A 255028-nucleotide genomic window follows, 5' to 3' on the forward strand; every position below is an offset into this window, starting at 1 on the left:
CGGGGCGGGCTGGGCTGGGGAGGTGGAGCTCGTGGGCTGCTGCCGACGGCAGCGAGGAGAAGACGGCTCGCTGTGTTCCCGGTAAGCGTTGGTGTAGCTGCGGGGCGGGGCGGGACGGGACGGGACGGGGCCGAGCAGAGCCGAGTGCGGGCAGCGCGCTGCGGCCACCGGCCGAGCTGTGCCCCGGAGCGGCTCCTTAGCTCGGCGCCCCGCTCCCGTCCTGGCCGGCAAATCCGTGGTGCGACCCAGAAAATTCGGGATGGGAACGGTGAGGAGCGCTCCCTGCGGAACCGGCTGCGGCGTTTCGCCGTCCCATCCTCTGCTGGGACCGCGCGCTCCGTCTGCGGGGGGCTGCGGCTGCAGGGATGGGTGTGCTAGGACGGGGAATGGAAAGTGCAAGTTGGCTGTTTCGCCGTTAAAGGGTTATCTCTCCTCACTCGGACAGGGTCTGCGTTCTGCACCGGAGGCTGCGATGTATCCCAGGATTAAAAGCCTTGCACTTTACGCCTTTTCAGTCATGCTGCTGGCATGTCTTTTTTACATCAGGAGAGAAGCAAAGCTGCCAACGTCACCAGCGGACCAGAAGGTGGAAGTAGCAAATCCCAAATCTTTGTTTCTGGGTAATGCTGAACCCAGCAAGTGCTTGCCTGACTTGGCGATTGCTAATTCTTCTCTTGCCCTCCCAGAGCTTCACCGTGTCTTCCTGACTTACAGGCACTGCCGAAACTTCTCCGTCCTGCTGAAGCCTTCCAGGTGCAGCACGGAGACCTTCCTCCTGCTGGCCATCAAGTCTGCCCCAGTCAATATAGAACAGCGGGCGGCAATCAGGAACACGTGGGGCAAGGAGGTCTCCATTGGTGGCAGGCGCATTAGGCTGGTGTTCCTTCTGGGGCGCTCGGAGGCCAAAAACCAGATGCAGTCGCTGCACCAGCTGCTGGCTTATGAGAGCCAAGAGTTCGATGACATTTTGCAGTGGGATTTTGTCGATAACTTCTTCAATTTGACCCTCAAGGAGCTGCATTTCCTCCGCTGGTTCGTTGAGGATTGTCTGAATGCTAGGTTTGTGCTGAAGGGCGATGATGATGTCTTTATCAACACTTACAATGTTGTTGAGTTTCTCCAGGAGCTGAACCCTGAACAAGATCTCTTTGTTGGAGACGTGATCATCAATGCTCGGCCCATCAGGAACACAAAGGCCAAGTACTTCGTTCCTGAGTCTATGTACGGAGCTTCCTTCTACCCGCTGTATGCGGGTGGAGGCGGCTACGTGATGTCCAGAACGACAGTGCAACGCCTCCGGAGCACCGCAGAGGGCATGGAGCTCTTCCCGATAGATGACGTCTTTGTGGGCATGTGTCTGGCAAAGATGGCAGTGGCCCCAAAGAACCACGCTGGCTTTAAGACTTTTGGGATCCAGAGACCTTTCAATCCTTTCGATCCGTGCTTGTACAAGGAACTGATGGTTGTGCACAGACTAAACCCAACCCAGATGTGGATCATGTGGACGCTGGTGAAGGATGACAGCATTAGGTGTGCAGTGTCAGTAACACACACCTACCGAAGGGGCTGGAAGTGAAGCTACTGCTGAGCACAGCGGCAGTTGGCTGTTGACGGATACAGGGTATTTAAACTAAAAATCAGGTTGTGGTAGAAATGTTTTCTACTAACAGGTTATACTTGAGCCAAGGGATTTTGTTTTGCAGTCGGTCTTATTCTGTCAGCGGGTTATTGAGGTGGTTGAATTGTCACGGGAAGGGCTGGTAGCTTGGAGACGCAGCACAGGGACTTTGCTCGCTTTCTCTTAGCCATGCTCAAGTGAGGCGAGTCACAGCGGCTGCAGGTGATGTGAATGAAGTGCCACCTCCATTGGAGGCTCGCAACACTGAGACTGGTGTCTAATTCGTTCTCTTGTAGGAAAGCTCGTGATGAGTAATGAGTGACAGTACTTGAAATTACTTCTAACCTTTTGAAATCAAGGCAAGGGTAGAACAAAGGCAGGAGTATGCTGCTGCGTGCACTGCACTGCAAATCTACTGTCCCAGATCAGCAATCCTGCAAGTCCTACAGGACAGCAGGAGAAAGAGAAGGGAGAGGGGAAAGCAAGGCTTGGAAACATATTGCCTTAACACAGCACAGTGATCTCCCAGTGCTGTGAGGGATTGGGCTCCAACTCGAGCCGTTTGGATTTTACAGAAGGTTATTACAGGCTGACTTGCACTGGAAGCTTTTGCACAAACACTTTCTGATTGGGTTCTAGAGGAGAAGTATGTCCTGAGCAGTAGTAAAGCACAGTGGCTGCAGCATTTCAGGCTGCATGGGAGGTGTTTGGGATTTATTTGGTTTGTTTGGTTTTTGTAATGTTGGATATAAATAAAATACAGTTTTGAAAATGTTTTCATGGGAGTACTTGTGTGTCTCCTGGAAGCTAAAAGAACTACAAGCAAAAAGAGGCTGAGATCTGGCACTGAGTACTTGCATGAAGGAGCTGCTGATATTAAAGAGGTCAGGGTTATAACTTGCCACATCCTCTGCTTTCTCTCCCCACCCCGACCAGACATGATGTGCTAATACGGAAGCAGCAATTCAGCTGAGTGCTCTAAGTAACTAACCTAAGAAATGATTAAATGTGAAGCCAAGATTTGCTGATGCTTTATGAAGCTTCTCAGCTCCAGGGTGTCTTGCTGCTAGATGTGCTGTGCGTGAGCTGGCAGGGATGTTGTGGCTCTTCTGGGCTTAAGTGTGTTGGTTAGTTCCTGATACGCAACTCTCACTTCTCAGTGAAGGTTTGGAGCTTCTTTCCTCCCTCCTGGGTTGTTGCTCATCTGTCTTAAGCTATGCAAGTATCAGAGCTATTGCAGCATCTTGATAGCTACACAACGTGCACCTGCATTTCGGACAGTGGTTTGGCAGGAGTTCTTAAATTACTGCACAGAGCAAATAGGAGCAGCTGTGGTTAGAAGGCTGATCTGAAGTTGCATTTAGCTCTTGAGGGTGTGGTTGTGTCACAGTTTACAACTAATAGTCTCAAGGTAGTAGGGATGTTCCAAATGCTCCAGCCCAGAGCTGCGTTTGGAACCCTCTGATGCAGCAGACACTAGCATTTTCCTAGGAGCTTTGATTCCAAACTCTACCATCCTCCTTAGATACAGCAGCATCTAGTGAGGAGCAGGAGCAAAGAAAGGGTGGTTGTTTGTTTTTAAAAACTCTTTTATGTTTTAATCTATAAATGTACAGTGGTGTGCAGCTGAGACTGCAGTTGTTCAAAGGCAGGCAAAATGAGACAGACAAGGCCCAGGTTACAGCTGAAAAGATACCTCGTCAAGCAGAACTCAGTTTAGTAACAGCAACCTCAACACAGATGTAGTGCATCTGACGTTAATGTGTAGTGCAAAATCTTACGATTGTGTGCCTTCTTACAAAAACTGATGAATGGGGATTAACTGACTCAAATCAGCACTGGTAAAGTTCTGTCTTATCAGTGCTATTCTACAAAGCAATCTCAGCTAAGGTTTTATTGTTTATACAGTTAACACTGCAAATTTCATATTAAGCTGTTAAGTTAGGAAATGAACACAACGGAAGATACCTGTGGTTTTGAAGTCTGCTGTGAAACATTAAGATTACAGAAAGAGAAAATGAAGATTATTTTTTTGAAACTTTTGCTGGAAAGCATTCAGATATGTAAAACTCACTTTTGTTTAGTTTTATAAAATCTGCAGCAGTTTCCACTCTGCAACCACAATATTTTGTCAATCGAATCTCCTTTTGCTTCCTGGGGAAGGCAGATGTATTACAAGCACTGACTCTTGGGTGAAAGAAGCTGTTGTACTGAACCGTGCAAAACTTCTCTGAGAGGATCTTGGATAACTCCATAGCAGGTTTTCAGCTCTATAGCAAGCAGTTCCCCTGATTACAATTAAGTGCAATTAGATATAGCTATCAGACTCAACTCTGTTACAAGCTTTTAAGTCAAAACAGAAAACAGCACTTAATCTTTTATCTATGTGGGCATACTTGGAATGAAATGAATATGCACAATTTAATAAAGTTATCTACTAACAGACATTATTTACTCCACAGGTTAAAAATAATAACTTAAATACAATTCTTTGGTTGATACCTACTTATCCTCTATGTTAGAGAGCTCTCACAAACATACCAAACCATTGGTAGGATATTCCCAGCAGAGACAATTAACAACAAGCTATCGTTGATAGCAATTTTCACATTTGCATAGTTAAACACTTAAATAACTGAATCCATAATTATAAACAAGGTCAAGGCCTTTCAGATTCTTGGAATTGACTTGATCTGTAAAGCAAGCCTAGTGGGGAGGGGGGGGTAGGAATGCAGTCACAGGCTTATTTCAGAAGTTTCCTGCTATCCAATACTTCAAAGTTTGGGACCCTTCAACTTCTGATTGATTCTCACATGTTCTAAAGTGACACTTAAGTTCATTTCAGTCTTCCCGAAGATAAGGGTCCTCACCTGCATCTGTACTTCCTAAAATACCCTGAGGCAACGAAGATTCCTCTCCTTGAGCTTTTAGGAGCTCCTCTGTTTGAGCTTCAGCTAACTTGGTCTCTGCCTTCTGGGACAGCTGCCGCACTTCTTGCACCTGTGATTTGATTAGCTGAATGTGGCTACGAGCTGTCACTGAGGCTTGATCTGCACCTGAAAAGCAGTCATTTAAATGTATAGGGTTAGAAGAGCACTCAGCAAACCTTCAATTAAGGAAGGAAATGTCTGTAATTATCACCTGCTTTGCTAAGTGTTTTGATGGTTCTTGGGCTATATTAATGCTAAACGTGTTTACTGTTCATTTACCTTAAACAGTATGCCAGCGTTAAGATTTCTATGCCCTCCTAATTCTTCCATCCCAGCCAGGTTTCAGCCAGGATCCAATCAGACTGATCAGCTGGTGCTGCTGGCCTTGAGAACAAAACCCAGCCCACTCATTGCGACAGGCACTTTTGGTCCTTGTGCAGTAGTTGAACCCACCATCATCTGGGACATCTGTGGCACTGCTGAACTTGGAAACCCTATGCTCCTACCGATTCTATGCCTTTTTCAACAGTTTCATCAGGAAACTGCACTCACACAGGTAGGCTGCCCCTATGTATTTACTGTTTTCCTTCTTCTTTCTCTGCCACAGTATTTTTGCTGATCTGTCCTAAGTCAGCCCATAACTCAACCTTAGAGTTATCAAGTCTCTGCACACTTTGCGAAAGCGTGTATGTATCGATATGAACAGTAGATGAAGTTTCCAGCCCTAGTTCCCAGGACATTTTTACTAGATCTGTAGCCAATAAAATAAGTTCTTAGCACTGCTAAAAAAACAGGCACTAATTCTACACTGGTACATTAACTGAATTTATATTCCCTGTCTCTCTCAACTCCATTCTCATAGAATAAATACTGCCTAAACATTAAGTGAAAGACTCAGCTTTTCTGCTTGAGCATACCTGATTGATACGCAGCTTCTGCTGCCATCTCTGAAAGACGTAATGCTGTCATCCAGCTGGATTCTAGCCTTAGGTATTCTTGCTGTTTTGTTGTCATCTAGGAATAAAATGAAGTATTATTCAATTTGATATGAGAATATCTGAATGCTGTTCCAAACAGTACCTCTGTGAGCAAGCAAGACTAGAGCTTTCTGAGAAAAAGCAGAAGAGGCAGACTGCTGACTGTGATACAAGCTGCAGCTAGTTAAGTTCCTTAACGGACAACCTTGAAGTTTGTTTAGATAATGGGAAGGGACTGTGCCTTTGTATTGAACAGATAAGGGATGTTCTGTGAGACTTTATATTGAATAGACAAGGGAGGTTCCACAACTCTTTGTATGGAATATGAATGTACCTCTGGGAAGACCTCTGAGTGTATATAAACTGAAGACCTTTTTGTGCAAGGTGTGCGTGATATGAGGAGAGTATCCTCCACACATTCAGTGCTGTTATTAAAGAATGCCTACTTTCTAACACTCTAACTTGAGTCTTAGAGAGTTTCTTGATCGACTGCTTTATGGTGACAACTGAAGGGAGACAACAGCTTACATCAACTCTGGCTCCTATTACCACCTGCCAGACTGCATCCACTTCGTCTGAGTTCATTTTCCCAAGAAGATTTGTGTATTGCTTGTAGAGAGACACCAACGTATAAACTGCCTGCAAAGGAATTATTTCACACAGTTACATGAAACTATAGATGTTGGCTCATTGCTGTTAATGAGTCACAGAAAGCAAGAAAAGAACTAACCTATCTGTGTTTAATCTCCAGTATATGCAGTGGGTAACAAAATCGTTGAATACTTCCCAAGGTGCTTTGCTCTTAAGTTTGCTGTTAAACATGTTGAAAAAAGGAAGGAGTATACTCTGACTCGAGCACCAGAACTTTGATGCTCCAAGAGTGTGCATCATTCTGGGCTTCTCAGAATTCAGAGCATGGAACCGCCACTCTGATTTCCTACTCTGAAAGCCCACTGCTTCCTACGTGTGCTACAGCAGTTCCTTGCAGTACCACAGAAATATATTTGTACTGCACAGGAAAAGCAGAAATATGTAAAAGTACATTAGTCTATAGCAATTTTGGAGATACTGATAGAATTTGCTGTCTGCCTACCATAGGGCCATAGTAGTATTCTTTATAACTGCCATAGCAATGAGGCAATAATACATGTCATTATAGATAAGGAAGGAATGCAAATACTCTATTCAAATTAGCACTTCTCTGTAAAATTAAAAATGTATCTTGTTGTTTCAAGTTTAAATGTGGGTTATTCCATTCTTCTGATTAAACTCAAATTTATGGACATAGAAATAGGCACGGAGGGTAAATAAAAATATAAGGCAGAATATCCTATGTACTCAATGTGCAGGAATCTGATAACTGCTCTACAGGTCTGCCCTGAGTAACTGGTCTGAATTTCTTCAGCCCTTGTTCTGAAACACAAGTCCCTTCAACTTAAGTTCAAGATCAGAGGAAAGGTCTAACAAACCTAAACATAACTTCCACCCTTAATGTAGTAAGAGAATGGTGAGCTCTACTCCATAATTTCCCAGGGACCTGAAGCGAAGTGCATCATCTCACATCTTACCTTTGTATACTCTGTCAGTGCTTCAATCAATGCATATGTTGTTTGAGAGAGGAGAGTGGAAGTACTGTCTGTTACCAAAGAAACTGCTCTTTTAATCAAGGCATCGTTACTGAGAGAAGCTGAGTTCTGTTTCTGAAAGACAACAAATTTGCATTATCATTACACTTTCATATATATATATTATTGGTAACTAATAATTATAAGAAAAGGCAACACTGCTAATTACAAGATTGGACAGCCTACAGCAAACCACCAGTACAAATTTCTCTGTAAAACAGAGCCGCTTTTCTTCTTCTTTTTGTTTTTGCAAGATGTTACTGAAGGTAAACACTGTCTTTCTCATTTCCTTTCCTTAACAAGTACATGGCTTCAACACCCGTGAGCCCTAAGGAAGAATCAAGATGGTACACAGGAAAGTGTAAGTACCAGCTTGTAAAATGCTAAACATGTGTTTCTGAGTATTTGGCACATATAAGGAATGGTTTCTAACACGCAGGGCTGCACACCCGTCACTGGCGATCCCTTACCTCTACGACCGGGACCGCGCACAGAGCCGCTCCCAGCCCTGCGCCCACCACGCGGCGCCACCGCCCGCTCCCACCAGGAAGGCAGCGTCTGCTGGTGCTGGCCAGCGCCGGAAGGCTGTGCCTGGGCATGCAAGAAACAGAGTGAGCGCAGAAATAACGGCGCAGAAATAACCTGCAGCAGCTGGTGGAGGTGACGTAGAACCAGCGATATTCTGTAATAAGTGAGTAAGCATATTAACTCCTATTACGTTGTTTAGGTATAAAGGCAAGAAACAACAGCTGGGCACAGTAACTGGCAAACTGAGGGAATGTATTTTGCTTTATCCGGTGCTAACGCATTGTAAATACTCGGTAATACTGACAATCAAGGTCTAAAGCGTGCTTAAAAACAGAAAATAGCACACGCAGGTGGTATGGCAGTAACTGCTGGCTGCACCCCCGTGGCGCTGGGGGCGTGTTGTGCTCAGTTCTGTTGGCAGTCGGTGCTGTGGAGGTGTCTGTGGGGCTGGGGCCTCCCCCAGAAATACTAGCGCAGAACGAGCGTCCCCTCCTCGGGAGCACTTCCTTGTACATCAATTTTCTGAAAACAACCGGTCGCTTTTCCTCCTTGTACGCTGCGTGCTCCCAACCCAGGTGGGCACCGCCGCCCCGGCCCGGCCTGGCCCACCCGTCACCGCCGTACCTGACGAGCGAGCGCCAACACCGCAACCACCGAAACCCTGCGGCCATTTTGAGAGCGGGCGGGACGCCGGAAGTGACGTCACGATGGGGGCGGTGGTCCGGAGCGGCCCGCGCGCAGAGGGCGGGCACGTGGGGAGGGCGCGAGTCTCGGCCGTTGGGTAACGGTCGCTGTGAGGGGCGGTCCCGCCGTGAGGTGGCCAACGGTCGTCGGCGCCGCGCGGGGCTGCTCCCGCCGCGCTCAGCCCTCAGCCACGAGGCTTGCACTGGCTCTGCTACCTCCCGCTCTGGTCCACTTCGTCTTTACTTTTCCAGAGTACGTGGTACTGCTTTGTTTCTGGCTAGGTCAGTGGATGTGGTAATCTCCATCGTTTCCAGCTAAGGTTTCCTGTACAGTCACACGTGAAAGGCCTAATAAGATGAATAGAATCTATTTTTACTACTTATACCTGGAATTTCCATGTGATCTCCGTGAGACTCTGCTGACGTAGTTCAGTTTTAGCAAGGCAGCGCTGTAGCTCTGCCACGTCTTTCTGCTTCCCCCATATTTTAAATATTTGTTGAAAATCACTGTGCTTGAGAATGCCAAATGACAGCCCTATAGATACGTGGTTTTGCTGCTGTCCCTGAAGTGTATCTTGTAGAACTGTAGGAAACCTTGTGCTGATTTGAAATGTGTTTTTTTTGTAAGATTTATAGAAAAATGGCAAGTAATTTGTGCATCTCTGCCTGCCTGCCCTCAAGGAGGCAGCTAGGCAGGGCGGGATTGTTGCATCCCTCCTTTCCTTCCCTGCTGGTCCCTGGGGGTGGGGTGGGAATTCCTGGGCAAAGCTGGTGGGAAGGCAGTGCCTGAGAGGCAGCAGAATTAGTAAGAGCCACACAGAACGGTGCATGCACATAGATAGTATATGTTTTAATCTATTATACATAAGAAAATAAGATTATGATGAGGTGGTAATGAAACAAAATGCTTGCAGAGTTGGTGCAGGAGGAAGGGGCTGCCATCCTGTGCGCTGAGCAGATGCGTGGGACGAGCTGTGCGGTGGAGCCAGGTGCTTCTGGCCAGCCTGCGACTGGAGGAGCAGGGAAGGAGTTGTCATTTGAGCACCAAGAAATATGTTGTCCAGCCAGCGAGCAGCAGCGCTCCCACCAGCACGGTGTAGCTGAACAGCACAAATGCCAGCAGCTCCCGCAGCACCTTGAGGAAGTGGATGGCAAAGGAGTCCGGCATCGTTCCCCACAGCACTGCGGTGCAGGTAGGGTGTCTGGGGATGGCTGCAGCTGTGCTCTTCCCCACTCTGTATGAAAGAAAAGTAAAAGGATTGAATGAGTCTTTCCCAGCAGGATGGTGGCATGCTGCTGTAGGGAGAAGCAGTTGTGTTCAGGAGGGTTAATGGCCACCCATCCTTCTAAGAAAGTTGTTAATTACTGAAGCTTCAGTGTCATGTTGGACTTGTGCAAGCTTGTTCAGGTCTTTGCATGGTTAACAAGATGTGCAGTGTTGAAAAGGAGTTTGGGATCTGATCAAAGTCTCTAAATCAGGACTGGTAACTATGCAAGTATAGATGCACGTGTAGTGTACTCTGTTGTGCAGGCATGGAGCAGTGGCCCCTAGCTCAGCTAGATCCTGGTATCTTTCCCCCATTTCAGTGGCTGTGCATCCAGGAAGCTTCATATGCGGAGCATTCACTGATGGCGTATTACCAACAGTGTGTTCTGATCAAAGTGGTCAATGCCTTAAAGGAAGCCACCATTAATATTTAATGATATAATTGCATCTTAATGGAGATACTGGCACAAACAGAGCCTTTTGTTTAAGAGAGAAGAAAACTGGGGCTTAAATGCAACTTTGCACAGGCAAATATTTCTATCCATCTCAGCTTAAAAATAACCTTCAAATGGGAGACACAGGGTAAGACATTACAGAATTCATTATCTATCTGTATTTTAAAGTCATGGTACACACAAATTTAGAAGTTGCTTGTTTGTTACTTTAATATAACATCTGAACGTTTCACAAAAGTTGTTGGCTGCTTAGATTTAACGCTGTGAAAACCTGTTTAAAAAATCCTCCTGTCTCACGGAGTCGCATGTTATTTTGGTCAGAGCCATGCCCGATCTAAGATATCCACACTCTCGGTCAAGCGTATAAAGGGAATACCAGATTTCAGACAAAGCTAACCTAAAAGAATTATTTCTCAACAGTCTATAGCCAGCTAAAGTAAATGGAATTCCTGTCCTGCCAATTCGAGATATATATATTTTGAAAGTATTTGTGATTAAAATTTCACATTTTGATTAAAATTAAGTCACTCTTTTGGTCTCATTGAAGAGTATCAGGTATTTCCTTCTAAGCTCAGGTGTATGCATGTTATAGGAGCTATTGCATTTTAAAACCAGCTGTGGTTGCCCAGTTGTTCAGCGTATCAGTTTTGTATTTATAGGCTTTACATGACTTTTAATTGCCTAAAGAAATACTGACAAAGACATAAACTGCTTACCCAGGTAGATGATGAGATATGCTTTGCAAAGTTCCTGCTTCTCTCTGGTTTTGTTGTGCCGCTGTCCCTTGAATTTCTGGCTTCTGGTTTGTGCTGTAGTTTGATCCCCTTCTGATCTGCTCGTCCAGGAGCCAGGAGTAATGAGGTTGTATATGCAGCCCACACGAGGACTAATGCACTAGGTGTGGTCAGGACCAATTATTATATGACAGAGCGCCTTTGCGCTGTGCGGCACAGCAGCACAGAGCTCTTGGAAGAGCCCCCCTTCCCCAGAGAGCTTTTGTCGACAGTATCTTGTGAGTTGAAGCACCATGGCTTTCCCAGTGTTACCAGTCAGAGCCTGCATTTGTTTATGTCTTTTTTCTTTTTTTTTTTCCCAGTAATGAAGTATTATGTCATCTAATGCTTTTTATGCTGCGGCTCGGTTATCTGGAAGGCTCCTGCTCTCTGAGGGCCCAGTGCTTGTGGGCCACTGCAGGAACAGGATGCTTGCATGTAGCTGGTGATTGCACAAGGTCAGCAATGCAGGTTAGAACTGTGCAGACTGAATTGCATCCTTTTATCAAAAGAAAATGAGTACTGAAGACAGTCTGATAGATATGTGGTCACTGCTTCACTGCTCTATCTTCACCCTTGCGCACCCAAAAAGTCCTTCCTGCCTTTGAGAGAGCAAGACAGAGCTACAACTCGTTTGTGGTAAGGGCGGGAGGAGAGAGGTATGCTGTACATTTATTTTCAGTAAAGCTGCTTTTTGATAATGCTGTATGAAATGTGAAAGTCTTTTTGAGTGGAGGTTGGGTAATGTTTTCTTTTTTCACTTGTAAACCAGACAAATGCAGACAGCAGAGAGAAGGAAGAGTATGTACTGCAAATCAAATCTCTTACCTACAAAGATATTATGATGTAGAAAATGGCCCCTTAATTTAATTTAGCTCTCTTGTTATCAAATTATTACCCGCATGGTCAGCAAGGCCTTGGACAGAACCAGAACATAATCAAGCTGCTCAGGAAGCCTGTTAAGTAGTAATTGCTCCTCCAGAGAATCAATCAACGTCAGGATGGCTTGCTGTTGTTATTGTTGTTGAATAGTTGCAGGAAGAGACTTTGTCTAGTTTGTGTAGCCACGTGGCTCTTGCTTGTTGGTGGGGCAGGCAGCAGCCTGCAAAAAATGTGCAGTAGTGTAGTAGGTAAGTTAAAGTTTACCAAATATTTGGCATAAAGTATTTTTTTTAATGTAGGTAAGTTTTGCTTCTAGTGTTGCTAACATATTTATGAGTCCAAGTGAAAAGGTAAGCAAGCTGATGAATTTGCGCTTTGTGTTGGGTCACAAAACAGCCTGATCAGTGCTAGTCATTTCCGTGTGATTAATTTTTAAGGCAGAAATGAGGAAAAAATGAAGATTATTTTTCAACACTTTACTCATCATGCAGGATAACAGAGCAGAAATGTTTGCTAAGAGGGTGATTTAATGTGATTTAAGTCAGTTATAAATAACTGTTTAAGAATGAAATTCAGTGTGAAACAGAGTCCTCAGTGTTTGCTGTGGTAAATGTGACCGTAGCGTCAGTGACCAGGGGGAAGGGCAGCCAGCAGGGCCTGCTCTGCCTTCCCAGCCACCAGCCATAGCAAAGCACGCTCCTGGAGCCAGAAGCTGCCACTTGCGTACGTTGGCTCAGCATCGTCAGTGCCCCAGCCCCCAAGAGCATGGAAAATTCCGTTGTATAATTTTGGACTCTGCAACAGCAAGTACCACAATTTATAAACTGAACAGAGGAAAACAAAAAAGGAGTCTGTTTAAAACCTGCTGCTTGCTGGTTTACTGACACAGCTGTTTTTGGTCTGCATCCCATGGGAGGAGTGCCTGTGTATGTGTACCTTCAAACATAAGCGTGTGGCACAATGATGTAATTCATACTCAGGAGTTGCTTTACACTCAGGTGGGGTATACCTAAGACAAACAATCCACCTCCCACTGAGCCCTTCCGAGAATGGCTGAATTAAAAGACTAGCATTTCCCTTGTACCCTGGGTGCAGTCAGTTGTGTGTGCAGTTAATACTGTTGACGTGCATGTGTGTAGCCCAAGATTTAGCTGTTGCTGCCTGTGCTGCAGGAAGCCCAGTGAATGTCTTGGCCAAGCAGCATGCAGGACAGTGGACTTGAATGTGGCTAGAAGTGGGACAGCACTTTATCTAATGCTTTATTTTTCATTTTTGCTACTTTGTGAATTGTGTAATTGCTTTTTTTTTTGTCCTCAAACTGTACCTAAATGCATAAACTCAGCTGGCTGAGACCTGCAAGCCCCAGCAGCTAGTGATATGAAATTGTGAACAGATGAGACACTGCTTTCTGAGCTTGTTAGGAAGAACAGAACTGAAAGAAAAACTGAAGTGGTTTGAGCAGGGCAAATTCCCCCACCTCAACACTTGACCGTTGATTCATACCGCAAGCAAGTACATCTCTTTCTCCCACTGTTTATTTCATGGTTAATGTCTTTCAGCACTGCTTGGCTACTAAAAGTTCCACAAACAAACAGTGGGAATACAAGTGCAGAGAGGGATGAGGGGAACTGCATCGTGGACTGGTCTCAGGAGCATGCCATTCTTCCAGGGGCATGTTTCCTTTCTCATGAAGGAGCCCCGCCAGCGGGTGATGTACCTGTATCACACAGGGCTGCTCAGTTTCACTCTCTCTTGCCACAGATTCTAGAAAGGGGCAGGCTCTAATTTTTCCATCAAGGATTTGATCCAGGTTGTTCCATTGATCAGTTTTGTAGTGGCTATGACGTACTCTGTGCCTCCATCTTCCATTTGAGATAGAAATCTCAGTGCTGCTATTTCTGCATATGTCACACCGCCCAGGAAGAACACCAGCGTGACTCGGTTCTCACCATGCTGACCTGCATATTCAGAGAAAGATAGAGGTTGTCTTACTTTTATTTTAATATCTCCTATCCATCAACTGTCAGTCCAACTCAGAATGTCCTCAAATTAAAATAAATTTAGGAGCTGATTTAGAAGAGAAACCTATTGGGCACAGTACCAGACTGGGGAGATACAGACTCTGCTCCTAGCTGTGTAGTCTCTTCACAGAATGTGCCTCTGTGTGGCCAGCCTTAGTACTAACAGTGATGCTGATGTTCTTTGTAATTTTACTTATTTAAATCACTGTGCAATAGAAGGGTTTAATACACTAATGAGAAGTTGAACAAACGTACAACCATATAATATTTTAAATTCATTAACAGCAGGCTGAGGATGTGAGTGAAGTGTTAAAAGAGGCCAAAAAGCTATCTGTAAAGAATAAAGAGGAGTGAGACAGGAAGAGGAGACAGAGGCCTGGACTCTCCCAGCCTTGATTTCTGTTTGCCTCATTCCAGACTAACAGAGATGCGTATCCCATTAAACAGTGTGAAAACAAAACAGAACTTACGCTTCTTCTGAAGGCCAGTAGGTAACTGCTGCCTCTCCTCAAAATGGGGTCCCGGCAGCATTTTTAATACCTCCTCTATGCTCCGCCACCCAGGCCTTGCCAGCAGCTGTGCCAGGCGTACGCTCAGCGGCGCGTAGCCACTGTACACATAGGAGATGTCGTTGGGGTTCTGCAGGAGAGAGCAGAGTGTGAGCAGCATGTGACTGCTATGTCATGCTGGAAAGCAGCACTATAAGTGTGAAAGTTTACCTGTTCATTAACATCATCCATCCATAAGCGCAGAGTTTTTCTGATGGTTGGGTAGTTATTCCTACCGCCTGTCTGCAGCTTCAGGAGCCCAGCCTTTTCTAAGTTGTTTAAGGTCAATATATGTTCGTAGCCGTAAGTCTGTAAGATGAAGTCATTTTTAATGCCATGCCAACAATCTATGAGCACAGTGTTTAAAAAAAAAGAAAAAGTCAAAAATGTTAATCTAAGCAATGTTTAAGATCTCTCTAAATCATGATCACTTTTAAATCATGATGGCAAAACGCTTATTGATGTAACTCTCTCTGTACCTACATACTGTGTAACATTTAAGCACCTCCTGTGTCACAGCTGCCAGCCCAACAAGCCTCAGCCTCTGTCTGTACACACCTGAAATCATGATAACACTACCCCTCTACAAGATGCATCCATCTACAATACACATGCTGGAGAGTGGAGGCTTTAAGGTAGATTTCCTTAGAAATGTATCAAGCCAAAAGTTACAGCCCAACCTGGAGAATCTCTCTTTTATAATGGTCCAGAACCTTCTGCTTCAGTCCATTATTGCACACAGATTGCAAGCAAATGAGACGTAGGATCTTGATTAATGAATGTTTTTGGGCAATGCAGTCTTCAATATAATTGTTAACCTATTAAAATAAAACATAAGCTGTTAGTCAAAGCCCTGTTAAAGTGCCTAGCAGACCTAGAAAGGAAGATCTAGTTTTGACTAGTGTCTACAGAATGGCAAGAGAGGGGATGCAGCTGCTCTCCAGGCAGCTCAAAACCACCCATAAAACAGTGATCCAGCACTGATTCTACCTAGCATCTTCCTATAGCATGTTGATTCCACAATTAATAGCTGGACTGTGGCTGATGCACTGAAAATGTTCAGTTAATGATGTTGAATATTACGCTGATTCCTCCCAGCACACAGTGCCCCTGTAAAAAACGCTCCAACTGTGGTGACCTGTGCTGCAGGCAAAGGGAGGGAAGCAGAGCCTGGCAAAGCACACAGTACAGGAGTGTCTCTAAGTAGGATCAGTGATACATGTCGCTTGGAAAAGCCTGCTGCAGACACACAAGGACACACATGTGGATGGAGCCAGACGTTATCCAGATCAAATGTTTTCTCTCTCTCAACAAAAAAAAAAAAAAAAAAAAGGAACAAAGAAACATGTATAGATGATAGATATAATTTTTTTTTGAAGAGTTACTAGCTGTCATTATCTCCTTACCTTGTCCGTGTCTATTCCTGACATGAATTCCTGTTCTACTGTTAAATTATCAAAAAAATCTTCAGATGCTGTGGGAGAAGAATAAAAACCAGTACATTAGGAACTGACAGCTTATTTTCTGCATTTGCCATTTTAGCAGAGATGCACTGAATGGAACAAACCCAATTTTTGTCAAGCTGAATGATGTCAAATCAGCGTGTCTTACATCTTACTACACTCCAACTAGTCAGGCTGTTCAATGAATGAATACTCACTGGTGATGTCTTTGATGAGTTCTGCAATGGAGGTGTGGTTTGCCAGAGAACTCCTTGCTGCCTGCATGTGTGGCAGCTGCGAGACAAACTGCTTAATCTCTCCAACGGTTTTTGCGTGGTGTCTTTCCTAAAGAAATCCATCACTAAGGTTAGGTCTTGTTCAGATTAATTAGCCACCTGCCAACTAGACCAGTCTTTTACGGAACACAGTGCAACAGCAGATACTGTTAGAGATGTATTTTGTTGGAAAAGTTGCACATTTACACTCAAATCACAGCATTACCTGTAACAGCACTTTGATAGAAGAGGCAAGTCATAATACAACAGGAATATTGACTGTTTTTTTTTCCATTATACCAATGCTGCCAATCATCTTTCTCTGACCAGCCATCACTGTCTGTTCCTCAGGTTCCCTACCAGCAAAAACTACCTTTTTTCATGCAAAGACAAATGACTTTACCAGCTGCCAGCAAACAGGGAGCTCTACGTAAACGCAGTCGGAGATGGGGGACATTTCCCCTCACGGAGAAGCCTGCCATTCACTGCACCTGGCTGAAACAGTGTCCCAGGTTTGGAGCAACAGTCAGATGAAGCACAGTGCAGACTTCAGCTCTCAGAACAGCCTGGAGGTCTGTATTTCATGTGGGCTACATGCCTCTTGTTGCAACTCAGAATATAAATAAATTGACGCATGTGAAGAATTTAAGCGGGCAAGTGCAGGCAGGAGAGTGATAATGAGAAGCCTGCAATTTAAGAAGTCTTCTCCTGCCAATATAGTGCTGTTTCATTATCACCTATTACCTCTGACAATTTCTTTTTTTTTCCTCTCGTTAAAATAAATAAGTAAATTAAAAGGCAACAGTATGAATATTCCATCTCTAGCACCATCAGCACTAATACTGCAGTAAGTGACATCTTGTAGGAGATGAGGCTAAGCATACGCTATTTCAGTTAAGGTACTACTCTCCCTTAAAGGTGGCAGAAATGAAGAAGCAAAGTCAAAATACAAGAAATACAAACAGTGTAACCACTTCTCTGCAGAATCGCTGTGAAGTCTGAAAGCACAGATAGGGGATCTCAGTCTCTGTGAATCATCAGCAAGATATTTTCAAACAAAACCACAAACGCACCCCACAGCACTCTCCAATTTTGTCTAAGGTGATGTGAGCATGAGTTCACAAGTCAAGCCTCCAGTAAGACAGCTGAGCTTTCCATGTTCTCAGTGGTGCCTGCCATAATAATACTGTGTGACTGTACATTCTGGAGTTTTAATTTTTAAAGCCCTTTCTCTCCATCCTCAGGGAACATAGAGAGACAAAGATTGTTACCTATTAGCTGAAAGATCAACAGCAACAAAGTGAAATTGACCAGTATGCTAAAACGAACATTTGGCTGCTTACAGAGGGATGCAACACTCGACTTCTGGAGACTGAAATAAAATAATTCCTATTATGGAAACAATGGGGTCACACAACAGAAACATCATGTAGGGTAGATCTGAGAGAAGCTTTTAACGGTGAGGACAGGAAAAGCCCCAGAATGGACATCTATGGAGAAGAGAGGATCTAAGTTATTGCGGGTTTCTGGAGAGGAAACTTGACCAACACCTAATGAGAACTCCTGAATTGTTCTGTGAGGAGGCAACACACTGGAGGGGCTTCTAAGGACTGTCTGTGTGTTCTGTGGTTGAGGATTAGTCCTGGCAGCAGCTCAAGCTGCCAGTCACAGCCCCACTTAGCACAGACCGTGTCTGTATCATGTCAGGAATGCCCGAGGGATGCATTGTTGGATACAGGCCTCACCTCAAAGGCTGCTGAAATGATCTTGGCCTTCTTGCTCAGCACTGACCCCACAGCATTGAAGTTCTTGTCTCGGATTTCAGCATACAGCTCCTCAGCTGAGTTCAGCTGGAGTTTCTTGGGCTCCGTGGGGAGATCTTTGCCACCCTCACCTTGCTTCTTCGGGGCAAACTTCTCGGGAGGAAGTTTCACGTACGCTATCAAATGCAGAAAAAATAACCCTGATAAGGACTACACCAATGTAAGTTAAGCAAAGCATGCTGTGAAACCTGTATACTGAGGTGAGAAGAGTTTTTGTCAGCAAAGCTATTATAAATGCCAAAATTACTTAATATGTGTCTGTTAATTAAAAGAGAGCCTCTTGGTACTCACACAGGGAACCAGAGACCTATACATGTATCAAAACCCAAGCACTAGGTACCCTGCTTCCAAAGCAGTTTGGAGGCAGCCTTCCAGCCAGTCATCAGGACAGCATAAAGCCTGTAAATGTCTTTGGAGTTATTCTGCCTGCCACCCAGAGAGAAGGGGAACACCCTGACTGGCCTTTCACAAACTACTTCCCTTTCCCTCAGTGTGTCATTGAGGGGCCACCCAGGCCGGATGGTGAAGGCACGCACTACTATTTCTATTCACCAGAGACCCCACCCCTTGACCTGCAGTACTCACTATTCTGAATTCCATAGATTTCATCAATCAGCCCTTCGTATGTCAACTGCGTGGCTAACGGTGTCAGCAGATCAACATTGCGGTCCAGCAACAAGAGGGTATCAAAGACTGGAAATATTGAATTCTGGCTTCCAGGGAACTCACGCTTCATTCTGATCATCATGTTAGCCACGTGCTGAAAGGAAAACACATTGGTCTGGTTGTGGTGCAATGCACAACAGAAAATCAACTTCTACGCTGTATAGGCATGGGCAAATATGGGGGCACAATTCTATATAAATGAAAAGAACAAGAGCTACAAATTGGCTGTCAGATGGAGGCAGGACAAGGCAGGAAAATCAAAGCCCTTTGCTGCTACTGTCTGTAGCTTAGCAGGACAGCAAGGGTGGCCAAAGCACTGGCTTCCTCTCAAGCCACTCCCTCATTACAAGAAGTACCAATTAAACTATACTTTAATCAGAAAGGGGAAAAAAAAAAAGGGTGTGAGAGATCAAAAGACAGTGCATGAGCAGTAGATTGTACATTTCCAGCTTTATTCAGCCCTTCTGATAATGGAGAGGCTAAGTGTTTAACTCCATAGAAAGAACTGCTGAAAGCACAAAGGTATCTCATCAACGAGCAAAACATAACATCAGGTAAACCTTCCTGACAGGAAGGCTTACGAAACAGCAATAATTACAGGCCCCACCTGTAATCACAGGTGCCTGTGATCCTGAAATTCAATATTACAAGAATAGGTCTGGATTCAGAAACAAACTCCACAGATGGCATTTAACACTTGTTCCAAAGAATGAGATGTAGTTTCTTAAGCAGCAGTGTTTTTACCTTACCCGGGCACACTCGCCCTTCCCAAAAATCTGAGGGATGGTTCCATAGAGAGCCTGCAGAGTCATCAGCCCCTTCGCCGCATGGTACAGGCTTGTCTGGTCACTCTCCAAGTAACATTCCTAAACAAGGAGGATTCCCAATGGAAGGTGTCCACCCGACACAGCCGCTTCTGCAGCAGAACACGGTCCACGCAAACAGTTTAGAACAGACACAGGCTAGGGAAAAATCTAAGGCCTTTGGCAAATATAGACCTTATCTGTGCTGCTAAGTAAATCATTTGATACACCAGTCACTGTAAAATGTGCTACTCCTGGTTTCATAGAATAAAGAATGCTGCAGTGAGCCTCTATCAAGGCCCATCTGAGAACACAGCAGCTCAGCATAGCTGCTGACAAGCAGCTGCAAGCCTCCTGGCTATGTTTAATAAGGCCAAGACGGCAAAGAAAGTCTCAAAAGTTTCTGTCCTAAGGTGCAGTGTTCTTTGGAAACATATGTAATTTGTAATGCACAACACTGCACGCAGCTTTTCTGCTGCACGTTGACACGAACTGTGCTGCTGCTTTGTAATGACTGATTATTTTAAGCCTTACGAATGCTTGATTTGTGAAAATAGCACCGGTGGTTAATAGCTAGAGGGTTGGGATGCAGCTTGGTGTAGCGACTGTTCCTCCAGTGTTCAGTCAGACAACAAATGGACGAGTTCAGGCTCAGTTCAGCACTCAGAACCAAGCTGCATTTGCTTTGCGGGGCCTTCTGCTGTTTGAGAGCCTCTGAACCTGACTCCACGAGCCAGCACAAAGCAGCTGCCTTGACGCTGAGCCGAGCACTTACCTTGAACGCGCTCTCAGACTCCATGGACAGCAGGTCCCCATCGAAGGGTATCAGATCCAGGCTGTACTGCTCCCGGTGGATGAAGGACCCCAGCACGCCCTGCTCCTTCAGCCACTGCTCGCACAGCAGGCTGCGGCGCGGCACGAAGAGGATGTGGAAGTCCCTCTGGGGAGAACGGCCTCTGTCTTCCCTGGAAGAATCACGGCAGCAGCACAGCAAAAACGGTCACTCGGCAGCGCAGACAGCTGGCACAGCGTGGGCTGAGGGCGCTGAGCTCAAGAAAACCTGCATTGCTAACCTTTTATTTCCAAACACTTGTTACCTGGCCATTTGCGCGCACAGCCACCGCTCTGAGCGCAGCGCAAAGGCGTCCCACCAGCACGGCCATACCTGCGCACGTTGTCCGTGATGATGTCCATCAGCTCCAGCCTGGGCCTCACAAAGAAGATGATGTTCCTGACGTCAGCCTGGGGCAGGCGACCCGGCTTCAGGGTGAACATCTTCTCCACCTCATGCTCCTGCCGGGAGACAAAGCGTCAGCTGCAGCCACCGCCTCCGTTTCCAAAACCAATAACGATTAAAAGAAACGCTCACCTTGAGCAGCGAGTACTGCGCGATCAGCCCGAAAGGCCCGGTCAGGTACTCGTCCCACACGATAGCCTGCGAAGGGACAGAGAGGCGCTGACTACGCCCGGCCGGGCCCACCCGGCTCCCCACCCCCACCTCCACCCCCCGCACCTTGGAGCCCGCGCACTTATCGAGGAACTCGCGCAGCTCCCTGCGCCCCGCCTCGCGCAGAGCCGTCAGGTTCACGCGCCCCGAGCTCAGGTGCGCCGCCATCGCTCCCGCCCGGCGGCGGCGGTCAGCTGACGCGTCACGTGACAGCCGAGGCGGAGCAGGGACCTGCGGGGCGGGCCGGCCGCACAGCGCCCCCTGGTGGGCACCAGGGGACACGCAGCGGGACGCGCCCGGCACCATGCACAACGCTAGGGGAACCGAACAGAGGAGAGCAAACACGCTTTTTTTCTCAAAATATAACTTTAATATATATATGTATATATACACACACACACGCTCACTGTATAGAAGGTAAAAGAATGCAAAAAAAAAAAAAAAGGCATGCCTCAAACTGCTTCAGGTGTGCACAGCAGATGGGTTTCTAAAAAGCCCACAGCAGCGCCTCTTACCCCATTTGCACTGCACACCCAAGGCATTGTACTGCACGGCCACGGCACAACGCAGCCCTCTGAGCCAAAGGCAGAGCTGGCAGCCAGGGGCCCAAACTGCAAGCAAACGAGTAAATGAAAATTAACACAACATAGTTCTCAACCCAGTCCAGTGTCAAAAAAAGCTTAAAAATCTAAATGTACAAATGCAGCCTTAAAATGGTTTAGTGCAAATATGAAAATTAACAGCATAATTTTAAAGTATTTAAATAAGCTTTAATATAACTATAGTGCTTTGTTCCTATACATATTTTCCCATCAATAGATCCAACAGCACGGGGGCACAACATGTTAGAGCTGAAACAAACCCAGAGCCTGGGAAGAAACAGCATAAAGTCATCCGTTAAATCATTTATTTATATCTCACTTAAGTTTAATAAAGGGAGATGGGGTACTTATTAGTGGAGGAGGAAAATATTTATCAATTTACTGATTCTAAAGTGGATGGGCAAAGGGAAAGGGAGCGAGGGGGTCAAGAAACACCATCCCTTGTCCTGACATTCAGCACACAGAAATGCTGGTTGTGTATAAAGTGTCCATTGGGCACGCAGACAGGCCAGCCCCGGCCGCGCACCGCGTCAGAAGGTCTCGTCATCATTGCAGTCGGCTGTCCAGTGCCCGAACATCTCACAGATGTCGCAGTAGGGCCGCTCCTCCCGCCTGCTGCCGTGGTACGCGGAGTGCGGAGGCTCCTCCAGCATCTGTGCCTGGGTTGGGCAGTCCTCGGTGTCGTGGAGATCAAAGCAGCCGCAGATGTCGCAGAAGAGGCGAGGCGTCTTCTTGGACAGCCCTTCTTCTTCACTGCAAGATCAGCACCAGCGCATGTCAAGCAGAGCAATTCTCCCTCCTAAAGAAGGAGTTCTGCTTCCCCACCCTCCCAGTAAGCTATCTCACAATTACTGAAACTACAAAAACTCTGCTGAAGATCATAGTACCCCATATTCCCTTACGCTACACTATTTACTGAACAAACTGCTCTGTGTAAACATACGCACATATACAGATATTATATGAAAAGAAGCACATTGAAGCTAGTTTCTCTTCTTGATAGATGAGATCAGAACTCACAATTTATGAAATAGGTTTTCATTCTGTTTCTTTGACTGGATCTCCTCATCTCAGTGTAGATAATGGCATCTTAAGAGCAAAGACTCTTCTATGTAACTTGGGAAGGGCTGACCTCAACTGAGACTGACAACAGATGTGTTACAAGACACCAGCACTTGCGGCAGGTAAGTACAGGGGATTATTTTGCACCACCCTGTACACTGCAGTAATAGACCTAAATAGATTGTCTACCTAAACTCAGGAGGAAACTACATGTTTGTTGTGGCAGCTGAAACCAGGCTGATGTGGTGTGTAGCTGACAGAACTGACTCCTACCAGCACCTCCTAGAACACAAGCCAAGATTTCCCATTAGGATTTATACCTGTCATAGTTGATTGTCTCCTCTTCATTGCCATTGAGGGCTGCTTCACACATTCTTTGTATTTTCAAGTTCAATTCTTCATTTCTCCTTTGCAGATCTACTATCACTGAATTCAGGAAGTCAATCTGTGATATTAAAGAACAAGAACAGTCAGAAGGTTGAGGACTGCATGTCCACAGCAAGCAAACACCACAGGAATGGCCCTCAAAATGACACATGTCTGACAGACATTAATGTGTCTCAACCCACCACCGACAGATCAATCTCTTTTTCTAATGTTACTCTTTCAGCATGAAAGCCAGCAGTGTAATTCTGGTCAGAACTGCATCTCCGTTCCTCTGGACCTGTTGCTCAAGTGGGTGCACCAGGGGCTGCCAGGTCACTCCCTGAGATACCCCGGTGGTGGCAGCGAGGCAGCGCAGTGCACCCACACGGCACTTCCTGAAGAGGTCCGAGCCACTCAGAGATCAGCAGACAGCATTACAGAAGTACTGCTGGCAGTAATCAAGTAATGCTTGGCAAATGATCATTGTGAATAAAATAAAAGTAAGCCAAGAAGTGCAACAAACCTCTTGCTGATCAGAAGAAAGCATTGCCATCAGCAGGTGAATTAAGGGAGGGGAAAAAAAAAAGAAATTGGTGGTTACTCAGTTGGTTAATTGCACTGCTTCTGACCTCTGTACAGACTACGGCACTAGGAAGAATTATTTTAATCAGCATGATCAGCTCCAGTGACTTAACAAAAACTTCTGTGTTGGTCAGAAAGCACTTCTATTCTAACCATGCATCCTAGGCCTTTGTTGTCGCAGGCTGTCTGTCTGCACTGCTGTCTTTTACATGTCCATTACGATTATTGTACCCTTTGATGCCTATTTTTTCTAAATTTGCTACCAAGAGCAGCAAGTTTCTGCTCCCAGTTCTCCTGCTTGCTGCCTCATGCTGTTCTTGCTATTGACATTTCCCCTCAGAAGCAGAAGCTGAAAACAAAAAGCTGTCTGTTACAATCCTGACTTCCAAAATCTGCTAAGAACTGTATTTGGGAAGATTTTACTCTGCCTATAGACACACTGCTGTTTTAGCTTGCTGATGTTTCAGATCAAATACCTGCTTATCTTCTGCACTTTCATCTTGAAGTAGATTAGCAGCAATGTCACCTTTAAAGAGAAAAAAGCAAGGCATAAACAACCAGTAATTTGAAGCATGAAACATCCAATGGCTTAGTCAGAGACTGAAAACAGTAGACTATCTCATTTTAACTGTGCATCTAACAGCTGCAAAATCTGCAAGATTAAAGCTGAAAGCACAGAGACAATAAAGAAGCTCTCTCACCTGAGGGGCTAGTTACAGTTAATGGCTGTTCGCTGTTTTCCTTGAGTTTTTGCTCCAAGTTCTTCACCTTTTCCTCAAGTTTCAACTTATCAGACTCCAGTGACTTAACCACTGACTGTAAGGTTTTTGCAGAAGCATTTTCTCCACGGAGCACCGTGATCTGTAACAGTTATTTGAGAATATTTACATCTTCCAGAATGAAATGGAAGCACAAAGGCAACATGCTAAGTGCTAAACTGCCAGCACAAACGCAGGCCAGCACTCACCTAACTGGGCATACATAGATATCTAAGGATTTAATTCTAAGGTTTACCTGTGCTAAATTAATAGAGTAAAATAAATCAGCCAGCTCTTCAGCTACAAGTCAGACACTGCTAGCCATGGGATTACGATGTGTCCTGCTTTTCCTCATTTACCTCATTTCTGAGTTTTTCCAGTTCTTCATCTTTCTGTGTGATCAAGGCACCAGTATCACTGATGGATTTTTGTAAAGATGCTCTCTCTTCATCAATTTCTTTTTTTAATGTTGATTCTCTAGAAGAAAACCAAACACAACCAGGAATCATCTCAAGAATAAGTTCATGTTGTTGCCTAAAGACATTTAATTTCAAGTATTAGGATACCATAAGAAGTTGTTCTTAAAAGCAAAGGTCAGTTCAGTAAGTAACTAAGATTTTGTATCTGTATAAACATGTCAGATGTTACAACTTTGGAAACAAAGCAAGAAGTTTACCTAGGTAGCACATGCCAGAATCTGCATATCATCGTATCCGTTTGAATTTAAAGAAACAAGTTAATAGACTGGGGAGATAGGGGATAAAGAAACATGTTGCACAATGTTCCACCAAACCTAACATCAGAGTTTTGTTACTTCTTGAAAATTATTAACAAGCAACAAAACATACATGCAAAGCTCATTATACAAGTTGTCATGCAAAGCATTGATGATGCTGGAAATATCAGATGGTCCTCACTAATTTCAGTAACATTATTTCCTGAAACAGATACTTTGAGCGTTTCTAGGCTTTTAACAACTCCTGTTTCACAGAAATCCATGTGGGATTTGTTTTACTTTATGAAAGGTTTTAAAAAGAAATCCTCCCAAGTAGGCACAAACCCTTTCTGTGTATGTATGTCCTGGCTTCCCAGCTTTTTCAGTTGATCTAATGAAAATGAGAGACGACTTCTGCCCACATTGCCTCCCCAGCTAGCGTCCTTAAGGCGTCACAGCAGTGGCCTTCTCACACTAATGCTAGCAGGTCTCTCTGAGAGTCGCAGGATACACCCCAAAGAGCAGCTGTCCTCTGATGGAAGGACTCTTGCTATAGAAGTTCTGTACAAGCTAAAAAAGTTTTTGTTTGAAAAAACAAAAACAAAACAAAAAAGGCCACCAAAAAAACATTTCTTGCTACTCCACAATCTGTGTTTACTTATTTAAAGGAGAAATTTGCTTTTGAAAGCTCCACTAATGCCTGGCAGATGACTGTCAACTCTCTAGGCCCCTGAGGACAAAGCCAGTTCTCCATGCGACTCCAGACATCTCTGTTCAGACAACTGTGGTCTCACTGCTCAGAAGTTATCTACTTTTCTTCTTACGAGCTCTGAGAGAGCTGATGAGAACTAAGCTGCCGGAATGCGTACCCACAGAGACCACACAGCACAGATTTCATTTCAGTAACTACACAAAACTATGCTCTCTGTGCTCAGGGACTGAGAGCAGAACACAGCCTTGCGGGACAAAATGCAGCAGGTAGGGGATAGCTGGCAGGTCCAAACTGAAATCTTTTATATCCACAGCATCTACAGTTAGTGAGAGCCATGATACCCAGAGCATGAAATACAGTAAACCTCACCGACTCAATAAATGGGAAACTCAACAAGGAGAGCACAATTAATGTAATCTTTTCATTATTAAGATTATACTCAGAAAAGAAGCAGCAAGTGGAGAATCTGGGGTTTAGAAAAGCTGATGCAGCTACCAGAAAAGAACCCAAAGGTTGATTTTGGAATATTTTTACGAGAGAATTGATATAAACACAAGTTGCAGACTGCATGATCTTGCCTTGAATACAAGTTATACTACTGTTAACAAAAGGGGCAGTGGCATTTAGCAGACCTCCTCATTACCCTTTATCAAGTCTGATTCAACAGAACACTAAAAGCATGGCAATCTCGGTGTTCTTCAGTAGCATTACTCACAGGCTCTAGCCTAACCCATGTTTTTAAATGCTAGGGGTGTGGGAAAGTAATGTCCTGCAAATGTACAGGACCCTGCCTGCTGCCCTCTGTAATCCACAGAGCTGCAATGGGAAGAACATCTGCAGGATGCTCCTCACAAGCTCTCTCCTACCTGAGACTTTGCCCAGGTTTTCCTTTTGCTCTGCACCCAGCATTAAAAGGCAGATGGAAACCCCAGTGACTCATCTCATGCTCAGGAACTCGTTATTAAGCCACTGTTTCCGCTGTTTGGTCAGATCCTCATCTTAGAGATCAAGGCCAGACATACGCTTTCTGTACAAATATGGTGGATTGCCATTTGTTGGCCTTGTAAAAAGGAAGCACAGAATTCAGGTGGTTGGAAAAGGTAAACAGTTTGTAAGCATATAAATATATATTGGTATATAGAAGTTGAGAATACTGTAACACAAGGGGAAGGAAATAAGATAGAGAAAGCAGAGAGAAAACAAGAGGGGGGGAGAAAGGTGCTTGTATTACAGCATTGTTTTTTCTTTTACAGAGCAGTGTTTGCAGGAACAATCCTTTACAGTTCCAGTTAGAGGCCCTTAAAAATGTACAGACTGGATAACCTACAAATACAGTAGGTATATGTCACTAATTACTGATACTTAAGTGGGGATCACAGTTCACTTCCAGCATCAGCAGAGAGCCTGCCCCACTGATACTCTCAGCTTTGGCACCGTTTGTACTGCGATTCATATGAGAAGCAATGCATTTAATAAAAGGAAAATGGAGGCAGTGAACTTAAACTTCTTCCCTGGAAGTTCATATCCAAAATATCTGCTTGCCAGTAGGGATTTAAAGAAAACTGTCACTTCACATGCCAATTTAAAATTTCACTTTCAAGAGGAGGTTAAACCATATTTTGAGCAGAGTGTAGAAGTCATTGGAGACAGATAGGGTTTTTTTTTTTGTTTTTTTTTTTAATATTGGAGAAAAAAACCAAACCCATCACCCAGATTCTTCCCTTACTACAAAAATCAGACGTTCTAAGAATGAAGCAGGTACCTTAAAGTGTTACTGGGCAAGCTTTAAAAATGCAAGATAACAAGAACCAAACGTTAGAAACATGGAGTAGAAATGCCAAGTACTATAAGGAAGAACTAAATTTGCACACCCATGGGCTTTTTTTTTTGTAAAAAATATAGACTTTATATATATTTATATATATATATATATATAGCTGAGTATATTACAAAACAAAAGCAAGACACCAAGGGACAAAGGCAGCCAAAATATGTACAACAGCTATACTTAAAAAAAAAAAAAGTTATTTATTATAACGTGGATAGACTTTCTTGAGTCTTACCATTAAAGACACACAGATATAGCAAAGGAAGCAAGGGTAGGAAAGGGAAGAGAGAGGAATGAAATGAGTATCGATAAGTAGCGCAAGCTCAAAGACAGTAAGACAGTTAGCAACCCACAACGAACCTAATGAACTGAAGTAACACAGAACCCCATCAGATCCATAGCGACTGATCTGTCACTGCCAGCTGAACTGTTTCATAGACAAAGTTGCTAAATTCCTGGGGGCAGAACGGAAGGAAGGTGGGAAAGCTACTGCTGGAGATCTGACCTAACTGAAATAAGCAGATGTCTCTGTTTCAGTACTTCAGATTCTTAAGAAAAAAGGAAGAAATCACTGCTCAACACCAGCTTCAGTGGAATTCAGGAATTTAGAAACACACTTGTTTTGTTTCATTAGTTCTTCATTCAGCCTGCTTTTGTTGGCAAATAAGACCACGTGCTTCCATTTTTAACCCCTCATGGTCTACAGTTTGCTTCAATGACTCTGAATTGCTTCTTGTTTTATCTTTTGTATTGGAGTTTATTCAACACCAAAGAGAAATGTCATTAACGTCAGTCAGAAACATGGGCATCTCATTGTAACCAAAGCTGAGCAAAGGTAGATGGACCTGACAACTCTGAAAGTAACGTTAACATTCACTTGAACGATTTCATATTCATGTTGGCTACTTCAGGCAGTTCACACAGTAAGAACAGGTACAAAATTAACTGCTAAGTTTATGTGTGGTGCAGACATGACAGATCTAACTCAGGAGAAGGAAAATCAGAGCCACACATCTTGCTCTTTATAGCTTACTATAGAATTTGTATTTTAACATGTATAAATGGCACTTATGCTATCATACACAGCTAAAGACCCTGTGATCCAATTCATGGGGCCAGTTAAAGCTGAACTTCAGCTGCTGACTTGTCTGTCTGTATAATGACTAATAAAACTGTTGCACTCTCTGAGAAGGCTTTAGCTTGTGTAATATCCTATGTGCATACTGTCCTTTAAAAGAAGCATGAGATATAACAGTATGAATCACCTTCCACCAAATAACGGATTATTAGGGAATAAAAACAGACTCTGTACATATACTGTAGCCAAAGATGTACATGAATGCTGGAGCGCTGTTAGTGCAGGAAATTATAACAGAGTCTTGTTTGTTTTTCTTGGAACACGCTTGGTGTCATGGAGATCTGCCCCTTTTTCTAAGAATTTATATAATTACTTTTGAAAAGGTGACATTTTTCTAAACACATTGCGGCGCACAGCCAATTAGCTTTCCCAATTAACAGCAGGAAGATGGTACGTTTTGTAACTTGGGACCATTTACTGAATAGCAGTTTACAAATGGATGCCCCAGACACCCAGGACAAATCTCCTGGTATTTAATGGCAGTGCTGAATGAACTGCAATAACTACGGATACAGTGAAATTTGTATCTCAACACTTGAGAACAGTCCCAGAGAGGCTGAATAACAGCCTTTATTTATTTATTTTAATATCAATCCTTATCATCTCTGTGTTTTTCCTCCTTAAGAACCTGACCGGTGCGGATCTGTATCTGTGATATTTATCAGACTGATGAACAATCTAAAGAGGACTAAGGACGAACAAACTAAAGAGGAAATGGTAACTACCACTTCTTTTCTTATATTTTCTTACATTAATAATTACATTTTCATCTCCCTTTTTATAAAGAAATGTGGAAGACACCATCTGTAAGCCCAGTCTGCATAAAAACCTCAATACTCTTAAATACGATATAATACAAAAAAAAATGCTTTTTCTTGGCCTTTTTTTTTTTTTTTTGTATTATGTTTTGCCAAGTTTTCTGTAGGATGGTATAGTTACAAGTATCAGAAAAAACCTTACCTCTTTTTCATCTCTAGTAACTGGTTATTGAGTACTGATCTCTCCTCTTCCAGCTAAAACACAAATACAAAAAGCCCACAGTTAATACACAAAGGGTTATTTCCTTATTATATCAGAACATCATCTTCATAAAGCAGATATGGGAGAGGCTACAGAGTGTACACGTCCTTGAAGTGATTGATTTTCTTCTCGGGCAATGCAGACACACAGACACAGCTCATTTTAGTGACCGGTGTTAGCTGGTGAGGGGCTATTACTGCTTTAAGCTGTTTTGAGGCCCTGTGCACACAAGAGGTGTGATGCACAGCAACAGAGAACTGTAAGTGTTTGTATTCCCAGCTGTTAAGTTTCACCCAGTATTGATGAATTACTGGACTTGCTGTCGTTTTGACCTGGATAATTGTACTACTGAATCCCTGGATTTGCTATTCTAACAACCTGGATAATTGTACTACTGATCTGTACTGGTTTCTGTACCACTATATAGAGATGAATTATTTATCCCTAAAGCTGTTGGTCTGGTGTCTGTTACCGTACCCCAAATGTGTAACCCTGCAGGGCCCACGCAACCAGCACCAACTTCCACTGAAAACAGTGTCCCTGGGCGGGGTCCGAACAGACGGGCACACACAACAAGCAAAGAAACAAAAAACCACCAACTGACTGTAGCAATCACATCAAAACCACAAAGCTCCAGCACAGAAGACAGACTATGAGAACTTCTGAGAATGTTTGAATTATTTTAAAGGCCAATTGTTTTTTTCCCACCACTCCATCTCTTTTCTCTCCTTTCTGCTCTCTCAGTCCCCATTCACCTTGGAACAGCCTTCAACACTTGTGAGATGCTCCAAGACTTGGAGCACAAACCTTGCATCCCTCATCCTTCTCATTTTCCTGGTTGGCTGTGGAGAGATGATAGATTTTTGTGTAGAACAAGACAGAAGTGGATGTCAGAGACAAGTAAAGGACAGCAAGATGTTAAGTCTGCTCTCTCACTTGCCTTGGAGCAGACTTCTCATGTACCTTTAACAAAAGATGGTGCAGCTCATCTGATAGATGGTTCTACAGTTTTCCAGTGAAATTAAAATGCCTGGGCTAGTCTGAAGTTCCCGAAATGCCACAGCAAATACTCTGAAGCCAGAAAAGCTCCCCAAGCTCAGTATCTGACTAGGAATCTTTAACTAATTACACACAGCTAATTATTTATGAATCGATATAAAAAACCACCCCTCAGCATCTTTAGGCACTTTAACCTTTAGATGTCATGATAAATCATTCATGAAAGAGTATTCATTAATTTTGCAAAGTGTGTCACATGCAGCCACAGATTCATTAACCCAATTGACTAGCAGCACACTTAGAATTTATAGTTACCATAGTGACTGCTCAAAATACTTAAAACATATGCTTGCTATCTTTCTTACCACATTTTAATAGACATGCACAGTAACACAGACTGAAGCACTGCTACATTCTGTGCTTTCCTCCCTATTGTCCAGTTTTTCAGCATCTGCTGTATGAAAAGCAGCTCTGCAAGCAATGCTGTTCTAAGACCTCTTCTTTCTTAGCATCAGCACTTGTTCTCTTAAGCCCAATTGAACAGTTCTTCATAGCAACATTTGTTCAGTCCCCATAGACAGCCTGAAGCAAAAAAAAAAGTCCAAGTCCAAGCAGTGCTGTAACTTGGTGCCTACATACACTGTGTGTTCAGAATAAAAGTATTGTGGGAATCAGTGTGATCATGCAAACCTGAGATAGGGCTATCAGTGCTAGAATCCTCAAGAACCTGGTCGAGTCAAAGGCAGAGCAAGTTAGCTTTAAGTTTAGGTTTAGCAAAGATCCAAAGGGAACATGAAAAGAAGTTGCAATCCCAAGGGGAACAGCAGGTGCTCTCTAGAAGGATATCTGTCTCCCATTCAAGGAGCCAAGAGATATAACAGTTCTGGGCAGATACACTGCACATCTCATCAACAAGAATTGAACAATTAACACTACGTACACCTCCATTCTACATGACACCATTTAGCCTTTGTGCCTCTTGCCACAGCAGAATTCCGTGGAACAACCAAGGCCTCTCCCAGCCTGCTAGGAGGCCATACAGTTCACTGGGTCGAATGTTACGTTTAAGAAATGCAATAGCACTCCCACATTCCCAAAGTTCACACTGGAAATTTGAAGGTAAACAGACTGTTTCTCCAGCTCTAGCAGACCTTCCAAATCTTAGTTATGGGAGCACATCTGCTTACGGACAGAAAAGGTCATGGTGAAACCGAACTGAGAATATTCCACTTTGCAAGGTGACTGGCTCTTTGTGCTTCACAGACCTGGCACTGAGATAGGATCCCTGCTGACAGACCCACGGGCAGATAGGACGCAGACACCAAGACTGCTCTGTGAGTTCATCTGGAAACTACATGAGGCCACAGTGAGACGGTGTTCACCTCTGCCAGCCTTGTGGGATGAAGGGCCCCTTCCTTCAGGGACTTTCTGACTCTCAACTCTGGCTATTTAGGATAGGCAGAACAATTTCACCAATGTCACTGACTCCTTTTCAAGTTACAACTCTTTATGAAAATAACAGGTTGCCTCAAAGATTCTGAAATAATTTAAGAAAACATGTGGGAGTGGGGAGCAGAGCTCCCACTGGCTGTTTAGGATGACAGCATTCTCTTATCACATCACTACTCAGATGCATCATGAGTCAGTGGCTGAGCCCACACGTCTGGGAGTCAGGTTAATCATCTCCAAAGGCTCTCCAGGATGAAGAAGCTCATGCATTACTCCTAGCAGCAGCCAAAAAGACTTAGAAACTTGCTAGGTCTGTAGTTACTCATCCTCAGTATTTCAAAGCAGGTTAGGTTCCTCGGGGGAAAAGCCAGCCTTTTGGCTTCAAAAGCATTAGCCTGTGTTGCAGAATGGAAGACATCTCTTCCACTGCCAGTGAGAGCAGGTACACCCGTTTCTACAGAGGAGCTCTCTCAGACAGCCAGTACATAAAGCCATACTCCACTCTTGCTTTTAGTCTAGATGTTCCTTAGACGCCTTCACAGTGTGGTTATCACGGGAAATGCTCCACAAGAAATGAAACCACCACGTGTAATGGATGTAAATTGAATATTTTTTCGGCAAGTACCACTGTTATAAGCTGTATAACTAAGCCCCTACTTTAAGATTCCAATGTATCCAAGTGTAATATTAAAAAAATAGTGGTTTTTTTTCTAGAAACTATAACAAAAACAACAACCTCACATCAGTTCTAGTCCTCCAGTACCCAGTACCTGACTGCAGCACTGCTCATGTACATGCACAGTATCATGTCTAAGCAAGCACATACGTGACAGTGCTTTTTATAGACTCTAAATAGTATTCTGGAAGACATCCTAAATATTCTTTTTTCATGGGAAAGGAGAGCAAGAACAAGGAGAAGAATTAAACAGATAGATTTCCTTAGTACTGCTTAGATGGAGATTACATAGTTGTATAATAAAACTACTGACAGAAATAGAAAGTGTCTGTTAATACATTTGGCTAAATCATATTTAACTTATGCTTATTTCCAAGCCTCCTAAGTATCCTTTGTAGGTTACACAACCTTCTGTTAGCCTGCAGTTCTAACCTCCCAGTGCAGGTGGTTTCCAAATTTATTTTAAAACATTCTCAGAACAACTAACTCATCTTTCAATCACAAACATGCAGTGCAACGTCACCCAGACATCAGTGGAAACAGCATGTACAGCACTTTCAGCACAGATCGGAAACGTTCCAGCCACTGTACCTTCTGATGACTTGTGACTTCGTCCCTGCTTCTGCCCAGCTCCTCGGCAAGTTTCACGTTCTCCTCTTGCAAAGCTGCAAGCTGCTGGGACTTCTGAGCAGCTGCCAGCTTCAGAGCTTCGCTGCGAGGACAGAGAGTGCATTGTTACCATAGGAACGAGGGAGGCAAGAAAAAACTGTGGGAGAGAATCAGCTTCACAGCTTGGAAAAATACATCTAGGTCACGTGCCCGGTGGGACTGATAATAAAGGTGACGAGCCATGCCTCGGCTGCACACGGATAGGTTTAACCCTGAAAAGCGGCAGCAGCACAAAATGACTGCTTCCTTTTCCTTTAAATGCATCAGACACTCAAAGAAATGCAGGGTAAATTCAGTCTGCCCGTTCTGCACATTTCCAGTGGCTATCAAGCACTTGGATTTAGGAATGTCCCTCACAGGGACTGCTGGTGAGCTTCACAGCCCAGACTTGCTCAGAAGGGAACATGGCTGAGTGCTCTGCAGTTGAAGCATGAGAGCTGTTGTTAAAAAAGACAAACGCTCACAGTCTGTTAGTTGTCCCTGCAAGGTCTGCCACCCAAACCACCGAGAACATGTGAGATTGCGGGGTCAGCTGCTCCGTTCTTGTTATTTTTCAGATACAGAAACAAACAACAAAACAAACGCTGAAGTGTATTTGCAGGTTTCATGTTGCTGCTAGTACATGTTGTTTCCTTAAAGTACGTTTATTTTCAACTTGCTTTTGAAAAAAACATTTGCACACCTGCCTGTGAGACAAGTTACTGACCTAACGTTTGAGTACATCTTAAAAAAATGAACACAGTATGCTTAACTTCATGAAAGGGGAACTTTTATGACTGCGTTTTGTTTTCATAAAATGGAGTCTCAGCGCTCCTATGTGCCAGTATTACTGAGAGTTAAACCCTGACCGGAATATTAAAAATACTTGTACAGCTGTGGGAGGTAGGAGAACCCAGAAGTCAGAAACTTACTCAAGTGCTTCAGAAGAGAAGAACTCTATGGGCTGTTACTGGGCACAGTTAAACAAAAGGAAGCTTGATTTACCTTCAGAATTTAGCACGTAATATGACTTAAGATCTTCCAATCCTTTCCTCAACCTCTGATCTCTAGCTACACCAAGTTTTAGTTATCTACTCCTTGACCAGTTTTCAATCCACCTAGACCTGGATTGAGCTGGCTGGCTCTCCTCACTGAAAGTTGATTCAGATAATCTTGGTATGAACATACTTGCTGATGCAGGAGCATACCTATTTTTAACCATGACTGTTTGTTCAAAGCAGTCTTCTCTTGAAAAATTACCGTCTAATATATTTTGTCTTTCCATGAAATCAGTCTGCTAGCCCCACGCTGCCCCAGCATCACAGCAGCTAGTCTAGAAATGATTATTTTGCTTTGGCATTTCCCACGAGTGCAGAGGCAGGCAGGAACTGCAGAACAAAATCCCACCTTTCTTCTATGGGGCTGCTCTCTATTCAGGCAGGTTTTTAAAAGCAAGTTAAGAATGGTCACACATAGAGAAACTAAGTATTCATTCTGTGTGCTGATTTCCTTTGTGTCCTGCCTTGGCCTCAGAGCACTGGTAAGAACTGTCAGAAAATGACTTATGGAACCAATAACAATAATTAATCATAGATTCTCTTACCTACTGGTCCAAATTCTACATTCCAGCTCTCAGTGTGCAGGGGGGAATGCAGACTTGAAATTTCATGCATAACATCTCAGAGCTGGGGGACCTGCAGCTCCAGGATGGTACCAACAACGTGGCTGGGCTTTTATTCACAGTGGCACTCTCACAGCTTTGGTGCAATAACGTTGCACATACAAATCACTCTATGTCAGATGCTTTGTGGTTACTTTGTGTACACTGCTACACATTGTAGTACATAAGCAATAGTTTCTCAAATGATAAGCGATCAACTCTAATTTTACATATTTATATACGTGTCATTTGTACGGTACCAGTTAGAAAATAAGAGCATAGTGTGGCAACTGGAGTACACTGGATATGGCCACCATGAGAAATAAAAGCAGAACTCGATTTTCTATAAACAACCCTCTTAGAACTACTTGACGCTCCAAGTATACTTATAAAGAAATACTGTTTGGATTTGATTACAGTAAAGCTTTTAAAATAATTTAGTGCCCTCAGGTGGCAGAACGAGATATTTCCTCCAACAAAGTATTTCAAAGCTTGAATGAAGGATTTGTTCGGTAACATTTAGAAATTCAGGAGCAAGATTCCGATTTCAAGCTATATGCATGTCAAACCAGTACCTCATTTTGAATAATATCTGCTTTATAAATAAGGATACCAGAGAAGTACTGAATTACTTCTTTTTCTTAAAGAAAGGTAAATGTAAATACAAAGTAATGGTTTAATGAATGCACACTGAAATACTTACAATTCTTTTTTAAGTTCCTCCACTTTCTTGTTCTCTAGGTTCAGAAGCTCCTTTGATTTAGTGAGTTCCTCTTCATTTTTCAAGTTGTTTTGTTTAAGCATGTCCAACTTAAAGAGGAAAAAATACTAATTACAGAAATGAACCATGCTGTCTTCAGGTGGATCACTCGGAAAAGTACTCAGGAAGATAGAGACCTGAGCTGAGCTTTTGTCATTTTTATTCATAAAATTAATTCAGACCATTTGTACTGAGAAGCATTTGTCCAGCAGAACAGGTTAAGCCCTTCTACATTCAAGTCCAGAGCACAAAGAATTCAATCTCCTCTTCAGAGCAGCTTACAGTAATCTGATGTATAGGCCCTGGTATAAAAGGTAAAGCTCCAAAGCACCTCAATTTTAAATGCTATACAACTCAAAGCATTTTTTTTTTAATAACTCAATACTTCCTGTTGAAATTAGCTCTTCCCTTTGATATTTATTCCTCTAAAGTAACTGATAAGAAGTTCTCCTTTACCATACCTTAATTTCTGAGAAACAGAAGGCTGAATGTTGTGCTTGCAACCATAAGAAATCAATTCCTTCTGGAGATCTTGTTGCACAGGTCAGGTTGTTGCTTATCTATTTACTGAGCTTGCCATCTACCACTGAAATCCCACAGGCTTGTGAACCTTATTTGTTTGCATTCACCAACACATTATATTACATAACAGATAATCTTCAGCCACTCTCATGGCATTACAGGACCCTGTGCTTGATTTTTGTTTTTTTTTTTTAATCCCAAAAGGAACTCCTGCCATCATTAACGTCATTGCTTTTAATTCTCGAGCCATCAGATCTCCTTGGAAAACATTACTGTTTCTGAACAAGCTGTGGCACTTAGGCTAGCCCAGCTGTCTACTACCCATTATTAGGAGAGCTGCACAAGATGAAATTGTGATCAAAAACAGGCCACAGAGTGCTCCACATCTGCAGAAAAGCTGCCAGTTGGATGTCAGATGAAGATATTCTGGGGCCAAAGAGTGCAGAGGGGATTAGTGAGGACGTTCTCCCTGCCTTCAAACCCTGATGTATGACAGAGTGGCAGCACACAGACTGAAGAACAGGCGCTTAGAGGAATGCTGTACTTGTTGGTCTGTAAGTTCTTTGGGACAGCTGTGCTTGTGCTTTTGTGCAGCACACAGCTCAGAGGAATTTGTACCTGGTCAGACCCTGCAGCACTTCACTGCAGTGTGAGGCCACACCCCACACAACCTCGGGGAACCAAAGCATCAGTTTGAGTTGTGTTTCATAGCAGAAAGAGACCAAAGCCTAGAACACAGACTTCAGATACTACATAGGCACTGCAAGAAAGATCCAAATCACTTACAGGCTAGGCAATACTTTTCATATAAAAGCATTTAAATATGATTACTTCATTCTGCAGCTTCTCATTTGTCTGTCTGGAGTTCTCCAAAGACGCCAAAGTTTCAATCTTTTCTTGGTGAATGGCATCCTTCTCTTTGGTCACCTTCTCCACAGTCTGTAAAACTTCTTCTGCCCTTTTGTCAGCCTGTGTATAAAGGGGGGATGGAACGGAAGAAAGTATTACCAGTGAGACACGTGAAAGCAAAAGAGGAACCACAGTACTTTATGCACAGCTCCACTGTTTGCCAGCTGCTTTCCAATTAAACAAGGACTCCAACTGGGAATTTACTTGCATTCTGAAGCTGCATAAAGTATAATAATAAGTGGACATGAGTAAATTCAATTCCATGCAGAAATCGATTGGAATCTCATACTTGTGTCACCACTGAGGAAGCACATTTCTTCTTTTTAATTACCTGGATTTCTATTTACCACTGCTTTGATTGCTCTTAGATTTCTGAACACTTTAGAGAGTAGTAGTTCAGTAGATATTCACTTCCAACAGACCGCTCTATTTTCAGAAAATGTGAAATTATTAAAAAAAATGCTAAAAATGTGAGAATAAATTAAAAATTAAATAGGAAATAAAGCCAATTATCAAATTGTTTTAGTGTTGTTTATTATGCCCTCATAAAATGAAATACTTCATAAGCATATTTTAATATCTAGGCAGGCATAATGCATTCCTGTAGGATATCTTGAATCCTTTTTGCATTAAAAATGATTTTATCATTTGGCTTCAAGCCAAAGTAAAATTCAAAATACTATTCAGAATTTGTTGGCGGTGAATACAAAACACTTCTGTGAATAAAAAGAACACAATGGATGCTAATATCTGGAAGTCTTATATTGCAAATTGAAACAGTTCTCCTGCATTGTTTTTTTAACGCAGTGCCATTTACAGGAGCAGTATGCTGTTGTATGGTTTTGGTGTACCTCAGAGTTGTAGTTTGCTGCAACTCCTCCTCTAGCTCTTAAGCTGCAAAGTACTTTGACAGAGGAGCTGCCCAGTTTTCCTACTAGATTCAGAAAACAAAACTTCCTTTTATTCACAGTTTATGCTGTTTTCTTGCAACATTCAGCAACAACATAGGCTCCTATATTTAGAAATTATTTAAAAATTGATGTTATAATTGAAATGTCCTTCAGACTCACAACCTGAAAAAATCCAAGGTAATGAGAACAAAACTCCAGCCTGTTCATACGGAGGTGAAGTGCTGATTGTGCAATGAAGTGCAGAGAGGAAACCATTGAGTTAGTGCTGAGTATTAGTACTACCATACTTGATTGTTTACGTATTTCAATACCTCAAATTTTTGCATAAATGTTTGGGCCCGAAGAGTCTCTATTTCTCTTAGTTTCAAAGCCAGATTGCTCATCTCCTCCAGCAGCAGCTCGTGTTTTTCCCCAGAGACCAGCAGTTTGCATGAGAAGTCTGCATCATTTTGCTCTAGAAGCGCTACTACTTTCTCATGCAGTTTGTAATAGTCCTTGGACAATTTCTCCTTCTCTTTTAGTATTTCTTCATTTATGATGACCAGACTCTTCCACTCAGCATGCAGACTTTCATTTTCCTGAACTACCTCCATTTTCTCCTTCTCAGTCACCTCATATTTGTGCTGAAGTTCATCTAGCATCTTGGAGACACAGCCGTGCAAGTCCTCAAGCTCTGCTTTTGATACAGACAGGGAAGTAAAGTCACTCTTCAGTTGCTCTATTTTGGAAGCCAGCTGCTCTGTCTCTGTACAGAGGACTTTTTTTTCTTTAATTACTTCCTCCAGTTTAGCTTCGGATTTTTCTTTTTCCCGAACCAAAAGCTCTTTCTCAGTCAGAAATTCTTTATTTTTCTCTCTCATCACTTCCATTTCCTTCTCTAAGAAACAAATGTTGTTTTGTAGCTCCATACGTTCCAACAGAAATGACTCCTTATCCAATATTCTAGCTTTCTTTTCTACGGTTAAGTTTTCTTTCATATTCTCAACCTCTCCATGTAATTTCTGGCACTTATCTTGTAATTCAGTCCTCTCTCTGGTCAGTATTTCTATATCAGAGGAACAGGTCTTGAATGAAGATGACAGGTCCTGCTTGGCATGTGCTACAGCAGCCAGTTCGTCTTCTAATGTTCTTTTGGCATCCTGGGCCTCCTTCAGAAGATCTGAAAGGTCAGATTTACAGGCTATGAGCTCTTGATTTTCTAGATTCTTCTTCTTTAGTTCTTCCTCGAGAGCTTCAATGGAATCTTTGAGTGTGGTATTCTCTTGGACCAGAACTCTCTTGGCTGAGAACTCCAGCTCCTGTTCTCTCTTCATATCAGAAACTGCGTTTTCAAAAGACTTCTTCTCATCAAGAAGCTCAGAGTATTTTCTCTCCAACTCATCCTTCTCTTGCAGAAGAGCTTCACTGTGCTTTTCAAACTGCAGTGTCTTAGAAAAAACAGATTCCTTTTCCAAGTTCAATTCATTTATTTTCTCAGTGAAGGCTCTCTCAGCAAGCACAGCATCTGCTGTAGCCTTAGCGAGCTTTTCAGTAATCGTCTTATTTTCATTTAGAAGTTCCTCCCTTTCAGCCAAAAGCCTTTGTTCTGATAAAAAAAGGGCCTCTTTCTCTTGAAGCAAGTGAATACGTTCAGAGTTAGATGCCTCTGCGGAGGATTTCATTTCCTCAAGAAAATTAGAGAGACTAGAAAGGGAAGCCTTCAACTCCATATTGTCTTTTGTCATCTTTTCAAGTTTCTCATGCTGAGTCTCTAGTTCTGCTTGCATCTCTTCTCTTCTCACTTTTAATACCTGGTTTTCACTAACAGAATTGGCTAAACTCACACACAGCTCTTCTCTGCTTTTAAGGAGCATCTCTTTCTCAGACTGCAGACTCTGATTTGTCTGCAACAGACAGTCAATTTCATTTTTTAAGGCTATATGTGTACTTTTAAGATCCAGGTGTTTTTCCTGGGCTGAATCTCTCTCTGCAGTCAGAGTGGACACTTCTTGTAGTAGCTCTTGTTGATTTCTAGCCAGGTCATCATAAGAACTTTGCAGCTTCTGAATGACATCATGTTTATCTTTAATGACTACGTCATTCTCCTCCAAAAGCTTCTTCTGATAATATTCCAGCTCTTCCCGTTCCTTGATATGTTTCTGATATGCCACATCCATTGCATCCTTTTTGGCCTGAAGTTCTTTCAACTGTTGGAGCAAGGTTGACTCTGAAGACCGGAGAGCATCATTTTCTTGAGTTGCCTTCAGAAGATCTGCCTGTGCTGTCTCTACTTCAGAGAGCAATTTGCTTCTCTCAGAAATCAGCGCTACCTTTTCTGTGCTTTCCTGATGACTTTTGGCCTCAGCTTCTTCTTTCTGCTTTAGAATTTTTTTATTTTCTGAATTAAGTTCTTCATTTATTGTCCAAAGCTCTTCTCGGTCTTGCTGAACTAACAAAATCTTTGACTCCAACTCTAGAAGCTGTGATAACAATGACTCTCTCTCTAATTTTAGAGTATTCCCCGCCTGTGCCAGAGTCTCTTTTTCTGATATTAAATCCCTCATCTTGTCTGACATTAGTTCAATCTCTTTTCTGGCTGATGCTAACACAGAGCTTAAAGACTACGGAAATAAAGTCAGGGAGAAGGGAAAACAAAAATGAAGTCAAGCAGACAAATGAGAAATGTGGATTAAGGGCAAACAGTGCTACTGTAATTTAAGTTTAAAAAAATCACGTATACACTGGCACAGAGCCCCTCTACAAACTGAACTGTTGACAAGACACCAATGATATTTCATTACAAAACATCCACAAGAAAATATTTTGGTGGTTACATTAAAAATATCATGGTTTGAAGGCTCCTCCATCCGAGACCTCATCGTGTTTTTTAAACTGCTCTCAATGAATTTTCTGAATGAAAATTGCTCAGAAAGAAGAGCTACAGAATGGTTTCATCAGAATCTAAGTTGAAACGCACATTAGATACTGCCTTCAATTCCCAAAGTAACCTTCTGTAACTAATTCTCCCCAAGATTCTGCCCAAGAAATATTGCCATAACCTGTTTAATTCAAAACACCACATCAGTGATGTATCTAAAAGTTGACTTATTTGCCAATTAATATACTAAACATTTTGCTGAAGCATTAAACAGATTATAGCCAATAACTAATCTGAGATGAAAGTAAGCAGCAATGTCAAAGAAAAAGGAGAAAAAAAAAAACATTATTTAAGTCAAGATCCATACCAAATAGCTGCACATAACACAGGATCATACTACTACAGAGCATTATTTCAAGTGTGTAACACCTTTAAATGAAGTATTTCATAACATATTTTATTTAAAATTCGTGCATTTGTAACAGCGAAGATAATATTTGGCTCTAACTTACTGTACTGTACCAGGTATCTATGAACATAAAACGATAAGAATCATATTTAATGCATTCCTTTGTAACCTACAGACAATAACCAGCTGGCTGTGTGTGCTTCATTTCCCTAATCAACATTAATCTACCATGGAAAAATTCAAAACAAACTCTGCAAATAAACTACTATGAAATGGTGAAGCCAGGAAAAAAAATAAATCAGTGAGTCAGTGAAATACAAAGGTTTGAACTTGAAATTACTTGCAAAGTAACAAAGTATACATACTTTAGCCTGTTCTGCTTGCTTTTTCAGCTCCTCAGCCTGTGTTTCCAACTCATCATTTTTCTTTTGTGCAGTTTTCAGTGCCTCTTCTGCATCCAGCAAGTTCTGCTTAAACCCTTTGATATCTGCATCATGTTTAGTGATCATCTCAGAAGTTTCTTTTTCATACTTCGCCTGAAGATCCTTATACTGATTTTGACTGGTCTCCATTTGCTTTTTCTGATAGAAAATAGAACAGTTGGAACACAATTAAAGATGCAGTGGTACGTCATATTAACTATTCTCCACATAGTTAGCTAGTGCTTTTTAAACTTCTTACCATGTCCATTAGTTGATCCTGCATTTTTTTCAGCTCTTCTTGATGAGTCTTGAGAGTTTCTTGCTGACTCTGCTCAGCTTTCTGTGCTGTCTGCTCCACGTTTTTCTGAAGCTGAACAGTCTTTTCATTTGCTTTTGTAAGCTCGAGTTGTATTTGCTCCAACTGCCTAAAAAGACCAAATAAAAGAACATTACTTTTTGCTGACAGCATGACAAACTCTGAGGTAAAAGGCCCTAAATTGTGTTGAAGTCCTATATTCTGTCCAAACAGAAAGAGATTTAATTATTTAGCATAAATGGAACGTTCTGCTAAATTAAATATACACAAGTGGGAATGAGTACTTGCTTGTGCGCAGAGCAGCACTGCTGCCAGTTAACTTGAGCCCAGCCTGGGGTTCTGTGAAGATAAATTGTGCATAGAATACTTTTTATTGGAAAGAAACCACGTTTCCTCTTGCTGGTCAAAAAAGAGACCCAAGAGTCTCTTCCGCATTCAAATAAAATAAGTTTTTTTGGGTAACCAAATAATTATGAAGCACAATCATGAAACATTATGTTCTTAAAATGTTCATTGATTCTGGAGAGTGAAAAGTGCATGTCACACAGAATTGTAGAAACTGAAAAAAAAAACAAGACTGTCTTCAAATCATTGTGCGGAGACTATTTTGATGAATTAAGTCTGATAGACTATATTGACTTGTCACATCAACGTGACACCCAGGACTATTTTTCTCAGCTATTTGCAAAGAGAAAATGAGAAGCAGAGAACACAGGAGTAAAGAATTTACATGAAAATATTATGACATGATGGAATACCTTTCTTTTAAGCGTAGCTCATCATTCATTTTCATAAGCTGGGCAGAGCTGTCTCCTGATGACTTCATGATCTCTGCAATATCATTTTCTAGTTTGGCTTTAGCTTCAGTCAGTTGCTGTTCTCTCTCTTCTCTCTCCTTCAGTTTATTCTCCATCACTGAACAAGACAAAGGTTAGTAGACCAGTAAGCTTAACAGAAACGTTATGCACAGGTTAGCTAGAAAACCATAAAGAACTGTAAACAAAACTATTCTGATACTACAGACCATCTGACTTATCTTTCTGAAATTAAAAATTATAATTAGTTTGAACTTTGCTCTGTGAGCTGCAGCAGAACACTTCAGAGATAGTGGTAAAGCAAGTAGTTAATAGATCGCTGTTTCAGAAGTGATTCACTTAGCTGCAGGACACAAGAAGTTGTACTATAGAAATCAGATAGTAATGAAGCAATATAATAGGAGAGACATGCACACCTCACCAACTATTCAGCACAGCAGGAAGAAACAATGCAAGCACCATGAAGTTAGAGTTAAAAAAAAAAAAAGAAATCATAGAATGGTTTGAGTTGGAAGGGACATTCAAGACCATCAAGGCTCAAACCCTGCTGCCATGAGCAGGACTGTCAACCACCAGATCAGGCTGCCCACAGCCCCATCCAACCTGGCCTTGAGCACCTCCAGGGATGGGGCACGCACAGCTTCTCTGGACAGCCTGTTCCAGTGCCTTCCCACCCTCACAGTGAAGAAATTTTTTCCTAATGTCCAATCTAAACCTACCCTCTTTTAGTTTAAAGCTGTTACCTCTTGTCCTATCAGTATACTCCTAACGAATCCCTCCCCAGCTTTCCTATAGGGCCCCTGTGGGTAGGGGGAAGTTGCTGTAAGGTCTTCTCTTCTCCAGGCTGAACAACCTCAGCTCTCTCTTCAGAGCAGAGCTGCTCCAGCACTCGGATCATCCTTGTTGCCCTCCCCCACACCCAACAGGTCCACATCTCTCCTGTGCAGGGGGCCCCAGCATGATGACTCGATACAGGGCAGGCACTGTCATCAAGGGCAAGAGCAGCCTTTCGTATGACCTGAATCCCAACAATGCCTTGAAAGACTTGCTTACAGGGTATTAATTAATTTCTTTCTAAATCAGTTTTAAATTGAGATATACAACTAGAAGGATAGAGGATGCCTCCCACCTGTGAGAGACAGGAAGAAGTAGAGAATCAGAGCAACATGCAGTCTTTAAAGGAGAATACTATTTATGCTTCTGTCTGGTCACTAAGTCTTTGTCAGGTACCAGACCATTATCACAGCATGATTTTGTTGCCATGTTAAAGCAGGAATTTAACTACTGATTTGGAATACACTCAGCCGGGATATCTTTTGCCTTACTGCACTACTTAATACAATGACCACCTTGCTGTGTCACTAGATGCAATGCCACAAAAGACTTTCTTTTGATGGTGTATGCATTTGTGAAAGCATTGCATACTATGTAAGATATGGCAAGCTGAGCAGGAGGCATAAGAAAGCACAAAGCTGACGCATATTTCAAAACATTCCATTCCATTTCTTCCTTACCAGTCAAATTAGACTTCAGTTGTTCCAGTTCTGAAGACATGAGTGCAAACTGTTCTTCTTTTTGGTTTAGTTTTTTTATTGTTTCTAAGCAAGTAAAATTTTAAAGAGAAAGTTAGTAATTACTTAGATGCAAACAATTCCACCTACTTGCAAGATATGCTGCTCTCAAGAGGAGAGAGTGCAAGTAGCCCTGTCTTTTCCCTAGCTTCTGAAACCGCTGTGTTGCCAAGTTTAAATTTGAAAGAACAGGAAAACTTTATTTTGCAGTATAGTTTTCTGCAGCTTGGTAGTTTTCCTTTATTTAGCAGCAGACATACCTTGCATAGTGCGTTGAGCATTTTCTGCTCCATCAGCTGCACTAGTAAACTTTTCTTTCTGAAAAATGGAGAAAAACCTAAGGTAAGATTTGATGTTAACAGTATAATTCAACCACCAAATTTATATTAGGTATTCTACGTGTAGAAAACAAACCATATCTATTTATGATAGGAGTGAAAACTGAAGTTTTTGAATCAGCTTAGCACTGATATATTCAGCAACGTAACGCAAGACCTTTCCCTTGCCTCAGTTGCAAGCAAATCCCTGAGCTTCCAAAATAAGCTCTCCATCAGCTTGCAGAACAACAGAACTGCAGACGCAGTCCAGTGTAAGAGACATGAGTTCTGGGCTTCTCAATGTAAGAAGCTACCCATGTTATTCAAAGGCTGCACAGTGGACATCTGCAATCCTATGATCAATCTCATACCAGTGCTTTCCAGCTCTACCAGCAGGAAGAGATGCTAGACAGTGGAAAACAAAGGAGGATACTGAAGAAGATAATAAGTGAGACTCTGACATCAACTTCAAATACTATGGCCATGGAAAGATTTTATGACAGGACAGTCAAGCTTAAGGAGCATGTCTTCTGTTGCTAACTACAGTATAGTTTCTCAGGAGAAATGCACCCATCCACAGAATACTTACAAATGGAATCAGGTGAAAAATGTCTTCAAAAAACATTTGCAAGATGTTCCTATAGTGAGCATTAGTTTATATAACAATTATAGTGCTAACAGGCCACACGTTCCTTAATTAATAGTCTAAACTTAAGCTGCATGACACTTTTGATTTGGCTTAATATTTTACCTGAAGTTCTCTAACTGATAATTTCTGTTTAAACAGAACACCTGATAAACACAAGTCAAGTGAGATGTTCTTTTGATTTTGAGATGGATCCTAATGGTCATGAACCAATGCCTTCTTTTTGTAAGTAAAAGAGCTTTGGAAGACTTTCCTTACTCAGAACGGATCCTCAGAATTTAATTACGCTCTCACCACGACAACCATAATCCAAAGGAAAAAGACAAAATTTTTGAGGATTACTCACCAAAAGTTGAAGTTCCTTTTCCAAAGAATCTTTAACTTGATTTACTGCACTCAAGTTTTTCTCAAGGTCAAGAAGCTTTTGCTCTTTGCCCTGCAGTTCTTTGGCCAGATTACTAGCCTAACAAAGATGGTTAGATGGAGTAAAATAAAATTACAAATATGAATGATAAAAATAGGGAAATTAAAAGTTGAATCTGAAGGAAATAACTATAACATTAAAATCATTGTAAGATGAACAAAATGAAAATTTAAAAAAAAGAAGAAAAAAATGTAATGTGTTAACTGAGTGAAGCTGATTTCCACTGACGACTACATCACAGTACTAATTGGATCTTGAAACACATGTGAAATAATTGAGATGTAGTTATCTTAGAATTAAAACAATTGATGGTAGACATTCTGGAGCACACTGAAACATTTGCAAACAGTTACAGCATCAGTTAAATTGGTAATTTTGGTTCTTTAGTGTTTTAATTTTTTGAATGGATAAATTTAACATTTTATGTTCCAACTGGCTATTCACACCAATACACATATAGGGATGCCTTTTTCCAAAAGATTCTGTACCTCACCCAGGGGTACTGCAGAAATTCAGTGTGAGCTAAAAATGTGGTGCCAGCAGTCCACAAAAATCAAGTATCTTGGAACCGTCTGTGAAGGGTTTAGGAGAGCTACTGCCAGCTACCGTCCCACCACTCTTATAACTGGAGCTCTAGCTTGCCAGGTTATGCAGACTGGGGGTTTGCCCAAAACCCCTGAATGAAATTAAATCTTAGCACTTCTGTTTCTAGCTACAGTGGCAGAACAACTTTCTAGTACTGAGCAGCACACTAACAGCCTTAAAGAGATATTTTATCCAAAACAACAAAAAAAATCTTGGTAAGATATATCAAGCTGCAGTTTGTGCTTCAAAATTACTACGAAAAGGTCCCTGACAAGACTGCTGAGTGCCTTTATCTTAAAGAAAAGTTCCTCCAGGATTTTGTTTTGGTTTTAATGGCACTCTCTTGCCTCTTCCATCATCATCTTTGATGAGAGGGAAGGTAGTAAAGATACTGCCAGCACAAACTGAGAACACAGAATCCCTCTACAACTCAGTGTAATCCTCAGAGAAAAAAAATCCCCATGGAGCCCCATGTCACTATCAGAATAGTTCTAGCACCAAAGGTCAAAAGCTTGTATATTGAGATGTGGGGTTCTTCTCCCAAATGAGCCAGAAAACCAACCTTCCGTAACACAAAGCTTTCCGCAGAGGCATGTTTTCCTTCTGCTGAGTGGAGCAGGCCAAGCACTAGAACCCCATTAACAGATCTGACCCAGTTAACACTTTCTCTAAACCTCCTCAGATGGTACTAAGATACACTGTCAATAAAAAGGTGGTTTTTTGGTTTTTTTTTCTGTGATGAGTTTTCTACAGCAGGTTAAAGCAGTACAAATGTAAAAATAAAAACAAAGTAAAAATAAAAGGATGGATGTTGATACAAACCTTGCTACTTCCATCAACCTTTTCAGCCTCTAAATTCTGTATCTGTTTCTCTGCTGCCTCAAGCTGCTCGCTAAGTCTCTGGATTTCCAATTTACCTTCAGAATTGGCTTTCTCAAGTGCAGCAAGGTCCAAAAGCTTTTCTTCAGAAGCTTTGATCTTTTGTGTAAGACTACCAATAATTTTGGTTTGTTCATTGCACTTGGCTTGCAGTGTTTCTAGCTCCTTTACCTTTATCTCAGCTTCCTGTAATTTGTTTAAAGTGTCTTCCATTTCTACTAGATGCTGATCTTCCACACTTTCCAGTTTGGTCTTCAGGTTTTCCAGGGTTTGCTCTTTCTCCTCTGTGACCGCCAGCAATTTTGCCTTCAGTGCTTCAATTTCCTTTAAATGATGAGATTTTTCATTTTCCTGCTTCAGTTTTAAATTCGACATTTCATTTTCATAGTCTAATTTAACCTTCTCCATCTGAGTTTTTAACTCTGCAAATTCTGCTGTCTGAGCCCCTACACCTTTGCTGAAAGAAACTTTCAGTTCTTCCATTGCTTGCTGATGGGAGGCAATTGCAGATTCCAGCTTCGATTTCCACAGCTCTATTACATCTGAATTCTCTTTGTTGGCATGATCAAGCTTAGTTTTCAATGATTCGTTTTCTTTTCCCATTCTCTCATTTGAAGCTGCAAGTGATTTGATCTCTTTCCGCAGCGCTTCTTCACTGATTTCAAACTTCTCTTTCAGAGAGCTCATCTCGCGCTGATGCTCTTTGCCAGCTGCTGCCATTTTTTCTTGCAAAGAACTTATTTCTTGTAACAATGAAAGAGAAGTATCCACATCATCAATGTGTTTACTAGACTCTAATCTCCCTCGGAGCTCAGCTACTTCCTTCACCCGCAATGCTAGATCTCTTTCTAGTTCCATGATGCGAGATTTTTCTGATACTGTAGCCACCTATGTGTAACAGCATTTTAAGAAAAGAAGAAAGAATTATAAAAGTCGTAAGTTTAATACACAGAGACACTTAAACCACAGTGAAAAGAAATCACCAAGTGTTGCAAACCAACATCATTAGCGTCCTCTTACCAGCATTCTGGATTATAAGACCACTGAGCTTCACTGCTAACTCCTATTTCTACGGAAATGCTAAAGAAATCTTAAGAAAATACTGCTTTCATATGGAAGGCTGTGAAACAAGACCAAGTGTTAATTCATTTACGTATAAATCATCGCTTAAAGAAAGAAAAAGTACAGATGTCCACATCTTTGTATTGCACGCATATTATGTTCTCCCTAAACGTGGAGTTTATTTAAACTCATTTTTCTGAAGTTATCTGGAAATAACAACTTGCTAAAGAACAGCTTGCAAAGCTGCTTACGTACATTCCCAACATTTAACAAAATGCTTCTCAGAACCATTTTAAAGCAGAAGGAAAAAAGATGAGAGAACCTCCAGTTCTCTAGCTGTAGTAATAATTGCTTCCGAATTCATCTTACAGTCGACTATGAGACTGTCAGAAAAAAAATACAACTGCCTTTTTAGCATCTGGATCCTTTGAAACTCCTTCCATATCCACTCCATTGTTTGCTTGAAAAAGCTTCCTCACTTTATCTGAGATTGTCAACAACTGTTGAAGAAATTTCTGGTATGAAAATCACACAAAACCAGAACAATGATTTCTAATTAGGAAATCACTGCTTCAGCCTTCTTATTATCCCAACATTCTGAAAAAGATGCTACTATCTGCAATTGCTCCCTTTTAAGGAGCAATATAATACTTATTACAGATGACATTCTTGGACATTTGTAATATTCATCCCTACACTAACTTCAAGAAGAGCCGTGCGCATGCATGAATATATATACGCTTTCAAGAAGGCAATCAGTTATACATATTATGACACATACTCAACTTTCTATCCCTGTCTATCCAGAAGAGTTCATACTTGTCATCTCCCTAAAGAAAGTGGTTGGAATGGACAAAGAAGTGTAGGAAGTATTATCTGAAGTTAGCAGTGAATAAACCACTGTAAAAAGCAATGAGATTATTGAAAATGTGCAGGTACTTATAAAGACAAACAAATGAATATTGAGCACAATACAAAAACTGTCAAGTGTTTAGCAGCCTGTTCTGCTGTGGGCAGAATAGAAGAAAAATATATATGGCTTTTTCATCCTCTCTATTGATGAAACAATTTATAGAAGGGGAAAAGGTAAAAAAAAAATATGATCCTGCAGAAAAAAATGATTCACAAGTAGAGAATTGTAGCATTTCTTTCCAGCTGACATTGTGCTTTGTAAGTTTTAAAGATTTGTGATGAATTTTTGTTTTTTTTTTTTTTGGAGAAAGATAACAATATTTGCTTTATTTATTTCTAACACAAAGAAAAAAAGTATTATCTAGATGAAGTTCACACCTTGTCCTGCACAAAACTCATCACTTTAAGAAGAAGGCAGAATTAAATTCATTGCTTCATTACATCAAGTGACCATGAAAGACTTACACTATCAGATATAAAAGAACCAGTACTTGTGGTTTATTTCCATTGCATTGCTCTACACTGAAAATGTATCTGATTCTTCACCTCTAGAAGCAGATTTACAGGGTTTCTGTAAGCAGGCACCAAATAATAGAGCCTGAATAGTGCCCTGTTAGGTATCTGTTATGTTATCCATTATTCTTTATAAAGATGCCACATTCCAGAAACAATCAACAACAGCATCTTAATGGATATGTACTTACGTGTAAGGAATTTAGGACAAAGGGCACTTATCAACAATGGCATATCATTAGGCATGACCTAGATTCCCTGTACAAAACCGGGCCTGGCAGAAAGGTATGAAGTATCAGTTTCTGGTACTTCCTCACAACAAAAAAAGGTTATTACAAACATTTAGTTGATCCTGTTGGTGTGCCCACTAATACTGAGACAGTATCAAGTTCAAGGTATGTGATTATTAGGAAATTCTTACTACAGGTAAGTAAGAATCTTCTTCCTGTGCTCTCTTTAGTAATCATAGCCAGGCTGGATGTCCACAGAATGACCCACTTTAAAATGTGCCCAATTTGCTCATACAGAACAGAGTTCAGCTCAGCGTGGTGAAGCAGCCACCCTCCTCTCAGAGCCAGGGATTCTCTACCAGCATCAGCACTGCTCTAACACGCTCCCAGCTGATGTGCTGCAAGGAGATTATCTTTTCTTACAGCACGATACAAACATTTCAATACTGTATTTCAAATCTAACATGCAACAATAATTAACTTCCTCTGTCTTAACATCCAAAAGTTGAATGTATAGAATATATCCATCTAAACCAAACCAAAACAGACTTTACATAACTCAGGTTTTAACCACAATATTTCAAAGAGCGCTGGATGCCGTTTGTTTCAGCACTGACAAACAAAACCTGTATTTGTTAGGATATGGATTCAATCAGAAGTAATTAAATAATAGATCCTTCTTCTATGAACTGAATAGAAAACTGGCAGTAATCTGTCTGTGTGCCGTTCTCACACACGGTCCCTTAAGTCGCTGTCACTGGTACTTTTTGTGTACCATTCCTTCTTTAATTACATTCAGGGCTTTCTGGTGTGAAAATTTAGCTTCACGGTCTTACAAAGAAAAGTCTAACTGCATGTTCTGAAAGCATGCTTGTTAGAGGAGAGAACATCACTGACCTGGCACTCAATAATCCAAGAACTGCACTATTCACAATTATTCAGAGTTGATTTTGATCAGAGCATTAGTTGGAATCGTGGTCACTTCAGATCTCCTGGATTTGAGATTTTATGAATTATTCATCAAATATTAAATTGAAAAGAAAAAAAAAAAAAGAAAGAAATACACCAAAACCTGTCATGTTTTACAGGTGCAAGGACACCCAGATATAGACCTAAGCAGCACAGCTTTTCATTCTTCTTGGATCTTCACTTTTAAATAAGCACAGATACATAATAAAATGTTATAGCACAACAGACCTTGCTAACAGACACATGTTGAACTGCTGAAGTCAACTACACCAGTCCTGTGAGCCTTGTTCCAAATACAACTGAACACAGTTAGCACCCTCCTAGCAAGAAAAACCTCTGTTCTCTCAGGAACATGCTGAAAATCCTAGGAAACAACATCTGCTGAATATCTGTCTTGGGACCAATGCTGAGTAATATTTTGACAGCAACGCTGTTACTAATGCTGCTGAGACACCCAGGAAAAAAATTGTCTCATTGGTAGAAAAAAAAAGAATTAAGAAGTCACTGCAAACCTTGATGGAGCAAAGCAAGCAGCACAAGCACCATTTCTGAGTTTGTGTTAAAAGCACTGGCAAAGTGGAATTTATTTCTCTTGGATATAATGAACTTTGCTACTTCTAAAAATGAACCACTGAACATTCCTTTATGTCTATTCACAGTCTCACACAGCCCCACTTGCCACTTTTTACCAAGTATTGATTTTGCACTTTGACGTCATCTTACCTGAATTCTTCTGAAGAAATGAGTACACATATACAGCTATACACACACATTGCACTGACATTCAAAAGCAAAGCTCATTTTTAGAAGTGTTCCAGCTACACGAGGTTCGTGGCAGGAGCAAGATCTCTTTCAGCATGTGTTATACCCAGCAGACTGTGTCACCAGAAATCTTCCACAACACAAATCTTGTTATTTAAATAGTGAAAACCATTACCCTAGTGTCTTCTAACTCCCTCTGGAGTTTGTCAGCTTTGGTCTTTTCAAAGAGCAGGCTCTGTTCAAGCTCCTTAATGCGGGCATGCTCCAGTTTGGTCTGCGTCTGTTAGTAAAAAGGGAAAGGAAGAGAACACAACGGTGCCACCATCACATGCCAGCACACAAGGAGGGAGCCACATGCAGGCCGTGCTGCCAGAATCTTCCATCAATGATGAGCAGAGAAGATGCAGTGGATAAAATGAACAGGGAAATACTACGGATGAGAAAGATGGACTGAAAGTGTAAATGGACTGATGTGTAAAAAAATAAAAAATATCACAAAGAAATATGAACAAAAGTTTCATGCAGCCAAGTAGAAGTTATTTATCAGTACATGAAGTTTTCAGCACAAATTAGAATAGTTATGAAAAAGTACATAAAATATAAATATATACCTACACCTGTTCTAAGAGGATGATATGTCCCTTTCCTTGTCATTTCACTAACTTTTTTCTTTAATGCATTGGGTGTATTTTTACATGATTAATTATGAACCAGGGGATGAAATTTCATCACTAAAGCTCCTGTGACAAATCAAACCTTTTTCTTTTTCTTTTTTTTTTTTTAAACATGAGATTAATTAGCTGCGTCTCAAGTCTCAGCTATAAAAATACTTTTGGTCAAGATCTGGGCATACTACAGTTCATTTGTCACTAGGGTATGAATTATTTGAACAGAAAGGGCATGGTTGTCTGAATGGTAACTGCAGAACCCTCCACATTTATCCCTCTCCTCCTCCAGAAAGGAAGCAAGCAACAAGTAAGATTCTCCAAGACCGGGGGACAAAGAGAAATAGTCTGGTTGCTCTATAATTGCTGAAGACCACATACATGGAACAAGATGTGGAACTGGTATGACTGAAAAAAAAAACCAAACAAAACAACAGAAAAACCCAACTTTGTAATTCTTTTAAGTTCCTAGAGGGAAGCAGGAAGTACATGAAACTAACTAAGCTGTTGCCTCCTGCCTTTTGTTTACAAAGGAGTAGAATTTTTTTGGCAAGAACACAGAAAACTTGATAGTTGGGCTCCAAGAAACTCTAAGGAGTCTGCACGAGAGCTTGAAATTTGAGAGATGCAGTGAAGTCCAGCACTCAGTTCAAACCTGACCTGCTTTACTGACATGATGAAAGGAAAAAAAAAGTAATACAGAGTTAAGAACCCAGTGCCGTGCCAATTCTGAAATGCTGAGAGCTGATTTGTTTATATGTGTGAATTAATCCAAATTAAAAGGATTATGAAAGTGCAGTGTTTCATGTATCTTTTCAAAAAAAAGGGCAGTTTCTCAGAGCTCGCCCACATCAAGAGTAAGGTGGATCTCCAGAAAGACTGAATGAAGTTCTGTCTGGTTATGCTAAGACGTGTTTTGGAGCCCAAGAAATTGCATCCATCAGCCTCGATGAAAGTTCTCTAGCACAGTTTAGCTGCAGCAGTTACTTTACTACAGGACAAAATCAGAGTATCCTCCACATCTTATGAACTGCTATCAAGAGAGGAGAGGTCCCGCGGCCTGGTAAGATAATTGAACAGTGGATTGAAAGAAACCAAAAGGAAGAGCATGCATAATTCCAAAGCCACACTGCTGCCAAGCCCACAGCGGTGAGCACACAGTTGGCAGGACACTGCTGCTTCTCTCATCTTCGTAACAAGATATTTGAAAATGCTTACAGAACTGTGTTATCTACAGGGGGATGTGCTGATTAGTGCTGCCTCCAAACCAGCCACGGCAGTTACAGATTCTGTGCGGTCTCAGCAGAGAAAGTGAGAGAGGGATGACACTTGTGTTGCTTCAGGCCTGTTCTCCTTCAAACACAGTATTCCTTCAGACAGCATCAATTTATTATCTTCTTTTCCCAAAGCATGCTGACATCTGGTGGCTTCAAATGTCTTTTTAAACATTTTTCCAGCTGAACGGAGTTGGCTGATTCACTGTGAAGTTACTTACAAGGTCTAAATACTAAAATCCATAAATATTAAACTTACTTCTTAGATTAGTTCTGTTTGATATTCCATTGCAGATTCGTTTCTCTATCAGTGGAAGATACTCAGTGTATATGAAATAAAAAACCCATGAGAACATGGCTTATCGGTTTTGCCTCCCATTGGCTTTGGACACAGAACTAAATATTCTAAGGTAAATAACAGTATTTTTTTTAAATGGCTGTAAATCAGTCCCCTCTCTGAGACTGATTGGTATTACTTCTGTCCCACAACAAAATTCTGACAATTAAACTATTTTTAAAAACTGATTATTCATGTCTTTCCTGCTCTAATTCCCAAAAGGGATTTAATAGAAAACAAGCCTCAAACCTGACAGCGGCAGAATTCTCCTTTCATCACTTTGCAAGATGTTATCTGAAGGTTTTCTATACTACGTAAAAACAAGAATACTTTCATCATTAATTTTACAGACATCACATTAGTAGTGCAAAGGTCAGATATACCACCATTGATTACCAGCTTTTTACATCCCATCTCATATATCACAAAGAAATTAAAATACTACTAAGATGAAAATAAAAACTCGAAGAAAAACCCAGCAAACAAAACCACTCCAGAGATCTCTGCTGGACACTTTCTCTCCATTTAGTAGATGAAGGATTATTATTTCAACAAAGTTGATTTCCAAGGGACAGCCTCCAGTTTCCCCGAGGCAAAAATCACTGCAAAATTTTTAATCCAAGTACTGATCATCTAAAGAGAAATGTCTGAAGAATTATGTTTCTCTGTGAGGAAACTGAGTGCACAGTAAACTGACAAGAGCAGAGTACTATAAAAAGAAGAATTTGATTGCGAACCTCAAATTGAATGGAGAAGAAAAACAGAAAAAAAAACAATAAATGAAGCATCTTCCCCTTCTCCACAGTTCTGCAGTTAGATTAAGAGAGAGAGGGAAATTGGACAAGCCTTACTCTGGCTTGAACCCTGAAGAATTCTACTCAAACCAAATGTCAGAAAGCAGTCACCAGCTATTTTCAGCATTTGTGTATTCTAGCTACTTTCACATCAAAATAAACCTTTGGTTAAATTCTCCATCAACAGGTCAAATTGTGAAATTGTGCTGAAGCCATAAATGCTGATAATCAATTCCAGGACAGGGGCAAGAAGACCTTCAGACCCTTCGTGCTGGGATAACAATCACAGAACATGACTGAGATGATGAAGCATTAGCCTGGAAACAAAGTGATCAGCCATCTCTCTCCTGCAGAGAGTGAAGATGTCCATTTTTATGGAAAAAAATTAGAATAGGGAAATCAGGAGTAAAGATAGGATTAAACAAGGAGTGCACAAAATGAGAAAAAGGAAGGGCACATGCAGATTTACTTCTAACACACCGTGAGCCTGATTGGAAGAATAGAGGAGACCCGGATCGCTGAAGTAGCTTCACAAAAGGAACACCTAAGAATGCACAGCAGGAAACCAGTTTTAGTCTTGAGAACTTCCTATCTTGGCTGGGGATGCAGCAAAGGAGGCAGCCTGTGATAGTTCTTCCTAAATCCAATCAGAGAAGGCATTTAAATTCCACTATTCTGAGCTACGGAAGGAAGACGGCTGCTTTAGTGTCTTGTAAAGTAATTCCTGTTATCTAGTCGCATACATTTTTCTTGCATAATTCAAAGGGAAGGTACAGGAAGACACATTAAAATAGTCAGCTTTGCACACTAATTTTTCTCATCATCTCTCCCCTCAGCATGTTATGCCAAAAAGCAAGGAAAAAAGAAAAAAGAAACAAATACGGGGAGGTGGGGAACATTCAATTTTTTTCTTCCTCAGAAAAAAAGAACTGGGTAATTGCTTACTATTGAACAGTAGTAGGAGCTCGTAGGAAAACAAGCAGGATTTTCTGAAGCAGCTAAAATCCTACATTTAAATGAAAGACATTTCAAGATCCCAGACAGCCATTTTCTACCAGCTCCTATACTCTCCAATCAGTTGCAGTTTTTGACCCTAGAGAACTCTGACTTTATTCGCCCTCTCTCCAGTTAATGGGGATTATGTTTAGTCATTACACACATTCTTCTTGATAAATGTTGTAATTGCTCTGAAAGCAACATGCACACAAATACTAGAGTCAATGTTTCAATAACAGATTATGCAGTTAGTGAATAAGTATAAGCATTTTCTGCACACAATCTGTTAACATGGGATGTCTCTGCACATTTAAGTGCCTTCTTACATTTTCTGGATCTTCCGTAATCTGCCTCTTTCGCTATTAGTAAAATTAAAACACAAATAAACAAAAAATATTTCACCTGCAGACTTAGCGCTATCATTCCAACATAAACAACAGGATACATTTCATTATCTTGAATTCAGCTTAAATTCTTGAAGTTATGCAGCTTGACAAACCAGTCCTTACAATGGTTTGCCATGACTAACAAAAAATAAAAAACTGAAAGTTTCCATGGACCAAACAATAAAAGGAGCATTCTATGAAGAGTCTAGATAGGTATCTTAAAATGAATGGAAGACTAAAATAAAAGAAATGTTATATGAAATGAATCATTTCCATCAGGCTAGCACTTTAATCATAAGCGGTTCACAGGGACACAAGTCAATTAATTTGGTTATCTACACTGTGCAAGAGTCTAGTATTTTTCAGATTTAAACAACAGTTGAGTAGAACAACTACAATGTCTTGCTTTTAAATTTGACATTGGGGGTAAAAATTGGCAGTGTTCAAGTAGTTAAGAGTAATGCTTCACCAAATGTTTCCTAATCTGATTGCATAATTACAAACTGTTATTTATGTGCACCTAAAAGGCTATTTAGATTTTGTATACAATAATCTCTCCAGAGAGAATATTCTTTTTTAATAAGTCTTCCCCTAAGGAAAGTACATGAATTATTCAAAAAATTAAGCCAAGTCAAATGGGCCGCCTTGTCTTCAGTGTTCATTTTCAAACATAGAGATACAAAATTGTCAGTTTCATAATTTTAAGATTTTTTGGTGCTTACTTTTAAGCCATTGAAGAAACATTAGTAAGGTATAATATACCATAATAAAAATATAAAAAAATAGAGTTTTCTGTGGATTGAATTGCTCTAAACAAATATGGCCATTCCATAGTAAAACCCTTGCTGAAGTACATAACTGAATTACGGGCACAATTGTGTACTTTCAGGACGGTTAGCTTAATCAAGGACTGCAGAAATGGGAAGCACACTTCCATGTGCTTTGTATACACTTGGACCAGTACTGCACCAATTAATCATTCCTGCCTTTCTCTTCTGGAGAACAGTATAACTAAGAGGAACTGATTGCATTTCTGTGTCTTACTACATATCCTGTTTACAAAGCTGGAGATATTTTACCTCTAGGTCTCCTTTGGTAATGGATTCTTCTTCCACTCGGAACTGAAGATCTTCAACCTTCCTGTGGGGACAGTTGATTAAAATTCAGATAACTTTGAAGGAAAATGCATTCCAGCTCACTTTTCCATGGAAAGCAGACAGCAAAGTGACATTATGACAGAATTATTTTACAAAGAATATTGGACAGAAGGAAAAACGTTGTCTTTAAAGCACAACTTTAAAGAAGCAGTATTCCTACAGCTCTGTGAAAAAAGTATTTTACTGCATTTTCTGATGAGTTAGAATGAAAACATCTACATCAGCAGTGTTTCTTTCACTCCTTCTCCCTTCTGCACACATTCCACACGTTCTATCAGGTAAGAAAACAGAAAGTTAGGAAACATCCAAGACTCCTGAGAGCCTTCTGGAAGCGTGCTGGACAACTGCATCAGAACTCTATCCCAGGGAAGCATGTGCTAGTTGTCAGGGTGAACTGCAAGATGCAGACTGGGAGTACGTGCAAAAACACAGATACAGCTTAAAGCTTGCCCTGCCCATAGAGAAGTTTTAGAATGAGAATCACACAATCAAATTTAGAAGTGCTAAGCTAGTATTTGAACTAAAATAAACATTTTTTTAAAGTTACTTCTTCTTCCTCCTGAGTCTGGCATACCACAATGAACAAGGGGCCAGATCTCCACCTTTAAACAGAGTAAGATGTGGCAAAGGAATTGACAAAGATGCCATCTTTCCTTTGAACTACACACACTGCTGGTGCCTGGAGCTTGGCTGACAGACGTAGAAATAATTGCATCAAAGTGCAATACAAGAGACAGATGTCTAAAATAAAAGGACAATTAGAACTTATTGTATTCATGGAAGTGGGTATCACCCCTGTGCTATGGGAAACAGAGGACTGAAGATTATTTGACTTCAAGTTACTGCTGGGACTGACTTGAATACACATTACAGAGAGCTGTCAAAGTACACACACCTAGAGTGACTAGGAGGAAGGGGAAATATTACACTGCTGAAGCCATGAAATGTTTTCCTGGCTGTAAAACGTCACTTCAGCTAATGGGTCACAGGCATACACAGCAGCACTGTTATGCTGCCTAGCAACACACTGAAGGTGAGCTCAAGGCCATGGAGGACTGCAGTAAAATGGACCCCCTCGACCTGGCATCCAGCAAGAAGAGCTTCGCAGCCAAACTACTGAAGGTGCTGCAAAGCTTTTACAAATTATTATTATTTTAAATTAAATATTAAGAAAAAAAAAACAGTCACAAAATAAAACAACAAAAAACCCACACTGCATTATTTTGTAGAGATCATGCAAATAATTCTATACACAACTCTACTACTTTGAAAATTCAGTGCAAGCAGGTCCAACAAAAAGCAAGTGTGCAAATTGTAAGGGAAGTGCCCAGGGTTTAACACTGTATGTTCTCATCTGCGTTTCCTAGTTTAAGGAGGCCTCTCAGAAAGGCTGGCATTGCAGGGGAGAACACCAGTCTACAGAGCCGGTTCACAGTGGGTTTGGTTTCTAAATGGACTTTTGCTTTTCAAAAGCACTCACAATGCATCAAGACAATGTACCAGATTATTTCCTCAGGTAGCTTTGTACATCTATTTGATAATCTCAAATCTTTTCCTCAAATCATTAAGATCATCAATTAGAAAAGGCACTAAAATTGATGGTGTTGATGATTTCCTGTAAGTGACAGACGCAATGCAGAAGCACATGAGAAGTTATAAATTATTCATAAGAGAACTAAACTGTAAATTCCTAATCCAGCACTGTCAGGAAATGGGATTATGAAAATTTTCACTTTGAAGTAGAAGAAGAGTGTTTCAAAAAGATGAGGCACGATCCACTACCTTTATATAAGGAGGAATAAAATCCATTGTAACTGAAGGCCATACTAGAAGGAATAAGTTTCAGGAAATTAATCTTTAAACAAGAGTTACAGCCTCCAAACAAGTCCACTTGGATTGTCACATAAGGAATGCCACCTACCAAGTCTGAGTGGATATTCAGTCACAAAAAAAATATCCCCTCTTCCAGCTGTAATTCATCACAGTATAATTTTCTTTGGGTTCTTTCCCTCCTCAAATTTAAGAATTTCTTTTTAATATTAACTTCAATGAATGGCAATATCATTTTATACAACAATTGCTCATATCTGTGTTATTTAAGAATTGTTTCATGTTTGCAAGTCTCCAAAGCATTTACTTCTAATGCAAAGTTTGGTTTGTTAACAGTTATAGTAATGAACAGTTTTGGGTTACCTTTTCTCTTCCTCGAGCTGATTGAGGAGCTCCACTTTCTCCCTATCAGCAGCCTCCACCATAGCTCGCAGCTGGTCCATTTTTGCTTCCATCTCCAGTACATGCTAATCACCAGGAATAAGAACAAAATCTAAGACAAACAGCACATGATTTTTTTTTCCAAGTTATATATCTATACCTCAGTAAGGTATAGACCGCAGGAAGGAGATACTCAAAATACACACATATCAGAAGAAAACATTGCTTACCAAGAAAACATTGCTTAACCAAAATTTGTTAAATCATATAGATTTGTTCTTATCAAGCTGAAGCTCCCACAGGAAAGATCTCATAGGTTTAGAAAACTACATCTTACCCCCGGATCTTTTAGATTAGAAAATGCAATCTAGGGAATTAAGTCAACTGTTTTACGGTCTCTGTTTTAAGAACAGCAGCATTGCTCTCACCCGATCGTGTCCATCTCGAACAAGTGCTAATTCCTGCTCTATTTCCCCCACGTGAGTGGTTGCTTTTGCAACTTCTGCCCTCTCCAGGTCCCTTTCTGCCAGGAGCTGTTCTATATGTTGCTGCTTCTCCTTCAGTGCCTCCTGCAGGGCTGTGGTACCAGAAATCTTTCTTGCATACCGGGAGGATGTTTCTGTCAACTTCACAAAGCAAGAACATTAAAAACCATTCTTTATCAAGTGAAAACCAGGGATATCTCTAAGACTCTACAAACATTAGGTTAGAAAAATAAATGTTTTCTGCAACCTATGGTAATTCCTCCTTTGTATATTTTATTAAAGAAAAATATTTTTTTGCTTTACATTAAATTACTTAGTTTGAGAATTTAACAATAGCCATACCTATGTATTAAATTTGTTTTGTAGCAATCAGCAGGCAGTGCATAGGAGACAGAAAGGTTGAAATGAAAACCAAAGGCTGGCCTCAGACTGACACAGAGACGAGTCCATTAGCTTTCTAAGAAGTTTTTTGCATTAAAAAAAGAAAGGCATCTTTACAGCAAGTAAATAATATTGCCCCTCCAGTTACCAAGCCATTATCTTGGGTCACCAGCAACAGTATAACACTTCCAAATGCTCTATTAAAAGCTTTTGGAAGTCCAACTAGCATTTTGTGCCTCTACTATGGTAACAAGACATTCAGGGTCAAAGGCGTTTACCTTGACTTCAAAAGCTAGCTTCACAGCTAATACCTCCTCAAGTACATTGGTATCTGATTAAAACATTGGTTTATATCCTTGTAATTAAGTTTCTTCTGGAAAAACAAAACAAAACTGAAGGATTAAATTTTATGGGTATAGATATAAATAACTGATTTGCAGAACTATAGCTAAGATGAACCTGAAGATTTTCCTTGTTCTTGCATGATCTCTGTTCCACTGAACTGAACTGGTGCCAGTAAAAATTCAGCATGGCCCTGACTTCTACTTCCTCAAGAGTTTCTGAGCCAGAAGGGAAAGTAAGACAACTGAAAATACGTAGTAAAAGTGAGTTAGAGTTGTGAAACAGCAAAAACTGAATCAAGAAATCTGATACAGCTTATAAAAATGGACCCCAAGTTCAGCAGCTCAGAAATTTGCTTCCTAAGTACTAAAAAAGAATGATGCCTCCATTAAAGCCTTTTTTAAAACAAAAGAAAGAATACAAAAGGCTTATACTTCTTTTATTTTAATCTTTAGATTAGTCTAATAGTACTGCCCAAAAATAGGAAAATGATTTTTCCATGATCCTTTCAGAGATTAAAAACTGAAGAACAGTTGCCAGATATAGCGTGGAACGCTGGCATTGGACAAGATCCACAAACAGAAAGCATTACAGGGACGTATTCTCCTGTCATCAACAAAATCATGCTTCCCCTTCTGTTACCATGATTGCTGCAGAATCATTCCAACTTGTCCACTCACAGCCTTGGATGAGCCATTACAAATATATAATGTGTACATAGTGACTTAAAACCTGTGACACTGAATAAATCAGAACGTTCAGCTCAACTAGTCATATGTGACTTAACTCCTGATTCCAAATGGAATTCAAAAGATTTCAAGAGAAAGACCAGCTTCCTTCAGACTTGGAAATAAATGCAAACTGAAACAAACCAGCCCTCTTAAGTTGTCAGACCACCTACTTTGTCAGTTGTTTTTCAGGAAGAAGAAAACAGCAACAGCCCTGAATAATTGAGAAGATTATGTAGGAATGCAGCAAATTGCAGATAAGTTACAATTTTCCTAAAAATCAGAGCAGGAGAAGCTTGCTGGGACATGTGGGAAATAATCTTTCTTCAGCTGCTTAACTTTTAAAGAAATGAAGTGTCAAAATTACTTTGACAGTCCTTTTACTTGGATAGTAACCAAACCATCATGTCACCTGATAGAAGCGTTGGAAGAAAGTTGGAATGTTAATTTCACAAAACAATGGATTATGGAAGCTCTATATTTTATGGCCCAAAACATGCAAGAGGCCAAGGGCACAACACAGAGTAAAATAAGTATGCTGTAGACATTTACAAAGTGTAACTATCCTCTCGTTGCTGGCAGTATCACAGCATACCAAATAAAATGTGAAGGTCCATGTTAAGGCTTCATTGTCAGCCCACAACTGCTGTGAGCAGCCATTCCTGCAGCCTGAGGTAGCACTGAACGCAAAAGGTTCAAACTAGGGGGCACTGTTGCTAGGAGTACAATTTCCAGACTGGATTAAGTTATAAAGTCCCTCCATTTGTGCCAAATAAAAATCCCCACGCTTGCTGTGATGAGGTATTAACCCCATTGCCCTGACCAACTGCTGACCTCTGTTCACTCGTAATCTGCTTCAGTTTTGAAGGACTATAGAACGTCACCTCTGTCCTGCACCTGCTGGTCAGTGGAGCAGTATGCCAGCTAAGCAGTGACAGATCAGTGGGAGACAGTGATCTCCTTCCAGTCAGATGTACTTATGCACATTGATTTAGGGGGGGAAAAAAAAGGGAAAAACCAAGGGTGACTGTGGAAAAAAAACAATTATTTCTATGCTTTTAATTGCCTTGCAAGAGAGGCTTAAATTCAGCTTCCCCATAACATCTCCATTTTACTGCTGTAACCCAAGATTAGGACATTTATGTAACAGAGTAACTTTAAAAGAACACACAGTAAGTGTATTAGGTGGAATTAGTGTGTTAGAATTCACCCAAGCCACTGAACTTCGCAACATCTAGTCTATAGGAATTCAAGGGATTAAAAACCAAATCAAAAAGAAAGAGGCTTCTTGCCAGCAAAGACTTGATAATTGCTACTTCCATATTTCTCAGCTGACTCATCTCTTTAACAGCAAAAGAAGGCCTTTTACATTTTGACAATTTGAAGGTTTCTGCTTAATGAAACAAATTTAAGCTATGGGAGCTTTAGTGCGTATCAGATCTTCAAACACAAACCCCATATGACAGAGGTAGTGCTAGGAAAAACGCATTGCTAAATGCAGATTTCAGTCATAGAACACTGATGCCTTGTTGGCACCACAAGCCCCTTTCTTACTGTAATAACTCAGTTAGCCCGAATTAACTGTGTAAGCTTAAATATTCAAATACTCAGCTACTCTTCAGGGCTAGCTAAGATTTTCTTCCTTCATGCATGCTTTGAATGAAAAAGAGAGCACAATTAAATGCATACTGTACTCTCCCCAAGATCTGTTCTATCCTCAATTTATGAAGGACCACAGGCCGAGCGCCACATGGATTCCTGCTTGGCAATGTGAAGCATGCAATAGAAAAAGAAGCTTACTAGTCCTGTACGGCTTGGCTTGCTGCTTACTGAAGATGCCACAGAACTGAGAGAGCTCAGGGAAGATGCACTGGGGCTGCGTTTCAGGGCTGTAGGAGTCGCAACCACTTTTCGCACGGTTGTCTTCGCTTTTGCCGGTGTAGTTGATGGGAATCCAATCTTGGTAACTTTGTGGACCGGAGCAAACAAACCGTATTTTGGCTGACACTGGAAGTATCTTTAAAAGATAAAGCAAACAGGTCAGAGTACTAATGTAACTTCTGTGTTTCCATGTACAAGATCTGGCTTCACAAAGAACTCTGGATCAACAGTGTAACAGTAGTAAAGGACAATTCATTCCAGGATAAGGAACCAAGCAGAAGTTCAAAGAACAGGAAATTGTGATTTTCATTACCAATCTATGAATAAAACTCATCAACTAATCCCATGAATGTGGGGTTGATGTAGACTTTCAGAGTGGTGCAGTTGTCATAAAATTCAAAGCAGTGTGTAAGGATACCCCACCTACCAGAACAGTCGGGTTCACAGTCTACCTGCTCTTGGCGGAAAGCTTCATGTAACATGTTACAAAAACAACACAAGGAAACACAGATACACAAAATCTTTGAGGTGGCTGCTGCCTGATGATAAACTAACCTTGTCCCAGCAACAGCTCCATCATTCTTTCCCAGAGGTTCATCCAGCTCTACTCCACACCATTCTCCTTTAGCAAAGTCAGTTTCTCCCAAGAAACGCACAACTCCAGCTTTTGTTCCACCAACCTGAATCAATAAGACACACAATCGTACTTAATGCATTCCAAATGAAACAGAATCCAGCGGAAAAAGCAATCAGTATAACCACATTCACAAAGCACATGAATGATGTGACCACTTTTTATTTCAAGCTGCATACGCTGTGGATTTTGTGTTAATACACTGAAGAAATGTTCACAGTCAAATTGTTTGTGGAAGAGAAAAACAATAGTTCAGAACTTACACAGCATCACTCCCTTGCATTAAGGCGAATTTAAACAGAGCATACTGCATAGCACTACAGAACTGTAGATGGAGATACAAACAACTATTTGAGGTCTCAGGGAGAGCTGGGTTTTTTTTCCTCTTTTTCTTTTTTAAACCATTTAAAATTGAAGATTAGAAATCATTTGTTTTCAAACCTAAAAAACTACATCTTTATAGCCACTGCGACCATGTTCCACTTACAATGTCTGAAAGATGCAGCTTTTTATATAACTCCCAAGGAAGGGAGGAATTAAATTAGGTGTGACTGCCACTTGCCAAGAAAGGCAACAAGCCAGACCTGCAGGATACTTGCAGGTCAGAATGGCAATATGCTGTGCCCCATTTGTGAGCAAATCTGTTCAGCCTGCATCTAGCATTATGAAAACAGGCAAATGTTGATGAGAACTATCTCTTCAAGAGAGTTGGATTAAACATGGATGTTTTCAGGGCCATTGTTCTTTTCACTTCTACTTTCCAGCACGTTATGTGGTGAGGAATTCATTTTGTAGGCTTGACAGAAAGCTTGGATGTAACCTGCTAACACAAAAACTGCATTTTTCCTTTTTTATGTATTAAAAAGTATGTTAGGATTCCTTGGGGAAGGCTTCCCAGTATAACTCAAGAACTGCAAGCTTCTTGTACCACAAATTAAGATGCACAATCTCAGTAACTAGATGAGTCGTATTAATACGCTTGGGAAGTGTTCACACAAGAGGTTAACTGTGAGGAAACTGGAAATGGAGTACATTATCTTGCCTGAAAGCACTAAGTGTCCTCAAAGTACCAAGTCAGTGCCTGGTAGATGACACATTTGTTCTCTAGCTTCTAGTTCATCAGTTTCCCAGAGCTGACAGCTCTGTTGGCAATTCAAGGCTTCCGCTGATGAGTAGAAAATCCTAATCCACACACTTAAAACCTCAGAAAACCAAGGAAGAATAATTAACCCCTTCAATATAGGGGAAAAGCAGATAGATTTCTTTCATCCCTGCGTAATGCGGCAGCTCCCTTTTCCTCTCTCGTTAGAAAGAGTCTTGAAACAAGGTTTAATCTGCAGATCACCTTTACATTTTACTGGAACAAATTATTCTTCCTTGGGGAATAAAAACACACAGTTTACAGTTACTGTGATTCAGCCTAATACAGTAACTAGCAGAATGTTTGGTATTTGGTGTTCTTGGCAGAGAACAGACAAACTTCCCCTCTAAGGAAAAAAAAAAGGAGTACTGCCTTAGTGAGAGAGGATCACAACAACCAGAACAGTCCCATGGAATCCAGACCTCTACGTCTCCGTGGCACAGTACAAGAGAGAAGATACAACATCATTAACAGTACTTTCCTGGAAGAACTACCCCTGAAATCCACAAATATTTATCCACTCTTAAACAAAACTTTTTTAGAGGTTAAATAACAAAAATGTAAGTACAAAATACACAACAAATTTAAAAGATCAAAATAAAATTTAACTGAGCAGCAAGAGGGAAGAACTTGCATGTGCCTGTGCTTTCAGTGACATACCAGTGATCACTGTCTGTGCTACCAGTCCCAGCAGTCTCCAAGTTGTCCTTCTACATATTCCTTTTCTAGAAACTTCTGGTGTTTTTGTGTTTTCAAGATACATCTGGAGGACATCTTCGGATGAAAAAGGAAGGAAAAGGAAGACTGGTGTGCTCTGTGTGTGCCATTTCCCTTGTCAAACCTGCACTGTTTTCTGCCTGAATAAAGCGAGTTACATCAACGAAGGCAGTAAAGAACCCATTAAAGAAAGGAGGCAGGAAAACCAAAACAATAGCTCAGATAACAATTATCCCCTGGAAGAACAGGCAGGTCTGCAGCCACACAGAGGATTCCTCAGGAACTGTTTAGCTGGCCAAGGAATCCTACCAGAGTCCTGTGGGAGATCAGCTACAAAAATAAATGCAAGCCCACCGCCTTCCCATAGTGAGGTGTGTGGGGTGTGCAAGACAAAGCTCCCCGAAGCACGCTACGTGCAGAGGCTCCCAGAGACAGGGAAGGCTGCTGGGAGCTGCTCTGCCAGCTCAGACTGTGAGCGAACCCCTCACTATGCAGAGCTGGTGCCACTAAAACACTGGTTAACCCTCAGTGCAGAATATGCTTTCCTTTTTGTTCCATACCTTAGTCCTGCCCATTTGCCACTCTCAATAAAAAAATGCATGATATATCTTTCAAGGGCAAAGCATCCAAATCCCTAACTGGGAGATGGTCTCAAAGCAAAGCTCTGCTCCCATCCCATCCCATCCCTGCATCGCAGTGTGTGCCTGGGACCACAGCCCAGTGCCCGGAGGGAGGGAGAAAACAGAGGAATTCACAGCCCAGGAACATATGGGGATGCACAACGTGAGATCCCAGGAGAAACAGCAATGTGACTAGGCTTGTAACCATGGTACCAGGCTTATTTTAAAACAAGATGCAAGGAAGAATGCCAAAGAATTTGTTTTTTTTTTTCCCAAACCCAGTCAAGCTTCCTTGAATAACCAGCTACTACATTTCTGGCTTCTGCATGTACTGAAGTGCATATCCTCACCAACTGCAGCAGCCACAGCACACTGTGGCAGTAAAGAGCTAACAGCATTGATGACACTCTAGATCTGCAGTTCTGCTCAGTTCTAAGAAAAGCTTTGGTTTTAGAGACAAGGTCAGCACCGCTCGCTGCAGCCTGGGTCGGCTGAAGGCTTCCAGCCACTCACAGACCTCTGCCTCAACAGATTTACCTCCAGCTGCAGCTAAGCACTGTGCATGCAACGCCACAACTGCTTGGAAAGCATCTAAGAGGACCACGACTTACTGCCTTGGCAGAACAACGTGAGGTGCTACAGTAAGACACAAGACAGTAAAGGCTTTCTGTGCATAAATGTGCTGTACATACACAGACTTACACACAGTGCTCTGTATATACCAATGCGGAAAAGGAGAACTGTTGTTTACACAATTCAAAAAAGAGAAGCTGCTAAAGATTATAGCAAAAAAAAGAAAAAAACAAAAGGAAAAAAATACATAAGTCATAGCAGTTGCCAGTGGATCTACTTCTTAACATTGCATGAAGGACTAAAAAAGCCCCCACAATAGTTTCTAAAAGTTATATGGAAAAATGGGGCACCATTACCATGAAGACAGTTTTCCACGAACTTCGTTCATGCCAAGGTTGGTCACTAAACAATACTCCTTCTAAAAAATATATTTGTTTAGATCAGTTCTCACACCCAAGAGAGCCAAGCTGTGAAATGTAAAGCAGTAACACCTCAGAGTACCTAGGTTACGTTACTGGTCATTGTGAGGTGAAGAAATTTGCTTGGAATTCACTATTATTATGCCAAACACATGGGAAAAGTGATTAAGTTCCATTTATCACTTTGTAACTAGGCTCACATGAAGTTGCTGCAATGCAAAGTGAAGTAATAGAACAGGTTTCTAAACCTGAGGCAGTTAATAACTTCAGAAACTTTCTGATGAAAGCATGTTGGGGCGAGCAAGTCAGACTTTGGGAGAGCGTCTGAAGAGCTGTGTTTCCAAAGATAAGGAGAAGAGGGAAACAAATAAACCAGTGTAGTCCAGAAAAAAAGGACATTATCTAAGAAGCAAGATTGCTATTAAAACTGTTCATCAAGAAATACAAATCTCTTCGAAGAAGGGATATCCTCTGTCTGAAACTTGGTCCATAAAACAGCACCAGTTACTCATGCCTAAGGACTGATACACGCTGCCTCTGAAGAATCACTTGGAAGCAACATCTCTGCTGTGACCCAGCCCGGGCATTTCCAGAACCACTCAAACCACAGCATCTGAGTAACATGCAACACCTGAAAAACACCCTGACAAACAAACAGCATATTTGGAAAAAAAAAAAAATTGGATCTACTGATCAGAATGTTCTTTCTCCCAATTCTCAGAACTCAGAGGAACCACTTCCAGCTGGCAAAAGAAATTGTATTTAATTGATTCTTTCACCCACTCAAGGGCAGAGGGAACCACCAGGTCATCTCCTCTGGCTCTCCCAAACCAGCTCTTTACATTTTAGCCACTTATCTCTGTAATTACTGAACTAAGCTGTATGTGTTGATATTTTTAGATCAGAGCTGATAACCGTAAGAAAGGTTCAACTGGCAGTCTATTTTCATAGTTAATCACTCCATTATTATAAACATATTTAAACTGGAAATAAAACAAATTTGACTGTGGCTTCTAGCCGCTGGGTCACATTATAGTTTTATCTGTGAGATTACAGAGCTCTTCTGCAACTGGCACTCACTATGCAGGAGCACGCGTTCTAAGTCACCTCCAGTCTTGCCTTCATAAATCGAGTTCTTCAAACCTTCAAGACCTTGTCCATGTGGGTTCTCTGACATGCAAAGTTCTGTGCAGGCACAGTGCAGCTCCAAAACCTACAGTATAGATTATCTGCCTTCTACTTGGTTATCTGTTTTCATGTAATTTAAAAGAAGTTACCTTTGAAACCTCTACTTTTCTATCAAACTTGGTTGCAGTTGGCCAACAAGCTCAAAATCAAGGCCAAGGCAGACAGAGCTAATGTGCAATAAGACACAGAGACGTGGTGTTATCACACAACCCTTCTGCCAGAAGAAACTAATTTAGTAATTAAATATGATCTGCTTTTGAGGCTCAATTCCTGCAGTCAATTTATTCACAAAGGAATTCAAAAATCTAACAGCAACCGCATACTCCAAAAGCCACATGTGAATTTGCCATCACAAAAAAACAGAGGCCAAGACAAAGTCAGCAAATAAATACACCGTTCTCTCGCCCATCCTGTGTTGAAATGACCAAGGACAACGTGTTCCTGGCTATCACTCCATCTGGGGAGGCTGAGGGTGGGGAAGGGAGACAAGGTCCATGCACGCAAAGATTGCACGAACAAACCATTAACAAAGAGGGTGGGAAGTCACCTGTTACAGCCATTTTATCACAACAACTCTTGTCCAATTTAACGTTAAAAAAGGAGCTGCCAGAACAACATGACTTATAATTAGGCACAGCTTGCACCTTGCTGCAACGATGACAAATTTAACACCTTATTTACCCATAAGCAGGCAGGTAACGTATATCCTGAAAAATGCTTAAATGTAACACTAAAAGAGAGGTGCAGACAGTACAGAGAAAAATCACCAGGACAATGAATTACAGACAAACTCTTTGAACAACCCCTATCCCTCAGCCATGTTCTCAAAAATATATTTTACTCAGCGCCAACCACTTCACAAATCTACATTATACTTTGCAGTCCCTAAAATGCCCTGTCTAAATGTACATACACAAATATGAGGATCACTTTTATTCTTACCATAACAGAGCCATCAGAATAGCTTTGAGTCAGCTCAAGGATAAGGGGAAAGCGTGACTGAGCAGTCAGGCACTGCGATACATTTGCAATTACATTGCATTGTGATAACGTTTGCAATTACAACAAATGAGGCTCAGGAGGGGACAGCCACATCAGAGCACACAGCAACTGCACGTACTTCACTTCCAAACCTTTCTTCCTTTTCTATCCCCATTTGCATTGTGGCATTCAGAACATTACAGAAACTAGAAAACTGAGAACTTAAAAATACCATTTTGACAATGCAGGAAGTCTCTCTAAAGGGAGAAACCTCTCTTCATGAGAAATTTCCTTTACTCCTGTAAGAGTGCTTGTAAGAGTGCTGGAATTTAATCACTTGACAGACTTACGTCATGTTTACTTGAAGATAAGTTACATGGGTGGAAACGAATCTGACAATAATCTGCTTCAGTCTCCGCCTACTGCAGCACTGAAGAACTTGGTAAAAAAATAACGGCAGCAATTTACACTGAACGGTGTAAAACAGACACAATAAAAATAAATTAGGCATTATTCATGCATAGATAGTAACTTAGCAAAAAGGCCACATCAGCATATGTCTGTAAATCTGGTTTGCAACCTTTTGTGAACATATGGATGGAGGCCCAAGTTACAGCTTTACAGCTCAGCTCGGGAGCATCAGATTGGCAGAGCACGATGAAGCTGTAACTGGTTAAATGAATGAAAGCACTTTAATCCCTTGAGAAGGCTAAGGCCCCTTAGGTTGATAAGATTTTTATTTATTTATTTATAAATACAGCATCTGGTCCCTCCAGGAAAAAGCCTAAGATGCTCTCAAAGCTTCTTTAACCTCCGGTATGCACAAGAATTCTCATACAAAGCAGGTTTCCCTATTTTGTTTCAACAAATCGGGTTTTGGTTTTATCTGTTTGTTGGTTTAAACCAACTTTGCGCTGGGCTCGTAAATAGCAAGTGTTCGCAGCGCCTGGCCAAACAGTTTCTCTGGCTGCAACTCAAACAGGAAACAGAAACCAGCTTAGCCTGGCAGTAATTAGTTTTCTGAATTAGCTTTCAGCCAGACCTATTCCTTCCCCACCTGCTTTACTACCTGGTGACAACAACGCTTCTGCTGCACAAGGGAAGAGAAGGAAGACAAGAGAGATCACTTCTGCATAAGAATTGTTATTTATATTAGCTTTACAATGCTGAAACTGTAGCCTAACTTTCAGTAGGCAAATCTGCTATGGTCATGTTCAACCTTGTGCTCTTTTGTCAGTAGCCAGTAAAGGCCGGACCAGCAGAATGAAGGAAGCACAGACTCTCCATCAACATCTCCTACTTTACAGCAACCCTCAAGTATGGGATTGGGCTGCTCAATGTTCCCTCTCTAACCACTAAATCGTATCCAGATTCTAGAACGTACTTCAGATGTTAAGAATGGAAATTATGGTTAAGAGCTATTTGATTACTCTTTGCATTAATGACTTTTCCTGTGGTTCAGCTATTTTTTCAGGAAAAGTTATACATCACTGAGAAGTTGAATAATAACAAGTTACATATCAGAAAGCACGATTCTTTCAAGTATGTACCTCATCTCCCCATATTTTCAAAATTCCTACATGTTAACATGAAGTATTTCATAATACTTACTAGAGAAAGGAAAATTACTGCTCAGCTTTGAGTCAGCCAAGCAATTAAGTACGAGCTTGCTGAATTTGGCTCAGAGATACTGGGATGTGAGGAACAGACTTAGCAGAGATTCCCAAGACAGTAGGGGCTTGCATGCTCTTTTAACCTAATTGTTTTTGAGGAGGAGTAAATTATAGAAATCTGAAATATGCCTCTTTCTGCTTTGGAACATCCACGTAGAGGTATACCACTTCAGCTTGTGTATCCACTACACTTTAACTTGCTTTTGCTTTGACTCCTCTAGAATCTCAGGGAAGAGGACTAGGAAAACGCAACAATATGAATTTCTCCACCATTTTCACGTTTTCCTTACAAAAAATGATGTCTGTGAAGAATTACCTTGATTCAGTGGCCTGGAACATGTTCTCTTCAAATTGAGAGGTACAAAAAAAGGGAGAGCTGTAGTTGACTTGCAGCAAATCTACTGCAAGTATTCTTCTGCAGCCATTTGCTCAGTTAACTTACCATACACCTTCAAGCGCTGCCTGTTTTGGTATTAATTAAACTTTTTATAATGCCAGATATCTCAGAAAAAGAAACCTGCACACCAATGCAAAGCTCTCTGCATCTTCTCATCTCCACATACACTGCATTGCTCAGCACAACCTAACATGGAATACTCTTAGGCATTAGAGAATATGTAGGTGATCACCTCACAGCTCTGTGTGTTTTGCACTGTGGAATTTCTTTTCTCTGATAAGCATCTGAACGAGCATCCCATAGAGCTCGTGTCATCACGATTCTTCCGAAAGGTAACGGAATTAAGGAAAGCTCTTTCAGGACCCCCTTTCTTTGTACCTAAAGAAATCAGGAATGGAAATGTAACACTGGAAACCTTGTTTATTACTGAATCGATACTGGTTTCCCATAGAAGTCTGGGAGGAACTGCACATATGGGACCACGTAGGTAATTCTAATTTTGTTAGAATGTCCCCTTGCTTCTTGATAACCCAGACTGGGAAGAAAAACAAACACTGTATGATTCAGCTTTGGTTGCTGAAAGTATCATCAAAAACCAGCCAACTGCTAAGAAAAGATTTGAACAGATCAATTCAAGATAAGTCCGATTAAAAACATTCTAAAATCAAAGTTGAAGGAAAAAAAATAACAGATTGAAATACTCCAGCGCAACACTCCACACCCTAAGATCACACACAAAGATCAACAAAGTTGAGCCACATCTGAAGTCCATTCTAGAACATAATCTTCACTAATGATCTGTGTCTTACCATATATGAATTTGCCCTTGAGGACATACTTTTCCAGTTAAGCATTTTAATAAGACTCCCAAATGAGCTCTTGTCTGTCATGAATTCATTGTTCTGCTGAACTGCAATCCTACTCTGCTGGAGGCTCACTGTTTTCAAGATGCAATTCTCAGCAGTTGTTTTCCCCATATCTGTAATCAGCACAGCATAGCTAAGAACTTTCACTAAGAACTCAATAGCAGTCAGTCTGAGCTGCAAGAAAGATGAACGTGGGCAGCGTTTATTCACTAGAGATTAGCAGCAGCACAGTCAGGCGGCAGCGTGTCTCAGTGCTAGGGCACTTGGAGGGGAAATCCTGTGCTGAGCACAAATGCCACCAAGCCTCTCATCTTCTTGTGTAATGTATTACTGAAAAGTTACTGCTGTCAGTACAAATGTAAAACAAATGACGTGCTGGGGAGCAGTCCAGTTAATTTGAAGAGCTACAAAAAAACAGGAAGGGTTAAAAACCAGCAGACAAGAATCCTGTCCATTTAACACTCGTATTCCCGTGTACACGCTGTCTAACACAGGAATGTAAATTATAGATATGCATCACTGTCACGCTGTGCTAGGAATTGCCCCAAACCTCTAACTACTATTTGATGATTCAACAGGAAGACTTAAGGCAAACAGGAAGGGAGGAGGAAATACTAAAGTTTAATCTTTTCTATTTAAAAAACAGAATTTGAGACTTTACTAATATCAAAGTGTGCTACAAATGCTGTGTCTTCATTCCCACTGCCATTACAAGAAAACACGTACCAGCCCACAGAACACCGATCCAAACACGAAAGGTACGCAACACAATTACTCAAGAAAAAATGCTTAAAGCAACAAAACTTAGCTCTCTTTGCAAAGAATGAAAGTGATACATCAGCAGAAGCATTTATGGTTCTGAATTTAGGAATGGCAGCCAAGTAACATAACACATCACCAACAGAACACGTAAATCCTGAGTGATCAGTGGCATTATGTGACCACTCCTGTTGCTGCCTATCACTGCTCGAGAGAACAATCAATGACTGAGCTGTTACCTTTCTAAAGACATAGCCCTGAACAGGGCAGGAGAGCTGCATGGGAATCTCTCACAAGCTCAGCTTTTATTTAGCACGTTTGTAATTCTCACAGTTAGGGAAAGGACAAACTACATCCAAGCTAATAAAACTATCTGGTCTTTAACAAAACACTGGCAAAACATGATAGAATAAACATTGCCAGATTAACCATTTTGCCCTGGTACTGTAAAGATCTCCCTATAATATGCAAAACTGCAGGGGAAGAGCTTGCCTAGAGGTTTTCTATAAGAAGACACTTGATGAAAAGAAAGCTAGAGCATAAATTTACATTACCTGAACCAAGGAAACAAAGAAGCTCTGAGCATGAGCAGAAGTTACAACTCCTTAATCAAAAAGCAGACACAGAAGTAGCAGGGAAATCTTACCAGAACTCGATCTCCAATTTTGAGCTCCCTTTCTCCCTTCTTTAATGATCCAGCTTCAGACAGATTTGATATAGATCCACTTGCAGTTTTTGAAAGATTGCTAAACTGAGAAGGAGTTGAATGTTCTTTAGCAGCAAGTGGTGATGTTTTCTGTGGAATTCCTGATGGGGGAAGTGCAGCAGGGGACATGGACACCACGCTAGCAGTTGATGTGGAAGTTGGTGATGTAGCTCTAGATGCATGAGCTGTCTGAGTACCATTGGCTTCATCTTCTGTCAGCACTTTTCTTGTCAATTTTGATGGTCTTGTAAATATTCCCCTCAAGGGTTCACACTGGAAATAGCGAACTCCAGCCACAGAGCCATCGTTTTTACCAATTGGTTCATCAAGAACAATCCCTGCCCACTGTCCTGGAGCAAACTGTGTTTCACCAAGGAACTGAATAAAGCCAGGTTTATTTCCATTGACCCAAACACGCTCCCCAACTCTGAAATCATCCACAAAGTCATCATGTGTGTCTGCAGCGGTTGTGCTTGAGGCCTTTTCACTAGAAGGTGCTTTTTCTGCTGGAGCTGGAATCAAACACAATGAGAAAGCAACAGGAATCAAATACACTAATAATTTAGAAAAGTCATATCTCAAGACTTCCTGCAATTTGCAAGCTTGTTTTAGGGTATTAGAAGTATTTTAGATGTTTAACCAACTCAAAGAATCATCAATTGTTATTGAGCAATTATGTTATCAGAACAGTACTGTGCATAGTTTTAGATACAGTTATTTTAGGGGAAACGTTCAACAACAAAAGCAAAGGTAGGTTTACTGTACTGCCAGAAGAACATCTTATAACACTGCTGATGTACTTAATCACAATGGCAGACACTTTCCCTCTCCCTGTAACATGCTGAACTCTTTTCAGTTTGAGGAATATCAGGGATATGCCAGGATCAAGTGGTTTTTGTTTACTTGTATCTTTTTTTTTTTTTCTACCCCTATGCCTTCAACAGCACAGCATTTAAAAAGTTTGTTTTGAACCAAGATTGCATTCAACTATTAAGATTTTTTTGCACGTTTTATAGTCATTTTTGTTAGATCAGAAATACAAGCAAAAGTGTTCTAGCATAAATACAAGGAATGTTGTAGGCTCATAGCCTTCACAGTATTTTTTGTTGGAAGATGAATAAGGGAAACATTAAGATATTAAATATTCTTTACCAGTTGCAACAGATGCAGGTGTTTTCAGTAAGGTACTTCCATGCTTGATGGTCTTTGATGGAGCCTTAAGTCCACTTGGCTTTAACATACTCATTTTTCTGTGATACCAGCGTTAATCCTATTATCTACAGCAACTACCTTTTTCCCAACATGGGTACAATATATCCGTCTCTGTCTTCCAACTCTAGAGTAAACCTGTATAGAAAAATATTAGACACGAAACAAAATCAGTATTTTCACTCCTGTAGAATAAAGAAGTTAATATATAACTCGCTTCAATGAACGCTGCGGTATTCATCTTGAGCTTTAAACTAAGAGGCTATTTTAAGAAAGAAAAACAAAGTCCTTCACAGCATTACTAACAACACTGCACACAGATATAACTGCTCCGCGCACCCCACTGTTTTCAGTCACATTTTTCAAGCATTGCAATATCCTAGCAAAAATAACTTGAGACTAGACAACTGCAAGCGGGAAGAGGGAATGTCAAACAGAAGACGTTAAGCTGAAAGGAATAACGTTTTTTAGAGCTGGAACCGAAAAGCTAAGGCTGATCAGCAGCGCTGGACAGTGGGAATCGCGTGTCCGAGATCACAAGGTGCGTTGGCTCGCAGTGCCAGCTGCGCTCCGGGCAGAGGAGGAGGGGTGGATCCCTGCACAGCTGACTCGGAGCCAGCTGTAAGGTTTGCAGGGAACCGTGGTGCCATGAGGTTTTTGCCACAGAAGGCATCTTCCTTCTGATACAAAAGCTTTAGCAGGGTTTTTTCATCCGTACGGTGAATTCAAACACCACGTACCTAAACAAAAACCTGGACGAAGAAGGAAACGCAGGCATGTGGCAATAAACTGTTTGCTCAACAGATTGCTCAGGACACAACCAAGATGAACCACGAAGCGGCTCCCAGCGCTGCCACGCACTCTGCAGGTTGGCAGCCACCCAAGAGCTGCCCAGTTGCAGACTCCCCAGAGGCTCTGCCAGCAGCGCCCGGCATACACACGGTGCACACCATGCGTGTGAAGACAAGGGAAACACTGCTGAGGGCAGGGACTGCTGGAAGACAGCAGCACAGACTAAAGAAATAAGCCACCCGTGTCTTTGACCGGGATAAATCGTATCCCTCCTCTATTATTAATCACCAGCACATTAGTGTTCCTAAAAATCAATTCACTGTGAAAAAAGAAAGTGTCAGTCACACTGCTTTGTGAATCTAAACAGCAAAGCGAAACACTCCTACAGCTATTTCGAGATTGGCTATGCCAAATTCAAGTCATTTTCCAACAAGCCTGCAAAAATGCTGTACTTTTAAAAGTATTAATTACCACCATGGCTGCACAGTGTTTGTCTACAATTTAAGCTATATTCCACAAAAACTCTAAGCAGCACTGTGCAGCCTGCTGAACGTTTTTTCTAGCAGTGCCAGAAGTATGTCACACACCCACCTGCAGAGTTATGCCTACCAACGAGACATTGCTTCATTGGTTTTGCAAGATGGGGAGCAGTTTACTACTAACATGTAAGTGGGAGCTTCCACGTTCACAAACATGAAAACAAAGAGTTGTCTCTCCAAAATCAAAGCAGAGGGACAGGCCATAAATATGAGTGGGCTGCAGAAGAACCGAGGCATGCAGTTATAGAGAAGAACAAGGAGAGGACCACCTAAAGTATCACCGTGGACACAGCAGAAACACTTGCTATCTCCCTCATACTACACACCTTCCTTCTCTGATCAATTTGAATGCATCCTATTTCTCCGTATTCTCATCTTTTTTCTCTCCCATACACATGCATGCCCCCGTTTTTTTCCTCAACCCATCAAAATCCGCAGAACAGGACAAGTCTGCGCAATAAGGAAGGATTTCCTACAAATGCAGAAATGCAAGAAATAACCTGGTTAGTTCTTTTCAGTTCAAATACTCCTTTTTTCTTGTCAAACACAACACTTATATTTATCCCCCATTTCCTGACACAGCGTTCAGCACTGCTCAGTTAGTAACCATTTGTATTGTGCCAGGATGCACACCCCCCAAAATGACATCTTGTCAGCTTCAAGTAAATATTTATTAACACACGTTTAACTAGCCTTTGGGCAACAGAAAGCTACAGCATTCTAATACTGCACTTCCTGGCTCAAGGTGCCAATTCATATTTTAATCCCGCTCTCCACATCACGGGTTATGTATTTGCTGTGTCATTTGCCTTTTCCAATACACAAGCCTTCATCTGGGCCAGAAGTAACGCAGCCCTCTGCACTGTCACACCCCGATTTCAGGGTGAGCAAAACTGTAGCTCAATGCAATCAACTGCTAAAATGCAGGCAGCACGGTTTGGTAAATTGCTGCCTTATTGCAATAGTGAAAATGCAGCTTTCAATCTTAGGAAGAGATAGGACCTTGACAGGAGCATCTCCTAACAGAATCCATCCAACAGCGCATAGATTTCTATCAAGGGATTTTAGGCATGACGCACTTGAGCGTTTCCAACAGGCTCCAGATGTCAATCACCTCAATGCCAATTACCTCATCTGAGTGCTTATGAGAGAGGACAGCTAGCTACTTGTCTCAGTTTGTTTGCATTCCTCCTCTGAATCTTTCTCAGCTCTCCCGAAAAATATAATTTAAACCAGAAAACAAAGCATGTTTTCATTCAGGCCTTATATGGACTGCTAATGAAACATGCATGTGAAATGCAAAGAAACATGTGGGTTTGGGGCCAAACTTTCCCAGACATCTCAGAAAACACTTAAGCCTTAGCAAAAGCAGATTGGGTACCAAAAAGCACTGTTTCTGCTTCTAGCATTGCAGCAAAGCAGAATACTTTCTGACTATCTAAAAGGAACTCCGACAACAAGAAGAAAACAGCTGCCCACCACTGTTTCTTTCAAGACTGCATTTCAACAACTAGGCACTACAAAAAGAACTAAATGCACAATTAAATGCAAAAAACAAAACAAAACAAAAAAAAACCCACAAAAAAACCCCAATAAAGAAATAAAAGGTTCAATCCTCAGCTCACTCCACTTCAGGACCCAACAGCCACTGCAAGAACAGAACAGCACCAAGAGCTCTTCAAGCAGAGCTGACATCTGAGGGGCACGCTGCCATCAGCCACTCTTCTTCCTCAGCTACAGATGAAGTACAAGGTGTCATCGGACAAAACATCTGAAACCCTGACTTCATCATCTGAGGAGGAAACACTTGCGAACATTGCTACTTGCAAGCACCGTGCAACAGCGGCAGCGTTTCCATGGAGAGAAGCAAGCTGTCCGTCCATTTGGCATGGAAACAAAGAGGACTTCCTAGCCCAGAGTTGTGAGGTTTGGACTGACTCATGGCAGACTGCATCACCCCGGCCCTCTGCGCACAGACAGGCTCACTCTGAGGCTGGAACACTATTCTCTTGTGGTCTATTTGGGTAATAAAGTGAAACAATTATTTTAATCAACGATCATCCAGTACGGGTCACACGTGGCTTCTCCAAAACATTTCAAATTAAAAGATAATATTAAATCAGTTGATAGTACTGAGCGAGCGATACCGTTGGCAAATGCCTTTCAAAGCCAAAACATTGCTAAGCTCAAAAAAGAGACGGCTGCAACTTGTTAGTTCTGTCAAGAATACCAATTCTTTGCAAAATACACATGAGCATTAAGACTAAGAAATATATAGTAAATATTCTATAGAGGTTGTGTAGAATGGTTAGCACTGCAGCAACTCCCAGGGAGATGTAACCAGAGAATATCCCTGCAGCAGTTGAGTGCTAGGTATCTCAAAGACAAATTCTTATCATGCCATGAAGAAAATATAACATACAAAATACACTGGAAAACACATTCTGTAGGAAAGTGACACAGAAAATAGATTTCAAATACCGCCGCTGTCCAGAAACTTGTCTTTCCTAATAGAAAAAATACAATAACTGAGTAAGAAAGATAAAAATGAAGCACTATCTCTGAAAAGACAGCCTGAACAGCATTTCTGTAATATCCCTTTCAGTCTTGATGCTCATACCACTACTGCCAAGCTTGCAAAAGCTTATGAATCACTCCTCAAAAATCCTGACAATGGTTCAGAGAAAGTAGCTTGGAATTTTGGAACCCTTCATAGTTACAAACACAACTCCTGAAATTACTGCATTCTCTAAGCAGAGTGCCACAGCCAAATAATTCCCAGTACAAGCATTTTAGGTGTGATACAGATCTAATTTTTATCACAGCTCTAAAAGTCGTGTTTGTGGTCTCCTAGACAGGTATTATACTTCTGAAAAAAAAAAAAAAGAAAAAAGAAAAAAAAAAAAAGAGTGTATGTATTTCCGAAAGCATTTAAAATAGTGCTTTTAGTTTAGAGATGTTTGAAAATCACACGCAATTGGAGAATACAACCCTATTTTGGCTCTGAACAAAACAAATACCTTCACATCGCATCGCTATTTGCTTCTTGCTACCTCTTGAGGAATATGTCTCTCTCTGCAAGAATGTGCCACATCACACAGGCCAACTCCTGAGAGGTTCAAACAGGAATGAGACAAATTTGTCCATATCAGTTCCACTGCCCAGACTGGGACATTCCCTCCAGCACCCTTACTAAAACACATGGGACGTGGGGAGCGAGCAGAGGGATGAACTGCAGGAAGCAGCTGGGCTCACACGCTCTCCCTGAGCAGCAGGGACCACTTTTGGGTGGTCACCAAGGAGAGAAAAAGAAGCCTGGATTTCAAAGCTGAATTTTTCCAAGCGTTGAATTATATTTACAATGAAGTAATTCCGCAGCACACAATATCCATTATAAGTGTCATGCTAAGCTTCAAAGTCAGTTCTGAAACAACTAACAACTACAAGCAGTTAAACCAAATAGTCGGATTTTGAAGCCTTCACGCCTTAACTCCTCAGAACTTCTCACTCTCGCAATGACACAGGACACTTCATATTCTGAGCCATTCACAACTTAAAGAAAACCCATTTAAGACATAAACACAACCATGCTGCAGCTACAAACTACATCAAGGCCTCTTTGCACTGAGCCACTGAAGCCAATTACTGAAACTGCAAGTGGACTCTCTGAAGCCAATGCTGAAGACTTTGTGCAAGCCCAACATGTACTGTCAGCTCCAAAACATATACTGAACGAGCAGCAATTTCGGACTGCAAGAAACCAGAAAGAGCACTGCGGACCTTTGGTAACTAACAAAGCAAGTCACAAACAGCAAACTATGACAGTGCTGATGTAAGAGCCTCTGTATAGTCACTTCTAAATCAAACTGATTACCCAACTGCTGCTCACGAATTTAACCATACTGCTCAGTGACCAGACTGCGGGATGACGGAGGCATCTTCAGGTATCATCTAAATAGGAAACTGAAGATAAGTAGAATGGGAGAATTTAAGATTTCAGTAGAATAAGAGTTAGCATTTTAGAGTTTACATTTGATTACTCATTCAACACACAGCAATTAGAAGAAAAGGAGCATTTAAGCATTACTGAGACTTCAAGAACGTGACTTCAGTTTTATTTTGTCTCTTAGAAACCATGGATTTTGATGTCAATTCAAGTAAGTAATATGATGACCTGAACATACACAAGTACGTTACTACAATAAAAAAGACACCAAAATAACATAAACATTTAATTAAATGCTGCATTATGCTAAGTGCAACTAGATCATATTTATTTGGCTTAGTAGATGCTCTGCTTACTGCCAGCACCAAAACATATGGGCTGGTGCATGCCTACCAAACCACTGCTCTGTGCCTCACTTCTTAGAGTAGAAAAAATCGGTTTGTTATACTCAGTAGCATAAATAATCAGGTGCAAGAAATAAAAGGACTCCATCTCTTTCTTTTAGATCTGTTATTTACAGATACTGCTATAAGAATTTAATAATAAATTCAGCACGAAAATATGCAAGAATATCCCCAGGTTCACATACAATCATTCTTCTTACGACATGAATATGCTCTACTTCAGCTCGCTCCAGCCCTATCCAACATAACCTCATATGAATTCTAGACAGGTATACCCTTGAAAAAGGCAAACACTCATCTGATGGGAATCGCATACGCTGTTAAAATTCTTAATATGAATTTGAATTTTATAAAGGACATACTCTTGAAGAAGAATAAATTATCTCTGATAATTTATTAGTTCTGTCTAATTAAAATAGAGAGAACAAAATCAATCCTTAGCTCTTCTGAAGTGCCTCCAAAGATGCTAGGAGGATGACTCCAGGAAATTACTGCTGCGAGCAAATCTTTAGTACATGTGCAGTTCAACTCAGAATACAACTTACTTTGGCCACCAAAATAACACTTTGAGCAGTATCATTGATCTGATGAACATATCTTGAAACAAAGAATGGCTGACAAATTACTCAACTGGAATCACACCTATATGACCCAGCAGAGACCCTGAGAAACATATTTCAACTCAGTTTGGAAGAGCATGAGTGTAAATAAGCATCACTTAGTCTGCAGCAACCAGCATGCTCGACGATACACAGACAACCAGAGGATATTTGAAACAATCCAAACACTGTAATGCAAACTCTGTGCCTTGTCATCACTCATCCCACTATCAGGCAGTCACCACACCACGGTGTAAGGACATCCCCCTAAATACCTTCTGGTTTTCACTGACATCAAGGAGGGAATCTTCGTTCCTCTGGTAACTCAGAAGAAACTGTTTTCTTGTACCCTTAGAAGGACGGGGGAAGAACACAATTTGCTGTTTGGGAATCCATCCAAAATTGTATTCTTAGAGGTTTCACAGAAGTAGGCCAACATTACAGCAATGCTATGAGAAGCCTTTCATTCAAGCTTCTATGCGGCTCACAGACTTTAATTCTGCATCAAGGACCATTCTAAGTCACTTCACCTCATAGTTCTGTAACTTGCTCTGGTTATTCAGATCCCCAAGTGCCTCGAAATCCTCAATGAAAATATAGGATTGCAGCATGAAGACTTTGGCTACTGAATATGAAGCACAGATATGAGAGGATGTCTGCAACAGTAAAAAATTATTTTTGGCCAGCAATATGGTGAATAATTCTTTCTCAATCTATGCTGCTATTTCTAAGCACAGTCTGTTCCATTTTTTAGGAAGATTCTCATTTTTAATTAACAAAGGAACAGCTAATAACTATTTAAAAACTTTAAAAAAAACCACAGAAAACACGATGCAAACCCTACGACTTCTCAGTTGCCACTGTACACATGCATGACAAAAACATCACTGCTGTGGTCTATTATAAGACCAGAAAGCACGTGATCCTTCCAAGCACACATCATTCTCTACAGAATGAGTCAAGGATGAAGAAGCAGAGGAAGTTTTCACCTGGGAAAGTAAATAATTACCACCTCTACTGATAAGCCCGCTATCAGAGCTTACTGCCTTTCCTTCATTTTTCCATGGAAATTCCTCACTGCCTTCCCTAAAACCATCATTTTGAGAACAAGAAGAGTAATTTGCTCAGCTGTCAGCACTGCCTTCTCCAGATGATAACACATTTTAACCAACTTACTAAGTGCATTCAGACCACAATAACAATGTTTTGGAAGAGCAGAACATAAAGTTTACATTATTTGAGATCTAAAGTTTAAGAAAAATTTGGGAAGGAAAACATTATCTCCTGTCAGCCTCAAAACCAAATGCATTTAAACAAAGGGCTTCTAACTGATACAACAAAGGTGCTTCTTTTTATAGTAAGAATTTAGTTTCCATTAACTTAGGTGAAACTGTAACTGTTTCACACTCCTTGCAAACATCAAGTCAGCACTCCCTTTTTAGCTCTCAGTGTTCAGAGCCTTTTAAATTAGCACCATGACTGCTATACGGCTGGCGTATAATAAGTACAAGTCCAAATACAGAACTTAGATAAACACTGCTCTGATCCAGTGGATGCTGCTGCCAAGCAGAGAAGCAGACTAAGTCATATAAGCTAAGTCTATCAGTCCTGAGTTTGGTTCTCCACCTTGCAAATTTCTTTCAAAGTAAGCTAGAAATATGGACAGTGAGATTATAAAGATCAGGAAAACTGAACAGCTTTTAATGGTGTTTCTCCTAGAAACAGCAGAATGAGGATGTTCCTCAACTTGAAGGAATGGTTAGTAGGTACTATTTCTGAAGAGAATAAGTTTGTAAAGAGAGTTGACCAGGTGGAAAACTGCTGAACAGGTGCTAGCACAGAAACGTGTATATCTATCTTAGATATATCTTTAAACTCTTTTAGTCTTTCTGAGGCCAGGAGCTAAGACACCTGCTTTGTGGGTATTTCTAAGGGTCAGCAGTGCCATTCAAAGTCATGCAAGTGCAACATCATGTTGCAAAAATAAACACACATACAGAGCAGCCACACTAATGGATGTTCAGAATCATCAGTGGCTCCAGCTCTTCTGGTCGAGAAGAATGAAATGGTCGCTCCAGCAGAAACTGGCATCTGGCTGAGGGCAGCTGAGATTACAGCTAATGCAGTATATAATTGCCTTTCATTAAATAACAAAACACCATCCATCCAAGGCATTTCTAAACATGCCAGTCCAATAAGGATTCCAGTGCGTTACTTTTTAGATGTGCCAGCAGAGCCAGTAGTCCCTAAGGAATGCCAACAGATTAAACAAGAGCTGCATTCACACATGGTCACCATGTTCAAACATTAGAAAGCTCGCATTTAACATACAGAGTTAACATCTGACCCGAATGTTTTAGAGAGAGAAAGAAAAGCAGTTCTGAAAAACTATACTGGCAAGACAGATCGCTATTTCTTTAGAGAGAAGCTCTGTTTTGAAATATTCACAGTCACTCCTCCAAAACAACTTCAGCAGGGCTAAAAGAATAAAGGGAGGAACACTGAGGGAATTATTCAAGCTATCCAAGCTAAGTAAATAAAAGCTGTCCTGGGTACTCACATTCTGAAGATGATAACAGATAGGAAATATGCAGGAGCTCAGGAAACTCACAGTAAGCAGCATACGGACACTGCTCTTTCTTACAGTATTTTCACGTGAGAGAAGAGATTAGTTCCTATAGGACACCTCTGCAATGTTGACACAAGACAGCTGCTCTCCCCCACACTAGAAAGCTGAAAAGTTCTCCTTAAAAGAAACCATGCAAATACATTACATAAACCTAATGCAATCTCCCTCCTGATCCCTAAAGATGCAGACATTTGAGGTCACACTTTCCAGGTTTTCGGCCTTAGCCAACACAGCCCTGTCCCTTCAGCACACGCAGGAAATCTGCTGCATGCTGGAACCAGTGGGAAGAGAACCCTGAAACACCGTAAATCCAAACCAAGAAGCAACAAACCTCCGCCCATTTCCCCGTCATTCCACATTCCGTACACGCGATGGAGAATTTCTGTCAGTACCTGAACAGTTCTGCGTTCCTCAGAATGAGACACTTTGTAGTAAAAGGGGGAAAAAAAAGAAGTTTACCTTTCCTCCCCTGCACATAATTTGCTATGGTGCTACACGCGGCAGCAGGTGCACTGACACAGGCCCCAGGAACACGGCTCTGACACTGCCACACGCGTTCCCCTGCGCTTTAAACTCGTTCTTGCACAGTGGGAGGCACAAAGGTCTTTCCTTTTCCGCATTTCTTTCCTCTCCCTACACGTTCACAGGTTGGAGCCGTTCTGCCCGGCGATGTGTAAGCAGCTCCTGAACTTCCCCAACTCCCCACGGGGCACTGCCTCCGTTCCGCCTGACTGAGCGCGGGGGGGGGGGGGGAGGGACTTCACTTTTCAGTCATATTTTAAAGCGTGACACAATCCCAGACTAAATATTCCACCTCGCGCTATTTCGGAAGAGATATTCACGGAGATTTTAGGCTTTTTTTTTTTTCTCTCCTTTTTTTTTTTTTTCTTTAAGGCAAGGACGTTACAACGAACGCAAAAGGCGGCAGGCACAGGGCAGGTGAGGCACGCAGCCACCCGCGGCGCCGCGCCGAGGCACTGACGGAGCGCCGCACAGCAGTGACACAGCGGGAAGCGGAGGGGGGGCACGGCCACACATCCCCCCACCCACAGAGGTGGGAGCCCGAGTGCCGCCGGCCCCGCGCGGGCTGCGGGGAAGCGGGGTGAGCCCGGCAAGCCCCGGCACACAGCCTGGGAACCGGCCGAACCGGCTGCTGCCGCCCGCGGCCCTGCCCGGAGAGCGCCGGGCACGTGCGGACGGGACTCACAGCAGCCGCAGCCCATGGCCGCCTCACGCCGTCCCCTCACGGCCCCGCGGATCCTTCTCCTCCCTCAGCGCGGCGCGGGCCCGAAGCGGAGGCCCTGAGGCGCGCCCCCCCCGCCCCGTTCCCTCAGGCGCCGCCGCCGCCCTCCACGCGCGGGCCCCAACGGCGGCCTCACCGCTGCCTGCGCGCCGCCACCGCCGCCTCCGCTTCCCCTCCGCCGCCTCCTCCTGCCCCTCTGCGGCGCCGCTCCCGGCTCAGCTCGGCGGGCGGGAGGCGGGGCGGGGCGGGCGGACAACGTCTGCCGGGCCCGAGGCTCCGCGAGGCGGGGACTGCAGCAGCGGGAACCGCTCCCCCTGCCGCGCTCCGGCGCTGCTTTTTCCCCTCCTCTCTCGGTCCCCGTTCTCTCCTACCGCTGCCTTTGTCTCCCCCCGCTTTGTTCGCCCCGGGGCAGCGCCCTTCCCTTGGGGCACTGAGAGTGAAGGGAGGAAAAAGGGTGGGGGGAGAGGAGACATGATCTCTGCTTCGCACGGCCCTATGGACGAGTAACTTCACCGTGTGCTGCTTTTCTCCATTTTCCTTTTGTCCTCAGGCCCAGAAGTGAGTGTTATCATTCCTCTCCTCTCTCCCTCTGAATTGGCAACTGTGCTTGTGGAACACCATTCTCCCGTTGGTGATGCTGAAATGGCTGTAGAAGCGGCTCCACCCCATCGACAACGATTTAATAGCAGTTTTCAATGATGAATCAAAGAGCCTGCTCCACTTCCCTGCTCTTACACAGAGTTGGCTCTGCTGAATTCATCACAAAGCAAACCTGTTCCAGTCCCATACGTTTGGTTTGTGTGCGATCCTGTTCAAACAAAAGGGTGATGAGAAAGTAATTCCAGCACTGGAGCCCAATTGCAGTTTGTGATTCAACGTGGCATCACTCTCTGGCGTTCATCCAGCATGGCAAAGCACAAAATGGTATGACGCAGGGCCCAGAATAATAGGTTTCAACTAGATCAGCATTTAGCAATGTTTGTTAGTGTTTCACTTCCTAAGAGTTAAGTGGAAGCTCTTACCGTGACCATTAGATGTTGAAACTGATACTCAAAGCCCTGCACCGAGCCACTCTTCTTCCTCTCTGCAAAATTTGTTAAAAGTTCCGCTGAACAAAAAACTTCAAGATTTAAATATGAGATCGTATTTAGAAGCACAGGGGCAGCAATTTATTGCTTACAAGGAACAGACCCTGCAGCCTCTAGCTATGGGAATAAACCCTTAACACCTACAATGTTACTAGGTTAAAAACTTTTTTTTAAATAACTTTACAGAACACTTGCACAAAATACTTATTGGCCTCTCAAGCTCTCAACAACAGTTGAGAACCTTTGTGCTTGGGTTCTGGTATCACAGATTTGAGCTTCCTGTATTGATCTAATGATTTCCATCATCCTTTGTTAATTTGGTTTTTGTTTCAGAGAATTAAATACCAGGTAAGCAGCTTTCAGGAGTAATGCAGTGCAGCGCACAACATTTTGTTACGCGACACTAGACAGCTGTATTTAGTATAAAGCACAGCAACTAGAAGTCAATTTACTATCAAAGATAGAAAACAAAGGTGCAGCTTTGTGCTGCCCTTTCAGAACTTTAATAAAGTGCAAGCAGTAAGTAACAACAATGCTAAAATTATAAATGAAATATGTTTCAAACATGTAAGAAGCTTTCTCTATCTCCTGGGGAAACTACAGCTAAAAAATGTCCTGTTTCTAAAGCAGGAACTCAGAATGAAGTTGCACAGATCAGAAGTTTCTACCTATAAAGCGAACGTACCATAGCTTCAAAGTGATCTTCCATGATGAACCAGTCTCAACCTTCAAAGCAAGAAAAAGCAGCTTCAGAACAACTGTAACTTAAATTTTAAGTGAATTTACCCTGATTAGAAATGGTTGACTTCATTTCTTTGTGCCAGCGTACACTTGGATGAAGATACGTGCAGACTGTGACAATGATGAATGCACATCATATGTTCACATCCAATTTGTAGCAAGCATTTTAAAAGATGATGCTGGTTCTATAATTCTCATTATTATACATGACCAAACATGACTAAAATCCAGAATGTTTTTTACTCCAGTGGTAGTGGCTCTCTTCTGAGTGGCATGATTTTCAGCAATTGGTTAACATACATCTCTATAAAAGCAGGAATAGCTGGATGCTTCAGGAAAATTTAGCATGCTGACATAACTACTGGCATCTTGTCCACAAGTAAAGAGTCTACTTCAGAATTAAAATTATTCTCCTTAGTAATGTGGGAATATCAGTTGAAGTTGGATTTGTCCCTTTTCCAGCTTTGTGAAAGTATGAAAACTTTCAGTACAGCCACAATGCTATTCTTTCAGAACTGCATTTAGGGATATCCTGACTTGTAAGTTCCATTTTTATATTCAGTGGCACATATCCAGTCAAGTATCAAGACTTTGAGTATAGGATATTCTTCTTCCTCTGAACGATCTCTTCAGCATGTACAGTTGGCAATTCCTATACTGAAACTTAGTTAACGCCTTTTTTTCTCTCCAGCACTTTGACTGACATATATCAGAGAGTTTTATCCCTAAAAAGTGAGTTCTAAAAAATTGTTGCGGACTAGGTAATTATTTTCACAGCTTAATGGGTTGAAAGGCTACAAAATTTTTTTATTCCCAACATACCTACTGTTTTCCTTTCCTAGGTCAGTAGTCAAAAAAAGCCACGCAAATCTGTTCTTTGTTGGTGAGTGTTCTACACAAGACAAATTTGCATCCAATTTTACATTATTTGTTTTACCCATGTTTGGTAGAACAACAGAAAACAGTATTTTAAGAATCTTTCTGCATGCTTGTTTATCCAAGGTACTCAATTTGACAACAATAACGGTTACCTTGACATTTTACAGATAACTTGAGAAACCATATTCTATTAGAGAAGATACTATGTGAATAATTCTACCACTTACATTAAAAAAAGCAACAAAAGCTGAAGCAAAGCAAAAAGTTTTATCCCTATTGAGAGTGTTGAGCTTCTACATAAAGGGCAAATCAGCTTCTGTTCAGTCACTGGATGACAGCTAAATATTAAGTTGCAAAAAACCTTATGACTGCTGCTAGTAGTTAAGTAAACTTTAGGAAGTGTCAATTGTCACTTACACATTAATTACCATGTTATTAAGTCCACCCTGTTTGTAACCTTCTTCAAGGACTGAAACTAATTCCTGATTTGTCCTCTCCCACCACTTCAAATATGACTATCAGAGCTACAATATACTCTTAAGAAGAGCAGCAAGCTTCAGTGGCATTTAGTTACCAGAAGGAATACAACTGTGGTACAAAATGAAGGTACTACAGACTTCCACAGCAATTACAAATACTTTTGAAAAAAATATATACTTGAGCTTTTTCTTCCTCTTAGAAAGCCAGGATAGCTGAAAAGGAACTGAGTTTGCAGTAAAATAATTTTTCTTAGCACCTACCATGTCTTTCAGTTATCTTCTAGATTCTCAACCACTGCTCTTGACATTTTGAGCACTGTAAATTAGATTATAAAAATGTAAGTTAGAAATACAAACCTCTTTAAGATGCTAATTACCTGACTAATGGCCACAAAATGTGGCACAGATTTTTTTTTCTATGTACATTAGCATTTCTGAATACTTTTGCTGTTCCCAATCCTGTAAGTGAACACGAACATCATGCCAGCAGGAATCCGTGGGAAAATCTGAATGATGACTGCTCACACTGTACCCACCCCATTACAAATTTTATTATTCATTTTAGTACGCTCTAATCTAGGCTATTACGCCACACCAATCACCATGGGAACCCAACTTATAAGTTCCAGAAATGCTTTTGCGATTCAGCTTCTCTCAGATCTTGTACTGTCATCTGACTGCAGTTTCAATATACAAAAGTAATTTAAATAGTTATATCTGACAGATTAAAGAAATTCAATAAATGCAAGTATCTTTAGTGCACAGACAGTGTTAGTACTTGATAAGAACAGGGAAGGCATGGATGAATACTATGATGAGATGAGATCAAGATGAGCTCATTCCTCATAATGAGAGAAACTGCGGGGATAACTGCATGTCTTCTAGCAGAGGTAAATACAGTAGGGGTTTTATTATTGGTTCTGCTTGATTTTCTCAGAGCATTATGCATGCTAACCACAACATCCCCAGGAAGGAGGATTTAAAAGATACCTGTGAGTACCCAGTATTTTGTACTGTCACCTTTATTTAAGAACAGCGACTGTGAGAGTTAAAAAGAGAAATTACATAGATCCTGCTACAGGATGTTTGCTTTTCTGAGACCAAACACAAGCATTTCAAAAATTCTCTTACAAAAGTTCATATTTTCTTTTTCCTTAAAATAAGTCTTACAATTTGAAAGGCAAAGGAAGTAAAATGAGTACGAGCATTCTATTTCCAATCATGTTTTGCTTTACCAGGTTAGTAAAGAAATTTTTAGGCTAGAAGTTTTAATATATGGGTTACACGTTATTACAGAAAAAGGGTTTAGATTTTGGCAGCCTCAGATGTGAAACCAAACTAAACATCTACAGATATTTTTTAAAGTTGGACAGAATAGGAAAAGAATGGAAGAAAATTTCTCAGTATATGATATAGGTCAGTAATAGTTCTGTGCTCTAAAACAGGATTAAGGGACATTCTCTGAACACCAAGGCACAGACAGCCCAAATTCCAGGCAAAGCCTGGTAACCAAACTCTTTCCATTCACTAGCTCTACGCAGCTCGCTGCTCAGCATTTCAATAGTTCCCAGCTAGCAGTCTATTCAACTGTCTGCTTTTGTCTATCAGTGACCAACTAACTCATCTCACAGATGTCGACAACATAGGAAAACATTCATACCACCTAATTATATTGCTCTAATCAGAAAAGAAGGAGCATTGCTATCAAATTATTTATTACCTTAAACATATTCAAGAGAGAGGGATAACAAACACCACAACTGACAGGAGGGAGGCTAAGAACCTGCTATCACTGGTTTGGGTTAGAAAAATAAAGAAGGCACAAAGCAATATAGAAAATAACTCCTCGCCCACGAACAGCTTGCAAAAAGCCTGATGTTTTTCAATACTTTAAAAAACAAACAAAGAAAACCAACCACACACACCAAAACTAAAGAAACAAATACACAAGGACTAAATGAAATGGGAACAATCCCAATTCCCAACTGTAGGAACTAAAATTCAAGTGTAGATCCTGTCCATATACTTCCAATTGTATCGGGCTACATGCGGAGAACAACATTTGCTGACTTGAACAACCAGTCAGTCCAGTCACTTTGCACAAAAATTTCAATGGATGTAAGTATGTGGCCCCAAACACAGTGCAATCCTGCCCCAAGCCTCCCAAAAAACATTTGCTTTAGAAACCAGGAGATAAAATCTTCCCAAACTGAAAAAGACCTCTATCTCCAAGTAGTTTTTGTCCAACAACTACAAGGGTCCCCAGAGCAAAGTTCCATGCCTTACAAAATTAAGGATTTAACATATTTAAGCTAGTATTTAGCATTACATTTAAAGCTTGATTGCTGAAATGTCTTCACTTTATCCTTACTCCCAATTTCTTCAACGTAAGTCTTGGAAGCAAGAATTAACAACTAGTTTAGTAAGTCTGATAATTAGTAGAAACACATATGACTTATCTATTCGAACCAGCTAAGTGGAAGTGCAATTTATTATGACTTTACTGTGAACATGTAGAGCTAAGTATAGCACTAGAGAGTACTAAGTATATTATATGATTTTAATATTGTGTCTGCAAGCAAAGCATAAGCATACAAGTATGCCAATAAAGTCTACATGCCCTACTAAAGAAGGAACATTTCATAAGGGCTATTAAAAAAAAAAGATCTTCTAAGGCGTGGAGAGAGAACTGCATGTTTAAGATATGAGCACCTCAACACACCCAAAAGGTGTATACACTTGAAATCATTACATCATGCTATCATCCACATGTCAACGATGCACTGCACAGCACAGCACATAATAGCTTGGGTAAATGGTGATGACTAGCTTTCAACTTCACAGGAGGAAGAAGCATGAAGGAAGCACAAAATCTCTAAGTGATTCCCATTAGAGCTTTCTTTGCATAGCAAGTGCATAGAAGCTAGAAGTACATATTTTGCTTTCCGTTCCTGGCCCAGAAAGCAGTACTCTTAATTGTTCCTAGAAAAGATTAGCTTAAAAAAAAAGCATATCATTTCAGTTCATATGATGAACGTTTACTTGGACCTCTACGTTCCACATGTAAACACACAGACTGAAGCAATCCATGCTGCACATAGAGGCTTTTCAGCCCCTCCGAAGTCAAGCCATTCACATGTAAAGACACTTTGCTTTTCCATTCCTGTAAAGTTTAGAGCAATAAAAGCAAAAAATATAAGCACTCAATCTGAAAAAAAGCCTGTGGTTTTCTTAAGCATTCAAATGCAGAGTACACTAATTCTAGACATTATAGGAATCTTTGGGAAATATCTACAATCTGTAAAGCTGAAGTTTTTAAAGAACAGTTTCAGTCCCCGAAGTTACCAAATACCTTAAACATCCTTACCTCACAAGTCTTTTCTCCGATACTTGAAAATCTTTTATTTTACTGTGCATCTCATGTGGCTAGAAATACCTTTTTTTCCTGCATTTAAGGACAAACAAATGCTTTACCAGCTTTAAAGAACACTGTTAAACCAAACTAGTACTCCCTCTGTCGGCAACACAAACGTGCAGTCATTCCACCTACCAGTCGCTTTGAAGAGGTGAGAGGAGGGGAGAAAAAAAAAAAGCATTAGAACAGCTAGTTAGCAGAATTGAAACACTTCTAAGCTTTGTCCTTTCAAAAATGAGCAGTTTGTTAGATTATTGAGTGCCATGGACAGGTTCTATTTACGTAGCTGAAGTAATTTTAACACCTTGATTATAAAAACACAAACCCAATAGTTACGACCATTCCTAAAATAATCAACTCGATTCACCTTCACTTTAAACAGCACATTTTTCCTAATTATCTTCAGCAGCTAATTTCAGGAAATCAGCAGTCTAATGGCTTAGGACTCCAATTAAAAAAAATATTTATAAAAGCTCATTTATTAAACCTCTGTACATAAAAATGAACATGTATGTACAGCAAGTTTACATGAAGAAGGATGTTACAAAAGATACAGTGGTAATTAAAACTGACCCACATAAATAAAAGTTTATAAAAATACTTGACGTGGTGAAGATAATGCTGGTAATCCCCAATCATTTTCATCCAATTTTCAAGACTTTGATGCAGGAAATCTTAATTTTAGATCTTTTAAAAAACATTCTGAATATATTAAACTTATCTACAGGATAATTAGCAAAATCTATAAAGTATCCATTATTGTACAAAGGATATTAAAAAAAATTCACCAATCCACCTGAAATTCAAGGACAACGCAACTCTTAGCCAAAGTAATGAACAATAAGACAAGTCTCTCTTAGAGCTAAGAACAATTTACTTGCCGATGCAAATCAACAGTCCTGTTACTCCTTAGTGGAAGGATGCAATTTGGGAAAATTCTTCTGTATTTTCTGGCTGGATTGGTTCTGGTCAAGGTGGAAGCCCTGCATTGACTTGTTTTTTGAGGAAGAACAGGGGCAGAGCTGTTATCTATACATTTTCTCCTTCCTACAAAAGGATGAGGAAGCTTGTATGAGTTTGTAAAACTGGAGGAGAGAGAAGGGTGCAGGAATTTGAACATAAAGAAACAAAGGAAGACCAGCTAAAAGTCAAGTCTTTTTCTTTTGCTGGTTTCTCGGGGAATTCCTTAGCACACTTCTTATTCGAAGGTAAGTGCCTGTTGATTCTGTCATATTTTCAAATTCAAACGGTGCTATACCTACAGCAAACTTGCTCATATCAGGAACAGGATTTGAGTTCTTTGCAGACGACTCAGTGCTTGTCACCACTTTATTATCACCAGTACTTTCTCCATCGTTAACGCCATGGTTGGGAGCAGGCATGGTGTTATCCAGCAGGCCTTCAGAATCTGAATTATCAGGGTTTTCCTTTAAATTAAATGAACTACTATCTGGGTTAGGACTAGTTAATGAAAGTTCATTTTCTGGTACCTGTTCGCTGATACTGGAGAACCTAGTTTCCAGTGTTACCGTCTTATCAGATGATCTTACTTCTGCAACAAGATCTACTTCGTTCCTGGATGGTGATGATGTAACAGAATTTCCAGTTAAAGGTGTATCAACAGGGATATCAGAATCACTGTTTGTGCTTTCTGCTTGCTCTAATGCTGCCCAAATTAATCGCTGCTGTTCCTCTAGTTCTTCCAAGGTCAGAGTATCCTCATCCATGGTTGAGTCCACTATTTTTGGTTGAGGAACATCACTGGAAGGATTCAGTGATGAAACAGTGTTAGGAAGAGGAGGATGGGTGGGTGTTGAAGGTTGAGTTGGTGTAAGACTTCGTGGAGTAAGTGGAGGTGTGCCTTGTGGTAAAGGAGGAGGAGTTGAAATCACTGGAGGTCCAGGTGGCAGCGGAGGTTGGAACTGAAAACTGTTAGTTGTTTGAGATCTTTGTGACACTTCCACATCTAGAAACAGATAACAGGCATCTACTAGAATCTGAAATCTGACTAGGACAACATTCAAAGTGCCAAAGATTTAGGAGATTAACTATCAGACATGCATCTTCTCACACATGGTTTTCAGCTAAGATAGAACAAGCTTTCTTAAAGTTTCAACATCCACTGAAACAACCTGTTTGGGGATTTTGACTCTCCTGGCCACTTCATGAAAAAACCATGAAACAAACAAATCTCTTGAATGTACTGAACAAACTTTTTTCTAGACTTAGACACCCAAAGGCACCCTCTTGTATAAGAAAACCAAATGCAAAGATACAAGCATCTCCATCTATTCTAACATTAAAACGACACCAAGACCTCCTGTTAGTTTGACTCATTTTCAAAGAAGTTGCAAGTTTGTAACATTCTTAAGAATTTAATCCAAGCATTTTAGGATTTGGAGGTCTTTATAACAGAATTTTCTTAAGGATACACCTAAAGTAAAGAGATTGGAATTGGTAACCCAACATTCCAATTGCTTTGAGCACATCTGAAACCTCTTGCTTACCTTAAGCATTATCATAACAAATACTAAAGCACTGGTTTCTCTTTGTCTACACTAACATTTCAAACCAGAGAAGTTACTTTGGAAATAAAAATTGAAACTAGGGAAAAAATTAAAAAGCAGAATAACTATACCAGAATCTATGTCCATGTCTGCTACTGTAGCCTCCAAGTTGTCTTTTGGTCGTTTTGAATGATGAGAGCTTGACTGTGGTGCAGTCCTTTTATTGCTAGATTTTGAACTTGGCTGAAAGGAAGTTATCCATGAAAACACAATAAATTAGAATTGGATTATGTAATGTAACATTTCCAGCTTTAAGAATGTACTTAAAACAATTTTGTAATTATACAGCTATTTGGTGATTGAGTTTGTAAACTAGACATTTACGCTTGAGAGATTTAATCTAACTGAACAGAACTGCAGTTTGTTTAGGCTGAAGTGGCAAAGGAGCATTATTAAACAGCGTGGCCTGAGTGCAGAACATCTATCTTCCAACCTTAAATGGAAGTATTCTACAGTAGGCAACCCTAGGTGAGAGCGAAAGAAGATCTGAGAATGATACAGGACAGTGTTTTCTCAAGTCACTGTATTAAGATTACCGTAAATCATGTCTATAGGAAGTAGGTTTTTCACTTATTAGGGAAGTCTGGGAACAAAATCGGTTTTAGGCTGTAAAAGTTTACAGCTACCTTTTTTCTAAACATGAAACTTTTCTGTTAGAACAGGTAAGCCAAGTTATAGACTACCTTACTGGTTCACTAGACTGAAAAAATCATTATTGTCTACTGTAAAACTAATAAATGTATCTGGACTTCACAACTGGTAGTGTCAATGAGATAGTTTAAATGAAGACATAAACAAGAGGTCATCATTATCTCCACTAACTACATGACAACTTTTCTTTTTTGAGAGTAAAACTGAGATATATTCACCGCATGAAAATTAGAAAGGTAGTTAGCAAAAACATCCTTCTGTTGAGATGGCTGCATGGGGATGGAACCAAATATCTGCCATTCCTACAACAACAACAACAAGAGAGAAATAAGGCTGAACACTGCATATGTTTGGCTTAATAACATGGCAATAAAGAGAAATACTAAGAGATTAACAAGCAAGATGAATTCATCCTCTCATCAGAAGCCTTATCTTAAGTAGGAACTTCTGGCAAACCAGAAGTACTGCAACCTGTGAATACAAACAACTAATTGATTGCACAATTATTATTACTACTTGGTAATATATTATTATTACTTGGTAGTAGTAATAATAATGAAAAAGCATCACAAGAACATGCAGAAAACGTAGATGGACACAAGGAACAGGTACTCATACATTATGTTTTGTCTTCAAAGGAAACCCAATTATCCTAGGCTTCTGTTGGTCTCATAATGGAAATAAATGCCACAGAAGCATTGTCAGACCCTGCCCAGATATATCAGATATCACCTCAACAGCCCCCACCTCCAAATCAAGCACTTAAATAGGCTGTCAAAAGAAAACTGACAGATGGATGATGGCAGAACCTTAAATTTGGCTAACAGCAATGAGCGTTACTTAACAGGCTGTTCAGAAAGCAGAGACAGCCACTTACATCTGGGATCCCACTTGGAGTGGAGCTATTAAAGCCTGGATAGTTAATCAACTTGGAGACATCGTAAGTGACATGTTTTGGTGGAAGATATCCTTCATCTTCTGTTTCATTATCTACAAATAAAAAAAAAAAAAAATTATTACCGATGCTAATTAATGTTACTGAATAAATCCACAGGATTATGAACATAGTTTTGGTTTTTGGAATATAAATATTGATAGATGGCAACAATAGTGACCAGATCTAACACATACATACCTTTACCATCATAAAGCGCAAGTCCCGAGTGCTCCATTTCAGCCTCCTTGAGCCAGCCTGGAGGATAACCAAGCTGACGCATGCGATATATAAATGGAGGAAGACTCTTGGCTGTGACACCAAGCGCATCTTGAAGTTCCCCACTGGGTTAAGAAAACAAGAAGTCCATAACTGACTTTTTCTTAAAGGAATTCATTAACACACTGTTGCATTTAAACGATCAAGTTAAAATAATTTAGCTCAAACCATGTTGCTAGTCAATCCCATAAATAACAAATTCAGGGCAAGACCTGAATTAAAACCTGATATTAAAGAAAACTTGTAACACATATTTCTCCACACAAACGTACATACGGTTAGACATTCTACGAGATGTAATTCTACTCTGAGAACAACTCACTCCATGACTTGTTACTTCTGGTTCATGGCCTTAACTGTAGCTATTAGGATAGGAAGGGTGGAACTTAATGAAACATGAAATTTACTGATGATTTCTGTAGAGATTGCTAGTCATATTACAATTTAAAAAAAAAGTATTTGGAATAGAGAGAAGAGAGCAAGGGATACTCCAAGCTCAACATTTTCAGATTCCTGCATGCATTTTAGTTTATCAGGAACCTAATGTATCTGCAATTCTCCCCGTGAAAGGAATTTGAAGAGCGACAGAATAAAATTGTTCTATGTTAAGGAAAAGGTCATGGGGAAAGGCAGGATTCTTAAATTAGCAGTGAGATGTGGTTTGAAAAATGTGCAATTTATAAAATTTGGCAAACAAATTCAAGCATAATACACCCATAATTAAGAGTAGCAGATGGATTTATAAGATTTTGGATAGCAACACCTGGCATTCCAAAGGCAAAAAAGTCATTCCAGAACAACACTGCAACAGCTAATTAAAGGAAAAGATACCTAATTACTCCTGGTTTGAATTTTCCAAACCTCTCTTCTACTTCCTCTGCATGATAACGCTGCTGAAAATTCTGATTGCTTGCTTCACCACAAGCTTCCATAAACTCCTTTCTCTTCTCACTTATACGAGCTGCATTTCGTGGCTGGAAGATAATACAATTGGGAAGTTTAAGTTTAGAAGCACAGAATCATAGTTTGGACAATTTACAGTTCATGCATGTCTTCACCCAATGTAAAACTGGTATCCCTTGCAAGCAAGCTTTTTTCACATGGCTGAGGTATAACTACAGTTGTAATGAACACTACATACTGAAAAAACAAAGAGTATTTGCACGTTATCTAGTAGCAAACAGAAGACATATCTAGGGACATTCTGCAGTTTGAACAAAGGAGACATTCAGACCATTATGCTATGAAAATAATTTACATGCTGATCTAGAGTTAGAATTTAAATATATGAGCAGTATGACTTAGTGAAAAGAGATGAAAAATCGTACATCTTGACCAGTGCAACTCTTTTTTATTTTTATTTTTTAAATGGTGTAGATCCACTGAAACATTTCTTGAAGAGTCAGTCTCTTAAATACTGATGTAGAGTTTACCTTTGGACAGTCCTTCATTTGATGCTCTTCAGAGCCACAATTGAAACAGTGAGATTTTGGCCTGCTTAAAAAATGCAGAAAAAAAAAATATATTAAAGCTGAAAATCACTTTGCAACATTAAATACACCTAATTATTTTAAACTTAAGATTTTTTTAGACTTTGAAAAACATGTAAGCACTGTCTGCTGATTTCTGCTTTTCTTAAATTGATTGTTTAACATTAACCCTCAAAAGCAAGCAACGGACTTTTGTTTCTTGTTCCTATGTAAGATAGAAAAACTGAGAAAAAACAGACACAGCATTATAATAAATAAAAACAAACACATGACAGCATGTGGAGTAGAAGACAAAACAAAAAAAAAACCCTAATATTACAGCAAAAAAAAACAGTACTTCCAGGAAGAAAGGGAGCTTTTATAACCCATATAATAGAAATATATTTGCGTAAGAGTAAATAAAATAGTAACAGAATAATTCAGGTTGGACCTCAGGATGTCTACAATCCAGCTCCCTACTCAAAGCTAGGTCAGCTATGAGATCAGACCAGGGTGTTCAAGGCTTTATGTGGTAGGGTCTTGAAAATCTCCAAGGAAGAAGACTGTGTAACTTCCCTGGGCAACAGGATCCAGTATTTTACTGTCCTAATGGTGAAAAAGCTTCTCCTTGTATTGTGTTACAGACAGAACTCTCTGAAGGATTTCTGCTTCTGTTTAAATATGCAAACATTGCGTTCATTGGCACTGCACGAACAAAACAAAACCTACACACTAAAGCTGATGCCATGTCCTGAGGGAGAAAAGTAAGGATGTTAACACAAGATTTTAAATACAGAATACAGATAAGGAACCCTCAACTTAATACTGTAGTACAGTAACACCTTTATTTCTTTTTTGATGCTTGTATCATCAAAGCTCTGATAGTTCTTACAATGCCAAGAAACAGCACTGTAGAAACAAGTAGGAGGAGCACGACTACTTCTTTGGAAAGTCCTGGCCCAAGTTTGAAGAAGCTTTTCCTTGTAAATTCCTATCATGGCACACATTTTCAACATTGTAGGAGGGAAGATCCCAACCTCTAGCAAGATTTTAGACACTGTTTTCCGAACATTTATCAAATTAGGATGGAAAACAAGCAGAGACAAAAGAGTGACACAAGAATGAGTGCCCAAGATGACATCTGCCCACCCTGCTCTAAATCCACCCCGTTGAAACTTCTAATTAGATAAAACGAAGCATTTCTTTTGCTTCATCTATATCTAGTATTTAAATACAAACATTCTGCAGCGATTCAAGTATTTTATCACCACTCCATATACTGAGAATGACCCTTCAAGCTGGCTTTCCCTTCAGATGGTAATATTTCTAATCAAAACATAGTTCATTATTTCCCATCATCTTTGCAATTCCTGATACAAACAGAGATGGTTTCCATTACACATGAAATCAATGATTTCAGATGCTATGAAAACCACACAAGTTTTCAAGTGTAAACTCATTTAACTTTACTTCTTACCTCCCATAAAAGCTATACCATCAACTCTAAAGAGCCTGTCTTAGTAAGATATAAAGTCATATGGAAGTTGATCCAGAAAACAGTAAGAATGATGACAGTACACCACTGCAAAGATGACAAAGCAATTGCTAAAAAGAAGCCACAAAAGAATAGAGCATTAACAACGTCAGAAAGCTTTTGCACATTGATTACAGGCCCTTCCTAAACAAATTCAGTAAACCACAGAGACCCACTGACCGCAGAGGCTGGTTTACTTCAACTCAACTCAGTGCTCGAGCATGTTCAAGGGTTTAGTATATACGGGAATAATCACAGTACACATCTGAACTTTGCAGCTCAAAACTTTATATTTAAGAGTAATACGAACCTTTTTGGTTTTACTTGAATTTCTTGTCCATCTAGGGAGAGAATCTGGCTGAAAACTTGCTGGTATCTTTAGATTTCAATAAGGAACTGCTACTGGATGAAGCAAAATTTCAATCTCATTTAAAATATCAGTGAAAACCTACTAGGACTTTGCACAGTATACTGACTCTTCTGGATTAAGTTACAGCTGGTGCTTAATGTGAAGTCTGCACTTCATAAGTATAAACTATAAAATGACATCCACTAAAATATTTTCTAAGACGGGCTCGTATTGTTTTCTTCTACCCAATTTCTATCCAGTAAAGCTATTCTGCTCCTTACAAGCACATACTAAAAACAGAGCTTTCTTGTTCATAGGCAGAAGTTTCACACTACTAATTCTGATATACTTTATATCACTTATTATTAATACATTTTGGCAGAGTTTCAAAAACAACTCACTTCTGAACTAAGCATAGACAGGTCATTTCATACTACTTGTGTTTGCTTTTTGACTGCAATGTATTAGCTGTTCTGCCTATTTGTCTAGAAAAGTATGAGAAGAGAAGAGGGCCACAGGTGAACCAGCATGAAAGAGACTTAAGAGGTAAAGTTCAGAAGCACAGTAGTTTCCAGAATCTAACAGTTGCTTTTAAAAAGAAAAGCAGATGTCAGATACTAGTTTGACACATTAGTTAGTACTTCAGTCATTTCAACCATGGTACTTCATACACCATTTAACTCACTATTAAGTGCTATTTTAGCCTCAATGCCTACAGGAGCTCTAAAGAAAGATGAGGTAATTTTGAACAGTAATACCAAAGCAAAGCTGGCAAACACAAAACTTTAGCCAGGCTTAACTTTGCATTTCAGGAGAAATTCCCTCGTTACGCATACACTTTCTTTACAAATATCATCTGGAGAGAACTGACTTAAAACATTACACAGGCAGCTTTCCAAATGTAAAGTTACAGCACAGTGCATACACAGTCCCAAGGCAGCCACAAGAAAAGCCAGATTAGCTGGCTTTTAAATTTACAATTTATTTTCAGATACAAGTCATTTTTTAACACTAGGAAGTTACTTTTACGACAAGTTTGTGAACTGGATATGCAGAAATGAACTGCGAAACTGTTTCTCTCTCCTGACTCTTTCTGGTGCCAAAGTAATGTTGGGAAACTGGGGAGATGGAATTACTTGAGGGGAAAAAAAAAAGAAATATCATGTCTAATTTCCTGTTGTCATCAAGGACTCCAATATTAAAAAATGTTTTTGCAAATGTTTCCCTCAATCCCACCTTTTAAATACTTTACTACACAGTGTAGAACCAACTTTAAAACGGATGCAAAGAACATCACATAATTAAATTTTATTAAAAGATTTTCTCCCAGATCTCAAATTTGGCAAAAATCATCTTAGAGAACACTTGAGTTTGCTGAGCCCTTTTCTTCTCCCATATTACAGATTTCACAGAGGGAAATCTTTACTCGTATCATTTACTTACTCGTATCTGGAATAAGCTTTCTTTCCAAAGCTAACTGCAGACTGGCCCAGGAAAGCCCTACACTCACAAGATGTATTTACAGGAGTACAGCATTCACTCTTCTCAAAGCCAGTCAGCCAGTCATACCAAAACACTTGTATCTTTTCAGTACAAAATCCACTAATTTTCTATTCAAACTTTTCACCTATAACAATGGATACTGTGTTAATAGAAACGTACAATCTACTGAACTGAATTTGAGCTCAATTTACCAAACTGGAATTCTTTGGATTTGGTAAACAGATAAAGACCCTTGTTTTAGCAAACAGGATACTTAGGTATTTCCCATCCTTCTGTCAGCTGTGGATTCTCATTTAATATAGGCTGTCCCAGTTTATCAAGACAAAAATTGGTAAAATACAGAACACTTCCTACAACCTGTAGAAAAAAAGTCAGAAAATTGTCAGAAAGGTGTCAGTATTTAGGTCAGATTATTGGTAGCATTTCTAGAAATTTACACCACTTCGAATTCTTCCAGGTTTTTCGCCCACTCTGTAAATATTTACAAATAATACACACCCATGCCTGCACCAATCACCACTTTTTTTTTTTCCACTGATGTGGTCAAAACATGATGAACTTTACTGCTATTACATCCATAAAAGAAATTTAATGAGGTTTCATATTTAATGCTAGTGTGTATAAATATGTAGAATGAAGAGTCAGACCTACCGTTCAAGAGTATATAGTCAAAAACTTACACTAAAGGCTTCCTTAATTTTTTTAACAGAATTCGAGCTTGCTGTTTTACAATCCTCTTCCAAAAGAACACTGGAAGGCTGACATGAAAGGTAAAAACACAAGTCAATGATTAAAAATAGCAGACAGTAAAAAAGAAGAACTCCAAAATAACTGAAGTACATAAAAGGCACAAAACATAAGAGTACAGCTTCTACTTTCTCTTGACACGTTAGTTAAATAGTAAGGTAGAGGTATCTGTGTTACTAATAATGACTTCCACAGTCCAAAATATCACACAGATAATTTCTCTTTCTTTTTCCTCTCTCAGAATAAGCAGTTTGACATTTATTTGATAGCTACCTAATTTGCAGTTATAGAACAGCAAATATAGAAAAACCTAGAATTTAGCTACGTAGCACTGTAAAATTTCAGTATTACCACTATAGTCATTAAAGTACCTGTGGCTTAAGACTGAAGTGTGTTTTTTCTTGTTCATCTCTCTGTTGGTCTTCATATTTCTGAACTAAATTAAAAACAAAATCTTCGATTTCTTGATGATACTGCCTGCAATAGAGTAAAGAAGCATAAAAAGGTGAAGAAAAGTGCGAGACTGAAATATACAGAAAGTATCTTTTGAAGCATCTGCCATTTACTACTTGAGGATTTACACAAGGGGCAGACATCTATCAGCTCAAAAGCAAGGAACAATCAATGCACTATATTTACCAACAACACTTCAGAAACTTTTATTTGGGAGTTTCAAGGAGTCACACTTCATTTCAAGATAAATACAAACATTGCTACTGAATGTAGGAGAGCTCTTGTCATTTTGCTAATTCCTACTCTTTCTCCTCTGCAAACTTAACAAGTGTACGTTACAAAATACGACATATATCCTTTGAGCAAACATATCTAAACAAAAACTAATGTCCGGCTTCCCATCGGGATTTCTTTCTACTGAAAAGCTTTAGTACTTACTTAGAAATTACATTGTTCATAAATAAAATCTGCAACAGAGGACCATCGACTTTAGAGTTGTCCACAGAAATTCCACTACAAGAACAGAACAGATACAGGAATGGTTACAACATCAGTTTTATTGTAAATACACCCTATTCTGCTGTCATAGCAAAGAGCCTGTATTCCAGACAGAGGAATGTTTGGCCAATGCAAGTTCTATTATTTTTGTAAGTTCCTATTATCTTAAACAATAATCCTCCTCCCCTGAGCAAAGTATTTTGTTGCTCGTTGTGGGATGGGAAGAACACAGAACACAGAAGCTTTCTTCTAACAGCATGTAATAAAATGCAGTAAACAGCATTAAGATCCATCTCACAGTGTCATCCAATGACTAGACACTACCTGGAGAACAACAAAACAGTCCTCTAACTTATTTAACTATTCTAACGTACTTGTTCTTACTGCTAAACTTTACAAAAAAAGTTGTTTCCTTGAAAGCCACATCACATACAGACAAACATAAATATACGTATACACACGTATACACATACATAAATAGAGTAATATAAATTAAGTTCCTGACACTGAAGTCTAATGGACTTTGTAAGAATGACAACAGCATTGGACAGAAGCACTGTAAGTCCGTGGTTACGTACCTAGGGCGCGTCAGAATATTCAGCTTCCTTTTAAGTTCTTGATGTTACCTTCTTGTTAAGGAACACTGCTTTCTTCAGAAGATACAAGAAGCGCCGTAATCATTTACAGGGCTAAGCAAGAAAACACCTAGCGAATATTGCACAGAACTTTGCCTGAGTTGTCAGTGTCTTTTGTTTTTAAAGACCGAAATTCATTGCAAAAGGGTGAGTGGTGAGACATCTTAAATAGAAAACTAACTGCAAAGAGGACATCTCAGATTCCAAGCTGCAGGTGTCCATCCCAACAGCCCCTCAAGGAACCATTTAGCATTTTAAAATTATGTCTGGCGCGATTAAAAACACATTTCCAAAGTGAACATAGACAACCGTTCCTTTTCCTCACGAAAGCAGAAAGGAGGAGCACAGCACTATGGGTTTTAAGCCGTTCCAACACTTAAGAACTCAACAGCCCCCTGAGCCAAGAGAATAAGGGCGCACTGAGCCTGAAGTCAGAGAAAACCGCCTCCCGAGCGGCGGGAGCAGCGCCCGCGGGCGCAACCCAAGGAGAACGGCGGGCAGCTGCCCCTCACAGACCCGCAGCTCAGGGCCCGGCCCCACGGGCCGCCCGGGAGCAGCGCAGAGCCTGGCCCGGAAGGGATCCGGCGGCGGGAGGCAGCCCTCCATCCCCGCCCGCCGCAGGCCCCGCCAATCCCGTCAGGATATTCTCCGCCCGCAGCCGCCGCACCGTCTCCTCGCAGCCCCGCAGCCGCTCTCGCAGCTCTGAGAAAGCTTCCTCGCGGCCCTCCTCTTCTTCGTTCACGCTGAGGCGAGGCGGCGGCGGCCCGCCCTCCTCCTCGAGCTGCTCGAAGAGCTCGCGGTCCCCGAAATCCACCTCGGCCGCCATCTTAAGCCGCAGCAGGAAGGGAGGGGCGACGGGAGCGGCGGAAGGCCGCCGAGGGGCAAAGGACGCCGGGCGACCACGGCTCCCAGCACGCACTGCGGCCAAGCCGCCACCGCCGCGCCGAGCTGCGCCCGCGGTGCACGCTGGGAGATGGAGGCTGCTCTGCGGCGCAGCGCGCACCAGGAGCCACAGTGAACCCCAGCGCGAGGCGCAGCCCGCAGGAACCATCTGCCGCGCCAGCTGCCTTCCCGCCTTTTTCTTTTTTGTGGAGCGAGCAGAAACGCAGCAGAGCCAGCAGGGCGCAGCACTACACCACTACTATCAATACATCACCTCCGGTAAGACTGCATCCGAAATGTACATCCAGGAGGTGCAGTTTAGGGTATCCTTACACTACAAGTTTATATAACAAAAAAGCGGTTTTTTAAAATACATTCTACAAAAAAAAAAAAATTAACACTCGCTAGTACTTCCAGTACTCTGAATAATGAGGAAAAAAAATTAGCCAGACTCACATAAGCAGGAAAATGAGTTCAGCATCCTTCAGGAAATTCCTTATTTTAAGAAAACTGTACATCAATATTGGCAAAGCAAAACAAATGCTCTATTTCTGACTTTGAGCCCTTCCTGAGCTTCGAGTTCTGCCCAAAGACAACTTAACATAAAGAAAGACCTTAGAGAAAAAACTTCTTTATTATTAACCAGGTTTTTGCGCTGGATTATGTGCCTAGTGGCCCAGACTGCTAAATAACATCTACACAATGTTTCTTTCATGTTTCAGGAATTGAAAATAACTGTACAAGGTTAAGTACAAAAGTACACAAGACAGTGGACACCAAATATCCATGTATGAGTTCATCCCATCTGCTGCTTGGTTTGAAAAGTAGAACTTTAACTAAAAAATACTGCCCTTCTATAGCTCTGTCAAGTTTAATGGAAGTGGGTATAACCTGATTACAACACTAACACCAGTATCACTGATCTGATATTTACAAAAAAAATTGTATTTATCAATAAATTAAAGTCAATGCAACACCCATGCAAGCTAGAATGCTAGCTTTTTGGTGAACAAGGACCCAACATTTGAACAAGAACCTTCCAAAGTCCCAAACTTTAAAGTTGTTTGTTTTCAAACTGCATCCATTCCTCGCATTGAAGATGTAAACCCCAATCCCATTCCTCTTTGTGTGTGCGTCTGTGATCTCGCCATTTCGTACTGTGCATCTAGATTTCTGAAAACCTCCTCCTGTTGTTTCAGCGTTTTGTAGCTCTCTTCATCAACTGAACTACAGCCAGCTTCGTCTTCACTCTAGAAGCCAGACAGAAGAAAATACAACATTAGCTTTGTAGGAAGTGGTGCTTTCATATGCTACAGCTGGCCTAAACGCTTCGTAATTTTGAATTCTTAAGAGCCTTTTAAAACAACAGGCATCAGGTTTTACTGTAACAAGCCCAGCACAGCTTTTGCTCTCGCTGCCAAGAAACATTAGGAAGCCTTCAAAGTCCTCTTTTGAACTCATTCAAATAAACATCTCCATTTAATTATCTTTACAGAGCGATTTAGTACGAACATTCACTAGATTATGAATATTGGTTACAGTTAGGACTGTCACAGAACGTAGCAGATGCAAGAAATATCATGACATTCTAGACCATGAATTTAATTTAGACGCTTCCTGTGATCTTTAATGAGCAATACTTTGTTTTTAATTAGATCACATAGTAACCGGTTAATTTATCCTTACTGATTAAGGCGCCCTTTAAAATTAAAAACCAAATCCACTATAATAAATTTAAGTACACATTCAGAACTCTTTACCTTAATGCCCATCAGTTTTCTGAATTTGACATTTTGGTCCTTGTTTCCAAAATTTAATTTTTCCCATATTTCTGCAGACTGTGATTTATCCTGTGCAAATTAAAAAATATATATATCACCTTTTTACATGCATTTCTGTTAATATCACAATACAGTAGCAAGCAAAGAAAAGCCATATTAAAAACGAGACTGTTGTGTAGCTGTAGCAAAGCCAGAGGCAAAATATTTCTAGCAGTGTTCCTGCAGCATCCCCACAGAAACTTCTTGTGAGGGAAGTGTGCTTAAACACAGGTTTCAAAATTAGATACATTCTTTACTTGGGTAGAATGTTCTCATTTCCATTAAGTTTGGGAACAATGTCAGAAAACATGCCTAAAGTGAATTATGGAGAAGCAAATATATACAACTTTATAATGTTAGCCAGCACGTCTCAGTAAAAAGAGTCCATCCATATTTGATATTTAGTGGCGAGTTTTGTTCGCTAACGAAAACTGACATTAAGATCCAATTATACTTCCTAAAATTTACAGAATCAGGCATAATTCTAAGGCTTTTGCCACTAGCATTTGTCACTGAGGCTTCTTCATGCAGGCAGTTCAGAAATGCAAGAATTTCCCAAGCAGGTTCTATGAAAGTAAGAAAAGGCATTACCCCTTCCTTTTTGCCTTGCCAAAGCATCTTTCGCTTTTTCTCTTGCTCAGCAAATTTCATAGGATTCACTGCTGCTGGGTTATAATAACTAGGTACAGCGATTCCAGTCTCTGCTAGTGCTTTTGCTTGTAGTGCTGCCATTTGAGCCGCCATTGCTATCTGAGGAGTTACTTGTGTTCCCGATGCCAGAAGAGCAGCAACGTTAATAACAGAACCTCCAGTGGCTGCGGCTGCTGAAGAAAGCAACGGTAAACTGCCATCAGACAGTAAGTTCAGACAATTTTTTCCCCCAAAAAACCACTTCCATTCATAGCAGTAAGTTGAAAACAATGCATGGTAAGACAATATGGTATTTGCAAATTAAGTAACAAGTCTCCAATACGTTTTAATAAGCCAGAAGTAATATACCTCATGCTTCTAAATACCCCTGAGCTGGTAACAGCTTTCAAACTCTTGCTTAATGATGAATATGGGAAGGGTCCAACAACCATGAGAACCAGCCTAACATACAACATTTTTGTTATCACATTGTCAATACTGGGTAAGCTACTAAGAAATCACAGGTTTGTTGTGTGTTTTTTTTTTTTTTGTCTGATCCCCTTTCAGCCCTCCATTTCCTCATTGTACTTGTGTTTGTTACACATGGATCAAATGAACATCCTGACAACCAGGACATCAGTTGGACAGGACTGTAACACTGCACGTTATTGTCCCTGGAGGTGGTCAAGCAACTTGCAGACGTTGTACTAAGGGATATGGTTTAGAGGGGAAATATTGGTGGTAGGTGGACAGTTGGACTAGATGATCTCAGAAACTTTTTCCAACCTTGGTGATTCTATAGTTATCTTCAACACTCAACACAAAAGCGTGCACTATCTTCTGCCCACGTTCATATACATAGATTACCTGCAGCCATTTCCTGTTGTTTCTGTTTCTCAACCATTTCTTTCTCTCTCTGTTCTTGCAGTTTCTTTGCTCTTTCCAACCTAGAAAATACACAAGAATGAACGTATTTAGACACACAAAACCCAAGATGAACAGATTACTCATACCGCATATCATTAAAATAGTAACAACTTCTGACCTTCTGGCTAATGCTTCCTGTGCATCCATAGCTGTATTTCGACCTCGAAACGGTGGTGGACTTGGACTCCGGCTATGACTCCTGCTGAACCTGCGGGGCTTTTCAATTCTTTTCTTTCGCTCTCTGTAACCAAATTTAAGACAGTTACTAAAACAACGAATCTGCATTTCATACAGCATTCAATCATGATTCAAAAACTAATTTGGAGAGTTTTCAAATAGAGCTTTTACAGAGATACACTACAACAGTGTAACAGTCACACCTGCATGGTAACAAGACAAAGTTAAAACTGACTTTTTTCAACTGCAAGCTCTAGCAACATGTAATTCCAGGTATTTATTTACCCTTTCAGTTGGTGTAGAGGCTTTTATTCTAACTCCTCGCAAGAAAAAACATCATATAACTTTTGGTATGTTGACTGCAAGATAACTAAAATAGAACAAGGCACAAGAAGGCTTTAAAACAAAAGATGCAACAGCACTATGATTATGCTAGAAGTGAACACTGTAAATATCCCTGAGACAAGAACTGGACTAATGCTTACAGGAATTACTATTTTTCTCCTTTCTGTACATTTGTCACTAGGTGTTCTTGGAGCTGTTTGAATGAAGATATCGAACTAAATGGGAGACCTGGTTTTTCATTTAAGCTCTGGAGAAGGACACTACCTGTGCAGAGGACTATAATGCATGCCTTATCTGAAGGTTGACAAACCAAAAAGATCTCTGTTTAAAGGCATTTTTAAGCAAAACAGCAAAATATCCAGTGTATCTATTATTTAAAAACCTTCTCTCAAGGCAAAGCTGCTCTTTTGATATATGTATCTCACTTCTTTCAAGCAGAAGCCACTTAAAATACATAGAAGCATCATTAGCAGTTAGGTTTTTTTTTTTAAACTAAGGTCATTAAGAACCACATTACAAGAGAGAAAGGTTTATCATTGCTTATCATCAAGCCTCTGATTGATGTTCTGAACAAAAATTCATCAATTCTGGAAGCATCCAAACTTGAAATTACAAGAGAATTGCCAGATTTGCCACCAACACTAAATTAAAACGCACAAAAGACATTTCTGCCATTTTATACTTAAATGTTATGAACCATCTGCAATAGTGACTAGCTTGAGTAAAGCCACTTTAAATGGCATTCATCTATTCCATTTCTTCTGTTTGCAACTTGTGCAGCATCCACAAACATGAAATGCACTCTGAAGTTACAAAAGAGATTGTTGTTTACATGACAAATCTGGTAGAATACAAAGCGAGACTTATCTTTTAATAGAAGACAACAAGATGCAGATTCAGGCACTGGGAAGTGACAGATCTGCATTCCTGAGATAAGACGCAATACATGTTTCAAAGATACCTTCACTTTTGCTGTGCGGACTATTGTAGTTTGGTCTTGTCTTTGGTCTGATGCTTTATTGCACTGGTAAACATCAAGGAAGTAAATATTTGAGCTTTTCTATTTAAGTACATTCATTTGAAACAAGCAGGTGGTGTCACGTTTTTCATCTTGTATTTAATCAGTGCAACAGAAGAACTGCTTGAAGGGTCTATGGGCTCACAGAACAAAAAGATTACTTTAAACAGTAGTGAAGACAGGTGACTTGAAAATGCAAGCTTGAAGTTGTGCAAAGAATCACCAAGGGAAGATCAAGCTCTACTATTCAGAAATGCCACAGTCATAGACTATGAACTGCAACACAGGAAACACTGCATTTCATGGATGATGGAATTCATTTCATGGTTGCGTTTTCACAAGTTACATTCCTACATCATGTTTATCTGGCTTGTGAAGAGCTTTCCTTGAAATTTTCCTTGTCCCGTAATTACCGTTCCAAAGATTTCACCTGAGCCCACAGCTTGATGTAGTGGTTCTGGCTACTGTTCAAGAATCATAACTTGCTTATTTTCCCTCCCTAATATCTATGAGACAAAACAATACTTAAGTGGATTCCTGCTGTGCATTCATCTATCACTAGCCACTAAGGCACATTTCCAGATAAAGAAACTTCTAAGCTGTGACTACCCCTTACTACTTCCTATAACTGCTGCTCTTTTTCAGGTTAATTTGAATTCCACTGCAGGTAAAATAAAGAATAATTCTGAGACATGAAATTTTTACTGACCCATTAAATAAAGAGTTCAAAGTGATATTTTAAAACTTTAAATGCACATAATACATAATAACTGGAAATAATAGGAAACTGAAGCCTTACAAATCATGCTAAAGGTAGCTTAGATTCCAGTAAGCATAAGTAATGTGTGTATACCAATCTACTCACCCCAGCTGAAAGTTTGGCAGAAAGTGCATGGCAAAATAAAATCTGACACAAACCATGTAATTCAATATGTCCTTCCAAAAGATAAAGTCTTCTTAACATTTTCTCAAGTGTTGTTGCAGCATTACATTCTTAAGTCTCCAATCGTCCACTGCAATACTGAGTGGTCATACCTAATGTCTTTAATTTAAATGCAATTTGAAATATACTGGCAAGAATGTTACTAATTGAACTGGAACACTGGCAACACATTCTTGGGAGCTTTGATAGGGCATCAATTTGCATCTAAAATACTTTTTTAATTTTAGAACAACAGAACGGAAAAAACCCCTGTCAGCCAATAATATCATTAAGTCATATTTCAGCTTATTAAGAAAATCTTTCAGGGCATTAAGAATGCAGAGGTGGCACATGCAAATAGATTGCAAACTCTACAACAAAGGAATGAATCACTATCTGGAAAACATTAATTCCTGTACAGGGAAGAAAACCTCAACTACAGCACGTAGACACAGAACAAGCTAATAAGTATCTATTCAGATGGTTTCAACCTATACTTCTAGAACTTAAGCCTGAGGAAGAAATGAAAGCACCCAAGAGAACAAGAAAAAAAGTGGAGACGATAAATATTCTCATTATGAACATGACAAAAAGTTCGTAATCACTAACAGAATAGTACACAGATCAGAAATAGTCCATCTGACTCGTGTGTACTACACTACCTACACTAGTTTTACTGAAAAGACGCACACATTTTAAAATCAAATTTGTTGAGCTGATCAGGATTAGCAAATACACTGATCATATGCTCGACCAGCTAGTCATTCCCAGTTAAACTTTTATTTCATAATATACACACACAGAAAAAGTGATAATTAAAATAGAATTTTTAAAGTAGTATTCTGCCAACCACACTCCTCTCACACCAAACACATGAAAGTATTAGCTACATCTTATTCTATTTTTCCTACTTAAATATAATTTCTATTTATGATAGTAAACTCAGCTGCGACGTAAGAAACTAAGAACTTCAACTATCATATTGATACTACTCAAAATAATATTTTCCTTCTAAATTAGCCTTCTAAATAACCAATTAAGCATTTCTAATTGCTAACGTGAAAATATGCTATGAAAACCTGAGACACATAAGCTGTTTAAGATAACTGTTTCCATAACCAAATATGTACCACGCAATGCTTCAGCCCATGTTAATACAGCACAGGAGAAAAAGCAAACACAGCTATACTGAACCCAGCATTCCTTTATACAACTGCACCCCACAGAGCCTTCAACCAATTGCCACCAAGCACGTGTGGAGGTTAACACTTACCTGCTTCTGCTCCTAGTTCTGCTTCTACTTCTACTTCTGTGTCTGTGTCTAGATCTTGATCTAGAACGAGATCTTACACGGCGCTTTCTCTCTCTGCTGCGAGATCGGGATTTTTTCCTATCACGACTTCTACTACGATGCCGTCTGAAACACAGGTCCAAAATTCCTCTTGTTTGAATTCATATTTTACCTAAGGACTTACATTCAGGTTTGTCACAGGCCAAAATGCATTAGGCAAGGCGGAGGGGACTGTAAACATTTTAGAGTCCACGCCTGGAATGGTTTAGAACTAGGAGTAATCACACACTACCATCAGCCACAAGTGATTTATGAAGAGTTTAAGTAAATAATCATGCTCATAAATACAGCTATTTCTGTTTGTTCATTAAAGTGTGTATCTAAAAACAAACAAGTTTCCAAACTAATCTGATAAGCCTAAAATTCAACCCTCCTCCCCATGGTATTCTAGTACCTTAGAGAAGAGATGCCCAGATTTCAGCTCATGAGTCATACAGAGTCCCTCAGCACATTATCAGCTGAAGCCTGTTCCTTGCTGTCATGTTTGTTATAGATCACCCCAGCTACGAGCAGAACTGACTAAAAAGTTCTTCTGGCAGCACAGTTTGACCCAACCAACTCTATGACCTTGAGAGCACGCGCTGGGTGGCCTACTATGCAAGGAAGCACAGACAGCATTGTCTCTGGGTAAACAATTGATTTAGGAGGCAAAAAAATCAACAACACCCATGTTTTTTGGTTTCTTCCTCATCAATGCCAACAGGGAACATTTCATACATTCTGTCTTACAGGTTTTCCATGCTCCGTAAGTTACAAACTTGAGTTAACACTGAGTTATGATCTATAAAAAAAAAACTTAAATAAACTCAGTAACTTTACCCAGAATTAATCTGGAAAAAAGACAACTAGCAGCAAAAACATTGTCCAACAAAACTGGCATATACAACATAAAGTGATGCTTTAGAGTTAAATTAGGTCAGCAGTGTATCTCAGTTAGTTGTATTTCAAAGCCCACCCAAATTTTCAACACTTTTGTGAATATATTTAAAAAAAACATAAACACAAAGAATAATCACATAAAGAACTTACCTTTCGCGAGACCTTGATCTTGAATGACTCCTCCCTCTTGATGACTTTCTCTCTTTGCGCTTATGTCTATCCTCACCATTTTCAGACGAGTTTAGGCTCTCTCTTCCCTTGTCAGAAGAATGTTCTTTGTCATTGTGGTCTTCAGATTTGTGCTTCTTGGAGGACTTCTCTTTGGATTCATGTCTTCTTGCCTGTTTTAAGAAGAAGTTGGTTCTTTCAGGAAAATAGTGCAACAAAGAGAGTTAGTATGGGTATCAGAAGATAAAAAATGATAAGTTGTGATGCAACATTAGTAACCTTAGGAGTGTGACTCAATCATGAGTGATGGCTATTATACCTAATGCCATCAACTACCCAATGTTGCAAATGTACACTATCATTTGTTCCCCTTTTCCCTCCTCCCCACTATAGGATTTTTAAAAGCATCCATCAAGGTATCCTTACAGCACTTCCATGAGAGTTCACAACTTTATAATAAAAAACAACTAGTTCTCAATCACTATCCTCATTTCAAAACACACACTATGTACCTATCTTTAACTATCTGACAATTTACAAATATACATATATAAACACACAATCACATTTGTCATTAGGATTAAGTATTTGTCCAAGTCTATCATGTGGAAAGAATTACTAAAATCCATACACATGGTTGCAGACATATACTATACTGCTTTTGCAACTAAAACATTCCTCTATTGGCAGATAATTGTTTTTTAGAACAAAACTCTCTTCAGTCAGTAACTTCCAAGTTTGTAAAAAGCAAAGCAATAAGTTACACGGTTGACATCCTATTTCAGTATTTAAGGTTAACATGCATCACTCCAAAACCTCTCACAGTAGATTTAAATTAAAGATATGCTGCTCTACCATACTGCAATTTCTTCCTGCAGTGTCTCTTAAAAAAAAAATTTCTTTTTATAGCTGCAATGCCAAAAATACTTAGCAAGGTCAGGTCTGATTTTTGCCAGTGTTTTCCTTAGAGACTAAGTCATGACATCAACACCTTTTCTTAATATATCCAGTTTATTTTCAACTCTTTCTAGCATAGCCCATTTAAGTCTGACATGTAATGTTTTTCTTCCAAGTCACAATTTTATGATGTATCAATTTTAGACTTAAGCTTGGTTCTTCCATTTTCTTGCTCATCTAGATCTGTTCTACATTAAACAGTTGTAAAAATCTTTCTGTAGTCATAACCCTGTGCCAAAAGAAACAAGTCTGGAGAAGATGCTCTAACTAGCTCTTATTAGCACTAAAGACCAATTCCTTATTAACGTATTTCAAATTCTAGATATATTCAATTACAATTCACATATACACGTGATATGTTAAGATGTTTTCTCCTGCTACTACAGTATTTTGCTCTAAATCCTTGAAGAACTACTTGCTACATAAAAACACAAGTGAATAGTGTAAGATACTACTTATCTTACTTTTTTGAAGTACCTGTTTATCTAAGTAGCTTTTCTGCTACATACACTGAGAAGAATTATTGATGTTCAGTATTTAATCTATAGGCAAAGAGATTCATCTTGCAAATGAATGAAAACAGCAAATCTACCATGGGACACAGTTAATACCCTCGAAGTGTAATTTAGAAAGTGTTAAATGAATTAAGATTAGACCTAACAGAATGCTAAAAACACTGGACAATTTTAAGCAAGGAACATTTTTTTCAGAACATTAAAATGTTTGTTTCTTTGTTTTTTTTTAAACCAGTCTTCCAGGCACACACTTAATAATAAACACCATTATATCCCATAACGGATTTAAGATACTTTTAAGGGAAATATGAGTTTGAATGACTAATAGTTACCTTATCATGAAGTAGGCTTATAATTTTGCTATCTGAGTCTGCAGCGTCTTCAGTTCAGTCTCTTCGCGCATTAGCACGCTGAGTATGATTTATTATAGAAATGTTATCATGTGAGCTAAACAATATATTCATTTTCACAAAAACTCTCCTAGATTATTTTTCCTTTTTTTTCTTTAAATTTTTTTATTTTTTTAAAAACAAAACAGAGCTTCCATTGGAATCGGGGAAGGAGAAGTTCCTGACCCGGGTTAAAGTTTGAAGTCCCTTGTCTGACCCAGCCTGCTACTGCCCCACAAGGCTCGAGCTTCCTTTCTATTTTGATGGTCCTGGTTCATTCATTTCATCTCTTCTCTGGTGTGTACGCCAGTTACTTCCAAAGCATTACTGCATCTCAGTATATATACTTGATTATATTTTTGATTTTTTTTTTTTTTTTTAAAGAGACAGCCTTCTGAAATTTTTGCTGCTACTGTCATGTTTCCAGCTGACCCAGCTTGTTTGTCAGGCTATGACAGTCTTTACAGTTAAAGGATGCAATAAACAGACCTGTCAGGTGCGCAATCGCTTTTAATATTCTTAAGTAAATTGGTACATATTATTCAAAATCCAGAACACTAGACAGGAATAAAGCCACCCAAGGCTTTTGGTTAATGGAAGCTCTGTGAAAGTTACCAAGAACACCATTCTACTTCTCCATATGAATTCTTTCAATTGGCTGTTTCCACCAAAAAAAAAAAGAAAAGAATTTAAGTTACTAGTTTCTGAAAGCGATTTGCTATAAAACTATTACCTTGTCAACATGATGGCTGCAATCATGCTTCACTATGAAAGGATCTCCATATCCATTTTAAGCTTAAAGTTTCCAATTTATTGTACTTACCATAAAAGTCTCTTATATAGGTTTACATATGCGCATTACTACAAGATACTTTATAGATGTACTGTACATTTACCTAATCACTACAAAGCATTAATTACCTCTTTGCTTCTGCTCCGGCTTCTGTGTTTTCTTCCTTCAGCATCTGGAGATGAAGATATTTTTTGTTATTTACGAAGTTAACGAGAAGATCAGCTGACTATCATCTCTCAAGTTCCTTTCAGTTATCCCACCACACAAAGCCAAGAAGAGAGACTTAGAACACCAACAGTACTATTTGAACATTTGCAGCAGAAAGTGAACTCTAACCATTATTTACAGTTCTTTCTCTGCATTTATTTAAGCTCTAGCAGTAATAAATAAAACCCTGTCATACTTCAGACACGTTCTACTTTTTTGGTCAGTTAACTTCAAAGTCAAAATTAACAGCTTTACTTTTTCCAATTTTATAAAGTTAATAGAACCGTTAATGTTTTTCAAAACGTATGTAAAGAGATTTCAGTTCTACAAGCACACACAAATTAATTGTATGAAACAAAAAAAAACCAACCAAACAAAAAAACCCCACCAGAATAGTACTAAGCAATTTTGCTTATTTGAAGACCATACCTGACTTCCGTCTTCTTTCCCTTGACCGTGAACGCGATCTTGAATAATGATGCTTTGATGTTCTGGGAGAACTGGAGGCATCTGATTGTTCCTTTTTCTTCTCCCTTTCTGGAGAAGACTTTTCTGGGACTACTCCATCCCGTTCGGTATCACTACCCTACACACAAAGACAGAATGTTCTAATCAAAACTTGAGGGCTTAAAAACAAGAAAACTATTTGCTTAGTACTTCCTCTGATGTCTTTTTTTTTTTTCCCCTGTGAAGTCAACTTCATAAGCTGTCATCCCATTATTGGTTAGGCAATAGCTTGACAGATTTGCAGTGAACTGCGCAACTGCATACAGATTGACTTTTTAAAACTTCATTAAGAACTAATATACAGTGAACATTTTGCTTTCCCGCTACGTTAAACTGCACTTTACTTTTTTTCATGAGGTTTTCAGGGCTTTCAGTAGAATTAAACACTGATCACTAGTTTTTTCTAAATGGAGTAGTTTATAGGTCAGTTATCTTTAAACATTTACATCACTAAGATTACTTAAGTACAACGCTATCCAACGGGGCTGAATAACTGAGGTACAGTACTGAACACCCACAGCATTTTGAAACATACAACAAACTTAGAAGAGCAATGACATGAGATACACTATACTGCAGTATTAGATGGCTAATTTTTGAATACTAAAGAACTTTTTACAGTTTCTCTAGATAAAAATTTGTATTTTTAACAGAGCACATAGAGGTTCTACCTACTTCTACCAAAAACTTCTGTATCAAATTTCCTTAGGTGAAGAACCAAGATATTTCCCTCAGGCTCCCTAACACTTATTCCCTACCTACTCAGTCTGTTCCCTTTTTCATCTAAGGTTTCCAAAAGACTCTGCTAGTTTAAGTTTTAAAGGAATTTTGAGATTCCTATAAAACGACATTTGATGTTACTTGAGAACGATACGGAAAATACCAACCAACAATCTATGTTAATTGGGTTTTTAAAAGTACTCTCCAGCTGCCACATTTCCCTAGGTTACTGGTCTTGCTTTCTGTACACATTGCTGTTTATTAATACTCTTGTGCTCTTTCAGCTCTAGAGACATGAACAACAACAACAAAAAAGCTGACAGACTTTATTGAGACTATTTTCAGTTCCTAAAGACAGTTGTAATTTAGGCGCAAAGCAAGAAGTCCAAAGTTATTCTTCAAGACTTTTTACAGAAAATCATCTTAACAGATTACATAAACACAAAAAGGATCTTTTTCATGGGAGAAAAATGGTAAGCTTCCTCCAGAAGTTTTTTTTGTTCTGTTTCACTATTGGTCAGATTTGTATGGTAAGAACAAGAAATACCAGATTTGACACAAAAGAGTACTACTTGAAATTACTAGAAACAACTTTATCATGCTAGAATCTATGCTTTTCCTGCACTTCCAAGACAATTAAATAATTTCCAAAAAAAAACCCAACAAATCGTGTTGGTTTTTGAGCTACTCTCACCGATTCAACCCAGTGATGGGACAAACACCCTTACACTAGGCCACAAAAAAGTGAAACGGGAGCAAAGCCACATTCTGCTTATATATGAAACGCTATGACCCCATTTTTAAATTCTACGCAAAGACAACTACAGCAGAGAAGTTTCACAAATAAGCAAACCATAAAAAGGGGGCAAGGAGACAAAAGTAAACGCAACAAGACGCTGAAAACATGAGATATGAAGAAATATAATAAGAAAAGATAAGTCGCACGGCCTAGAAGCGAAGGCAGCCCAACCGCTCCCCCTCATCCTCTACTCCCAGAGCCTGAGCCCTACGATTCTCCGGAGTAAAGCCCTCTCCCACAGCCGCAGCACCACTCTCCCAGGCCAAGAAAAGACAAAGCCGAAGCCACACGCCTCTTCAGTTCTCCCCAAGTTCGCAAAGACGAAGCAGAAACTTCTGGAAGCGGGAAGACAAGTACTGGGAGAAGCGCGGCCACCCCCTCCCCGAGGCCCATCATGGCGGCGGAGAGCGAAGGAGCGGCGGGCGCCATTTTGTCTCTCCGCGCACAGAGCTCCAGACTCACTCCTCCCCACCCCACACTCTCTGCCCTCCCTCCATACTGCACTCCCCGCTTCAGCTCCCTCCAAAAATCACCGCTTACCGCCATGACCGAACGCCCGGGCCGCCGCTCTCCTCAACAGCCCCCTCGCAGCGACGCAGTCTCCTCAGCAGCGGCGCACACAACCCGAGGCAACACACCCCACCCTCCCTCTACCCCTCAGGTGCCCGGATGTAACCGCGGGCGGGGGCAGGCGGCGGAGCGAGGGGCCGCAGTGTATGCTGGGAGGGGAGAAGAGCCTGGCGGTGTCTTAGCAACGCGTATGCGCTCGCGCGTTTGGCGGAAGTTTGGCTCTTGCCGCGACCTGTAGTGGCAGCAGCGCTCCCGCCAATTTGAAAACGTGAGGTGGATGAGGGAGTGTGCTGGTATGTTAGCGGCTTCTGCGCTGTGGTGAGGGGACGGGGAGGTGGCTTGTGGTCCAGGGGGTGTCTGTGTGTGAAGATGGTTTTCTGGCGCTGAATTGTACCCAGCATACGGCACAAAACCTCTCCTCCCTCAGTTGTGTTCAGCCGGGCCTGCCTATGTGATCAGCTGGGAGACTTCTCCATTACTCTTGTGAAGTAAATTTTGTCTTTTTTTCAATGTGTCTTTAGAAAGTGTATCCCAGTATCCTTCCTCCTAGACGCAGAATCATAACAGAGCACTAAGGCCAATGATTCATAGGCAGTTGTCTAATTTTCTTAAAGCTCTTTACTTACATGTTTATCATAGGTGAGAATGTGGAATGAAATCGAAATTCTGGTGAATGATGATACAAGAAGCGAGCAGCTCTCTGTGTGCTTAGGCCAGGAATGTGGCAGTGCCTTATACCAAGTGGACTCTCTGCTTCAAATAACATCTTCAGAAAAGGTGGAATTTCTCAGTGTTGTGTTTTTTATTCCCTAATAAATATGAGGAACACTGTCATATTTCTGAAGTATTTCAGTTCTTACGTATAACAGTCTTTTTATTCTCAGGTCTCAGTTAATCCTCAGCTGCATGCGTGCAGCTCAAGGGATGGCAGCATTATTGTTGTTGACAGATCAGTCATACTTCTTGACAGCACGGGACAGGCTCTGCAGCTGCACATTCAGTTTGGTGAGTTCACTACTTTAGAATTCAGTTAGAACTCAAAACTAAATTAAAAAAAAAAAAGTTCTTTTTGTATAGAAAAACATGTCAGTTACTTTGCATATCTATCTGCCCTGTAAGATAAACTGTTATAATGAATAACTAAATAATGAAATGGGATTCTGTATATCATTAACCAAATATCCCTGTACAGCTTAGTTAGAATGCTTGTTAACTTTTCACTGCAATGGGAAGAGTGGAGATCAAAGCCACTCATTCTGTGGCCTTGCTTTTACTTTGTTTCATCAAAGTAAATATCTTTGTAGAAATCTGGAACACTGTATTGCCCACCTTCTGTGCTTCAAATATGCAAGTCTCCTAATAAAAATATCGTAATAGTTAAAATTATGATATGGAACTTTTCAGATACTAATGTGGATGTGGTTGGTATGTGTCAAGAAAAACAATTCCTTGTGGTTGGTGAGAGAAGTGGCAATATCCATCTTATTCATATTCCATCAAAACAAACCTTGCTAACTAAGGTACAGTACTTGTTCTATCCTAACTTTGTTTCAAATCTTTTGTTGTTAGGGTTTCTTGTTGGTTGTTTTTTCTTTGTTACTGTTTTTGTTTTTCTTTCTTTCTCTTATACATTAATATAGAAATATTCTTGTATTTTGAACAAGTCTTTTAGTTTAAACAAACAACCAGATTGAAGGGACATTTTTGTTGCTCTAAGTAACAAGTTATACACGAGGATGTAGAACCTTGAGTTCTTCATGAAAGAAAAAAGATTAAAATTTAAACTGTGGGCAGTATTTCAAATTAAGATTTTTTTTTTCCAAATGATACACAATCATATTCTTTACATCGATTCCATCTTAGGTTTTGGTTGAAACATCTTCAAGTGAAAGGACCTACTTAAATCTCTTTATCGAAAAAGATAAAGCAGTTGCAGGTATGTATTTGAATAACTTCTTTTCTTGCCTCATTATTTGTGATCTTGTTCCCCTTTTAACATCCCTAAAGGGGAGGCTACAAAAAAGATTAGCAGATGCAGTTTTACTCTGCATTGCAAACATTAGGTGTCCTTTTTGATTAGTGGACCTTATCTGAAGGTCCTTGAAAATCCTGAAAAGACAATTACTTTCAGAAAGATGTAAAATCATATTGCTTTTTCAGTGGGTTCTTTCTCCGGTTGGCTGGTTTTTAACTGATCATGAAATCCAGTATACTGAAATATCAGCAAAACCTGCTATGCAGCTGTCTCAGAACTTAATTCTGACTGTCCCTTGGCCTAGTTAGTAAGATATTTGAATATAAATGCCCAGACTATTAATAGTTATGCTTTATTTCTAGTAATGTGTTTGGGAAAAATAAAATAATAAAGAAGTTGCGTTGTAATTCAAACACAATATTGTAAAAGACAGCATGCGCTGCTCCCTTAAGTGGAAGTGACAGAATTTTTTTCAGAATAATCCAGTTAGTTGGTCAGAATTTTTATCAGTTATTTCAGTTTCCTATTTTTAAGCAAGCAGTCTCTTTACGTTACTGAATACTTTAAACTAAAGTGTTTGTGTTGTATTTCGTTGTTGGTTTGTTGTTTTGTTTGTTATTTTTTTAGGCGTTTATCATATGTTCATTCTCACAAGCAAGGGTTTCTTTTGCATTATGTATCTCCCGCTTGCTAAAACACAAGAAGGTAAGATAATCTACAAATCAACTGGGATTTCAATTTGAATAGGTAGAGTGGTATTAAAGATCTTTTCTATGCATCTTTCTACTGGGGTTAAAATGTTGATTTGGGATTGCCTACGTAGCCTTAGTTTGATTTTAAAGAGAAACCAGTATATAGCTAATTTTATAAAAAAGTATTTTTATATTCATCCAAGAATTCCTTCAGCTTGTGTTCCTACTATTTACTGCTTTAGAAAGAGTACTGAGCATTATGGAAGCAGCATTTTATGTCATAGTATCAGTTTGAACTGCACTGAAGATTATTACAATTTTCTGAAACTGCATATTGTGATCAATACAAATAGACCTTGTCAAACGTAGTGGCTGATCTTTATTTCAGAATAGTCAGGCTAAAATTATACTATCCTATATGATGTTTAGTGGCTTTTTAAAATTTTATTTTATTTTTAAAAAGCTTAGTTAACATTGATTTGTTTTTATACTTTTTTTAATGTAGCAATTGACAAGATGGATATGATCGCAGCAACAAAGGTAAGAAACATAACTTCTAATATCTGTGTTAAAGTGCAAAGTTTGTAACAAAACTTTATTTTGTGTATTCCATTGTCAACTTACCAGTTTGTTATTACAATTCACAAAAAAGAAAAAGTAATTTATGTTCTTGGAGAAGTGAGAAATTCAAAATGGATCTGATGTTTTTATAGGTAACTTTTTCTGTTTGCTTTCCCTTCATCCTCTGCCCCAATAGTTACAAGGACAGATAAAGACAGCTTTCATTGCCACAGAGGAATATCACAGCCTTGGCTGTCAGAATTTTGTGATAAGTAATTTGGCGAATAAAATCCATATGATAATTGGGGTAAGTAGTAATAATATGTTTATAAGAATTGTTATGGAATCAGTGATAACATTTGTTGATCTACAATGAAATTTATGTCTAGCTGGTTTAAAAAGAACTAATTCTTGCACTATCTTTAATTTCCGTCATTTTAAATTTAAAAGTTACCAGTTTTGCAGTTTTTTTTTTTTTTTTTTAGTAAGGAAATTATTGTTATTTTAGAACTCTCTGTTATGAGGGAAAATATTTTCACCCTGGCTGTATAACCCTAGTAAAGCACAGTGGTGATTTACCCTAACTTGTATAGGGTTGGACTATTTGTAGTCTGGCTTCTGGGCTTGGAAAGCCAAAGCTAGGAAGAATCTTCCAAGACTCAATAAAGGCCTGCAAAATAGTAGTATACAGTTGCACAAAACAATTTTGCATGAAGTAAGTACAGGAATTAATCAAAAATTTAAGAAATGGGCAATTTTAAATGTTATTTTGGACCAGAAATAAGTTTTTTGAGTTCATTAACTTTGTCTGAAGCCTGATGACTTCAATGCTACACTCCTCAGTATGTTTAGAGTACATTTAATTTAGGTTTTATTTTCTCAAGGAGTGAAAAGTGGAAGTTTTGAAATGTGGACTGAGACAATTACTATAATAAAGAACATTCCTGGAAAGGGAAAGGAAAGAGGCTAAATTAAAAAAAGGAATTTTTCTGAACATCAATATTAATTGAAACTAAAGTTTAAGTTAGTCTTGCAGTTTTTCAGGTGTTTTATAAGTTAAAGGTCAATTAGAGAGATAAATGTGTCAAATGGATAATATTTAACCCCATAAATCCCATATCACTTTGCTTTCACTAATAGGGTAAAGGACATTATGTACTCTCCAAATGGGAGGTAGACACTACCAACAACCTAGTGTCTGTTCGAAGCTTTGCTGATTCAAGTCTGATCAAAGGTAAAGACTTTTGTTTTTACAAACAAGTGTGGAATTCCTATTTAGCTGCAGAAAATAAGATGTTTTCAGGTATCTTCCTGTTTTTAGTAAAAATGCTAATGGAACTACTTAGGTCTGTGAAGACAGATATCTGTTTCCAGTGCTTGGTGGTGCACTGTAGAACATTTTTATTTCAAATACATTTTTCAAGAAAAATAATAGAATGTTATGGTTATGTATTATTTCTTTTAGATGCAGTGAAACTTCAAGTTCTTGACAATCTGCTGTTTGTTTTAGATACAGAGGTACGTGCAGCAGTTTGGTCTTCATTTTGCAATGTTCTTGAAAGAGCTTTTTTTAAAAATAACTTTTAGAATATGTTTCAATAAAATAAAGATGCTTATTTTGAGGATCTTGATCTTACTGTTTGAGTTTTTTTTGTCATTACTTAAACTTTAATATTCTGCTCTATATAGACCAAAAATATCTTCAATGAAGAAAAGAGGAAATCCATATCTGATTATTTTTTATATTTTTCTAGAATATCTTAAGCATATGGGATGTTTATTCTCTTACTTTAATTTGGGATTGGCCTTTAATACATATTGAAGAATTTCTTCTAACCACGGAGTCTGATTCTTCTTCAGTCATGCAGTAAGTAAAAATGCTTGCAGCATCAGTTGTGAAAAGTTGTCCATTGTTACAGGAAACCTGCCACAGATACTTGATTTTCTATGGTAATTAATTTTTAGAAATCTTTGTTGAAATCTTCCTAGTCAGCAGGACAAAATATTGGACTTTAGGCATTGTTAGCTCTGCACTGTAGACTAGAAAATCTTGGCACTTACTGCTTTTTTCTTCTATTTTACTGCTAAGTGAGCTTGCATGTAACATATATCGTTTTAAAAATACTCATCTGGAATAAGGTGTGATAAGGTGTATAATGTTGCTTACCAGTCTGATATTTAGTTTGAACTTGTCTGTGTTTGGGACAGATAAATTGTAAGATAACTATTCTGCAGATGGAGAAGGCAAAAGACTGATACAGTATTCTTTTTTTCCTCTTTCTGCAGGCAATGGCTTGCAAACGTTAAACTGATAGTCATGACAACACCCACTAAGGAACAGGTATGTTCTCTTTATCTGCGTTCTCTTCTTCAGTTGTTAAGCAGAAACGTGCGTGGTGTCTTACTATGCTGACCTGCTGTTTGATTTTTCTTTTTCAGTAGATTGTTCAGGGTTTTAACTCCGTAAGAATCCAGAAATGATTCTGCAAACGTCAGTCTCACCAGTGTATCTAAATCATTTATATCTGATTTGTTTTTCTCTCTCTCTCTTTTTTTTTTAAATAGATGAGAAGTTTAATGGTTTTTGCACTACCTACTATGCAACAGCTCTATTCTTTGGAAGTATCTATTGTTTCTTCACTCGTCCTAAGTGGGATTGGCACAGTATGTTTAGATTTGTTGTTGTTGATGTTCTTCAAAGAAATACAATCGTTTTAATGGGTTTAATTATTAAAGAGGGTGCTGTGTTATTCTTGTTAGATTAGAACCACTTCTTGCAGGAGCCATACAAAGAAAAATCAAATGATGTCTCTAAAGAATAGAGAAAAAGATAACAGAACTAAGATGTTCAGTTTGCTTTGTCCCAGTCTATGACAATATTTAATACTAGTGCCAAATTTTCTTGCTGCTGTTACAGCTAAATGCTGTATAAAGTCTAGATTTCTCTTAGCAAAGAAAAATGCACCAAGTTTACTTGGGATTTACTTAAACTTAGATGAGAGAACTTCTTAGTTTCTGTTTAAACTGCTTCCTTGTGAGGATTTTAACAAAAGAACTCTGAAAAAAGACAGTAAGAATTTTGTGAATTAGGGATGTTAGAAAGACTCGTGGAGTGGGTATGTGAGAGGATAACAAGGCAGAAGTCTAAACAGTGCCTCTTGATTGGAATCATGAAAGTGAGTGCAGTAAGCTCTGGTTCTGAAATGCAATAAAATGAAAAGCTGATGAAATTGCTTGTGTTGTATGAAGCACGTGGCAGAAAAGTGCAACAGAAAATATGCAACAGTCAAGGTTGGAAATGTAATATATACCTTGACATTTGTGGAACATAGCACAGATACCTTCCTCACATAGTTTGTAATGTGGTTACAGTGTGACATGCCTATGGCTTAAACAAAATGAAAGAGTGAAGTATAACTTTAGGATGATTCACTTGCATGGAGGGTGTATCAATGGTAACTGTACCGGGGTAGCAGAGTGGTTTCAGCATGAAGTGTCCTCTTAATAGCCTCAGAAATTTTAGATGGTGGAAACCATCCAAGAATTAACATGATAAGCATAAAGAAAAAACACTTGTCTGAGAGAAAAGCAATAGTTTGTTTCCAGATTAAAGAACACCTAATGCATTACAGTTTTGTTATCTTATGGCTAATTTACTCTACCACCTAATGATTTCTGTTGTTATATGCTGCAGGATACAATATACTTCTTGGAAGGAATTCATGAAAATCACCAGATGTAAGATAATGTTTTGTATATTACTTGATCACTTAAAATGCAGATTACTTCAACATATAGTTATTTTAGAATTGATAAACTCATGTAGTTATCTTTTACCCTCAGGTCCACTGAAGGCCCAGTTTCTGTTGTTGTGATGAGAAGTTTAACTGAAGCCTTGCCTGAAAATAGGTACACTTTCCCTTGAAGCTTTATTATTGTCATCTGTGCTTTGAGTTTTATTTTAAAGTAGTGTACTTTATTTTATCTCACCCCTAGACTAAGTCGCTTACTTCACAAACACAAATTCACTGAGGCAGAGAATTTTGCTATACAATTTGGACTCGATGTTGAGGTAAGTTGACCCTTCTTGATACAGACATTTGAAAATTAATTAGCTAGTATTAGCTAAGTATGCTTGAAGCTGAAGTACACCAAATTTAAAACTGAGTTGTTTTTTTTTTTTAACAGCTTGTATACAAAGTAAAAGCAAACACTATTTTAGAGAAGCTAGCTTCAGCCTCCATTGGAAGTTATGGTCAAGAAGTCTTGCTGGATTATGTGAATGAAGCCAAAGAAAATCTGCATAAAATTCAGGTCTTTTTTTTTTTTTCCTGCCCTCTTTCTTTAGTAGAGCAATTCAAATTATAAAGGAACTTGGAATTAATTCCAGTTGTTTCCTTACTTAAACAGGATAGCCAGTTTGTTGTGGATTTCTGCATAAATGCTCCATGGCCACTGTATGAAACCGCTCAAGAAATGTTAAACTACGCTAAAGTCAGGGTAAGGTTTTCTTGGCTGTTTAAATCAGATTGCTTACTGTTACATGCTGTTACTACTCTTACATGCTTCTGTACAATTTGAGAGGGAGGACACCTTCAAACCAGTTACAGTGATTCGAAAAGTTGCATTATGAAAGAAGATCAGAAATCAAGACTTGTTGCAACTTTGTTCGTGCTATTGCTTTAGGGCTAAAAAGGAGTTACAGTTTTATTTTCAGACCAGAGACAGGGGTTTAGTTTTGAGTAGCCTTTGTAAGTTCCTTTTACATACTGATTTCTGGACTAAAATCTCAAAGTATGTCACTGTTTTGGTTTTATTATTTTAGTCTTTATTTCCTTATCAAACAGAACCAGAGAGATGCATGTTTGCTCCCAGGTACATGTAAAAAAAAATCCAATCAGAGTCTAAAACTATAGAATAGACTCAAGTTTATGGAGGTATTAAATTTTTGCTAGTGTCTTCATGAAATTCGTAGAACCATTTCTGGCATATTCTGCATCAACAGAGTTGTCAGCCAAGCTACTTGATGTATTTGTTTCAGATCTTGAAGAAAGATGATAGAACCATTGTTTCACCATCTGATGGGGCTCTAGTATCCTTAACTGAGGTGAGGACAAACTTTTTGGCCTTGCACTAGCATATGGTAAGCAATTATGATGTACAGTTTCATACATTAAATGGTTAAATGCTTTAAGTCTAAGTGAGATTCTATTTTAAAATATTAAATATTAAATGAGAACCATGGTATTGACAGTTTTCAGAGTTAAGTGATTCCTTCAGTCTTGAATTAAAAGATTCATTTTTGAGTGCTATAGAGATTGAAAGAAGCAGCTTTCCTAAGTGCTTTCAAGTATTTATTTTACTACTTAATTAGTCCTATTTCATATTGCACAGCACTCATCCACCTTCAAAGAGAATCAATGTAAACTACTTGTAGAAATGAAATTTCAGAGTAATTCTTTAGTAAACAAACTTACAAATGTTACACACATAATTACTGAAATTCTTTAAAAGTCTTTATTTTCCTCCATTCTTCCTTTTTATGATAATTATTCTAACCATGTAATATTGTTGTTTAGTAAGCCAAACCTTTGACCTTAAATCTCTCATTTGCATTCAGGTATTGAGAGCACAGGCAAGGCTTACAACTTTCTATGGAGCTTTTGGACTAGAGAAGTTCAGGTTTGCTTTTGTTTGTTTCTTAAGATTTAAAGAGAATTATAATGGTTTAGTATCTGCTATTTTAAATTAAATTTTGTTTTATTTTGAATTTGGCCTTCTAGTCTTCCACTGTAGAGAAGGGAAAATGCAGAGAGGTTGAGTCAGCCTGAATATTGAAAATATATTGAAATATATTTTGTGTGTGCAACAGGTAATATCTTGTGTAGATTTTATTTTTTGACTGTGATTTTATATATGCACACACAATCTCATGCTCCAATTGTGACTTACAGCATATAGTACAAGCTAGAAAAGGTTTGAGATCCTCCTCTACACCTCTTTTTATATTGCCATATAATAATCATAGAATGGCTTTAGCTGGAAGGAACTTTAAGTCACATCTAACTCCAATCCCCTTGTCCCAGACAGGGTTGCTACCCACTATGTCAGGTTGCCCAAGACCTCATCCAAACTGGATTTGAACACCTCCAGGGATTGGGTGTAATAACAGCGTTTCTTTTCTTCTCTTGTTTCTAGTGGCATTGCTTGGACTGAATTCTTAAATAACGAAGACATTTTAAAGAATATCCTTTTTCAACTAGAAGAAGGAAATTTATCTTGTGCACAGTACCTCTGGCTTAGGCATCAGGTGAAATGGCATAAACGTGTCTTTTATACTTATGGAGGATGTTAAGTCTCTTAAATTTTCCAGCCTTGTTTAACAGAATCAGACTAATACTGTTACAAAACAGCTCTCCAAAGAAGCAAAGACAGAATCTCCTCTGTTGTCACAATGATTCAATTTCCATCTCACTCCTTAAAAGGCTGAACTTCCTACTGATTTAAGAATAAACTGGAATCTTTGATACAAGAATGAATATTTCTAACTGTTAAGAATGACAATTCTTGATTTATTCTCTAGTGTTTATAATCTTCTATACACCTTCCTTGGAGCACAGCTCTCAGATAATTTTTAAGTGGGCATTTGGCTACCTTGCCAGCAAATCACATAAAATCTTTTTTAAATGACACATTCACAATAGTGGCTACAAGCTCTTAGATTCTCTAGTGTGGAACTTTCAGGTCCATGTCAGTTGTTTTCTTAAGACAGAATTATAGAGCAAGCCCAGAAGTTAAAGAATATGATCACCCCCTGTAATTTGCAAAAAAATAAAAATAAAAAAAATTGCTTCAGTTAGGTCTTCTTAAACAGTATCCTTGTTTTTTGTGAACAGGGCTATTTTTTATTATTACTATTTTATTTTATTTTTTTTAACTCCAAACTACAACTGCTGAGATTTTTCTTTTTCTATTTGTGAGCTCTATTGCTTCTTCCTATTAGTGAAGTAACACTACAAATTATCTGATAAGTATATGCTCCATAAACCTGTAATTGTTCTGTTTTAAAATTTTAGGCAGATTTTGAAAACAGCTTTGATGAGAAAATGCTGGAGAACTTGCTTAATGCCATCCATGTCACTGTTCCTTTGAAGGAACTGTGCTTGTGGCTGAAAAATGTTGTGATTCCCTTCTTAAGAAGAGTTGTGCCAAAGGGACAGGTAAAACTCATACAATAAATGTAAAACGCAGCTTCCTGAGACTAAGATAATTTTATAGTCAGACCTACTTTTTTGAATTTCAGAACCTTTTTCTACTCTATTTTTAAATGAATTCCTTCCCCTATGACTTATATTTTAAATTATTTCTTTTTAAACAAATTTCTAATAGCAAATTTCACTTTGATAGGTTGCATAACTCTCCTGATAACTTTTTATTGCAGAAATTATTAGCCAAATGGCTGGAACAAGGTGCTCGAAACCTTGAATTAACTGACAAGGTAAGTCATGCTGTAGAAACTTTACTTGTCTTGTGTTTCTATATATACAATACTGTTTGCTAATATCCATTTCTCCTGGACAGGCAAATTGGCCAGAGAATGGACTCCAAATGGCAGAGATTTTTTTTACAAGTAAAAATCAAGATGAAATGCACCTGCCAAGTTTTGGCCAGTGGACTCTTTTGGTAAGAAACATGGGAAATATCAAGATCTCCTATTCACAGACTTTAGAACATATACTCTTTGCGAGTGTAGGAACAAGTCATTATTTGGTCAGTTGCTTTTGGTGAAAACTGAATTACTTCCCTGAAAGGAAGGAACTTAATTCCAGTCATCTTGGGCTTAAAGACTGGAAAAAAAAAGTCAGTGCAACATTTATACCCTTTAACAGGTGAATTAATAGTCTAAATATGAATAATAGTTTTGAGTGTTGTGGAATACACACAAGTTTGTGTACTACGAAACACATCTCAATAAAGATATTCCTTATGAACTTCACCCAGAAACATCTCATTTCTGTCAAAATTTTTGAAAACTGATTGCCATTAATTACGTGCTCTAGCATGGAGAAAATGGGTAATAAATAATAGCTGTAAGGTTATGAATATTGAATTTGTGTAAACAGAAATAAATCCTACACATAGTATATCCTAGGTGTACTAGTAACTGTAATGGTGCTACTGTTAAAGTGGAGAAAGATTAAACTTAAAGCTAACAAGGTGTGCATTTAAAAAATTGAAAACACTGACATTCTGTATTTAGATCTGCTGTCTCAATCTTGTGAATCTCAGATTTGAAGTGCTTAATGGAAACTAGGGAAACTGACTGTTTAGTTGCATTTTCTACATGTACTTGATTTTCTTTATTGTACACTGTATGAAGGCTCAGCACGTAGATAATAGAATCTCCAAGATTGCAAGGCATCAAAAACTGAAGGTTGCAGCAAGTCTTCTAATGTTCCATTTCTAAATACTGTTTCAGAGATGTGGTGACTGTGAAGAAGTACATAGGCTGAAGAAGCTGGTAAATGATTTACAAGAACTGATAGATCTCTACAGAAAATACAACTGTAGGTTGGCGCTCTGTGATTTTGAAAAGGTAATTCTGCAGTCACTTCAAGAAGTACTTGTGTGGTGGATTGTTCTGAGGAGGAGAAAAAACCCATAGCATGCAATTGGAAGCAAGACTTGAAGAGGAGTCCTTGGATTTTGAGTTGATTAGTGGCACTTGTGTTCATAAGCCCCTGAGACTATTTGATATATTGTGTTTGTTATAAACTTTGTTTCTGCAAGGGGTTTAGATACGTAATGTGACAACATGCCTACTATTAAAAAGTATGCCTTAAACCCCATGATTTGCAGTATAGTACAGGTAATGTCGGCTGAGTTGCAGACCAAGCATGAGCAACAGTGAAATTAAAAGTACAGCTGGACAACGACTTTGTAAAAGAGAGATATTGGGTGTTGCCTTTCATTTGGTATAAAGGAATGATGTACTAGTACCTTCAGTTAGCTTCTGTGGGCACTGGATGTTGAATTAGTCATTAGAAATATGAAGGACTAAAATGTGTGATGTTCTAAAATGGCATTGTTCTACTCACTGCCCAGGAGAATGCAACTACTATCGTGTTCCGCATGTTTGATAAAATTTTGGCACCAGAGCTCGTCCCATCTATTCTGGATAAGTTCATAAAACCTTACCTCTGTGAACATAATCTCCAAAAGGATGAACTTCTTTTACAGTATATAAAGGTACACATTTTTTTTCATTTTGAATAAATCTATTTAAATTTGAGTAAGCAGCAAACAAATCTGATAATCATTGTACTTACACATGAATTCTAGAATCAGCTTTCAGGTTCATTTACTGCTGTTAACAAACTTACTGAAAGTTGTTATTTCAGCAATGAACAGACATGAGGGAAAATCTGTCCCTTAACGTCCAAAAATATTGTAACTGTTGCTTGTAATATTTTATATTGTAAAAATATTCCTACCTTTTCAATTAAAATATCCTAATGTTTTTTATCAAAATACGCAGGATTTGCTAGAACGTTGTCGTACACGCTCTGCTTCTGTGTTTGAAACCGCTTGGGAGGCAAAGGCAATAGCTGTCATTGGCTGTATCTCCGATACAGATGTAAGTATGTTTAATAAAATAGGCATCTAGAGGCTCTAATACATCAATTCAGGATGGAACAGATAATTTTTTGTGAGTACATGTTTACATAAGTGGTAAGCGGAAAAAAAATATTGTGCGTTCCTTTTATCCTGATATTCTTTGCTTGAGAATCTAATTGTTATTTTGATATCATCACATAGAAAACTCACCAACTTTAGCATGTCTGAAGCTGAAGCTGTATGGTTACATACATTACTTCTATCATTTTCTAATCTAGTTTGACACAATATGATGATGAATGCCTCTTATGCAATGGAGATTGGGCTAGGAAATAAAATGCTTGCCTAAAGAATCACAGGTGAACAATACTGTAAGAGAATATCTTGTAACTTATTTTGATACGTAAGCTTTTTGTGTTCTTTTTATAGCTGAAATTTGATGCAGTTCTGCAGATAATGCATGGTGCTGTGGTACCGTGGAGTGGAGCAGTAGAGCAGCTGGTAAAACAGCATTTGGAAATGAACCACGTCAAGTAAGATGACATCCTACAGACTATACCTCAGTTTTATCTTTACTTTTCAGTTAGAACTTGTAATTAAAAAACAAAAATTATAGCTATGTGATTTAATAACCTCAATACATCACATACATATGTAACAAATAAATTAATTGCAGTCTAATTTGTCTGCAGAGTAAAGTTATTGCAGGAAAGTTACCGACTGATGGAAATGAAGAAGCTTTTGCGGGCTTATGGGATAAGAGACACTAATCTCTTAAAGGACAAGCAGATGATAATGGTAAATGGTCAGCACTTCACTTATATTCTGTTAAACAAACAAAAATCCTAAATTTACCTGATTAAAAATACATGCAAGTATTTAAAGCCAGATTTTGCCAAGGAGCATAGCAATGCGTAGCTCCCATTTGTTATCCTTTTGTTTTGTTCCAATTTCATAACTTACTTGCAATTCATTTTTCTTGATGAGGACCTGACTCAAAACTTAGCAAAAAATCTTAAATCCAGTCTTATGGCTATTCCAAGAATTTTGTGTCATTTGAGTTTCCCCAGGCTCAATTTTCTCCTAGCTATGCTTAATCAAGTTTTATCTACAGATAAAGCTTCTAAACTTGTGGATACCTTGCTTGGTACGAGCTGTACAATTACAATGCAGAAGTAGAAAGTATAAATGACTTCCCTTCTTATCCTATAAATGAATAAACTAACTTCCATATCTGTTTTCTTCTCACAGAGGCTAGTGAAATACATTCTTAAACAAGACACTCCTACTTCTTTGGAGGATGCTTTGAAAATGGTAGAAGCGTATATGTTACCCACCATGGAAGTCTACATTCTGAGGATGATAGACCTGATTGACAAAGAAAGGGTACTAAAATACTTCATGTCAGTTGATCTGGGTATTTAGACACTGTGGACTATTTTCAAAACAGCAACAGTTGCACTGCTTGCTGAAACCTTAGACACAGTTTATGTACTGGTATTTTAATACAGTTTTATTAATTGTACACATAGCTGCCTATACTTAACACTGAAAATGTGAGTGACGTCATCATGAGCCATCCTTCATTTGTTGCAAAAATGTACAAAAATAATGCCCCATATGTAAAAGACAGGCTTAGAATTTAATTCTCTGCATATATTCACGTTTTCGCTGGAGTCGATTTTAGGCAAGTTATTTACCACCAAAATCTAGGTTTTTCTGAGATTTTTAATGCAACATGATACCCCACATCAGTACATACCTACCCCTCTAGTATTGAAGGTGCCTAAGTGTTGTAAGTCAGTGTTGAATATTTATGTCCAAACAAAACAGCACGTGCAGTGCTTTTTGCCTCAAAAATTTCAAGTTAAGGTTTTGCTAAGGGGAAAAAGAAAGCTGCCTTTAAATTACTTGGATGTCCTAACTTGAAACATTTAACTTTGTTTGCTACATTTAGTAGGTGTGAAATCTCTGGTTTTGTTACTGAGACATAAAGTTGTTTTTGTTTTTGTTTTTTGTTCTATTTTTATTAAAGGAATCCAGTTAATTCCCTTGCAAAGAGTTTTCCATGCTGCTACTTGTTCTGTCTTATTAGGTCATGGTATTCTTGATAATCAAAGCATGTTTTAAAAACACTGCATAATTGCCAATGAACAAAACTGTGTTTTAATTTGCTTATTAGAGAACATGCTTATTTGCAAAGGGCATCTTACTGAAAGCCTCAAAACTTTAGTTAAAACTACTCAGGGTAAAATACATTTACTTTAATGATTGCATGAAGTTTATCAGCAGAAGAATAATCAAAGTAAGGAAGTGCCTAGCTTTTCCATAAATAAATGATCTTCTATTTTGATTATTTGTTACTTTTTTTTTTTCTCTCCAGGGAGAGGAATCTCTGACTTTGTTAAAATCTCTGACTACTGCTGAAGCTGAGAAAGTTGCAGAGAGATTGACTGTATGGGGAACACTAGTATTACAGAGGAAAGCAGATAATTCTGAAGAGGTACCAAGTCATCAAACGCTGTAAATCGTGTGCATTAATTATTTTATATGCTATTGTTACCCAGATGCTTAAAAAAAAACAAAAGAAGAAAGTTCTTAAGTTTTTATCTCCTATCTTCCAGCAAGAAGAGATGATGAACTGGTCTTTCTTTGAGCAGGAGATTTTACTAGGGAACCTCTTGAAGTCTCAGCTGGAGTTTCTTGATTCTGTGCACTGTACCATTATGTTATTTTTAAAGTCCTTTCCACACATTTTCTTGACTAACTGAATTCAATTCATTTACAAATCCTGCTTTATTGTTTTACCTCTAGCGTGTTTTCCTATTTTTTTCTTTAATTGCTTGGGACATATCTATTTAAAAGTTGTTGGTGCGGCTTTGCTACTGAAGTCATTCAAAGCTTCACAGCTGACAGTACACATCACTTTCTTGCAACCATAGAAGAGAATTATTGTTAGCCGTTTTATTAAGGAGTTGTTCTGGTAAGGAAAAGGAAGAACACAGGGAGGAGAGGGGGGATTTTTCAAAACTCTTGTGAGAGCCAAAAGACTGAGTGGAATACATATATACAGCTATGAAATACTTGCTATTTCCATAAAGAATGCATAGTTACAGTAGAATTTTGTTCTCTTGCTTCTAATCAAAAGTTCTTTAGAGCTTTAGATTGTTGATTAAGACGCTTGTAGAACACTGCATAGTATTTCAGTAGAGTGGTAGCCTAAGGTTCGCTATCTTTTATTGGCAATATTCTGACCAAGCAAATTGTTAACCTCTCCTTTCCCTGCAGCAAAAAACACAAATGTTTATGACAAAAACACTCGTAGAAATCCTCAGATTCCTGTACAACATTCAAAAAGGTGAGTTATCACTTAAAACATCTTACATTTTGTTTGTAAACAGAGTCAGGAAGTAATGTTTTTTTTCCTCCAACAGACAACCCTCTGAAGATGGATGAATGCAAAGCAAACCTAAGAACATTTGAAACACTTGCTACCCTACAGGTAGATATATTTGTAGTTTGAGACTACTTTTCATTTACTGTAGTTATTGCACTTGTTCTTATGATATTGAAAATTATGTTCATAATTTATCTGCATGGGTTGGTTTTTATTCAGGATGTCTCTATAGTTTCAGTAGATTTCAAAATGATTCTATAGCTAATCTAGAAAACTAATTCTAAAGGAAGTTTAATGAATACAACCAACCATCTTATTTTTTGTTGCAGGAAGACTTTGATATCTTTCTTTCAGTTGAAGACTTTGGGAATCCTACACTGATGTCTGAGCTTCTTGAGAAGCACATAAGTGCTTATGAAACTGACAAATATCCGTCAAAGTCTAGAAAAGAGCAAACAACAAATAGTAAAACAAAAGATGGTAAATTAAAGAACTGTTCCACTGAGTCAAGGTTGTACAGAATGGCTTTGCTCCTGCAAAGATCAGAGCAAGAGCTGGGAGAAAAACTGGCCTTGAGAGCGTTAGATGCTGGAAAAGTTGCAGATGCTGTAAAAATATGCAGGTAAAACCGTAGAGATTTTCAAGAGTTTAACTCTTTTAATGCACTTTTCTGTAGTATTTCTGATATTTTGCAAAAGCAAGTAGATATGTAGAGAAAAGATGGGGGATTTTTTGATTTTCTTTTTTCTAAAAGTGAGTGTTTAAGAAATATGCTTAAATTGCTTGTATGTAACACGAATGTAAAGTTGTCATCTCTGAAAATTGACTTTTTTTTTGCCGTAACATGATTGCTAAGTAAGAGATTCCCTGTGGCTTTTTGGTGAGAGAAGACAGAATATTAAGTAACTATTATGAGAGCTTCTCAGCTTACACAGACAGAAGAAAACCATTGTACGTTGACCATGTGTACCACTTTATGGTTTCTATCTGGTCTCTTCCTCATGATTAGGTTGTCTGATAGCTTAGACTTACTACTACCTCCCCACAGAGAGATCAGATGAAAATGTTAAATGTATTTCTTCTTATTATCATCATTTATATATACATATACTTTAAATTCATTTCTTTAATAGGGACTTCTATACAAATCACTGTAATAAAGAAACAGGGAAGCTACTGTTCTCAGCTTGTCAAAGGCTTTGTCATATGTTGGGGGCTGATGTTCCAATGATCACTCCTGAAGACATGAACCTTCCTGCAGTGATCTACGAAATGGCTTGTCAGGCAGCCACAGTATGTAGTCCAGGTAATTACTCTTATCATTTACTTGTGTTACTAGTGAAATACCAACCAAAAGTTAATTTCTATATATGCCTCTAAAACTGGATTCTGCAAAATGATGTTTCCTTTTAATAGAGCATAAGAGCCATATTATACTAATGAGCTTAATATTTTTACAGATTTGCTACTAGATTCTCTGGAACTCTGTAAATATACTTTGTCTGCCAAGGAAATTTACAGACAGTGCCAAATAGAAAACTATGGGTTTACAGCAAAGGTAATTTCTACTAATTCAAATATATTTTTGAATATATGTAATGTCCTGTATAACTGAATAGAGTTCATTGTATATATTTTTCCCCCATTCCTCCAGCAATACTTAAGCTGTTTAAAAAGAAAACAAAACCAAAAAAGCCCATAGCTCCACAAATTAAATTTTTCCTGAACGTGCATTTATTTCTGTGTAAAGTGTAGACTGAAAGCAATGCAGCAGTGGCACAAATACAAGAAGCACAAGTAGTAATTCTCAGCTTTCATTTTAGTGTAATAAATCCTACTAATGTCACTGAAAATAGCAGGGCTTTTATTGAATGACTGCTGCCAAGACTGCCAGAAAGCATAGAAAGTTGACTTTAAAAAAAAAAAAAAAAAGAGAGAAAAAATATTAAAACATGATGAGGGAGATGGGACTTTTTTTTTTTCCTTAAGTGTGTATTATGTGAGGGCATTCCCAAGGCTTATAAGATGGATCAAGTTCTTGAATGCTATCTTTGTTTTTTGTTCAGATCAAGTAATGCTTTGAGCTGCTTGCAATGAATGGACTCTTACAGTTTGAGTAGAATAGATTAAAGTGGCTAGGCAAGCAGACTTATGCTCTGAAGGTTATTTTTCTAAAAAAAAAAAAAAAATCATACATTTGAAAAATGTTTGCTTATTGTATTTGGCTAAAAAGGTTTATGAAAGCCTCCAGTAAATTAAGATTGAGTTTTGGCTGTAGAACTACATAAACACAACATGAAAGAGAAATGTGGTTGTTGTATAAGTAGGAAATGTATTTAGTGCTACTGGACATTTAATAAAACGTAGTGTGATAGAAGCCATTTACAAATAAAAGATCACTTACTATTTCTTAATTTGAAAACTATAATCTTTTAAAATACTTGGTTTGTTAGTAGACATACTCATTAGCTGCTCTTTCTATTTAGACAACATGTTTTGGAGGAGATAAAGATCCTTATGAAGAGTGGACTTACAATGATTTCTTTAACGAAGATGGGATTGTTCTTGATCCACAGATTGTTCTTCCAGTCATATATGAAACTATTTCTTCTCTTCTACCTATTTCTGGTAAACTTACTTTCCTAAACATGGAGTCAGTATACCATCTATGTTTCATACTGATTTATCTAGGGCAATCTGACATCTGTGTAGAAGGGGAAATAAACACCTCAGAAATCTCAGACAAGCTCCTGGAAACAATATCCATTTGGGGGGTGGATATAGAATATAAATATGCAGCACGGTTTAAAAAATAAAAAATAAAAGCAGCAGTCCTGGCTCTTAGAATTCACGTGTCTTCTGTTCTATTGGATTTCTATTTTGTGCACTGCCCTTTAATTACAGTAATTTTAAGTTACTTTGAGGCTTTATAGTGTTGCAGAGATCTCAGCGCACTGAATTTGCATTTGTCTGTCTTCCAGAGAACAAGCTGTATCCTTTGGACTCTACCAGCCTGGCAAACTGCACATTTATTAAAGGTATCACAATGGCAGATTCACCACTTCAAAAGTATAAACAAGGCAACCAAAACACATCAGGTTTAAATTAGACCTATGCAAGAGTGACTAATCCATAGTTTTTAAATAGGTGTCTGGGTGTTCCACTTACAGCCACATGCTTGGGAGACAGTTTGGTTCAGCACAGAAGTTACCCAACTACATAGTAATTGCTGCTATTCACTCCTGTAGCTTTGGGTATGTTGTCAATGTGTATACTTCAGAACAGAATTTCTACCACTAAAAACTTTGAAATTTTAAATTTCAAAGGAGGCTAGGGCTCATCTTGTGGCATAAATTTAGTGAAGAAAAAGAGGTGTTCTTATAATAATTCAGAACAACATGCTTCTTCAGATAATATTCCAGAACAATATGCTTATTACAAAGATTCTAATTGTTTTCTATTTGTTTTTCAAATACATTATAGGACAGAACCTTCTACTGCCAGCTAGAACTCCCATCTGTGCAGTGCTACAAAACCTCATGGAGTGCAGTCAGTGCGAGTTAGCTTTGCGGCTCATAGTCTGTTCATTTGGATCCTGTCTTCAGCATGGTATATCAAACAACATGGATTTATCCCTGAGTGAGAAGGTATGACAAGGACTATGCTGAATTTTGCTGAGAGTGAGTCTGAGAAGTTTTCTGACTCTAAGAAGCTTAGAGCTGTGTAAGTATTTGATGGTTAGGGAGAGGATACCTCCATAACCTCATTACTACCACCTGATCAGATGTTCATTCATTTCGTGAAAGGATTTGGTAGTTCTCTTTCTTATGGTTTTCCATTTCTCTTTGCAAAGTAAACTAAACTTCTAGGGTCTGAAGAGACACCAAGGGTAAAAGGAATGTTAATAATCACTTATTATACTCACATTCTGTTATCATTGGTTAGACTGAGAAAAGTTACAAGTAGAATATTCAAGTAAAGCTCCTCTTTTCAAAACAGTAGGGAAATGAATTTTTTTTTTTTTTAAACTAGAAGAGATCTGTTTAGGACCATGATTAAATATAATAATACTGTATCTCCTAGTATTCTGTAAATGACAAGTTGAAGGCTTGGAATTTATTTTTATGTGTGCTAATTGTCTCTTTTTATATTAGCTACATGACTGCAATATACTAGCTGAAACCAAAAGTTTTCTCATTGCTATGAAACAGAAGTCTACTTCAATAATTATGACCACTATCATGACCTTACTACACAAGGTAAGTATTCTCTGAAAGGGCTAAGAAAAAGCCCTTTCTTCCCTATGGAGGAAGGGACTGCCCTACCTATTGCAGAATCCCTTTCTGAAATTGTCTCATGGCTAAATGTCACAAAATGCATTCATTGTGGGAAAAAATCATACACTCTGGAAAACCATGAAGAAGGGGAAGCACCAACATTATTGAAATAGTAGGAGGGGGCTCAGTTCCACACCTTCATGTTTCAGTGGGGCAGGGGTGGGCTGAATTGCCTGACAGCATTTGCTTCTTCAGTCCTAGCTTCCTTCCAGAGGTGGGGCATGTGTTACAGAACAGACTTTGAACTGAAACCACCTTGCTGGCAGGAATGTGTTGTAGCCCTAGTGTATTTGCACCTCCTATGAACTGTGGCTTTTGGACTATATGTTTGTTGCTTTGTTTGAAAGGTTTTATACAGGGGGAGCGTGGTCTCTCTGGGAGCCTTTAAAATGCCCTACATTATAATAAAAGCTTTTGTGATCCATAGACATTCTCCATCTCATTTTCAATCTTGGTTTCATTTTAGGTCCTTAGACTTCTTTTAGTTGAAGAGAGGTTTTTGGTTTTCTTTTTTAAGCAATCCGTAAAACCTACAGCGTGCTGTCTTCTAAAGAAGTTCTGACGAAGAGCAGTTACTTTTAGACTAGCCTTCAGTGTTTTTAGATCTAAAAATCCTAAAAAAAAAATCCTATTATTATTTTCTTTTTACCTTAACTTAAAGGCTCAAGGCACCTTTAAATTAGAAGTGTTACACTTCAACAGCTGTGTAACAAATAACACGAATTCGTTACATGTTATAGAAACAGACTTATTTAAACAAAATCTTAAATTTTTAAACTTTTTTTTTTCCAAAACACAGGTGTTCAACTGTCGTCTCATAGATCAGAACCTGGCACTGGGGTATTGCACAATTTTGCCCAGGGAAGATATGTTTAATAAGCTCTGGGATGTCATAAACAACACGTGGCAAAATTACAGAAAAGTTCTGGTAAATTCTCAATATATTTCTTTACTATACACGGAATGTTTAAGAGATTCCTCAAGATGTCAGCAATATCATATAGAAATGCAATAGTTTGACATTGTTATGAGTATAGGTGTTAGAACTAGTTCCTTCTTCCTCTCTCTGGAGGTAACCTCTCTCTCTTAGTGATGCTCTGTTTACTGTGGGGTAAAATTGTGCACAGAGAATTGCTGTGAACAGTTAGCACAATTTAATTCCAGGCATTAGGTTACCTCATCATGACTTATTCCAAAACTTGACATTGTTTTGTTTTGTTTTTCCTAAGCCACCATAACTCACACCTCCAATGTTTTGGAGGAATTGTTCTCTAACTGCAATTTTCACAAACGGAATGAATATATACCCTATTAAAACATAAGGGAAGATAAGTGCATTCATTGCACTTAGTGCAGTACTATCAAAATATTTTTTGAGATAAAACCTGAATTTTAAAGTAGTTTTGAATTGCCAACTCAGGAGTTGAGGGAATCCTGATATTATATTCTGTGAGAATTGTTTCCATCTTACACAGTTGTATAATATCTGTGAACTGTTTTAAGCTCCTCTGAGATTTTAGATCTTACAATTCCCAGCATTCAGATTACTTACTGTACACTTCTATTTCCCTTCCCATTCCTTTAAGTCAGTAGCTCTGGTTGGAGCACAGCTTGCTACCCAATATGGTGAAGCAGCAGAAGAAAAAAAATTCCGAGAACTCATTGCTGATGCAGAATGGGGTATCCAGCTTGGTAAATTTGGTGTGAGTTTGATTTTTATCTATTTTTTTTTTTATTTTACAGTTTTATTAACTGATGAAAAGTCAAGATGTTCTGATATATAGTGCTTGTTGCTTTTAGATTATTTCCTATTCAAAAGTTAGGAAAGCTGGGGTTTATTTTTTTTATTTTATTTTTCATACTGCCTGCTTCCTTAAGTAAAGTCCTAAAAATGAGAAATGTAGTAACTGAGTATGCTTAAAGAAACTTTAAGTGCTTAAACATCATTGGGCACAGAGCATAGTCAACAAATGTACTGTTTTTTTCCTGCTCTAAAAAATCTCTGGCTTGAATCTAAAGGAACAGGTTTACTATATAAGGAATTAGTCTTGATATTGTCCAAAAGACTTCTTTGGGAAGATAACGTTTTTCTTTATCTGTAGATTTCTTTTGAGACTGTATTTAGACAGCCACCAGTAAGGAAGAAGGAACTCATAAGAACTCTTGTACAAAATCCAGAAGTAGGCACGGATCTCATATTGAATTACTGCAGGTAACATTTGACTCAAATCAATTCTGTTTGATTGCTGCTATAACAACAACCATGCCTACATAAATCTATTATAGTTTAAGCAGGTATGGATGTATGTAATATCTAAAGTGTTCTTAAAAAAAAAATTAGTATGAATCAATACATACTGGTCTCTGGCAAATTTGGTCATAAAGAAATAATGATGACATCAGAGGTCACAAATTAACGTTCTGTCCTCTCCTAGTACGTTCATGCTGGACAGTGATGCCGCACTGCAGCTTTGCATTGAAACACTTCTTCTCAAGAATGCTAATAGAAATCACGTTGAAGATGACTCTGCAGAATACAGTGAGAAGCAACCTCATTACACATTACTGGCTAGAGTGCTAGAAATAATTCCTCTACTGAAAAGCACAAATGACCTGGTCACTAGCCTCAGTGGAATATTGTACAAGGTAAAAAAACAAACAAAAAAAACCCACCCAAAACAAACAAACAAAAAAAACAAGCTCCTTCTTAAAAAAAAAAATATATATATATATATATATATACACACTATACTGTAATTATTTCAAAGCCTTTGTAGTAGACGTAGATGGGGCAAAAAAAGTATACCTGAATAGTTTTTTTTCTTTTCACCACAATATTTGGTATTTCTGTAATATCCTGACAATTTTTTTTAGGATTTAGTATTATGAAGTGGAGAAGTAGAGAACTTTAGAGAAGTATGCTGTGATGCTTGTATTCTGTCTTCAATGTTATGTCAATATAGTTGGTATTAAAATTGAAAAGAATTAACTCAGTTTTATGTTTTGTAAGTCAAATCATATAAGATCTTACAAAATAGGTCATTATTTTGAACAGCTTGATCCTTATGACTATGAAACTATTGAAATTGTCTTGAAAGTGATACAGAACGCTGATGAAAGGAATACCAGTATTCAACTGAATCAGGTATGTCCAAATATGGTGCTGTTACCTTCATAATGGCTTTGGTATTCTATTCTTTTTTCCCCCCCCTATTTATTTGTGTAGTTATTCAAGAGTCTGTTGAAATAAATGGAATTATGCTATCTACACAGCTGTCATTCAGAAAATAAAATTCATAACTACTGATCTCTAGCAGTTTCTCAGCAATAATTCATAGCAGGGGTAAAAACTCTACCAAAATATATATATCTCCTGTCTTAGACACATTTTACTCAGAAGAGGGAAGAGTAGTCTTATGGCTTTTTTTTTTCCCTTTTCTTTACTTTTTTTTTTTTTTTTTTGTCTTCCGTAGGCTTTGAGCCTTCTCAAACATCTGGAGTCCTATAAAAGAATTTCCCCACCTGTGGACCTGGAACACCAATATGTTTCAGAGCAAATGATTCCTTTGTCTCCAGCTTCTGAAACCAGACTACCTTTTCATTTGATATTCTTCAGAACTGCACAGTGTTTCTGGAACATTATATGTATGTTCAGTATTCTTCCTGGCTTTATATATGCATGATTGTCTTTCTTTGCTAACTGTGAACTTTAAAGTTTTACATTGAAGTCTATATTTTATATTAACTATATTTCTCTACTACTACAGTTATCTTCCCAAGGGCTTCTGAAAGCAATTGTACTCCCAGGTTGCTTCTAGTGAGGCAGCTGACATTCAGTGGAACCAAGATAATATATACAATGCAGAATTTGGTCCTCAAATGACTTTGTCAGGACCTGAAAACCAAAGTAACCCCTATATCCCACATGCCAGACCAGTGTGCCTAATTAAGTTCACATTCCTTCACTCTCAATGAAGGCCTGCACTTAACAACACTGAAAGTGCTTAATTTCATACAGAAAGCTGCAAGGGGACTGTGACTCTGTCATAAGCATTTGTCTTCTTCCTTGCAGCTGCAGAGCTCAGTGAGGAATCTTTTCCTACACTTCTGCTGATTTCCAAACTAATGAAGGTAAAGTTGAATCTTTAAAAGGATTTGTTTCTAATTTTTCCTTTTTTGCCTCTATATTTAAAAAGTCCATATTTTCTTCTGTCTTTTGTGTGAATTTGGTCTCACTGTAGACATTCTGACAACAGTCTTCTTCACTGCTTTTCTAGGTTTCACTGGATACCTTACACATGTCTGCAGCTCAGCATGTCTTTAAAAAAAAATTGAAACCAAAAATATTGGAAATGAGAAACACTGGGTATACATCAGTTGTTAATAAGGAAACAACTAAAACTGTGCAGACAATTCAGTCGTATCTGCTGTCTATAGTTAATCCAGAGTGGGCTGTAGCTATGGCTCACAAGATTGCACAAGAATTTCCCACAGGTAAGGCACATATCTGATGACTTGATGGGGTAAAGGAATGACAGGAGGAGAATAGATGTAAGAAAAGCAAAGCCAGACAGTAATCAAACATCAAGTAGTACTCTTGAATACTTCTGGGGGAAGCTGGCAAGCAAAACCACGTTTTTCTCCCACATCAGATTTTGGAAAGGGTAGAATGACACCCACTGTATAACACAGTATCACTATTAAATCCCTTTTTTTAAAACTCTCTTAAGCTATGCTGTCTTGCTGAAAGTTCTTTAACGTTTAGCTTTCCACAGCATATCATGTTCTGCTAGACAAGTTTGCCTGCAAAAGCAAATATTTCAGCTAAGTTTGAGCTAGCTTCTCCCTTCTTAGAATCTGAATAGATAATTGTGTTGCTCTTTAGGAACAAGAGCTTTTCCAACCTTTTAAATAGCTTAAAACAAAAAATGAAAATAAAGTGGATATTCTGTGTACTGTAAAGGAGGTTCATGAAAACTAATTTCACTTTTCCCTTTTTTTCCTTCTTTTTTTCTTTAAAAAAAAAAAAAAAGGTCCTGACCAGATTCAGGCATTGAAATTCTGCCTCTATCTAGCTGAGAAATGGCTCAAGAATACTACAGCTAAGGTAACAGCAAACTTTTTCTTTTAAAAATAAGGTCTTTATCTTTGCTTTCTGTCTCCTGGTGTTTTGAATAGCGATATACAAATTGTATCATAACAAACCCTCCCATGAGAAGTACTTTTCTCCTGGGGGATTCTGCTTAAGTGACTCCTCAGAAGAATCTCATTTTTCCGTTCACAACCTAGCAAAAATTAAGCTTGCGATTCTTGGAGGTTGGACCAACAAATATACAACTTTAAGGAAGAATAATTTGTTTGTTTGCTTGTCCCTTTTTTATTGCTGAGCAATAATCCCTTTTTTATTGCAAGCATTTTTATTGCTGCAGGAGAATCAGAGTGAGTCTGCTCCAGCTGTGAGATCAGTAGCATGTTTAATTTGTATTGTGTGTTCCAAGACACACGTCAGGTGTTTGTAGGAATGTATGTATAAGAGTCTGCATTGGCTCTTCATCCTTGAGCTGATATTTCATGGTTGGTAGGACAGAATAAATGAGAATCTCATCCTTGCTTATAATATCAAACTTTCTATAGAATTGCTGAGACACAAAAAAAGATTGTTTTATATAAAACTACGGTGTTTTCCTAAAGGACGAATCGCATGAAAAAGCAGAAGTTTTACAGAAGAAATTATATATGCAGTACAAGCGATCAGCAACAGAAAATGTTCTAATAACCTACAAGCTGAACACTGCAGAGCATCTAAAGTCTATTGCAAAACCAGCAAACCTTATTGTTTTACTATATGAACACCACAGTATAGACCAAAGAATCCAAAATCCAACAGGTAGAGATTATCCGGGTAAGTAGATGCACAATCTAGCTTCAAAGGTGCAAATAGTTGTTGCTTGTAAAAAACACTAGGCAAAGTAGTGCTAGTCCATTAACATACTGTCTCTGTTTATGTAGATATCCATATGGCAGCTAAGGAGATAGCTGAAATTAACAACTTGGACATGAACAAAATTTTGGATAAACTGCTGGATAAATGGCTGTGTCCAAATACACTGCCCTCAGAAGTAAGTCATCACAGAAGGTTTGGTTTTGGAGATAAACATCTGGTTACATAAAATATGTCTTTTTTTTTTCCACTTGTGCAAAAACCCTAGTTTTCTTGAATGATTCACACTTACATTAATTTGTACTATTTAAGATGCATCTGAATTCAGAATTCTAACAATACCATTTTTATATTGTTGCAAGTCACTGTCTCTAGTGAGAACCATTTGAAATGCTTTCTCTTTTCTCAGTCCAGAGATTAAAATCTCATTATTGATATTGTGTAGCTAGTCAAAAAAAGTAAAGAACTTTTTAGTCACCGAGGGGAAGAATCCTATCCCATTACAACTCAGCAAACAGGGGGTTAATTGCTGCCAATGCAACATACAGCTTGGTGAAAAGAGCAGGGAACAAACATTGCTTCAACACACCAGTTAGCAGGGGGAGGGACTGAAGAATGGTGTTGACTGCCAAGCACACAATTAAAGAAAGAAAGAAATGATAAAATTCCTTCACTTTGCTGCATTAGCAGGGGTGCCCAGCTTGCTTAAACCCTGTCATAAAAGGATAACTCAGCTATTTATCCTAACAATTCACAATTCAAAACTATTTTCTAATATCTTTTTAAAGAAAACTCAAGAAATCTTTGGAGATGTACAGGAAGATGAGGAACTCCGAAGGTATAGACTTTGTTTTGTGTGTAACAGTGAATTATTCTTAACTTTGCAAGTTATCTGGCATTTCCAATAAACCTGACAATGCACGTGATTCAGAATTTATTCTGCAGCCTCTGGTAAGATAGAATTCTTATCAGCAGTGCTGATTGAACAAATCTAGGGCAGAAATGCTGATGTTTCAAAACTCCAATGCTTTTTCCGACTATATAAACGGAATTGTCTTGATTGATCAAGAAATACTAAGATACAGAAACAGAGCTGCAGAGGAGGTGTAGCTACCCCCTAACCCCAGTTCTGCCACTTTGTTACAAGTGCAAACGCTACTTCTTAATGCAGGCTGAAAAGTAATTACTTCCAGGTGTTAGAAGAAGCCTAGTTTCTTTTGTTCTCTAGAAGGCAATGTCATTAAGTGTCTTCTTTTTGCTTTCTGGTGACATCAGTACTGATTCTTTAGTGACATGTTATTTGCAGTAACTTACAGATACAGTTGTTTTAAGAGTAGTTGTTTTAGGAGAAGTTGTTTTAGGAGAAGTTGTTTGGAGGCTTTCTCCTCATTTTCCTCGGAATCTCTTATCCTCAGACTCCTTTTGACAGTGAGATATATTGAAATTTGAATGAAAATTGATTCATTGCATTTCAGTAGCTATACTGTACTTATATTAAAAACAATTCATTTTTGCAGAGTTATATATCTACTGCAGTCACACCCAATGGATTATAGCTCAAGAATGCTTTTTGCAATTACAACATCTGCCACATCCGTAAGTTTTTAAATTCTAGTTTTAGCTTGCTACTTATTAGATTTTTATCTGTAATTAAAATCAAGTCTGATCTGCCAAACTGCATTGGTTCATCCTGAAAGCTTGGGATGATTTGTGTGAGCTCTGTGATTCTCTACCTCCATCTGTCGCCTTTGGAGTAAAGCCGTGGTGTTCCTTGAATGTTGCTATTGACTGCCAAGAGCAGCCCTTGAACTCTGCGTTTTCTAAATTTATTGTTAGTATTATCTGAATATAGCTCCATTAAACATTTTCTAGAATGCACTTCAAACCAATATAATATTATCTCACTTTGGGTGGAATTTAAACAGAAAATCATTCTAGCACAAATTTTACCTTTTATCCTTACTAAAGATATTTGTGATACTACAAATCCCAAACATTTCTTCTTGCCTGCATTAACAGCCTCAAATCTAGGAGAGCTGGTTTAGCAGTGTTCTTTGAAGATGACAGAATCTATCTCAGCTAGTTAGTGTATGTGTTGAATGTGAACGTCTGTTACTTAGTGTGCATTGCTGCTAAACACATTTCTGCCAGAAATCTTAGAGAAATCCTACAACATGAGCTGCTTTCCTGTTGTTCAACCAGTTGTTAACTTTCACTTTTCACTCTGGTTTTTTTACATCCCTCCAGCCCATTGGTGTTAATCAGCTGACATTTGCTCACAGGAGCAGAGCACTTAAGTGTCTGCTCTACTTGGCAGATACCAACACTGTGGAATCACTCTTCAAGAAACCCATTCAGAAAGTAAAGTAAGATGAATTTTCCTTTAGGTCTTCCTTAATAACAATGTATTATTAGTCTCTAACAGACTTTGGAAATAAATATATAATATTTGAATAACTTGGGTTTTTTTTGAGCTTCTAAAATTTATTGTTGAAGAGCATGATTATGTATTTAAACATCACTGTAATGCAGTCCAGTATGTCAGATGCCTGATTTGTAAACCTGACATTACGTGGAAAATATTTTGTTCTGTTTTTGTAAATTGCAGTTATTTCTGCAGTGATTTCAATATTTTCTTTATATATTTAGAACTCTGTTTAGATTCTGCTCTTAAATAGCTCATCTTGAGGGCAGATCATCCTTCTTAAGTTCAAAATTGGTCATCTGGCAAAGACACGGTTGTCTGCAAAGTTACAGACCAAAACCCCAAAAGAATGTTACTTTTTAGAAAAAATATATACAGCTAACTTCCATAGAAAATATCTAGAATACAAGTTCCACGCTGGCAACTTAGAGTTAAGGGCTTTTACTGGGAAGTGATATTTATCATTACCTTCTGGTTTTGCCTTTTTTTTTTTGTGGATTTTTACAGGTATTTTCTAAAATGCTGCATTTATCTAGCAGAGTTTGAAGTCTTGAATATTCCATATACCTATGAATCATTTCATAAGAGTCCTAAGGAAGGAATGATTAAGGGGCTATGGAAGAATCACAGCCATGAACCCACGGTATGCTTTTAAAATCCTTTGCAATTTAAAAAGGGCAGGTAAATGAGATTTCCAGGTAGACAATAGTACATGACAAAAAAAAAAAAGTGTATCAAGTATAAATGTTTTTTTTTTTTAAAATTGTTGTTGTTCTTACTTAATTCTCTTCACGTGTGTAAAATAATTTTCAACATGGCTTGGTTGAGATCTTTCAAGAGTTAAAGGTCCCTATAATGCCAGCAGAATCTAAAATTACATTGGAAAACAGTAAAGATTTGAAGATCATGACAGTGAGTATTTATTAAAATACACTGTGTCCCTGCTCTCCTTTAGGCTGTCAGGCTGGTGACTGAACTTAGCCTAGAATACAAAGTATATGATTTCCAGCTGTGGAATGGCCTACTACAGAAACTTCTTGGTTTCAATATGGTAAGGAATTTTTAAGCATAAAGTTCTGCAGTGAGGTGAGAAAAACTTTTTTTAAGCCACTGATTTCTACAGAATATGATAGATACATAAACTGTAAACTTACTGTAACGATAATTTCCAACTGAGGTCATTTGGCACTGCACCAATGAAGCTTTGAGGAATTTGTCTTTTAACAGTACTTCGATCTTAAGCTGATCTATTTTTTTTGTTTGGTTTGACTTGCTTTACTGAAAACAGAAGGCCTTTCAGAGGGCAAGAATAAGTTCTAAGATGATAACTTGAAACTTTTTTCATATCGTTATAATTTTACAATGCAATATGCATATTTTTGTGTATATATATTCACATAAACACACACCACTTATGCTCAAAAAAGTATTAGCTCTATAATGAATTTACTATGATAATAATCCTGATTTTTATCATTCATAATCTTACTTATATACGGATCGACAATCAGAGGTAGCGCTGCTACAACCTAAGGAAGTAATAGATGTACCTGTCAGTATCGCTAGATCAACAGCAGATGTTCAAGCTAGCTTTAATCTAAATAAGATTTTTGCATTTAATACCAAAGATGAAATCCTCAAGTTTTCAGCACCAGCAGGTGCTGAAGTTGTAGGTTTTTACTGAGACAACATATGCCACTGCTGCTAGTGATAGTTTAATTAATGCATGTCACTCCGCCCACAGGAGCAAAAGCGCCTTGAGGAAATCCAAGCTGACATCTTGCAGACAAGCATAACACAGTTCTGTATATTATTGACAAATCTTCAAAAAACACTAGCATTTGATAATGGATTATTTCTGTTTCAGATTCAATATCTTAGGAAAGTTTTGGTAGCAATTACTGGGATTCATTCATTATGGCAGGTAAGCAAATATTCTGTGGCTCCTACTCTTCTTCCGTGAGCAGGAGTTTAACATCATGTTTGTACATGTAAGTGAATGGCAGCCATCTATCAAAAGGACTGTTGTGCATGAAAAGATGCCTTTTTAATTATTTTATGAAACTACAATATGCAGATGAGTATAGTTATTAACTACTGATTAACACGGTGTATTTTGCGTCTGTGGTCAGTAAACACTTATTCTGAGGGTTTTTAAAGTTGGACAGAATAACTTAACCATCAGTTAAAATATAGCAAGATCTTAGACTATGAGGTGAGGAAAGCAATGTTAGGGAATAGTTCATCCAGTACAGAAAGAAAATCCATAGGTTCCTTCTACCTGAAATGGGTCAAGATGTCAGTTTAAAAGTATACATAAACACATAAACAACATTGTAATTTTTAAATTCTGCTGTCTATAGATTCCCAACTTCAGTCGAGCTTGGCGAAGTGTGGTTTTGTCACCATTTCTCACAGGTAGGATTATTACCTATCATACTTGCATAGTAACTTAAATATTTTACTTTATCATGGCTTCTTTATTTCTTAGCCTCATGTCCACCAAGTCCTAAACAGATAGAGGAATGCTGTGAGTGTTTTGTGATTCTGCTCAAGTAAGTGTTTTATCTGGTTCAAAATTCTCAGAGTGGTTTTGTTGACAATGCTGAGCCATCCAGTTACACATAGCATGACTGAGAACTTCCTTCCTCCTCTTCTACTGAAGGTGTCCTGTACTGGCTGATTTGGATGTCATTGGAATAGCTAAGCAATATGCACAGTTAGACCTTCCAGCTTTTGCCTTAGGATGCCTGATGCTGATTCCTCAGTCTGAGAAGAGGGAGCAGCAAATTCAGGTAAAGAAGTTTTATATTGCAACAAGGGAAATGCCTTTTATGCGTGTTATGTTCAACAGAGACCGTGAAAGATGGCAATTTTAGACTAGAAGCAGCCTATCACTACCAACAGCTGCTAGACATCTCCCACCCACAGAGGCTGTTAGATCAAACTTCTCCTTCTGAAAGAGATCATGTGAACACTTCCTCATTTTTTAAGCTTCAAGTCATTCTCAGCAGCTTTGCCATGTGACTGCCTTTTTGGAGTTAGAGAGTATCTTCTGGGAGGGTTCAGCAGAGAGGGTTTTAGCAGCTGACTCACACATCTGCTTCCTGAAAACATGCACCCAGGTTTTAGGTTCCCTAATATCAAATATTTGCTTGTGGTGAACAGGCAGTATACGTGGAAGAAAAAAACCAGAAACATATACAAGACACATGCCAAAGCAGCATACAAAGCTACTGACAACATATATAACTGCTGAGGGCTAGTTCAACAGCAGACTGTATCCATAGAATCCTGCTAAAAAAGATGCCTGATGCAGAAGTTCTGATGTAAACCTTCTCTCTTACAAACAGTAAGGATATAGAGCTATCATGGAGCAAGGGAAGGCAATGATAGTGCCTTCTACCAGATACACACTCATAAAGGTATTCATCAAGATGCAGTTCAGAAAACAATACAGGGAAAAGTGACTTACCCTTTCCGAAGGTCAAAGTCTCTAGAAGGGGCCATCTCTAACTAGAGATCCTGCTCCCTTAGCTGCTAACACTTAAATGAGAGTGAGGAGGGGTGGACCCTGGGTGCATTGCTTACACCTGTGCACCCTGGTTAGCCACACCTTCTCACCTGGTACTCAATCACTGGCTCAGGCCATGACCTAGCAATCCCCATACATCTATTAAGTCTCCTTTCTATTCTTTTTTTCCATTAATTTATGCTCTGCATCATTCATCCAGATAAAGCATTAAAGGCTGTTCCTGTATCTGTCATTGGCAAACTGGCACTAGTAAAAGCATCTTAAGTTCTTAGATTTCCCTTCAGAAAAGTTAAGGTCAGGAAGATCTCCCAGAATTACAGTACCAGTGTAAAAAAAAAAAATTAATCTGCTGGCTACAAGTCAAAAAATGTAGCATTTACATGAAAAAACTTTTAAAAGTTAACAGCAATAGGAATTACTACTCCTTCAGTCAAATTGCACAGATGCTGCTTTGAGAACTTCACGTTTGTGCCTTGAGTTTAAAAATACTAATTGTTCCTGAGTAAGTCTAATACTTGTCCTGAAGGGAAAACTTAATCATTTGCAAACTATTCATATCTTCTTTTTTTTTTTTTTTGCAAGGCTTTCTTATCAACATGTAATACTGAAACTGTGCTGCAACAAATAGATGAGCATATGAACTCTGGAGAAGTTGTGGCTTTTGCTTCTCAGGTAAATAAACAAAATTTACTTCTTGACTTACAGGCTTTCTTGATGATAACTGTACACAATGTTTTTTCTTTCTCCTCTGACCTTGCCAAAAATCAGATGACATAATCTACACTTCTGAAATGCAGAGCAGAATTTGCATTTTTCTTATTGTTGTGCAACAGGATTAGTATTTTATATCTACATACACACAAGCATACACACAGTGCTTTAGTATAGGCTATCCCTATTTGTAGGACAGCGTTGTTAGCAGTAGCGCTGCTTTATTTTACTAAAAAAAAGTTCTAAGCAGAGCATCAAATGGCTTATGAAACTGTACTCTTTTGTCTTACCATGCATAACCTTCCAAAAGGCAAGCTTCTAATTAATTCCATATCTGAATCTGAAACGACTCTTCACAAAATCTGCCATTTCTCAGCACTGCAGAAAGTGATATCTAGCTTTATGGGAGGTCCAATAAGAAAAACCTGGCTTTTTTTACTCAAAGGTTATTACTTTTTATGTATAAAATATTAATACTTTCCATTACTAAAACTTAAATCTACAGATTAGATCTTTGGTTTTGGACAGTATCATAAATGAGAAGCTATATGAAAAATTCTTGAAAACGAAGTATTTTCCACTGGTGAAGCAACAACTGATGAACACTCATCGAATGAAAGAACTGGTGGACTATCTTGCCAACAAGAACTGGTAGGTTAATGAAACAGGTGATACACTGCTTACAAAAACTGCATCTCTCCTTTAATTTCCACCACTGGGAAATGATGGGACCTATCTGGCTTCAGAACTGTGGAGTCATACGTTGGTTTATAGTCTAGTGTGTATGGCCTGAATTCTTGGCTTTTTAGAAAATTTCTGTTGACAGTTGATAAACTTTTCTCCCACAGCACTGAGGATGCAGCAGCCCTAATTCGAGAGTATCAAGAGAAATATGGAAATCCTACTCCGCTAGATAAATCCTCCTCTGATATTCTGAAGGTAAAACAAACCACTCCTGTACCTCATACAGCATTTTTTCCTTTTTTTCTAAACTGGGACTTTCACTCAGCTTCTAGCAAAAATACTTGTTAACTGATTTTTAAGTAAAATATACTGTACATAATAAAATCCCTTTATTGATTCAAACACATTTTACTTGAATCAAGTCTGAGCAGTGATAAGCTTCATGCTTTCCAGCGCTCTCACAAGTCTTAGATTTTATCCTATTTTTTAAACCTTTCTCATATTGTTCTCTTGCCCTCCAGCTGTACCTGAATGGACCACAGGAGACCTGTGTACTAGAACTGTCATCGATGAAGTCTTGATTTACCCTTAGTCTTTTCTCCCTCTGCTGGCAAGACGAGTGCTATGCATTAACAATGCACATAATGGTCAGGCGAGCGCTGAACTAAAACCTCGCTGCTCTTTTACCAAAAGCTGGCCCTAGCTTTCCACATTTTTCTTTAAAGAAAGTGTTCTACACTGTTTCTTCTCCATATGCTGTCCCTTGCGGAAAAAAGAATTTAGATTTACAGCAGGAGTTCCTATTTCCATACAATAACCATGTTCCTATTCTGCACTTTGATTTTAAGAAGGATTTATTTTATTTCATTTACTTCTGTATTATTTCTCTATGATGAAGTCTGCTGTTACGATCACTATAAGATTTCATTCACAGACATAACTTTACATAATTGTGATTAAGTTTTAAACTGGAAGCGTTGTGCTTTGTGTAAAATATACAGACAAATTGTAATTTTAATTATAGTGACCACAAATAAACTGACTTATATATCAAAATCGTCCTTAGAGTCTTTTATAAGCTTTGATGGTACAGATAAATTTGTCAAGAAAAGTTAAGGATCTTTATCCTGCTGTAGACATGCAGAAATCAAGGAGCGTGTATTACGCTGCATGAAATAGCAGTTAGCCAAAGCATCCTGAGCTACCAAGCGGAAACACTGAGTCTTTTTGTAAGTAAAGCAGGTTTATTTCAAATAGAAATAAGGTATTTAGCCAAAGAAAATGACACAGAACTAAAGTTTTATGGATAACTCATTTACTTGACACAAACCTTCATGACAACTGCTGCACAGCTTCCTGCACAAACACTGTACTGCCATTTCTTTTACTGCCAAGGAAACAGGCCACCATTCTAAATTCTAGATGTTGCGCAGAGACAACTTTATTTATATTGGAAAATCAGCAGTCATAAGAAGCAAGAGCTGTTAAAATACATTCAGTTCCCTGCAGGTACCTGAGACCAGGAGAGACAAAAGCTCCAGTCTTCTTGAACAACCAACTTCTTAGCCTCCGGTAGCAGTACAAGTGCTGGATGGAATTCCATTATTTAAAACCTTCTTACACAGAGCAAAGTGGGTATAGACATAATATCAAATATAAGCCATAAATAAAGGAAAGCTCATCACTGTTTACAGATTTAATGAGACTGTCATTCATTAAAGCACAGTGGTGCTTTGAGTATTAAAAAGACTCAGGTTCAGCTTTCTACAGCGAAACTACCACTCCAAGGTATGTGTTCGTTCTAATTTTTTTTTCCAAAAATCTATCCAATTAAGTTAAAAGATTATGTTATATTGAATGAGAAATCCAAGCCTCACCTGGATTTTGAAGCAAACCAAACATGCCTCCAGAGGCCTTGCTATTTTTGTTCAAGCCTGTCACAGTTTTCTTTTTGAAGTCACCACACCAGTGCACGGAGCTATCTGCTCAGCATTAGCCAAAGCAAGTACTGGCAGACATCTCAAAACCAAGTGCAACTGCTGCATTTCTTCAACAGTTCATAAAGCTTTGTTTTTCTACCAAGGGGAATTTATGACAACACGAAGGAACTGTACTTCAACAGTTAGTGACATATTTTACAGATCAATTGGTACAGAGAAAAGAAAAAGCAATGTTTCAAAGTTATTACCGATACGTTACACCGTTCAGCTGTTAAATGTTAGGTGTAGTGCTGCAAACTAGCAATCGAGTATTGTAGTAACATGCAGTTCTGGAATGAGACAGTAAAAATACCACAAAAGCAAATATATTTTACGATTTTTTGTACTCAATTCTTTCTACTTTCACATCATCTCCAATTAGCTGATAGACGTACGTAACTACTGTAGAAGCCTGGATATCCATCAGCACAAATGACGGAATGATGTTGCTAGAAAGGAGGAAAAAAAAAAAATCATATGAATTGTGTGCGTACACAACAACCTTAGCAGCGTTTCGCTGTCAGACTTCTTAGCAAGAATCACTCCTAAGAAAAACTGATTTGAGTTTTCTAAGCACAGTGCATCGGATCTGAAGCTTTAAGGATTTCACTCATTTGTTTCAGTCCAGGAGCCTTACAAAGGACAACGAGCCCTCTTCTGCCAAACATTTAGAAAATATAACCTTTAGCAAATATTAACCTTAAGTTTTCTTATCAAAGAGAAATAGCCCACAGCTGTTTCCCATGCTTTACTTACTTCTCTAAGGCATGATAAGCTCCTGTAGCTGATCCTGGATTGATATAGAACTTGTTTTCATGTTCAAATGCCTCAAATTTGTGTGTATGTCCCGAAATGAGGATGTCCACATCAAACTGCCTCTGTAGCAGTGCCAGGCTGGCCATATCACCCCAAGGAATGACCTGGTGCCCGTGAATCAGACCGATTTTGAACTGTCCAACAGTTACAACTTTCTGTTCGGGATAATTCAGGTTCTAAAGATCAAAAGCAAAAAAAACAAAAGCAAAAAAAGCCACAGTACAGATTAGATGTACAGATTTGTATACACAAAAAAAAAGTGCTAGATGAAACCCAAAAGTCAGTCTGAGTGGTTCTACTGCCCCAGAACGGGAGCTGCACTGCTGCTTTTATGAACACCGTCAAGAATTTGGTAAAGAGGCCAGGAATTTCAAAGATATGACAAGAGGAGGTCCTGGTTGCTACAGCCTTAGCCGTAGCTCAGTACCCACTTCAGTTTTAATCACACTCCCCACCACACTGACTGTGCAATTCACATTCATCGGAACCCCAACTCTTTTACTCAGTTTACTTTTCACTCTTAGTACTAAATAAGCTCAGATTGCCCACTTTTTTTTACTTAAAGTACAAGTAACCCAACCACTGCCTTTACGGAAAAGCTGAACACCGAACACCGCCATCAAAAGAGGTCACTACCTCATCGAAGTCCCCTCTGACAACGTGAACATCCCCGGCCAGGGTCTTGAGGTAGTCATAAGTGTCCTTGGTGCAGAGGTTTCCCGTGCAGAGGATGTGCTGGATCTTTCCTGGAACCAGCAGCTTTTTGAACTTGGCCGGGAGGCTGTTGCATCGATGCGGAATGTGAAGGTCTCCTAACACTAACACCAACTTACCAGGTGTCATGACAAGAAAGGAAAACCATTACAGATACTTCAGACGAGAATCATTAGGTAAAGAAAAGTACTGCAGTGTCTTCTTCAGTTTCCCAATTATACTTTGATATAAAAGCTACTAAAATAAGAATGAAATAAGGGAACATCTCCATATTTCACTGAAAACAAGGGCCCTTACTAATACTGAATGCTACCAAGAGGAGGGCCTTATAAACCTCTGCAGAGGTTTTGTGATTTTGTTGCTGAAAGTCACGGCAAAGTATAACAAAAGAACTGCATTACCACTTGATGCAATTTACACCAAATTGGGAGCTACCATAACCCGTCCCACTTCCTTTATTCCCTTAAGCTAAAAAAGATATAGGATATCTGTACCAGATGCTGAACTGTGGCCGCTTCCCTTTAAAACTCCTTCACCCAGGGAGCTTACTACTTAACTTCAGTGTTCTTATAAAAAATAAAATAGTAATAATAAAAAAATAGCAAATTTGTCACATGTGTTAATAGTTAACCAGAACAGGAAGCTTGTTCTGAACCCGTATCGTAGGAACCAGTGAACAACAGCAGAGTGAGACTAACAAAATAAAGAGAAAAAAGCACAAAAGCCCTCAGAACACTGCAGAGAAGATAACCTGGACTACTGCATGCAGTGTTCCTATTACCAGTTCTATATACTCAGAGTTTCGGTGCTACAGATGCAAGGAGAATGTAAATTGAACGGGGGACTTCAAAATTATGCAACCAGATTAAGTAAGACCTACAATGTTAAACTATGGTCTTAAGTCTGCTAATAAAGAAAATAATTAATGCAAGCAAAGTAGCAATAAATTAATTTTGCAAGAAGGGCATGACAAGCTCTATGCAGCATGGGGTGTAATGCTACTACACTAAGCCCACTGGATTTAGAGACGGTCACCCCCACTGACTCGATAAATACCTCCCTATTAACAGAGTTTATCGTCCAATTAAAAAGCTTCATTAGTAAGCCAGTTCCTAAAAGCTTATCTTCCAGTCATAACATTCTGTTATGAAGACAGCTCCTAAAATGACAGCCACCAGATCTGCTTGTAAAAGACATAGTCCGTATATATGTATATATATACACATACACGAGCAGCAGTAACCACATTAAGTTACCTTTTTTAATATTTGCCTTTTATATTTTAGGCCATGCAGCTGTCTTCATGCTAACTGCCACTCAAAGAGGCACAGAGGACTTGGGTGGCTTTGGGAGTTTTTTTCCTCTATTTTTAATTAAGAATGTCTCAGTGCCATCACGAAGCCCACGTGTCTTTGGAGAACAGATGGTTGAAAACATGAGAGCATTTTAGTGTACAAGCTAAAGGCAACCCAGGACAGAATTACAAAGACAAACATTGTTTATGGCCTTTCAATAGTTCTCCTAACTATTAACGTCACTGTTGAGATGATGCACTGGAATGCATGTAAGAAAATGGGTAACGAGTGATTCTGGTTAAAGCGGCACTGAATAAATGCTCTCACCAATTGGTTAAGGGGCAGGGCCACGGGATAGCAGCTCTGCATTTGATATCTAATCAAACTGCTGCCACTTACACAAAACCCCATCAAAGCTCAAAGACCTTTTCCTTTGCTGATGAACCGGCAGAGGCCCCACGTTTTCCCCAAACCACTCCTGAGCTCCCGCTAATTAAACAACAGCTCTGTAGGCTACGTCGACAAAAATGAAAAGCATCGAAGCGTGTTACACCCGGAGCTGAGGGGATGTGAGCGGCGGCCCCAGCCCCACCGCAGCCCCAGCGCCGGGAGGGAACTTACTCTGTGCCCGGCCTGAGCGGGTGGAGGAGTTGATTGCAGACAGGGGAATGGGAAACAGGGCGAGGCGTGATCAATGTTAAACCAAGGAAAGCAACAGAAAAGAAAACAGAGCCAAATGAATAGGCAAATCATAATTAATGAATTGTCGATGTTATGAAAGCAGCGTCAAACGATAAAAAAAAGAAAAATTAAAGAACAACAACAACAAAACACTTCCCTGTGCGCGGCCCTCGCTGCTCTCCACCCACAGCACCCGCTGCCCCCTCCCCGCTCCATCTCCCTCAGTTCGGCCCCAGGCGGATTTCTGGGCGCCGACCGACAGAAAGCGGGGCCTCTTCCCGGCCGCCGGCCGCGCCTGGAGGTAACTCGGGAGCACCTCAGGAGCACCGCGGCTCGAGGACGAGGCCCGACGCTCCGCTCACCATCCTACTCCGCTCCGCACCGCCCGCCGCGGCTGCTCCCGGAAGTCAGGCGACCTCTCCCGGAAGTCAGGCGGCCGCCACCACCTCCCCTCCGCTACGGTTCCTCCGCAAGGCCAAAAGAGCGCGAAACGAGTTTTTCCGGCGCTTACATCCGGGTCCCTTGTCGCTGAGCGGGGTTTCCCGCCCTTTCTGTTGTGTGAGGAGTAAGGGCGCGGGGCGGGGAGCCATGAAGTGTGTCATTGGGGGGACGCACCTCAGAGGTACCTGTGGCCTCAGGGGAGGTGGTGGCACGTTGGGACAGAGTGAAGAGCCGTCCCCGAGTGAGGCGGGGCTGCCACAGCGGGGCTCAGGCAGAGGGGCCGTTGCCCTCATGGCATCAGGCTGTGAGCGGTCCTCACAGAGCTCTGACAGCTTGTGGTAAAATATGAGAGCCCCTGCAGGTTCACTGTGGGCTTCTTGGGGCTAGATCTGTAGGTTCTGCTTGTTCAGTCTTGTGGCCGTCTACAAACATTTCTGACCGAAGCGTTGTTGTGTGCCATCATAGCGAGATCATTTGTGGTGATGCTGCAAAGGGACACACCAAATCCACGGTGCTCCTCCCTGGAAGCAGCTTGTGAAAACGTGAAGGTTTTAGTGCCACTAAAAAAGAGCAGTGTTTCCCCTCACACCATCATTTCTCTTGGACAAGTGTGGGAAATGTCTTAACTTTTCCCCTTAAACTGTTCTGGAGAAAACACGGTGTAACTTGTTTTTCAATTGACCTGAAATGCATCTCGCCCCGTGTTGTTTCCCTGACAGTGTTTGGGAGAGCAGTGCACGCCATCGCGCGGGTTAGTGACGAGTTCTGCTTTGATCCCATAGACAAAGGTGTAAGTACATTTGATTTTCTGTCAGTTTAAAGCCTTTGTTGGAAACAGTGTTTGTGCTGTTGGTTTTTCCTACAGGTACACTTCAGTCTGAGTTGCATTCTCACTCAGCTTCCTCCCTCTGCTTTCAACATGGACAAATGCCATATTTTCTGTGATTGTAATTAGCAGATGATATCACAGAAGGATCATACCTCTGCCCCTGATATTCCTGGGGTTTTGGTTACCCAGGCTGAAGCTCGTCCAGGACATCCGGATTAATACCAAGGGTTTTATTTCCATTGTCACGAATCAGAAGGCTTATGTGTTTGCACCACATCAGAAATTGCCTTTAAACAACATGTTTTTATCCTGGTGTGACTCAGCAGGAAGGACGGCTCCTGTTAATCAAACACCACTTCCCTCAGAATTAGGTTTTATCTCTAGAGGTTTCTTAATTAAAAGTGATGAGCTCAACATGCTGAGGGGCTGGTGCATCAGAAGTGGAGGTAATGTTTGTAAATGAGATGTTTTTTAGGTGCTAGAAGCATCTGCTTATTTGTGCGTCTCACGAATTGTTTTAGAACAGGCTCCAGTCCTTCACATACCTCAAACACAACTTCTAAGGGGTTGGGCAGTTTGCGCTTCGAGGCTTAACTCGCACACTTAGTTCCTGCATTGGGTTCCTATGTCTGCATTACAGCTGGGACTTCTGACTGGTAATAATGAAGGGGATAAGTCTGAACACGGCAATAGACATGATGCATCTGGATTTCTTTGGAGATGCATACACAAAGGTTTTGTGGCTTAGGTGTGGTACCGAAGATTCCATACTGAAGGTACATGGCTTTTTTGTTAGAGGCTCAATATGAAACAGCTCCGAGTTAATAAATTACTTTCTATTTGTTTTCAGCTTGCCTTAAGATCAGTGAATTCTTCTCGGTCAGCATATGCATATTTCTTCTTCTCGTCCATGTTTTTTCAACAGTACTGCTGCACAGCTGCATCTCGGCCGTGTCAGAAAGAACAACAGTTGTCACTTGCATGTAAATTGATCATTAAGGTATATTATAACATCGTCAGATGCAGCTTTGTAAGCAGCATGTCAGCCTGCTTTCCAAATGAAATGGTAGGGGAGGATCATGTGGGCATGCAGGTTGCTCTAAACTGAAGTGCTCCTGTGCAGTTCTGCAGAAGGGAGTGTTAATGTTTAATTGTTTAAAAGGTGTAGTCCTGAGCTGTGCCTTGTAGATTCCAAAGTCTGAATCAGCCTCATCTTGGGGTGAAGGAATGCTGTGTTTCTCTCTGTTGAGGGTTTCCCCTGCAGCCTTTGAGAACAGCATGAGCTGGGAGAGAATTAACAAGCTGTTCTGCAAACAGGGCTGTGGGTGGGTGAGGGCAGCGAAGATCAACACCGGCAGCCTGCACTCTGCTTACACAGCAGTCATAAAAGCAGGAGCTTGGGATGAAGTGCATGCAGTGGGAGAAATAACACTGCAAAATGTCTTAGTAACCTCTGCACTGATTGTGGTTTTTTTTTTTTTCAGTCAGTTCTTCCTATATTCAGATGTGTAAATGTGCTGGAAAGGCACGTGGAGAAATGCAACATTTACACTGATGCTAAAGATCATCACATAACCTTTCAGCTCCTCTGCAGAAATGGTATGTGACATGTAGAGTGGGATTCCACGAACAGGAGCAGTCTCTAACAGCAGGATGACATTGTATTTGGTGTCATTATTAACTGAATGTTATTGATGGAACATTATGCCAAACACTTTCAGCCTCTTCACATCATGATTTATATTTACTGTGTACATTGCTCTGTTAAAAAGGAGTTAAATCAGCATTCCTCAGACTGACTTTCATCTGGTCAGTAACTACGTGTGCTTGTTAATTGCCTTTTTGTATTCCACCGCCATTTATATTACTCTAACAATGAAATATTGAAGGTTTTCTTCCTGCATTTGTTGCTGTTTAGTCACTTGCTGTGGGTTCTTAAAAACCTCTGATGCTCAAGGAAATAGCAAAGAGGATGAAGGAAGTTAGAGGGCATTCGAATTCAGTTTTCTGTGTGTGGGTGAGATATTGCTACACAGCTAGAGTGAGTCTCTCAGTTATTTCCTTTGTTGAGATGTCTTGGAAGAGCAATTAATACTAAAAAAAAAGTTAGAATTCTTGACCAGCATTGATTTTCATTCCTATATTTTACACTTAGGTATTGTAAAAACACATAATCTGGCTTTTCAAGAATGTGATCCATTGCAGGCTGTTTTTGCAAAGCACATGTGTCCAAACATCCTTAGAGCCCACTCCAGGTAATGAATATTCAGATGTTTTGTTCTGGGGAAAAAATCCTGGGGACAGTACTGCTCCAACAGTCGCTAACACTACCAAAACCTGAGTAGGGCCCACAGTCAGAAACAGTGAATTGCTGCTAAATCCCTTGTCCTGATGTTTGATATCTCGTGTAACAGCTCCAGGAACAGGGGTCGTTCTGCCATTAATCCTGCTGCAAGCTCAAGGAGTGCATAGTGCATAATTTGGATTCACACCTTTGCAATTGCTAGATAATAACTTGTCTCATGTAAAATCATTTTAATGCTACATTCATCTTTATAGGCTGCTGGCTGATACAATGGTTCACTTTCCAACAAGTCAAGAAGAAGTCACCTTATCAGTTACACCAACCAGGGTTTGCTTCAAGAGTTACACTGAGGAAGACATGGGTAAGGAAATGCAAAACACGAAGGAACACGGTTGAGTCATACTGCCATCCTTTGGGTTTGATATACTTCAGAGAACTTGGGGTTTAGGAATACTTTCCTGGTATGAATGGCAGAGGAGGAAGGAGGAATTAGAGGCATTTTGCTTTTGTTGTGTCGCACGCGATGCAAAGTACTGCCTGCAGCAAATGTTCTGTACACACTGAAACAAAACATGCTGTGAATGATGATCTGCTGCTGGATTGCGTTGTTCCATGTTCAGGTGTGATTTTCAAAGAGGTGACACCTGTCAAGACTTGTTTTCATCTGCAGGCCGTGGCTTTGCCTCATTGAAGTTGGCTGCTCTCTTACAAGCATTTGTTTCTACAGTTCCAAGAACTTTACAGGAGTATATTCGAACGTGCAGTGGGTGTGTTGGGGGCTGGGGAATAAAAACTCTTGAGCAAAGAAACAGAAACGTGGGAGCTGTTGGTAGTGCTGCTCAGCAGCTGGGCTGGGGAAGGGAGCTGGGCAGGAGCACGGTGCTGACAGAGCTCAGACCGCCTCTGAGACCGTGATGCATTATGGCATTCTGATTGTCTTGACACACACCTGGTCATAATTAACGAGCAGTTGAATGACATTGAGCAGCACCTGATGCTGAAGAGCTTATTTTTCACTGTCACTTACATAATACCAGGAAAAAAATTACAGTTTAGAACAAATAACCTCAGACCTCTTTTGCGGTCCCCTGGTGGTTGCCAGCGATTACGATCAATCTGTTAAAGCCACATTGCTTTTGGTCTTCCCAAACGTCTTCCCCTGTGCAGCAATAAGAAGCTGGCAGTAGTATTGGTGCCTGTAGGAGAGCAGATTTACAAGGCTGACTGCAGGATTGGGCCAAGAGCACAGAGTGGAACATGAAATAAGCTCTGGTAAAAGCCACGTAAATCCACAGAGTGCTGTAAATAATTTCAGGATTTTTTGTTTTACTTGAATACAAAAATAATTGTAAGTAAGCTAGACACCTACGATTGTCAGCCACTATAAAAATTGAATTATTTATTGAGATGCTGCTGATATAAAAAATCATTGTTATAATCATATTGTTGAGTTTTCATTCCAGTCTTGTAATTTCAAACAGACTTTCCAAAGACAATGGTTACTGAAATACAACTGAATCCAGATGAATTCGACTACTTTCAAGTTGGAGTCAATTCTGAAGTGACGTTTTCCCTTAGAGAACTAAGAGTGAGTAAAGAATTTGTTTTTTTCCATTAATTTAGATGACTTGACCTAGACAACACAGAAGGATAATCCCAGCTGCAGGTGTTCCACCAGGCCTGCTGGCCAGCAGCAGTATCTCACCAGCTGGCTGAGGACTGGCTTTAGAAAGGATCTTCAGGACACTGCGTAGTCCCTCACAGCAGCCTTTGAAAGGCAAAGGAAACTTTTCAAACAGCAAAACCCCATCTACCCAGTGCTGAAATAACATTAACACTACTGCAGTAAATGTCATGGCCACAGTAATTCTACATGTACAGCTCCAGGCAGAGAAGGCAAGAACTGTGATCTAGAAGCAGCAGCCTTTTTCCCTTTAAAGCAGGCTTCACTTTTTTGCCAATAAACAGTAGTTGTATTCTAACATTAATTTTCTTCTGCTTTTAAAACAGTGCTTAGCCCCTCACCCCTTCTTTTCAGGGACTGCTAGCGTTTTCAGAAGCTACCAGCGTTCCTGTCTCAGTCCATTTTGACATGCCTGGGAAGTACGTTCTGGAGCTACCTATGGAAATTGTTGAGATAACACTGCACTGTCAATTCTTATCTGCAGGTTACACAAACATTTAACTGTAACAGTAAGATTTCACGTCAGGCTAAAAGTTGTACTTCTAATTAGTCTGCAGTATGGGGGTAAGTAGTTTCTTACTGTGCACAAAGCATTTAACATAGACACCTGTATGTGGCCGTTTGCCTTTAGACCAGTTGCTTTCAGCGTTGAAGACATGGTGCTGGAAGCCAGCTTTATTTTGGCTACGCTGTCTGACATCAGAAGTGAGAGGGCTTCCCAGGAGCCCATGAGCTGCTCACAGATGCAGGAAAGGTAACGGTGGGCTTCAGAGGTGGGGGAGGGAGGCAGACTGACTTGGCAGGCTGAAACAACTGACTTTAAGGTTTTCCTGCTGAGTGATGCGCAGGGTGTTTTTATCCCAGAGCCTTTATTCATAGGAAAACCGTGCACTAGACAGGTTCAGAAACAGATTGAAATAGCTTGAGACCCAGACAAAGCCTGCCAGCAGACAAGGCTCTCTCTCCCCATCAGTGCGTTAAGCTCACAGCTGTAGTGCCTGCTGTTAGCATAAGGACATCCTAACAAAGGCACGCAGAGGCACATTACTAATCTGACCTCTTCCCTCTGATTCAGCTCAAAGATACACGTGGACAAATCTGAGAACCCCTCCACTGATAAGGACAGCGATGCCGAAGCAGTTGCTTCCAAAAAGCCACGATGGAATGGAGATGCACAGAACGCAGCATCGGGAGCACCTGCAAGTGCCTTGACAAAGCAGGAGGTTACAGCCATAATGAAAACAGATGACCAAGCAGTGCTGGAAGCAGAGTCTCCTCATCACAAGGTAAGGACCCTCCCAGTCACATTTACATTCTGTGATAAAACAGTGAAATACCTCAGCTGCCATTTAGAAGCTGAATACTACACAGAGTCCCAGGGTTAGTGCACGTCCATACCCCATGCTCCACACGGCGTTTTGGTGGAACCAGCTTTCATAGCAGCAGTGCTGACAAAAAAAAAAATCACCACTGTGTTTAATTATAACACTAGACACATTTTACTAGGAAACACTACAGACTAACAGCTTTCCACGTGTGCTTTCAAGGAGGAAAATCTTCAGAAACGATTAGCTCCCAAATTCTGTTTCACGTGCATAGCATCTTACTCCTGTGACTGTTGCATTTTCCAGTTCCACTCGCTGTTCTTTGGAGCAGTTTCTTTTAAGGAGAAGGATGCCATCAACCCCGCCTTCCATAGTTTAGCAACAGCTAGTGACACAGAAGAGGATTTTGGCAAGACGCAGAGCTCACAAGTTCTCTAGTAACGTGGAGTGTATGAATCTAAGACTAACGTGGGCTGCCCTGAAAGCTAAGTGTGTATTTGGCATGGTATAGAGCTGTTTCTAGCTTTAGAAAGTTTAATTCTGTTATGAAAGCATCCTGAAGTTCTTAAGCAAGTTAGACCTCAATGGAAACTAACTGTACTTGTACTGTGATCATTCTAACACTGAGGATGCTGCCCTAATACAAAGTTAGGTTGTTTAGTTTTGTATATTTTGTTGATACACTGCTTTGTATGTCCAGCTCTCCAGTCTCACAAGAGAATCAGAACCGAGTCGGAGCTTCACACAAAGGAAGCTGCTCATGTAAAGTTACAAACACTGCAATAAACCACCCACTCTGGTATAGCTGAATTATTGCCTATATGATTGTTGGTATTATGACAGAAACTTGGTAGAACTAGTACTTGCTGAAAAGAAGTTGGCATAAAAGTGCATTTGAAAAATAAAAAACGATGTGATAACTGATTTGGGAGCCTGAGTTTAAGACTCCTTGCGTTGCAGGTTTGAATTGTTCTTTTCCCTTCCCCATTTCTTCCACCAAGTGAGCAACATCAGCTCTGTGGTGCTGCCAACTGCATCTCACCAGCAGCCCCAGAACGGCAGCAACATGTCCACATCCACAGGTGGCTTGTGGGGCAGCAGGCACCTGGCCCTGCGCTTTGTACCGTTAACAGAGTTTCTGCAGACAACTTAAACACATTTTAGTATAAATACTATATTTATTAAATATCTTTACAATTCATTTAAATGTATTTACATAACTATTCCTGCATAAGTTATACCTCAGACATGAAATTCACATAATCGCCTCTTAGGTAAGCATAGATGATAGTCTCATTTAACAACAACAAAAAAGAAGCATCCTCATTAGATACAGACTCAGATTTGCTTCATTATTTCAGCTATCTTTGCAAGAAACTACTTCATACAGTCTGTTTCTACACACGCAGTCTGGTTTCTCCCTGGAGAAAGGCTGTCCATTACTGAGAGGTGGAGATTCCTTCCCAAAATACTTTACATCTTTGCTAGACTCTCACCTCCCCCATCTCCCTTACCTAGTCCTGTCTGGTCCCCAAATCTTTTTTTTCCCCAGCCGTACCTTCTTTATAAACACAAAGAAAGGAAGTGCAGAGAGAAACCGTATGTTGTAGGTCTCCCAAAGATAGCCACTGAAGTAGCACGGAACCACAGACTTTTCCAATTCACCACATCTCAGCCCTTTTCTCACCCATCTACCCAGCAACACTGCTGCCGAAATCCCAGCTCCCGCACGCCCCGCTACGTGGCGCGGCACCGCAGGGCACGGCCGTCACCCCTTCCTTTCCCTCCAGATCCCTGCTCCACAACAGCCAGCTCCTGACTAACAAGAACCTTCCGCGGCAGCTGGAAGCCGGCCCGCAATGCGTTCCTGCGTGTTTCCACTCCGTGCAACGCCTCTCCTGTATGCTCCTCTCACGAACAGTCACAAGAACCTAATTCCTAGCAAGCGTTACTGCTTCGTGCATCATTTAAAGTTACTCTGATAGTATGGGCCCTGTCATCTCCTCTTCCAAAAATTTGTTGTGCGCAGACAGCTTAAGTTCATAGGAAGAAATTAGGTTTGATATGTTTAGAGTGCATATCTTAAAAAAAAAACAAAACGAAACGAAAACAAGCATGTGATAAAAATATCGATTCTTTATAATACAGTATTGCTTTATAAACAGATGGAAAAGCTATCAGCTTTACTGGTCTTTGGTGTGTCCAGAGAGGGATAAACTCATGAATTGTAAATTAAAATCCAATTTTGTTCTTCATTAAAAAAAAAAAATAATCACGTGATGTGAGGCAAATGGCTTTATAGATACCGCTCAGCTATGAACTGCTTCAACACAAACAGCAAGGCATAGGCTCAAACCCACCAGGCAGCACAGTCAGCTTCTGGGGAGGCGGCTGAATCTCTCCCATCGAGGATTCCAGGCCCTGGACCAGCAGAGGCAGAGCACAGCGCATGCAACACCTCACGGGGACAAGCACCTTCGCCACACTCATCTGTCTGATCCACGCACGCTTCTCAATTTATAGTTCTAGAAAGTGGACGGGGGGAAAAAAAACAATGAAGGCTGGAAATGAGTGTAGTGAGAGCGAGGAGTCAGAGTGCAAAACAGTCCGGGTCTACAAGGGCATTGTTTTAAGGTAAGGTCAAGGGAAAGAGTAATTGATCAAATCAGCTCTAATGAAGGAACACCACAGTCAATACTGAAGAATAAAATGTGAAGATACCCAGATTTGAGAGGGAAACGCCCCTCCCAAATACGAGGAACAAAGCCCTATACTGCAGCATGAATACATTCCTTCTGACGAGACAGCTAGAATACAGCTTGTTCAATTGAAAAAACAAAGACTGACAATTTGTGCAAAGTTATCCACCACTCACTGCTCCATGTATCGCAAAGCTAATTAATTTTTCGTCATTAACATAATCCTCCCCGTACCCTCACCAAAATAATATTTTGGTCAAGTTAGGGTAGTTAAGGCATTTTGACAAGTAATTACAAGGTGATTTAAAATAGATACGTAACATTACGCCAATTTAGGAATAGCAGATAAATTACTGAAGAGCTTCCAAATTAATCACTTATTATAAATGAAATGCCTGTTACAAGCACGATGCATTGAAATAGAGTAAAATGACATGTACATGGTACATGTTAAATGATCTTAAATAAAAGCTTGACATAGTTACGCAAATATACAGTACGAGTCCACAAAAATTCTTTAAACAAGTTGAGGTAACCTCAAACTTAAACAGTTTTAATGCAATAAACCAGGTAGTAACAATCCCCTCCTGAGAGCAGGCAAGATTGCTTACCGACCAAGTTTAACTGCACTCACCTAGACATCAACATTACCCGACTTTTTATATATAAAAACATGGCTTTAATTTATTTCTACATACTTCTCTACCAGCAAAAAAGTTAATGAAAAACTGACCAAAAATATATATATCTTTACAGCTATCAGCTATTTGAACCTCAAAATAGAAAGGAAAGCTTGCTGGAACGGGGGGAACAATTGCGAGCTGCTGTGATTCAAAAGGAAATGTACTATTGCAAAGTGGCTGTTAGATAACTGTAAACATCATTAAGGTTCATTCTGAAAACCCTACGCTTTAGTTACTGAAATGTCACGTTTTGCTGATTATTCTTTGATGGACTCCATGTATGTTCTTACTGCTGCTGCCACAGCATAAGCAAAGAGGTGCGTGTGTGGGAGCCAGGAACAACGAGGATCGGCTGGACTGCAACTGGCGCAGCATGTACTGTTCTACACAAGCAAGAATGGCAGTATTAATACAAGGGACGTCTCGTTAACAACAAATTTGTGTGCCAAAAGTAAGGATGCTCGGAGCTGAGGCCGATCTGTTCTCCGCGCAGCCTCCTGCTGCAGCACTTCCCACCAGCACAGGGTGATGGGGTGGATGGGTTTAAACGCTTGGAAGGAGCTCAGCTTCGAGCACCTCAGGTGTTTTAGACCGAGTTATCGTTTTTCTTTAAAAACAGAAAGTTATCCACAGCCAAAACATCCAGATACCAGCCCCGTTACGGACGAATGATCTGCAGAACTTTTTAAGATCACAGTTAAGCACCTGAAATCACAAAACACATTTGCATCCATACAACTTGACCTAAAGTATGTTTTTGAAGTTTTGTACTAGAAAAGGCTCCTAGGCTGACACCGTGTATGGCAAGAGCAGAATGTTTACAGCAGTTATAAACCTCCTGAAAACCGGAGCTTGGAAACACGAAACCTCAGCTATCACTGTAACAAGACTACGCTTATGAAACTGTGTTCTGCAACATACCCCTTAACGAACAGTGAATGTTTCTAGTAGATAGAATAATATGCCCTCTCGTAGAGGTTTTAGCTATTGAATCTAGTCTGAAAGATGATAAACCAATTCTACTCATCTGAAAGTAAGTCACATTTCAAATGCAACAACAACATGGGATCGATCCTCCCCCTTTTATGGACAATTGCTAAGCTCTGAAAGACATGCTTCAAGCCTTGAGCTGCTTCTTCACTTCTTGCTGGCGGACAGAGACCAGTGCACTACGAGAGTGGTTCTTAACAAGGACTTCAGTTGTGTCTCAAGACAGGCAGCGAGCTCGCAAACTGCCTGCTGAGATCAGCTGCAAAGGAAGAAAGCCATCCTGCCAGCAGGAAACCGTACGTGTGAAGCTGGGAGCTCGGGGATAACGAGAACGTCAGCAGCTGGCACTCCGGGCACATCAGTCTGTGTACTCAGCTACGATAGAAAGAAGGACGGTGATGTCATCTGGTTTCCCCCCTGTAACAGAAGAATAAAAGCATTATGTCAAACCACACTGGTCTGTCTTCCTATAACCCGTGGTACTCCCCCATGGAAAGCTCTTTGTAAACTAGTTTAAATATTAAAAATCTGAAGCGGAGAATGCTTCCTCCACTTCCTTTCCAAAATACAGCTGAGGGGAGCATTTAAAAGATCAAAAAAGCTCTCTCCTTGTAAGGAATAGTGAGATCCTGCTAAAAGCTGCTAACATTTTTAACTATCACTTTTCAAGACTCAGTAGGCTACAGCAATGCACTGCAGAGGTACAGAAATAGCTCCGAGGGGTATTTTGTTAACACAGAAGGTCACAGGAGGCCTCAGGACTTGGCAGAGCTGCAGTTTCATTACCATCTACCTTTATGAAAGACGTTTAAGGTGCTGCAGGAAATCCTGCCCTCCTGATACAGGGATAATGAGGAGATCTCTAATTAATAATTAAAAAAAATCGTTTGACAGGACTCTGAACTCTGCCAGGCATTAGTACTTTTCTAGAGCATAGGAAATAGAACCAACAGAGATCGGGGCTGGGATGTTACTGGTGCAAAGGTCAGAAAGAAAAAAATCCAAACAGCTGGCAGAGTCCTGACTAAAATGCATAAAAAATGGAAGACCATAAAAGAAAAACAAAACCCACAACAAAAATCCACAGCTATACACAAATCCTAGGAACGGGTCAAGCACAGCTCTCCTGGGAGCCTGGAGAACTTGTGTCTGCGGCAGGAGCGCCCACATTAAAGAAAAAAACAGTAAAAATCAGCGCATGGAGTTCTGTGCGCTCCAGCTGCGTCCCCCCAGGAGGCTGCTGATCAGCTGGGGCCTGGGATGACCTGTGTCAGGAGCCGGGGTCCTTGCCAAACCGACTGCACTAGATTGGTGCTCTGTTGCCAAGCACATTTCTTAGTACTCTCTTTTCCTATTGGATTTTTGTGCAGAACTTTGCTTTGCCGAAGATTTCTTAAAGATAGCAAGAGTGGGAGGAGGAGAACAGAAAATCTTACCTCTCACGTTCAAGCCATTGTCACACGCAAACTGTGCAAAGGGTGACATGTAAGTGGGATCATACGCCAGCTCGTGAGCTTGCTCAGCAATGCTTCTTGCAGTCTGCTGTATGCTCTCGTAGTTGGAGTTCTAAATTAACGAGGAAAAAAGTATTCTTGTAAGGAAGTCTATCGCTATTTGTTTTGCTGATACACATCAGTTTTCCAGCTCCCTGACTGCAGGGCACTTCCCACAGATCAGGGCACTACTTATCACCTTCTGTTCCAAGCCTAACCATGCCTTAGGCTTTATAAGCTTGGGTTAGAACTGCAAGTCTGCACAGCTGAAGTGTAGATCCAGAGCTCTAAGACTTGTTTTGGATGATTTGTAGAATATGCAATCTTAGAAGACCAATACTTACAATGGACTAAAAGGTCTCACATTAGGGGACAGATTTGATGGCTGATACAAACAGTTTGCACTGAAAGAACCATTTTCACCCTCGCAAAAAAGAGTCAGTTGAAGTAATTACGTTTTACACCTTGAATGGAAAGCCTTAATCCTGAGTCTCTTGCCCAAACCACAAACACACGCCTGGGGGAGAAGGAGCACTTTCGAAGTCAGATGAGAAAAGTTTTAATGAGAGTGAAATTCCTATGGGTAACATATTGTCATTTTTTTTTCTTCTTCACTATTCCTGTTGCTTTCCTTCAGCAGTTTTCTTACTCCAGACCTCAGTACGTGACAACCACCTCTACTATTGGTAACTATTTTTAGATGCCTTGTCATTTCAGAAAGTCCTCCCCGCGGTTTGGGGACTCAGCAGGCCTTCCCACCATCAACTTTTGGCTGAACTTTCTGCCTCAAGGGGAACTCGGCGCCTTTCCCAACTAGACCAATAGATGGAGCTCAACTTATTTTCTTCCAGCAGAGAAGTAAACCTCCAGCACCCGCCCATGCTGACCTCCTGTCCGTGCAACAAAAGGAAGGCGGACGTACCACAAACAGAAGTATGCTGGGGCATAAGCAACAGCCACGCAGGTTAGCAGCTAGCATACCAGTGCCTGCCAACCCACGACAGCATGCTGACACATCCTCAGCACTGCCATTACCTTTTGCTAACCAGGTTAAAGCCCCTCTGACAGCTTGTGCTGTAGCACGATCCCACATTCCCTTTCGCAGCACAGCTGCACGCTTTGCTATTTCAGCTCTGATCATCGCACCAACAAGAGAGGAAACGATGGGGGGGACTGCAGAGGGGAAGCACTGAAGTCTAGGTCGTGTGCAGACACAGGCCTCCGACCTTTTGTCTGCAAGGACCCATTCTGTCTGGCACCACCTTTCAATTACATACCTGCAGGATAAGAGCAGGCAAAATATTTTTAAAACCGCACTGTAATTCTACACATTAGCCTCCTTTGCATCTCATAGCATCAAAATACTCCCCTCAGGGAAGTTATACATCTTGATACCTCTTCAGTACACTTTCCTTTCTATAAGTAAATAGCCTTGAGCTAAATGCTCTCACGCAAACTACAATAGTTTAATGTATGTTTACTATTTAAAGGCAGTGTTTGTGGTCACTAACCTGGAAAACTTGCTGGGAGGTGTTGTGGTTTTTTTTCTAGCTCAGATTTTCCACGCACATGCAGTGCACAATTCAGACAGTCCAGACTTTATCATAAGTCTTCAGAAAACCTTTACATCATTTTTAAATATTGAGCTCCCCTTGCCCCAAACACCCCATAATAGAAAGCTGTATTTCCATACATCATCTACATCTGCAAATGCAAACAAAATCCAGTTGCCTAAGAGCAGACCCCGCTACTCAACAGCTCTGCCCAGTGTCCTCACTGTCCCCCTGTGTTACACCAGTCACCAACGTGCTGCTGGCTGCTGCTCAGGAGATCTGTGCCAAAGCTGCTGCTTTGAGATTCAGCCTGGCTGCAGATCCGAGAGACAGCACTTTGGGGCCAACATCCCTGCTCAAACACGGCACTAACTGCTAAGTCTAAACGACAGCGCTTCGCTGTGGGTCTTCTGTGTATAATACAAAAGCCATAAGAGAAATGGCAGTAACTGGGAGGGGTGGCAAAAGCCGCGCGCGTTCCAGATCTCTCACGCTCACCTTCAGCTTTTTTAACTCCTGCAGAATCATGTAGTCAGGCATGTTGTCAAACAATCCGTCTGTTGCAGTCAAAATAATGTCTCCGAGTTGGACATCAAAAGAAGTACTATCAGCAGCATCAGGGCTGTGAAAATGACACATGTCAAAGAAATGGACTCCAGCTCTTGTGAAGGCACCAAGCAATGTCAAACTAGCACACTGACAGCTTTTGTAATTCACCACTGTTACGTGTTTTGCTAGAATTGAAAGAAATAATCACTAACTGGAGCTTTTGCACCAGCAAAGCTTGTCAAGAAAGCTACAACAAAAGAGCTGTGATTGCAAACAGGTGATGTTCCAGCTATTACACTAAGGATTTGCATTTACAATTCCCAGATGAACAATTCCGCAAACTAATCTGCTTCGCAAGTGTATCTCCATGGAAACCATTAAGTAGAATGGCAGTTCAGGGCTTCCTCCTCACCCATCTTAAATATGTAACAGAGCTGCACTTGAAAGGACAATTCATAATGGGAATGGCCAAAACACTTAAGGATTCTGAATCATTTTCTATGGCAGTGGAATAGGAAATATGTCTGGAAATCACTACCAGGAGAGCACAGCTGGTTGGGCCATTTACATCTGATAACATCACACAATACCAGGAGTAGAAAACACCTATTCTGGCCACGAATATTGCTGTAGGAACTGTTTCTCAGATGTAGCACAATGACAAAAATCTTCACTTTTAAAGATTCTCCGCAGCTTTTTAGAAGAGAGAGGTGACAGCATGCTGTGCTCTTTGGCTATGCAGGAAAGCAGAAGGGCTGCCTTCCTCAAGGGGTGTGCATCTTCAGGAAGCTTAGAGTTAAGACTGCCTGCCTATCCCCATAGAGAGGCCAAATTTAAAACATTTAAGTGGAAAAAGCACTTAGACAACAAGTGTGAGTACTAATTAATGTCAAGAACAGTGCAGAACTAGCCAGAAAGCTATAATCATGATTCAGAACCCAAGTGTGGGAGCTCATTGATCTTGCACTTTCCTTACTGCATGATGACTCACATTGCTTTGCTTCCCTGACTTCCACTGGACGATATTAACTACTCTTAGGCTATTTTGGGGGGATCTTTTTTATAGAATACACAGAATTTCAGGAAAAAAAGATTTTAATAGTTCTGGAGTTTCAAACAATCGTTTAATTTTAGTTTAATAAAGAGGCTAGACTATTTCAGGGCTCTAACTTCAGAGCTCTACACTAGCTTCCTCTCCGCAGCCTTATGAATTAATAAAACCACGTGCAAGAATGAAACTACTGACCAACAGCTCTCAAGCAACATTTTCAAAAGCAAAGCAAACAAACAAAAAAAGCAATTTTGGCATCAAAAGTTACAGTCCTTATGGCATCAGGCTTGAGATGTCAAGCTTTGTATCCAATGCTAAGGTGCCTACTGCATTCTGTTTACTGCAGTCCCTCTTTGAAGATGCCTTTGTCATCCTTCTGTATTTAGAGGACAGATATCAGTTTAAGGACCATCTAACAACTGATCTGAGAGCTGTACTTCAATACACAGTTGTCAGGTTGTTGTTTCCCCCCCTCCAGTTCGGTGAGACTTCACACAGCCACAGGATTTATCAGCCTGACATTCTGAGGGGAAGACACAAGTCCGCCTTTGAAACGACTCATGGCTGTGAACAGATTGTCCTTTCCTCATACTCTCATTTCCCAGCTCGGTGTTCCGCCAACCGGAGTTTTGCTCGTTTTGGTCAAGCACAATATGCTGCTGGAAACACGGCGGCTTGGAAACACGAGTTACAGTCACATGTCCCCCCGCTCTATTCTTCAAGCACTGCTAACTGCCTGCCAAAATATCTAAATTAGCGTACTCCAAAGTGCTCTCAGGGGAGCACACACAGGGGCTGGGAATGAACGCCGCTGATAAGACGAGCCACTCATGCAGGGTGATCAGCACGGCCACCAGCTGCAGCCTTCATTATCGCACCTTCATCAAGCGGGGCTCTGCCGTGGATCAGAACGCATCCAGCGCGCATTACAGGCAGTAAGAATGTGCTACCTTGAATGAATAATCATGAACCCAGTGACTTCTGATTGGCCAACAGCTTACAAAATTAAGTACACAGTGAGAAGTGTTTGCAGGACATGACACGGAGGCAGGTATACGCCACTGGGCACATTTAAATCCCTTGTGCTGCATTATACAAGGAGCACTGAAGCAGCAGAACTGTAACTTTTGGGAGCTGATCACCATACAGATTGAAAGTGCAAGGTCCCTTCCCATCTTACCTGTCACTTAAGACAACTCCTTCTGCTTCTGGTGGAGCTATCGACAGCTGGAACGGAGTGTTGAAGTAATGCTGCTGTTCATCAGATCGATGTACTACTTCTCCTCCTCTGACTACCAAAAATCCAGAATCTCCCAAGTTGGCTGTATGTAAACGATGACTTGTTCTGTCCAGAACTACTATACAAGCTGTACTGCTTCCTGAAAGCAAGCAGAATATGGAGACAAGCTCGCTTTACAGAAAGCATTTATTCTTTCACTGCCTTTAGTCATTGTCCAGCTACTCAAGTAGCTATCAAAGCTTACAAATCAGGATAAATGGAAGCACTCACTAATGCAAAAATGAAGTCAATACACATTAAATTAGGCAAAATGCTACAGATATTTGCAGCAGCGGTTTCCAAGCACATCTATGTGCAGGGCAGAGCACAGATGAGCTAGGTGCATGACTGTGTGGCCTACACAGGAGGCCAGCTGGCCTGCAGCATCCCATGTTCCAGATGTTTCACTTCCTAGTCCAGGAGCTGCATGGAAAACCCTGTGCTTCATCTGTTCTCTAGTGAACACACGGGACCTTCTCTGCTCTTAGCGAAGGGAGAGTCCAAGCAGTATCTTTGGAAAGATTCCTGGATGCTGTCTTATAGAAAACATGACTGTTCTGCAATACAGGAACACCATTTAAGTAAATGCCACAATTTCCTCCCGCTTCAGTTTCACTTGAAAAATAACTTACTAGACTCAATTCCGATGAACTAACCATCAAGAGTTAAAGCATAGCAGGAAGGAAAAGTTCAAGCCTAGTGAAAACTCCCTAATGAAGTCTTCTCCCTCCGCTTGATTTGAAATGAATTCTAAATGCCCATTGCTGTGGTAGTTCCCGCTCTCTTTGGGGTTCAGGCAGAAGCACTAAGATCATTAGTTTCAAATTTTAACTGTATTAGCACAGTGTAACCAGGAGGCCACCGTGGAATGCGGATCTTGTGACTCAGTATATGCCACTTTTCAGGATCCGAAAGGTCAAGCCAAGCAGGGCTGCCTCCGTCTACAAAGGAGTTGTGAGGGCTTTCACCAGCAGCCCACTTCATGGACCACTCACAGCTACATCTGCCTTGCACAAATAAGTGCTATTATACATGCAAAACCCCAATGTAATTAACAACTATTGCTATTTTGGTGACACTTAAGGCCACTTCTGAGGTCTGAACCTATTCTTTAGGCATATATTGCAAGAACATCTGTGCTAAGCTCAGCAGACAAGCTAAATATAGCTTACACAGCACTCTTCTGGCACAGAAGTTTAAGGTCAGGTGAGAAGCACGCATATCACACCGGGTAACACTTTCTTGGTGCGTAAGAGGTCACACGCCCTTCAGAAACATGTTCTGTTTTCAAGGTTGTCAGCAGAGGTCAAATTTTGCCTCTCTATCTGCTCACCACTCCCAAAGCAGCTAGATGTGCCGTCCAAAATCAAGCTTGACACAGAATATGCTAAGCATCTGTTTGCATTCAAAAACATTTCTATGATTCCTTTCCAAAGAACTGTAAAAACTATAGGCTATCAGTGATTGTGTGATATAAGACACTCTAATCAGCCTGTTAGGTTTAAAGTTCATTGGACATAAAAGGCAACAGGAACAGCAAGGCAAGGAGTGAGCAGAAATGCATCCAAGAATGATCAGAAAGTCTCTACTTGCACAGCTTCAGCAGAAAGCCACAAACAATCAACAGAGAACTATTTATGCACAGCGAGTGCATGCTGCAGCATATTCCACTGCAAAACTCAGCTTTCAAACTCTCTGCAAGCACTGGTGAAGAATCACCCTTCAAACACAAAGGCTGCTTACCATCAATATTTACTTATTTTTATATCCATGTATTTGGATACACATAAATATTTGTATATACTTAAGTATATGTGTAAATAACATAGGACACAGATCCAATTCCTGTTTTTGCCTCTTACCAAGCAAAGGTACTTTGTTCTGCAGCAGCTCACAATACCCTGCAGTGAGAATCCCAACAGGATTACTTGGTACAAACCGTCCTTCTTTTACTAAACGTTCACACGTTCGCATTAGAGTCCCTGAGAACTGAGAAGGGTCAACCCCATAGTCTCTCCAGCCACCGACACCATCTGCTACTCCTAGAAAAAACAAACAGAAAACAAGAGTTACATGAACAGAAACATTATCCAAAATGCTTATTATGTTCAACAACTACAGTAAAACACAGCATGGCAATTTTTGTAGAAACGAATCTTCAGTTTTAAAGAAGTGTACGAAAAAGAAATAAGACCACACGAAACAGAAACCAAGCCCCAAACAAACAGGCAAGCCTACACAAAGCTGGGACCTGTGTCTGCAAGGACAGTTTATTGCTTACTTCAGCCAAGGAAGAGAATGAAAACTGATCATGGTCCAGTTGATTTTCATTGTTACTCAAAACAGCTTAGCAATGAGAAAATGAGATGAATTCTGCCAAAGCTTTAGAAGATTTGAGCAACTCCACACAAGTATTAAAGATGCACGAGTCAAAGCGGGGCAGTCAGAGAGATGAACAGCTGAATCAATCACTACTCTCACATTCACAGCAACATGATGCTACTGTCAGTGGAAATAAGAGCAAGAAAAACACTTTTGCTGTCTCATACGCAGAAGAAAATCAGTTCTGTCATGTCCTAGACAAATACTGTAGAAGATAAAACTCCTGAGCTGGGTCAGGAGTAGTGCAGTAGATATGTCAGAGAAGATCCCCAGCATTGTAACCCCCTAACCCACGTCCACATCCACAGCATTTCATTAAAACAGCAGCACTGTTCCATTTCAACTTGTTTCACAGCTCTGATTGTACCAAAGAGGGGTGTCCCCAGAAAGAAAACCTCTGTTAGCCAAGGCATGAAAATTTAACTGAGACGGTAAAACTAAGTTTGCCTCATCTACAAATGCCCTTCACATCAGTCACCATCTGAAACTGAGACGGAAGGTTTAGAGCCGACCTTGGCACGAACTATAATCTGACAGGAGGTTACATGCAGATTCTGAACAGCCCATCAACATTAATCAGATTTCTCCCAAAAATAGTGCACAACCTTTCAGACACCTGCTTTGTCCGCTTGCTTTCTTAGAAGAACGGCGCAGGAAGGCACATCCCTGCCTTCCCCTCTTCAGAGCAGGCTCTGGCACAGGGCTCACACAAAAGCAGCCCTGGCACTCCCCACAACGCCTTTCCTCCTCTCTCCAGGAGAGAATTAATCCTCCCTTTGCAGGTGCCACAGCTTCAGGGTAATGCTGGGTTAAACCCTCACTTTCTGCTGCCAATCAAACCAGGCTAGAGTAAGAGATCAGCAGAAAAAGGGTTTCTGCTCTGATCTGGAACTTGAAATAGAAGCCGAGCACCACTCTGGATGATAATGCTTACTTTGCATGAAGCTACCAGACGAGCAGCTTTTTTTCCCTTTAAGATGAGCGCAGTCCAGCCATAATTTTGCCAGCTGATCATAGCAAGCATTGCTTCAGTGAAAAGGTTAACACAACGAAAAGGGCAATGTTTGACAGATACTGTCCAGATACTGCTCTTGGTTCCTAAGGTTGTTACAAAACAAGCTTGTAAGAAGTTATGGAGTTCCCTTGAAAGCTCAGTAAACTCTTTTTGCGTTAGCCTTCTTTGGAAATACTTCAATAGAAACACCACAGCATTAGTGTACGGAGCAAGAAAGCAAGCCACCACAGAAAGCCCTCAATTGGGTTAATCACCCAAACCAATCCTGAAGTAAAAATAAGAGCATACCACCTGATTTTCTTTGCTCACTTCTTACTCTAGGCAGAAAATTTGAATCCATACTCACGGCAGCACGCCTTCTTGCTCTGCTTTGTCTGTCTTCCTGCCTGCCTTCTGTAAGCTATGAACAGCCACAAGGATGCTGCCAGTGCCTCCCATGCCCACAAGAAGGTGCCCTGACCTGCAGGAGGACCAACACAGCCGGGCACTCCTTCTCCATCCCTGGTGCAGAAGCAGACTGGACCTGCACACACACACAAGCAGGCCCCGCAGTATGCTTCAACCCCCAGCAGCTCAGCAGCTCACCACCACATGCGCAACACTGCTGTCATCTGCCTCACCCAACACAATGTGGGGTTTCTGCAAAGTTTTTTTTTTTTTTTTTTTTCCTCCTTTGAACAGCATTTCCAAAAGAAGACAGGCCGCTCCATTTAATTTAAGCTGGGTGACCTTGCTGGCTCCCAAGGCATGCTGCCCGAGCAGCCAAACGCTTCCTCCTGCTCAGGCCTGGAGCCAGCAGGCCCCGCTGCCATCGACATCAGAGCAGCACACAGGCACAGCACAGCAAAGGAGCCCTACACTGCACACCAGGTACCCCCATTCCTTGCTTTTGCCTTAGAGTAATTCTATTTCACGCTGTCTTTAGCCATCCAGTCCTGCTTCCTGTATGGTTTTAAAATAAAAGCCAGTATATTCAAATTCTCAATATAAACTCAACGGTTTAATAGGAAAGAAATATACAACATTTTTTAAAATAAATTCCTACCGAAAGAGATGTAAATGAGAACAAAGTTTGGACACACAGCAAACACGGAGCAGAAGCACGCGGGATATTTCAAGCTCCAGAAGCAGTAACAACCAAAAACTGGCCTCCCAGAAATGGATCAATTCTGGGGTCATCACATGTTCTCTCCTCAGTCTCTGCCAAGGAATAACACTACCTTGTACTCACTTACAGAAGCTTTGATTTCATGCAAGGTATTGAGTAAATCAGAATGTTTTCTGGACAGGATATTTCTTTGGATATTCCCTATGTAGAGGGTATGTAAATACCCATGAGATAGTGAAGTACCCGTGGCGAAATGAACCACCACTGTAAATAAAGCAACTGAAAGCTTCACAGTAAATGACTTCAGATGAGCTCCTCAAGTAGCGAACCAGATCACAGAGACCTTTCAGAATCAGTGAGAGTGAACTCCCCACTACGCTGCCTTCTGCTGGAAAACACACAAACACCACGGCCAGATTAAATACCAGGCACATGTGTCAGCCCAAGAACTGGCTCTAACTTCTTCAGATACATCAGGATCTCTCAGAGACAGCTGTAATAAGGTTTCAAGACAATGCACGGAGTGAGTGAAAATACTGGCACTGAAACTCGTTAAATTGCTAACGGCACATGGGATGGAACGCCAGCTCTAATGCTGGTCAGGATGAAAGTTCAGAACAAAACCACGACACAAATTAAACCATGTTTAATACAAATAGCTTTACGAGTGGAAATTCTAGCTGGCAAACTAGTCTGCCCATGGTCAGAATCCAGAAGTATCACCCTGGCCCAAAAATTTCTCAAGAGATGGATGGCCACTTTCAAAACGCCCTCTCAGCTAAGAAGAATGGGCACACAGAGGCACGAGGCAAGCACAAGCATGCCTGCAGGAACCACTGCACGCAAACACTACGAACCTCGTAAGATGTTCCACTCATCCAACTGAACTTTAAGATTCTGGAGAACGTTGCCCAAATTAGCCATGATTCACTAATAAAAGAACATCAAGAGGATATATTTATGGGACCGGACTTATTTTGCATCTGACACAGAAGACAGACTAAAATGGTAACAAAGCACGATCTGCTGCGCTACACGGGTGTGAAATACAGCACCTAATATTAGTCACCATGTCAGAACTGAGATAAACTGATAAGATTTCTAGTTTTATCAGTGACAAGATAATTCCCACCATCAGACAGGCTCCCAAACCCAGCGCCAACACCTGCAGCAGTGTGACCGGCAGCAGGCAGCGCATGGGATGCTACAGCCCCGTGGCACCCATCCCCCAGCAGCCCCTCCTTCAGGCTCCCCTTGGAACACATTGTGTACAGCAGCCTGGTTAAATGCACATCCCCAAAGGCAGATGGGGCTCAGCTGGTAACTAGTTGCAAAGGGAAAGGTTACTGATTCACACCGTGCATTTTAAACGGTATGCCACTCCTCAGCTCGCATTAATTTCAAAGGTACTAGAAGAATAAATGGCTCACTGACAAGGAGGAACAAAAAGCAAGAGGCAAAGAACAGACAGAAGGAGGAACAAGGAACCGAAAGCATTAAATTGTGCACCTAATTCCAGGAAAAAGCAGCAGTTCCTTAAATTATTTTTCCCCGCTACAATACACTACTGTTTGTGAAACAAGTTTTTACCAGGTATCTCCCCTACCCATCTCTCAGTGGATCTTGAGAGCTGTGAGAGGACAATAACACTTCCTGCAACACAGCTGAGTGCCTCACCTAGAGCACTGTGAGTGACTTCGCTTATTTCCTTCTGATAGAACCTGCTTTTACTCTGTACAATTTTCTTCCAGAAACTGCGGTAAGGAAGAATCATCAGATTTTAGCTTCATCCTCAGAAAGAAAGCCACTACATTTCTAAGAGATTACATTCAGTGCTACTTAACAGCCCTGCTGACATTTGGATTAGCTGTACAGCCAAGTATGTCAGTGAATGTGGTTCTAATGGAGATCTTTCTCAATAACCTGTAGTTCCTCTACTAACAAAAATACTTGTTCTCACGTTAAAAAACCTCATTTGGACTACTACCGCCTGTGACATTTTTCAAATCGCTGATTGTTCCCTCTAGAATACCTTGATTTCTCCCAAGAGAGGGGGTAAAACTGTACACTGAGCTAAGCACACCACTCGCCTCCTTTAGCATTGGTAAGTTCTAGCAGCAATCTCTTTAATAGGTATGATACCAAATAAACCACTTAACATAGTCTTACATGACCTTCAGGCATCTGAGTAAGAATTCCTCCTCTGTAGCTGCCAGAACAACTCTGACATTTCATCTACAAATCCTTCCATGTTCTGCAGTTCACTTTTCTTGATGACAGTGAAGCTAACAACATTCTGAGGGCCTCATCGCTCTCTGGGGAGTTACATACCTCCTATGCAGGCTGATGACAAACTTCATTCTCACACACAGCGCCATTCCTTTCACTTTAGGAGTCGCTGCCCTACGACTCCAAAAAAAACAATTCCCAAGATTTGCAGCACACAGAACAGCTGCCAAACTTCAACTTTGCAGCGGACAAACAGTGCCCCGCTGCCAACCAGTTGTTTCCTACCACTGCTGGGGGACAGAAATAGTTTGGAAGACTAGTCAGGTCACACTGGCTACACCCAAACCTCTACCCAGCAGACACTGTACAAGTGATGCTGTCACGGGATGCACACTGGTTGCTGCAATGTTTCAATCATGAGTCACACAACAGTTTGGAAAATCCATTAAAAAACTGCAAAGAGAGCAGGAGCTTGATAAGGCAGGAATAAGCAAGAAAAGGCAGATCCAAACAACAGAGAAAGAGATCACCAGCTTGAAACATCTCAACATCTACAGACTGGTGAAGCTCGTTTGTTTTGTTAAGTAAGTGAAATGTTTGTTAAAAGTTCATTATTGTGTTTTTGTTTTTTACTCATACTCTAACTAGAAAGAAATGATGGTGCTAGTTTCTCAAGTTTTGTTTTTCAGCTTTGAAGAACACTTATCTTAGGAGTTACAGAGGAATGGTTTAAGATGTGAACGTACACCTCTACCAGGTCAAGAAGACACTTCCAATATTTTGATCACCTCATTCTGTAATTTTTGGAGGGTCTGGACAACAGTGACACTAAAAGCAAATGTACAAAAAGATACAAGCAGCAGCAGAAAGCAGACACAGGCCTGACACATGAAGCTCCAGAAATTAATATTAGTAGTAAAGTTATTTCCTTTTCTCATTGCAATCCCAAAGGAAATGTCACGGATTTGAGCTTCTTGCCCCTCCTTGTGCTCACAATGGGAAGAAAACATACAAATTTAAGAGGTACGTACCAGCCAGAAATAAAAATAAGAGCTAAAGATCCAAAGATTCAAGTACACCAGTAAGAGATCCCACCAAGCCTTCAATAAGGCTTGGAAACAAGGGTTGGAAATAACGTGCATCTTCATAAACGTTCTCATTCTCTTACGGTGACAGGCTGAAGGACAGGCTAACAGACACACCGCCAACCTTCAGACTGTACAGCCTACATAAAACAAAAGAAGTGCCTGGCATTGTTGTATCTGCTGTAAACACGCTGCCTCGTTAGCCCTAGCCAGCTTTTGTTTGACCTAAGAAAATGAAACCCCAAGCACTCATGCCAAGTGGCTGGGAGTAGCTCCTTCACTGTAACACCACGCCCGTATCCATCCCACACAGGCACGCTTTCCATACAGCAATTCTGGAAAAGACTGGCACGGAAGAGTTTTAAATCCCTACCTGCTATAGCTTTGTCACTGAAGACAACCAGGGCAGGCTAACTTGAAACTCACTGTTCTCTAGAAGTTGTGTATAGCGCTCACTTTCACTGAAACCACTTGAGCCTCTTCATTAAACTAATGCTGAAAAATGAAGCTTTTAAAGCAACGGTTCAGCTCAGGCAGATTTCTGAGGTGCAAAGTTAGGCAGGTATTAAGTTAGTACAAAATGTATGAGGCTCATTAAAAAAGAAAAAGAAAGATAAGGAACCTCAGATTTGCGATGAGAGCAAGAGGAATCGAGGGCAGGAAAACACTGGTGCTGAAACTCCTTTTGCAGCAGTGTTGAAGAGCTGGTGAGAAAGGGAGAGCAAAGAGATGATCATGATAGCAGAAACAAGGAGAAAACTACTGCGTCCTGGATCTTAAGAACTACTAATGAAGAAAAAGCACTGAGACAGATTGCATCAGGAGCTATCCTGAGCGTTAATGTCTGCAGAATACACAGTGGTTTTGCTTTACTGGTACATATTAATATTAGAAAGAGCAATAAAGAACGTGAAAATAGCTTTACAGGGAAAAAAACAGCTTTCCTATTTGAAGTCTGTTCTTCCTGTTACTTAAGGCATCCTTGTTTGAAGCTGCCTTTGCTGTTTGATCCTTAAGCAGAGTTATTACTGTTTGTTACCAAGTTGCCATGAAAATTAATGCAAAGACAAACTTAGAAATGCAATTCTCTGCTGATCCCAGCTGGAAGGCAAGACAAGCTGGAAATCCACATATGGTAATGACCAAATATGGCCAAAAAACCCTAAACATCATCAGATGGGTTTAAATCTACGCCATGTAGAGTCTACTTATACATAAAGTATATTCTGCGTTTCTCTTAAGGGCAAATACAGATTACTTATTTATCAGTGCTGGCCTAGTAAGAACCTAAAGGCAGCCAGCCGTAGTCACATGTCAAAGTGCAGTTGTCCAACAGCTGATCTTAATGGAAAAAGTTTCCTTGGAGCAGTCGCAAGAGAAAAGATGCAGAATGTCTAAATGCACAGACAGGTTTTTCACATCTCCTTGAGAGCTGTAGCATCACCCTTAAGCACTGGCTCCCTTTTAGAAAAACCAGCAATACTGTTGCCTAGCACCCTGTTACAGCTTCCTGAAAAAATGTTTCAGCTATATTAACCAGCAAGCAAGTTACAGTGACAGCACTGAATTCCAAAGATTCACCAGGCACTGTCACTTCATAAAACGCTACAGCAAGTTCTCAGCATCTTTAATTTAAAATGATAGGTTAAAAAAAGTTGTTTTATTTTAATGTTAAAGTTGTGGTAAACTTACATCCATTGCTGCAAAGCAACTTTTGCAAAGTGTCAGCTAAATTCAACTTTGACTACACAGGAGAAAGGTCAAGCACTGTCCAAAGCAGCACTTCTCATAAACCAAAGATTCCATTGACTATCTATGTTTTTCCGTGACTTTTAAAATTGGAGCTGGGAAGATCCGTTTTGCAGACGAACGCGAGCCACAGCAAGCAATCAGGACACAGCACCCGCCGAAACTGAAGTTTGACATTTGAAACCAGCCTCAATGTCACTTTGCCTTTCACTTGACAAGGACAAAGCGTGCACTAAAATAACGAAGCGTCCAATTCAGAGATCTTTTACATGGAAACGTAACGCAGCCACCAGGTGCTCCGCTAGGTTTTAGAGGCACGAAGGAAGGAAAACACTCAGGAAGGTGTTTCCTTGCTCCCACGGCCACCAGGCCTTAGGGGCACCTCCACGTGAAGCAGCGGGCCTAGCCGCCGGCCTCAGCACCACCCCATCCCAGCAGCGTGCCCAGCCAGGTGGCAGCCTTGCTGCTTGCTTCTGCAAAGGCAAAGGCAAAGAGCTGGGGGGGTTCTGCCAGCTGCAAAGCACGACCAACCTCCGTCCCTTTGTCACCGAGGTCACCCCCACAGCCGTCACTTACCGAGCACATCTGCCGTGCGGTGCCGGGCCACAAAGCAGGCGTCATCCCCGTAGCACATGCCTTTCTTGAGGATCCCCTTGCGGAAATCTTTGCCAAAGCCACAGCTGGCCGTCACCAAGCTGTAGTCACGGCTGTCCGTCTGCGAGAGGCCGCCCAGCACTGCCCGGGCCACCAGCCTGCCATAGGACAGCACCGAGAACATGGCGTGGGGCGCCCAGCAGCCGAAGGCCAGGAACGCGGGGAGCCACCGGCGCAGCCGCCTCCTGCAGCGAGCCAGCCTTCCTCCTGCCCGCCGGCCGGCCCGCCTCGGCGCCTCAACACCTCCGGGCCTCCGCACCTCAGAGTCGCAGCACCTCGACACCGCAGGATCTCCGGGCCCCAGAGCCACGGCGCCCGAGAACCTCAGCACCACGAAGCCCGCCTCTCAGCCCCTCAAATACCTCAGCCCCTAAACGCTTCAGCCCCGCTGCCCCTCCTCAGCCCGGCCCCTCGCCCTCCCCCCGCCCACCTCGCCCCTCAGGGCCGGCTCCCGCCCTCACACCCCAAGCACCGGCTCCTCGCGGCCGGGACTACCGCCCTCCGCCGCCACCCCCGCGCAAGGGGGAGGGGGGGGCTCCGCCTGCTCCCGAGCCGCCCCGCAGAGGCCCTTCGGGCTCTCTCCGTAGAGGCGAGGAGGCCCCGGTCAGAGCCGCCGCTCCTCTCCGCGCCGCCCCCGCTCCCCGCCGGCCACAGCCGCCATCTTCCCCCCGCGCGTGCAGAGCTGAGGGCCCGGCGCTCGGCAGCCAGCGGGCGGTGAGGGGAGGTCAGCCCCGCCCCGGGGCAGCGCGCGTGCGCGGCGGGTGGGCCAACGCCTCCCATTGGCTGCCCGCCGTGCCTCATTTGCATGCTACGGGACAATAACAGCGCGCCGCTCCCGGCATCCCCTGCGGCGCTGAGGCGGCCCCGCTCGCCCCGTCGCCCTGGGGTGGCTGTAACGCTGCGGTGGTCGCGGCCGTGAGGCGAGAACCCGGCACCGGCCCTTTGCCATCTCCTCGCGCTCTACCTGTAATTATTCCAATTATGTTTTCAACACCGGGGCTGTGCCTAACCCAGCTATTTGCCCTCCACGCCCATATCGGGCCGCATGTCTGGCGTGCTCGGAATAATTCCGAGGGACTCGGTGGCCATTTGCGCTTTTCTGGTGATTAAGGACGGTTATGTGAGTCATGCGACACTAAGAATAATTTTTAAAGGACAACTCCTCATGTTTCCCTGGCAGTGTGTGTGGTTATGTGTAATGCAAACTCACTGCAGCTTCTGATGGTTGTGATTTCTGGGAAAAGAAGTGAAAGTGGAGAGGATTCACCCATTATACTGGGGAAGCAGATGCCAAAGCACTTCAGATAAGGCTGCAGAGTGCTAAGATAAGGCTGCGGAGTGCGATCGCCGCAGAAAAGACACTGAGCATTATCCTCATTGCACGTGGGACGAAGTCATGGCTGTGCGAGGGGCACAGCTCCAGGGCATGGAGACCCTGAAGGCCTGATCCTTCCCTTCTGCCAGCCCTGGGGGTGTGCAGGAGGGTTTGGCGCTGTGGGAGCTGCTGGCAGGCAGTTCTGAACGTGCACAAAGCCACTGAGTTCCTGCGTTAACCAGGCCGCTGCACCGTGTGCCCAGAGATATGTAGACAACAAAACAAAAGGCAGACATAAAGCAGAGGGAGGTGTGAAAGCCGAACCCCAAGCTGGTGAAAGGAAAAGCTGTGTGGTGTACAGCACGGACCCAGCCCGCCGGGAACGCTGCTGTAGCACTGTCATTAACGGCATTCAGGCACAGTGCACATTTTGGCTGCTGTGCACCTTGACAATGTTCCTCCCCTTTGAAGTGCTAAAGGTTTAAGCAAGGCATGAAACGCTTCAGCCTAAAGCTGAAATGGTATCCAAACTTTGTAAAAAAATAATCTGCCTGTTCGTAATTCAGAATGAGGAGAAAGAGAGTGCAGGGACCGCAAAGAACAACCTAAGCCCAGCCTTGCTGAATTAGGAAACTGCTGCACAGCCCATTTTGCCAACATGCTGCCAACAAAGGAGCGCTGCTGCCATGGCCATCAGGGTGTGCGGGATGACAGCATTTGAAGGGTGGCTTTCTCAGCAGCACACGTTGCTGCCTCACCCCCTCTTGTATCTAGAGCAGGAAAGGGAAGCACATATTTTCAGAGTTTCCCCAACAGTCATTCTTTCCTCCTCCTTCTTGGCCAGGTCCCTTCTAGGCTAAGTCCAACCCAGCCTAATTCCTTCTTTAAGGCACCAGATTTCAACCTTGCCTATAGTGCTGGGGTGTCCTGAGACTGCTCTCACCAGCACAAGGTGTTCTGTCCTACACTGGCTGGGTGCACACCACTTCTCCATCTGTAATCCCCCACCTCATTTCCAATTGAGCACGAGTTCTCCATGCCCCATCACAATGTGTTTCCTAAAGCAGGATGGGACACGCTCTGTAGCGCTTTATCAATCGGCCATGCCTCACAGATTGAGAAACTCCGCATGAGAGCAAGGCTGTCAAATACACTCGGCAGAGCATGACTCCGTGTTTCAGTGAGGGCATGCCGTGAGCAGTTCATAATCCCTCCATCCCCGGTCAGCCACTCAGGCTGGCCCAGACAGCCAAGACAACATCGTTTACGTAATAATAATTAACCTTTGCTGAACTCTTTCACTCTGGCGTGATGACAGTTCCCCCAGATGAAAGATTGCTATTGGTTTTCATTCAGAAGATCACTCAGCTCTTGGGAGGAAAAAAATAACTCCAAACTCCCATTTTAAATGAAATACGAGAGGATTGGTTTTTCCCACTATTCACTATCAGCGCTGATAGTTCTCCGTATGTACCCTGCTGTCTCACTCAGTATTATCATCGTACCCCGAGGGCCAATATTCTGCCAAGTGGTATTTGTTTAAAATTCTCAAATGCACAAATTTGGCACAAAAACTGGAGCAAAGGGCATTCCCCTGGTTACAGCAGCTGGGTGGAATCTTCCCACCTCAAAGTCCAAGATCCATTTACATCAGTTCATTTGAGCTGCAAAACAAAATGAACTCTTCCTGCTAGGCTTGTTCAGACAGACTAATAAGTGTGATGAGGAGTGCAAAGCAGAAATGCTGTACGATGTAATCGACTGTTGAAGGCGCAAGCAGTTTTTCAGCTTGTATTAAGACTGATTCACTTGTAGCTGACGTCAGTACTCCCTCCCTACTATCTTCGCCTTGGGATTGGAGTATGATAAATATTACCTATAATGCCATCTGCTGTACAGAGGCAGCACAGGGCTCCAAGGCTTCTCACAACTTATTTAAGAGTTAATGTTATGCTAGAGCAGAATGCAGTTTACTTCAGGCTTATTTGACTCTGTTTCAACTTTAATTAAAAATGCCTGTCCACTTGTATTTTTTAAGTCATCTGTTGCGGAGCAAAAACCATGTTTGCCTTGCAAAGGAGTTAGGACAGCATAGTTAATATCAAACAGGAAACTGCTGCGAAAACGACAGTGTTACAAGACATGTCCACATGGAAGATGCAGGGTCAGAAGCTTGCTCTCAGGGTGAGCAACGAGGACCTCCCAAATGCTAGCTCCCTGTGATATCCTGGGAGAGCTGATTTATTTCATGTATCAGTTTCTCCACCGGTTCCTTTAGAACCTCACCCAAGTTACCCAGCTTCTCTGTAAAACACAAACTACTGCAGTTTAATGGTGACTGTTACTTTTGTCAGTGGAATGGATCAAACTGAAAATATCTGTTTAGAATACGCATATGTGCATAGAATATGCATACATACTTAAACTAAGGCACATATAAAATTGTTTCCTCATAGGATTTTCTTCTAATTTTTACTTTAATGTACCAGGAATTTTACCACTTCCTATAGGAGCTTTCACAACAGTAGGTCTGATGAGTACTTTTTGTTACTGCAAACTTCCTAACACCGAAACCTGTTCAAGTCCATTCAAAGCTTTGTGTATGGCGTGTTCAGAGAGAGGAACCCAGGCTCAGCCAACAAACAGCTTGAGCACCTCACCCACTGTAATTTATCAAGACCACGTTTATTAAGCTAATCCTACTCCAAGTTAGCTTAAATGTCCAAAAATAAAATTAAACTGTTTAATCAAAAGGGCATGTGTCCATAAGCAGAATTTCTGCCATTTTCCCACTGAAGAGAAACATACTGACTTTCCCAGCCTATACACCTATATTTGTTTATTTTTAACTACAGTCAGGACAGATATTGATTGGTACATGACTTTAAAAACTCTAGTGTCTTTTGTTATGAGAACAGCAATAATTTGGTATGTGTAGCAGTAATTAACTTATTTAAAACAATTTTAGAAGGAAAGGGCTATGGTGAAAGTTAGTTATATAATTGAAAGTGAGTTTTACTGAATTAGTAAAATATGCTTCAATGAGAGAAACTGAAATTTAGGTAATGCTTTTTGCTTTGTTTTAGCATTTCATAAAAGACATCCATGTTAATTGTTTGTGTTTTTAATCAGTCACTTAATGGGACTTAATCCTGCAATGTTTGAGTGCAAATGCCACACTCTAATGTTGAAACACATCAAAACCTTGCTGCTTAAAGTAAAACAGTAATACAGTAAATCCCTTAACATGTTTTTTAATAGAGAGCAATATACTGCAGTTTAAACTGCTTGAATTTTCATTTCATAGGAATTCCCACATGGGTATCATAGTGCCCTTTTAAATTATTAATTAATTCATGTTGATGGATAAATTAAAATCTCTCTGTTGGAGGACATGCATTATTTATTCATGTCCTGATCTCATCCTACACACTATGGGGTTTTGCTTTTTGGAACCTGCTTTAGAAGTCTAACACAATGATGGATTTTTTTTGTGTGTTAGTAGAGTTTTTCAAATGGTCCCTCTTATACCCAGAGATTTCGGCAAGGCTTGTGGTTCATCCAGGACTCTGGTCCTCTGTGCACAATCAGCTTTACAAACTTCTTCTGTATGCAAAAGTAATGTATTAAATTATATTTTCCCTCGTGCATTATGAACAGCTCTTCTTACTCATTTTAAATCCATAAAATAAGTGTAGATAACTGGGGGTGATTCGTTATTAATTACCTCATCTGATGATAACGTTGAACAAGCGATGATAAACAATAAGCCACCAATTTCCCTCTAAGACAACAAACTAAATTCCAAGTTTCAAAATTTGCAAGGCTTATAGGTAGGAGAAACACCTGTACACTTGTTACCTGACTACGTGTGGTAGGTGGGAGCAGATCGCTCAAGGAATTTCAAGGGGTTGTAAGCCCCTAAATCGGACTCACCCAAAGAGATGCTTGATCTTTAACACCTGACAGCACAGGAAAGAAAGCAGCCACATGGTCAGATTCTTCCTTCCTGAAGGCAGGACAAACATGGCAGTTAGAATTAAAGCTTCAAAATCTATTTTAATTTCCCTTCAGCAAAAGGATGCGGAAACTTCACTCAACTGTGAAGAAGGAAAAGAGCTTCACCTGCCTTTCAGCAGGCAGGAAAACGAGTCTCCTTTCCTTCAGGTCTACCTAAAGCCACCTGATTCTTAAAGCTGGAGTTCTTCTAACCCCATTAGCTACAAACAGACCCTCAGCTAAATCCCACATCCTGTGTCACCTGCTTTGCGAAGCAGGGCCGAAGAAGAGGCCACAGTATTCAGAGCAGCACACCCAAACCCGCCCTGAGCCCCACTCCCTACGAGGCTGCCAGTCCAAGCAAGTAAGGCTCTGGGTTGGAAGCAAAGCCTGGAGGCTGGCATTTCTGAGGGAACCCTGAGGAACTTCGGGCGTTTGTGTAACTCAAGCTCAGTTTTTTCAACTGTCAAACTGATACAAAATCATCCGCCTGCGCCACAAGATTACTAACCGTAAAACACTCTGAGCTGGAAGGGGCCCACCAGTACCATTCTCAATACTTCAGAGCACTGACAACTTGAAGGATCCAAGAAAAAGAAACTAATAAACTTTAGAAGCTAAAGAAGCACGCATCATTAGAAATAAAGCTGCAAAAATACGCTAAACACGGGATTTTATAGTTCAAGACCTGCCATCCCCTACACCTCCCCTCACGGCCCCTCATGACGTCACAGCCGCAGAGCGCCGCTTCCCGCGATGCCCCGCAGCCGCAGGGGGGCGCTGTTTCCCATCACGCTCCGCGCTCCCTGGCAACAGCGCCGTTGCTAAGGGAGGCCTAGGCCGTTGCTAGGGGCGGCCTAGCAGCAGCCGTCATGGCGGCGGCGCTGAGGCTTGGCCTGCTTCTTTTCTTGTCGCCGCTCCGGTCAGCCGAGTCCAGCACCGAGTTCCCATCCAGCCCAGAGGCGCCATCGAAGACCCGTGCAACTGCCTGGGAGCAGGCTCGCAGCAGGCCGGCCCCGCTCACGGACGGTGGGTGCCGGGTGGGGCGGGGAGCTGCGCGGCGCCCTGTCCGACGGGGGTCCTGCTCAGGGCCTCATGAGGGCTTCCGCTCGCTGCTGGGCCCTTGGGCCTCCTCTATCTAGGACAAGACTGCGAGGCAACTGCCCTGCTTCTCTCTCCTGATGTTATTGCCACAGCACACCAGTTTGCCCCAAAACTTCAAATCCAGTCCTGATTCTGTGAATATACAGTGGTATGATGACACAGCTCACAAATGTTTGCCATTGTGCTGTCAGAAAGTGTTTCCCGCTGTATTCTAATTGGAAGGTAGACTTTTATTTAACTTTTCATTTCCCAGTGTAGTTGTCACCAGCTCAGTTTCCCTCAGTTATCTGTCAAATTAAACACGTTGTCCCAGTACATGCCTCCTTAGGGAAAAGAGCTTTAAGTCCCCTGTGTTGAAGATAGAAACTTACAATCTCATTGTCTGTGTTCAAACTGCTCTTGTTGACAAGGTGAGCTAAGGGTTCCAGCAAAACTCAGCTGACAGAACAATCACACCTCAGAGATTCTGGAAACGGCGTGGATACTGTTCAGATGGTCAGAGAGTATTCAGGAGGCCCTGGAGAAATGGGAAATAGTCAAGCAGAAATAAAAGAAGGATAGTTTTGAAAGCAAGAGTTCTCTTAAAGTCTTGCCTGCAGAGTCTATGCTATTCTTAAGTTTGTTACGGAACAGCAGCTCTCAACAGCAGCTCAGTAAAATATCTATTCTTTGCATGTGTAAACTGGAAAACCTAAGAGTGTTTTAAGAAGCTGCCAAACTTATTTTATATAGATCGTTTACAGTATTGCTAGAAATTTTTTTCTGTATTATTACAATATTTCACAGTATCTAAGAGGGAAAGAAAGGAGGTCAACTCTGGTTACATTGGCACATCAAGGAAATGTATTTCTGCATCCTGGGACATTCTCAATACTTATAAACCACTGATCTTGTTGTGGTTGTGTTTTTTTTTTCTTCCAAGTACATGAAACAAACAGATAAACATAATTTCACTACCTTGTAACAAACAGATAAACATAGTATCACTGCCTTGTTTATATCTTTTTCCTTGTGCAGGACCCAGTTTCATACCTTCATACCTTAGAAATTCCTGTAAACTCCAGTTGCTTTTTTCAATTTCATAGTGAAAAAAAGTGTCACATTCTGGTATGCTCTTGGTTTTGTTATTTGCTCCTAACAGATCTGCTAACTGTCAGAAAAGAGCTTTTAAAAATGACCTGGAGAAAAAAAGAAAAAACCACAAAAAAGCCAGCATGAATTTGGATATAGACTTTTGACCATTGTCAAAAATAAGGCGAGGTGAAAATTGAAAGTGTTAGGGAACATGCTGTTGTGTGTAAAGTTCCAGTCCTAATTCTAATTTAAATCTTTTCTCCAGTTGCCAAGCTGTGTGTTTGTGATCTTTTGGTGGCACAGTGTGATGTAAATTGCTGTTGTGACCCTGACTGCAGTGAAGCAGATTTCAGTCTCTTTACTACATGTTCAGTTCCTATTGTCACGTAAGTGAATAAACAGCTATCTGAAATACAAAATTCAGTTTTAGTTGTTGCATGCATTTGTATGATCTCTTTTTTCTCCTCTTACAGATTCCTAACCACTCTCCTCCCCTGCCGTGCTAACCCCTCCCTACCCTTTCACCAATCCCTGCAGCACTAGGCCTGTAAACTTTTGGTCCCAACCAGGCAGAACAGCAAATTGACCTCCCAGCCCAGTTTCTTATTCTCTCTTTCCTAAATTCATGCTTCTTGCTTTTTTTTTTTTTTTCCTGTTGTACTGTCCTACTGTGTGTGGGTGCTTAACTGATGACACCTTGTGTTGGGGGAAGAAGAATGTATCTTCAGACTTTCATTGGTGTCTGGAATTTAGGAAAGGTGATGCTATGCAACCATCTGGCCACCTCCATAATCCAGCAGCAGCTTCTCAGTAACCTCTAATTGAGGTTTACAATATCATCTAGAAACATGATCAATTCGGGGCTTAATAAAATAGTGTGAGCATTGCTCTGATCCTAGTTTTACAAGTCAATGGTCCCAGCCTGCTGCCTCGCTGCCAGTCTGTCACTTTACAAACAGTGAAATGTAACATTATATGCATAAAGTAACACTGATAGTTATTTCCTTGCTATTTACAGTTTATCCAAAAACACCTTTACTCAATTTCATTCTCCCAAAAAGGAGTTATGAAAGCTCACTTTATTATCTTAATGTAAAATCTCTTGGTGACTTCTCAGAACAATAAGTACAGCACTTCAACCCACCTTCTGCATAAATTATGCCAATCTGAATGCTGGGGTTTATTCTTGGTGCTTTGAAATTTGAATTAGCAGTCATCCCAGACTGCCATTTCTTATTGTTCTTGCACATAATGACTACTGCTACCCATTTATAGATATTTAGATATATCAGAAAGGTCTAATCAACGCCTTCCTGAATGACAGTTAAATTGTCTCAGGTGACTGTTCTGTCTTTGTCAACTAGAAGTGCATAAAATGAAGTTGTAGTTGTCCCCAAAAACTCTTTTCTATAAAATGTTCATTTTGCACGAAATTTCCTATGACTGCAAGTATTGTGGATCTCATTATTTGCATTATTTACATGGATTTATATACGTTTGTGTAATTGTGGTAATCATTGAATGGACTTTGACTGATCACAGGTGAGAGGTTATATATGGTATATATATATGGTATCTGAAACACTGAGGAAAAAGGGTGTTTGATACAGGATATGATCCTAATAACCAGTGCTTCACCTCATGGATAAGTTTAGCTCCATGCTTAAAAGGTCATTTCTAAAAGCTGTTTCACTTCTTAGTATCTGCCATTGACTGCTTTAACTCCACCTAATTACCCATTTGCTGCCTCAGAACACAAAGAGAACTTTAAAATATGGTCAGTACTAATTTCTAGTGGATCACTGATTTTTTTGTTATTATTTGCAGAGGTGACAGCCGTCTTTGTAGTCAGAAAGCTGCTATATATTCACTTGATACTGAAGCAAATCCACCAGAAAGAGTATTTAAATTAGTTGACCACGTCAATCCCAGTGTTTTCTGCATTCATGCTACAAACTGTAAGTAGTGTTATTGCCAATATTAAGCATTAGACATCTGTTTTTATAAGCTCTCTACTGCGAAAATAGACTAAAATTAGCAATAATTAAACCTGTGAGAAAACTGATTATTCTGTGTGCTCACAGTCTTTATGTTGTAATACTTTTATGTGTGAAACTATCTCAATACTCAAAGTCTTCTCTGTTGAAAGTATGTTCCTGGCTCTAACCAAGCTTAATTAACAATTTTCATCTATTTTTTCTTTCTGTTGGCAAATCAGAAGTTGAAAAGTGACATTTTCCTTAAAAAAAATAATCCTAAAAGTCATCTCATTCTTTAAAATGTTTTGGCAGATGAACAAGCACTCTCCTTTAGTTCCCCTGAAATACCTACTGCTGAAAATTTTGATCAACTGCTTAAAAAGTTTGGAAGTGCTACTTTCAGTGCTGAGCCTGACAGCTGGAGTATGAGCTCAGATGCTTCAGATCCTTCTGATGCAAATGAAACTTACAGATATGAGGTATATCATAGTAGGATTCAATTAGTATTAAATTGCTTCGTAAAAGAGCAAGTGGACATTGTTTGCATTTGCTTGTAAAAAATCACTATACTGTAAAAGAAAAACTTTTAAACTAGAAATGTAAAAAGAAGTGTGTAGTGTTGTATTAGCTTTCTTCAGAAATGAACTAGACTTTCGAGGTCTGAGAAAAATAACGAGCTGTTCTGCTGTTGTGAACAAAGAAAGCTGTTAGCGGTTGCTTAAGAATTGAAGCGCAAAGTGGTATGTGGTGTGGACAGATGTAATGGAAAAAAGAACTTCTGCTATATAGATTTGCTGTTCATGCAAATGCTCTAAAACTTTCCATGAACCAAAATACACCAATATATTTGAATATGTCATTCTGTTTGGCAGTATGGTGTTCCTATACAGACGGTGGATGCATTTCTCAGGCTGCCCAGTCCCGTTGTCTCCTCTTGGTGCTCTGATGCAAACCCTGCAGGTTGGAAAATGCATTTGAATTCCAATTTATTTGCAGTGGAATATTCTGTTCTAACTTAAGCTTAATCAGTCAGTAAACTATCACACGTGCCAGTGTAAATTCAGATGAAGATTTGTGAACCAATGTTTTTCAGATATCTTCTGAGTCTATGGAGGTTTTTTTAGACATAGGTTGGAAGTTGTATTGCTGCTAGGTTAGACATTAAGAGTTAGATATGGGAATCCTTGGTTGGTATCTCTTTTTAATGTGCTGTTTATCCAACAGTAAAACATGGTTGATTTAATAATTGATTTAATTGATACAGTAAAATAGTACAAGGGTGACACCATGAGAGCAGAAGGTGTTGCATAAAGCATGACCTAACTGGGCAACCTCTTTAAGACATCTCATTAACAGAGTGAGGTTCCTTTCACAGTTAGAATGCAACTGCAGTCAGACTTGCAGACTTGAACCCTACATTTTAAACTTTCACGGTTTCCTGAAAGTCTGTAAAGGATAACAACAACAAAAAAGAAGGTTGCATTTTCCAAGACTTGTTGTTATTGTTCAGTATGTTCTTCTACAGTTTTTTATTTGTGTTTTTCATAATTACTCTTTAATTTCCTTCAGCAGTACTTTGTGACTCTTTTCCAGGGTTCTTAATACACCAGGCTACAAAATGCATTCGATCAATCAGTGTGGAAAGCTGTGGCAACATTCAAGCAGTTAGTATGCTGTTTTATATCAACTCCAGCATCTTAGCAGTAAGTATGATTTGAAAGCATCATATGGCTGACTGTCCATATGACATATTGTTTTGCATTTCCAGAATTGAGTAAGGTTGAATCCTCTTCAGTTTTTAATAATGATGTTAATATAGAGTTACTGCACACATGTGCAAGGCCTTCGTTATTCTCCTCATGGAATGTGACCTTTTACTCCTCTGAGAGCGAGCTTGTTCATATCCAGCCTACTGCCAAATCCAGTCTGTAGCTGTTTTTCAAAGCTAAGGTTACGTTTTCATGCTTTTTTGAACAGGAGATTCATATTTATACAGAAGTCCCCTGTGCAAATGCTGAGGAATACTAGAGGAGGCCAAGTGGACAATACAGCTGGTCTGTAGGCAGCTCCCATTCTGAAGATGGGACGTGAAAACAGAAAAATTATTGTGTTTTGGGGTTGTTCAGAGGGCAGAGCAGGGAACCCTTTCAGTGCCAGCAGGTGGAGCTGCTGGCAAAAGAAATGTCAAAATCATCATCCTGGGGAGGCTGGGAGCCTTTGGTGAGAGGACTCACACAACTGTTCCTTTCAGAAAACCACAACATTAGGAGCTCACACTCAGTGCCAGTCTGGGCAGCTTGAGTGATATGAAGGCCTTGATACTTGTTGCAGTTAATTCTTGCACTCCACCCTGGCTTGTCCAACAGACCCAAGAGGCCTTTGGAATGTTTGAAACCCTCTATCATGATACTGATAATATTGTCATGCTTCACACTGTGGCTAGTTTGTATTGTGTAGCTGCCAAAGCAAAGCACTGCTGCCTGCTTCGTGTGGCTCCCTGGCTGCTTTCAAGATGAGGCCAGTGCAAGGCAGTGATGGGGCTCGAACTTCTTTCTGCCAGTGACCTACAGGAACACAATCCCTCATTCCAGTTGCAGATAATAGAATTTTAGGAGCTGTGATCATTTCCTCTACCCTAGTCAGAAACAGCGTGCTTTCCTGAAGGAAAAGTCTAGCCTTTACAAGACCTTGTATTCATACAACTGATTGTGATAGCAGAGCTTGTACCTCAGGACATTGAGATCAATATGTGACAGTGTGTGACAGACTTTATCTACATCACCTTCAGGTCTCCAGCTCGTAGCAGTGTGTTCTCTGCCATAATGTTAGATAAGCTGGCTGCCTCAGTGTCCTGTCATAATTCTGCAGAACTTGCTTCATGATCAGAGGCAAATTTTTGGTCTCTTCCCAAAGATGTGAAGCAAGGACTATTGGGAAATCAAGAAAGTAAAATCTTTAACAAGATGGTGTTCTGTGTGAGTATTTTGCAGCCGTGATTGTTGACCTGGGTCAGACATTTCTGCTTTTCTGTGAAAATTTGGTGGAAATTTTCCCCCAGGGTAACTATGTGTAACCACGCACTTGTAATGACAGAGGGGTACAAATGTTACTGCACAGATCTGTAATAGGAAGAATGTTTTCTAACACCCTGAGTAGGAGCAACAAAATGATGCACAGCAATAGTAACGCCAAACTGAGATGCCGTTCTCCTTTCTGATGCAAGTGAACTTTTTCAGTGCTAGTTCTGAGTTGCAAAGAGTGTCAGAGGGAAATACTAGATTTGTCTAGTGCTTACTGAATGCCTTGCATGTTTGTTAGGAGTGCAGTCAAAGCTCAGCCTGGCGGAAAACTGCTGGAAGTCACTAAGAAACTTTCCAGTTGCTGCCAGGTGAAGAAGAGCATTGAACTGTAACATTTTGCCTACTAGCCACAAATAGCAGTTATTTTCACACTACCTAGATACAGAAGTGTGTATCCAATGACTTTCACTATTCAAAAATCGCTGTAATGATAGGGAATTAAACAGGCAAAGCAATTAAACCTTAACTGCTTTACTTAACTGTTGCTTGTAATAGTTCTGCCTGCGCTATTGTTTGAAATTGTTTTTATTCTCCTCTAGGTGCCTAAATCAAGTCAGATGGTAAGTATCTTTCTAACTTGGAACTGGTGGGGGTAAACTTCTTACTCTATTATAGTCAGTGGGAATTTTTCACTGACTTCATCAGAACAGTGACTTTAGCCTTACACTTTAGAGAAAAAATAAAGCAAAAATCCCCTACACGTGCCTTAGGACAAAAATGCTGAGGTTTTTATTCAGTAATGATACTTAGCAGCTCCAAGATAACGTGCTACCAACAAGATAATACGCTATCTGCAGACACTTCAATCCGACGTAGTGCCCCGACACAAAACTATTAGCTAATTTTATTTGCTTTTTTAGTTTAACTTCAGCAATACATTTGCTCAGAGGACTACTGACTGCTGTCCCTGCAGAATAGAACTTCTGAAGAGTCACAAAGATAATGATACAGAAAAATCCAAAAATAATGATGCATAATATTCAGAAATAACATGAATTTTTTTCAGGTTAATATCACTGTCCGGTCCATTGTTGTCCAGTCTCTGAATGGAATGCGGACTTTACTTAGCAGCAATGTCATCAGGCACCCTATGATTTCAGATGAACTATGCATAAATATAGTTCTTGGGGTAGGTATGACATTTCCTTTTCCCTCTTTTGTTTAATGGAAAACATGCGTGCATCAAATAATTTCTGATTCACAACTTACAAAGACGTGAGAGAGGCCCTGCTGTTTCCGTATGTTGTGACATCTCCAAAGCTACTATCACAAGAGAAACACTGGCTGTAGGATAAAAGAGTACATTTTGCAACAAAATAATGACAATATGCAACATAAGGTGCAGTCAAGATTAAATCTTTTTATTATTGCCATACATATATGACATTATGGACAATAAATGAGTTCAGAATCCACATTATCCTTGGGTGACTTAAGACACAATGGTAGCAGAGACAGAGGAATACACAGTGCAAATTATCTTTTTAGCTTAAGTAGATGAATATTAGGATTACACCTAGAAGAAGTTTATGAAGTCAGTTTTGAAGAGGCTCCAAACCTAGATCTGTTTCTGAACCTTGCGAATCAGTGGCTTGATTTGGTAACAATCATGTCCTTTACACCTAAATACGCTGATGTGGCTGCTAACTTCTTTGCAAATGTTATATTTCTGTCTGTCAGATCAAACTACAGCTTTTTTCTTGGTCTTAAAACTATCTTTCTTGTCAGGTCAGAAACGATGGGCAAAATAGAATAAATAAGCAGTTTTTTCAACACATGCTTCTTAATTGTAAGAGGAAAGTTCCTGTTCAGTTTCTTCTATTTTCTGGGCTCATCCTTACTGCAGCTGAGGATACAATACATCTCTACAATGTAGTTGAGTGTTTCTTAAGCAAGGAAAAGGAAAACTATACTTACATAGTTTTAAATTCCTTTATTTTAGTCCCATACTCTTATCTACTTGTTCTAATGAATATCTAAAATGTTTCATTTTCAGGTGAGTTATCATGTTACATACACAGACACAGGAGAAATAATAGAAGCAGCTGCTTCTTTTGTCTTGGGAGCAGTTAACAAAGAAGCACTTTCAATACAACAGAGCTTTGAAATCAGCTTTACTCAGGTAACTGCTAGAGATGTTATGGATGACTTGCTGAAAGACATTTAATTACAAAACTTATTAAACTTGAATCAGAACAATTGTTAGCAGCAAGGTAAAATGTAACTTGTCCTGACTACACAGATGAGGCAGCATTTCAGAACTGGGCATTAAGGGCCTCCAAAGTCTGTTTTTGATGTTTAGAAGACTCATCTTGTTGCTCTGTACAAGTGTACCCAGCGAAAGCAAAGCCCTCCCAAGATCAGAGAATTGCTATAATCTTATAGAGAAGCTTTACTACTGCTCAAGGCAGTTAATAACTGGAAGAACACTGAAACGTTTCAGCCTTTTCCAACTATTTCAGTACAAGATAAGAAGTAATACTATAAATTTGTGTTGCAGGTAAATACAAATCCAGTTCCTTTCAGTGGTAATCCTGGTTATGTTGTTGGACTGGCTGTAAGAGCAGGCTTCAAGCCACAAGGATATCCTTTCCCCATTGCAATTCTGCTTTCAACACTTGTTCTGGAGCAACTTCACAGAGACTTTCTAGCATGGACACCCTATGCATTCTATCTGTTCTTTATGGAAAGTAAATGTATGCTTTTTGCCTATGTTCTAGAAGTGACGAATGTCTCAGTCTTCACTGCAGTCTCCTGGAACTGCTTAGTGAGGTAGATTCAGATCTTTGTTGCACGCTCTAGTGCTTCTTCATGCTTTAAGAGGAGTCTGGAGTTCCTACAGCATTTTTAGATGAATCGGAAGGATCTGACTACAGATTCTTTCTTCATAATCCACAAGTATCGAATTTCCCTTTAACTGTGTGTTACATCAGGCATCATTCAGAATACTAACAAATACGGTCAGCTCACTATTCTGCAAAGTACAGCCAACCAGGATTGTCTCACAGCACAGGAAGCCAGAACCCCAGTTTTATTTGGTTACAACATGATATCAGGCTGTAAGTTACGGTAAGAGGACTTTTATTTTTGATTCAGTGCTTTTAGCCCCATGACAACCCTTTCCATTAGGATCTGTTCACATCCTGGGACATTCATACTGCTGTAAGAGTATTGGGAATAGAATATTTAATTATAAGAAATATCATTTAATTAACAATGGTCTTTCTCTTGGAAAGATTGTGCACATTAGCAACTTTAGCCGGAAGGCTCAAACAGTGCATGACAGCAAGGAGAAATTACTTCTGTGCCAAACCAATTGATTTTGCTTTAATATATTTTTTTTTCTTTCTTTCCCCACTGGAAGAATTACAGCAGCTATGAATTGCCAGACCTTGGCTCAGGCCCTCCGAGATTTACTGATGGGACAAAGCTTTCCTGAGTATGTGGCCTCATTTGGAAATTCTCAAGCCCAGGATGTGCGTGACTGGGTGCCAATAACTCACCTCCACACCTCAGAACAGGTGAAGATGAACTCTCCCCCCACTATCGCTCTTTCTATCGCCTGTTCTGGGATCTGAACCTGTACTCAGCTTAGGTTTCTCAGACCTACAGGAAAAAATTGCAGAAAAAAAAAATTGGAGGACAGTTCCTCTGGAATATTCAGAAACAAGAAATATTTCACTCTTGCTGTAAAGAGAGCATTTGTGCTGCTTTGAGTGGGCTGAATGACAATACCTCCTCAATTACAGCTTCTGTAGTTTTTTGCATGTTTTTCTGCAGCTAAACAGAATGATTTCTATAAACAGAAACATGACAGTTAAAAAGGAAATAATCTGGAAATATTTAAGGTTGTACACTTCAAAATTCTGCCCTGGCAGAGTTAAGGATCTTCTACTGTCCAAACAGCATTAGCAAAACGCCATCGCTATTAGGAAAGCCTTCTTGGTGAAAACAGCCAACTCAGCACTGTCATTAAGAGCCAAAGTCCTGCACTGCTCATGTAGAACAGCCCTGCCTGAAGTGCACTTATAAAGTCGGTTTGTCACCTATGGAGAAACTTCAGGGACACCCCCAAGCCAAGGCTGTGCTGCCTGCGCCGGCGGCAGTGCGGGGCACAGGCATGGCTGAGCTGCTCTGCTAACCACCTGGGGTGAGCCTTCTGGGGGGCATTCTGCCCATCTAATAAGATGAATAAGTAATGCAATTACGCCTGTACAACTCAGACAATGAGAGGATTTCTAACGCTTTTCAGAGCTCCTGCCAAATACCAGTAGCGCTTGAAATGGAAGTGAAGTGGACTAAATATGGATCCCTCGTCAATCCACAAGCCAGAATAGTAAATGTTACAGCAACAACCACTACTACGGCACTGAAGCAGGTATGTAATTAAATTACAGGATTTCAGATAAAAAGAACGGCTTGTTTTGCTTAGGTATCAGCTGTACAACAGTGACCTGGTTAATCTCTTTATCTGAAGATAACACTTTATATCAGAATGTATTGTACCCAGCAGTTTCTGTTCCAAGTCAAACACGACTGTGGGCTGCTTGCCAAAGCGTACTTCAGTAAAAATTTATACATCAGCCATGAAAAGAAGTGTGGAACTATACATGGAAAAATCTTATTACAAATAACAGCAAAAAACAGAATCCAGTTTAAACAAAGCAGTCATACAAGGAGAAGAGTGAGGCTAATGCCCATTTGTATTTTCATTGCAGCTTCCTTTGGGAAGAGAAAGGACTATTCCTATAACGAGTTCTGTTGTTTTCTCTGATATTTCTTCACCTGCAGAGCCAGGCTATAAAGCTTGGCCCACCATTAATGCCAAGTTACCCCATGACTTTTTCTTCCCATTTGTCTAAGGTAAGTGTCCAAGAAAAAAAAAAAAAAAGATAAAAAGCCCATTCCTGCTTCTGCTGGGAGGAAAAAATGTTGCAGCATGAACGTGTTGGTGGCTGCAGCTGGCCAGTCAGCACACATCCAGCCAGCAGCTGGGCACTCTGAGCTAGCCCCAGACCAAGCGACCTGCCCCACTGCAAGCAGGCAGAAGGGGAAGGATCGCAGCTCCACAGGAAACCAGGCTTCATTATTCTGTGAACAGCAGAGCTAATTGTTAATTAAAGTAATCATGTGGCATTAGATAAGGCCTCCGCTTTATCTATTTCCATAGATGAATAAGCCACATATTTCTAGCTATTTTCCCCAAACCACTAATTAATTACATTTCTTTTAAAAAAAATGTGAACAGTTAAGTGATGCTTTCAGAAGAGCTCAGTGACCCTTCCAGCTGGCTGCGGCTGAAATCAATTGGAGATGCCTGCTGCAGTCAACACCTTTTGAAATTCCAGTTCCTCAAATCTCACTCTTTAACTATAAAATACCCCAGGGACCTGCTAGTACCTGAAGAAGTTCACATTGTGTTCAAACACCAGCCCAGTCCTTTAGAATATGCTTCCTAATGTTCTTTTCTTTTTTTCCTGGAGTCTAACCGTTCCCAGCAGTCCACTCACCTAGATCTCATCTTACATATTCTAATTCTTTTAATGAGTTGATTTATGAGCTGTGGAAGCAGATGACTTCGTAGCCCAGCAGGCTGCAAATGAACACTTAAATGGAAGAAGAGATGAGAGAATACAGTATCAGAATTCAGATCTCCTGTTGAGAATCAAGCATTGTTTGACATAAGGTGGCATGCGTTCGCCTCTATTTTGGTGCTCATTTGATTGTCAACTAAAGAAGTTGGATGCTGGTATTATTTTTGGAAGGGAACATTATATAAATAATGAAGTGGCACAAGCAGCAACAGAAAAGGAATCAGCCAACAATATGAAAAGAATGGTTGGCAAAGAAGAGATGTAGTAGTGATGAACGGTCAGCTGTGAGAAAAACAGAAAAGACCTCCCAGGCCTGGATTCTTATCTCTGCTACTGCAAGTTTCTACAAGATGTTGCAAACAAAGAACCTTATCACAGAAGAAGGTCATTCCCTGAAATGAGCGGTACTTCCTGAATGTACAGCTTGTAAAGTTGTGTCTTTATTAAATTATTTTGCAGTTTTGTCTGTACAACTGTACAAGGGTCTTATGGAATCACTGTTTACGGGGAGTACGCATGTTTAATTTTCCAGTAAAGCTGTTTTTGCAATCCCAAGATCTAATCAAAGTGTGGTCAAACAGAAAACATCTACAGTCAACGCTATACCAGAGAAAGCAGGCAGAGAGGAAAACCTTTCAGGTCAATCTGGTACGTTTCAACACTGCAGTTGCCACGGCAGACTTCCCCACCTTGGAAAATTGGCCTCCTATGTTTGCTGGCTGATGAGTCCATGCTGTTTTAACATCTTAGTAAGCCTCTCAATTTCTTGCTCCTGTTGGAGACAAAAGTCATCTCGTTCACACACCTCTAACTTTAAAGTAGTTTCCTAGATTCCTACAGATCTTCCCATTGCTGAAACGTGTCTCACTGCAGGAAAACAGGACAACCTGGCTAACGTAAGTAGGACAGAGGTAGCCATCATTCCTTTGAGACAGAAACAGCTCAGGGAAGCACAGGCAAGGCTGCGGTTCCTCACAGACACAGCCTCACAACTTGCTGATGAGGAAACCAAGCCGACAGCAACAGGCTTGCAAAAGAATCCCAGGCCAGCTTGTCCTTGGGAGCAGCTGGTAGGTAAAGCATGTTTAATTTAAAAGTGTTCTCTTACCTTCTCCACGCAGCTGTGTTGAAGTTGTTCAACCTTTGTTGCGAGTTTCAGGTTCACCTGCTTTAGCTTGGACACTTGTTGTTCAGAGCGGGTCTTCACTGATAAAATTATTCCTGTGGAACAATTCACAGTGGGTTCATTTTACAATGTAAAACAGCCACTAGCAGGAGGCGAGTGGTACACAGGGAGTTAACCTTGTTCCTCTCAAGCTCTGGTTCTGTCGTCTTTAAACCACCTTTCCCAAGTGCTTTTCTTAATGAGGAGGTTTTTAAATGAGCCACCCCAGGGACTCGGATACTGATGCTCTGCTGGGAAGAGGCAGTCTGGCCTCAGAGCAGAATTAATCACTCAAACTGTCATTCAAATCCTGAATTTGAATTCAGTCCGTCGGCAGAGCCTGGGGGGGATGTAAGCAACACCTCGTACAGCGAGGGGCTGCATTCCAGCAGGGCTCCCATCACAGGACCCACAGGAGCAGCAGCGCACGGCTCAGCCCCAGGCGCATTGCTGCTGCCAGGCTGCACGGTTTCGGCTTCACCTTGTGCAACCCAGCAGCAATGGCACACAGTTTCCCCTTAGAGCAGAAGTGTCACTTCTCAACCAAATTATTTTTAGGCTATTACACATGAACTCAACCCCCATGGTGAAGACAGTTTCTTCCCAGCCTTTTTGGAGGTGGGGGGAGGCGGGACGACACAAATTAAAACAAACCAAAAACCTGCTTGGTAAGAGCATCCAGAACAGTGTGTTCTCCCTACCTGACAGCTCCCTTGGCTGCTTACAGAACAACATGCAGTAACTCAGACACAGGTGCATGCCTGTGTTTCCAGTGCTACAGGCAGCAGGCCTGCAGTTCTGGGGTTCATTTCTCCAAAAACAAAAGAGCGATGCTGCTTATTTGCACTGACAACATCAAACAGCTCCTGGCTGCTGTAACCCGGTCTCTGCCAACCAGCAGAGGCGGAAGGCACCAAACCGTGCTTGTGCACTGCAGCACCCAACGCTCACAGCGGTTTGGTTCCAAGTACAGCACCAAGCAGGTGGGCATGGCGAGCAGCCCTGGGGTGGGAACAGAAACACTTGAGGATAAGATTTCGTTGCAAACACAGTGCTGTTTTTCTACTCTTGAAATGGTGCGTTAAGAGACACCGAGCTCCTGTGGCTTGTGCATCTGCACACCAGGCCGGTTTCTTTCCAATTTTCACTCCCAAGGAGTCTCAAGCTGCTCTCATCCTCCTCTCAGCCCCCAGGGACGTTATCCCCATCAGAACGGCAGCAGAGGGGCCAGTTATGGACACTAAAGGATCTCTTTTCCTTCTGCTCTGACTCACAGGACTTACACCAAGCACTGAGCACCTGCCAGGAGTGCATTTGTAGGCACAGGGCTTGGGACTATATATGGGCTGTGGTTTCACGCAGAGATTGGGGATAAGCTCAGTGCCAGTATATTTTTTCAAAATCACAAAATGAGTTTTCTTAGAAGATAGGAAAAGGTTCCAGCCATGGCAAATTCAGAAATGTCAGCATTTACAACTATTCACCACAGTTTATAGTTCCAACAGTAAAGGTCTAATTCGGGAACATCTTGTATTCCTCTTTTCACAGCAAATCCTTTGCCTCCCAATGAGAAAAACCCAACGGAAGATCAAGATGTTCCCTGCAGCACCCCAGGGGGGGGATGACGGAGCCGCAGCGGAGCAGTCAAACCCACGCTGGTACAGTTCACCTTGCTCCCTGCTAAAGCATTGCCAAGAGGATCCTAGCATGCAAAGCACGCTGTGCGTCACGTCCCTTCAGGAGGGAGCGATGCAAGGACAGCGTTCCAGTGGCTTGCAGGGGAACGTGCCGCTGTACGCCCATCACCGAGGCATCGCACCCACACGAGCAATGGGTTGCATTTGCTCCGGAGAGATCACAGCCTTGCAGAGGTCACGCTCCAGCAAAACTCAGTTTGGTGAGAGAACAGGACCCTGTGCTCTTTCTGTGAGATGGGAAAGAACATGCAAGATAACTCAGAGGAGGGCAGCAAACCCAGCCTGCGTCACGTACCGTTGATGATCCTGGCCACACGCCACAGCCGCAGCAGAATCAGGAGCCCCACAGCTTCAAACTCGTGCTCCCGAAAGAGGAGGACGAGGTCGAGGATGAACGACACGACGACGACGATGCTGTCCAGCACTTCAAACTTGTGGTGGAAGAACTCCCGGCCATAAACGAAGATTTTAAACCCCACCTCAACCAGGAAGATGGTGAGAATGGAAAGGGAGAGGTAGTGGAAAACCTGTGAAAAGAGAGTGCAGGTTTAGGGCTAGGAATCCCTTCCATCTGTGTGTGTGGGGCAGACTGGGTGCCTCTGCCAGGGCACTTCTGGTCGAGCTCTGCAGCAGACCTTGGCTGAGCCAGAGCAGGAATAGGGCGGTGAGCGCAGTGCAGCTCTGCTGAGCCCGAGAAAACACAGACCATGGCCTGGTCAGCTCTCTGGCAGGCTCTGAAGCACCAAAGAGAAGGAATCAGCAGTTCCCCTTCATTCTTTCTTGTGTTTTACCTTTGGGGCTATGTGATATTTGTCTGGATGGATGATCTTCAAGTCCATCAGCAATTCCCCAAGGACCAGCAAGGCATCCACAATGACCAAGAAGACAATGACAATCTGTTGGAGAAGAACTCAGGTGAGCCTCTCCTCTCCCAGTGCAGAAATGGGCACGAGCCCATAGGAAACCATTCAGCTCCCACCCTGCACCTGATCCCACATCATTTCTGTTCCCACAGGTGCCTTCAGGCTGAGCTTTGCCCTTGTTCCCCTTATGCCTACGCTTGCTCTGCCTCACCTGAAACCTGCGAGAACTGAAGAGCTTCTTCATCACATCTTGGAAGGTGACGCGGCCCCGGGAGGGCTCCAGTTGGATCTCCGAGTCCTTCTCCCCATTGTCTTCCTCCTCTTCCTCCCATTTCTGATAATCGTTGCTCCACTGTATGGGGTCGTCCCCCACCACCGTGAAGTGTTTCAGGTACCGGGACATGGCTCCGGATCAAGCGGGCATCCCCTGCCTGCGAGACCAGAGCTGAGCGTCACCTCCCCGGGGATGCGAAATCTCCCGTTTCACCACCATGAGCGTGACAGGAGCGTGATGCTTCGTTCTGAGAACAAAGCCTGCGGACGGGAAATTGCTACACGGTGCAGCCGCTTGCTTTGCATCACCACCCACGGCACAGTGCAAGCCCCCACCACCCTCCCAGGGCTCAACGCGCTGCTGAACTCCAAGGCTCTTCCTCAACAGGTTCCTTCCAAACATGCCAAAACTTCAGTTACAGGAGGAAAACACCAGCACTTATTGAGACCAATCCTCGCTGCACACCCAGAGCCTTCCCTCAGCCCTTCAGGCGGCCTCAGCTCAGCTCCTCCTGGTCCCTGTCACAACAGCTGTGACTTCCCGTCCTTCACATCGCTCCCAGCTCCAGCCCAAACCCGTGGATGTGGCCTGACATCGAACAGGGCTGCGGGAGGAGCTCTGTCTGCTCCCACGTTCCCCTTTCGCAGTCCTCCCTTCCTCTTCTTGCCCCACTGAAAATCCTGTCCTGCTGCCGGCGGATGACTGCATCCCCATCCCCATCCATTCCTGGCCAGAATTGGCTGGGAGCTCAGCATGGGCCTACACTCAAAGCTGCCAAGCTGAGGGGCGACAGATCACAGGGTCCGGAGCCATCGCCGCGGCATGGAACAACACAACCCAACCACAACCTCTCCACCCTGTTGACACCGAACAGGAGCTGCCACATTCCCAACACGGGGCCAAGACCCAAAGGAAGACGAGCGCCCGCGCAATGCCTTCACCCTCGGCCCGGGTTGAGAAGCCGTGTCCAGACCCCGCCGATCCAGAGCCCCCCACCGCCCGCGCAGCCCCGGTACCGTGCACGTCCCAGTGCCGCCGCCTCCCTCCCGCTGCTGCGGAGCTCCCGGCCCAGCCCCGCCTCTCCCGTCCCGGCCGGGGGCGGCCCCACTGCCCCGGCCCGGCCCCGCCGAGCCCCCCCAGCCCGGAGCCCCGCTCCCTTCGTGCTGACGTTTTCCGTTTTCGCAGCATTCTTTTCCCACTTTGGCCCCGATGGACGTCCATTAGCGGGAGCTGCAGGAAGAGGATACACCCAATGGACGTTAGCTTTTTGTTTGTTTTCCTAAACTTTTCGTAAAATCAGCTGCGCGCTCAGTTTGCAAGAAGCCAACACGCAGATGGGCACGGGAGGGAAGCCCCAGTGCTGAGATCAGAGCTCAGCTGCTGAGGGGCGCGGATCAGTCCCACGAAGCAGACAGAGGTCGGGATCAGGAGGATTACAGTGGTGTAAACCTGAGAAACAAGGCCACGATTAACCCACCTCCATTTTTAGGGACCCTACTTTGGGAACCCTCCATCTTCCAAGCACAGCGGCTTTGGGAAGTGCACTGAGCAAACTCAGCTGCAAAATGATCAGGGAGGAGTCTCCTCTGCAATAAACTCAAAATATTTCCAGTGCTCCACCAAGGAAAAGCTCTCGCTCCATTTTTCCTATTTCTCGGAAGGGATTTCCTCCCAGGGAGCCTAACACTTTTCCTGGAACGTGAGTTTCCAGGTGCCTTACTCCAAGCACACACTCCTGTCCTCAGCCCACTCCCCAGGGTGAGGGGAAGCAGTGCAGGCAGTGCCCATTGCAGAGCCCCCAGACCCCCCACCCCAAGCACCTACTTGCTGAGATCAGCGGGGCACCGAGGAGCAGAGAACAGCACAGGTATGAGCCTGCAGCAGGGCAGGGAGGAGGAGCCTTAGCCTGGGCGTTTCCAGCTCATTTAGGCATTTAGGTCTCAGCTGACCCCCAAACACCAATGCAATCAGCAAATGGAAGAAGGCAGCAGCTCGGGACTGCGTCCTCATGAGAGCCCTACAGACCAGGGGGGCTCTGGGGGTCCCTCCCGACTCAAACCATTCCACGGTTGGTTATTGTTTAATCCATTTGCTGAAGGCAGTCACTCTTCAATACATGCCATGAGCGTACTTGGTGTTTTCTACACATCTTTTTATAGTAACAATGCTTGCAATCCTGTTAATTGCAGGATGAGCCTCCCTGCACTGGGGTGAAGTGTCAGGACGGCGTGCCTGGGCTGCGGGTACTGGGGCAGAGCCAGGAGCCCCGCACCGCTGCGCCCTGGGGCAGGAGGTCGGCAGCCTCCGTGCTGTTACACTGCTGCGGGTGGAGGTGCGGTGCTGCTCAGCGCTGGCCACCTGCACCCAAAGCGGAACAGGCAGAGAGAGTGGACAGTGAAATGAAGAAGGGCTTGGGCTGCATCTTACAAAGAAAAAGACCTGCACTCCCCAAGGTCCCCGAGGACAGCGTGCTCAGTGCCATGTTCTGCAAGCCACTGCTTTGAATAAGAACCGCTTTGCACAACCCTGTGAGCCAGCGGCGCGAGGGAGCTCAGCACAGCTCCAGCACCTGCACTGCAGCCCCGCCCGCCCCAAAGCCCTCCCAGCCCGTGCGCTTTCCGCTGCTTCGCAGGACACGGGAGCCTGATGCTGCTGCACCCAAAAGCTCTTCCCTAGATCCACTTCTCGTTCAACAATTAATATTGCTCAGGCATTAAACTTGGATCCAAAGGACACCGTGTACACTGGGGCAGATGCCGCTGAAACTCCTGTGTGGTCTGAGCGCCTTTGGGGCCGGTCCTGCACCGCGCTGCAAGCAAAATGAACGCTTTGTTCTTCATTTCACAGTACTGCAGCTTCACTTAACAACTCAGGGCTGACAAACCCTAAAGCAAACCAGGGACAAGGCAGCAGGCAGGAACCTCCCCACCGCCACGACGTGCACTGGGACTTCCTTCAGCCCAGCAGCTGCCGCGCTGGGGAATGCAGTGAAGCAGAAAACAAGGCCCAGAATAGGCATGTGTGTCACTGAAACCACATCTGAGGGCAGAACAGAAGTCATAGGAAAAAGGTGTGACACCCAGCATGGCTGGGGAGCTAATGAGGGCTGCTGCAGAGATGGGTTAGTGCATTCCTTTAGATCCAAGTCAAGTGAGAACTGGTTCTGTACGTTTGCTATTAACGAGATGAGTAACAATGTATGCGACTATTTTACGTGGCGGTAGAAAAATGATAAAGCTATCAAGAAAACCACAAATGTGATTTAAGAGGTGAAAGTAAGTTTGTGAGAAAGCCCTTTTCCAGGCAGTCTGGCTCTTAATCTAACAGGGTGATTAAGGCTCACAAAGAGGTAATTTGATTAATTAGTTTTAGAAAGCAAAATCTTCCGAGTAGGAAAATGCTTCTGTTTAGCTGAGCGGTACATTTAAAAATGTGAAGATCAATAGCTGGGGCCTGCCCAAAGCTTTCTCATCAGCAAAGTCCAGCTCACTCCAGGAGAAAGGAACAGAAACTCATTCATCAGCAGGATGCCAGACCAGAGCTGGTGGTTTGCCCGGGGCAGGCATTTCAGTGACAGGCTGAGCGATAACCGGACCCACAGGGCGCCCGCAGCACGCACAGCCCTGACTCCAAACGAGCCGCCCGTCAGCCACTGCAAGCCTGCAGTACTTGCACCACGCACACAAGAGTAGGTGAGAGATGAATACAAACCAGCCGTGCCCTCCTGCTCGGGGCAGGACAGCTCGCTGCCCACGCTGCACCTCACCTATTTCCTGCAGTAGCAAACTGCATTAGCTGGCACGCGTACCAAGCCTCGGTGAAGTAACAGTAGAGGTAAAACAGACAGACTTCCTGAATCGGAATTACGGAGGCACACCTCTAGCGTGTGCAGCTCAGACAAATCCAAACCAGCAGTGCGTGGGTTTCCAGAACCATTTATTTCTCTAAGTCACGTCCTCTGATAGCAGTAGTGTATACGCTGTGATAAACTGACACCCAGAAGATTTAACAATTTCTTCATTTAATAAGTGATTTTCACTACATGGTATTGTACACTGTCATCTGTTCAAAAAAGATTCTCAGTTTTTAAAAAACAAGATACCGTGAGGTATCCGTACAAACCGGTGATCAGGATCAATGCCCCTGCTGGGCTCAGCAAGCTATCTCCCGGGCGTCGTGGTAGGACGAAGTCTTTAGGCCAAAATGCACAAAACCATTCAGGCAGATGAGGAATCATTTCCATAACTTCCAGCTTTCTGACACTGGCTGCCCCAGGCCCGATGCCACTGTAAGCAGTGTTTGATAGAACATGGGGGAGCTGTACAGAAGTGTCTAATCTTACCATGAACAGAACAGCACAGCATTGCTATCCGCTATTTCAAGACTTCCTTTTCTCTCCAAGAGGAAGGCATGAATGGAAAGCCCTGCCAGCTCAGCGCCGTGGGTCGCGTCCATACAGTTTTCTATGCAAACTTTGGCTTCAGGAAAGACACGAACACGTAAAAGAATGGCTTTAGTTGTCACTGAATACAGAGAGAGAGTGGGTTTTCATTAAATATACATCATACCAGTGATGCTGGGGAGGTTGAAGGTTATTTCTAATGTTGACAGCGATAAAACCGATGTGTACAGGACAAGACATAAAAAGGAAAGCAATCCCTTTAAAACAAATTTTAACGTAAAAAAAGTTCACAGTGGTTTGTATAAACAGTATGTCATCTCCAACAGTAACAAACTTCTACTCTCACAGCACACTAGTGCCCTCTTTAGATCCTAAAGAAGAAAACAAGCATTTACACTACTCATTGTACAGATTGAGAAAGTCAGTTGTACAATTACCCATAATGACAGGATAAATGCTGCGGAGTGTACAGCCGTAACACCAACAAAAGGAAAGTTTAAAACTCTTTTCCTAGAAGGGAGAAAAGTCCTTCATTTGCTGTTACAACCAGCAAATGCCATTCATCAAATCAAAAGGGAAACCACAAACACGTTCTATTTTGAGCAAGCTGAACAGTACACGTTACAGTTTAAAAATGAAGGTTATATATTATAATACAAGTCCCAACAAGGCAGTGCCACATTGACTATTTCTTCGCTTGCTTTGTGATCATACTCCTGGGAGGTGTTACAGGTCTGCTAGCATTGGGCTTCTTCTTCTCTGCAGGTTTCAAAATCTGGAAAAGACAATTCAGTCATCAAGCACGAATTCTGGCTGTCTGACACCCCAACAATCCATTGGCTAGAATAAGGTGCTATGCAGATCATCTGGACACCTCATAAACCCCTGAAATAAATGGGTTTTCTGATCTGAGCGCTGGCGGGGCTTAGAGTGGCTGCCCAGAGAGCCCATGCCCATGGAAGCAGGAAGACAGCCGACAGCTTTGCTCCACTGATTTAATCCCAGGGTCAAACAGCTCATCTGCTCACACCGCTAAGGGCTTATCACATTTTTAAAGACACAAGGGCCAACACAGCTCTGTCTACACTTGATATCTGTGAGATCTGCTTGAAGCAAGCATTACGGTTTTGTAACAGTGCAGTATAAATGGAAGAGAGGAAATTTAAAGTGTGACTGCAATAACTAGGAGGTGAAGTTTTCAGATACGGTACCTGAAAAGAACACATTAAGGTTTCATCCACACTCATCATGGCACCTGCATTATCAAATTCTCCACAGTAATTTGGGGCAGAAAAGAGAGTCACCAATTGTCTTTTTGCAAAGAACTCATATCCATCTTCAACAACCTTTGGAGAGAACAGCAGAAATTACACCAGGCAATTTCTTCCAGACAAAGTACAATGCAGCTTCAGCAGAGTCAGCAGCTGAAGAAACAGTTACAGCTAAGGAGCACTAGTCCAAGAGTTTTACCCCAGAACAGGAAAGACATCACAAGATCCAGTTCAACAACAAGGTCCATCAGCAATAAAAGCCACCAGAATTCTGCTACATTCAAAGCAATCTTGTTCAAATATCAGACCCACACTATAAATGTATTAAGCATTAATTACAAGAGTTTTTAAACAGTGAACAAGTTGCTCTGAGAAGCTGGAATCTCTATCCTCGCTGATATTTAAAAGTCAGCTGGGTAAGATCCTGTGTGTCTGGGTCTGACATTGTTTTGTTCCACGCTGAGTATACGCGCATGGAGATGACCAGCTCAGGTCCCTTTCCATTTCCATTATCTATGGTTTAATGCACAAAATTAAAATACCTGATGAGCTCTACATATGAGATCCAAATCATGTTTATGGAGAAACTTAGCAACCACTTCAGCACCAAAAGTAAAGGACACTCCTCTGTCATTTTCACCCCATCCTAAGACATCTTTGTCAGGGTCAGACCACAGGAGATCACAAAGAAGCCCTTGGTCGGGTACGTCAGTGGGGCGCATAATTCGTCTTATCTGCTCCATTGACTGAAGGTCTGGTGACAAACCTGGGTGGAGTTAAGACACACAGCTTGTATTTTACTCCAACTTTACACTGTAAGATTGAGGAATCCGCTCAAGATGAAAAAAAGATCTTACACAAACTGATCCACCATTGACATTCTGTGTGGTCCAATGGCAATGTTAACTGACATTTCAATCCAGCATTTATTTTAAAGCTTTAATAACAGAAGACACTTTAAGATATACTGGGAGGAAGATAAGCAAAGCCATTTCCACATTTAAAAGATTACAACAATTGCACTTAATAATTTGCAAGTGTCTGTTAAAAGAGCTATTAAGAGGTATTAATACTAGAAGTCACAAGGCTTGTTTATTTTAAAGATCAGGCCTAGTAACACGGAATACAGTGTCAGAACTCATACCATTTTGTACTGATATTCCTCTCAAGCAACTGTTATTACTTGCAAGTGATTAATAATATACATATTGCAGCTTAAATGCTTCGTGCAGCTTTTCAAAGTACTAAATGAGCATCACATAGCATAACAGGGCCAATCTGTGAATGAAGCCCTAAAACACTGTTTTCAGAATGTTTACACAACTTCTTGTCATGCAAGTAAAAAAAAAAAAAAAAAAAAGACTCTTTATTCAAAAGGAGACAGCAGTAGAGATGTTCCCTGACTGAAAGTAAGGAAGGCAGACCATGGTGTCTGATGTCACACAGCTCAGCAATTCACAGAACTACCACTACTCGAGCAATGGAGAAGCATACAACACAAATATGAAATTGCCAATATTTGTACCGTGTTGCTACATTTTTAAAAAATATTAACTAAAGAACTTACCTCCATGACAGCAGAATATCTTCTCATCCACAATTGCTGCAATTGGTAAACAGTTAAAACAGTCTGTGAAGGTTTTCCACAGCTTAATATTGTATCTTCTCTTACCTAGAAAAGATAGGGGGAAAAAAAGAACAGTCAATGTACTTCTCCAACACAACTACAGATAACCTAATATGGCTGCCTTTAACACACACTTGCAAAAAAGTCAGCAATAAAGCCCATACACAATTATTTATCTTCTCTGGCACCCACAGGCACAAGGCTAAGAAAGCTGCAAGGTCTCTTTCTGCGTGGCAGAGAGACACAGCTTTGAAATGGCTCTGAGGACTGTACACATCCATTCAAGAGAACATTCTACTGCTGGCAGCCAGACTCCTGCCTCAACTTTGCTTTGGAAAAATATCCCTTGGAGAATTTGATCCATTAAAAAAAAAAAAAGCCATTTGCTGTTTTCTTCAGGGATAGACAGCATTTCCTCAAAAGCAGTTTTCCCTTCAATTTCTACTAGTACTTTACCACCAAGTCTCTCTGGGCAAAGAAATAAAACTGAAAAAAAATGAAGCTGTTGCCATTTTACTTTCCAAGCAACTCTCCCAACAGATATGAACCCTGCACATATTTGTGCCATGTGACTAAACTTGTGATTAATCTCTGAGGAGTCAACTCAAATACCACACAACTCTGCTTCCTTGTTGAAAAAGAAGAGCAGGAGCTGGACAGAACACCTTGTAAGCTACAAGCCAAGTACGTCCCCAGCAGAAGTTGTGAGAATGCTTCAGTACCCAACCAGCATTACCTCCTCTACATTAGATTAGGTCACATCTACTACGGTACAGGACTTCCCAGGAATTACACTGCAAGCACTGTAACATAGTAACGACACAGAGCAGCCCCTTACCCCAGTTACAGTACAAGAACACATTGTAAGGTAGATGAAAGTAACTGAAAACTGTAAAGCAAAGTAAAATTCCCTAATTTCCAACCAGACAACCGTAAGAGCTTCACAAATGCAGTTGCTTAAGTGGCCAATAAATACAATACCTCTTTGCTTGCTGCTCTGTAAGGTGAGGACCAGCTGATATTAAAGATGAATGCAAAACCACTTCCTTTGCTAATACAGGCCACAGGGCCAGCTGAAGCATGCAGAGCTAACTGAAGTTAGGAAAGCCATTTAATACTGGAGGTCTAGAAGACAGCAAGCACTTCCTACCCTGTTTTCCCAAGCCAAAGATCCTCACATCTGTGCATATTACTTACATTCATCATAGAATCCATAAATTCTATTAATGCTGGCACATTCATGGTTCCCTCTGAGGAGGAAAAAATTCTCTGGATATTTAATTTTGTAGGCCAATAGAAGACAAATTGTTTCTAAAGACTGCTTTCCTCTGTCGACATAGTCACCAAGGAATAGGTAGTTGCTTTCTGGTGGAAAGCCTCCATATTCAAAGAGCCGAAGCAAGTCATAGTACTGTCCATGGATGTCACCTGTAAAAAGCATTCAGAAATGGCACCCGACTCTGTGATATTTTTCAATTTTTTTTTCTAGAGAAGCAGCAAGTAAATGAAGCATCAGGAACAGAAAAAGCCTGCAGACAGATATTGTCTGCAGCATTCCTGAAGATTACACAGTTTGTTCTAATGCTATCACACTCAGAAAGTTGGTATCTACATAAGAGAATGACTAAGTATGCATTATGACTTAAGTATGTATCTACTTAAAAACATTCACATACTCGTAAAACAAATCCAGGATTCCAATAAATCAATTCTGCATACTCAAACAACAATCTGGCATCCAGTTAAATCCTTTACTTGACTACTGGCTGCAAGATTAGGAACCTTTACTTCATTCTTGATACAGCCACACTTCAGTAGTGACACTGATGGAAAAACTGCTTGGGGGATTTCCTTTCCTCTATACCATCTCCAGTATTTTCTTGCAACACCCAGTAATTCACATTCTAGCAGTGAAGTCGTATCGGAAGAAATTGGTATTTCTGCCTGTGGTTTAAATCATGGTTTTGTTTCTGGCAAGCAGAACAATAAATCATGTTTTTAAGACTACCACATGTTATAAATATTGAACAAGCTACTTCAGAAGTAAATCCGCAGTGCTGGAGCAGGATAAAATACTGCTTCCTGGAAGCTTTACTAATATGCATGTATAGAGGATTTTATTTTGACATGCTTCATTCCTTCAGCATAACTAGACATGTGCACATGTAAAGAATGAGCAATATCACCATGCATAAATATGGTGAAACCAAACCAGAAACTAGAGGTTATACAGAAATTTAAGTTTCCAGAAAGATTTTTAAATTGCATCCAACCATGGTTCAGCTCTGACCAGCAGCTTCAGTCAACTACTGCATCTCCTTTTTTCTCCTTGTTCAGTGATGACTGTACTGAGCATTAACTGATAGAAAAATTCCTTTCCAAAACTTCTTCTGAATCCCGTTCCCAAGAGACTTGATCAAACTGGACCAGTTACATTTACCTCCTTCCCATTGCTCCTCTTGAAGCATTCAGGACAGGCTTATTCTCCCTTCTGCTACAATCATTCATTGGTTTTGTAAGTGAAAGCAGCATCTGGCATTCGTCCTCCTTAAAAGAGGATATCCATCTAAATGCCCCCCACTCCCAACCACGCATCAAATCACAGCACTTACCACATATTTTCAGTGGAGCTTCAAGTTCTAGCAGAATAGGCTGGCTGAGAAAGATTTCTCTGGATTTCAAGCACAGTCCTCTGATTTCATTCTCTTGAAGTTGGACATTTTTACCTGGTTTTGATCCTCTCACTGTTGGAAGGAATCAGAAGTCGGTTACCCAAGTCAATAGTATTCCCAGTGTTATTTTAAGAGTCTGACTGAATGCCACTAACACCGAACGAGAACGCAACAATTCTTCTCTTACAATTGAATACTTCAGTAGTATTTCACAAGCATTCTGTACTTATGCTTGGCTGCTAAACTCAGCTGCTTGCAGTCTCATTCAAACTACTCTGAACTCTTAAAATAAGTCTAAAGTAAGCCAGTATAAATGCATACGGGAATGTCAGACACATGAAGATGCCTGTCATCACCACCACCAGCCAGAGGTTAAGCTAACTACTGACAGGTTAAAGCAGTCAGGACACAGATAAAGCTGAAAAGTAAACAGTTTGAGCCTCAGAATTCATTTAAAAAAAAAGAAAAAACAACCAAACCCCTTTCCTCAGGTGAACAAAGTACCCAAGGCACACAAGGTTTATGAAACACAGTTTAATTCTACTTGTAAATCAGAAGATTATCTTCAGAAAATGTCTCCACAAAAAAAGATCTGTCAAAATCTAATGACCTGGCACACCCTTAATGACTGTTTTACAATCTAAATGGAACAGTCAGACAAATAATCGTGTTCCTAAGAACTGCCTCAAAGTTAGAGACCATGCTAAACAGTCATCAATATTTGAAGACAATATTTTACCTTTTTACTACTCTTATTTCACCTAACCTGGACGCTCCAGTCCCTCAGCAGCACCAGAGCCACAGGAACAGCTGAACACATTAAACATTTGACAACTGGAAGGAGAGGTGGGAACCCTTCAAACAAAATTTCTACTCCATATGGATCAGGACTGTGAATACATTTATTTTAGAAGGTTCCTGTAAATCCCATCCTCAGGCTTTCCCACTTCTCAGTTGTGCCAAGCTGGAGGAGGAATGACATGAGAAAAAGAGGGGAGCTGAAGAAAGGGCCTAGGACCAGAGAAATTTCTTAAACGCATTAAAATTGAAGCCACCAAACTGATGAATTCTACAACAAAGCTGAGAGGGAGCTATATTAGCATCACTGCTGCTTTGAAGAGTTCTCTACTACAGAGAGAGACTGACTGTCTCAAACCTACCAAGGTTTGAGAGGGAAATGCCTCCTGTATTTCAGAAAGGGAGATTCTAGTTCTTCAGCCATTTAAGCCGAGCTGTTTCATTATTCACTTGGAGCCCAGACAAACCCACCTGTACTAAAGCAAGCACTGCATTTGCTGTGTTTTCTCCATTGTCTCTCTGCTTACCAGTCCCTTTAAACACAGTGAAAGTCAACCTGGTACGAGATTCATCTCCCAGCTCAGGCTGCTTTTTCAATCCTTCACTCTGTCCACCTCCTCCACTGCCACACCTCACAGTGTTTGCTTCCCTTTATCACCTGTCAACGCTTGGACACCGAACAAGGACACCAGCTCGGCCTGAAAAAGTTCCTGCAGCTACCAGAAGAGTTTTCCCTCTGTTTTTCCGACCCGTCCCTCAGTCAGACACCATTTTCTGCTGCCCAGGAATACAAAGGAAGTATCTATATCAATTCTTTAGGCATACCTACACTGCATGCAACAGCATTTGTCAGGGTTAGGTTAAGAGTGAATGGAGTAAGCGGATCACGTTGTTACTGTCATTGCAGACCCTTCAGTTTATGAAACCAAGAAGAGATAATTCCAGTCAGGAGAAGGCTTAGGGGGGAAGAGGGTGAAATGCTTTAGGAAGAGCAAGAATAAGAATTGTTTTCCAGAGGGATTACAGTCTCTTATTAGTGCTTAAGTTTTCAACTTTTGTGCATGTTTCTGACCAAGAGTAGAAGACATTGTTCAGTCAGTATGCATTCTCTGGAACACAGATAAAACAGTCACTGTGTTATATCCATTCAGTCAAACAGCTGTCACTGGACCCACCCTCTGCTAGCTCTTGGTGTTACCACCCAAACAGTCCTACCTCGCATACCAACTCCTGTCAGAGACCCTAGCCATGCTGACACTGTCTGCCCTACAGAATCACTGACAACACCACAAAACACACAGCCTTTCCTCAAAGAAGCTTCAGAATCAAGCTTTAGTCCAGATTACAATGTGTAGCGATAGTGACACTAGGTGAAGTGCAGGTCAGAAGTCACAGCTTTAATAATGCCATCCTTCAAGCACTACATGCTCTTCTGTTACCCACTGCCTACGTGTTACTGCTCACCTCTGGTGTTTACTCACATGGTGACACTGAAATGACCACTAAACTTCAAGTATTCCATTAAAATATTAGAAGTAATGAAGCATACAAATGCAAGTTAAATCTCTGTCACAGCAGTTTATCACGCATGAGGCTTGCCATCCATGCAGCCATTTCTCCATCCGTACACTAATTTTCCTAACACGCCTGAGCAATGAACAAGTTTCACAAAATGCCCAATATCCAGAAGCAATAATGAACAGAAATTTACAGAAAAAAGTGATTCGCTGGTTAAACTGTAAATGCTAATTCCCCCATTCTTCCTCTATAGCACAATTCATCTTTGTTTTTAGAGATGAGATACAGGCAAAAATTCAACTGTTTATTACTTGGTCTTGCTAGAAATTGCTAAAAAAGAATACATAAAATCAAAAGCTGTATCCTACACACATAAATTAAGGAGAATAGAAAAAAGCACACAGAATGTAAGCAACACACTGAGTCACTAAAGCTCATGAATAAAGCATATGCGTTCATTTTTGTTGAAGACTAAATGGAAATCTGAAAACTGACTGTTTCAGATTCAAGTTTCCAAGGTTTCTGATTCATTTTCATTGGACCAGTAAAATCTCTGGGCAGTTTTAGTCATTTGGATGTAGGAGACCTAGGTGTGATTAAGAGATGCTTTGTTGCAGTTTATGCAAACTCACTAGCACAGATCTCAAAAGGACAGAAGAAAACCAGGGAGATTTGATTCAGTTCTGTATCATGCTGCCTGCCAATGACAGCTTGACCATTACCCAGCATAGAATCAGCACAGGAGAAAGGAGCATGCTCAATTCCTTCTAAAAGTGACCTATATACAAAGAAGTTGTACAAAATATTCTTGGCTGCAGAACAATCAAAGATGCATGTTGGTTTGAGAAATCTATATTTTTAGTGCAAGGATTTTCTCAACCACGATGAAAGAGCTGGCAAGAAAATGCAGGATATTCACTCTGTCTGAATTCTTAAAAGGCTTCTCTGACTGAATCTTAAATAACTTAGCCCCAGTAAGAAGGGCAAAAATAATATCCTATAAAAATGCGGTATTCAAAGTTTCTCTTCTCTGACTTGGACCAAAACCAGGCAGCTTGTAGAGATCAGACAGTACACTACTAATTGGCAGCTTGGTCAAAGTCAAAAGAGCAGCTGACAGTACTGTACTCACACATTTGTTCTTTCAATGCATAAAAAATAACCTCTCTGAAATGACAGTCTGGAACTGACAGCGAAACAAGCTAAAGATTAATCAGTTGAGGGAAAAAGCCAGGCCATTTCAAATAATATTTTATTTATACCTTGTCTCAACACACTGCTGCACTATTTCCAGACAGTAATATATTTCCTTCCTCCTTTAGGCAGAGACATTCTTGCTCTTAAAATTCATTTTGAGAGCTTGAATTTAATGTTCAGCCTGGGCAGTTTTCTAACAAGCAAAATCATCTCCAATGTATGAGCGTAAGGAGTTTTGGAAAAACAAATTCTCCCTTGGCTGGAAAAACCTACAGAAAAGATCACTCCTGAGGCCTGGATGCTCTCTTCTGCAGATGTACTCTTCCAAGTCACAGTGACTGAGCTAGAAAATACTCCAGCTTCTACAGCTACGTACTGCAAAACCAACGCAGGAAACTTTTAAAGGAGAGCAATACATCTGTTGTCCGAACAGAAGCTTAAGCCCTCACAAGGTACTGACATCCTAGAGCTTTTCATTTTTCCAATACATTAAGCAGATGCCAAGCCATAGCTTTGCAGCACTGACACCTAAATGTTCTCATCCCTTCAGCGTTTGCTATTCCAGATTTTATTTCTGAGGGTTACACAGGCTCCTCACAGCCTGCTCAAAATGCCATTCAATAGATTCCAACTATTAAAATTAATGTTGTACTTTCCAAGACAAGGAGAAAAGCTGCTGGAAAGCAACAACAGATCACAGATCCCAACTCTAAAATGAGGACACGAGGGCAGCACGATGGCCACCCAGCAGAGGGCGAAAGGAAGAACAGGAAGAAGAGCACAACCAAGGACATCCCTGCCCCTTTGGTGCAAATGGCCAGCACGAGCCACAGCTGCAGCTGCCAGGACCTGATATCGAGGACAACTTTTAGACATGTCTGAAGGACAGATGGGTCAGGAACTGCGGGATCTAGAGCGTACAGCAATTAGCCACGTGTGTGAGCAGCACAGCAGGCTGGATGCAGAATTCCATTGCCAGCATCTTCCAATGGTCACTAAAAATTAAATATATTACCTGTTAATAGGAAAAGGAGGGATCCTTAAGAAAAGATATTAAAAACTAACAGATTTCAGTGTTCAGAACCACGTACAGATCCATGCATTTCTCTTCTCTTCAGTAATACTATACCAGAAGCCATCAACTGAAGTGCTAGAACTGAGTTCTTGTACAGGAAATGTTTTAAAGAAAATAGTCTATCAGCAGCTCAGTTCATTTTTAGCTTATTAAACAAGTCTTTCAGTTTTGCCACATTTTACATTAAGATGCTTGAAATCTTAGAGACATTTCCAAAAATACCACAGGTTGTTTTTATCTTGTTTTTGGCAGTTCCTGATGACAGCTTCACGTTTTGTTTTGCACCACAGACACAAAGGGAATAAATAACTTGGAGATGGTTGATTTTAAAAGGTTTTGGTTTACTTCAGGCAGCACCAACTTTGATCAGATCATTTCAAAATTGGAACTGAAAAGCAACTCCTCAGTGCCCAAGCCTCTAAGGAAAAGTTCTAGTCTACATTTTCGGTAGGACAACAGTTCACAGCAGCATTATCAAACTGAAGATCCTGCATGACCGCAACGTTTCCATTTTGTAACGTACTGTCACACTAGAGAGCTACGTAGCAACAGGTGCTCACCCTGATCACAAACACTCAGATGACAAATCCCTCCTTCACTGACTAGCTGATAAAACACAGCATGTAACTGACTTATCTGAACCCACAGCAGTGACAGGAACCTAACCCTTGTCTTCCAAATGCAAAGCTCCTAACTCTGCGATCAAAAGTTGCTGCAACATAGCTCAAAGCAATTAACACTTAGCTACGTGAGCTACTGGAAAGCACAGTTTGAGGTCAACGAGTCCTGCTTGTTTGTTTGAAACTACCACGGCATCCCAACCTACCAGGCCAAATTTCAGATTAATATCTGCAACAATCAGACAGACCTACCTCAGTATAAGAAGCTAAACAGAAAGCAATCCCTCAGACCCAGTCGATGATGAATCTAAGCAGAAAGGCACAAAACCCAGAGAACTGCACTTACAAGAAACAGTTTTTCTATTGTCAGAAGAAGTTTATCCATACTCTTTGGCTTATCTATTTTTGCTAATGGGATGATCCTCTTTCACCATTTAAAGCAAATTAAAGAGAGCATCTCCTCAACAGCTATACAGCAGGCTTTACTGGGAATAGCAATCTGTGGGTGTATACACAGGGAAGTTTGAGGATTTACAATCTTTTTGCTGGTTTTAGTTCACTAACCAGGATTTCAGCTATCAAAAAAGCTACTGCCATTCTGGCCTTGCACGACTTTATCCAAAGCAGCCTCCATTCATTACTTGCTTTCCCTTAATTCCTCCTGCAGAGACTAGAGCACAAAAAAGATTTTCAGCAACTTCCTTCAGCTTGGGTTCCTCTTACACTGAAATTCTGTTATTTTACCCTGTTGTTTATTATTACCACACTAAGACTAGGACATTCCCAACTCCTTTACTAGATATGTTGCCATGAGCTCCATTTTTAACCCCGACCCTTCTCACACTACAAATGAAAAGCTGCCAACACGCTGGGTGAAGGACGAGGATGGGGGCTCTAGTTATCAGAACATCATCGAGCGTAACACAGAAAGGAAGCCACGCTCACGCTCAGGGATCTCAGGATTTCTTTTCACTCATCCTTTGCCTGGAGCAGAGCAGGAGCTCCACCACTTCCTGGGAGGCTTTCCATTACTGTGCAGATGATGCTGATTTTTCATGTTACTTGCAGCTTTGGTTTAGCAGACACGTAAAGCTGCAAACTCAGAGCCATGAAGTCACTGCCTACAATATTCCTGGAAGGAGAATAATTTGCTCTTAAGTTTGCCCCTCATTATTTCTCAGTCATAAAAATATGAGCCTTTATCCGCTATCAAGCACGCTTAGGAAACATTTCAATACTCGCTGCAGGATACTGCCATTTAGTATGCTTTAAAAGCCATATTCTTGAGAAGATTGTTGTTAGAAAAGTTACTAAAAGCACCAGAATTAGACAACCTGTTCTCATGAAAATGTTCCTCGCAGAACACAACCGTCCCTGGTATGCTCAGTGCTTTCATCGACCTGCTCACTGAGGCTGAGCACAATGTTACTGAAAAAAGTTTTTTTTGTGATGTTTCAAATGCCAAATACCTCTGTACTACAAACGCTTGGAGCAAGAAAGACTCACCAAATATTTACTTCAGAATATGAAGCTAAATATATAAATATATCCAGATTTTTTTCAAGACTGATGTAATCATTTCAGCTATCTAGCCTACGGTAGGTGAAACCGTATCAACTACTTGAGGGAAAAACGTAATAATAATGTCATTTGATCAGCGTAATTACCTCAATTTTCATAAAATAAGTCATGATAGAAAGCAAGTAAAAATCCTATCACAAATAAATTATTGATACTGCCTACATTAAGAACAAAAGCAAGAATAATTTATTATTCACCAGTTAACCACTTAGCTTTACCTAGGCCATCAGACTAGATCCAGCACAGCTCTCGGTCTTCTGACGGCGCAGTGCTAAGGTGCCTTATAGGACACGGGCACAACTGCCTGCTCACACTGATTTGAATATTACATCAGCTATCTCCAGAATACATTTTTTTCCCCGACCTTTAAAAAGGAAAAAGGGATAATGCCACATTAGCTGCTCGTATCCTTTGCATTTTACTAGTACAGTTATCTAAATTTATAAAGATATTTAAGTATACACTTTAAGAACAGCTACACTGAAATACTTGACTGTGACTGTAACAACCTGGGGGCAACCTTGCCTGAAGGGCTACGGCTTGAAACAGCTCTGACACAGACACATCAGACCTCATGTGACTAACACCATCCAGCTGCTGTGCCAGCACTACACTGAAAAGAATGCCAGGTAAGGCAGAAATGCCTCTTATATTTCTCATTTACTCCAAACCTAAATAGGATGAGAAACCTTGCACATACCCCAGACTTGATTCCCCTCCCCCCACCATTTAACACCATGCAGATCTGCCCCACAGAAGTTCAGTCTCGTCACCAACCTAACTGTATCTTCATAACTGCAGGGAAAGGATGAGTCAAATTTTAAACTACCAAAGAGAATGGTGCTCACAGTAATCCACAACTTGTCCATCTGTCCAGTTCTGCACCTGCTGAAATGCAGTATCATTTTGCCCTTTCTCAAAGTAAAAAAAATGACTGCCACAAAGGTCAACCATTACTGTCTGAGAAAGATGTTTCCTACAGACATTTAATAAGCAATAAAAACGCACACCAGCACAGGTAACTCTGGTAATCATTTTAAATACTGAAAAACCATTATGGCTTCACAGAGCCCGAAATCCCAGCTGATATGTCAATAAAGTCAAAGCATTTAATTTCAGTTCTGGCAGCTGATGCAACCTCCAGTAACGGCACCTTCAGGTACACATCCACCTCCTGAAAGTTCTTGTCAGTAAACCTTCTGAAGCCCCATTTACCAACCCTCATCTCCAGACGTGTAACACGGGTACGAGCTGTGTAAGAGCCTATCAGCGCAGCACATCTTGCTACTTTTTAAACTTAAAGCAAGAGGAATTGTTCAAAAACAAGTGGATTTCATTCTAGGCTATCCTGTTCCCTATTTTTAACAACCTGCACTGCGAAAATCGCATTAGTTACACTAGAGCAGATCAGGTAAGAATTGTAGCTATTACCTGCAGTAAAACCGAGCACATACTAATGTCAGCAGATGTAAGACATACAGGACCTGACACCACAAACTGTGCTACTAGAGTTTCAGGAAAATCCTGGTCTAAATTTACGAAGGGAAGCCTTTAAATAATTTAAGCCGGGGTAGTTTAAATTGGTAACAGGCACAGCCCACAGCGGATCAGAGAGAAAGCCCTATTTGCTTTTACTTATTCTAGCTCAGTAATCCCATAATACACCTATCGGATTTTTGGTTCCGAGTGATTTCTACACCAGCACGGCCGTCCCTCCGCCCGCCCTCTCCGCAACGCTCGGCCAGGAGCAAAAACCGCGGCACGGCTGAAAGACATTTCCTCACGAGACATTTCCTCACGGCTCGCTTCAGCAGCACCTGAGATGACTCCGTGCCGGACGGAAACACGTTAAACCCAAGGAAGCTCTTCACGCGCGAGGCGCCTGCCCTCAGACACACGAAATGAGGCTGGATCAGGGCAGCGCAATCCCCGAAATAATTACCCTTTTCCTTGAAGCCTTCAGGGAATCGGTCCGTGCCCGTGGCAGACTAGCCCGGCGCTGGCCCTAACCCCCTCGGGTCCTCCTTTCGCTCCGAGCTCCCACACACAGCAGGGCCGGAGGGCGCGCAGCCCTCTGCGAGCGGAGGACAAAGCGCCTCGCCCCCCCCCCCACCCCAATGTCGGCCCCACACGCGGCTCCGTCCCGGCCGCCCGCCCTCCCCGCGGCCCCCCGCAGCCCCTCACCCTCCAGCAGCCGTTGGATGATGCTGTCGATGTTCAGCTTGTCTATATCCGCCATCGCCTCTCAGCGGCCGGGCGGACCCCTCCCCGCCGCTCCCCTCCCTCCGCTGGCTGCTCGACTGGCCCGGCTCCTCTCCTCTCGACTGCCCGTCGTGCTTTCCCCGTGCCCTCTCTCCTCCCCGCTCTCTTTCTTCCCTCTCGCTCTTCCCCCCGCCCCCCCCTTCGCCGCCGCTCTCAGCGCAGCCCCAGCGCGGAACAAAATGGCCGCCGTCTCCTCAGCGAGCTCGGGCGGCGGATGGATACCACGAGGGCGAGGCGGCGCACGGACCTTTTTATAGGCGGGCGGGAATGAGCGGGGAGGTGCGGTGCCGCACTCTCTTAGGATCCTTCCGCCGACGGGCGGAGAAATAGTGCTCACGAGGAGAGTACGTTCTCTCCACAGCACGCCGCCTCCTGGCCCCCAAACTGGGCGAAAACCACTCAGATCTCATCTGCTGCTGGCAGCTTGCTCCGTGTGACTACTGGAGACCTGGTCCTGTGGTCCTGGCACCCTCACCCTAAGCCCCATGCTGCTGGGGGCTGCAGGCCCCATTGTGGCTCCTTCCTGTGTGAGGCATTGCGTTGTGTTTCAAGGGAGACTCACCATGCGGGCCATTCAAGTTGCATCTCTGAATGTTGTTTAATTGCTTTATTAACTCCTGCCGTAGGATCCCCCTCCCTCCTCCCCACTGCTGCTGCACACACCCCACGCTGAGGCAGCTCCTCACGGTTATATAACCGCCATCACAGCTCACTGCCGCCAAAGGAGCAGAGTTCGGCCCGTGAGGGCGATGGCACGAAGGACATGCAGCCTCAGCACACCTCAGTGGGAGGAAGGAGACAGAGCCATGCCCAAGTGCTGCCTCAAACACCGGACTTGGGCACAGTGCTAATCTCCATCACACTGCTGTGAGCCCAAAGTAACCCCGCTGAAGACAATGGAGTTACTTCAGATTTGCTTCAGCGTGACAGCACTTGCAGGTTTCCATCTATTTTTGTGCTGCGCTTTCCCAGGGAACAGCTCCCGGTTCTTGTGCACTCTTTCAAACCCTTTCTAATATTGCAAGGCAAGTTACTCTCTCGGATTTAACTCAACTAGTCAAAATTGGTTCTGTGCCTCCCAAAATATTTTCTGAGAAACCTTCCCCTCCTTGTTTTCCACGCTGGAAATGCCTTCATCCTTGTTGCCCTGTGAGGATCTGAGTGCTTTGGTGGGAGCTGAGACCCTTCACTCCCATTAATTCTTTGGAAATGGAGCAGAAGGGGAGAGCTCAGTGCCATCCAGGACACGTGCATAGGAATTGAGGGGCAACACTGGGCTTCCGAAAGCAAGGGCCTGGCCTTTAGGTGAAACTGGGCTCAGAGTGTGCCTGACGTGATGAACTCAAATCAGGCATGGCCCCAAGCACTGCCAGCTCGTATCAAACCGAGCACAGCTGAGGGACAGGAGGGAAGTGACAGCTGAAGGCGAAGCTGTCATGGCCCCGTCATCGCCTCCGTAACCAACGCACCTCCATGGAGTCCTGCTCAGAGATGGCTCTGCTTTTTGAGTTTATATTCTTGCAATGCAAACACAAAAAATAAGGGCCCTTACTTAACAGCAGTAAACTCTGTGGTGAGGCAGAGACATTCAAATGCCACTGCAGCTTCGTATTAAGCTGATTTCTCTGTGCTGGTTAGAACCAGCCTCGCCCCACAGCAGTTCTCTGATTAGAAAAGGGACGCAGCCAGGGTGTTATAAATATCCTGAAACTATTTTATGCTCCGGTGTTGCTCACAACAATGATTTATTTCCAGAGGAGGAACAATTGGCAAAATCTCTTTGTCCTTAAATTCTGCACACAGTCTTGAAGCATTCCCTAATTCTGAAGCTTACAGTCTTTATATCCCCACTCTCTGCGTGTTTGTCTGCAATTTGTGTTCCAGTTTGCTAAATACACGATGATGTACAATTTATCTTGCTCGCAGCTCTGAGATCTTTGTGTCCTCCCTCCTCTCCCAAATTTCCACAAATAAATCACAGCTTGGGTAGCATTCCGTGGGAACCTCAGTGTAAAATATCTTTCCCCTCTGATTTGTCCTCACTATCTCTTGTGCATGCCACTTGGTTTATTGTACAGTTGCTCATAATCTGGCCATGTATAAAAATACAGGTATTATATATGTAATGCCCACCTACATTCAGTAGCAAAATAAAGAACATTTCATTAATCTGTACACACACATAATACTAAAGAACACACATATACTACGTGTATAATAAATGTACGTACCCTATATATACACACATACACATGTATATACATGCAGCTAATGATGAAAAGCTCCTTATTTTATTCCTGTATGTAGGTGGATCCTAAGAAATGCGAGTTGCCCACGCTTCCCCTTGCTTCGGATTACATATTTCCTAGGTCCGTGCAACTTGGTGTGTTTGTGTACATTTCAGACAAAGACCAACACGGACTGTTCAACACTGAGAAAACAAAGATGGTGTGACGTGAGGGTCAAACGTTGTTTTTCCTAACTAGATCCTCAGTGTTTTCCTAACTCCTGCTGTGTCCATCCAGATATCAGCCTGCTACAGTTGAGATCAACTTTTGACGCGTTCTTTTTGCCTCTGGTGGCTAAACTATTTTGCTGACCCCCACATTTCAGACATTGTGGAGTTTGTGGGTTGCAACAGCAATTTGTCAGACAGAAGAGCAGGTGGACAAAGCCACAAGGCTGATCTGGAGACGTAGGGGTAGACATCCTGTTCAGAGGGAGGTGATGACGCAGAGTCAGCTGTTTTCTTAGTGTCATGTTTTATTTACAAAACATGCAGTGCGAGGATCACCCTTGAGCAGAAAAACACGCACACGGCAGGTAGGCAGCTCCCTGGAGCTCAGGGCTTTCTGCACAGCCTGGGCTTTGCTCAGCAGGGACTCAGCCACATGCAGAAGCCCAGAGAAACCTCATCCCTGGACAAGAGCAGTCAGACAAGAGCCTTGGTCCCCACTGAGCTGCCTCACAGCTCATCAAGCTGCATCTCAGCAGCTGCCTTCCATCTGAAACATCCCACTGAAGGAAACTGCCGGCAATGATGGCAAGTCCATTGCAAGTCTGTTAAAATCACATTTTTGATGAAAAATGTTAAAAGATTCTGCTTGGAGAATCTCAAGACAGGCTATTTTGATGTGAGAGAAATGTGATTTGCTATTCCTCCCCAACTACATCTTTTTTTTTTTTTTTTGGTCAAAGTTGACTTGCTTCATGGGTTTCTGCTGAAAGGTATTGTTGCATGGAAAAATCTGCAGTTGGTAAGCTTTGTGAGGTTCACACTGGCAAATATACTGCCAAGAAAAACATCCTAAGTCATTTCGTTCTGATGTAGCAGTGACCACAATAAGACTTTCCCTGCTATAGCTATTTGGATTAAGAAAACACAGCAGCTTCCACCCTCTCAGTAAATGTCATATATGAATCCAACTTTTAAGGCCAGACCAGAGCCATTTGGAGACACTGCTGATTGGTGTATCCCTCCCCTGTTGAGCATCACCGTGGTGGAGATCTGCTCCTTGACTTAGGAAAAGGGAAGAAATGGGGCTAATGGTGGCTTTGTCCTACATTTTAGAGGAGAGCAGGCGCAGCAGATCAGTTGATTCTGCTTTGGCAAGGAGCAGCCCCTGTCTCCCCTCTTCGGTCAGGAATCTCCATGCTCTGCCAAAGCCCGAATTTCATAACCTGCTTGAAATCTTTCTGCAAGGCTCAGCTGAGCCATTCATGGAGGAGAAAGGGAAAAATGTATGCAGCACTCAGCAAAGGGTTTTTCAGCCCTTCTTCAGATGGTTCATAGTGGGGTGAACACCATGTGCAAGGGGAAGGGTGGTGGAACTGTGCACAGCTCTCCTGGTGTGGAGCAGACCTTGCAGAGTGGGGGCAGACAACTGCATCTCAGAGGGGCTAAGAGGGAGAGTTTGTGTAGCTTCAGCTGCACGAGGCTTAAAGAAAGTGCTGCAAGAAGCTGGGTTGGGACCTGCCTTCGTTCTTTACTTCCTCTGGTTTTACCCCCTCAGAACTCTGCTTCATGGATGAGCTGCTTCTCTAATTAAAACCAGCGAGAAAGAAGGGCCAGGAGAGCTGCCAGGGGAGCAGAAAAGTGAAAATAAGATGAAATCTGCCGATCTGCTCGTGGTCAAATGGCGACTGTGCCCCTGCAGACCCTGGTGGGAGATGCATCACTGAGCACGGGATGCAGGAACAAGGGAGAGATGTTCCGTGCCCCACAAGTACCCTGGATCCCATGGGGATTTTGAAATGTGGGCTATCTGAGGTGGAGGTGCCTGCAGGCGGGTGCACCAAGGCCTCCCCATGCTTGAGACAAGTGACAAACATTCAGAAGGCAAAGACTTTTCTGCTCCACTTTTTGTTCCCCTTGTTGTCCTGAAAATCCTGAACAGCCCCACTGCCTGCTGTCCGGCACCTGGATTTTCTGCTTACGTGCAGCATCTGAAAAGTGGTCAGCTGTGGAGGTAGTTGCCACGTGTGCTTATTTATTTGTTTCTGTTCTCATCTCCTCCTTCTTGCTCGCTGCGCGTGAGGCTGGCAGATTTTCAGGAGCTGGGCTGCTGTTACGTAAATTTGGAATAAAATCTGTACAAAAGGATTTGGAAGTAAGTGTGTCTGGAGCCAGCTTTGATCCCTGGATGCCCTTTGGCTCTGTCCACATGGCTTGGACTTCCCAGGGCTTCCTCTGCTGCCAGCATCCCTTGGGAGCAGGTGGGAGGAGGAGGAGTTCTCAGCTGTGACATCCAATGGGACAACTGCTGGGGTCCCTGCACAGCATCTCCCAGGTCCCTGAGAGCATGGCTGGAGCTCAAGCCTGGATAATTAATGGTGATTATCCAGCTCAGAGAGTAGGCATGTGACTGATTTCATTCACTTGAAATCCTCAGCCTGAGCTGTACTGAGCCACAGTCACATTGCGCCCTTGTAGCTGATGGTCCTGAGTGTCCCTGGATGACATGAGGGACGCTGGGGACCTCTGTGGCATGTGCACCCTGAGCCGGGCAAAGCCCCAGCACACTTTGGAGATGGGCTGTGGCCTCAGCACAGTGGGAAGGATAAGACCTTTCAGCTCACAGGATGGCAGGATGGCAAATACTTCCATACAGACATAGGCTAAGGGGCAGCAAGCGAGACTCAAATCAGAAAAATTAATCTGCAGAGGAAGAGGAGCCTTGGAAATTTGCCACTGTTGTTTCAGTCTCCGCTCTTCAGGAGCTCAATTTTCTCCTTCTTTCCCTCTGTGTTTTATACTCTGTGTGGTTTTTCCTTTTAAAAGCAGATGCCTTGTGTGCATTGAGAGCACACTGTGTGTTTGCACAGCAGGGAAAGCTCAGCTCTGTGCCTATGAGCAGTGTGGGGCTGTGGTGGGGTGAGGCTGAAGGGCTGACAGTCAGCTCCTGCCCTGCAAGGAGGGGCTGAGGGCATGGGCAGTCTGTTTCTTCCATTGGAAAACAGTAAAAAATAACACAGGCAAGTGGCCACCCAGCAGCCAGAACAACTTCGGTTGATCAAGGATGTGTTCAGGGTTCAAATATATAATTGCATCTTGTTGTTAAATTCATATCCTTCCAGGGGATGATCTCCAGGGCTTTGGGTTTATTGTGCCTGGGGTCTGCAGAATTCAGTGTGCTTTTTGGGATGTTCTTGAACCACTTCTCATATGAACCTCTCCATGGGACGTTCCCCAAGTGTGTCTTCGCAGCCTGAAGCATGAGCATCCGGAGAAGATGCAGGAGAACCTCCAGAGGTGGAGAAACCTTGTGGGGTCAGCTGAAACCCATGCACGCACACCCTGCACTATCCCTTCCCCAGCACAACGTGGGCATGTGGCGATGGGTTGATGGTAGGACTTGATGATCTTAAATGTCTTTTCCAACCTTAATGATTCTAGGATTCTATGACCTTGGCTGTTCTTCTCCTGGTAGCATGTAGGTTGCCACAGAGCCTTAGGGACCTGGCAGCTGATGTTCATCTTTGGGTTGGAATCCATGCGTCAGGCTTTCTGGAGGCAATAGAAATGCTGGTGAGACTGACCGCCCTTTGTGCAGCTTTGATTGTACATCTTTCTCAACATGGAATAGATGCCAGAGCTGCTTGTTTTTTTTTTTTTTTTTTTTTTTCTCCCTGAAAGTAACAGTACAGTTTTGTTTAGATACGTATAGAAAAAGTCCCACCTGGCTCTTTGGAAGGGTTTCAGCTGGAACGTAGCAGCTCCCTATTCTTCTATTAAAAGGTAAGCTGTGTTTTTCAGCTGAACTTTTCTCCTTTTACAGCTGTGATTTGGCACACGGGTGGCACACTCAGCAGCAAGGTCAGTGCCCGTCTGACTAAGGACCCAGCACTGTCCCTGTGAGGGTCAGTGCATCAAGGCAAGTGGGCATCATCTCCTCTGCTGTCTTTCTTCCCATGACCATTTACATCCCATAAATGTGGGATGCTCTGATGGCTCTAGTGCCATGCAGGGATCTCAGCTGGAAGGTCTTCACTCCTGACCCTGTGCCAGCAGGATGCAAAGCCCTTCCTGCAGCCTTTCACCCCGTGAAATGGAACTGAGCTAAGCACAAGGCAGAAGGACACCTTGAACCCATAGCCCTGTTCCCACGCTTCCCTGTAAGGTTTTGCCCGCTTGTGTTGGTCCATGGGGGAAGCGACACTCCTGCAGCTCTCCTCCTCTTGCTTGTTTGTTCTCATTAATGTGGCTTTTGTTCTAGGTGGCCCATCTCACACGTGTTCTATGCTTTTAATGGGAGAGCCATTCAGGCTGTGGGGTGTCCCCTGGGTGCAGCAGGAACACAAGGCTGCAGCCAGCTCCTTTCAAGCACAGGCTTTAAATGCTGTGCCATTAAGCGTGTGATTAATGAATGCTCTTCTGTTTCACTTGTTTGACGATGATATTCGGCAATGTGACTGAAATGTAACCTCCCAGACTGGAGGTACTCATGCACCCAAATGTGCAAGAGGTGCATTTTCAGTAAAATAGCATTCTCAGCTCCAGATCTGGAGTTTTGGGGCATTTCCTCTTCCCTCTCTGGCACTGCAGATTATAGCAAACCTTGAGTTAGCTCCAATCTATCTGAGATACGAATTAATTCATTGGAAAAGGCATGTGGCTGGGTGTAAGACCCTGGAATTTCCCTCCAGCAGGTCTGTGTTTAACTCACTGCCAGCCAGAGAAGGGGGACGTGTTTGGGGATGAGCATGTGTGACAATAGGGGACATTCCACTGGGGTGGAAGATCCAGGGGGCACCAAGCAGGCTGTCAGCAGCACTGAGCATCAGGCGCTGTGCAGCTTTAGGGTTGGTTTCCTCCTCCCTGGAGCGCAAAGCCCCAGTTCTAACGCAGAAACCTGTGCCATGCTGTGCCTTTCCCTGGTGCCACAGCCCTTCTGCACTTGCCCATGCGAATCCACCAGGATGCAGAGCCCTGGGCTGGTGTTTGCAGGGAGATGCTCTCCTGTCCAGAAGGTCATCTCCACACACCCGGCTTTGGGAACACCACTTTTTCCATAGGGGTAGGCAGGATGCTTTGCAGAGGTGGGGGTGCTCTCAAGCTTCCCTTGGGGATTTTGGATCCCATTGGGCAATTTTGCAACCTAAAGAGGAATTTCCACCTGCAAGGATGCTTTCTGCTTGTTCCTTCCTTTCCCATGCAGGAGCAAAAACTCGACAGCGGAAATGGAGCTGGAGACTTGCTAATTCCTGGAGAGATGGCACGCTGTGTGGTTTCACCACCGCCAATGAGTGCTGGGTGCAATATTTTTCCAGCACAGAGAGAGGAGGGAGAGGGTTCTGTGCAGATCCGGGGAGCACGGGCGGGTTTCTAGAAGCAGCTCAAGTGAAGCTGGTAAATTATAAAATGCCACACTTGAGGGCTGTTATATAACGTCCCTTTACAGAACCCAGCAGCTAAATATAAAACCGAGTTACATTTTGGGCTGGTACGAAATGATGCCACCGAACGCGCTGTGTGGGAAGGACTGCTCGGCAGCATGGTGAGGAAGGGAGAAGGATTTCAGGGCCTGGGGCTCACTCTCACCTTCTGTCACCTGTTTTCTCTTGTTCCATGTTTATGTCCCATGTCTCAGCATCCCTGTCTTTAAACCAGGCAAAATAAACCCCCCATTTCCTTGCAGCTGCATAGTCAAGATTAATTCATGTTCACAAAGTGACCTAAGAAACTATAGAAACCTGTGCAGCCTATCATTATCCCGATCTAAACTTGGCATAGAATATCAGCAGGCTGGATTCCCTCCCGCCCTAAAGGAGAAGGGTTTGTGTCAGTGTCACCAAAAGGAAAATTCCAGCCACTGTTCCTAATAAAAAAATCCCAGAGAGCAAAGTTTTGTCAGGCTGTGCTGTTTCACTTTCCTTGAGGAATGTCACTCCCTCGTTAGCTCTGAGCAGAGTGATGGGCTCCCACACAGTCAGCTCAGTGCTGGAGTGTGGGTGGTTGGATGGCTCCTCCTGCCCCAGTGGTGACGGTGACACTGGGCTGTCTCCCCGTGCTCCCACTGTGCTGGAAGGATGCTCCCTCCTGTGTCTGGTACCCATGAAACACCAGGAACCATGCGGACTCATCTTCCTCCTTCTTCCTTTCTGCACATGGGCAGGCTGAGCAGAAGCAGGAATAAATCCTGGTGCCTCTCAGTTCTACACCAGAACTGGTACAACACCCCAAGCCCAGCACAAGGGAGGGCAGCTCCAGACCCAGCACCAAGAGATCAGCACCTCCTTGGGTCTAGAGCATGGCATTAAGTGCTGACATGGGCTGCACTGGGGCTTTTTGGGAAGTGGAAGTCCAGAGGTGAAGAAGCAGGTTGGATATTAGGAAAAAGTTATTCTCCGAAAGGGTGTTAATGGGCTGGCACAGGCTGCCCAGGGAGGTGGTGCAGTCACTGTCCCTGGAATTGTTCAAGTACTGTGGAAATGTGGCACTGAGGGACATGGTTGGTGGGCATGATGGGGATTGGTCAGGATTGGACTTGGTGATCTTAATGGTCTTTTCCAGCCTTCGTGATTCTATGATTCTAACATTCTATGAATGATAGGTTGGGGTTCTTATGTTTGATTGGAGATGGGGTTGGACTAGATTAGTCATGAAGGAGTTGCATGGCAAACACGCTGTCTCCCAACCCAGCTCCAAGCCATGCAGCTTGCACTGAACTCATCCCGTCGATGTGTGCTAACTCAGAGCACAGCACACTGCAGGAATCATTATAGCTCTACTTTGATAAGTGTCACCTCTACATTTCCTTGGGAGTCACTCCAGATTTGAACCGTGAAAAGAAATATACAGCCTGAACCCTTGGGATTTTCTTTTTAAAGGTTTCGTTTAATTAAACTGTTGAGTAACAACTATCCATTACCGAAATGATGTCCCTCATAATGCCTTGGATGTGTGGCACGGGGCATGGAGCAGCAGAGAGGAGACAGCCAATGGCTTTGAGCTTGTAAAAGATCATTGCTGAGTGAGTGACAATAAACAGCAAACCCAGCCAGCTTGTACAAATGGCAAAGGGACCAGCGTGTTCAGAACAATCTGTTCCTGCTTCAGGGAAGGGCCGAGGAGCCGGCAGCAGGCTGGGAAAGTGGCTATTCTCGGCATGCACCGCTCTGAGACTCTGCTCAGAAAAATGGAAGGGCCAGGAGTGAGTAATTACTGGGAGACATGTCCTAAATCTGTGCTGTGCTCTTACTGCCTTGTCCCCACTTAAATAGGATTTCATATCACTGAGGCAGAAGTAGAGTCAGTGCACGCACACAGCTTCCTTCCTCGTGCTGAGGTTACCATTGAGATTGCCCGGCATGCCCACACCTCTGCCATGAAGCCATGGTGTGGGACACAGAAAGAGCTCCCAAAGGTCTGGCACTGTGTGTAGAAGTACCGTGGGAGGCAGGAGCAGGGTGCAGATCCTCATGCAGGATCCCTCTGGCTGTCCTGCGCTCCTTGGTGCTCCCAGGACTGTTTCCTCCCATGCCCGTGCTGTACTCAATGATCAAGTGGCCCTCATTTAATTTGGGAAGAAAAAGTGAAATAAGATAAATTGCATGCAGATGGTGCAGAACAATCATACAGCAGCTTAATTAATTGCCTTTAAATGTTATTCCAAACTAGTTTCCCTGGGTGATGTTACGTAGACAAATTCTCAGTTGCCCTGAGCCCCTTCCTGAGCATGCTCAACTAATGAGGTGTTCTTAGTCCTTATCGCAAACACTGCATGGGACAGCAATCAGCAATGATTAATTGGAAATAGCTCTTCTAAAGCAGAGTTTCAGAGCTATCACACTGGGCATCCCGTCCCCTGAGCAAGGCTGCCTCCTGCTTTGCTTTTGGGCTGTAAAATGGCTGCACCCCTCTGAAATAGTCCAAGGTGATGCAGGTTTGACCTAAACCAGTGACATTTTCAGAGGCCTTTCATTGCTTTCAGACAGAGCAGGTTCAGGCAGCGCATCCACATCTATTTCAATTCCATATTTCCCCCCCGCAGCCTTGGAGCAGTAGTTCAGTGTGATGAACCCGCTGCAAGCAGAGACATCAGTAAGCCAGAGCAGACGAGGGAGCAAACCCCTGCTATTAGGCTCTGCCGAGGGGCTGAACCTGCAGTAGAGTTTTGCTTTCCCAAAGTCAAGTCTCAGGGAACCCAACCCTATAACAACCCTTGAAAAAAACACTAAGTAGTGCCACAAAGGAGCCAATTCGCCGCTGGAAGCCACGTTTCGCTCGGTGTCAGCAATTCAGTAGAAACCCATCTGCAGGAAATGATGATGACTGTTTCCTTGGAGTGACGAGGAATTCCAGCTGTGCAGCCAGCAGCCTGCTCTCCCCTTGCTTAGTAGCAATTATCCTTCAAATCTGCAGTCATGTGCCCGTGCAGAGACATCTCCATCCCATCCTGCTGCCATTGCAGCCAGGAAAAACCTCTGAGAGGTGAAAGCTGCTGCACTGTTTTGTCATCTCTAATGATGGAAATGCACTCATTATTTTTACACCGTAAACTATCAGTGTGAAAAGTGCACTTTTAGAGTGCCTGGCATATTTGGCTCTTTTTTTTTCTTATTTTTCTTTTGAGAGTTCTGTTCTGTGTGTTAAATAAGGAAAATAGTATCAGGTGTTTGCACTGTTGCTTCAGCTGCTGAGCCTGGGAGACTTCTACATTGGATGGGAGCATGCTGAGGTTAGGGTTAGGGCTGGGTCTAGGGTTAGGGTTGGGTTTAGAGTAGGGGTTAGGCTTTGGGTTAGGGTTACGGGTTAAGATTAGGGTTCAGGTTAAGGTTCGAGTTAGGGTTTGGGGTTACTGACCACCTGCAGAGAACTGCTCTCCATTTGAGGGCTGGGCAGTGGGGTTTGGAAGACATTTTTATGAAAGGAACACAAGCAGAACTCAGGCTGATTGCAGAAGTTTGCAGGTCTACAGCTCACCATGCTTTTGCACACTCTTAGGACTGAAGCTGGTCTTGCCTGCTGGGAACCAACATGGCTCAAGCACATATGGAGATTGGTGTTCATGAGAAGAAAGAAATAAAAACCCAAAGAGAGAATGTGCTTGTGGGAGATCCTTCACGGGGAAAGTCTTGGGAAGAACAAACACTCTGGTGACAATGTGAGGCCAAATTATTGCTCCAAAACGGCAAGATGACATTTTCATACAATCACAGAATCATTAAGGTTGGAAAAGACCTCTAAGATCATCTGGTCCAATCTCAGCCCATTCCCACCATGCACACTAACCACGTCCCTCAGTGCCACATCTTCACAGTTCTTGAACACCTCTAAGGACGGTGACTGCACCACTTCCCTGGGCAGCCTGTGCCACCGCCTGTTAGGCAATGATGGACCATGTACGTCTGAATTCAGGGCCTGTCCTGTCTGTTTTTCTCCTCAGACCTTGGGCTGAGCTGACAGTTTCCCATCACTGCTTCTCACCAGCATCTTCCCAGTCCTCCCAGTGGCGCTGCTGGAGCTGACGGGAGTTTGGTTATGATTTAATCCAGGCTTTTAGAGGGGGGGAAAGAGAAAGTTTTGACAGTTCCATATATAGCCCTCTGACTCACCGATTTCATGTGTCGAACACCGAAGACGGGTTAAGTAGAATTAAGTTCTGGATTTGTTATAAATAGGGTTTAAGTAACATGAATATATTACATTTGCATGAAAATGTGGGCCTGATTCTCCAGCTTACCCCAGAGATTTTCATTGACGTTTGGGGGATGCCTGCAGGTGGGTGAGGTCAAATGAGACCCAGCCTGGTCTGGCCCTCCCTGCAGCCACTTTTTAACTGGCCCAGGTGAAAGAAAGAAATCTGTGTAAATATCGCTGAACTCAGGAAGGATTTACACTGGCTGCACAGCTCAGAATATGGCCCCTAGAATAGTTCAAGCAGTTTTAATTAGACCCCAAATCTTCAGCTGAAGAAATAATTTCTCCATGTCAGTCAGTGCTAAAAGTGTCTATTGAGTCAGGGAAGGTGGGTTAAAGTGAAAATTGCACCAAAACTTACTTTTTTTCTATTTCTTCTAGAAGATTATTGAATTCAGTTGTTGCAGATGATCCTGTCCCGCTCTGATTGCCATTCTGCTCAGCCCCAGCCAAAGGTCCATCACACAATGAAGCCACACTCACTCAAAGCAGTCTGACAGCGGAGCATTGTTTGGGTGAAAACAGTTCCCTTTAGGAAAATAAATGCTTCTACAATGAGTGTGACAGACACAGGCTCTACCAAATCAGATTCCTCCTCAATAGTTTAATTTACTCACTTGTTCACAGCTGAACAATTGGTCCATGGAGGAGGAATACAAAGATGAATGACACGGGGTGTGTTTTGAGGCTGGACTAGTCCAAGCCAAGGGAAACCAGAAAATTCTGCTCTCTTCCGCGAAAATCATTTCCAATTAAATGGATCAAGAGATCCTATCTGGAAGTAGCCTGGAACTTGTTGGCTGGCTTGTTAGCTCATCATAGTCTCCAGGATAACGGGGAGTCACAGTCTCAAGAGCCATGAGCTACTTGGGGATTTTGCTTGTTGCCTTGAACTAATCGCATGGATGCAGTTGTGCAAAGTGGGATGCAGACAATCCTCATCCCAGAGCTGAGTGAGCAACACCAGGGCTGCAGGACCCAGCACTGTGCTGCAACATCCAGCCTTCTCTTGTGCTTCTGCCCCAAGGGATCTCAGGATAGAATCAAAGTCTGCAGAGAGAAATGGGAACGGGTACCCTGAGGGTTTATAGCTATTGTGCACACACCAGCAGGAGGACATCACACCATGGACTTCGGGGATGTTTTCAGGGGCGGTTTTCAAATCATAAATCCTGGTGTTGTTCCCATTTGATCCCCAACCACGTTGTGGCGCAGAGATGCTGCCATGGCAACCAGCCCAGTGCCAGTTCTGTGATACCCAGGACCAGGTTCCAGGAGGCTCAGGACCAGCCGCTGGCCCTCCCTGCTCCATTCTGGGTCTCATTCTTCCCACACTTCCCACTGGAAACAGGGGATATTCCTTGGGAAAGCAGCAGCCTCATTGCCTTGACAGAGAGGAACAGCAGCGCCCTGCAGCAGGGTAAGCAGTGACTGCGGCATCAGGGGGACAGGGAGATACCCATGTGTGCTGGGGGCTGCAGGCTTCAGGATCAGCCCTTGTGCCCTCCCCAGCCACAGCCCCATGCAGTGAAGCACTCTACAGAAGTGATGCCTGCATATGATTGTTCCAATGCACTCCCCTGGGGCTCTGCCTGCTGGCATGAGAGGCCTTGGCCTTGCCGGGATTTCTATGGAAACCCAGGTACCATGCAGGATGGAAGAGCTGGAACCATCTGTTCTCCCCCTACTTATAAACTCGGTGAGAGGAGCACGTTTGGTGATGACATCACTACAAATGCTCTCCTTTTATTCATCACGCAACCATCTGTGGCGGATACATCACGTGCCAAGCGTGCAGGCGGGTGCTTGGGGCCAGGCAGGGTGGTGCAGCCTTGAACTTTGTGCCACCACCACCCCGACCCTGTAACCAGATTTCAGTTCTCCCCTTTGAAAACAGGTGGTCCCCAGGAAGGCTTCCTCCTCTCATCCCGAGGTCTCTGCAGAGCGAACTGTGGAGTTAGACAGGAAAAATGAAGGGCTCAAAGGTAAAAACTGAAGCAACATTCCAGCCTGGACTTCTCGGTGGAGACAGCATCCAACCTGCAGAGCTAAATGCCATGGTGTGAGCTGCACAGGGCCAGCCTTCCTGCCCCTGCCCCTTAGTACGGTGCTGTGTGACTGTAGGGGCTGACACCATCCTCTGCATCAGGCATGGATCCATACCCTGAGATTTGGATGCTGGGGGAGACCAGTACGTCAGTTGTTGGCATTGGTCGGGGCCAAGACCTTGCCCTGTGATGTGGCATGGGGAGAACTCATGGCTTGTTTGCCTGGCTCAGTGCTTAGGGTACTGACGGGTATCTTAGGTGGCAGAGAAGGGTTGGAGGTGGTGATGAGTAGCTGGGTATGTGTTAAAAAATTGAAGGTTGTGATGGCTTTAACCCTGAGTCCAAATGAACTGTAGCTTGTGTTTCCCAAAGTGACCAAACTCTCCCTTTCTGTGGCAGCTGAGAAGGTCCAGTTCGATGCACACACCCTCAGACTTCCCTGTGACAGAAAGGCAGGCTCAGGTGGAGATCTACAGGCTGCAGAAACAGCTCCAGATAGCCGTGGAGAAGAGAAAATCTTTTAGTGCCAACATAAAGCAACAAATACAAACTCAGGAGTGAGTGCAGCTTCACTGGGCTCTGTGGGCTTGGAAAGTCCATGCCAAGACCTCCTGGGGACCCCAGCACTGGGGTGGGACAGGGACCTACCCCAGCACTGCAGGAGGGATGTGCTTCATGCCATTTGTCATTCTATTTTTGCAGAAAAGAAATCCAGTCACTGAAGCAAGAACACAACGAGATGTCATTAACGCTGAGCAAGATCAGGTCCCTGAGAAATATGATTAATGATGACAGAAATTACATGGAGCTGAAATGCCTTCTGCAGACCAAGGATCAGTATGATTGTCTGATTAGAGACAGAAAAGCCCTGGTAGCTGAGCTGGACAGCGAGGTGAGAGCACTTGAACGACTCCCTTGCTCAGTATCGTACAGAAGAGCAGAGCCATGGGTGACTGGCAGCTGCTGGAAATGCTGCAGAGCTTTCCATAATGGCCCCATAATGGGAGCCCCATAGCAGGGTTAGCTTTCAGTTAGGACCTCAGGATCTCCTGGCTGTCGTAACAGTCCCACCAGCCTCATTGTTCTCTGACTACTTCATGCTTCTTGTGGATTTATTTCCACTGTCCGCTCCCCTGTTCTGCTAAACATTTTCTTCCACTCATTTGCGGGGCCAGTATGAGGACCACTGCCAAAAACTCATCCTTGTTGCCTGTTCCACCCTACACAGAGTGCTGCTGAGTTCAACACCTACCAAATTTCCCTCCAGATGAAGCTGCTTTTCCTTGGAGACATGAAAATAAAGCAATTTCTCTTTACAGTTTATGTTTCTGAGTGTGCAGAATGGGATCCTTTGGGATCAAAGCTGCTTCTATAACTGGGAGCTCGTTAAGGACACGGTTGCTGTAGCAGAGGTCAACAAAGGGTATTTTCTTTGGCTGAGTGTTCTGACAAAAATCCAGAATGTAAGGGCGGAGATTATACTTTCTTTTCTTTTTTTTTCGATTCTCTCTGTGCAGATCCTAGAGCTGCAAAAGAAGGTTGAGAGGCAAAACGTGATAACAGCAAAGGTGAAGCAAGCAAACTGCAGCAAATGGCTACAAAACCAGACTCAGACACTGGAGTTGCAACTGAACAATGTAAGCAAACGTTTTGCAGAGTTTTGGGGCCATGCTTTTTGATCAGTGCTAAGGGCGACGGTGCAGATGCATTTGGTTCTCACAAGCTGCGCAAAGGACTCAGCTTGTCCTCTGGCCTCACTGCTCCCAGAATATCTCAAAAGCTCCTTCAAGCTTGGTGACCCAAATGCAGCACTTGTTCCATGCCAAGAAGCCTGAAGGTCTGCACCTGTTTAGTGATAAAACTGGGCTGCCCAGAGCCACTTTACCTTGGACAATGCCAACATCAGGTCTCTGTTACGATCAGCCTGGCTCACTGGTGCCACAGATGATTTGCAAGGAGGACAGTGCAGGTCTTACATCCAATCTCTTTCTCTGTGTTTGTCCTAGCGCTGGTCTATGTCTTTCAGCAGAGATTCTGCACCAGCCAGAGCCCTTTTTCTTCCCTCTCCCCAGGTCACTGTGCATTTTGATACCATCCTGACCACCAATAATAAGCTCCAAGAAGAGATCAAAAACCTCCGAATCCAGAAAGCCACTTTGGACAATGTCTACTCAAAGCTCCATAAGCACCTGTCCCAGCAGAAAAGAAGGATGGACACTGCCATAGAGCAGGCCACACAGGCACACAAGCAGCGGTATGTGACCCCCTGAGTCACCTGCAGTTCAGCACCGAGGGCAATTTCAGTGACTGCTGTCAATGTGTAGAGAAACCATTATAAATCTGCCTAGGGCTGGGTGCTGTCTAAGGGTTGGATATATGGTCCCTGAAGAGACTGGTACTTCCAGGGTGGCACTTATTCCACCTATCCCAGATATTGCTCAGGATGGGGTGAATTGCGCCATGGAACTGTCTTTGCTCTGAGTCCCACCTGCCCTTACACGAGAACATGGAGCAGACGCCAGCTCTGTCCCGATATAGCCTGGATACAAGAATACAAATCCTTCTACCTTTGCTTATTTCCTCCAATTCATGATGCAATTCTCTGTGTGCAGGGTGGAGTACCTGGCAAGGATTTCAGCCATGAATGAAAGGCACAGCCAAAACACTGCCCAGTACAACATAGAGATGCAGGAGCGGGAACGGATCCGTGACCAGGAGAACAAGCTGAAAACCTTTGTGCTTGCCAAATATACAGATCGCTCTGAACTGGAGGAACAGGCCAAAAAGAAGGAAGGTATCACATGCAAGAAATCACCTGCAGCTGAGGCTGCAAACCAGGAGGCTGCAGCGTCGGCAAGGAGGCTGCTTGCTGCAGTTTGGAGCACTGCATCCCAAAGGCACAGTTTGGGGCAAGGAACACTGTGTGTCTTGGAGTGCCCTTGGTGCAGAACGAGGGAAGGGGAAGCAGGGAGGTGGTTCCTGTGTGCACCTATGGCTCCTTTTCCTTAGATTTAGGCCTTTTTTTTTAAGGTCCTGCTGTGTTTGCCCATTCCCAGGCAGACTGTGATCTCCCTGCCTAGTCTCTAGGCAGCTCTGTACCCCCTCTGTCCCAAGCTCACTATCTCCCCATCCATGGGCAGAAGAGCAAAAGTCACATACGGCTCAGCCCCTCTGTCTTCCTTCCAGCCTTGAAGGCAGCGGAGCGGTTGAAGCGGAGCCAAGGGGAGAGCTTTGAGAGCCAGGAGGTGACCTACAGGCGACTGCTGGAGCTGGCGGAGAATGGGGACATCGACCAGCTTGTGGATGGCTTTGTTGAAAAGGAGGGGAAGAACTTTGCCTACTTCAGCTACGCCACTGAGCTAAACAACGAGATGGAGAAGCTGCAGCAGAGGATCAAGAACCTCCAGGTCTGTTGCAGTCCTGCTCCCAGGCTCTCCACACCTACTGCAGAAAACACATCAGGCTGGGTTTGGGTTTTCCTCCTCCATGTGCCCAGCATTGCTGCCTACCCCAGGGCCTGGCTTACAGCCCATCTTAGAGGAAAGCAAAGGGCAGCCAAAAATACGACTCCAAGATGCAGAGGTGCTTGCTCAGAGCTAAAAGTGTCCCAATGCTGCCACCGTGTTTCCAGCAAAAGTATTGCAAAAGAAGGAGCTCCAGGAGACTGAGAGCCACGTCGGCTCTGTGTGGAGCAGGTTGGAACAACAAGAAATGCTGCCTGTTTTGGAGTGGTCCCCAGCGGGATCAGTTGGGGTATCCCTGATCCCAGGGCACAGGGGTTGTCCCCAGGCTCTGCTGTGCACGTCTGTTGGACAGGCAGCCACTGCTCCATCTATGTGCTTTTGTTTGCATAGAACGAAATCACGCTCTTCACAACTGACCAGGAGAATGCAGAGAGCAGCAGCCTTCATGTCCTGAAGGAGTTAGAGGTAGGATGGCTGGGATTTCCCCCGGCAGAGATAGTGGGTGCCTATCTGTCACAGAATTACGGAATGGTTGGGTTGGAAGGGAACTCAAATACCCCAGCCCCACCCCTGCCGTGTGCTGGCTGACCCCCACCAGCTCGGGCTGCCCTGGGTGCATCCGTGGCCTTGGGCACCTCCAGGGATGGGGCACCCACAGCTCTGTGCAGCAGTGCCAGGGCCTTACCACCCTCTCAGTGAAAGTCTGGTCCTGTCAATTCTGCTCTGGAAAATGGCTGGAAAAACATGGGCAGAAAAGGGCTCTGTCTCAAATTTTGATGGCAGCAGAGATCCTGCCAGCCCTGGTTTCCAAAGCCTGGGGTCTTCTCTGCAACATGGAGAGTGTGAGATCTCCTTCGTAGATTCTTTCCCCCACAGAGATGGGAGCATCCCAAAGCCTCTCCTGGGATGTTTCCAGTTTCCAAACTGGAAATGGCCTGCACTGGGGTGGGAGGAAAGAGCAGAGGGCGGTTGTGACACCTCTCAGAACCTTTGCTGATAGGAAGAGCTCAGTCAAAACACCGAGAAAGCCAATGACTATGAAGACAGATGCAAAGAAAGCAGCAAAGTCCTCGGCCAGCTCAAATCTGCCATCGAAGTCGTGTTCAAAGAGAACAACTGCGATGCTACGAGGATCAGGGAGCAGCTTGGAGACAAGGGGCAGATCACAGACCTGAATCTGATGCAGTATTTAGGTGGGTTGTGGTTGTCCTATGTGATCTGTGCCTCTGTGTCTCCCCTCCCCTCAGTCTTTTTAATTTTCAGCCATTTTTTATCTCCCTGATGCATCGCGCCCTTGCAGAGTGAATTTGGGATGTCCATGCAAACTCATGAGCCAACCTGGCTACGTACACATCCCCAGGCCCCATCTTGGCTCTGGGCATGGGGCGCAGCCTTGGGACCTGGTCCCTGAGAAGAACACCCATCTGATGGCACCACCTGAGGGAAACCTTGTTGGGGAATGTTTGTGGGCTCCATGCTCCTTCCCACTCAGGTCTGGTGGAGAAGAAGACCAACGAGCTGCTGCTGATGGAGTCAATCCTGCTCTACGCGGAGTCTGACGGCTCACTGACGGCCCAGTCCTTTGACAACCCTCTGCTGGGTGGCACCAAGCTCCTTCGTGGCATGGAGCGGTCCCACCTCTGCCCACCACCCCCAGCCCTGCTGGGCACCATCGACGCCACTGATGCCTGTGAGTGTGTGAGGGGGGAAGGAGGGACCACGCCCTTGCTGTCAACCAATCTGCGGTGCCCTCCTGGCAGCCCAGCCAATCCCCTGCCAGCACCATTGCTTGCTGGCCAATCCTGGCCAGCCTGCTCCACCCTGATGGGTATGGCAGCCATGTGGCCAGATGTGTGAGTGGGTGGCCATTTTCTTCTGCAGTCGAGGCACCGCTGGACCACAAGCAGCTGCAAGAGCTGCTTCTCCCAAAATATGAGAAGGAGCAAGGCAGTGCTGCCAGAGCGGGCAAGAAGGGGAGGAACGACATCAAGACATGACAGCCCGGTGGTGCTGAGTTAAATAAACAGACCTGTCCTGTCCCCATACCTCTGTGCCCCTGCAGTGCCCAACCCACCACAGCCATTGTTCCATCTCCTGGATGGAGCCCAGTGCTTCAAGAGCTCTGTGGGTAATAACTCAGCACGGCTTTTCCCGCTGCTGATAGCAGCTGCTGCCCTGGGATGGGACAGTGTCCTTCCAGCTGTCACCACATCACACCACACCACACTGATGCATCCAGCACTGCTCACACACCGGCAGTTGTATTTCCTCTCTCCAAAATGCACTTTATTGTGTGTCATTGCTGTTCTGGGTTATTATCCCCATGAAGAACAGCTCTGCAGCTCCAGGGAGAGGGATAAAGGTACCCATGGTGTGACCCACGCAGAGGTGATCCCACAGTGCCAGCCCCAGCACTGAGCGCATGGGTTAGTCCTTCTCCTCTCCGTGCGTGATGACATGGACGAGGTTTTTGTAGTCGAGGTTGCCAGAGACGTCTGGAGGGAAGGCAGCAAACATCTGATCGATCTGCAGGAAAGAGCCGTGGTGAAAACTGGGCACAGGAGGGTTTTGGGAGCTGGGGCTCAGGGCTCAGCCATGTGATGGTTTGCACAAGCTTTAGTGTGCCTGTCCCCATCCTGCAGCTGTGCTGACCCAAGGGAATGAAGAGGTGCAAGCATTCATAGAATATCCCGAGTTGGAAGGGACCCATAAGGTTCACTGAGTCCAACTCCTGGCCCCAGCTCTCTTGCACCCTGCTCCTGCTCAGCAAAACTGCTTTGAGTTGAGAGGCAGCCAGTGGGGCTCTGGTAGGATGCCATTGCTTGGTTGAGTGGGATTTCTTGGAAACCTGATTTTGCCTGCTCTGCTATTCCCTGTTACATGGGAAACTGGGACCCCAAGCTGAGCACTAGGAGAGGCAAGAGGACCCAGAACCAAAGCAGCAAGTTCAACCCCTGGGCACGGGCAGGGATGGAGGGTGGGGGGCAGGAGCACGTACCTCTTCCTGGGAAAACCTCTCGCCCTGCGTCATCAGCATTTCTTTGATGCTGCAAACAAGAGAGTGTGGTGGGTAGCGGGGAGGCCTCAGTGCAAACCCTCCCTCCCCTTAAGCTCCCCTACACTCACTAGGCAGATTTCAGCCCTTTGCCCTCTGGATCAAACACCTTGAATGCGTTCAGGATCGTCTCCTCTGGATCAGCACCTGTGGGCAGCACATTCATCACCATTGGAAGCAGTGGAAGAAGCAGCCAGGAGGAACCTCCTGCTTCCCACAACCCCCTTAGGAAATACAGCGGGATTTAGAAGGTGGAGGAAATATGGTGGAATTTAGAAGGTTTGGGGTTCTGCCTGAATGCTGACCCCCCTCATCCCTCCTGTTTCGGCCCCTGTGTGTGGTGACATGGAGAGGAGCTGACACAGAGTTGTGGTGTGCCCACAGAGCAGGCTGTGTCACCTCCTCCCTGGCATCCAGTGCATATCTAATCTTTTGTGTGTATTTATAGAGCTCCAGGCGGAGGCCCCTGGGGCCATGAGGCCTCCAGGAGATCTGCGGGGAGGCTGCATGCCTCAGCTTGCGTAAGTGACAGGGGATGCAGCTGGGTCACAGTCACACAGGGCACTGCAGGATCTCCTGTCCCCTCTTTCTGTGGGGACAGCAGCATCACGGCTGGATGCTTGTCTTGAATGGCCGTGGAAACTGAGGCACAGAGACCTGCTCCTACCCAGCTTTGCTTAGACCCCCTCTGTGCCATTCCTGGGCTCTGCACACTGTGATCAGTACTACCTGCATTTCCCCTGCCTGCTCCCACCTGACATCTGCAGACCCTTGGGGTCTCACCCTTAGGGAATGGAGGCCCCAGGAGCTGAGTGGCATCCCCATATGGGACAGGACACAGTGGTGGTGTGAGGTGAGCACCTGCTGACCCCACCCCTGCTCCCTGGGTTCCCTCTTACCCTTGAGTTTCTCCCCAAACATGGTGAGGAACACGGTGAAGTTGATTGGGCCAGGTGCCTCCTTGATCATCTCATCAATCTCCTCATTTTTCACATTCAGGCGCCCTAAGAAAGAGCAGTGTTGGATGAATGTCACAACCAGCTGCAAACACGAGAGACTGAGCTGCACTGCTTAATTCCCCTGCCCCACTGTCCTATGGGTTAGCCTGCTGCAGTCCTCTTTAGAAGACATTTTGGGGCAAAAATACCAGTACTATGGGCTCTCCTGAACCTGGTGACCTTGTCACTGCTGTAATGACTGTGGGAGCTGTACCTGAACCTGGCTATATATGGGTGAAATGAACAGGTCTGAAAGCCTGCATCCTTTTACCTGAGTTTGGGTGATCTTTGGAACAGGCCCATCACCAGTTTGTGCTGGCCTCAGTGACGAGAGAGCCCAGCTTGTGGCTTCACAGCTTCCCATGAGCCCTGTAGATCCTCCCAGTGCCTACAAACTCAAGGATGCTGCAGTATGGGAACATTCAGGTGCTTATTCAAGAGAGAACGAAGGGAGCACTTGGCTCTGGATAATCCAGGTGCAGGTTCTCTCTAGTACCTACAGGGTCAAACACCAGCTGCTCTGTGAGTTGCTCTGATTCACCATGCTAACAAAAACGGTTTGGGGTCAGGTTTTCAGCAAAACACACATGAGATGCAGTTAACCACCAGGGCTTGGCTAAACGAGGACTCACAGCTGGTTTCGCACTTAGCTGGTCTAATGTGGTCAGAGCTGCTGGGGAGGAGAGGCTTCTAAAAAGGGGCTCACCGAGTGCAGCAAATGTATCTCTCAGGTCTGCCTTGTCGATGAAGCCATCTCGGTTCTGATCCATGATGGTGAATGCCTGGAAGCAGAAGAGGAGGTCAGGGAGCACAGGGAGAGCCCTCAGCCTTTGCAAAAGCTTTAGCACCCCGCACCCCTGGGTGCTGTGGGGTGACGGCTTCCTACATCAGCCCAACCCCAAAGCTGTGCCTTGCCCAAAGCCCTCTCACACCAAGATGGGATCAAACTGGGAGGAGATCTGGAGCTGCCAACCATGGGAGCAAGCTCACAGGATGCTCTGAGGCGGCTCCATATTTAACAATGTCACTGAGTTGTTATTCTCACTTTTAAAATACAGCAACTCAAAAATGGGCACTCTGCCTCTTATTGCAAGCCAGCTGTCACCGTTCTCAAAGCACTGAGGAAAGAGACGAAGGTCACATTATATCAAGGGCCCCCGGTTGTTTCTATGCAATCCACCTACCTCTTTGAATTCCTGGATCTGGGCCTGCTCGAACATAGAGAAGACATTGGAATTCGCACCTTCAATCCTCTTCTTGGCTTTCTTGGGTGCCTGCGGGGTTCAAGTATGTAGCACTCACTTACTGTCTTTTTATGGTGTGGAATAAAAGCATTGAACCACCCTGTGCTTAGTCATAAGTCCTTCACAGCAGCACTTCGTAAGAAGTCCTTCATGGCAGAGTGGAGCCAGTGCCTGCTCAGTCCCTGGGTGTTTGGTGATTCCCCACGTGCTGCTCAGGAGCTGTGGGCACGTGCAGCACTCTGAGCTGCTGAGGAGCATTAAGATTTCTGCTCAAAGTACAGCTCCGTCTTTGCTTTCCTGACTAATTTTGCCAAATAAGTCGGAGCAGAAAGGAGCTGGATTTCCAATTTCTGCTTTCTCAGCTGTGGTGGATAAAGGAGTTGAGCCCAGGCTGAGATCTGCCCAGGCTCAGGGTCAGGAACGTGCTGCTGGCATTACACATAGGGCTGTGGTCATTGCACGTCTCCTTCTTGCTCTGAGCCTCTCACTAAGAACAAAGCGCTAATTAATGTATTTGCATATTTAAAAAAATGCCATCTCCTTGCAGTGAGGTTTGAATCAACCAGAAATGCCCTCACTTTTGGTCACACACATCCCTGCAGCTTTTCCCCTTCCAAAAATTAGGATTCTACCAAGAGGAAACAGAGCAGGAGGGCTTCAGGGGAGAGAATTGCCCTTCTCCTAGCTGCATGGGGGAAGGGAGAAGACAGCATTTGCCCCTAGATGGCCTCTCTCTGTTAGGAAGTTCTGCTCAGTGCCACCAGTGTGGGGGACATCTCTCTGCCCTCACCTGCCCCCACAGATCCCTGCAGGATGCTCTGCGCCTGCTTACCCCAATGTGGGGCTTACCCCTGCTTACCCCTTGGCCATCAGATCCCGATGCTTCCCTCACTCCCTGCCCACTAATGCCATCCCAATGAGAACACAGTACCACAGGCTCTGCCTGTTCCCTTTGTGGCTCCCAGCACTCACCATGGCTTCGCACAGGCGCTGGTGGTGCTGCAGGAGGAATCTCAGAGGCAGTCCCTCTGCTCCCCTGGGCTGAAACAATAAATACGCCCCATTCCAGGCTAAAAATAGCCCCATGCCCACTTTTGGCTGTAATAGGTAAACCAGCCACCCCCGACCCTCTTGTCTCTGACTTTCTCCTCCTCTAATCTGGAATAACAGCTTGCTGTTGTCACTGGCCGATGTGACATGTGAGACACAGAGGCTTTCAAGGTTAGCAACGCACCAGGAGGCCCAGCAGCTCCCACGCGGGAGATGCTGCCCGGCCGGCACCGGACCAATTCCACCTGCGTTTGTCACTCGAGTGGGCAGGAGCTGTGCTCTTCCCCTCTGCTGGGCTGCTCCAAGGGGACATGACCCAGCACTGTGTCCCCACACCACGGTGCTGTGCCTCCCCTTTGCTTCAGGGTGGAAGTGCCCCCATGTCCTTCACAGTGGAGGAACTGTCCTACATTCCCCCACACCCAAGGGACAGGAACATTTTGCCAAGCATCTCTGGGAGCCTGCATGCTCCTCTGCAGCATCTGCATGGGAAAACTGAGCTCTGCTTGACTGCTAGAGAAGGAGGAGCCCTGGATACAGTGGGGACACAACACCTGTGATGTTCCAACAGCCAGAGCCCATCCAAAAGGTGCTGGGCAAGGCTGGGGGTGGATGCTGAGCTCCCACAGCACAGGGATCCTCTGTGTCACCCCCCGCTGGGGCAGCTGTCACCCACTTAAGCCAAGCGCTTGCTCAGCCTGGGCTCTGCCATTAACTCTCCCTATCCCAGCTGCAGGTGGATTGGGTCCGTGTGTGTTTTGCCTTTTGTATTTTTAGGCATGCTGAGGTTGATATGAGAACGGGGAGGGCTGGGACATGGCTGGGAACAAAAGGGGCCTTGAAAGTGGATCCTGGAGCTCAGGGTTCTGTCCAGACACTGCCCTTGTTCCTCCAGAGGACACGAATGCCACAGTTGATCCCTGGCACTCGTACCTCCACCCTGCTCCAGCAGTCATAGCCTTGCCTGAATGAGGCTTATGCTAAGGCTGCAGTGGATTCTGGGATGTTTTCTGGGGTCTATCTGAGCCAAAAGATAAAGGAAAGAGTAGAGAGGAGCAGAGCAGGGCGAGGAGCAGCCCAGGGCACGCGGGCATGGCCGGGATCAATCACAGCACAGGCCTTCCCCCCGCCAACTCCGGCTGAATCCATCGGCCAGCTAAGCCCAATTACCTTAATTTGTGGCATTAAGGAAAAATCCATAAGCATCAGGGAAGTGATGTGCAGTGGTTTAACGGGACTGGTCGCCCATGGAGCCGCTGGCGCCGCTTGGGTGCTGCCCATTGCTGACTGCGCATCCATGCTGGGGCAGTACAGGAGGCAGCCCTGGGGCTAGGGGAGAATTCCTAAATTGTATTGTTTTGGGGAGCGTGGAAGAAGTTAGACTTTGTCCCATCCCTACTGAGTGCCCATCTCTGAGTGGGGGCTTCGAAAGGACTTCTGGGTGCAAAAAGGCTGAGCACAGCCCCAGAACTCCGGGAGGGGATGAGGTGCAGATGGCTGCGCGTGTTCTGCTGTCGTTTGTAAGACGGTGCATCTGCTCTGCTGTGCACTTCTCACTGACAGACATCCTCTGTGCTTCATGGGCCAGATCCTGCCCATGGTGAGGAGTGGGGTCTGACCTGGGGATGGAGCTGGCTGCAGTGTGCTTGTCTCTTCCCTGCTGTGGGCGCTGGGGACATAGCAACACCCAGGACAAAATATCTATGTGGATACGTATGGATATATGTATACATATAGAGCTCTGTAATGAACAAAAGAACCACTGGAAAGTGGTTGCAGCCTGTGAATGAATGGATGTCAGGGAATAATGCACCTGTCTGTGCAATGGCAAAATCAAGCATCGTCCCCGCTTATCTGCCCAAGAGCCTGTGTTTGACATGAAAAAGCCTTTCTAATTAATAGGACAGCCCCTCTTGAGCTCGATAAAAAATGGAGTCAAAAGGATTTGATTAACCCCAGCTCCCTGCAAGGCGCCTGAGCCTGACGCGTGCCCACAGCCAATAATGGGGACCCCCAGCACCAGAACTGCTGATTTAGGGGATCTCAGGGCCAGCCCGTGCCCTGCCAGCCTGCTTTCCTTGCACATACCTTTTCCTAAAACCAACGTTTTGTTTCTGCCATCAGATCCATTTGACTAACCTAATACATATGTATACGCACTGGAGCATTCCCATTCAAACCAATGTAAATTACCTTTGACCAATACATTTTCCTGGGAAATCAATGCATTTTAACACTGGATAATATTTATGAAATTGAATTTTTTATTGAAGCTAATGCAATTCGCTTCTATATTATGCATTTTTATTAAACTAATGCATTTTAAATTAAACTGTTGTATATTAACTACAATGGCTGTTGGTACTTACAGTAAAATAATATATGTTTGCTGAAATCAATACATATTCCAAACCCAGGGTTTTCCAGTTAACAAGGCTGTATCAAATATAACAAATGCTTGTAGCTGCTTAATGTGATGCTTATATACGCTGGCTGGTGTATTTGTTTATTGGTAACGATTACTTTTCAAGGGAGAGAGCTTATTAAAGGTAGAAAGACAGATTTCCACGCAGCTGGCAGCGGCCACCACTTGTCCAGCGTTAGCCACCGAAGGGGGCAGTGAGGATGGCCTGAGTGAATGCCACCTCCCTGTGCTGCCCATGACATAGGGAGGTGACAGGGACAAGGACGATGCCACCGTCCCCACGGTGGGGATGTGCCCGTGCTGTGAGCAGGATACGGCAACAGGAGTGACATTGATGGAGGAAAGCCATGAGCAGCAGCGTGTCCCGTGTCCCTTCCCGTGTCCCCGTGTGTCTCTCCCCGTGTCCCCTCCTGTCCCTACGTGTCACCTCGCTCCCCCCGCAGTGTCACCCGGCGGGACGCGCTGCAGACCCCGAGATGGCCGCCAGGTGGCGCCGTTGTAGCGGGCGCGGGGCGGGCGCTGCCCGGGGCCGGCGGGCACGGAGAAGAGGGCAGGGAGAGGGCAGGGAGAGGGCAGGGCTAGGAAAGAGAGAGGAAAGGGAAGGGAAAGGAGAGGAAAGAGAGAGGAAACGGGAAGGGAAGGGAGAAGGAAGAGAGAAAGGTGACAGAAGGGAGAAGGTAGAGAAGAAAGGGAGAGGGAAGAGACAGGGAGAGGAGAGGGAAGACATAAGGAAGAGAGAGAGAAAGGAGAGGAAAGGGAAAGAGTGACGACAAGGGGACACTTACAGGCTGCACAGCCTGCTGTGGGGTTGGTTTCTGCTTTCCCAGGCCAGAGGCCAGGACACTGCAGAAGGGCATGGGGCAGATGGTGGGACCCCTTCCAGGATTTCCCAGAGCCCGGCACCCAGTTCTTGTTGTGCTGCCTTCCCTGTGCAGCTGTGTGGGTGTCCCCAAGGGCCACTGGCTGAGTGACAGAGCCCTGAGCTTGGGGCTGCCTCAGCCTCATGGCCTGCTGTGTCCCCGCTCATCACAATGCCACTGGTTTGGCTCAGTGTGGGTCCTCGTGTCCCCCTGCCCACCCTTGGGACAAAGAATCCACTGCTGGGAGGAGGCTGGCACGTGGCACTCACTGCCCACACTGCCTAATGGGGCCAGATCACTGCACAAAGGACTTATCGGCCGGATCACAAATGACAGGAAGGCAAGAATAAATTAACGCCTGAAATGGGAGCGTGCTGAAATCCAACAATTTTTTTTTTCCCCTTCAAGTATGCAGAAAATTCCCTTCCATATTTTAATTAAAAGCCTTTCAGAAGAGGAGACGAGGGGCTGCCATTTACAATGGGCTATTGTCAGGCACACAAAGCAAAGCCGTTCTGGAGACAAACTGATTTATTAACCTGTGTCCTGCAGTGCTGCCAAGGCTGGGGGGACCTGGTGCCCCTGCTGCCCCCCAGGTGCCCGAGGTGGCTGGGGACACGGCTCAGGTGTGGGACACATCATGGCACTGTGTCCTCTTCCTCCAGGCTCCCATCGAGTTAGGAACGATTTGGCCAAAGTGAGGCATTCCTCCCAAGCCCACAATTTGATTTGCTCACCGAGGATGCCACGTTAGTTTTTATTCCTGATTTATGTGCTGGCTCTTCTGTAATTGATGGGCATGCGATCAGCCATGAGCAGCCTGAGCCATCCCACCAGGCCACCAGCAAGGTGATATGCAGAGGACACCATCAGTGCTGGCACTGAAGAGCAGAAACTCAACCAAATCCCCCCAGAGAAGCAAACTTGGATGCTCAACCTGGTGTCATAGAATCATTAAGGTTGGAAAAAACCTCTAAGATCACCAAGTCCAACCCTAACCCACCCCCACCATGCCCACTAACCATGTCCTTCAGAGCCACATCTATGTGAGGGGCACAGGGTGGGTGCAGGGCTGGGGGTGCTGGTGGGCTCTCCCTAACACAAAGTATTGCAAATCCTTCTGTCGAACTTTGATGTCCTGTTGGCTTGTGCTTCTGCCCAAGGTGTTTTGCGATGTTGGGATTGCAGGCAGCTCTGTGCATCTCTGAGCGGGGGAGATGAGAAGGGTGAGGAGGGGCTGTAAGTAAGAAAGGACCCATTAGCAGCATCTGTGTGATAGGACAAGGGGGAATGGTTTCAAACTAAAAGAGGGGAGATTTAGACTGGATACACAGTGAAGAAGTTTTTATGCTAAGGTTGCCCAGAGAGGTGGTGGTGCCCCATCCCTGGGGACACCCAAGGTCAGGGGACAGGGCTCTGAGCACTGATGGAGCTGTGGGTGTCCAGCTGTGGGACCAGGTGGACTTTGGGCCTGTCCACGTGGCTGGATGAGAGCAGAGCTCCCACCTGTGCTCGGGGTTTGTCACCTCCCACCGCCTGCTCCCTGCTGGGGACACTCAGGTGCCGGGCTTGTCTGCACAACCACCCAGCTGGAAACCCCAGCACAGGCGGGAAAGCAATAGCAAGCACTGGCAGGCAGGTTTTGCGCTCGCTCTGCTGCAGGAGCTGTCCGATGCCCACCCCAAGCCGTGCAGCATTTCTTTTTTTCTTTTTTTTTTGCCCCCAAATCCCGCAAATAATCGGGAAACTTCTCCCCGGGGAGCGCCGCCCGGGGCTGCGCTAACAAAAGAGCGGAGCGCTGCGGGGCGGCGGCAGCAGCTGTGCCCGAGGCTCCGGGCCGCCCTCTGCCCGCCCCGTCGGGACCGGCGCGGCG

General features: G+C 42.0%; 16 protein-coding genes and 2 long non-coding RNA genes across 61 annotated transcripts in view; 8 read left to right on the forward strand and 10 right to left on the reverse strand.

Annotated features, from left to right (window-relative positions):
* LRRC43 (leucine rich repeat containing 43) overlaps window positions 1–582 on the forward strand; it is a 15577-nt gene extending 14995 nt beyond the window's left edge. For all 5 annotated transcript variants that reach the window (XR_002443424.1, XM_021412702.1, XM_021412704.1 and 2 more), the window contains one exon: window positions 446–582. The gene's annotated coding sequence lies outside the window, so the exon portion shown is untranslated. The remainder of the gene's footprint in view (window positions 1–445) is intronic.
* Window positions 260–1576, forward strand: B3GNT4 (UDP-GlcNAc:betaGal beta-1,3-N-acetylglucosaminyltransferase 4). Its single transcript, XM_021413063.1, has one exon. The coding sequence runs from the start codon at window positions 260–262 to the stop codon at window positions 1574–1576; it is 1317 nt and encodes a 438-aa protein (XP_021268738.1).
* Window positions 3498–8473, reverse strand: DIABLO (diablo IAP-binding mitochondrial protein). 2 transcript variants are annotated; one of them, XM_021412733.1, is made up of 7 exons: window positions 8303–8473; window positions 7621–7741; window positions 7094–7225; window positions 6054–6164; window positions 5466–5562; window positions 4489–4674; window positions 3498–3906 (listed from the first exon to the last, which is right to left on the reverse strand). In XM_021412733.1, exons 1-7 carry the CDS (start codon window positions 8347–8349, stop codon window positions 3791–3793), a joined length of 810 nt encoding a protein of 269 aa, XP_021268408.1. In that variant the 5' UTR covers window positions 8350–8473; the 3' UTR covers window positions 3498–3790. The 2 variants fall into 2 exon arrangements, with proteins under 2 accessions (XP_021268408.1, XP_021268409.1); XM_021412734.1 differs by having other exon boundaries at window positions 3498–4674.
* LOC110406342 lies at window positions 8497–17052 on the forward strand. 2 transcript variants are annotated; one of them, XR_002443426.1, is made up of 3 exons: window positions 8497–8614; window positions 9276–9554; window positions 16376–17052. It is a non-coding gene; the product is annotated as an uncharacterized LOC110406342 (long non-coding RNA). The 2 variants fall into 2 exon arrangements; XR_002443425.1 differs by having other exon boundaries at window positions 8508–8643.
* Window positions 13256–20988, reverse strand: VPS33A (VPS33A, CORVET/HOPS core subunit). Its single transcript, XM_021412707.1, has 13 exons — window positions 20830–20988; window positions 20686–20751; window positions 20482–20609; window positions 20092–20281; window positions 19263–19379; window positions 18433–18607; window positions 17770–17963; window positions 15968–16094; window positions 15714–15781; window positions 14988–15125; window positions 14479–14616; window positions 14230–14398; window positions 13256–13696 (listed from the first exon to the last, which is right to left on the reverse strand). Exons 1-13 carry the CDS (start codon window positions 20929–20931, stop codon window positions 13503–13505), a joined length of 1806 nt encoding a protein of 601 aa, XP_021268382.1. The 5' UTR covers window positions 20932–20988; the 3' UTR covers window positions 13256–13502.
* CLIP1 (CAP-Gly domain containing linker protein 1) lies at window positions 21512–85942 on the reverse strand. 11 transcript variants are annotated; one of them, XM_021412690.1, is made up of 26 exons: window positions 85578–85732; window positions 75233–75427; window positions 74021–74592; window positions 63962–64086; window positions 63326–63542; window positions 60018–60215; window positions 59572–59675; window positions 57301–57361; window positions 51945–52049; window positions 47265–48209; window positions 45780–45896; window positions 44731–44788; window positions 44414–44497; window positions 42843–42999; window positions 42028–42193; window positions 41712–41927; window positions 37092–37229; window positions 35682–35788; window positions 33262–33382; window positions 29487–29539; window positions 24493–24610; window positions 24077–24236; window positions 23852–23901; window positions 23317–23322; window positions 22748–22872; window positions 21512–22118 (listed from the first exon to the last, which is right to left on the reverse strand). In XM_021412690.1, exons 2-26 carry the CDS (start codon window positions 75324–75326, stop codon window positions 21896–21898), a joined length of 4320 nt encoding a protein of 1439 aa, XP_021268365.1. In that variant the 5' UTR covers window positions 75327–75427; window positions 85578–85732; the 3' UTR covers window positions 21512–21895. The 11 variants fall into 11 exon arrangements, with proteins under 11 accessions (XP_021268365.1, XP_021268368.1, XP_021268367.1 ...); XM_021412693.1 differs by lacking the exon at window positions 85578–85732 and adding an exon at window positions 56162–56194; XM_021412692.1 differs by lacking the exon at window positions 51945–52049.
* Window positions 84838–87517, forward strand: LOC110406343. 3 transcript variants are annotated; one of them, XR_002443429.1, is made up of 4 exons: window positions 84838–84871; window positions 85093–85137; window positions 85992–86365; window positions 87157–87517. It is a non-coding gene; the product is annotated as an uncharacterized LOC110406343 (long non-coding RNA). The 3 variants fall into 3 exon arrangements; XR_002443427.1 differs by lacking the exon at window positions 84838–84871 and having other exon boundaries at window positions 84967–85137; XR_002443428.1 differs by lacking the exon at window positions 84838–84871 and having other exon boundaries at window positions 84967–85137; window positions 87160–87517.
* On the reverse strand, window positions 92490–104554 carry ZCCHC8 (zinc finger CCHC-type containing 8). 3 transcript variants are annotated; one of them, XM_021412698.1, is made up of 14 exons: window positions 104308–104554; window positions 103606–103648; window positions 102968–103042; window positions 102448–102553; window positions 102010–102087; window positions 101583–101686; window positions 99788–99853; window positions 97908–97971; window positions 97306–97448; window positions 96397–96539; window positions 96139–96251; window positions 95480–95563; window positions 94682–94793; window positions 92490–94009 (listed from the first exon to the last, which is right to left on the reverse strand). In XM_021412698.1, the coding sequence occupies exons 1-14, from the start codon at window positions 104486–104488 to the stop codon at window positions 93192–93194; spliced, it is 2130 nt and encodes a 709-aa protein (XP_021268373.1). In that variant the 5' UTR covers window positions 104489–104554; the 3' UTR covers window positions 92490–93191. The 3 variants fall into 3 exon arrangements, with proteins under 3 accessions (XP_021268373.1, XP_021268375.1, XP_021268376.1); XM_021412700.1 differs by having other exon boundaries at window positions 97908–97968; window positions 104308–104552; XM_021412701.1 differs by lacking the exons at window positions 99788–99853; window positions 101583–101686; window positions 104308–104554 and having other exon boundaries at window positions 97908–97968.
* RSRC2 (arginine and serine rich coiled-coil 2) lies at window positions 105160–118357 on the reverse strand. Of its 3 annotated transcripts, none has more exons than XM_021412712.1 (10): window positions 118209–118357; window positions 116072–116228; window positions 115564–115607; window positions 112764–112954; window positions 111657–111800; window positions 108040–108162; window positions 107862–107941; window positions 106956–107188; window positions 106305–106394; window positions 105160–105794 (listed from the first exon to the last, which is right to left on the reverse strand). In XM_021412712.1, the coding sequence occupies exons 1-10, from the start codon at window positions 118212–118214 to the stop codon at window positions 105615–105617; spliced, it is 1248 nt and encodes a 415-aa protein (XP_021268387.1). In that variant the 5' UTR covers window positions 118215–118357; the 3' UTR covers window positions 105160–105614. The 3 variants fall into 3 exon arrangements, with proteins under 3 accessions (XP_021268387.1, XP_021268388.1, XP_021268389.1); XM_021412713.1 differs by having other exon boundaries at window positions 112764–112976; XM_021412714.1 differs by lacking the exon at window positions 118209–118357 and adding an exon at window positions 114586–114663 and having other exon boundaries at window positions 112764–112976; window positions 116072–116170.
* On the forward strand, window positions 118418–153170 carry KNTC1 (kinetochore associated 1). Of its 3 annotated transcripts, none has more exons than XM_021412679.1 (64): window positions 118418–118531; window positions 118878–119015; window positions 119123–119243; window positions 119643–119758; window positions 120102–120174; window positions 120841–120918; window positions 121411–121445; window positions 121663–121773; window positions 122607–122700; window positions 122932–122984; window positions 123221–123333; window positions 123753–123807; window positions 124032–124130; window positions 125161–125204; window positions 125310–125375; window positions 125463–125538; window positions 125655–125780; window positions 125877–125966; window positions 126508–126573; window positions 127087–127148; window positions 127665–127776; window positions 128543–128686; window positions 128908–128964; window positions 129048–129149; window positions 129946–130062; window positions 130572–130715; window positions 131005–131103; window positions 131514–131617; window positions 131777–131882; window positions 132336–132470; window positions 133468–133587; window positions 134373–134442; window positions 134519–134586; window positions 134811–135103; window positions 135615–135787; window positions 135942–136039; window positions 136968–137109; window positions 137463–137519; window positions 137965–138128; window positions 138636–138740; window positions 139618–139746; window positions 140405–140521; window positions 140921–141030; window positions 141254–141464; window positions 141874–141963; window positions 142292–142463; window positions 142891–142949; window positions 143096–143312; window positions 143852–143925; window positions 144510–144720; window positions 144828–144937; window positions 145548–145597; window positions 146277–146355; window positions 147007–147125; window positions 147692–147827; window positions 148140–148235; window positions 149052–149108; window positions 149548–149602; window positions 149676–149739; window positions 149850–149979; window positions 151302–151391; window positions 151936–152081; window positions 152279–152369; window positions 152636–153170. In XM_021412679.1, exons 2-64 carry the CDS (start codon window positions 118884–118886, stop codon window positions 152693–152695), a joined length of 6693 nt encoding a protein of 2230 aa, XP_021268354.1. In that variant the 5' UTR covers window positions 118418–118531; window positions 118878–118883; the 3' UTR covers window positions 152696–153170. The 3 variants fall into 3 exon arrangements, with proteins under 3 accessions (XP_021268354.1, XP_021268356.1, XP_021268355.1); XM_021412680.1 differs by lacking the exon at window positions 118418–118531 and adding an exon at window positions 118543–118726; XM_021412681.1 differs by lacking the exon at window positions 124032–124130.
* Window positions 153337–158201, reverse strand: VPS29 (VPS29, retromer complex component). The gene is given in 6 exon segments (XM_021412732.1): window positions 153337–154542; window positions 154850–155085; window positions 155546–155737; window positions 157540–157621; window positions 157962–158171; window positions 158173–158201. Coding segments are annotated over 6 exon segments (867 nt in total). The 3' UTR covers window positions 153337–154424.
* RAD9B (RAD9 checkpoint clamp component B) lies at window positions 158029–165107 on the forward strand. Of its 13 annotated transcripts, none has more exons than XM_021412721.1 (11): window positions 158029–158157; window positions 158760–158830; window positions 159510–159645; window positions 160354–160468; window positions 161025–161124; window positions 161429–161535; window positions 162656–162762; window positions 163213–163277; window positions 163490–163612; window positions 163934–164144; window positions 164490–165107. In XM_021412721.1, exons 3-11 carry the CDS (start codon window positions 159532–159534, stop codon window positions 164619–164621), a joined length of 1074 nt encoding a protein of 357 aa, XP_021268396.1. In that variant the 5' UTR covers window positions 158029–158157; window positions 158760–158830; window positions 159510–159531; the 3' UTR covers window positions 164622–165107. The 13 variants fall into 13 exon arrangements, with proteins under 13 accessions (XP_021268396.1, XP_021268401.1, XP_021268403.1 ...); XM_021412726.1 differs by lacking the exon at window positions 159510–159645 and adding an exon at window positions 159720–159852; XM_021412728.1 differs by lacking the exon at window positions 159510–159645 and adding an exon at window positions 159720–159869 and having other exon boundaries at window positions 158035–158157.
* Window positions 165338–185428, reverse strand: PPTC7 (PTC7 protein phosphatase homolog). The gene is made up of 6 exons (XM_021412731.1): window positions 184625–185428; window positions 176343–176522; window positions 174382–174580; window positions 172100–172223; window positions 169992–170121; window positions 165338–168972 (listed from the first exon to the last, which is right to left on the reverse strand). The coding sequence occupies exons 1-6, from the start codon at window positions 184824–184826 to the stop codon at window positions 168914–168916; spliced, it is 894 nt and encodes a 297-aa protein (XP_021268406.1). The 5' UTR covers window positions 184827–185428; the 3' UTR covers window positions 165338–168913.
* Window positions 190831–205988, forward strand: TCTN1 (tectonic family member 1). 3 transcript variants are annotated; one of them, XM_021412711.1, is made up of 15 exons: window positions 190831–191045; window positions 192460–192580; window positions 194022–194152; window positions 194486–194652; window positions 195046–195133; window positions 195767–195876; window positions 197793–197813; window positions 198260–198382; window positions 199250–199375; window positions 199754–199836; window positions 200182–200322; window positions 200618–200774; window positions 201506–201631; window positions 201972–202116; window positions 205561–205988. In XM_021412711.1, the coding sequence occupies exons 1-14, from the start codon at window positions 190889–190891 to the stop codon at window positions 202113–202115; spliced, it is 1695 nt and encodes a 564-aa protein (XP_021268386.1). In that variant the 5' UTR covers window positions 190831–190888; the 3' UTR covers window position 202116; window positions 205561–205988. The 3 variants fall into 3 exon arrangements, with proteins under 3 accessions (XP_021268386.1, XP_021268384.1, XP_021268385.1); XM_021412709.1 differs by lacking the exon at window positions 205561–205988 and adding an exon at window positions 202502–203325; XM_021412710.1 differs by lacking the exon at window positions 205561–205988 and adding an exon at window positions 202737–203325.
* On the reverse strand, window positions 203266–210621 carry HVCN1 (hydrogen voltage gated channel 1). Of its 5 annotated transcripts, none has more exons than XM_021412736.1 (6): window positions 208671–210621; window positions 206784–207003; window positions 206501–206605; window positions 206005–206236; window positions 203956–204068; window positions 203266–203619 (listed from the first exon to the last, which is right to left on the reverse strand). In XM_021412736.1, the coding sequence occupies exons 2-6, from the start codon at window positions 206973–206975 to the stop codon at window positions 203554–203556; spliced, it is 708 nt and encodes a 235-aa protein (XP_021268411.1). In that variant the 5' UTR covers window positions 206976–207003; window positions 208671–210621; the 3' UTR covers window positions 203266–203553. The 5 variants fall into 5 exon arrangements, with proteins under 5 accessions (XP_021268411.1, XP_021268412.1, XP_021268410.1 ...); XM_021412737.1 differs by lacking the exon at window positions 208671–210621 and adding an exon at window positions 208015–208641; XM_021412735.1 differs by lacking the exon at window positions 208671–210621 and adding an exon at window positions 207863–207959.
* On the reverse strand, window positions 210851–226083 carry PPP1CC (protein phosphatase 1 catalytic subunit gamma). The gene is made up of 7 exons (XM_021412730.1): window positions 225792–226083; window positions 216759–216890; window positions 215344–215574; window positions 214087–214191; window positions 213062–213285; window positions 212460–212594; window positions 210851–212023 (listed from the first exon to the last, which is right to left on the reverse strand). Exons 1-7 carry the CDS (start codon window positions 225844–225846, stop codon window positions 211934–211936), a joined length of 972 nt encoding a protein of 323 aa, XP_021268405.1. The 5' UTR covers window positions 225847–226083; the 3' UTR covers window positions 210851–211933.
* On the forward strand, window positions 238676–245561 carry CCDC63 (coiled-coil domain containing 63). 2 transcript variants are annotated; one of them, XM_021412921.1, is made up of 12 exons: window positions 238676–239431; window positions 239890–239996; window positions 240459–240616; window positions 240762–240951; window positions 241577–241696; window positions 242132–242313; window positions 242672–242853; window positions 243246–243466; window positions 243914–243988; window positions 244524–244716; window positions 245016–245213; window positions 245405–245561. In XM_021412921.1, exons 2-12 carry the CDS (start codon window positions 239982–239984, stop codon window positions 245518–245520), a joined length of 1650 nt encoding a protein of 549 aa, XP_021268596.1. In that variant the 5' UTR covers window positions 238676–239431; window positions 239890–239981; the 3' UTR covers window positions 245521–245561. The 2 variants fall into 2 exon arrangements, with proteins under 2 accessions (XP_021268596.1, XP_021268595.1); XM_021412920.1 differs by having other exon boundaries at window positions 239909–239996.
* On the reverse strand, window positions 245705–249971 carry MYL2 (myosin light chain 2). Its single transcript, XM_021413062.1, has 7 exons — window positions 249793–249971; window positions 248761–248850; window positions 248283–248358; window positions 247478–247582; window positions 246650–246725; window positions 246522–246570; window positions 245705–246049 (listed from the first exon to the last, which is right to left on the reverse strand). The coding sequence occupies exons 1-7, from the start codon at window positions 249904–249906 to the stop codon at window positions 245951–245953; spliced, it is 609 nt and encodes a 202-aa protein (XP_021268737.1). The 5' UTR covers window positions 249907–249971; the 3' UTR covers window positions 245705–245950.

Source organism: Numida meleagris, chromosome 14, assembly GCF_002078875.1.
Source record: "Numida meleagris isolate 19003 breed g44 Domestic line chromosome 14, NumMel1.0, whole genome shotgun sequence".
Lineage (NCBI taxonomy): Eukaryota > Metazoa > Chordata > Aves > Galliformes > Numididae > Numida > Numida meleagris.

Bases quoted from the DNA above. Each gene is read 5' to 3' on its own strand.
- B3GNT4 (XM_021413063.1), top strand. From the start codon at position 260: ATGGGAACGGTGAGGAGCGCTCCCTGCGGAACCGGCTGCGGCGTTTCG.
- DIABLO (XM_021412733.1), bottom strand. From the start codon at position 8,349: ATGGCCGCAGGGTTTCGGTGGTTGCGGTGTTGGCGCTCGCTCGTCAG. The intron at 7,226-7,620 runs GTAAGGGATCGC...GTTGTCTTTCAG, and splicing joins GCGCGGTCCCGGTCGTAGAG to AAACAGAACTCAGCTTCTCT. The intron at 4,675-5,465 runs GTATGCTCAAGC...ACTGCTTTTCAG, and splicing joins AGAAGCTGCGTATCAATCAG to GTGCAGATCAAGCCTCAGTG.
- VPS33A (XM_021412707.1), bottom strand. From the start codon at position 20,931: ATGGCGGCGCACCTGAGCTCGGGGCGCGTGAACCTGACGGCTCTGCGC. The intron at 20,610-20,685 runs GTGAGCGTTTCT...GTCTCCCGGCAG, and splicing joins CGCAGTACTCGCTGCTCAAG to GAGCATGAGGTGGAGAAGAT. The intron at 14,399-14,478 runs GTAAACTTTCAC...TCTCTCCTGCAG, and splicing joins TGGATGATGTTAATGAACAG to AACCCCAACGACATCTCCTA.
- CLIP1 (XM_021412682.1), bottom strand. From the start codon at position 75,326: ATGAGTATGTTAAAGCCAAGTGGACTTAAGGCTCCATCAAAGACCATC. The intron at 48,210-51,944 runs GTAATGGTTTTC...TGTTACACATAG, and splicing joins GGGAGTTAGAAGACACTAGG to GTGGCTACAGTATCAGAAAA. The intron at 45,897-47,264 runs GTTTGTATCAAC...CATCTTTGTTAG, and splicing joins AGGTTGATGGAAGTAGCAAG to GCTAGTAATCTGGCCAAAGA.
- ZCCHC8 (XM_021412698.1), bottom strand. From the start codon at position 104,488: ATGGCGGCCGAGGTGGATTTCGGGGACCGCGAGCTCTTCGAGCAGCTC. The intron at 102,088-102,447 runs GTACTTTAATGA...CTTTCATGTCAG, and splicing joins ACTTCAGTCTTAAGCCACAG to CCTTCCAGTGTTCTTTTGGA. The intron at 101,687-102,009 runs GTAAGTTTTTGA...TTTTTTCTACAG, and splicing joins AAATTAAGGAAGCCTTTAGT to GTTGTAGGAAGTGTTCTGTA.
- RSRC2 (XM_021412712.1), bottom strand. The intron at 107,189-107,861 runs GTAATCTATGTA...TGCTTTCTTCAG, and splicing joins ACAACAGGAAATGGCTGCAG to CAGCCGCAGCCACTGGAGGT. The intron at 105,795-106,304 runs GTAAAGAGTTCT...TCTGGCTTCTAG, and splicing joins GAAAACTGATGGGCATTAAG to AGTGAAGACGAAGCTGGCTG.
- KNTC1 (XM_021412679.1), top strand. From the start codon at position 118,884: ATGTGGAATGAAATCGAAATTCTGGTGAATGATGATACAAGAAGCGAG. The intron at 145,598-146,276 runs GTATAGACTTTG...TCATTTTTGCAG, and splicing joins GAAGATGAGGAACTCCGAAG to AGTTATATATCTACTGCAGT. The intron at 147,828-148,139 runs GTATGCTTTTAA...GCTCTCCTTTAG, and splicing joins ATCACAGCCATGAACCCACG to GCTGTCAGGCTGGTGACTGA.
- RAD9B (XM_021412715.1), top strand. From the start codon at position 158,188: ATGAAGTGTGTCATTGGGGGGACGCACCTCAGAG. The intron at 158,831-159,719 runs GTAAGTACATTT...ATTTGTTTTCAG, and splicing joins TTGATCCCATAGACAAAGGT to CTTGCCTTAAGATCAGTGAA. The intron at 161,125-161,428 runs GTAATGAATATT...TCATCTTTATAG, and splicing joins ATCCTTAGAGCCCACTCCAG to GCTGCTGGCTGATACAATGG.
- PPTC7 (XM_021412731.1), bottom strand. From the start codon at position 184,826: ATGTTCTCGGTGCTGTCCTATGGCAGGCTGGTGGCCCGGGCAGTGCTG. The intron at 174,581-176,342 runs GTAAGAGGCAAA...GCTTGCTTTCAG, and splicing joins GAACAAAGTACCTTTGCTTG to GAAGCAGTACAGCTTGTATA. The intron at 172,224-174,381 runs GTAAGATGGGAA...TCATTTTCACAG, and splicing joins GGAGTTGTCTTAAGTGACAG to CCCTGATGCTGCTGATAGTA.
- TCTN1 (XM_021412711.1), top strand. From the start codon at position 190,889: ATGGCGGCGGCGCTGAGGCTTGGCCTGCTTCTTTTCTTGTCGCCGCTC. The intron at 194,153-194,485 runs GTAAGTAGTGTT...ATGTTTTGGCAG, and splicing joins CTGCATTCATGCTACAAACT to ATGAACAAGCACTCTCCTTT. The intron at 200,323-200,617 runs GTAAGAGGACTT...CCCCACTGGAAG, and splicing joins ATATCAGGCTGTAAGTTACG to AATTACAGCAGCTATGAATT.
- HVCN1 (XM_021412736.1), bottom strand. From the start codon at position 206,975: ATGTCCCGGTACCTGAAACACTTCACGGTGGTGGGGGACGACCCCATA. The intron at 206,237-206,500 runs GTAAAACACAAG...CTCTTTTCACAG, and splicing joins AATATCACATAGCCCCAAAG to GTTTTCCACTACCTCTCCCT. The intron at 203,620-203,955 runs GTAAGAGAACAC...TGTCTCCAACAG, and splicing joins AACACAGCTGCGTGGAGAAG to GAGCAAGAAATTGAGAGGCT.
- PPP1CC (XM_021412730.1), bottom strand. From the start codon at position 225,846: ATGGCGGATATAGACAAGCTGAACATCGACAGCATCATCCAACGGCTG. The intron at 216,891-225,791 runs GTGAGGGGCTGC...TCCTTCCAACAG, and splicing joins CATCCAACGGCTGCTGGAGG to TGAGAGGATCAAAACCAGGT. The intron at 214,192-215,343 runs GTAAGTAATATG...TATCTTTTCTAG, and splicing joins TTATGGATTCTATGATGAAT to GTAAGAGAAGATACAATATT.
- CCDC63 (XM_021412921.1), top strand. The intron at 241,697-242,131 runs GTAAGCAAACGT...CCCTCTCCCCAG, and splicing joins TGGAGTTGCAACTGAACAAT to GTCACTGTGCATTTTGATAC. The intron at 242,314-242,671 runs GTATGTGACCCC...CTCTGTGTGCAG, and splicing joins ACACAGGCACACAAGCAGCG to GGTGGAGTACCTGGCAAGGA.
- MYL2 (XM_021413062.1), bottom strand. From the start codon at position 249,906: ATGGGGCTATTTTTAGCCTGGAATGGGGCGTATTTATTGTTTCAGCCC. The intron at 248,359-248,760 runs GTAGGTGGATTG...TTCTGCTTCCAG, and splicing joins AGATCCAGGAATTCAAAGAG to GCATTCACCATCATGGATCA. The intron at 246,726-247,477 runs GTAAGAGGGAAC...TGCTGCCCACAG, and splicing joins GTTTGGGGAGAAACTCAAGG to GTGCTGATCCAGAGGAGACG.